Source organism: Ictidomys tridecemlineatus, chromosome 1, assembly GCF_052094955.1.
Source record: "Ictidomys tridecemlineatus isolate mIctTri1 chromosome 1, mIctTri1.hap1, whole genome shotgun sequence".
Taxonomy (NCBI): domain Eukaryota; kingdom Metazoa; phylum Chordata; class Mammalia; order Rodentia; family Sciuridae; genus Ictidomys; species Ictidomys tridecemlineatus.
Genome location: NC_135477.1, coordinates 36,976,154 through 37,185,685, shown reverse-complemented (window position 1 = coordinate 37,185,685; position 209,532 = coordinate 36,976,154). Strand labels below are relative to the sequence as shown.

The following is a 209,532-nucleotide window of genomic DNA, read 5'->3' as shown; positions in this document are numbered from 1 at the left end:
CGTGGCTATATTTCGTCCCATTTTGTTTGTTTTCAAATAAAGTCAGAGTAAAATCCTCATAACATTTAAAGAAAATAATGAAGACCCTTCTGAAGTACCATGCTTAACAAAACCAATTCATTCTTTTTTAAGATACTCTTTTTTAAGCATTTTGTAAGGCTACATCACATACTACCAGAGAAATGAAAAGTTGTGCTGCAATTGTGTACAATGACTCAAAATGCATTCTGCTGTCATATATACCTAATTAGAATAAATAAATAAACATTTTTTTAAAAAAGTAAAGGTATGGGCTGGGAGTGGGCTCAATGGTAGAATGATTGCCTAGCACATATGAGGCCCTAGATTCAACACCCAGCACTGAAAAAGAAAAAAATGGATGGAGGTGGGGGTTGTCTATATCTGATTTTAAACACCTGAATCAGAATTTGAAATAGCTATAAATTACCAAAAGAAATAAAATTTCATTATGTTACTACTTTTTTTTTTCAGTACTAGGAATTGAACCAAGGGATATCTACCACTGAACTATATACATCTCCAGACCTTTCTAATTTTTACTTATATTATTGTTATTACTTTTCTAGTTGTCAGTGGACTCTTATTTTCTTTCTTTGTTTGTTTATATGTGGTGCTGAGAATCAAACCCAGTGCCTCACACATGCTAGACAAGCACACTACCACTGAGCTACAAACCCAGACCCTTTATTTTTTATTTTGAGACAGGTTCTTTCTAAGTTCTCCAGGCTGACCTCAAACTTGCAATCCTTCTGCTCAGCCTCCTGAGCTGCTGCTGGCTGCAACATTGTGGCCAGCTTTATTTTAGTACTTCTTAAAGCTACAACAGTTTTCAAACTAGACAATAGGGACGGAAAGTTGGGTGTGGTGGTGTATGCTGACAATCCTAGCTACTTGGGAGACTGCGACAGGAAGATCACAAGTCTGAGGCCAGTCTGGGCAACTTAGTGAGATCTTGTCTCAAAATAAGAAGGGCTGGGAATGTGACTCAGTGATAGAGTGCCCCTGGATTCAATCCACAGTATGGTCCCCCTGCCAAAAAAAAAAAAAAAATAGCGAGGGAGAAAGGTTCATAAAATCATAGGACTTAAAATCGGAAGGAACCTAAGAGATCATCCAGGCATTTTCTGAATGTGGTAACTGAGACCTGGAAAGGGAAGTGGCTTCTTCACTGTGCAAAATCAATTAGGAAGGCAGCCAGGTGCCATGGAATAGACCTGGACTTTGACATGATAAGACCAGGGTTTAAATGGAGGATTTTTTATACTACTTGAGTGATACTGGAAGAGTCTCTCTAAACCTGGTTATAAATCTGAAAAAAATCGTGGAAACACCTACCCAGAGGGATATTTTGGAAATCAAATGCAACAACTTCTGGAAGAAAACTGAAATACAAATGTTAGTTATTATTGTCACTAGTACAATGGGGTCAGAAGCCAGAGTCCTCACTCCTGCCACATGTTCTTAATCCCTTCATTTTTCCTATCCTCAAAAATTTCACTGGGAAAACCAGAAGCTACAACAAATAATATATAAATAGTCCAGAAATATGAACCACACAGATCCAAATTTGATGTCATTAACATTTTTCAAATTATTCTTCTACTAATCCTTCTTCACTGAGGATTTGTGGATGTAATTGTTTGTTCATTCTTTCAACAAATATTTATTTAGTATCTATTAGGTGATAGGTTTTGTTCTGGATCCTGAAAACAGGACAGTGAATTCAACAGATAAAAACCTCCACTTTCACCGTACTTACATTTTAGAGGGTAGGAATCAGTCAATCCAGATAGGTAAATATCATATGTCAGATTATTTCTAAGAGAAGAAATATTTTGACTATTTAAAGGTGTGACACTGGCATGAAGATAGACTTATCATGATAACGGCATGAAGAATGGGTTCTGAATTGAATATGCCTGGGGAAGGGCCACATAGGCTTTTCAGAATATGGAACTCCAATTGGGAAACCCCCTCAAGTATTGGGTTAGGCTTTCCTGAGCTTTGGCTTTCCCAGGACAATCCCATTGTACAATAATCTTTCTCAGTGTTCCACTCACATTTAAACCACTCAGACAACCTGAGAAGTATAGATGCTTCTTGACTTACCATAGGTTTTGTTCCATTAAACTTATCATAATTTGAAAATATTGTAAACGAAAAATACACTGGATTCCCTAACCTACCCAACGTCACAATTTAGCAACACAGAACATTGTAGAGCATCTGTTGTTTTTCAGGGCTGACTAGGAGCTGTGGTTCCCTGTCACTGCCCTGCATGGAGAGAGGATTGCCCTGCCTATTTTAGATCATGAAAAGATCCAAATTCAAAATACAAAGTACAGTTTCTACTGAGTTGCATGCCATATTTGTGCTTGTAAAGATGAAAAATCCTAAGTCAAATCATCTAAATCAGGGACCATCAATATAATTTTTCACGCCACAAACATTCTGAGTGTCTAGGCTCTGTTGTAGGTATGGAGGATGACAACAGAGATAAAGTCTCTGCTTTGGTAAAGTTTACACTTTAAAGGGAGGAGAAAGGCAATAAACAAGTAATACATAATCAGTAGAATCTGAGCTAGTGAGTGCTATGGGACAATAAAACAGAGCTCTGGGTTGATTCTGTTGCTTTTGATTGGGTGGTCAGAGAAGACCATTCTGAGAGGTGACATTTGAACTCAGGTCTCAATGAATGGAAGAAATCAGTTCAGCCAGAGGGAAAAAGGAAATATGAAAGCTTTAAGGGAAGAATTATGAAGACACAGGGTTTGAGAGCCTAGTTAAAGTGAGAGAAGGAGAAGGCACAGAATGCTTGTTTGTATATTATTTATTTTCACTTGTTTTCCTATCCGATTTTTTTGTGAATGTGCAAGGTGCAAGAATTTGGAAATGTTGCAGGAGTGAGGGCTGTGGCTATACTGCAGCACGTCTTCAAAGTGCCTGCTGACTGCATAGAGGGGAAAAATGGCTGACTATAAATAAGATAAAGAACCTGACTTTTGATAATGCCGCAGTCTGGCTGGGCACAATTCAGGAGCCACTTGTCAAAAGAAACTAACTTTATATTTAGAACCACACAGCCAAACAAAACAGCTCCTCAGGAAAAAACCCTCAGAGCCCAACTGCCACCACTAGCTTCCCACAAGCCTCTCCCCCAACACCAGCCTCTCCACCTCCCACAATCCTCCTGCTCTTGAGGCTTATTGGCTGGGTCGCGTGGGCGGAGCCAAAGAAGTCCCCCAGTGAGCAGCTCCGTGGTCTGAAAGGGCAGGGAAACAGCCCAATGAACATCACCGCAGAGGAGCCAATCAGCTAGATGTTGCTGGGGCTGCTGTGAGCCAATCATCAGCTGGCAGCTGGAAGTTTGCTGGGGCCCCTTTGGCTGTGGCTCTCAACAGATACAAGCATGAATTGTATTTTTCCTATAAGATTTTTCACTTGAGAAAATATTCAAAGTTGCTCATCAAGCACTTCCAGATGGATAGGATAAAACTGCCAAGGTTGTAGTGCGGTTATCTAGAGTCTGGGAAACAGCAGTTCTGTGTGCATATGAAGTCTGGGAAACACGGATCTATGCTTTTACACACACCCACACAGATTACACACGTTATGTTTTACATAATTGGAATCATACTGTATACACTGTTCTGAGATTTGCTTTCTTTAAAAAAAAAGCATTTATTTTGTTTTTATATTGTTTTGATTTTGCAATGTTGGAATTTGAAATCAGGCTTCATTCATACTATGTAAGTGCTCTACCATTGAACCACACTTCCAGCCTCCAAACCATTTATTTTGTAACTATGAATGTCACTGTCCAATCACAATTCAATTTCTATAAAATACAGGTGAAAGATTATCTGAGAATAACAATCATAAGTTCATCCATTTACTCAACTTATGGGATACAACCTGCCATTAATTTCATCAAGGCAATCAACTACTTTTCTGAACCATTAAACATCTATTTTTTCAGTTTTGTACTCTCCTCAGAGCCTCAATTCACGTGTCCTGGTTTTGCCCTACTGCCTTACCTGGATGTCCCAATGCCATCCAAATCCACCTGTTTCACAGGTTGGAGGAAGGGCTTTGTGTGCTCCTCTTTGTCTTTCTCCTAGTACAGACCCTACCCTTAAGAACTGGGTCTGTGAACCAAGCCAGGACAATCAGAACCTTCCCCAAGAGTATGTTACAACTGGAGCTCAAAGAGAGGTACTGTCTTTTCTCAGTGGTAGCTGAGCTGGAAAAATGAGTCTAAGAAAGTCTGTCTGCTAGGAAAGAACAAAGCCAACAGGCACCAAGAAGCAAAGACTAGAAATGAGAGGGACAGAGAGTTCGACTGACAGGAGGGTTCTTGGATCTAAACATTTCAAGGCTCCATGCTTACCTTTTCTTTGGTTTGATAAAAGTCTCTTTTATCCCAGAACTTGTCTAAATTGGGAGTTGGTTGGGCTGAGGGTGTAGCTCAGAGATAGAGCACTTACCTAGCATGAATAAGGCCCTGGGTTTAATCCCCAGCATAACAAAAATGCACACATACATACACTGGGGGTTTCTGTCACTTGCAACCAGAAGACTCTCAATTAATATAATGTCCCATCCTACAAACAGGATGGTAGGGGGAACTTGAAGTCCCCATAAATCTGCCATGCAGCTTACCCATACCATTGTACGTATTTAAACATTCAGTATAGTAAAATCAGTTTGCTTATTTTGCAAACATAGTTTGAGACAAATCCTATGGTCCTGCTGCCCTACATTTCTTCTGAATGGAATTCTGGAGCTGCTCCTGGCCAAAACCTTCTCCCTACTACCCAACCAAGGTACTACCAATCATAGAAATTAGAAATCTGGGAGACAACCTAATGTCTGTCTCCTTCCTCAGTGGCTCTTTCTGACAACCAGTAATCACCAAAAGTCACCAAATGTACTCCCTAAATCTGTCTTGAATTTGTTTTCTCTTTTCTGTCCCAGAATCTTGCTTTCAAAAATATCTTATCTGGTTATCTTGCCAACTTCCTAACTGATCTCCTGTCTCCATTTTGCTCCCTTTCCCACTCCCATGCCTAATCCATCTCCTCCTTGGGATCTCTCTGGAAATGAATCTGACCATCAAGGAATAATTTCCTGTTATCCCTTAATAGAGCCCAAACTATCGTGAATTGAAGACCTCCATATGCTAGGTCCCAGGAACCTCTCTGGCATTGCCACCTGACCCCTGTGTTCTTAGCTTCTCATAACATGCCATTATCTTGGCTACTACTCCTTGGTAACAATTGTCTGTTTATTTGTCTGTCTCTCTCACCTTTACACAAGGAACAACTATGAGAGATGACTATTTGGAGCATGTTTGTGTCTTAGCCAGGAAAACTCTTCTTTCCTAGAGCATTGTATATACTCTATTATGCTTTTAAATTTTATTTTATTTTTTCCACTGGACTATGCTTTTTGGTTTTGGATCTATGGGTAGGCTTTAGACTGGAGAGACTTGAAACAAAAATGACAAAAGAACATCATTGTTATCACTTAGTTAAGAACTGAGTTCCTTTTTTTCCACAAACAAATTCTATTCAAAACCAAAAGTATTTTATTAAGTAAACTCAGACTACCCTTCCATTTGCAAATCGGTTATTCCTTTATTTAACTCTAGTTCAAAGTCTATTTGATGCATAAAAGGAGACATAAAGAAACTATTTCAAAAATTGTTTTTAGATTCAGTAGAGGAGCCAGGATAGAGGTTTTATTTTTTCCTTCTAATGAAGCACTTGGGGATGCTGCATTCTCAAGGATAGAAGGTGCATCAAAAAATAAGTGTCAAACATTTGTTTCCTTTTTTCTAAAGTCACATTGTGGTTATGAACCTACAAGCTATGAGATGATTCTGGCCATTTTAATCATTTCAAGCAACTCAGAAAGAACCTGGTATCCATGACTCAGGTCTGAGCCAATACCTGGGGCTTTCACAACACCCTTATCCTTCCTCCTAAACCTCCAACCTCCTATTACCATGCCATTCAACAGCTTGCTTACCATCAGGGTCACCCTCACATTAAACCTGGGCTTTTAAGATAGAGATAAAGCAACTAGAAGGTGGGTAAAGACAACCACTTGTTAGGAGCTGGGACCTGCAGAGCCATTTCAACTCCAGAAGGACTGGTACAAGGCATCCAGTGAATGCCTGGGGTCAAAGAAAGAATGCAAGTGGCAGTGGTAATTCTATCTTGCATGCGGCCACCTCTACAGAGACCCTTGCAGAGTATCCACCCCCATGGGACTTTCTGGTGAGCCCTAAGAGCAAGGTATTGGAGAAAATTAGGCACAGACTGAAGGCCCTGACCAGCCTGGGATCCAGGTATGTGATGCTATCTTTAATTTTTTAAAAAAGTTTATCAGTGGGATGTGGTGTAATCCCAGCTATTCAGAAGGCTGAGGCAGGAGGATCCCAAGTTCAAAGGCAATCAAGGCCATTTAGCAAGACCCAGTCTCAAAATAAAAATTAAAAATAAAAAAAAAGGGCTGAGGATGTAACTCATTAGTAGAGTGCTTGCCTAGCATGCTTGAGGCCCTGGGTTCAATTCTTAGAACTGAAATATTGCAAATACCACAGTAAATATTCCTTTAGAAGGAGAAAAAAAATCACAACAAATGACATAGGTCTCTAAATCTCTTTCTTCAGAAATCTTTTTATGCAAATTATCAGAAAAGCTTACATAGGATTAGTCTCTAATTACAACCTTGCTTCCCTAGATTATTCTAGGAACTCTTAGCATTTGTAGGAGCCTTTTAAAGTAAAGACCTTGAAGTTGAGGCTTCACTAGTTTCCTGGTAAATCTACTCTGTACCCAGAACGCTACAATGGAGGACAGAGCCATTTAAGGGGTTGTAATTATCTAGTTAATGCTCTATGTTAGGAATTGGCAACTTTTGTTCAGGGCTGTCCCTGGAAGCAGGACCAAGACATGCCTTGGAGTTGAGAGGGTATAAATCAGATTACTGAGTGAGGTGAGGTTGGAATGGCTCTGCAGGTCCCAGCTCCTAACAAGTGGTTGTCTTTACCCACCTTCTAGTTGCTTTATCTCTATCTTAAAAGCCCAGGTTTAATGTGAGGGTGACCCTGATGGTAAGTAAGCTGTTGAGTGACACGGTAATAGGAGGTTGGAGGTTTAGGAGGAAGGATAAGGGTGTTGTGGAAGCCCCAGGCATTGGCTCAGACCTGAGTCATGGATACCAGGTCTTATCTGAGTTGCTTGAAATGATTAAAATGGCCAGAATCATTTCATAGCTTGTAAGTTCATAACAACAAGGTGACTTTTGAGTAAAGGAAACATGTGTTTTATTTATTTGTTCCCTTATTTATTATTAATGTTTGAGGTGCAGTCTCACTATGTTGCCCAGACTAACCTCCAAATCCTGGGCTCAGTGGGCATTGTGCTGCAGTCATTGCAATTCCAGTGACTAGGGAGGCTGAGGCAGGAGGATCACAAGTCTGGGGCTAGCCTGGGCAACTTAGCAAGACGCTGTCTCAAAATAAAAAATAAAAATGGCTGGGGATATAGCTCAGTGATAGAGTACCCTCACTCCCTACTTAATCCCCAGTACTAAGTCATCATTGTCATGGTGGTGGTTGTGGTCCTCTTCTTCTTCTTCATCATCATCATCATCATCATCATCATCATCCTGGGCTCAAGCAATCATCATCATCATCATCATCATCATCATCATCCTGGGCTCAAGCAATCCTCCTGCCTCAGCCTCCCAACTAACTGGGACTATCAGTATGTGCCTCTGTGCCCAGCGAAGTGTTTCATTTTTATCTTTCAATATACCTTATGTTTAGGGCTTATATTTAGGGTTTGGCATTTTGTGTGTATTTTCTCACTGAATTTTTACAACCATACCAGTTAGAGAAATCAAATTTCAGATAGGTTCAGTACCTTTCCTCAAAATACCTCTCTTCAATAAGGACTGGATCAGAACTCCCATCAGTTAAATGGTTCCTCTCCTTTGTGGAAATATTATATTCACCAAAAATACTGGATGGAAGATAGAGTTGAGTTCAGGTCCACAAATATCCATGGAGACTTTACTATGAGCCAGGCCTCAAGATAAGCATCTAAGTATTACAAATTCAAAGAGGAATGAGACACAATCCCTGCTGCACAGAACTCATCGTCTGGTGGAAGAAATATATAACTTATTCTATAATTTCATCATCATATGGTAATAAATGTTTCACCAACTTTTATATAAGGAAGACCTAAGAGCAAAGGACATTAAACACATGTTCTCTTGGGGACCCTCTACAATTGTAAAATTTCTTTTACAATCTAATATTTTAGCTGAAAGAAAAATCATGCCCTTTAAATTACTTATTAAAAAAAAACAAAAAACGGGTGCACTAGAGAAGGCGTTCTGTAACATTGTATATCCCATGTTCAGTGCTAGGTGTTGTGGTTTGCAAAGTAGAAGGTGGTATCAGGTACTCAGGAGGGCCTGGGAGTGGACAGCCAAGATTTTCTAGGGGGGTGATTCTGGAGCTAAGGCTGGAGTGAAGAACTGGAACTTATCCACCCTGAAACAGAAATCCTACACTAATTACTACACTGCGCTGGCTGTATTTGAAGTAAGGCTTATTAAGAGTTTCACAGTTGTTTTCTCTACTCCTTAACATAAACACTAATGAACAAATCACTTTCCAGAAGGCAAAGGAAAGGTCTTTGGTAGGTGTTTTGAAACTGAGCATTGACTCTACACCAACCATTTTGCATATACTATCTTAGCTAATTCTCACAACTGTTTCATTTGATTGATATTATTTGTCTTCTTTTTATAAATGTAGAAACTGGATTTGTGAGAAGTTAACAAACTTTAGCCAACATCAAAAAATAGAAAGCACAGCCAGAATTCTGACTCTACAAAGTTTGTGTTCTTACTACATTATGCTGCTAATCCTGTTTCTGGAGTCTCTTTGGTGGATAGAGGCAGAAGCAGTCAAGAAAACAGGGCAATTGCCTTCAAATTTCAAAGAAGAAAAAACAGAGAGACTTTCCATGAACTCTTTGACCATCTCTTTTGGTCATGGAAAATTCTGGAAAGGGATTTATGGAATGTTCCTCTGGCTGGCATTGCAGCACCCCACTTCATCAAGCCAGATTTGCTGAATCTGGACTAGAGGAGGGAAGGGTTCATGGACATCCGTTGGGAGTGTCCACTGAGGTCTGCTTTATACAGTTTATAATTTGCTGTAAACAGCTTGCTGTTCCTAATTAAACCTGTATGATCATGTCTGAACTTTTAGGAAACAAGGATTTATTTTTATGATTCTCTTCTCAGTGGTAAAACCAGAACACTCTTCAATCCATGAGTCTCCTTTACCTTTTGGGCCTTGATTCTGAGACTATGACCTGTAGTCTACAAATGCATGAATCTTGGCAAAACACTCACCAAAGACCTAAGTGAAGGGATTGCTAGCAATCATGCCCCATGTCCTCCTGAAGGATGTTTTTTGGTTCTATTTAGCAGGGCTTTAAGACACTTGAAACACAGGACCCTGGTGCTCTTTATGCTAAGATGGAAGAAGACAGATCTCTCAACTAAAAGGTACTGCCTGAGAGAAATTTTTGAAGAAATAGTAGCTCAGAAAGACTACTTCCTCTCTTAGAAACAGGGGCCAGATGAAATCACCTTGGTCTAAAGTTGGCAATAAAAGAAATAAATGATGGGGCTGGGGTTGTGGCTCAGCGGCGGAGTGTTCCCCTAGCATGGGCGAGGCCCTGGGTTCCATCCTCAGCATCACAGAAAATAAATAAATAAAATAAAGGTATTGTGCCCATCTACAATTAAAAATATTTTTTAAAAAGGGAACGAATGAGTTTAGGGAACTTTAATTTTACAAAAGAAAGGAAAATGTGCTTATTAAATAAAAATCTGAAAAGTACATATAAGTAGAAAAGAGAAAAAAATGATCTGGTTTCAATGCCAGAGACAATCAGTATTTAGCAGGTTGGCCAATTTTCTATTAATAAAGAATACATATTTTTTCAATTATGGTAAGAATACTTCATGGGCATGGTGGTACACACCTGTAATCCTAGCAACTCAGGAGGCTGAGGCAGGAGGACCGCAAGTTCAAAGCCAGTCTCAGTAAACTAATGAGGCCCTAAGTGACCTAGTGAGAGCTCATCTCAAAATAAAAAGGAATGAGGATGCGGCTCAGTGGTTGAGTGCCCCTGGATTCAACTAAAAAAAAACAAACCAAACCAAAACAAAACCAAAAACCATTTCATATAAGTTGGAACTTTTTATCTGTTGAATAGCCACACCCACTACATAGTGAGAACAGGCACATCAATTCAATCCATGGTTTTGCATGCTATTCAGAAGGCCTGAGCTGATCTGTCCAGTAGAAGTTTCAGTGAAAATGGAAATATCCTGTCTGCCTTATTCCATTCCAGTAGCCACTAACCTCATGTGGCTAGCCAGCATTTAATGTGGCTAGACTAAGAAGGTGAGAATATGTATACATGTGGCCAGACTGAGAAACTGAATTTTAATTTTTATTTACTTTTAACTAGTTTAGAATTTACATAGCCAAAGATGTATGGCAAGTGGTTATTACACTGGCCACTGTAGGTCTATTCAGAGGATTTGTAAGAGTCACTTGCTGGTCTCAAAGAATACACTGGACAGAGATTGAAAGCTGGCATTGAAAATGCAGCATCTGTCATTTCAAATAATGAAAGAACCCAGAATTTAGCAATGAGAAATGCCACCCCAAGAAAAAGTGGAAATGGCTTCACAATTAGTCTCTGAAAAGGAAGTCAGTCATTAGCCATCTTCTGATATCCTAGCAATTAACTAGTCTTGGGAGAAGAGCAGGTATCTCCAGAGAGGTGCCAAATAAATAGGAGATAAGAGACTATAAAAATGAAAAGCCTTTTGGCCTTTCATCACAGGATAATCCAATGCATGTGAATTAATGGCAAAAAGCTCAGTAATAGCCTCTGTGAGGAAATAGGAGCTGTGTAGCAGGATATCCTTTTTCCGCACTAAAGCACCCAATTCTTTCAATTTTATATACAGCGGAAGCAATCAATTGTACTAGAAAGAAATCCACAGCTGGCTTTTCCTGATGGCCCCATAAGCAACAAGCACTATTGTTCAGTTTCCGGGATAGATGTAAAGTCATTCTCCTGCAAGACTGAGATTTTTCTGATTGCTTAGTTTGGCTTTTTCAAAGATAAAAATGTGTGTTAACATCTAATATTTAATTCTTCTTGTCATCACACATTTTAAGTATAAGCAACTGTCAAAAAGTTAATTTTTTATTTGTAGTATAATCCAAACACGTGACTGGACTCTAGTATTTCTTCTAAACTTTATGTGACTGAATCACTTTTGTTTGTTTTATGTGTTTATATGCAGTTCAACTGCTTTTGTGGTTAACATTCACAATGTGGCTCATCAGGGATTGGGCTGAACAAATAAGATCATATGTTAAAAACCTAGAAACTCAACATTTCTAACTCTTGGCCTGTATGGCACTGTTTTGTCTTCTAAATGCATTAAAACACACTGTATTGCATCAATCTGTAAATGCCCATTTTTTGACATTTTAACCTCTAGAAGATTGGGATGTCTTATAATTGATGATGTATCATAGTTTAATTGGCAATGGTTTTTCTTTCTTAGTTGTACCTAAAATATTGGGACATCTTATAATCATCAATATCTTGTTTTTTTAATATGTTGGTTTTGATGGAATGCAATATATTTAGTTAAAATTTGATTAATTTGATGTACTACTGAAAGGGATAGAGTGACTTATTTTTTTTTTTTTTAGTTGTAGGTGGACACAATACCTTTATTATTTTATTATTTTTATGTGGTGCTGAGGACTGAACCCAGGGCCTCACATGTGCTAGGCAAGCCTTCTACCACTGAGCCACAACCCTAGCCTTCTAGTGACTTTTTTTTGGTACCAAGGATTGAACTCAGAGGCACTCAACCACTGAACCACATCCCCAGCCCTATTTTGTATGTTATTTAAAGACAGGGTTTCACTGAGTTGCTTAGCACCTCGCTTTTTGTGAGGCTGGCTTTGAACTCGTGATCCTCCTGTCTCAGCCTCCCAAGCCATGGGGTTACAGGCGTGGCACTACCATGCCTGGCTTAGCGTGACTTTGTTATAAAGAAACATTCACATCCATCAAATAAATGAAAATTTTAATTATACACCTTATATTGAATTTTAATTTACTTCATTCGGACAAATATGTGTAAGTAACTAAAGGAACAAAATCTTGTTTGGGAGAAAGACATAGGAACAGGAAATGTATGCAAAAAAGTCAAGGATATAGCCTACAGAAACAAAAGTCTAAGGAGTATAGGATGGAGTAGTCAAAGATGACTTCCTGGCAGAGGTGGTACTTGGGTTTTATGGGCATTAAAAGGAGAATGAATGTGGCCCATTCTTTGGAAGCAAGGAGACAGATTGTTGCTATAGAGCAGTGGTTTCCAGACTAAATGGGAGAGGTGTTTCATTAAGGGAAGACTGGAAAATCCAGGCAAGATTAGTTGAAGAGGGAATGATCAATAGGTGAGGAGAGCTAATATAATTTAGGTATATGGTAAGGAAGTCAGACAGCAAACTAAATGGAAAATAACCTATATTGTAAAAGAAACACTGAGCCTGGCACTGTGACACATGCCTGTAATCCCAGTGGCTCTGGAGGCTGAGACAGGAGGATCACGAGTTCAAAGCCAGCCTCACCAAAAGCGAGGTGCTAAGCAACTCAGTTAGATCCTGTCTCTAATAAAATACAAAATAGGGTTGGTATGTGGCTCAGTGATTGAGTGCCCTTGAGTTCAATCCCTGGTACTAAAAAAAAAAAAAAAAAAGAAAAGAAAAGAAACACTGACAGGTATTGGTTACTAGTTAAATATATGATTACATTTCTCTGTGAAAGAATTGAGGAATTTGCTTTAAAGAGCAAATGCAACCTCACATATTATTTGTTGGAAAAAAAGCTATTAAAATTTAGTCAACAACATCTGTTGTTTTCATATACAGTATTTGTTAGTAGACTCGAAAGATAGGTAGAACTGATGTTTCAGTCAAGAGTAGACTCAAGATATGTGCTTTATCATTAATCCTTAGAAATAAAAACAAAATAAAACAATTATCCTAAACTTGCAGTGGTTGATAGAAATAAAAATAAATGAGGGAAAACTCTCAAACTACCATTGAGCTGTACCCCAGGCCTCAGCTTTATTAAGATCAATAAATCCTAACTTTATTAAGATCAATAAATCTAATCTTTATTAAGATCAATAAATCCTAACTCAGAAACAAAAATCGAATGCAGCAATTATGTATACATCTTATTTTTACTAGTATGTTTTAAGCTGTTAAAGGACAGGAGTTTATTATAATACCTAGTACATACAGTTACTCATTCAATAAATATTTACTGACCATCTACTAGCATGCCAAGTAGCATCTTGGATACCAGGGATATAGAGGCTCACGTGTAGCTCTGTGGTAGAGTGTGTGCTTAGCACGATTGAGGGCCCTGGGTCTCCATCCCAGGAAATACACTAGTGAATAGATACAGTGGAGTGAGAATAAATAGTTCCTGTGAATAATGTGTTCTGGTCCTCTAGGACTTTAAATGCAGCACTGGGACAGATATCCCCAATGTATCTGGTGGATAAATTAGTTTGCTTGGTCACACTGTTGACACATCACAGCACCACATTCTGATAGCCATGTAGGCCACGCTCAGTAGGCAGTGTGGCTGTTAATGACTCTGCAATATTGGTCCAGTTTCCCCCTCCCCCATTGCTCCTGAGGATTGAACTCAGGGGCACTCTACCATTGAGCTGTATCTCCAACCCTTTTTACTATTTTGAGTCAGGGTCTCACTAAACTATTGAGGCTGGCCTCAAACTTGTAGTCTTCCTGCCTTAGTCTCCCAAGTAGCAGGGATGTAAGCCACTTCGGCTGTCTGATTCAGGATTTAATCTTCCCTTTTGTCTCAGCTTGAATTTTCAATATGGCATCTTATCTTCCTCTGACTAGCCACTCAACAGGTTATCACTCTCAGCACCAGATGCTGGGATTTTTCAACTAGCAGTCCAAAAAGCCAAGTACAGTGGTGCACACCTGCAATCTCTGCAACTCAGGAAGCTGAGGCAAGAGGATCACAAGTAATAGGCAGCCTCAGAAATTTAGGGAGACCTTATGTCAAAGAAAAAAATAAAAAGTTTTGGGAATGAAGATCAGTGGCAAAGCATCCTTGGGTTAAATCAATCTGTAGTACAAAAAAGAAAAGGAAAAAAAAAGATAAATACTAGGAATTTTCCCAAATATATCTATTATAATAGGGTTATTATTTATGTATTTTGGATTTTGGTGCTGGGGATGGTACCCAGGGCATTGGGCATGCTAAGCACATCTCTACCACTGAGCAACAACCAGCTTTATTTTTTTACCCAGATAAAAATTATATAAAATACATTTTATTTAAAACCATATATTGTATATTATATATGCTATATTATATATATTTGTTATATAATTATGTATTTATATATGTATATATTATATTCAAAATATAAAAATTTTATTAAATTTATATGTGAAATATAAATATTTATAGTATATATACATATACATATATTGTTTTTACTTGGTTAAAAAATAATCCCAGGGTTGGGTTGTAGCTCAGTAGTAGAGCACTTTCCTAGTGGAATTGAGGCTCTAGGTTCAATCTGCAGCACAAGGCGGGAATCCCACTATGATTGATCATAAACCCCCCTGCTCTAGGGGCAGGGCAAGATGGAGCAGTGAACTGCCTCAGGATGGAGGAAAAGATTTGCCCTGTGCTGAGTGGGAGCTGGAGTGAGAGGAACTGCAGATCTCTAGGCAGTGCCTCATAGCCAGAGAGTAGTGAGCAAACAACAGGTGGTAGTCCAGGAGAACAGCAGGCACCAGGATGGTTCACCTGAGGTAATGGAGGAAAGGAGGCTCTGTAGATGTGGAGAATACACAGGTGCAGAGAATCTGGAATGTGGCCAGGCCAGTGTTGTGTTGTAGGGAGGGCTGAGTTCAGAGGACAGGCAGAGAAAATTGAGTTCCAGGCAGGCTAGGAGGGCAGAGTTCAAATATAAAAGGGTGATGGGTCTGTTCTTAGAAAGGGGCCAAGGTCAGGGCTCCCTAAATAACTAGCAAAGGCTGTCTTGGGCTTGGCACTGCAGCTCTGGGAATCTTTCTGTCTCAGAGTCTAGGAAAGGACTGGATTCTGTGATAAGGGGTAAAGGGAAAGGAGGAATACAGAGATCATGGGCAGAGTAGGACCAAGTGATGGCTACTTTGCAGCAATATCCTCAGTATATGGTCTTTCAATCACAGTAAATAGCGCTTTGAAAGCAAAGGAAGATTAAAAAGGAGTAAGGGAGAAGGAACAAGTTGTTTTAGAAGTAAAAATAGAGGTGCTTCAAAGTAAATATTCTGCCATTACAAAGAACACATTCAGGTTTTTAAGCTTTTTTGTTTTGAACACTGAATTATCCTTAGATATATCCATATATATACACACACACACATACATACATGCATACATACAATCTGTTTTGGCTCAGTACCTCTAAACCATGTATCATTAACAACTAAAATGATATAGTAGTGTTCTTGATGAAAAATAAAGCTGTTTCCTCTACTCTCTAGAGCAATTTTATGCATTTAATATTGGGTTTGAAACCAACCTAAAGTGTCACCTACCTAGGGCATCCCTTTACTAGTCCTAACTGGGCTCTAACATATCTCCAAACTCACAAAGACTTAGCACTGCCTTTTGCCTCATAAAATCTTTACAACAGGAAAATGACTTCAGATGGATTAACTTGGATTAATCTATTGAACTTGGATCCCTGAAGGCAGAAGTCCCATTTCATTGAAGATGATGTAATTCATAGCTTTCCTGGCAAACCCTCACTCTCCCTTTCCCACATAGCCATGCCACCTCCTAACACTGGAAGGGTCTTGGTGACAAGGTTCAGAAGCTCAGAGGAAATCCTATGCTTATCTCTCTCACTCAGTTAACAAATGTTGAGCACTTATGCTCAGGCACTAAGCTCTAATGAGAGAGTTGAGAACAGGATGAGAAAGTCTCTGGTTTCCTGGAGTTTACATTCTAATGGGGCAGAGGCATTCAGACCATAATCAAACCAAATAAACAAGGAAATTCAGATAACAAAAAGTGGCATAAAGAAAATGAAATTGGCTGTGATGGGGTGTTAATTTAAGATCGGTGATTAGGGAAGGAGTCCTTGAGGAGAGGAGAACTGTATGAGAAGGGTCCTTTCCATTCCAAACTAATGGTTCCTGATTTGGGCAACAGACACCACTTTTGAGAACTTTTTTAATTGCACAGAGCCATGGGAAAGACCCATTTCCAGTCTCATCCATAAATCTAAAGGAACACTACCACATTACAGAATGTTACATAGGAGCTTGAGTTGTTGCCTTTGACATTGGGGGCCAGACCATAGGTGTCCAGATGTCTCCTTAGGTTTCCTGGTTGCTCTGTTCATTTAGTGGGCAGGCAAACCGGAGAAACAGGTTGGCATGCATACACATGCCAGGAACCAGAGAACACCATGCCCCTGCTCAGTTCTCAGTGGGTAGGTTGCCTGTTGTGATATGCTAAGCCTTGACTCTAGCTGGGTCTTTTTTAAGGAAAGCAGAAGGATATCAAGTAACATTCCCAAGTATTTTAAAAGGAGATCCTTTTGTAGATAAGCATTGATAGCATGACTTAAAATTTGATGTCTCATTTTTACTTCCATTTCAAGCCAGGCAATACCAATTTGTATGTTTCAGAAACTTGATGCATTAAAGTTCCAACCTGAGATTCTTGGCTATTTTATAGACTGATTCCTGTGTCAAAAAATTGAATTAGGCTGCAGAGGGCATAATAACCCACTTGCCATGTTTTTTTCTGTCATGACACATTGCTCAGCATATGATCTTTGGCCAATCAGTCTGAATCGCTGAGAAAATAGTCCAATCTTTTCCTTAAAGTTAAAGCTGGATAATACGTAGAAAACTGGAGAAAAATGACAAATTTTAGTTGATATCAAGAATCTTGTATCATATTCTTTCTGCATATCAAGATACAATAATGCATGGCTCTCAAACCTGAAACTGCCAAAGAGCTCAGAAAAAAAAAGATCAGAGATGAAAAGAGAACTAAAAAAATAATTCATAATTATGGAGGGTATCTCAGGCAAGAAGGGTAAAAATGGATAAAAGAGAAGAGTGAGAAATAATAAAACACCCCCATACACAAAACTTTAAACAAGAATATAAGGGAATTCCAACACTTATATCAGAATATAAGGAAATACCGTGGAATCCAAACATTTCTTTAGGCAAGATTGTACGTAAATGTAATTAGCAGTGCCTGGCACATTCTTTTCCTTCCCTCTTCCTTTTTACTGTTTTGAAAGTGATTTTAAAAGAAAACTTAAGGTACCTTATCTATGTAAAGCAAACTAATTGAACATATTACTTTTGTTGAAAAACTTATGAAAGAGGCTATTAAAGTCACAATTGGTTAAAAAGGGGCCAACCTTTTCTTCACGTACAGGTCACTGAATACATTTAACAGAATTTTGCACAAAGAATCAGGGAAAATGGAAGAAAAGAGGCAGTGTAGTGACAATTATTTGCATTTTCCAAATGGAGGAAATGAGATGCTGGAGGGTATACGAGGTCACTCGAGTGAGGCAAAGGTAGAAATGAAGGCAATATTTATAGTGTGCTGACTTCAGTTCGGCTGGGCTCCCACCGCTCCTTATCTTATGCCTTTGGAATTCACCGGCTCACAGATCACAGCGACCCGAGCGGGCCGGGCCTCCGGGGCTGAAGGATCGACCAGGAAACGCTGCTTTCCCTGCTGCTCCCTCTAAGCCTGTGCACCTCCACCTCCCTAACTGAGCCTCTGCACGTTGGCCGAGAGCCCAGAGCAAGAACCGGGGAGCGGTGGGTGGCAGAATAATGAATGCAGTGTAACTACATTTTTCTTTTCTTTGTCGCAACTACTACCACGACCGGGCAATCCTCCCCCACCTTGGTGACTGGGTGCCTTCTAAGCGATTAGGCTCATTTCTCAAACCCGACGACTGAAGCTCAAAGGGAGTACGAGTCGGGATCAGAGGGAGTCGGCGTGAAGGAACCCGCGGGGACAGTGGGTGATGGGAGCCCCGGCCGGGAGGCTCTCTGTCGTGGGCACCCCGAGTTGTCTGCTTGATGAGGCTTCCTCAGAGTGGCCCCGCCACGGCGGCTGCGGGGTTGGCTCTACTCGAGGGGCCGACGGGCCCGAGCGGAGGACTGGCCCCCCTCCCCACAGCAGCCCGGCGCCCCCTTGCCGGCGGCTGGCCCTCCTCGCCGGCAGCGGGGCGCCGAGCTCTGCGGGCCTTTCGGGTCCTTCCGCCGCGAGCTCGGTTCATTTCGTGTCCGGGGCGGGGCGGGGCGGGGCGGGGCCGGCTCCCGCGTTCGGGTGCGCGCGGCGCTGGCGGGCGCCCTCCAAGTGCGCGCGCGCGCGGAGCCGACTCTCGTGGAGGCCCGCCCCTCCCCCAGGTCCCCGTACCCGCGCCGCCCCTCCCCCGCGTGCGAGTGTCGGCGGCGACGGCTGCAGAGATTGGAATCCGCCTGCCGGGCTGGGCGAAGGAGGAGGGAGGAGGGAAGAGGGAGGAGGGCGGGCAGGAAGGCTCGGGCTCCGGCGCGTCGGTCCGCGCGAGACGAGGATCGCACGGCCGCGCGAGGGGCGACCGGGCCGGGGCCGCTGCACGCCGAGGGCGGAGGCCGAGCCGGGCCCCCGCCGCGCCCCGGCGGCTCGCTGCCCCCACACTCGCTCGGCTCCGTGGGCTGGAGGATGAGTTCCCGGGGGTCCGGGTGAGTTGGCTTGTCTGGAAGTGCGTGTGCGCGCCGGGAGAGGCCGGCTGCGGCGGGGAGGCCGGCGCGGGCGCGGGCTAAGTTTGGAGTGAGGGGCGGCCGGGCCGGGCTGTTGAGGCCGCGGCGCGCCCTGGGCCCCGCGGTCCCCTCCGCGGACCCCTGGCCCTGGGTCGTGTCGGGTCCTGCCGTCCGGGCCCTCTTTTGTTTCCCGTCCCACCCCTGGGTCACAGGCCGTGTTTGGGAAGGCGATGTGGGCGAAAGCCGCTCCGAGGACGCTTCTGGAATCCTTAAATGGGAAAGGCGCTTAGCTCCCCGCCCCGGAGCTGCGTGATCGGGATTCGGGGTTCGTCTCGGTACGCTTCGGTGAGAAAGGAAAGAGAACAAAGTGTGGTAGTCGAGCCCGGAGGAGCTGCTAGCCCGCCCTCCAACTTGGAAGGTGCCGGTTTTCTCGGAGGTCGCTGCGTGTGGGTTCACCTGTTGTCCTGCGCGGCCTCCGCTGCCATGTCTGTTGTGATTCTGCCCTTCAATTTCGGAAAACTTTCTGCTGGATTGCTTGTAACCTTTTTACTCTTTCCAGACTCCCAGTGGAAAGGTTTGGCAAGGAAAAAAAAAAAATGAGATTGCGTCAGGGCAGAAAAATCATATCCGTGTGTGAGGGTCTTGTGTTTTGTACTCCTTCGTGCGCTCGGATGTTTTAATTAGGTTTAAGCACTGCAGGTTTTTTTTTTTTTTTAAACAATTAGCAAACTAGGTTCTGAGTACCTAGTAGGAACTTGGCACCCGTAGTACGTCATTTACTTTATATCCATGGCTGTTGTATTTCTCATTTGAAGGAAACTAAGCCTCAAAGATATTAAATAATTTAGATGGATGAACTGGGATTTGAACTCGGGAACGTCGAGTCGAGGCACAGGAGTTTTTCTTTCTTTCTTTCTTTTTAAACAAACCTTAAGTACTTTTAGGTATAATAGTGTTTTTCAGTTATTCGTGAAACACGCTGTTTTGTTGCTTGAGTTCAAAACAACTCCTTGGTTGTATTTGCTTGTGAGAGGAGTTAAACTTCGAATTAAATTAGAAGGTCACAATGCTTTTTTTCAGTTTTTGAAATAGATCGTGAACCAGGATTATTTCGCTTTTAAAATTTAAAGTAATAGATAGGTGATTCTTTGATCTAGGAATGAGCTGTTTACGAAAGGCCGATTAAAATTTGGAATGTATTTTTAATAGAACCAGTACTCTATTATTTTTTTTTTTCCTCTTCGCATTCTCCAAGGAGCCCATTTCAAACCTTTTTAGTTTTCTGCACTTCTCCCCACCCGTTACTAAAAAGATTGATATGTCTAGTGGGAGGTCCTCCTCTGGATTCCTTCTCATCAGCTTCTTTCGTTGGAGATTGTTTTGGTTCTTCTTGCAAGTTAACACCTGGTTTCATCTTTCCCTGATTTTCCTACTAAATGGAGCATGAGTTATCCTTTCTGTTGTCTTTGGTTTTTAAAAGTACAGATATACTTAAGCTTTCTTAAATTTACAAAACCCTCTGCTGAAGTTTTCTATTCCCTTAAGCTGTCTTGTTGCTGCTTTCCTTTTCAGAGCACATTAACATTTAAATTTTTTTTCTTATAAAAGTAATACGTGGCCATTAAAGAGAAGTTGCAAAATAGAGAAAAATTGAAGTAAAATTAAAATTCAGTCATTCATAATCTCATCTGTAGAGATTGCCAAGAGTAGTCTACTTTTCCTCCTGGACATGGTGGCCATCTATCCACTTCTTAACCCTTTGTTGACTAGGAAGTAATCAACACATTTAAGTACCTTTATTCAGTCCTCTCTCTGAAGTTCCTGTAAAATATATTTAACATCCATTTCACTTTTTTTTTTTTTTATTTGATAATGCTGATCCTGGGGATCAAACCCAGGGGATTGAAAGCACTTTGCCACTGAGTTACATTGCCTGCCCAACTTCTGCTTCTTTGAATGTTTCTCCTTGGCTTTCATTCTTCTATACATTTCATTTCAGAAATACTTGCTGTATTCTAAAATATTGTACAAGGTAAAAGGGTGCAACTACAGATAAGACCCTTGCTCTCATGGAGCTTAATGTCTAGTGGGGGAGACATATGTTGACATGTTGAAGGATGAGTTCTATAATTAAGTAAAATTGTTGTTATAATTGAAGTGTAGAGTATTATAAAAGGTTAAAAAGAGGTTAAAATTGGGATCTGACCTGGTGCTGGGAGATTATAGGAACACCTCCCTAAAATGTTACCTCAGAACCTGGCACAGTGTGAAGGAAGAGTAAGAATTAACTAGGTGTGAAAGGGGGCTTCTGCAGCTTTGTTTTTCCCTTTTCTGCCACCCTTTCTTTCTCCTTCCTTTTTTTTTGGGGGGGGGGGAGAGGGGTACTGGGGATTAAACTCTGGAGCACTTCTACTGAGATACATCCCCAGCCCTTTAAAACTTTTTTTTTTTTTAACACAAATTTTTAACAGGATCTCACCAAGTTGCTGAAGCTGGCCTCAAAGTCACCATTCTCCTGTCTCAGCCTCCCTAATTACTGGGATTACAGGCATGCACTGCACTATAACCTAGTCACTTCCTCTTAATATATTCACTTCCTCTGATTTACATGTTTTCCAAGTTTCACTCTTCAGGTCACTTTTCTGTCTCCAGTCTCTCCATTATTATTCAGATCTTTTTGTCTGAATATTTCTCAAATCTTTGTTCTTAATTTCTCTTGTGCACGAGTCCTATTTTTTCATTTGCTTTATGCATAATGTGGCCTGATTGTTTCTAGTTGAAACTTAACTCTTCCTTTTGGCTTCTTTGGTGTTTCTTATTTTTGTTGATGTCATACCAAATCCAAACCTTTTTCCCATTCTATCACATATTGTTGAATCTGCCACCATCTTTTGATTCTGATTTTATGATATTATAACTACTCTGTATTCCTGCTAACTGACAAAATTCTTAATTCATGTTGGTATTAGAGTTATAGTAAAGTTATAAAATAAGTTGGGCAGTTTTCTTCTTCTTTTTTTTTTTTTCCAGGAGTTTTGGACTGGGATTATCTGTTCTTTGAAAGTTTGGCAGATATCACCTATAGGACCATTCAGGCTTTTATCTTTTTTCCTGGAGAGGGTTTTGAGTACCATTTCAATTTATTTAATAGCTATTTGTTTATGTAGGTTTTTAAAAATTTTTCATTATATATACCTTTTATTTTCATTTATTTTTATGTGGTGCTGAGGAATGAACTCAGTGCCTCACCCGTGCTAGGCAGGTGCTCTACCACTGAGCTACAATCCTAGCCCTTATGTACATTTTTTATTTCTTGTGTGAATTTAGTGTTTCATATTTTTTTCCAGAAATTTATTTGTTGAGTTTTCAAATCTGAGGTTATTTGGTTTTGGTTTTTAGGTGTTATTTCTACTACAAGTGATTTCCCCCTTTTCACACCCCCCTACCCCGTTTTAAACCAGGTTCTTATCCTGCTTGGATAATGATATGATCTTATTTTCGTTTTTTGCTTCTTTTACCTGTTCTTTTTTTACTCTCCTCCTGGACTATTGGTTATAGTGTTCCTTCTACGTGGATTGCATATATGGCCAGTTATCATATGTCCAAGTCTAACCCAGTTTTGAAGCTCCATTTTGAATTGCAACTCTTAAGTTTTAACAATTTTTTTCTTCGGGATGGAATCCCTCCTAGAGTACCACACAGTTTTTTATTTTTAATTTTTGGCATGCAGTTTTCTTTCCCTAGTATTTTCTTACTGCATTTGTCTTTTAAAGAAGTTTTAATTTTTTTGAAGCATGATGTATATACAATGATGTATATAAGTTAGGTGTGCACTTCTGTGAGACATTTAATCTTTTATGGTAGTTTTTATACAGTTACTAGTTCCACTACTAGATTGCAGGCTGGGTCTGTAATGGATTTTGTTGCATTTTAAAATGAATAAATTGGGAAAGGCCCCTATCTGTCCTAGCAGTGGCTATTGAACTGTACTGATTTGACTTATGGATCTTGGAAGCAGATGGGTTTCCTCCCAGGCTAAATTTTGAAGTAGGAACCCTTTTCTTTCCTTTTATTTCTACCACCTTTTACTACTTCTTGTTTTTAGAGTGCCTTTTCAGTGCCATGAGATCTATATTTAGCCTGTCAGTCCAATCTTTTTAACATTTATAAGATTAAATGTTGGGCTGGGGTTGTGGCTCAGTGGCAGAGCTTGCCTAGCACGTGTGAGTGAGGCACTGGGTTTGGTCCTCAGCACCACATAAAAGTAAATAAATAAAATAAAGGCATTGTGTCTATCTACAACTAACAGTTAAAGAAAAAAGATGTTATATTGCATTGAATTATGTCAACTGTATGCTTATAAGACACTTATAAGCCATTGGTTGTAAAGTGTACCCCAATGTCAGAGATGCTAAAATTTATCCATCTTAGAATTGATAAAGTTTCTTTCCTGTTCCTTTAGTGTAGGTATTGGAAAGAAAGAATTTAAACTCATGTGGAAGTGATTTGTACCCCTGCTGTTACTATGAAAAGTTATTTTTAAATATGTTTGTTAAATGTCTTCAACAAGTGAGAAATTTCAGGCAGTACAGAGAAATATTTATTTTTGAATTAGGTCTTTCAGGAGACCTGTGTGACTGGGAGGCACTTCATTTTGTGTGTGTGTGTGTGTGTGTGTGTGTGTGTGTGTGTGTGTGTGTAATGTGTGGTGGGTGGGTGGGTATGGAGGCGGATATTAGGGATAGAACCCAGAGCCTGTGCATGCTAGGCAAGCACTCTACCACTGAGCTAAATCATCAGCCCCTGGTTTCTTTTGCTTGTTATCTGAACTACAAGTTCTCTAAATGATACAGACTTTGTAAAGTGGTAATTGTGGGGGATTGTGATGACCAATTGAATGGATCATTTTTAAGACTATCCAGTATTTATATATCATCATTAACAATTATATATATAAAATTGTTCCTCCTTTGGGGTTGGTTCCAGGAACCTGGTGGTTATCAAAATCTTTTGGATGCTCATGTCCCGTTATGCAAAATGACCTAGTATTTGCGTATAACCTGCACACATCTTTTTGTATACTTAGTCATCTCTAGGTTACTTGTGTTATTTTTTGTGGCCCTGGGGATCAAACCTAGGACCTTGAACATGCTACACAAGGACTCTACTACTGAGCTATATCCCTAGCCCTCTTTAGATTACTTATGATACTTAATACTTAATATAGCCTAATAAATGATGTATAAGTAGTTGTTGTTCTGTATTGTTTAGGGAATAGTGACCAAAAATTCTGTAGTGTTCAGTACAGATTTTCTTGAATAGTTTTGATTCAAAATTGGTGAGTGGTTCATGAGTTGTTAAATCCTAAGGTGTGAAGGGTCTACTGTATTTATTTAAAGAGATAAGAGTCTTACCCTGTTACCCAGGCTGAGCCCAAACTCCTGGACTTCAGTGATCCTCTTACCTTAGCCTCCCAAGTTCCTGAGACTATATGCTTACACCATTGAGGCCAGCTTGTACTTACTTTTTTAAAAGTAAGTACAAAATGTGTTTGAATGTTCATAATTATGTGTATCAATTTTAGCAAGTATGTTTAAGACCCGCAGTTTTTTTTTTTTGGACTGGGGATTGAACCCAGGGGCAATTAACCACTGAGTCACATCTCTAGGCCTTTTAATTAATTAATTAATTAATTAATTTTGAGACAGGGTCTCACTAAGTTGCTGAGGCTGGCCTTGACCTTGTGATCCTCTTGCCTCAGCATTTTTTTAAAAATTATATTTATTTTTTAGTTTTTAGTTGGACACAATAACTTTATCTTATTTTTATATGGTGTTGAGGATCGAACCTAGCACCCTGTGCATGCCAGGTGAGCGCGTTACGTCTTGAGCCACATCCCCAGCCCTGCTTCAGCCTTTTGAGTCTCTAGGATTACAGACCTGTGCCACCATGCCTTGCAAGACTGTCATTTTTAAAAAAGTTACAAAACAAATAATCAAAAAAATAAAACGATATGCCTGGAGAAATCCGGAAATGGTTTTTAAAAAGAGCCCTAGTTAGGGGCTTCAGGAGATAGATGATCAGTATAATTCATCACCCGGTGGACTTAGTAAGCCCCTAAGCAGCTAAATAGGACTAATGAATAGACATTGATAAGGAAATTGTTTTTGAGTATCTTTTATTTTCTCTGATGTTGTGGACTGCAGTACTTTTACTTTTAAAATTTTATGCTCCCGCTACTTTTTTTTTTTTTTTTATGGTATTTGGGATCGAATACAGGAGCTTTCTGCTTCTGAGCTATATCCCCCCAGTCCTCCTTATTATTTTTTAAATTTGAGACAGAGTCTCACCAAATTGGCTAGGTATTTCCTGAACTTATAATCTTCCTGCCTCATCTTTCTGAATAACTGCAATTGTAGGTGTGTACCACTGCACCTGGCAAACTTTTATGCTTCTGTTAATTATTTTTTAGTGTACAGATTGGTTATATGTATTACTCAAGTCTGAAAGACTGGAGCTTGACTTGCTCTAGCTGTATGTAATTCCCTATTGATTTATGGAGGAGGATACATAGGGGTATGCTATGTGTAGGGAAAGGAGGAGGAAAAGGATATGTCAGATATAGGGATAAAATAATCAAATTAAACCCTGCAGTTGGTAGTCTTCCTGAAACTATGTGAGATGGACAAGTGATGATCTCCCCAAAGAAAAAAAAGATGGCTCTGATCAGTTAAATAATTGAAATAATCTGTCCTTTGGTTCTTAGCATTTTAAGGTCATTCCTTTAGAATCTGAAGGAAAATACACATGTAAAACTCTCTGGTGCAATTTCATATATATTCTACAGACTTCTTATTAGGAATTCCTAGTCAGCAAAGAGCCCGGAACCAGAGCCCCAGAAAGTACCAACTTAAGGCCTTGGTAGAAAAAAATAGATGTTAAACATTTATCTAGTTGTAGTTGGGTTATGGCCTATGAGGGGCTAATCTGGGAATCTTACTTGAGTATGCCATGAGGGGAAGGAATCTGAATTGTCTAGAATGTGGGTGCTTTGGAAGGCTTTACTAAATAAAAATAAGAAAGTAGCCAGCAAAATGAGACCTTAGGCAAGAAAGCAGAGGGAAAATGTTTCTGGAAGTATTTAGTAGTTTTTAAAGCAAACATTGTATTCTTTTGCCTGCTTTTTAAAAATGTGTCTGTTTTGGATAATTTGGGAACTATGAAAAATTATAAAGCAGCAGCAAAAAGATTAAGTTCTGGCTTTAAAATTTTTTTTCCCCCAATAAAGTCTAGTACTGGTTCTATCACAAAGTAGCAGTGTAATCTTGGATACCACACAAAACCTGTTTAGATTTCTGCTGTTTCTTTGTCTTAAAAAGTGAAAGGGGGCTGGCTCCGAGGTATACACTTGTAATCCCAGAGGCTCCAGAGGCTGAGGCAGGAGGATCCAAGTTCAAAGCCAGCCTCAGCAAGAGTGAGGCACTAAGCAACTCAGTAAGATTCTGACTCTAAATAAAATACAAAATAGGGCTGGGAATGTGGCTCAGTGATTGATTACCCCTGAGTTCAATCCCCAGTACTAAAAAAAAAAAAAAAAAAAAAAAAAAAAATCAAAAGGGACTTGGTGAACTTCAAGATCATTTTTCTGCTAAAGAAAGAAAGAAAATCCCATTACTCAGTGCAAAGCAGTTAGTTGCTGAAATTGCAGGTCATATAATGCTTTTTGTCCTGATGACATCATTGGATTTCAGATTTTTGGCCGAAAAAAGTCACTCTTCAGCTTTGGCAGTCCTTTCAAATAACAAAAGGAATGACTTACAATCAATGGTGCTTTTGCGCTGCCTCCTTTTGTCTCCTTTTCTGAACATCATCATTATTATTTTTATTCTTTAGCATTAGGTAAAGTATCTGAAGTGTTATATGAGTATAGACTTTCAGGTTTTTATTTTGGTACTGGGGATTGAATTCAGTGGCACTCAACCACTGAGCCACATCCCCAGCCCTGTTTTGTATTTTATTTAGAGACAGAGTCTCACTAGATCGCTTACATCTTCACCAAGTTGCTGAGGCTGGCTTTGGACCTGCAATCCTCCTGCCTCAGCCTCCTAAACTGCTGGGATTACAGACATGAGTCATCATGCCTGGCTCCCCAGCTGTTTTTGAGACAGGATTTCCCTAAATTGCCTCAGTCTCCCAAGTAGCTGGGATTAAGCTTCTGATAGGAAATGTTAAAGGGTGTACACAATACCTTTGTTTTATTTTTATTTATTTTTTATGTGATGCTGATGATCAAACCCAATGCCTTACACATGTCGGGCAAGCGCTCTACCACTGAGCTGCAATCCCAGTCCCTGGTTATTCTTTTTGGTAGCTGAATGGTATTCCATTTTATGGATATACTGAATTTATTTACAAGTCCCCTATTGATGAATAATTAAAGTGTTCCCAGTTTTTTTCTCTTGTATTACAGACAGTGCTGTGGTGTTTGAACGTACCTTGTGAGACTTTTTATTTTACAGGATGAATTTTTAGAAATGCATTTACTGTCAGAGGAGCCATATAGATTTGATAGAAAGTGCCAGCCTGCCCTGCAAAATCTTTAAGCAATTTATAGTCCAACCAACAGTGTTTGAGTGTGTACCCACATCCCACCACAACATATAGCCGTCTATTTACATACATATATTTATTTTTATTTATTCTTTTTAATTATACATCACAGTAGAATCTATCAGTCTATTTTAATCTTTGTCAGTTTATCATCTGAAAACTATTATTTATGTTGTAATATTCCTTTGCTGTTGTAAAAATACTTCAAAAAATTTTTTTTGGGGGGAGGAGGGGTACCAGGGATTGAACTCAGGGACCCTCAACCAACTGAGCCACATCCCTAGCCTTATTTTGTATTTTATTTAGAGACAGGGTGTCACTGAGTTGCTTAGTGCCTCACCATTGCTGGCTTTGAACTCGAGATCCTACCTCAGCCTCCCCCAGTTGGTAGGATTACAGTTGTGGGCCACTACACCTAGCTAAAAATACTTGAAAAATTTAAGTGTAAGTTGTCTTATACTTTCAAATTATTATAACTAAATTTTGCCCTAGGATTTTTTTTTTTTAATTACTGGAGATTGACTCCAGGATTGTTTTACCATTGAGCTGCAATCCCTAGCCCTTTTTATTTTTTATTTTGAGACAAGGTATCTTTTCAGTTGCCCAGGCTGGCCTTAAATTTGTGATCCTCCTGCCTCAGCCTCCTGAATTGCTGGGATTAGTCATATGCCACCTTGACCACCTATTCTAGAATTTTTTTAAAAAATTTTTTCTTAGTTGTAGTTGGACACGACATCTTTAATAATTAATTAATTTATTTTTATGTGGTGCTGAGGATCAAACCCAGCTCCTCGCATGTGCTAGGTGAGCACTGTACCACTGAGCCATGACCCCAGCCCCTATTTTAGGATGTTTTATATTGCTAAATGCTTTGTACCAGGTAAAGATATTTGTATCGGGGCTGGGGATGTGGCTCAAGCGGTAGCGCACTCGCCTGGCATGCGTGCGGCCCGGGTTCGATCCTCAGCACCACATACCAACAAAGATGTTGTGTCCGCCGAGAACTAAAAATAAATATTAAAAATTCTCTCTCTCTCTCTCTCTCTCTCTCTCTCCTCTATCACTCTCTTAAAAAAAAAAGATATTTGTATCTGTTGATGGCAAAGGGTTCAGAAGATGGTACTATGGCATAAAAATTATTTTGAGCGAAAGGCATTTGCAAGTAGGCTCATTTCTGAATTCCCTTATCTGGCTAAAGGCACAGCTTTCTACAAGAACCCAGTTGTCATAAATCTCCATAGGGCATGGAATGTCATAAACCTTAGTTGTCAGAAATCTCTTACTTGTGAGTTTTGCAGCTAGGGGAGATTGAGTCTCATCAATGAGATTATCCCTCCCGTACAGATGTTATCACAAAACTCAGTATTTCCGTCTGTTCTCCTAAAGGTACATTTATCTTTCCTAAAAGTGACTTATTTCTTGTAAGTGCTCTTTCTCCCCCTCAGATTTCCCTGTTAAGATAGCATATAACCTTAGCCAAGCGCTGTGGTGCACACTTGTAATCCCAGCGGCTCAGGAGGCTGAGGCAGGAGGATTGCAAGTTCAAAGCCAGCCTCAGCAATGGTGAGGCACTAAGCAACTCAGTGAGACCCTATCTCTAAATAAAATACAAAATAAGGCTAGGGATGTGGCTCAGTGGTTGAGTGCCCCAATCCCTGATCTCCCCCCCCCCCCCGCCCAACACAAATATGAAGATGCAAAAGCTAAATAAATTGTTAAGCTAGTGAGTGGCAGAACTTGGATTCAAATCCAAGCAGACTGACTTTAGAGTCCATCCTCTTAATCACACAATTATATTCTCAAATGGAGTAGTATAATTTTAAGATGAAGATGCATCTACACACACGCATGCATTTTTCTTTACTTGTTTTTATTCTTGCTCTTCATTGCTTATGTTTGTTATCTGAGGTATCAGGTAAGATGTCTGATGCATTAAAATAGGTTTACTTAAAAAATTTTATTTGTTTGATTATTTATTTTGATTCCAGGGTTTGAACTCAGGGGTGTTTGGCCACTGAGCCACACCCCCAGCCTTATCTTGTATTTTATTTAGACACAGGGTCTCACTGAGTTGCTTAGTGTCTTGCATTTGCTGGGGCTGGCTTTGAACTTTCGATCTTCCTGACTCAACCTCCTGAGCTGCTGGGATTACAGGAGTGCGCCATGGTGCCTGATAAGATTTACTTTAAAAAATTACTTAATTCCTACGTTTTAGTATTTCAGTGCATTAGAAAACTCTCATAGGTAAATTTTTGATTGATGTTCTTTCCCTTGCCTGATTTTTTTTCTTTGCAACATAAAGAGTATTACAAGTTGTTAGTTGTCCAGTTGTCCTCATCAGTGGAATACAGTTGCATTTTATTTATTTATTTATTTTTAGAGGAGGAAAAGTTTGTTTGGAGACTCTTTTTTATTGCTGAGTAATATTCCATTGTGTATATATGCCACATTTTTTAACTCCATTCATCTCCTGAAGGGCATCTGGTTGGTTCTACAGTTTAGCTATTGTGAATTGTGCTGCTACAAACATTGATGTGGCTGTGTCCCTGTAGTATGCTGTTTTTAAGACCTTTGGATATAGACCGAGGAGAGGGATAGCTGGGTTAAATGCTGGCTTCATTCCCAGTTTTCCAAGGAATCTCCACACTGCTTTCCATATTGGCTGCACCAATTTGTAGGTCCCACCAGCAATTTATGAATGTGCCTTTTCCCCCACATCCTTGCCAACACTTATTGTTGTTTGTCTTCATAATAGCTGCCATTCTGACTGGAGTGAGATGATATCTTAGAGTAATTTTGATTTGCATTTCTCTAATGGCTAGAGATGATGAACTTTTTTCATATATTTGTTGATTGATTGTATATCCTCTTCTGAGAAGTGTCTGTTCATGTCCTTGGCCTATTTATTGATTGAGTTATTTCTATTTATTTATTTATTTATTTATTTTGTTGTTTAGCTTTTTGAGTTCTTTATATACCCCAGAGATTAGTGCTTTGTCTGATGTGACGGGTAAAAATTTGCTCCCAAGATGTAGGCTCTCTATTCACTTCACAGATTGTTTCTTTTGCTGAGAAGAGATTTTTTAGTTTGAGTCCATCCCATTTATTGATTCTTGATTTTAATTCTTGTGCTATAGGAGTCTACAGTTGCATTTTAAACATTTCCCCAAACCCTTCATATAGTTTTTAAAAAATTAGTGCTTTATATTTTTTCTAATTCCTGAGATATGCATATGGTTTCTTATGGTTACACAGGTAAGCCTTTATTTTTTTTAAAAAAAACATCTTTACCATGAATATCACTCTTAAAATAGTAGATGTTTGCATAACATAATTATATTATTTGTAATGGTCTTAGAATGTGTTTAAAATCTACCTTGTGAGAGAAAAAAGAAGAAAAAAGCAATAAAACATACTGCCACAAAAATTGAAAATGAGCTGGATACTGTGACACACATTTGTATTCAGGAGTGACTGAGGAGGCTGAGGCAGGAGGATCATAAGTTCAAAGCCAGCATCAGCAGCTTAGTGAGGCCCTAAGCAACCTATCAAGGCTGTGTTTTCAAAGAAAAAAAAAAAAGGTCTGGAATGTATCCCAGTGGTTAAGCACCCCTGGGTTAAATCTCTGGTACCTAAAACAAAAGCAGCAACACCAGCAGCAACAAAAATAAATAAAGAAAACCTTACTATTTAATGTTTCTACCATAACTTAAGAATTTAAGGAAATAAGGCGAGTAAAGCACAAGTTTCATTCATGCTTTATACCTGAATGTCTGAACCCAAAATATAAGAAATCTGAAATTAAGGGGTGTTGTCTAAACAAAAAGTTTTAAAAATGTGGCTGTCTTGTTTTAGTTGTTCGGGTGTGTGTGTGTGTGTGTGTGTGTGTGTGTTTTCTATATTTTCCTCTTTCATTTCATGTTTGGAACTTTTGAGCTTTAAAAAAAAGTTAAGATAGCTGGATACTGTGTCTCATGCCTTCCTGGAGTCCCAGTGGCTCAGGAGGCTGAGGCAGGAGATTGCAAATTCAAAGCCAGCCTCAGCAATTTAATGAGAGCTTATCTCAATAAAAAAAGTTGGGGATGTGGCTTCATGGCTAAGTGTCTCTGGTAAACCCCTCCGACCCCCAAAAAGAGTTAAGATGTTTCATATTTGGTGTTTTTTTTCCCTGTAATAATGGACTAAAATAGAATAAGATGTGGGGAAGTGGAACCTACTGAGGGAAGCCAGAGACCAGATGGAAATAAAAATCTAAAACCTCTAGAAGAATAAAGCTAGAATGAATACAATCTAAACACTAAAATTATACATCTGCTAGGCAGCTGTGCATTCTTTATTTATAAGTTTTTTTTTTTTTGTGAAGTAGCAAAAGAAACTTTGGAAGAACATTTCCTAAATAATCTGAGCAAATATTCTTATCAGTAATTATGATATGTGCATTTTTTGGGGGGGGGAGTACTGGAGATTGAACTCAGGGGCACTTGACCACTGAGCTACATCCCCACCCCTATTTTGCAATTTATTTAGAGACACGGTCTCACTGATTGCTTAGTGCCTGGCTTTTACTGAGGCTGGCTTTGAATTCATGATTCTCCTGCCTCAGCCTCCCCAGCGGCTAGGATTACAGACGTGCGTGCGTGCGTTGTGGTGCCCAGCTGATACGTGTGCTTTTTTTTTTTTTAATTATTTTTTAGTTTTAAGTGAACACAATGTTTTATTTTTATGTTCTGCTGAGGATTGGACCCAGTGCCTCATGCATGCTAGGCGAGCACTGTACCACTGAGCCACTACCCCAGCCCTGATGCACACTTTTAATCGTACATTTCCTAGGCTTTACACAAATTCTTTTCTAAAAACAATTTTTTTTTGAGGGGAGGTTCAGTTTAGATTTCCTATTTGTAATTTCAGCACTGAATCAATATTTTATTAAATTATATATGAAGAGCTCTTCAGTGGGTACCAAAAAAGAGTGATGTTGTTATAAACATGTCATTGCTTTCCTTTGTTAGTATTCTAGGATGATCTTGGACCATTGTCCAAGACTGGATTTTCAGAAGGAAGGGGAAAAAGCTTTATAACCCAGTAGCTGGCGAAGAAGTAGGGAAAAAAAAAACTGTCAAGAGATATACCCTTTAAAAGGCCAGATGTTTTTACAGGACTTTAAAAATAATTGGTGATTCTTATCTTCCACAAATTTCCAGAGCAAAGAAAAATGCAGAAGAGTTGTTCTTTGAGGCTAGTTATAACCCTGCTAACAAAATCAGATAAGGATAGAACCAAAAGAAGAAGGAGGAAAAAAAAATAAAAAAGAACAGAAAGAAAGAGATAGGCTATTCTTAGTTGTTACTAATTGTGAAATTTAGTTGAATTAAATTGAATTAAACAGTGTATTAAAATCCATAGGATAACATTAACTGGAGGATTTAAGGGATGATTTGACCTTCAGAAATCTGTAGTGTCATTTACAGTATATTAATAAAGAGGGAGGCTATCTTACTTGAGGTAAATATGACTATCTTACTTGAGGTAAAAAAAAAATATTCAAGGGTCTGGGGTTATGGCTCAGAGGTAGTACGCTCGCCTAGCATGTGCTAGCTGGGTTCGATCCTAAGCATCACATAAAAATAAATAATAAAATAAAGTATTGTGTCTGACTACAACAATAACAACAACAAAATATATTTAAAAAAATACTCAGTGATCTGGGTGTGGTGGTACATACAGTAATCCCAGTGACTCAGAAAGATAGTGAGTTCAAAGCCAGCCTCAGCAATTTAGCGAGGCCCTAAGCAACTCCTCAAGACCCTGTCTCTAAATAAAATATAAAAAAGGGTTGGGGAATGTGGCTCAGTGGTTAAGCGCCTCTGGGTCAATCCCCAATACCAAAAAAGAAAAGAAAAAAATGGTGAAATTGAGTAACTGTTTCTGGTAGATTAGACTTGCGGAAATAAGGGAATTTTTCTTAACTTGATAAAGAGTAAAACTATCTAACTGATAAAGCAAACACAACTGGAAAAATATTTTTCTTGAAAGAGGGAATAATACTAAGAGGTCATTTAAGGCTATCGTTACTGATGGACTACAAGAATGTAAAGAATATAAAGGTATAAATATTTGAAGAGGAAGATAAAATGTGTACTTTTTGCCTTTGCTGCCTTCCAAGAATGCAGTTTACCTAGAAAAGACAAGAGGATCAATTGACAGGTTTAGGAAACTAATAAATGAGGTCAGTAAGGTGGCTATATACATGGTAAAGGAAGAAACCAATAGGCTTCATATACACCAGTAGTAGTTGCTCAATTTGAGAAATTCTGACAGCATTTAACATTTGGTGTTAATCCTTGGCCTAATTGGCAGTTTCCCATCCCAGACAAGATTTCAATCATAAGGAGAGAGCTCTGGAAGTTTCCAATTTCCTGCTTACCTCAATAGAAAAAAAGTCCAGTGTTTTGAAGAGCTGACCCAAGGCTGGTTGCTTTCTGAGTATTCCCAGGGAGCTAAACTGCCCTCGAATGTTCTTACTCTCTCACTTTCTAGTGTGTGTGTGTGTGTATGTGTGTGTGTGTGTATATATATATATATTTTTTTTTCTTTTTATCTTTTCTTTTAAAGTACTGGGGATTGAATTTAGAGTGTTCTGCTTCTGAGCTATATATACAACCTTTTTTGTTTTATTTTGAGACAGGGTCTCCGTAAATTGATCAGGGGGCCTTGAATTTGTGATTCTCCTGCCTCAGTTTCCTAAGTAGCTGGGATTACTGGCATGTACCACTTTTGGAGAGACTGTATTTCTGAGCTTCCTGTAACGTCTGGAGGCCTACCCCTTAGTTTCCTGGAAGAGTAGCACACAGTACACTCAGGGAAATAGAAAAGGGATTTCCCTAAAAGTAACTAGATTTTTTTTTTAATGAAATACATGCTTACTGTAAACACAAAATTCAAACAATACATAAAAGTGAACTTTCCTCTTCTCCTTTTGCTTGCTCTTAATTTATTCCTTCTTCATTGTTAACCACTCTTGCTACTTTTATATATCATCCTAAAACTTTCTCTCCATTTACATAAATACCTGTTTTTGGTGTTTCATACAGATGGTTTCATGCATTTTGTATTGCAGCCTGCTTTTTTTAAAAATATTTTTTTAGTTGTAGATGGACACATGGTGTCTTTATTTATTTTTTGTGGTACTTAGGCTTGAATCCAGTGCCTTACACTTGCAAGGCAAGCGCTTTACCATTGAGCTACAGCCCCTGTTCGAAGCTTGCTTTTTTTGCTTAACATTTTCATTTCTCTTGTTTTTTTAATCTTACATTGAACTGTATTCCCCTACAGCTCTATATATTCCCTTTGAATAGACACTTTTCTTCCACTGCTATCCAGTTCCTAAAACTTTTTTATAGTCCCTCTTTCTGAACATTTTAGTCACCTTGCTCTGGGGCAGCCTTTGCCCCTCTTCTCAGACTAATATTTATAAAATGCTGCAGTCTGGCTGGGCACAAATCACGAGCCACTGAAGCAGGAACAAACTTTATTTCTGAACTCCACCAGCACATTCCACACATGCTCCCCAGGAATTCTGCCGAATGCCACGGGGCCATCCAGGAACCAGCAACCGGAAATATCCCTCCTCCGGCACTTCCCCAACCAATGGGAGCTCTCCGGGAATCCCCACGAGAGCTCAACTGGAACTCAAGGAGAACTCTGCGAGAACTCGCTGGCGTCACCTTTCAACCACTACTTCTGGCAAAAATGCCATGCTTCATCCTGACTGGGCTGTGACCTTCAACAATAAAAAGTAAAAAATGTAGGATTATGAGGGAAATCAATTATATTGAAACATAGCTCTTAAAACATTTTTAGATATACTAGTATATTCTTTTATTAATTAATTAAATAATACAGTGGCAGATTTTCACAACTGCTCTAATTTTTAAATAGTGATGAGCATAAATAATACTTTGAGTTATCTGCAACAGTGTGATTTATTGGGAATATCTAATTTCTTTTGGTTATAGAGCTACAAAATATTATTACTACTACCGTGGATCTTGCCTACTCTCATAATTAAAGAAGGAGTTCAGTTAGAGGGTAGTAAAAGTAAAGATGTAATTTTTTTTCCATCTACATTCAGGAAGTTCCTGATCAATATCATTTACAACTGAAACTTGATCCACTTTAGAGGACATTAGTTGTTTGGCCGCCCATTTCAGGAGGTGGAGTTTTATCTTCTAGACCCTCTTTCCTTTAGTCTTAGAGGTAGGTTATTCTTATTTGCCCTTCTTTGATACTTCCAGAACACTCTACTTCTTACTTTCCTTGATGTCAACAAAAATCAGGATTTTCAATTTCATGATATTGAATAGTACCATTTACAACTATTGTTCCTTGCAGTTTTACATGGAACTGCTGTTTACTCCACGCTTATTCCAAGAAGATACTAATCTTATATGGCACCCTGTTTTCCATGCTACTTTTTTTTCCTAATTCTTGGTGATCTCAGCATCAAGTGGGTGATTTGTCCACTACTTTCATGGTCTCTTAGTTTCTTGGTCTTCTCTAGTGTTTTATATCTTTTTTTTTTTTTTTTAATTTATTTTTTTTTTTAGTTTTTCGGCGGACACAACATCTTTGTTTGTATGTGGTGCTGAGGATGGAACCCGGGCCGCACGCATGCCAGGAGAGCGCGCTACCGCTTGAGCCACATCCCCAGCCCCCAGTGTTTTATATCTTATACCTCAGGTCTGTTATACAGTAATAATATTGTAATAACAATAACTGATTCCCCTGTTTCATTTTCAAGCGTCGTACAGATTATCACTTCCTATCCTTCCAGTTCACAACTTGTAGTACCATTAATCCTTTTGCCTCACTGAGATCCTCACTGCATTCCCCACTTGTCCCCGCCCTTATTCAGTTTAATTTCTATTATCAGTCATGTGCAATTGGAAATATTCTCAAATCCTCTGCCTTTGCTTAGATGAGAAACCACAATGCTGGTTAAATCCAACTTTGCCTACTTTATAATTTAATAAAAATGTGGTAAGATGAATAACAGATTTATCCTGTTTATTTTTAAGTTTACAGCAGGTCTCTATAACTTCTTCATCTTACTTGAGTGAAACTTTTCTTTGAACAACTTCGTATTTCAATCCCCTAATAATTCTGTTTTCTGTCTCTATGGGTTTGATTAGATACTTGACATAAGCAGAATCATACATTATTTTACTTTTTTAAGTGATGGACTTATTTCACTTATCATAATGCCCCTCATGGTTTGTCCGTATTGTAGCATATGACAAGATTTCCTCTTTTAAAGACTGGATAATACTTCATTGTATTCAACCACATTTTGTGTATTCATATGTTGATGGATAGCTAGGTTGATTCCTCATCTTGGCTATTGTAAGTAGTACTGCAGTGAACGTGGGAGTGTAGTTATCTCATTTGAGTCTTGTTTTCAATTATTTTAGATACATGCTCAAGTAGGGTGCTGAATGATATGGCAGTTCCATTTTTAAGTTTGAGAAATATTTTTATATCTTTGCATCAGTTTTGGCATCAGTTGTAATGTCTCTTCTTTCATTTCTGATTCTACTTACATGAGTTGTCCCCTGCCCCTGTAGTCTAGTTAAGGGTTTGTAAGTTTTATTAATCTTTTCCAGAAACCTGTTCTTAGTTTTGTTGATTCTTTTCTGTTATTTTTCTATTCTGTATTTTGTTTATTTCTGCTCTAGTCTTTTATCTCTTTCTTTGTGTTAACCTTGGATTTAGTTTGTTATATTTCTAGTTTGTTGAGGTATAGTATTAGCTTATTGATATAAGATCTTCTTTACTTCTCTTTCCTGGGCCTTAAATCCAGGGGCTTTCTACCAGTGAGCTAAATCTTCAGCTCTTTTTGGTTTTAATTTTGAGACTGGGTCTTGCTAATTTGCCCAGGCTGTCCTCAAACTTGTGATCCTCCTGCCTCTTAAATTGTTGGAATTACAGGTATGCACCACCATGTCTGGCTAAGATCTTTTTTTAATGTAGGCCATTTACTGCTATAAACTTTCCTTTTAGTACTACTTTTGCTGCATCCTATCAGCTTTGGGATGTTATATTTTATTTATTTTATGTCCCAAGATATTTTCTAATTTACATTGTGATTTCTTTAAGTTATTAGCTCAAGATTGTGTTGTTCACTTTTCACATAGTTGTGAATTTTCTACTGGTACTCTTCTTCTTCTTCTTCTTCTTTTTTTTTTTTTTTGGATACTGGGGATTTTACCTAGAGGATCTTTACCACTGAGCTACAGCTATGTCCCCCAGCCCTTTTTATATTTTTATTTTGAGACAGGGTCTCTAACTTGCTTAGGGCCTATTGCTCAGTTGCTGAAGCTTGTCTCAAACTTGGAATCCTCTTGCCTCAGTCTCCCTAGTTGCTGGGTTTACAGGGGAATGCTGCTGCGCCTGACTCTGCTATTCATTTTGAATTTCATTCCATTGTGGTTAGAAAAGTTTCTTGATATTTCAGTCTTCTTAAAGGTGTTAAGACTTGTTTTGTGACCTAACCTGATCTGTCCTAGAGAATGTTCCTTGTGAACTTTAGAAGAATGTATATTGGCTTTGTATGCCTGTTAGTTCCTATTGGTCTAAGTTCTGTTTCCTTTCTGATCTTCTATCATTTATCCATTATTGAAAGAGGGAGTATTAAAAGCTACCATTATTATATTTCTCCTGTCTATTTTTTTGGTGTTTTCCTTATATATTTGGGTGCTCTGAATCTGCACTTATTCTTTTGCTCAAAGAGACGGGGGGAATTAACTTTGCTGCTTGGTCTTGTTTCCATTTAACAATCACTAAGATCAGGTGAGCCTTTCCTTAGTGTTACTCAATAGTAGTTCCTAATCCATTTATTCTCCCAGTCTGACCTAGAGGATCATTTATACCTTCTCTCCAAATCTCCAACATCACCTCCCTCATCTTCACTTAAATATACAACTTTGCTTTTCATCTCCTTGAGAAAATAGATGCCCTAAGGGAAGATTGTAAAATTCTGGCCACTGCATCTGTCCACTTTTCTGCATTTATGTACCACATATTGTGATTTCCCTCTGTTATGTCAAATGAACTTGCATCAAGGGTTGAAACCTGTACTGTGCTCTAATCCCATTCTTTTTTTCTTGTATAAACTGCAGAATGATTACCAACACATTGTGATTCTGCCACCTTAAAAATACTTCTTTTGGGGCTGTGGTTGTGGCTCAGCGGCTCACCTAGCACTTGTGAGGCCCTGGGTTCAATTCTCAGCACCACATAAACATTAATTAATAAAATAAAGGTATTGTGTCCAACTACAATAACAACAAACAGAAAAACACTTCTTTTGACTCCACTTTCCCAACTGTTGCTCTGTTGTTCTTCATTCCCCTCACCCAAACGAAGTATCTTTACTTTATTTCCAGTTTTTCTCCTAACACCTTAGAAGCCTACCTGAATCAGACTTTCACTTCCAGCACCCTGCCAAATTGCCCTTTCTCCTCCTTGAATTATTTGACTAATTAATAGTATTTGATACAGGCAATTCCTGGTTCTCTCCTTGAACCTTCTCTTCACTTGGTTTCCCAGAGAGCATATTGAGAAAGTTTTCATCTTAGTCTTTCTTGTCATGGAGTGCCTCCAGAGTAATTTTTGTATCTCTCTCTTTTTTTTTTCCCCTCCCCTTAGCTCATTTCCAGGTTGATCTTACCTGACCTCAAGGTTTGAAACCATTCATGTTTCAAATTGTGATAATGCCAAATTTTAATCTCTAGTCTGAACCATTTCTTGGAAGTATAGATGTATTTCATTTGGGTGTCTAAGATGTGATAGCAGTGCAACTTTCTCTAAAAAAACTTTCTTCCCTCAGTAAGTTAATATGCTGTGCTTAGAATGATTTCCCCTTGGAAGAAAACTAAAGCTGTTTTCTTCCTCTTTGAATAAAAAGGTATAAATTGTTTTTGGTAAAAAGCATGAGATAGGACTTTTCTTTTAATCAAATGGGAAGCTAATTTCTCAACTCTGTTGAATAATTCATTTTTAATGGACTGAAATGTAATGATATTAGACTTTAAATAAATAAAATTACCATTTAATGTTTGCATTATAGATTTCATACCCTTTAGAGTATATGTTATTTTAATTTAGAACACAACTATGAGAACAATAATTGATACTGAATTAAAAATGGATTAAATAAATTGAATAAGTATGGAAACAAAAATCAGACATTAAATTTAGTGTTTAACAAACTAGGAAAAACACACTGGAGACAGAGGTTCATTCACTAATCAGTATTTGGATACTTGGATTGCACTTTGAAGAAGATTAATTTTACATAGTAAAATGCAATGACTTAAACTTAACAGAAGAAGAGTGGAGTATGAAATATGTAACTAAACAGATACAAGCTTTCATCTAATGTAAAAGGTTTGTAGGATGTATACTTAAATTAGGAATGAAATGTGGAAGTGGTAAAATCATTACATACAAAAATGCTGTCTGTATTTAATCCCATTTATAGGTATAGGAAATAACCTAACCCTAAGATTATATAGCCATCAGGGGTATGTGATATGAGGAAAAAAGCATATCTCTTTTGCCACTGTTGTAAATTGGCCCAGTCTTAAGGGAAAAGAATTGGACTAAAAACATATTTTAGAAGAAAGGGGATGAGGTACTATGGAGCTAAGGGATTTGATTTTGAAATTTCTATCTGTGATGGCATACTATAATATCTCCTAATCTGGGCAGGGTTTTTTAAAAAAATTATTTTTTAGTTATAGGTGAACATGATATCTTTATTTAATTTTTATGTGGTGCTGAGGATCGAACCCTGTGCCTCATGCATGCTAGGTGAGTGCTCTACCTCTGAGTCATAACCCCCAGCCCCTGGGCAGGGTTTTGAGGGAATCTAGGCATGATGTAAGTAGTCTAGTAGACCCAAGGAAAATTTTCTTAGTACTTTTTTTTTTTAATTAGAATTACTCTTGCATAAATTAAATAAAAATTGAAAAATTTCTGTTAAAGAATTTTGAACCAAATATGCTGTAAGAGATGAAAATGAATTTCTTATTGACTAAGTAATATATGCTGGTATTTCCAGTCTTCTCAGCAAACTTGTCCTAACCCCTACCTCATTTTATTTCCACATAATTGACATAGAAAAAATTGTTCATAAATAATTTTTAAATACTTTTTTTTTAGTTGTAGATGGACACAATACTTTTATTTTATTTATTTATTCTTATGTGGTGCTGAGAATGAAACCCAGTGCTTCACATGTGCTAGAACCAGTGCTGTACCACTGAGCTACAACCCAACCCCAAATAATGTTTTTGTCTCTAGAATTTAGGAAGCAGTAGTATAGAACAGTATTCACCATTGGTCTTGGAACTGTGGTGGAGACAAATTCCTGGAGGTATACAAGCACACAGATAGCTTAAGTGAGTTAATTCCCAGATCTTAAACCTCTGTGCACTCTTTCTAAAGTTGATCTTATGTGAACCAGTCTTTTAAGCAATTTCTTCTTTGCCACATGCCTTTCAACTGTGGACCTTTTCCATTATACAGAAAAGTGGCCCCACTTTTACCTGTCTCTACTCTTAGCCAGATGTATTTGCCTGGCAGTGGGAAACCTTGTGATGAAAAGGATCTCAAAACAATTCCAGGGCACTAGAAGAACAGGGCTGGATATCCAATTGCAAAATAATGAGTTGGATCTCTATTGCACACCATATATAAAAGTTAAAATGGATTAAATACATAAATATAAGAGCTAAAACCATAAAAACTTTACAAGGAAAACATAGGCATAAATCTTTGTGATCTTGGATTGGTAGTGTAGTGTCATATTTGCTTATTAGATATGACATCAGAATCCCGAGCTATCAAAGAAAAAAGTATACAAATATTGGATTTTGTCAAAATTCAAAACCTATGTGCATCAAAGGACATTATTATGAAAATGAAGAATCATCCATAGATTGGGGAAATATATGCAACTCATATATCATATGTATGGAACTTATGTCCAGAATATATTTAAAAAAACCCACTTATAATTAATCTAAAAAAAACCCCATAATTCTAAATTTTTGTTATTTATTTATTTATTTATCTATCTATCTATCTATTTATCTATCTATCTATCTATCTATCTATCTATTTATTTATTTATTTTAGTACTGGGGATTGAACCCAGGGTTGCTTAACTACTGAACCACATCCCCAGCCCTTTTTATTTTGACATAGGGTCTCACTCAGTTACTTAGGGCTCACTAAGTTCCTGAGGCTGGCTTTGAACTTGTGATCCTGCTGGCCTCAGCTTCCTGAGCCTATGGAATTATAGGCCTGGGCCACCATGCCTGGCATTAACCTCTAATTTTCAAATGGGCAAAGGACTTCAAAGAAGATGTGCAAGTGTAATCCCAGACCTTTGGAAGACTGAGGTAGAAGGATTTCGAGTTCAAACCAAGCCTCAGCAACTTAGTGAGGCCCTAAGCAACTCAGCGAGACCTTGTCTCTAATAAAAATTAAAAGAAGGCTGGGGATGTGGCTCAGTGGTTAAGGACTCCTGGGTTCAATCCTGATAACCAAAATAATACTTTAAAAAAAATTATAGTTTTGGACCAAAATATCACTAAGAAAAATCAGTGTATAGTGAAGGGTAGCTGAATTTTTATTTTATCTATACCAGGGGCAGAATTTGTGATTTTTCTTATTATACATTTGCTCATTGACAGATCATTTTTAAATATTGTTAGGACAGTAATTAATTAAAAATACTTAACAATTATGTAGTATTGGTGTGTTAGTTTTCTATTGCTGCTATAACAATTACCACAGGCTTCATATTTTAAAGAACACAAATTTATTCTCTTACAGTTCTGGAGATCAGAAGTCCAGTACAAATCTCACCAGGCTATGATCAAAGTGTCCTCGGCCTATGTTCCTTGCTGGAAGCCTTCTGGACTGTCTGGGTTTTCTCCTTTCCCAATTTCTAGAGGCTGATTATATTCTTTGGCTTGAGATTCCTTTCCTGCTCAGATCTTTAAATAAGTCAACATGGTCTCACAATTCTGACCTTTTGTTCTCTTTTTCTTTAACCATAGTGGGGAAAGGATCTCTGCTTTTGGGATTTATGCCATTAGATTGGGCACAATTGGACAATCCAGGATAATCTCCCCATCTCAAATTTTGTACTTTTTTTCTCTCCCAGTTCTGGGAATTGAATTCAGGGGCACTCTACCACTAAGCCCTTTTTATGAGCTAGAGTCTAATTTGCCCAGATCATCCTGGAATTTGGAATCCTCTTGCCTCAGCTTCCCAAGTCAGTGGGATTATAGGCGTATACCACTGTGCCTAGCTCAAATTTTGCAACACATGTCCAAGAGTTTTTTTCTTTTTTAACCCAAAACATCTCTATTTTTTTAGTTTTCAAAAACAAATTTCTTCCTTTTCTAAGATAATCATGATTAACTTAGAAAAATGGTCATACATCTTAAAAGCATTTCCCTTTAACTGGAAAATTAACTGTAGAGAATCTAAACACTGCTTGCCAATTTGTATTGAAGTGAAAAATAATACTTAAGCTATAGACTAGAGTGTAGGAGACTCCACCAACCTCTTTGTGTTTGTCTCAGATAGGCTAATATGTGATCTACCTCATTAAGTTTTTGAGTCAGGTTAAGATATGCTAATAGAAGTTTTTTGAAACTTCTATATAAAATTTTATGGTATTAATTTTAGAATGTCTTAAAGTTTTTGTTAATGGTGAGAGAGTTCAGTATATCCTTTGATACCATGTTTCTGTTCTTTTTAAAGACTTTTCAGATTCGTGTATTTCCTTTATTAGGGCAAATGAAATGATCTCATGAAAATTAAAAGTACAGACTTGCATGATTCTTTTAGCCACTAGGATTTAAAATTTAAATCTTACCTAGATTATTTTTATTCTTAATCATTTCCTCCTCTAAAGACTGACTTCTTTCCTTTTTCCTTCTTCATTTCCATAGTGGGGATTGAATTCCCGGGTGATCTACCACGAGCTATTTTTTATTTTGAAACAGGATATCACTAAATTGCTCAGGCTGGTCTGGAATTTGCAATCCTCCTGCATCAGCCTCTGGAGTAGCTGGGATTACAGAGTCACTGCCACTGAGCCCTGCCTCCTCTGATTTCTTAGGAACTAATTACTGTCTTTGTGGTAGAAGCAAAACCAAACAAAAACAAGAAACCAGCAGCAACAACAACAATAAAACTAAATCCACCTTGGATTAGTACAACAAATGGTTCTTAAAACCTGGGCTAATACAGGAGGCTAAGGCAGGAGGATAGATTCAATCTCCAGTCACAAAAGAAAACAAAACAGAAATCTTAGTTTTTTTTTCCCCTCCCCTCTTTATGGCACTGGGGATTAAACGCAGGGATTTATGAGTGCTAGGTAAGTGCTTTACCACTGAGCTACATTTTCGCCCCTTTTAAATTTTATTATCAGACAGGGTTTTGCTAAATTGCCCAAACTGGTCTCGAACTTGTGATCCTTCTGTCTCAGCCTAATGAATAGTTGGGATTATAGGTGTGCCCCACTATGCCCTTCTCCTGGATTGCGTTTTAAATCTTGCATAAAATAATCTTATTCAAGTTGCAAATCTTTATAATTGCCTTGTCTGTGTATCCAGTGTGTGACCTCCAAAATATTGTCAGAGTAAGCAAAAATCATTTTTTAAGAATTTGATTTTGTGCACTCCCTCTTACACTGTAATAGTGAATAAATCTTTTCCTCTTTAGCATCACAAAGATGCTATTTTGAGGGGTTGAATTACTTTCAGAATGTTGATGTGAAAAGAACGAGATCAGGTTACACATTCTTTGTTCTAGACTGCCACTGCACTTCTAGTTTGGAGCTGCACTGGGGAAGATAGAATATGCATTTTCCACAAAATTTTGCACCCTACCCCTACTTGAGGAGCAAGCGAATTAGGCAGTTTCTCTGACATGGCCTGCCTTAAAGAGAACAAGTTTAACTTTAGTATTTGTAGAACTTGCTACTTATTTTTTCTTTTAGAGTCTTTAATTTTATATAATTTAGCATTTCAAGAAGTCAGAAGATTATATCTTTGTATTAGGAGATATTTTAAAAATGATAATGTTATTTTGAGAATACTTATATTTTAATAATGCAGTTAAACAAATTTACTTCTAATTTATATTGAATAAACTGAAAGTATATAAAATTATATTTTGAATAAAATATTACTGTCTTGGCATAAAGTGGAATTACTTATATGTTTCAAAATTGGTAGTAAAAAGTTCCCAAAGCAGATACAGTATTTCTTTTGTTTCTTTGATACTGTTAGATAAATGAAGACTTTAAAGAGTTTTCACATAAAAATTTTCATAAAAAATTCCTGTGCCATAATCTGAATGATAATTTGACTGTTTATGGTATAATTTTTCTTAGTTCAGTTTCAATTAGAGTATAAACTTTTTAATCTTTAAGGAATCATTTAAATAATTTTAGTTATTAAAATTTGAATGTTATTCTTTAAATTTTTTTTTCTTTACTTTTTAAATTTATTTATTTATTTTTTTATGGTGCTGAAGATTGAACCCAGGGCCTCACACATGGGAGGCAAGCACTCTACCACTGAGCTACAACCCCAGTCTCTGAATGTTTTTCTTAAAACTGTCTTTACATGCAACTGGTCCCATTTCTGAGAGTTTAAGAAGCTTAAATATTGTTTGTGAAGTGATTATATCTGTATTAAACATTATAAGTCCATTAAGAAATACTCAAATTTTTATTCTAGGTAATTTTAAGTATTATTTATTTTCATCAGTTTACTACTTTTCTGAAGAAAGTAATTATAATTACTAACAAAATTAATTGTACCATTCTTTTAAAAAATATTTATTTTTTTTAGTTGTATATGGACAAGTACCTTTATTTCACTTATTTATTTTTATGTGGTGCTGAGGATCGAACCCAGGGTGAGGCGAGGTGGGGGGAGGGCTCTACAGCTGAGCCACAAACCCAGTCCCTAATTGTATCATTCTTTGTAACAATCTTTTTAATGTTTTGAGATTAGGTGCTGTATTTTCTTAACAGGATATTATACCAGTACACTTCCAAAAGAGAAAACATATAGCTAACAAAACTAGTTGGTATGTTTTGGGACTTGATACTTTTGTTTTGTCCTGCTCACACAGGTTTTATTCTCTCTAGCTCATGATTTAGTTATAATTTATTTACACATTTTTGCCCAATGATTTGCTGTCATACTTGGTTTTCTGTGTTGTGGTTCCAGTTCTCTAGCTTTGTCTTTACTTCTGTTTTATGCTTTATCCCTTCTGTCTCCCTGCATATCTAGTAAGTCCCAGCTTTACCTCCTCCATGAAACCTTATTTTCAAATCTAGGCTCTTGGTAATTTCTTCCTTTTCTGTGCTTTGGTAGAGTATATAATGCCAGTATGTACTATCATTTTTCTTCTTGCTTATTTGTTTCATGTCTTTAATGTGATTTTAAATAATGATACTAGCTACTGTTCGTATACCCATTCTATGCCAACTACTGTGTCATTATTGTTATTATTATTTGGTATCAGGGATTGAATCCAGGGATGCTAAACCACTAAATCACATCCCCAGCCCTTTTTATATTTTATTTAGAGACAGGGTCTAGTTAAATTGCTTTGCTAAATTGCTGAGCCTGACTTTTGAACTTGCAATCTTCCTGCCTCAGCCTCCTGAGCTGCTGGGATTATAGGCATGGACCACTGCATCTGGCTACTGTGTCATTATTATGGATTTTTAAAATAACCGGGTAGGGTAGGTATTGGCATACATCTGAGGAAATTCAGAGCCAGCTACACTGTGCCAGAGTTTAGTCACACATTTTTCTCTTTGGCTCCCTTCACACATATTTGGTATCTTAAAACATTAGATGTTTAATAAATTTGAGATGATTACTTGACTCAGTTTGGTTTACTTTTTTTAAAAGATGGTTTTTGAAGGGGTGAGAGAAATAGTCTTAGAATTTGTGAATTTTTCTTTCAAGTTGCATAGTTTTGTCAAGCAACACCGTGGGCTTTTCTTCTAAACTTCCATGTGCCTAAGTGTAAACCTGTTCCAAAAAGACTGAAGTGTCGTTCCCTATCATGCCACGAAATCTGTATACTGAATGATGCAGGAAGGTGTTTGAGTAGTGAGAATAGGTTTGTGCTATAGGATATATTGTTTAAATTATTAAGATAATATAATTTATGTTTAAAATTCAATATAGGTAAACCTGATAAATGAGGAAAAATGGAGGTAATTTCAGGAAAAATTTAAAAAATTTTTGAATCTTCAAAACTTTGTACATTTGCTGTTATTTAGATTTAAAAAAATCATTAATTGGGTTAGAGTTGTGGCTCAGTGGTAGAGCGCTTGCCTCACAAGTGCGAGACCCTGGGTTCGATCCTTAGCACCACATAAAAATAAATAAGTGAAATATAGATATTGTGTCCAACTAAAAAATAGATATAAAAAATCATTAATTGCTAATGAAATTTGAGATACATTTTTGACATCTTGTATTTCATTGAAGATCATGAATGCTTTATATCATTCTTATAGAATCATATTTTTAAAACTTGAAGATTATTCCTTTTTTGGTGTCAGTTTTTTACTAGTTATATTCTGCTTTAAGATTTGCTTTTGTAGCTTCCTAACTTGGCATTTTTGTGTCTTTTAAAAAAACCAAGTAATTGGACCATTTATCACAATCTGCCTACTTAAAAAAAAAATACTAGTATTGGGGCTAGAGTTGTGGTTCAGCGGTAGAGCGCTTGCTAGCATGTGTGAGGTCCTAGGTTCAATCCTCAGCACCACATAAAAAAAATCAATAAATAAAATAAAGGTATAAAAAAAATGAAAAAAACTAGTATAAAATTCTTTTGCATGTTATCTGTAAAAGGAGCATTTTAATCATTCTGTCCACATTTGATAAGTGTTGCTGATTTTTTAAAAAAGTTAAGTATATAATGTGCTTTAATTTTTTTAAAAGAGAAAGTGAGAGAGGAGAGAGAGAGAGAGAGAGAATTTTTTTAATATTTATTTTTTAGTTGTTGGCGGACACAACATCTTTGTTGGTATGTGATGCTGAGTATCGAACCCGGGCCGCATGCATGCCAGGCGAGCGCGCTACCGCTTGAGCCACATCCCCAGCCCCTGCTTTAATTTTTTAAACGTTCATTGAACTTTGGACTTAAATCATGACAAGGGTTTTACTTTTTAAAATACTGAGGTTTATTATTTGTGTGAGTGTCTTAATTGAAAAATGAATGGCTTCAAAAACATCAAAATATAGCTGGGTGCTTGATTGTGCATGCCTATAATTTCATCTATTAGGAAAGTTGATGCAGGATTGCACGTTTGAGGCCATTGGGGGCCTTTTTGAGATCTATCTCAAAAATAAAATGAAAAGTGCCAATGATGCAGTTTAGTGGTAGAGAACCACACGCCGGGCCCTGGGTTCAATCTCTAAGTCTGCCAAAAAAAAAAAAAAAAAAAAAAAAGAAAAAGAAAAAGATCAAAATTGAAGACCTGCACATAGAACCATACTTTAGGACATATATGCATAAAATTATGTATTTATAGCCAGGCATGGGGGCCCATACCTGTAATCCCAGGGGCTCTGGAGGTAGAGGCAGGAGGATCATGAATTCAAAGCCAGCCCTAGCAACTTAGCAAGGCCCTAAGCAACTCAGCGAGACCCTCTTTCTAAATAATATACAGAAAAGGGCTGGGGATGTGACTCTGGGTTCAATTCTGGTACCAAAAAATATGTATATGTGTGTGTGTGTGTGTGTATGTGTTTATAAGATTTTAATGTAAACTTCAGATTCTGTAATATTTTAAGGAAACCACTTCGTTTTAACAGAGCACTTTGTGTGTTTATACATTGGTGCTGGGGCATGTGCTTTACTGCTGAACTACAACCCCACCCCCAGTTGGTCTTTCTACTTTTCCAGTTACATTGAGATTTTGCCCAGTAATGTCTTTTTGCTTAAACCTACACACATTTGTCAAAGCTATCTAGCACCCTGTTTTAAGTCTGCTTCGTGGCATTTATTTTAAGTGTAATTTAATTAGAACTTGCATGCACATTTCTTTTAGAATCTTAGGAACTGTAAACTCCATGTGAGTGGGGGATTTTACTTGGGTTGTCATGTTAGGGGCCTGGCACACTGCCTTGTCTAGCATATGTGCTTTGCAGCAGCAGGCAGTACTTTTCTTTAGTCTTCTTTAATTTTATTAATAAAAGAGCTTTGGTTTTTGCAAGATTTTTAGAGGCTCTGGAGAGAAACATTAATCAATAAGATCTAACTTGAATTAATTGTTTTAAAAATACCTGACTAATGATATAATGAACAGAGAATATTAATGAAATAAGAATTTAAGGAGTCAAAGTTAAGTTTTTTTTTTGTTTATTTTGTTTTGGTGGAGGAGCTTGAACTAGGGGTGCTTAACCACTGAGCTATATCAGCTCTTTTTATTTTGAGACAGGGCCTTGCTCAGTTGCTGAGAGACTCATTAAATTGCTCAGGCTGTCCTTGAATTTGCAGTCCTCCTGCCTCAGCCTTTGAGTCACTAGGATTATGTGTACCTCTATGCCCCACTGAAGTTAAGGTTTTAATATCTTTACTTAGCCAGGTATGGTGGTGCATGCTATAATCCCATTGTTGTCTCTGGAGGTCAAGGCGGGAAGATTGCAAGTTCGAGGCAAGCCTGGGTAAGTTAGTGAGATTCTGTCTCAAAATAAAAACATAAAACAAACATGTAGCTTGGTGGTAGAGTGCCCCTGGAGATACAGCTTGATGGTAGAGTACCCGTGGTTAGTCTCTGATACCACAAAAACAAAAAAACATAACAAAACATACACATATACTCAAAAAAACCAAAACCACACACACATAACAACAACAACAAAATCCCCCAAACCTTTACTTTGCAACACCATGGGCTTTTTCTTCTATTGTGATTTAAGATGGCTGTAATTACATCATTATTGATGATACCTATCAAAAGGCGAGCTTGAACAACCATTTTTGCTGGATTCTGAATGCTGAGAAACAGAAACTGAACTTTGTGAACTATTACAAGTCATCTGTAAAATGAGATAATAAAATTGACTTCTCAAAGTGTAATTTAGACTTTCATGGAATACCATAGTCTGAAAATACTTAGCAATGTGCCTGTCACACTGTAGGTATTTTATAAATGTTAATTGTCATAAATTTGCTAGGTATAAGAAAATGTTCCTCAAAAGCAATTGTAGTTGGGTGAGGTGGCCCATGCCTGTAATCCCAGTGGCTCATGAGGCTGAGACAGTAGAATCTCGAGTTCAAAGCCAACCTCAGCAAAAGCGGGGTGCTAAGCAACTTAGTGAGAACCTGTCTTTAAAAAAAATACAAAATGGGGCTGGGGATGTGGCTCAGTGGTTGAGTGTTCCCGAGTTCAATCCTCAGTATCCCCCTCCTCAAAAAAAAAAAAAAAAGTTGTAAATTTAAAAATGAATTTACTGCCCATCTCAAACCTATATAAAAATATAGTATTTAACTTTTAAAAAGATGTTTAATAGCAATTGTTGTTGGCAGGTCTTTTAGCTCCACTTTGAGTCTTTGCATTGTGTATAATATGGAAAGACTTGGAATAAGTGTATGGGCCAGGGCAGCTTATATAAAAATGCTAAATAATTTTCAGTGTGGCTGTTAAAAATTTAAAAGTACCACTGCTTGGTGTGGTGATACATGACTATAATCCCAGCGGCTTCAAGAAAAGAAAAAAAGAGTATCATTTAGTTTGTTCATGAAATCTGTGAGAATTTTGACTATTTCTATCCTTTGTTTGGTCTATTCATTGGTTCATTCCTATCAGAAGTCTCTAATTGAGCCTTGTATCTCGTAGAAATTGTAAGGAAAAGAAACTATTTCTTAACAAGCTGGTACCCTTTATCTCCTTACTTGGTACCCAGATGTTTAAGGGAATGATCTATCCACAAAACTTGCTTTTGTTTTTTAACTGTTTAAAATCCTCCGTCCACTCTTCTTTTTCCTTTTTTTTTTTTTTTTTTTGGTACAGGGGATTGAACCCAGGCTACTTTATCACAGAACGACATCCCAGCCTCCCTCCTCCCCTTAAAATTGTTGTAAATGTACACAACACCTCCATTTAATTAATTACCTAATTTTTATGTGGTGCTGAGAATCAGACCCAGTGCCTCACACTTACTAGGCAAACCCTCCACCACTGTGCTATATCCCCAGCCCCAGCCTAGCTTGTGTTTATTTTTTTAAATTTTGAGACAGGGTTTCACTGAGAACTGCTGTGGCTGGCTTTGAACTGGATGGCTTTGAACTTGCAGTCCTTTTGTCTCAGCCTTCCAAGCTACTGGGATTATAGGTATGCCACCATGCCCAGCTCCTATCCCATTTCATACGCTACCTGTCCCCCCACCCCCCGCCTTGTTTGTGTTATTGATTGCCTCCATGGTACCAGATTTTCTGTCCTATGTCTTTCAGCCTCTCACAACTAGCACCTCTGCACCAGACTCTTAGCCACTGTGGCATGATGCTGTTGCCTTCTGTATCTTTTATTATGGTCCAGGTAGTGGTGAGGGACAATCTAAATCAGGACTAAGGACTGTCTCTTGCTGGCTTCCACCCTTATTCTGAAGTCTTTAAGCCTGTGTATAGTCAGTATCATAATTTAGGTCTTATTCCATACACCCTGCATTTTGAGCTAATTTATGAAATGACAAGAGAATTTGGAAAGTAAAAATAACTGTGTTAAAGAATCTAAATTACATTTGGAATAATTCTTGCTTCTATGTTGCAGATACAAATGCTTAAATAACTGTAATGGACAGAGAAAAGATACTAGGAATTTGACATGAATTATCACATTTAAATAAACACTGTTTTTTTTTTCCTCCCTAGAGGAAAATTATGGTTACAACATGTGATTGAACCTGTCTAGTTTCAAGTAGTGTTCAGATTCAGTGGTTCAAGCTTGAAAGAGAGAGAAACAGGAAAAAAGAAATTCTTGCAGGTGCTTCTCATTCTTTAACCTAGAATATTAGTTTTAATTAATTAAAAAATATGCATTTTAATATTTTTAAAAAATATTTATTTTTTAGTTGAAGTTGGACACAATACCTTTATTTTATTTATTTTTATGTGGTGCTAAGGATTGAACCCAGGACCTCGAATGTGCTAGATGAATATTCTACCGCTGAGCCACATCCCCAGCCCCACATTTTAATATTTGAATATCAGCTAGTCAGAAGTTACCTGGATTTAGATCAGTTTTTTCATTCCAACTAAAGCTAGCAGTCACAGAATTGTGAGGGGGGGGGGAAAAGTACTTTTATTACTAGTTATTATAAGAACTCAGTTGTCAGATCAGAGTTGAAAATTATTCTTTTCAAAATGAAGTCATTTGAGTAGAATAAAATATTCTCACAGTAACTACTCTAGCCACAACTCTAAAGCAGGACATGTCCCTGGCTTATTAAGATTGCTACATTAAAACAAAAATTTATTATGCATTGTTAACTTTAATAACAATTTACATCAGCCTTTTTCTTTTTTGTTTCTGCTTTTGATCCCAAACTTAAAAATTTCTTCCCCATTGCAATAGTGTTTTCAAGGTCTTATATAATCTTAGATTTTTACATTCAAACCGTCTATCTGAAATTAATTTTGTTGCATGAGGTAAGGATCATTTTTTTCCCCCAAGTGGTTAGAATATTTCTCTCAATATCATGGGGCTGGGATTGTGGCTCAGTGGTAGAGCACTCGCCTAGCACAGGCAGGACCTGGGTTCGATCCTCAACACCACATAAAAATAAAGGCATTGTGTTGTTAATCTACACCTAAAAAAATAAATATTAAAAAAATCAATACATTGTATTGATCTAAAATGTTGCTTTTATTATATTCTTCCATATATGTAGATTTACTTTTGGTTTCTTGACTGTGGAATCACTCTATTAGTAATCTTTTAGTACATTTTATTATTTGGTAAGGTAAAAATATTTGTTACGTTTTCAAAGATTGAGGATATTTTACTTTGTTTTTTCAAATGTCTTTATAGCATTCTTTGGGTTTGATTCCATTCAAAATGTTAACATTTCTATATTGGTTTAGACAGAACTGCCCTTTTTATAGAATGTAATTTTCTAATTAATAAAATGGCATGCCTCCTTTCATTAATTTTTTTTCTTGATACTGAGGATTGAACCCAGGGGTTCTTAAATACTGGGACACATCCCCAGTCCTTTTTTTATTTTTTTATTTAGAGACGAGTTCTCTCTGAGTTGCTAAGTGCCTCGTTAATCTGCTGAGGCTGGCTTTGACTCGAGATCCTCCTGACTCAGCCTCCCGAGTTGCTGGGATTACCGGTGTGATCCACTGTGCCTGGCTTCATAAGTCTTTTTGACTTTAAATAGTTTTATAGTTTTTCTTACATGTTTTGGGAAGCTATTATAAGGGAGATCATTTTTCCATTATATTTTGTAATCAGTTTTTGTTAATACACAGGCAACTTATCAATTGTACATGAAACCATTCAATGTATTCTATTCTTTAGTATCTGTTTGCAGTTGGATTTAATTTATACAAAATTTACTTATTGTAAAGATAATTCATTTGAGTTTGGTTAGTTTTTAAATACCATGTAGCTTTCATTATAGTGCAAGGTTTGGTTTCTTCAATCATTTTGTGAAGATAAGTGAATAACAAACTAAGTATTTGTGTATTTTTTACTTATTTATTTATTTTGGGCATGGGGATTGAATTGAAAGGCACTCAACCATTGAGCTACAACCCAGCCCTATTTTGTATTTTATTTAGAGACAGAATCTCACTGAGTTGCTTCGTGCCCTGTTTTTGCTGAAGCTGGCTTTGAATTGTGGTCCTCCTGCCTTAGTCTTCTGAACCACTGGGATTACAGGCATGTGCCATCTTGCCCTGCATATTTGGTTTTTAAATCATCTTTATTTAGTAAAAGTATATCTCACATCTGTAAACAGTTTTAAATTTACTTTAGCATAGAGATCTTTTTTTATCTTTAACTCTCTAATATGTTCCTTTGTCTGTTTTGACTGAGAATAGTAGAACTTCATTACCTTACTGTTGGAGAGACTAGCCATCCAAAATAAAAGAGGCAGTAGAACTGTGGATGGATCTGTTCCTGGCCTCTTTCCTAACTTCTAGTAATCTCAGGCATTTCTTGAGTTTTAGAATCTGTCTCTCTTTTTAAGTCTGTGTTTAAATGTCTTTTTTTAAAATTAGGATACCAGTCATTAGACCAGGGTCCACTCTTAATAACCTCATTTTAACTTGAAACTCTTGATTACCTATTTCCATATAAGGTCAAAAAGGTTAGGACTTCAACATATGATTCTGATTATTTATGTTTTTGTTTTTACTTGTTATTTTGAAATAATTTTATATTTAGGAAAGAGATAGAAATAGCATTGTGAGCTCCCGTATTCTCCATTCAGATTCACATATTTAACATTTTTTTCTACATTTATTATGTCTGTTAAAAGTTTGTGTAAAGAAATATTTGGCTGTTAGTACTGGCAAACTTACCAAGGTTTCTGAAGTTAAGCTGTATGCTCAAGAATGTATTTCTTCAATCCTAAAATGCATTTAACTGTGTAATTAACAGGTATAGAAATATCAATATTCTGTGTCCCAAAAAAGTGATGCCAGTTAAACAGTGATATGCTACTTTTAAGAGGCATACTGATTTCACAGTAGGTTTGATGAATCATTTGAAGTCAATAAAATATAAAAATGCATCATTGAAATATATAGTAGAATGCATATTTAATATAAGTGCATATATGTATATATGTGTGTGTGTGTGTGTATATATATATATATATGCACACACACTTTAGAAATTTAATTTTTAGAGTAGTTTTGGGGTCAAAAGCAAAATTGAACAATACAAAGTTTCCACATACTTGTACTCACATATGCATAAGCCACCACTGCCCTATTATTAGTATCTCACACCAGAATGTCGCATTTGTTACAGTTGATGAGCCTACATTGACACATCATTACTATGCAATGTCTATAGTTTAAATTACAGTTCATTCTTGAGAGTATAACTTACGTGTCTTGACAAATGTAAAATGACATGTCCTCCATTGTAGTACTATACAGCCTAATTTCAACTACCCTAAAAATTCTCTGCTATGTTTATTCTCCCTTCTTCTCTTCACCCCTGAAAACCATTGATCCTTTTTAACTTCTCCATAGTTTTAATATTTCCAAAAGGTCATGATTGCAATCACAACTCCATTGGATTCTTTAATGTAGAAATACACATTTCAGTTTCCTCCGGTGTCTTTTTGTGGCATTTATTTTCAGTGCTGAGTAGTATTTCATTGTCTGGATATATCACAGTTTATCCATTTACCTAATGAAGGACTTCATGGTTACATCCAAGTTTGGAAAATTATGAATAAAACAGCAATAAATTTCTGTGTACAGGTTTTTACATGGATATAAACTTTCAGCTCCATTATGTTAAACACCAAGGAATGCAGTTGCTGGATCAGATAGCAAGAGCATGCTTTCATTTTAAGAAACTGTCAAAACTATCTTCCAAAAAGGATGTAACATTTTGCATTTCTACCAGCAGTGAATGAGAGCTCCTTTTGCTCCATATCCTTGCCAGCTTTTGATGTTGTCATTGTTCTGGATTTTGGTTGTTCCATTGCGTGTGTAGTGGTATCTGTTTTTGGTTGACATTTCCCTCGTGACAGGTGACATATGGAGCTTCTTTTCATATGCTTATTTGCCATCTGTATGTCTTCTTTGGTGAGGTGTCTGTTAAGACTTTGGTATCCCCCGCTTTTTTTTTGGTATTGGGGATTGAACCAAGGGGCACTTAACCGCTAAGCTACATCCCCAGCCCTTTTTTGTTTATATGATTTTGAGCTGAGTCTCACTAAGTTGCTCAGGGCCTTGCTAAGTTGCTGAGGCTGGCTTTGAACTTGTGGTCCTCCTATCTCAACTTTTCAAGTTGCTGGGATTGTAGGGTTGTGTCATCTTGCACAGCCCCAGTTTTTTTTTTTTCTTTTAAGATGTTAATGGACCTTTATTTTATTGATTTATTTATATGTGATGCTGAGAATCGAACCCAGTGCCTCACACATGCCAGGCAAGAGCTCTACCACTGAGCCATAACCCCAGCCCCAGCCCCAAGTTTTGTTTTTTTTTAATATTTGAACAGCCAGCCCCAGCTTTTAATTGTGGTGTTTGTTTTCTTATTAAGTTTTAAAAATTCTCTTGATATTTTGGATAATAGTCCTTTATCTGTGGTGTCTTAATACAGATAATTTTTCCTAGTCTGTGGCTTGTCTTCTTATTCTCTTGACAGTGTCTTTCATGGACCAGAAATTTTATAATTTTAATGAAGTCTAACATTAAGTATTTCATGAATTGTACATTTCCAATCTGTATAATTTTTATTCCCTTTTCTTGGCTTTTTACATTAACTAGAACTTGCAGTATGATGTTGAAAAGGATTGGTAAAAGGTGACATCTTTGCCTTGTTCCTGATCTCATTATAAAGCTTTTTTAAATTTCTCACTATTAAGAATGTTAAGATATAGGTTTTGTAGCTGTTTGTCCATTTAAGGAAGTTCCTCTCTGTTGCTGGTTTTCTGAGAGGTTTTTTATTTGTTTGTTTTGTACTGGGATTTAATCTAGGGGAACTCTACCAGTGAGCTATATTCCCAGCCCTTTTGATTTTTTGTTTTGAGACAGGATCTCCCTAAATTGTTCTGGCTGGCCTAGAATTTATAATCCTCCTCCCTCAGCTTCCCTAGTTGTTGGGATTATAGTCATGTGCATACTATAGTCATGTGCAAACCATACCCAGTGTTTTCTGAGAGTTACTGTGAATGAGAGTTGGATTTTGTCAAATGCTTTTTCTTTTTTTTCTTTCTCTTTGGCACGGTCTTACTGTGTTCCTCAGGCTGGTCTTGGAACTCCTGGGTTCAAGTAATCCTCCTGCCTCAATCTTTTAGATAGCTGGTACTGTAGATGTGCCCCACTGTGCCTGGCTTGTCAGATGCTTTTTCTGCATCTGTTGAAATGACTGTGTTGCTTTGCTTTTTTTTTTTTTTTAATATTTATCATTTTAGTTTTAGGTGGACACAGTATATTTTTATGTGGTGCTGAGGATCGAACCCAATGCCTCATGCATGCTAGGTTAGCACTCTACCACTGAGCCACAATACCAGCCCCCGCTTTGCTTCTTTAATTGGTTGATATGGTTGATTTCATTAACTAGTTTTTTTTTTTTTGTTGTTGTTGTTTGGCATTAGGAATTGAACCCACAGGTGCTTTACTACTGAGCTACATCCCCAGCTCTTTGTATTTTTTATTTTGAGTTGGGTTTTGCTAAGTTACTTAGGCTTTGCTAAATTGCTGAGGCTGGCCTCTAACTTGAGATCTCTGGCCTCAGCTTTCCAAATTGTGGGATTAAAGGTGTGCATCACCATGCCCAGCACACGGATTGATTTTTGAATGTTGAGTTATCCTTGAATAATGGGTATACATTCTACTTGTATAAAATTCTTTTTATAGGTTGTTGAATTTGATTTGTTGTTTTATTGAGGATTTTTGCATTTGTGTTCATGAGAATCATTGGTCTCTTTTCTTTTTTTGTAACATTTTGGTCTGGTTTTAGTATTAGTATAATGCTGGCCTTATGGAGTCAATTAGGAAGCATTCCCTCTGTTTTTATCTCTTGAAAAGAACTTACAGAGAATTGGTATAATTTCTTCCTTAAATATTTGGTAGAATTCACCAGTGAGCCTTTTGGGCATAATGATTTCTATTTTGGAAGATTATTATTCCAATTTCTTTCTTTATTTTTTTAATATTGTTAGTTGTAGATGGACACAATATCTTTATTTGTTTTTTAATGTGGTTCTGGGAATTGAACCCAGTGCCTCACACATACTAGGCAAGCGCTCTACCATTGAGCCACAGCCCCATCCCTATTTTAATTTCTTTAATAGTTAGGGCTGTTCAGATTGTGTATGTCTTGTGTGAGTTTTGCCAAATTATGTCTTTCATAGAAGTGCTCCAAGTCATCATATTGGTCTGTTATTAAATTTCTGGGTGTAGAGTTGTTTATAAGTTAAATATCTTTTATCCAAAATATTTAGGACCACAAGTATTTTGGTTATTGGAATATTTGCTTATATAATAAGAGATCTTGGGGATAGGACTCAAGCCTAAACAGAAAATCATTAGTTTCTTATAAACTTTACTTGCATAGCCTGAAGATAGTTTTACACGATATTTTTTTTAAAAGAAACGTATATTCTTTTTTTTTTAATATTTATTTTTTAGGTGTAGATGTAGTGCTGAGGATCAAACCCGGGTCCCTCCTGTGCTAGGCGAGCACTCTACCGCTGAGCCACAATCCCAGCCCTTTACATGATATTGTTACTTGCTTACACTATGAATCCTTCATCTGCCAGATGCTCAGCCTGTATTCCTTTATCATCTTTATAGTAATGTACGTTTAGAGAGAATCTGTGGTTCTGTCTCCTTTCATTTCAATATTTGTAGTTTGTGCCATCATTTCCCCCCTTAGTTATCCTAGCTAAAGGCTTATCAATTTTATTGTCTTTTCAGAGAATTAGCTTTTGGTTTTGTTCATTTTCTCTATTCCTGTTTTCATTAGCATTAATTTCTGATTTTTATTATTTGCTTTCTACTGTTTACTTTGGATTTAATTTGCTCTTCATTTCTAGTTTCCTAAAGTGGAAGCTTCAGTTGATTTTATTTTTTCCCCCAGTATATGCAATTCAGTATTATAAATATGAATTATATTCTCATATTTCTGAGTTTCTCTATTTCTAATGTTGTTTTCATGTTTATATAATCTTAATGTTTTTTGTTTGGGGATAGTAGGTTATACTTCTTCTTTTTTTTTTTTTTTAAAGAGAGAGTGAGAGGAGAGAGAGAGAGAGAGAGAGAGAGAGAGAGAGAGAGAGAGAATTTTTAATCTTTATTTTTTAGTTCTCGGTGGACACAACATCTTTGTTGGTATGTGGTGCTGAGGATCGAACCCGGGCCGCACGCATGCCAGGCGAGCGCGCTACCGCTTGAGCCACATCCCCAGCCCAGGTTATACTTCTTAACTGTTTTGTGTGTCTGCCCTTCTGGCATGCTTTCAGTTGTCTGTAGAGATGTCATTTTCTCCCTCGTCTACCCTGCCTCCCTTCTTGTAATAAGTTGTATGAGTGTGGATATGAAAAATTTCATGGGTCATTTTTATTGAAAATAAATTTTTCTGAAATTTTTGGGGTGATAGTAAAAAGGTGGTAGGTTGCCTTTCCAGATCTCCCGGTTCTGTTAACTGCGCATCACTTTTATGTGGGCCTCGTCTATTCTTTGTTTCTGTTGCACCTTTCCTGCTCAAATTTGTTTTCCTTCAGTGCAAGACTTTGTCCTACAAAGGAGGTCTTGTTGGTCATTTTTGAAGTTCAAAAGGCCTTGACTGCTGCATCCACTTCAAACCTTATGCCCTTACAGGGCCATTTGCTATCATCTTCAGCTGAATTGATCAATTTTCCTATTCTCAGTTTCATCTGCATTTTCACATTTACTCATTGAATATTCCAGTGAATACTTCTTTGCTGTTTCGCTGGTATAAGGACATGCAAGAGGCAAAGTAGTCCTTACCCTATCAAGGCCCCAAAATTGCAGGTATGACTTTTCTTTAAAATTGGAGATAACAGTTCAGCCTAAAAACTGACTTAAAAATCTGTATAAGAAACAGTCATACCCTGGACTTATTAGCCCCTTTACTGCATGCTGTCCATTTAGCCAAGTACCTCTTTGGGGTAATGGCTTTCTAGTTCTCATTCACGTTATTTTCCTTTCATACTAAGCCTGAGGGAACATTTAATTTCTTTACCCCTTCAAGTTAGATAGGATCATGTGACTGATTCTGGGTATTGGATTTTGAGAGAAAATTGTGTTACTTCTGGGTTGGCATAGTAAAAAGTTCATGAAGATTCTCTCTGTCTCTCTGTCTCTCTCTCCCTCCCCCTCTCTCTCTCTCTCTCTCTCTCTCTCTCTCTCTCTCTCTCTTTTGTTGTTGTTGTTTTCTTGATACAGGGCAAGGTGGTCCAGACTGGAAATAGACCTGCTTGATGTCATTGTACATATTACATGAGTCAAAGTTTTCTTATGTTGAGCCATTGAAATTTTGGAGTTATAAACACAGCTGTCTGATAGCCATCAACCACATATGTCTATTGAGCCTTTGAAATGTGGGCAGGCCTGATTGAGATGTGCTGTAAGTTTAAAGTACATACCAGATTTAGAAGACTTAAGTATGCAAAAAAGACTAAAATATCTTCTTAATAATTTTCATATTGATTACATATTGAAATGATCTTAGATCCGCTGGGCTAAATAAAAACATTAAGTCAATTTCAGCTTTTTCTCTAATTTTTTTCCTGAGGCTGCATTGCTAGAAAATAAAAAATTACACATTTCTTTTAAATAGCACTAACCCTACCTGGAGTAAATTAGTACTCCATCTCATCTTGGTAGAAAATGGTAACTGTTTATCTAGAGAAGCCAAGCCAGTGGTGGTCCAGATTTGCAAAGAGTACAGAAAATCAGTACACTTTAAGCAGAGGTTAAGCAACAGCTTACCACTGATTCAGGAGATATACCCCTTTCTCTTAATTTCTGTCCCATATCCTTTTGTATTTGTTTGCAGAGCACTGGAGGTATATGCTCCATCTAGGAGATTAGAGGAGTCTTCTAAGAAATTGAATGGCTCCAGGGAAGAGATCAACAGAGTCTCCATATTAGTACAGGCAGGTGACTGACCAACTATCTTAAAGTGAAGCCCACCAACTTACAAGCCCCAGCTACAACCAGAGAATATGTAGTCGGGGTTCATGAACTTCATGAAATGGTAAAGGGAAAGAGAATAATAACTGTAGCAGTGAGTCCATTTGTGTATTAAGATAAAGCAAATAACAACAGTACATCAAATGTATGAAATATGATATGTCAAGAGCTTTCTAATGTTTTGAACAACCAATAATAAAAAAATAAAAGTATAAAAAAACCCCAAAAGTACAAATAGGAGAAAATTAGCATATCATCTTTGTGATTAAGCTCTCCCCCAACATCTATATTCCATCTTTTTCCCCCCAGTTTTTTCAATGTGGTAAAATATATACATACATAAAATTTATGTTCTTAACCATTTTTAAGTGTACAGTTCAGTGTATTAAAATATTCATAATGTTCTATAACAATCACCATTCATCTCAGAATTCTTTTCCTTTTGTAAAATGGAAATTAAACTCATTAAACAATAATTACCCCTTTCCCCAGCTTTGGCAACCAGCCTCCATCTCTAAATACCTCATGTTAGTAGAATTATACTTATTTTTCTTTTGGTGACTGGCTTATTTCACTTAGCATAATGTCCTGAAGGTTCGCCATGTGGTAGCTTATGTTAGAATCTCCTACTTTTAAAGACTGAATCGTATTACTTTGTATGTTCAGGCATGCTAATGAGAATGATGTTCTGAGAAATTTGTTGTCAGGTGATTTTGCCCTTGTATACTCAATGGAGTGTACTTACGCAAACATAGATGGCACAGATCAGTCACTTGATTTGGCCTCTTGATGCACTTGAGAAGCAGTAAACACAAAGTGTATGAAGCTGCTACTGATGTAATACAGCATACTGCTTTACCTTTTTATAAGTATTTTCTGAAATAACAATTGAAAGTAAAGTTTATACATAAGCCACTAATATAGTGGTTTATTATCATTATTGGATATTATGTACTACATGTAATTTTATGTGCTGTACTTTTCATATGACTGAAAGTATAGTAGGTTTGTTTATACCAGCATCATCACAAACACATGTGTTATGGTTTGGATTTGAGGTGTCCGTGGAGGAAGAAGTACATGTTAGATAATGCAGGAATGTTCACTTGTGAAATGATTAGATTATGAGACCTGTGACCTCATCAGTGGAGGTCTTTTATCAATTAATTTGAGTAGATTACTGAGTGGTTAACTGTAGGTCACTGTAGGCAGTGGGGCATGGCTGGAAAAGTAGGTCACTGGGAATTATATGATGTGCCCTTGAGGATTATATACCATATTCCTTGCTCCTTGATCACTCTGTCTCCTTCCCCCTCTCTTTCCTTCTTTCTCTCTCTCACTCTCTCCCTCTGTTTGTCTATCTCTGTTTTCGGGCTGCTAAGAACTGAGCAGCTTTCCTTCATTATGCCCTTTTGCTATGATGTTCTGCTTCACCTGGGGTTCAGAGCTATTGAGTTGGCCAACCATAGACCGAACCTCTGAAACCTCAAAGTATACTTTTCCTTCTCTAAGTCTTTCTGGTCAGATATTTTGGTCACAGTGAAGAAACACTAACACAACTTGAGTAATGTATTGCACTGTTACAACATCTTAGGCAATAGGAATTTTTCAGATTCATTATAAACTTATGTGATCACTGTTGAAATGTGTCCAGTTTTGACCAAAATATCATTAGGCAGTAAATGACTATATATATAAGACATTTTGATTATGGATTCATTCATTGATGAACACTTGTGTTACTTCCACATTTTAGCGATTGTGAATAATGCTGCTATGAACCCCAGTGTACAAATAAGAGTTCTAGGAACAATTGTACTCCAGCAAATTGGATTACTAGATGATGGACAGAAAAGCTACCAAGACTAAAACATGAAGAAATGAAAAAATCTGAATAGATCTATAACACTGAATAGATCTATAACACAAAAAGTCTTTCAATAGTCAGGTGAAGTGGTACATACCTGTACCCAGCAATTTGAGACGCTGATTCAGGAGGATCACAAGTTTGAGATCAGCCTCAGCCACTTTTAGCAAGGCCCTAAGCAACTTAGCAAGAATCTGTTTAAAAATAAAAAGGATGGGGATGGGGTTCAGTGGCTAAGTGCCCCGGATTTGATCCTTAGTACCAAAACAAAACACAAAAAAACAGAAACCTACCCAAAAAGAGAAATCCTGGACCTAATGGCTTCACTGTGAATTCTATTAAACATTTAAAAAACTAACACAGGTCTTCCTTAAAGTTTCCAAAAAAGAGGAAGGAACACTTGTATCTTTAAAGATTTCTTATATATTAAGAATACCATGTTTTGTGACAGTTTGCTTATATTGAGAAACTGCAATTTTTTAAAAAATATTTATTTTCTAGGTGTAGGTGGGCACAACACAATGCCTTTATTTATGTGGTGCTGAGGATCGAACCTGGAGGGTCGCCCATGCGAGGCGAGCACTTCACTGCTGAGCCACAATCTCAGCCCAACTTTTCAATTTTTTAAAAAAGTTAAGATCTTTGCAAATCTGAGTTTTCCTGGAAAACTGCCTTCTTTCCACCAAAGTAGACATGTATGCTTGAACTGTGTAGCTTCCTTGACCACTCATCTTACCTCCTAAAAATAATGGCAATATATATTACCTTCTTACATTATTACAGTGATTGTTGAGATCACCAGTAGGGTAACAACTCCAGACATACCGGGGATTCTCTGGGTTTCTGAGTAGTGCAGGTTATGTGCATGCTGGCTATGGAGAAGAAATGATTTCTCCAGCTTCCTCCAGTACATACCTGTAATCCCAGCAATTTGAGAGGCTGATGCAGGAGGATCGAAAGTTTGAGATCAGCCTTAGCTACTTATGTTTGTATATAAATTGTTCAGAGGAGAGTTGATCATGTGATGTATAGGCAGATGATTTCTCCAGTTGCTGTCCAGCTCTGTTCCTACTCCTCTCTGCTTCTCACTCTGCACCTCTTCTCCACCCCTTTGATTTTGGAAGATAACTTCACTTTCTGCTTCTTAAATTAAGATGTTCAGTTTCTTCTTGTTCATCCACTTCAAAGATCTCTTTTCTTTTCGTGCTGCTGGGAATCAAATCCCCAGGACTCTGTGCATGGTAGACAAGTACTCTGCCACTGAACCACACCCCTAATCCCAAATATCTTTTTGAGCCCTTTTCTTCTTTTTTAACACGTTTCCTCCTTTTTTCTAAGGCTAGATTCTTATCTCATGAGACTTTCTTTTCATTGCCCCTCTCTCCTTCCTTGGCTATTTTCAGTTTGTTGGCAAACCTGGTGAAATTTTCTTTAAATTTAGTATATCTCTAGCAATTAGAGAAATGCAGATCAAAACTACACTGAGATTTCATCTCACTCCAGTTAGAATGGCAATCATCAAGAATATAAGCAACAATAAATGTTGGTGAGGATGTGGGGAAAAAGGCACACTCATACATTGCTAGTAGGACTACAAATTGGTGCAGTCACTCTGGAAAACAGTATGAAGATTCCTCAGAAAACCTGGAATGGAACCACCATTTTACCCAGTTATCCTACTCCTCAGTTTATACTCAAAGGACTTAAAATTGGCATACGACAGTGACACAGCCACATCAATGTTTATAGCTGCTCAATTCACAGTAGCTAAGCTATGGAACCAATGGCGGTGCCCTTCAACAGATGAATGGATAAAGAAACTCTAGTATATAACACAATGGAATATTACTCAGCCTTAAAGAAGAATGAAATTATGGCATTTGCCACTAAATAGATGGAACTGGAGAATATCGTGCTAAGTGAAATAAGCCAATCCCAAAGAACCAAAGGCTGAATGTTTTCTCTGATATGTGGATGTTAATTCACAATGAGGGGTGGGCAGAATAGTGGTGTTTTGGAATAAACAGAGAGTAGTAAAGGGAGGGAAGGGGCTATGAGGGTAGAAATGATGGTAGAATGAATCGGACATTATTACCCTATGTGTGTGTATAATTACATGACCTGTGTAACTCTACATCACGTAAAACCAGACAAATTGTAAAGTTATACTCCATTTATGTATAATGTGTCAAAATGCAGTCTACTGTCATGTATGACTAATTAGAACAAATAAAAAACAGTGTAAATTAGCAAAACCTTCCCTTCTCTGTTATTGCCTTGAGGCTATATACCATTTTCCTTTTCACCTCCAGACTTCTCAAAATGGTCATGTGTACCTTTATAGCTCCAGTTACTTGTTATTTGCTTCTTTCTTGCTATTGCCATTTTTTGCATCACTTGTTTTTAAATTGTGGGGACCTAGTTCTCCATGGCTTTTATTTTTACCTCTTTTGCATTATTACCTTTTACTCACATAATTTTTTAAAAACCTCACTTTAAAAAAAATTTACCTTGTAATAGAAAATTTGAAAAATACAATGAAGTATAAAAAGAAAATTTTCAACTGTAATGCCCAAAATATTCATTATTAAACTTAGGAGTATATAATTTGCATATCTCTCTCTTTAATGCATTAAGTTAAAAAATCATACTTTGCTTATTTTTTTTTTATCTGATCTTTTTCTGTTTTAATACATTGTGAATATATTTCCAATCACTCATTCTTCTGCAGTATAACAGTAACCACATAAATTGGTAGTGTTGAGATTGTCCGATTTAACATATTGGCTTCAATTACTCCCTACCTGTGTGACATGGGACCAGTTACTACTATGGATTTTAATGTCTTGGTCTTGAAAACAAAGAAAACATTTTTATCTAACTCCTAGGATTCCTTTATGTGGCAAATAAGAAAATATATCAAAAATGATTCTTGACAATTAATAACTATTAGCTGTTGTTACAGTATTATGTGACTGTACTATAATTTATTTAAATTACTTCTTTTTGCATGTTTTTGTTAATAAGGTTGTGAGACCATCCAGGTAGTGGGTGCACATCATTTTTTAAGTGTAGGTTTTTTTCAACATATTGTTTTAGTTGTTGATAGACCTTTATTTTATTTACTTATATGCAGTGCTGAAAATCAAACCCAGTGCTTCACACATGCCAGGCAAGTGCATTACTGCTGAGCCCCATCCCCAGCCCCTTAAGTGTAGATTTTTAAAAAATATTTATTTTTTAGTTATAGTTAGACTCAATATCTTTATTTATTTTTATGTGGTGCTGAGGATCGAACCCAGGGCCTGCACGTGCTAGGTGAGCGCTCCACCGCTGAGCCACAACCTAAGCCCAAAGTGTAGATTTTTATTAGTAAAATTATTTGACTAGTGAGTATATGATACATCTTGCTAAATTACCCTCTAGAGAGGTTATGCTCATTTAACCTCATGGGACTGTACAAGAGACCATTAGCTTCCTTACATTTTTCAAGAAACCTTCATGCTATTGCCTTTTATGCTGCTTCTCTTGCTTAAAGTGAGCAACACTATGATGAATGTATAATTTTTCTGCTTTTGCCAAAATATTGTACTTAGTTATAAAGGGATCAGTGACATTATAATTAGCCACAAATATTTCTTTCTTTTTTTTTGCACTGGGAATTAAACTCAGGGCACTCAACCACTGAGCCACATCCCTAGCCCTGTTTTGTATTTTATTTAGAGACAGGGTTTCACTGAGTTGCTTAGCACCTCACTAAGTTGCTGAGGCTGGCTTTGAATTTGAGATTCTCCTGTCTTAGCCTCCCGAGCTGCTGGGATGACAGATGTACGCCACTGCGCCCAGCAACCACAAATATTTCTTGATCTGCATTTCATTCAGGTTTGGCTTCAGAAAGAAAGAGAATTAGAGCCTGTAAAGATGTGCACAAAGATATGTAGAAATAGGTTCTGAGTCTTTCTGTTTTGAAATTTCTCATATTTTATCCTAAATGAATTTGAATCTCCTACTTTATTTGGATGCCAGGTTGTATGTGGATAAAATTTTTAATTAACCTTGTAGTCTGATTTACTATTTTTTTTTGGGGGGGGGGTTGGATTTTTAAAGACAGCTTTACTGAGATAATTTGCATAACATGATTCACCCATTTAAAGGACACACTTCAGGGGGTTTTGGTATATCTGTAGATAGGTACAACCATCAGTACAATCAATATTGGAACATTTCATCACCTCCAAATGAAACCTTATACCCTTTCACTATTACTCCTTTATAACTTTTTTATTTTTAAATGGTATTTTCTATTTTCAATTTTTTATATTGTAGATAGTTCATACAGGATTTGGGAAGAGAAAGTATGACATTTGGATTAAAAGTTCAGTGTCTGGAGTCTTACTGATAGGTTGGAATCCCAGGTCTTCCTTAATATCTGTGTGACTTTGGGTGGGTTACTTAACCATCCTGAGCCTGTTTTCTTATCTGTAGTATGGAATTAGTAGTGGTGCTTGCCTCATAGGCGTATTTTAAGGGTTAAACAAGATAATAAATATATAAAATTTAGCACATAATTGACACATAGTATTCAATAAATGGAGCTCAATAAAGGTATTGTTGGTGTCATACTTTTGTTCTTAAATCATCTAGCAAGTGTTTGGTGCTAGTGGATGTTGTTATTAAATCCTGAGTCGTGTTTCTGTCAGTGTTTCTGAATGTTTTCTGATAACAGTATTAGTAGTTTACTCTTAGAAAGCGTTTGCTGTTTGCTTGGCTCTATTCTAAATGTTAAACCTTTATTAACTCCTTTGATCCTCATATTTCAGATATGTTCAGTTATTATTCCCGTTTAATGGGAATTAGAGGAGGTTAAACAACTTCGTCAATGGATTTACAACAGGTAAGTAGTAGAAGGATTCTAACCAGGATTCTAGCTCTCAGTCTGGGTACAGAGCTCGTGCTCTTATCCCTGTGCTTTTATCATTACTGTTTCCTTCCTAAAAGAACAGTTCATGGGTTTTTAGGCATCTTAATATCTTGGCTGCTAGAGGATCTAAATTGAAAAGGTCTGTGAGGTCTTTAGTGCTTGCTTGGAAGAACTAAACTGAGTGGTGATGTCTGCTCTGATCATGGACCTCAGGGTGGTTTTGTTTTCCATCCAGATCAGATCACACCTTGATGGTTCTGCTCTATCAGCCTAAAATGAGGACTCTGGGTGGGGCCAGGGCTAGTCACAGGGCACACTTCTTGGGCCTCTTGGAATGTTTATTTAAACCTGAACTATTCCTTCCTTGAATGCTGTCAAATCCTGCCAGTCCTTGGAAGGCCACCTTAAATTACTTCTCTAGACTCAGCTGCAGTGATCTTTCCACCTGTGGAGTCACATAATTGTCATGTGTAGTAGTGTGACAGCATTTGTATTATAATTTGGCACCATTATTTCCATTTTAGAGTATTTTTGACTTGACATGTTAATTAAATGTTGCTTGAGACAGGAAACTATATCTTAAATGTTTTAAAATTAACTACAGTACCCCAGGAAGTATGAGCAAGTAAGGTAGGTGTGTGTGTGTGTGTGTGTGTGTGTGTGTGTGTGTGTGTGTGTGTAAATATTTTTCTTTCAGTCTCATTCCTGTCAATAATAGTTGTTCTCTGAAATTCAAACTCCCAGACTTAGTTCCAGAGGTATGTGGTATGTGTTTGTAAGAAGGTGGGTAGTCCTTAGGCTGTTGGGTTATATGCATTATGTGCATTATACTGCATCTGATTGTCTGAAACTCTGTTTTTTTTTTTTTAGTTGTAGATGGACACAGTAATTTTATTTGTTTTTATGTGGTAGCTGAGGATTGAACCCAGTGTCTCAAAGGTATGAGGCAAGTGCTCTACTACTGAACTAGACTCCAGCGCCTGATTGTCTGAAACTCTTTCAGACCTGTTGCTTCCTTTTGAAATTTTCCTTGATTGCTCTAGTTGATGCTCATCCTGTGTATAGACCCCTCCCTTAGGCATGTGACTCACTGATTTAAAACCAGTACAGGATAGTAATTAACTACCTCCCTCTCATCATATAGAGATGAGAACGTAAATGAATGCTTCCTAGCTAACACTTTCTTCCCCAACTGTTTACCCACCTACGGACTTGTAGCAACACTATCCCTCACCTGGTCTTTGAAGGAAGTATCTCTAGAATGTTTGTCTCCTATTAGAAATGATTAGTTTGCATATTCTTGTACAAGTGATAGATTTTTCAACTGATCTAGTTTTCTGACATCAATAATGTCATTAGTTTGGTTTTATTGATGTGTACATTAGGAAAGATGACAGTTGGATTTTTAATGAAGGTAATTTTAAGTTTTTAGTAAATATTAATTAAGTCAAATATTATGACAGATTAGTTGAATTAAGGTCTAACATCACCAGTACATTCTTAAGATAGCTGATAGATGTTTATTCATTTTCATGAAATGTAATTAGATTTTTAGGAAAATATATTTATGTAAAGGAATTTATTCTACCTTTATTACTGCAGGTTGGCAATCAAAGCTTTTTTTTTTTTTTTTTTTTTTTTTTTTTTTTTTTTAAGTGTTGGTGGTACTGGGAATTGAACCCAGGGCCTCATGAGACATGCTAAGGCAAGTGTTGTGCCATTGAACTGTATCTCCAGACCTTTTAATTTTATTTTTGAGGCAGGGACTGGTTGAGATTTTATTAAAGTTAGCAAATGAACTGTTAAACATGGTGAAAGACATGGGAATGTTTACTATCTGTTCAACTTTTCTATCAATTTATAAGTATTTAAAATAAAAATTTTGGAAAATGAATACTTTATCATATCCAATTTATAATTTTATACAGGGTTTTATGTGTGTGTGTGTGTGTGTGTGTGCTATTAGGGATTGAACCCAGAAATGTTCTGCCGTTGAGTTATAATGGCAGATTTATAATCAGATTTATAATCCTCCTGAGTAGCTGGTGTGTACTACCCTTCCCAGCTCTGAAAAAATATTGAAAACAGCATCTCAGAGTATTTATCAATAGAAAGTAAATCTATTCTTTATAAGTTATATGTAGTATAATTGCATTGCCAAGAAGTTCTTGCCCTTAGATTGCTTACGCTGCTCTGTTGCTGAAGCACACAGTCTGTGACCTTTTAAGTGCAATTTAATTTTTCATTTAACTTATAATTCATGATTTCCAGAAAAAAAATTTAAAATTTCCTGATCAAGGAAAGCTCTGTGGGACTTCCTTCTAGAATTGTTTATTAAACAATCTATAGGCAGGCAAGGTGGTTCATACCTGTAATCCCAGCAGTTTGGGAGGCTCAGACAGAAGGATTGCAAGTTCAAGGGTATCCTCAGCAACTTAGAGGCCCTGTCTCAAATTAAAAAAAAAAAAAAAAGAATAAAAGGGGGTGGGTTGAGGCTGGGATATAACTCAATGGCAGAGCACTTCTGGGTTCAATCCCTAATAGCGCTCGCGCACACACACACACACAAAATCCTGTATAAAATTATAATTTGGATATGATAAAGTATTCATTTTCCAAAAATTTTACTTTAAATACTTAAAAATTGATAGAAAACATTCCTGTGTCTTTCACCATGTTTAACAGTGAAACTTTAATACAATCTCAAAATTATAATGTTGAATGAAAAAACAAGTCAAAGAAGAATACATGTATATAGTATAATTATTCATATAAAGCTCCAAGGTAGGAGCAATTTTAAAATGTATATTAAAGGGAAAATACCACTGTGGTAAAATGTAAGGAAGGGCTGGGGTTGTAGCTCAGCGGTAGAGCGCTCGCCTAGCAAGTGTGAGGCCCTGAGTTCAAACCTCAGCACCACATAAAAATAAATAAATAGAATAAAGGTATTGTGTCCAACTACAACTAAAAAATAAATATTAAAAAATGTAAGAAATTAAGGGAATAATGCCAAATTTAGAATGGTAGTTATCTTTGGTGGGAAGAAGTAATTGTCTTGATATATGGAGGGGGTTAAAGCTGCTAATACATTTCTTACATAGAACGTTGGGATAGAATTATTCATTTTTATTACCCTTATTTCAAATGCACATCTATATTTTATATACTTTTATATGTAGAATGGATTTTAGGCTATAAGTTCTATGGTAATATTTTAAAAATCTGGATATGAGGTAGACAGATGTCTGTTCTACCACTTTTTATATTTTCAGAACATAGCATGATTTAAAAAAATTAAAGTACCACAAAATTCTGTATTGAAATTTAAGAACACTGTGTCACAAATCATTAACAGCAATACCTCACACCTCAAAACAGATATTAAGCTATTATAAAATGAACAAAAATGAAAACAATTTTTACTTCACTTCATTGTAATGTAACAGAAAATATACATTATCTACATAAAATTTATTTTAAAAATTTTAGCTTATAATGTTAATCATGAAATACAGTTAGTAAATTGTGGGATACAACCTTGTTCTTAGGATACACCTGCTGAAATGTTCAGGGTTTAACTATTTACAGCATACCTGAAAATGTCTCTGAACAGAAAAGTGTGTGTTTTTATAATGAGAGCAAGAGAAAGAAAACAAGCAAGCTAGTGAGGCAAAATGAACTGCTGAATATTTGGAGTTGAGTGCAAGTTCAGCCTTTGACACTTGGTAAATTTTGGTGAAGGAAGACTTCATTCATTGTCGTTGCTGTAAGGTGGTTCAGGGACCATTGCAACAGTTGTGCAGTAGGAGAGAGAACGGTTGCACTCAACTCTTAACTACAGCATAGGCAATTGAGAACTTAGATTCAGTGAGCATGTTGGGGCTTAGTGGATGGAAAACTGTTAAGAGGAAACATCAGGTGTAGGAGAATTTGTGAGTGTCTAGGAGTGCAGTTGGTGGGTTACATGTTAATGTATATTTAGCTTTTTAAAGAAACTGCCGAACTGTTTTCCAAAGTGGCTGTGTCACTTTATGTGCTCAGTTGTACGAGAAATCCTTTTCTTTTACTTTCTTGCCAATAGTTGGTATTGTCACTATTTATTTTAGCTGTCCCAGTGGGTGTGTAGTTATGATCTCAGCTTAGGCTTAATTTGCATTTCCTGATGAGTAGTGACCTTGACCATCTCTTTCCATGTACTTTTTGCCATTCATATATCCTCTTCAGTGAAATGTGTCTTCATAGTTTTTTGTCTATATTCTAGTTGAAATTTTCTTTTTACTGTTAAGTTCTGAGGTGGTTTAGAATGTAAGTCTGTACTTTAGTATCTAAGTCTGTACTTTATTAACGGGATCCTTTGCAGAGCAGAAGTTTTAAATTTTGATTAAGTTTAATTAATAATTTTTCTTTTAGTGTCATTTTCTATTCCTGCTCCCAACCTTAGCTCCAGATGATCACTGATCTACTTTTTGTCTTTATGGGATTGCCTTTTTGGGGATATTTCATTTAAATGGAATTTTGTAGTGTGTGGCACTTTTATTTATTTATTTATTTATAAATTGATTTATTCAGCACATTTATTAATTTATTTAGCATTTTTTTATTTATTCAGCATATTTGTAATGACTTTTTCCCCCACATTTTTAATTGATGCATTGTATTTTTATATAATGATGGGCTTTGCTGTTACATATTCACATATGCACACATTATAACAATATAATTTGGCCAGTATGACTCTCCAGGACTTCCCATCCTCCTTTTTGCTCTGATTTCCCTTGGATTTTCATGATGTCCCCTCCCCCCACCACTTCCTTTTCCTTTTTCCTTTCTAGCTTCCACATATGAGAGAAAACATACGACCCTTGACCTTCTGAGTTTGGCTTATTTCACTTAACATAATGATCTCTAGTTCTATCCGTTTTTTTGCAAATGACATAATTTCATTTTTCTTTATGGCTGTCGTTCAGCATATATTCAGGGTTCATCCATGTTGTATCATGAACAAGTTCTTTTATGACTTCATCTATTCTTATGGCTGAATAATATTTCATTCCTTGCATAGACCACATTATTTATCCATTTGTCAGTTAAGACAGATTGCTTCCACTTTTCTGCCTATACCAGAAGAGCTGCATATTTATTAGCCACCTTCCTCATGTGTGATGCACACATGGACAGATATACTCATACTCATATATATATATATATATATATATATATATATATATATATAGTTTTGTTTCCTTTTTTTTGAAGCTTTATTTTGTTTATTTTTTTTAATGTGGTGCTGAGGATCGAACCCAGTGCCTCAGAGGTACTAGGCAAGTGCTCTACCACTGAGCCACAACTCCAGCCCTTTTTTCCTTTTTTAAACAATGAAGGATGACTTATTTTATGATTTTATTTAAAAAAAAAACAACTTAAGGTACTTGGAATATCTTTCCATATCCATCAGAATATACACAATATATCTCATTCTTTTTGTTAAACGTTTAGCATTTAGTGTTTATTGTGGCTATTGATCTTATACTGATAAACAGGTGACAATGGGTGACTTCCTGATTTTTCTTATGTGGCAATAAAGATTCTTAAATAGTATCTTTGGTGCAAAGCTCATTTTACATACTTTTGGACTTCACTGTCATTTATCATTCACTAATGCTATTACTGTTGTATAGGGATTTTCTTAGAAAGAAGATACATATAAAATGATTGCATTTCATGTAAGCATACTGTTTCTTACTTACTAGAATTCTGTGGAACAAATAACTACATAAGGGAGTAGAGAGAATTTAACAGGAGATATTTGAAATGGGTCTTTGTGAGGAAAAATGGAAGTTCACTTGGCAGAAGAAGATAAAGATAAGTACATTTTGACTTTTGAATTCCAAGTGTGAAGAAAAGTAAAAGCATTACATAGCCTGGCCTCTTCAGGAAGTAGCAAATAGTTTAATATGGCCAGCAGGAGGCTTTTGGGCATGAATTATAGAAGACAAGGCAAGTTAAGTAGACTGAAAGCAGATTATAGCAGACTGATTAGTCTATAAATGTCCTTCTAAAGAATTTGTACTTTAGGCTGGGGGTGTAGCTCAGTGGTAAAGTGCTTGCTTAGCAAGCATGAGGCCCTGGGGTTTGATCCCCAGTACTGGGTGATGGGGGAGACAGGGACTTCAATTTGTACATACTGGAAATCATTGGGGAAAAAAAAATTTAAGTGCACTTTTATTTTTATTAAATGGTTAGAATTGTGTTGTGAATATTTCAGATTCCTTTCATTGTCTTTCTCAGTTACCTGATTCTACCTCTTGCTCTATGCAACTGTTGCTTTGCTTCTTGTGTCTAAATGTACCCTTTCTAAAGATTTTATGTATATTGATTTGTACAATATGTGGCTTTTCATCTGGCTTCTTTCACTTTTTATTTTTAGATAGGGCTTTACTAAGTCACCGAGGCTGGCTTTGAACTTGGAATCTTCCTGCCTCAGCTGCTTGGATTACAGTGGGGCGGCACCACCAGACCAAAATTATTGCTTTTGAAGTTATTCATTTTGTTATATGTATCAGTATTTCATTCCTTTTTATTCCCCTGTGTTATTCCTTTCTGTGGTTATACCATACTGTTTATCTGTTTAGTAGGTGATGAATATTTGTATTGTTTCCAGTTTTGGGTTATTATGAATAATGCTGCTATGAACATTTGTAGCTAAGTCTTTATGTGGACACATTTTTCACTTTTCTTGAGTAGGTTCCCATAGAGAAAATTTTGGATCATATGGTAAGTTTTGTTTTATTTAACTTCAGGAAATTGGCAAAATGTTCCCCAAAGTCACTGTATTATTTTACATTATTGTCAGCAATGTATGAGGGTCTCAGTTTCTTTTTATCCTGAAGCTTGGTATTAATTGTCTCTTTAATTATATAGACATTCTGTTGACTGGTAGTATCTTGTTATGCTTTTACTTTGCATCTCCATAATGAATTATGATCATTATTTTTAAAATATTTTTTAGTTGTAGGTGAACACAATACCTTTATTTTATTTATTTATATTTGGTGCTGAGGGATCTAATCCAGGGCCCCACATGTACTAGGTGAGCGCTGTACCACCGAGCCACAACCCCAGCCACATGATCATTATTTTTTTTTAATATTTACTTTTTGTTGTAGGTGGACACAATATCTTTATTTCATTTTTATGTGGTGCTGAGGATTGAACCCAGTGCCTCAACACATGCTAGGTGAGCGCTCTACCACTGAGCCACAACCCTAGCCCTAATCATTTTTTAATGAAGCACAGGTGTATTTTGAAAATAGCAGGTATACTGAATGGAGGTAAGAATGAAGGTGGGCTCCATGAAAAATATGAGCCTATACTAGAGGATGTAATTAGAGTTGGGAAAGATGGATTCTAAAGATCTATTAGCATTAGAATGGGAAGCATTTAGTAATTGGCTAAATATAATCAGTGTGGCAGAGGGAGGTGGAATTTAGTGATCCCAAGATTTCAAACTTTGACAGTTGGGTAGATAGTGCTGCCATTAGCCAAAAGAGTGTGTGAATGTTTTTTGTATTGTATACCATGGCTTTTATATTGATCCTGTTTTTTTGATGTTCCACTGGAATAAATATATGTAACAACTGAATTCATAGAAGTAAATGGCATGTCTGTTCCTAAATCCCTGTATGTTTTTGGTTACTATGAGCAATTGAAATTGGCTTAATCGATAAGAAGATTTAATATAATACAAAAAGATCCAAATTAAAACTGTTCTAGGTATTCCAGCGAGGCATAATATCACCAACGATCCAGATTCCTTCTATCATTTAGTGCTGCTGCCATTCTCATTCTGTTTGAGTGTGTCCTCTTACATAGTCTGTTCTCCAATGTTCTTATGATGAATGCCACAGTTTGGCTGACACATTTCTACCCAGAATTGTATGCAAAAAAAGGATGTGTATGTGTGTTTTCATCTGGCTTTTGTTTTTGGTGGTGGTGGTGGTTCAGTACTGGGGATCAGAACCAGGAGCATTCTACTTTAAGCTACATCCCAATGTTTTTTGTTTGGTTTTGAGAGAGGGGCTTCTTACTAAATTGCTCAAGCTGGCCTAAATTTGTGATCCTCCTTCCTTAGCCTCCCAAGTCACTGGGATTATTGGCATAAAAAACCACACCCAGCTCATCTGGCTCTTTGCTTCATCCAGGAAAACCTTCCCCATAAACTCCCTAGCAAGTGAACTCTCTTTGTCTTACTAGCCAGAATAATCCACTGGCAAAAAGAATGGAAATTACCACAGTTGGCTTAGACCAGAGCATTCTAGCCCAAGAATCTTTCCCTGATATCTCTTCTGGAAGAAACTTTTCCCTCTTGCCTTTTGTTCTCTTTTGTATTTCAGATAGGTTAGATTTTCTAAATAACTTAGTTTCTTATTGAGTCATTAATATTAGGTACTTCAAATCAGCTAATATTTGCCAAAATCATATTCTATGTCGTTTAACTGTGCTAGATTTTAGGATACAGAAATGAAACTATAAGAAGCATTGTTTGATATAGAAATAACTTCAACAGAAGAATTATGCCCTAAAGTTCTTTTGCATTTTATATCAATATATGTATGTATGTACGTGTGTATGTGTCTGTATGTATGTATGTGTCTGTATGTATGTATATGTAGGCATGTTTAATGCCATTATTTTATCTTTGGATTTATGAGAAAAGGCATCTTTAGTTTCAAAATCAAGCTTACATTCAATTGATAAAAATTAACTTTTGGAACATTTAGAACACAACTTGTTCGTGAGTTGATCTTCCGTATCTGTGTTATTTGGGTTCAAATGAATGAATGCTAAAACTAAATTATATTGTTCATTTGAGTTACTTAAAGCAAAAACCATGTTATGTTTTCTACAGCATAATGTTTGAGTGTTCTAGTTAACATGTTAAAGATTTTAATAGTACTGTCTTTTGCTTAAGATCCCAACTGAAATGTTTCTGAAATAAAGATGATTTTGTGATTTGGTTCTGATTTTTTAAAAAAATGGTTATTTGAGTGCAGCTGTAGTGTTAATATAGTAAGAAGTGTTTGTACAGTAGACATACTATTTTTTAGTTGTAGGTGGACACAATACCTTTATTTTATTTTTATGTGATGCTGAGGACTGAGCCCAGTGTCCCATGCATGTAAGTGAGCACTCTGCTTTTGAGCCACAACCCCAACCCAGATGGGGTGCTTTTTATGGATGTTGAAAGAGAGAAGAAATGAAGTTAGAGATGAGGGAATTGGGAGTGGTAGAAAGGAAAAATGTTCAATCTAATCACTTATTCTGAATGCTAAAAATTCCACTACGTTTTGATAACTATTACAAACTCAAAAAGTAATCCTAAGCTTCAGTTTTGATTGATTATATTTATCAAAATCATACTTATGCTGTATTCTTTTCTATTAAGTACATTGTCCTTAATACAGGAATTAATGGTGATATTCTGACACCCCAGAGTTGAAGATAATTATAATTCCCATAATGTGTGTCCTTGATGGGTTCTGGGTTCTGTATGGTGTGGGTATGTGTGGTGTTAGGTATTGAACCCCAGAGCTTCACACTGAGCAAATGTTCTACCACTGAGCTAGCTGTACCTGCAACCCCTAGTGATCCAAAAGTATCTTGGTGACTTAAGATTTAAACATTTTAATAATTTTGAAAACCAAGAGGAAAGTCAGGCGTGGTAACACACACCTTTAATTCCCACAATTTGGGAGGTTGAGGCAAGAGGATCACAACATCAAGGTCAGCCTCAGCAACTTAGTGAGAGCTTTGTTTCAGAATACAAAGGGCTGGGTAGGTAGCTCAGTGGTAAAGTACCTCAATTCAGTCCCCAATACCAAAACAAAACAAAAGATGCTCCCAAAAAACAACCAAGAGGAATGTGTACATTTTGATAGCAGGAACATGTATTTTGTAAAGGAAAATGTGGGAATAAAAATAAAATGTGGGAATTGTCTGCTTTTTTTGCGAATAATTAACTTGAGTAATTCTAATGTTAGCTCTTTGTTATAAAACATTAGAGTATACTTAGATTTGATTTTCATTTATTTCAAGTCCCTAAGAAACTGATATTTGTAAAAGAATTACCTTCTCTTTAATGTGCTTTCTACAGTTAACATGTTTGAAAATTTTAAACATAAAATCTTTAGCATAAAAACACTTATTATGAGAAAAGGCATCTTTAGTTTGGGGCATCTGGGGCTATGGCTTAGCGGTAGAGAGCTTGTCTAGCATGTGCAAGGCACTGGGTTCAATCCTCAGCACCATAAAAATAAATAAATAAATGTCCAACTACAACTAAAAAAATACTTATTTGGTGTTTGGTTTTGACTGGCATACCTGTGATTGTTGGATATAAGTTTACAATGCTCAGACTGCTGTAAATTGCCTTGTAAGTTAAGTGGTTGAAGTTGTTTGGAACATTTTGCCTATGTAAATCTTGTTCCCTTCTATATGTGTGCATATTTATAGATTTGTGCTTACAGAACTATGGCACTATATTGCAAAGGTCCTAATCTTTACTGTATTCATACAATTTGTAATATGTAAGAAATTATTTGCAGACCTGTACTGTGAAGTGTATCTTTCCTCTGACTTGTTTTGGTTAGCTCTGAATAATGAAGTCAAACCTTACTTGATTTTCCTTAGTGAGTCTTAGGGTCAATTTTCTTTCTTTCTTTCTTTTTCCTTTTTTATTAAAAATAAACTTTAGATTTAGCCTAAAGCTATTACATTGTTTTGTAACTCAAGGAAACAATATTGTAATGATTAGTGTTGTAATAAACAATGATTGGTAAGTGGTTTACATATTATTTATTATTTGCTCCATTGGAAGTATCTGATAAAATTAGAATCAGGCCATCTCTGTTGGCTGTCTTTGGTTTTATGCAAATGGATTAATCTGAGCTTTGTTTAATACAGTGATTACTTCCTCTCTCTTTCTGTACACAACCTTAGGGAGGAATGGTGTAGTTGTAGTTGGGAAAAATGGCTTTGGAGGAAAATTTTTATGCTGTTTATAAAGTGGAAACATAATGCCTTTATTTTTTAACTAGTGTGAGGGAAATTCTTAAAGATTATGAATGTCTCAAAAAATAAAACCATGAAGTCTCCAATCCTGCCATCATGCATTTTTCTTAGTGACAATCTGAGAGTTTTAAAGTCATATGAGTACTCTAAAAAAAGTTAGAGACCTGGTTAAGTTGTAGGTAACTAGTAACTAGTACACCAGAAGACTGTTAAAAGCTCCTAAATTCAGACAAAGCATTACTAATTGCTTTCAGGGTCAGGCTGACTTTACTTGGACCATGAAAGATTTAGCATAGTCTTATGGCTGCCTGCTTGCTGAGTAAAGAGTCTTATCTTTAACAAAGACTGCTATCTGATATGCCAGACCGTTTCATATTGCCCTCGTTTACATGAATTTAGTCATTATTGCCAAGACTACTAAACCTCAGTGCAACATAAATGATACTTCTAAATGGTCTTGAAGACAAAGGCCTTTAACCTTGCAGTGGGATGTAGGTAATGTTTACATAGCTTTTAAAATATGCAACAGAATACTTTGCTATTTGAAGTTTCAATTAAAAGATACATTCAGTAAAATTATTTTTAAAAAATCTACAAGTAAAATACCACACATCTTTAAGTAAAGTAAAATTTCTAATGTTTTCCATCTTTTAGAATGTTTATTCCTTGGAACGGTAGGATCCTAATGACACTATTAACATGGGTCCAATCCCATCAATGCAACTAATTCTTCACACTCATAAATCCTACTATTCTAGGTAGAAGTTAGAATGAAATTAAAACTGGTTAATGAAACTTGATAAAAAGGGGCAAAGGAAATACTAACTAGGTGGTCAAATATGTTTCTGCCCATGTAAGAATATGAATTTTTTATTGTAATACTTATTGAATTGATATTTATTTTACTGTTTATTTTAGTGCTATTTAGCTAGCTCTTATTATTATTATTTTTGGTACCAGGGATGGAATCCTGGGGGCACTCAACCACTGTGCCACATCTGCAGCCTTTTTTTGTATTTTATTTAGAGACAGAGTCTCACTGAGTTGTTTAGGACCTTTCTAAGTTGCTGAGGCTGGCTTTGAACTCAAGATCCTCCTATCCCAGCCTCCTGAGTCACTGGGATTACAGGCATGCAACCAAATGTATTTTTTAAACATTTATGTATTTTTTAGTCGTAGTTGCACACAATACCTTTATTTATATGTGGTGCTGAGGATCGAACCCAGGGTCTCACACATACTAGGCGAGTGCTCTACCACTGAGCCATAACTCCAGCCCCTGTATTTTTAAAAATTTTTTTTCTTTTTAGTTATACATGTCAGTAGAAGGTAGTTTGGAAAATTATACATTCATAAAATATAACTTATTCTATTTAGGATACTATTCTATGGTTGTATATGATACAGAGTTACTCTGGTCGTGTATTCAAACACAAGGCTAGGAAAGTTATTGTTTTTTTTTTTAAATGATGAAATTTTTGTTTCTCAAAACTATAACATGGAAATTTTATAGGTGATATCTTTTTTTCCCACAAAACTAACTTTATATGCTTCATTATTCAGAGGTTGGGAAAATAATAAAAGTGATGGGTTTCTAAACAACTGGAACTTTTCATTGTCTTTACATTGAAAATGTGTTATTTTACACATGAAATATTTTTAGTATTGCTTTAACATGTGTTAGAAAATTCTGACAAATAAAAGTTCTTTCTATCTTAAGTTTAAGTTCTTTCCCCCCCCCAGATTTATGAAAATATGCATCAGCTTAATACTGTCTTGGAATTCATGAGATGGAAGCATAGGTCAAAGCTATTTGGAGAGAATTGGAAGTACAGTTTTATAGCCACATCTCCAAGGTAAGGAAAAGATTTTAAAGAAAATAATAGAGTAATATGAAAATTTTTCTTTCTTAACAATTGAAAATAGTCCTTCCATGTCACCACTGCAACTTTATTTGAGCTTCTTTATTTTATTGGTAACACCACAACTTTGTGTTAGCTACTTTAGTTTGTTGAATCACCTTCTTAATGCGTTCATACATAATTCTTATGTATTTTTCTTCTCTTGTAAATATCAAACTTCTTCAGGAGTGAAAATATTTCTTAACAATACCATTTTCTTAACTAATTATAGAAAGTAAGTATTATTTCTTCCTTCAGGATTTTATTTCTTCCCATAAAGACTGGAAAGCATAGTTCAGAGTGGAAAACTATATTAAAAATGAATGTTTACATTATTTTGAAATTTTAACACATTTTACAGTTAAGATTTTAAATATCTTAGAATAATAGATCTTTGGAAGTAAAATTTAATTTAAAGAAGTAAAGAAACTGTAGTAATGCCAGAAATAGGAAAGAAATCATTCTAAGACAATATTTGGAAGAATTAGCTCATTGCTTTGAGATTCTTTTAGAGGTGGATGTGATGGAGCATATTTGTAATTCCAGCTACTTTAAAGCCTGAGGCAGGAGGATCTCAGTTTCAAGGCCAGCCTGGCCTCAAATGTTTCCCCTTCTGTTAGTGATCTCTTTGTCACCCAAGAAAAGTTTTATTGTTATATCTGATTCCTCATGTTTTGCATCTTATACCTTGTCAGAGATCAACTCCTGTTAGTTTATCTCTATAGCATATCATGAATATTTTTATCATCTATTTTCAAATTCCTAATCACCATCCAGGTTTAGGGCCTTACATGACATTATACTGGAAATATTGCAGGGCTTTCCTATTTGTACTAACCTATTAATCAATCCAGTCTAGCATTCTTATTTTTTTTAATTTTTATTATTGGTTGTTCAAAACATTACATAGTTCTTGACATATCATATTTCATACATTCGATTCAAGTGGGTTATGAACTCCCATTTTTACCCCGTATACAGATTGCAGAATCACATTGGTTACACATCCACTTTTTTACACACTCTAGCATTCTTATCTTAGTAGTCACAATACTGTTTCCCAAAGCATGCTGAATGTACTGTTGTAGCTCCTCCCCTCCCCCCTTGTATTTTATTTAGAGATGGGGTCTCACTGTGTTGCTTAGGTACTTGCTAAGTTGCTGAGGCTAGCTTTGAACTCATGATTCTCCTAACTTAGTCTCCTGAGCCGCTGGAATTATAAGCGTGTGCCACTGTGCCTGGCCAGGTTTTAGTTTTATACAGGTGAATTTTTAAAGATTTTGTGTTGGGTGTGGTGATACATGCCTATAATCCCAGCAATTTGAGAGACTGAAGCAGGAGGATTGCAAGTTTAAAACCAGCCTTAGCAACTTAGTGAGACCCTAAGCAACTTGGTGAGAATCTCAGAATAAAAAAAGGATGAGGATGTTGCTCACTAGTACTAGAGGAAGAAAAAAGTACTAGCGGAAGAAAAAGATTTTAATAGGCACATGTCTGTTTGATAACCACCTACTCACTACTCACAAACAGTAAAAGTAACAGTACTTTGCTCTTTCTCTGTTTTGAGCTATGGTTCAGAAACTTGAGTTAATCTTACCTGCAGTTCATGTATGTAACTAACTTACTTTGTTCTCCATAAAGCCCCTCAGATGATTCATTTTAATCCCCCCCCCTTTTTTTTTGTTCCAAAGATTGAACCCAGGGGTGCTCAACCATTGAACCACTTCCCCAACCCTTTTTTCTTTTTCTTTTGAGACAGGGCCTTGCTAAATTGCTAAAGCCAGCTTTGAACTTGTGAACCTTCTACCTCAGCCTCCCAAGCCAATGGGATTATAAACAGGTGCCATCAGGCTGGGCTTTTCCTTTGTTTCTGTTTTATTTATTTATTTATATATTTTTTTTAGTTGTAGATGGACACTATATCTTTAATTTTTATGTGGTGCTGAGGATTGAACCCAATGCCTCATATATGTGAGGCAAGCACTCTACCACTGAGCTTCAGCCCAGCCCCTCCTTTGTTCTTGACCCTTACTTCTGTTTTCCTCTCTTTATGCCGTTGGACAGCACTCTAATTTGTGTCTCACACATGTCAGGTAAGCGCTCTACAACCGAGTCAAAACCCCCAAACCCTTAAAAAGTTTTAATAATAAAAAAACTCTGTATATAACTGTATGTACATTTATTCATTGCTTCTGACATTAGCATCCCATAACGTACAGAACCACGTTTTTACCATTTTAAAGAGTCACTCTACTCTGTTCAAAAGCAATGCAATAGAGCCAGCTTGCTTCAGTTTGAATCCTGACTTTACTACTACTTAGCTAAAGAAAAGGACTTAAAATGGATAGTTTATTTGAGAAATGAAACAAAAAGAGGAAATGGGAGAAAAGGAAAAATGGACAGAGAAGATGGTAAATGTGTTATGAGTTAGTTACCACTATGGGAAACTGGATCTCAGTCCTCTGAGAACCCTCTGAATGTACCTTATAGTCTTGCCCTACCAAAAGACTGTGTTATACCTCGAATGTTATGTGTTGTTTATTAAGGGTTCTTTTAAGAGTTCTAGCACTGGCATTTCTGTCACTGTACCTCTAGACTGCACAGTACTCTTTAGGTTTGTAGAAGTCTGAGGAATAAAGTGAGCCATGCTTTATAATCTGGATGGTGTCTCTTGTTGGACAGTGTAGAACTGCCCACCAGAGCGGCAGTGACAAAATGGAGGTGGAGAGGATGTGACACTGGATGGTGTCTCTTGTTGGACAGTGTAAAATTGCCCACCAGAGCTGCAGTGACAAAATGGAGGTGGAGAGGATGTGTTGAAGAATACCAACAAGTATCTAGAATCTCCAAGTAGCTAGAATCTCCACTGTTTATCCCTCAAACTACCTTTGCCACATTAAATCTACCTTATCATCTACCTTTGAAGTGGTGGTTTGTTATAATCACTTAAGAAATATCCAAAACAAGAAGGTTACTGGAATAAGCTATAATTTCCACTACTGCAGCTGATCCAGAGGCTTATAATTGATACTCAAACCATGAGATACTCCATAAGCCTTCACTTCAGATGGAGGTGCTGGCAATAGGATGTACTCTGGGCAGGGAAGGCAAATACACATCTGGATTAAGAGTTTTTTCTGCACTGAGAATATGTTAGTTAACACTCAATAGCAGCAGTAATCACGTCAGCCTTCATAAAAAGGAGCCTGTGATGTTGAGTCTAGGTAAAACCTTCCTCCCTCTGTTAGTATGACTGCTGCATTCATGGACCCATGCTCCAGTATTAAGGTGACCAAGACAGAAACTGACTGGCTGATAGCATTGATGATGAGTCATCTATCTGTGGTTGCCTGTAGTTAAATGCCTCTACTGTGACTGGTGCTTTGTGGTGGTGGCGTCTTGGGCTGACTCCTACAGGGCCATTCAACATGGATTTTCTCTAAGGTCTTGTTTCTTATTTTCGTATTCTCCCAATCAGCCAGACCATTCTCTACTGCCCAGGAACCTATGTATTTTCTTCTTTGGTTTCTTCTCCCTTTACAGTACTCACTGTCTCCGTAATGTCTTTCAGACTTGTGAGTAGACTGTTGAGCAGTAGCTGTCTTCTTTTTGGCTTGTATCTGTTAACTAGGTCCCAGACTTTTTTCCCCATTATTGCTTACTGGGCACTTACTATAAAGTTATTGGTATGAGCATAAATTAGAGACATCAGTGTGGTAGAAATAGGTAATATAAAGTTCTGAGCCATCTCTTGGAGTTTATTAGTGTCCTGTGGACCTGCCTAGGCCTTATTCCAAGTATACTGTGTCCACTATACAGTGATTCCTGATAAAACTGGCCTTTTAACTTGGTGGCTCATGATGGTAGCTCCAGTCACAAAATCTTTTTTTTTTTAATATTTATTTTTTAGTTGTAGTTGGACACAATACCTCTATTTCACTTACTTATTTTTTATGTGGTGCTGAGGATCGAACCCAGGGTCTCGCATGTGTGAGGTGAGCTCCCCACTGCGAGCCACAACCCCTGCTCTCCAGTCACAAAGTCTTTATAATGTTTTTTTTATTTGGGTTCTTTATGAGGCCCATCATCATGTCAAGAGCTGCTTTTCCAACCGTGTTATACAAGGGCTATCTTTGCTTCAGAAAATCTAGAGGTTGTTCTGCAACTCTCTCATAGGAACTGGCCAGAAAACCCACATAGCAACCCATACTGTACCTCTAGTGCCTTTGAATCTGTTTGGCCTGAACATTGGGGTAGTTTGCTCAGTGTAATTTGCTGAGAGCCTTTTCTCCTCTTGGTCCTAGTCAAAACAAGCAACTTATGAGTCACCTAATGTCTTGTGTTAGTTCTACCTAGGTAGTTCTAGTCTTAAGCTTACACTTCCTCCTGGTTACTGAGTTCCCTTTAAAGGAGTTCTGTGAGTTTTATGCCCATTCCTAGGATTTTTGGGCTACCTTTGCACTTATTTAGTTCTGACTACAGATACCTCTTTTCCAGTAGATATTGGAAGGAAGGGTTCTTTCTCCTGTGTACTGACAACAAAGGAGCCAACAAACATCGATTTCTTGAAGCTCTAGGACAGATTCTGAGTGTTTCCAGGCACTCCTACATGCAAGATTCTTCAACAGTGTAGTCTGTGAGGGTTGCCTTTAGGTCTTCTGAGATGAACCTTTTAAGGGCCTGAATGCAGCTAAGCAGTGTATCCCTGGTCTTATAGAAAGATGAGTATGTCTTTACTATATTGGTTTCTCTTGATTTACCTGCACACTCACTCCTGTGGAGAAACATGGAACTCACAGTCTCAGAAACATCATCTCACCTCTTTAATTATTGTGCTTTTCCATTCGGACTGCATCCTTATAACTTTAAAGTTTTAAAGATACCATTATAGTTTTTTTTTTCAAGTTTGGCGAATATGCTTCTGATATACTTATTTGATTCCTCTCCAGTTTGGATGCTTTTAGATTCAATTTTGTGAATTTATATCTTCATATGATACATCAGGAAGAGCGTGTCCCAAGATTTTCAGCAGTATATGTGTTAGCCATCTTCCCATTATTGTCATAAAATACATGAGATGGTTGACTTAAACAGAGAAAAGGTTTATTTTGGTTTACAGTTCTGGAGGTCCCAGTTCAAGATGAGGTTGCTCCAGTTGGATCTCTGAGAAGGAATGCTTGGTGCGGCTAACTGCTCACCTCATGAGTCAGGAAGCAAAGAGAAAGAGACTTAAGTTCCACAGTCTCTTTCTAGAGCATGCCCTCATAGATCTGAGAATCTCCCAGAAGACCCTCCTTAAAGTTTTACCACTTCTCAATAGTGCCACCTTCATCCAAACCACAGCAACATCTTTTCGTATTCTATAGTGGCATTCAACTTATAACTTTATACTATTGCCTAGCAATTTCTTTCTGTGCTGCCATTTTATAGTGTAACTATGTGTAAGGTAATTTCCAATCTAGGTATCTCAGAAACAGTTTTTAATTTTTAGAAGATGTGAACATTAATAAACTATCATATAACTTTTAAAAAATATATACCAAATCATAAGTCCCTCTTCACTATCTTCTGTCCTGTTTCTTTACTCACTACTTTCCCTTCTATCTTATTTTCATCTCACTGACTGCTGATTTATAGTTAGGTTATTTTTTATGATTCTGCACCCTTTTAACTTACTTTTGGTATTTAATACATTTCTAGAAAATCATGCACTGGGTTCTTGATTTTCAGATTTTAAAATTATTCATAATGAGCCCAGTACAGTGGTGCATGCCTGTAATCCCAGCAGCTCAAGAGGCTGTGGCAGGAGAATTGCAGGATCAAGGCTAGTCCCAGCAATTGTGTGAGGCCCAAAACAACTTAGTAAGACTCTGTCTCAAAATAAAAAGGAATGTGGATGTAGTTCAGTGATAAAGTGTCCCTGTGTTAGATCCCGAGTATCAAAAAACTAAAGTTTATGCATAATAAGACTGGGTGTGGTGGCACACACCTTTAATCCCAACAACTCAAGAGGCTGAGGCAGGAGGATCACAATTTCTAGGCCAGACAGGGCAATTTAGATCCTTTTTAATTTTACAAAAAATATAAAGGGCTAGGGGGTGTATAGCTCCATGGTAGAGTGCCTCTGGGTTCAATCCTCAGTACCACAGGGCAGAAAAATTATGCATATTGAGAATATCTGCCTCATAAATTGAGTATGAGGATTAAATGAATTAACATATGTAAAGTATATAGAATAGTTCTTAGTACATAATTGGAGCTTTTTAAGTATTAGCTATTATTTTTTTATAATTGAGTATTAATAATTATTGATATACCTTATACTAAATATTGTTTGTGTCTTCTTTATTTTCATATGATAAAACTTTTCTAGAGATATGTAGTAACAGCATTTATTTGGTTTTATAGGTTAGTTCTGTTTTTGTTATATATTTAATAATTTTTGAATTTAGCATATTAATTTTTCTTCTACTTTCTTTGCTATCCATTCTAGTTCCCCAGCTCTGTAACATACACATCCCTTTATTTTAACACTGTTCTATTGTATTTGTATTGTATATATTGATTTAGAATAGTAAGGCCACATTTGATCATTGTTACAGCCTGATTTAGAGCTGCTTATGTGTTTTCAAAAGTTTCTTTCACCTGTTCCTCCTAATGGTCTATAATCTCTCCAACAACCTAAATCAGGCAACCTCTCATGACATCTTTATCTCTACTTCCATTCAGCTCTAGAAGTTTTTAAATCCTGTTAGCTCTACCTCTATAATTGTTTTCTCCATTCCCATTTCCTCTCAGGCAGACTGAGTTACTTCTTTCTTGAACTATTGTAATTATACTTAAGATTCTCTGCTCCACTCCTCTCACGTGTGTAGTGCGTCTACAGTGACCCTCCTGAACCATAGTGAGTTTACTTCTTTGCTCAAAAATTGCAATGATTTTTTTTCATTGTCTATTGAATAAAGTTGGAGTTTTTTTTTTACTCTAGCACTTGAGAGTCTTCACTTTTTTTTTTTTTTTGTAACCCTCTGTTCTTTTAAGAAAATCATGATTGGGCTGGGGATGTGGCTCAAGCAGTAGCGCGCTCGCCTGGCATGCGTGCGGCCCGGGTTTGATCCTCAGCACCACATACAAACAAAGATGTTGTGTCTGCTGAAAACTAAAAAATAAAATATCAAAATTCTCTCTCTCTCTCTCTCTCTCTCTTTAAAGAAAAAAAATCATGATTGATGGGTTGGGGATGTGGCTCAAGCAGTAACACGCTTGCCTGGCATGCACGGGGCGCTGGGTTCGATCCTTAGCACCACATAAAAATAAAATAAAGATGTTGTGTCCACTGAAAACTAAAAAATATTAAAAATTCTCTCTCTCTTTAAATAAAAGAAAATCATGATTGATAAGATAAATTAAACATAAAATTAGTATGCTGTTTTTCAGTCTTACTGATATCTCATTCTGTTTTTAATCTTGATCATGCTTTTCCATTTTTATGCTTCTTTCCCACCCCCTGATTTCCCAATCTGGAATGCCTCCCTCACATCCTTGTATGGTGGAATCTGCCCATTATTCAAGTGTGAACTTAGGTGTCAGCAGCTTCATGAAGGTTCTCCTGATCTCATCATCTAGAGTTAATTTTTTTTTTTTAAGCTTTTCCATAGCTTTGGGTTTGAATTCCAGCCCATGCTTTGTTAGTAGTCATACAGCTTTTGCATATACCAGTAAATTCTGTTCCTTAGATCGATTTGTACATCTATTTGTCAAGATAGCCAATGAATCAATGAATCACCTGGATATTTTATACAAAACAAGTTCAGATTCCGTGGGGTCTAAGGTGTATAACCCGAAGATCTGCATTTCTGACAAGCTCACACAAATTCTGCTGTTTACTGAACCAAGCTTTGACCATTAACGTGGAATCCACTAAATTGTCTACTTATGCCCATTTTAACCTTTACTGGTTTTTAGCACTGTTCCTTTAATTTAGCTCAAGATTTTCCTCTTTAAGGCCATAATTGTTAAAATATACGGCCCTTACATTAAATGTTCAGGGAACAGACCTGCTTTTTAAAAATAAAGTAGTGGGTGTATTGTTTCACCAGTAGGAGAGCTATGTAATTGTGAATATGACTTTATATTCTTCTTTCATAGTATCAAAAACAATATTAAAAGAAAAAGCTAGTAAACGTATAGCTTAATTAATTATTGTAGTGGAAAATACTGAGATAATGAAATAATGAAAAAATGAAAGGTAATAAAAATATGAAATAAGGCAGAAATATTGTAGGAATAGGGCTTTTAAGTATAATAATGTTCCCCATTTTATGTTTTATGGTGTAGATCAAATTTCTTTTCTCTGACATCTAGAAATCACAGAAAGACGGCAATTATGAGCAAATTTCTTGAGCTAGCACTTGGATAGAGATTGTTGGGTCAGTAGCTGGCTATAACTATAAGATCTGGAGATGTATTTTTAGGTATCATTATACTTATAAAGAATTATGAGAGTATATTATGTGATTTTATAGTTGATTTAATTTCACAATTACATTTTCCTTAATAAAACTTTTATTCCTTTCATTTATTGAACATTTATTATTTTCTTTGGTAATACACTAGACAGTGGAGAATACAGTGCTATTAAGCAGAAAAATTGCCTGTCTAATCTTTATATGAGGAGAAACAGTATCTGTCACTATTGAATCAGTGCATGGCACATAACCAAGTAATCAGCAAATTGCCTTTTTTGTTTTGTATTTTTGCCATGTTGGGAATTAAACATACTAGATAAGCACTTTACCTCTGAGCTACATTCCCAGTTTCAATAAAGTTTCTGGGTAAATATTGGCTACAAATCTGTGAAGCTGCTATAGTGCATTTCTGAGTACACTAGAAGTTTAAGTGGAACACTTCACTCAACCCAATGAGACATCAAGGATTGCTTGCAAAAGATTATTCATAGATCAGGTCCTGAAGAATGAATTGTTGTTAACATGATGAGGAACAAAGGCAGAACATAAAGAATGTGCAAAGGAATGGAAGCCTAAAAGGGAATGCTTGTCAAGAGGATTTAACTTAGTATTACTGGAGTACTGTTAAGCTGTGGAGGTGTGGGTGGATAGTGTTGGAAGGTATGACAGAGGTCAAGTCATAAAAATTCTTCTTGTGTCTTGCTAATTCCATTCTGTGAAATGAGGTTTTTGAGCCAAGAGAAGGAAAGGTCATTGAGTTTTAAAAGTTTGTCCAAACTACACCTCCCAACTCTTTAAAGATGTGTTCTTTTCAAGCACACAGAGAATATTTTATAAAAGTAACTTTATTGGGTTGTACAGCATGATTCTAGTACATTTCATATAATTTTCGATCATGTTTTCTGGCAAAAGTGCACTTAAGTCAGAAATGATTAACTATACTAACACACACACACACACACACACACACTCAGAAATTTAAAAACATACTTTTGTAAATCCCACAGGTCAAAATTAAAACAATGATGCAGATCAGAAAACACCTAGAACTAAATAATAAGGAAAATTAAAACGGCGGCTGGTAATATAGTTCAGTTGGTAGAGTACTTGCCCAGCATTCATAATGCCTTTGATTCAATCCTTAGCACCACCAAAAAAAAAAAAAAAAACAAGAAAGAAAGAAAGAAAATTAGCACACATTAAAATCTCTGTGATACACTAAATCTTCACATATTTGTATTTAGAAGAATTAATATTATGAAGGTAATCTAAATTAGAGAAGGAACAGTAAAATAAATTCAACAAAGTGAAATAGGAGGTAATGAAGATAAAAATGAATAGTTACAGAGCTCTTGCTGTGTACCAGGCAGACAGAGTTCTGGGTTCTTTAAACTATTCAGGTAGCAGAGATGTCCAGATTTACATAGACTATTTTGGAGAATAGCAAAATAAGGAATATTCCTTAGTTTAGTGTATATGACTATTAAAATCTTGATAATAAATCCAGACATATAATATGAAGAAAAAGTTATAGTCTTGCTTATGTGAAATCTAACAAAACATTGGGAAAATAAATCCAGTAGTGTATCTAAATGTTATATATAATATGTATAATACTGACTGTAATACAGTTCTGACATAGTTAGTATCAGACCTTACAGGTTTAAGGGCACAGTCTCCAATAAGTCTGCCCTCATTTAAAAAATAAAAATATTGTCCTTATTACAGGTGCCAGTTACAAGTTTGTTGGTCCTCCATTTGCCTTTCAGACTGATTGCAAATCCAGGGTTCCCATGAATAACCTTACGTTACATAAATCACTAAGGTGACTCATAGAACTCAGTTAAGATATTATAATTACAATGTTATTATAAAAGATCTAGATCAAGGCCAGGGTGAAGTCTGAGAGGATTCCAAATGTGGAGTCCATGCCCTTTTTCCTGAGATCAGGACTTATTACCCTGCCAGAACAACATAGGTTCATCAGTCAGGAAACTTACCTGAGCTGTAGTTTCCACAGGGTTTTTGTGTAGGCATGAATAAATGGTTAGGTGACTCAGTTACTAGCTTTCTGCTTTCTTTAGAGTCTGGCTGACTCAAAGCCCCAACTCCCTAAATGCATGGTGGTCTTTCTGGTGTCCAGCCTCCATACTGAGCCATCTTGTTGCTATAGACTGAGGAATGATCCTAGACTCCTTTTACCCAGGAAATTCCAAGAATTTAGATGTTCTCTCCCAGGAACCAGGGGCAAAGACCAAACAAATTATCATACAGCAATGACAAACTAAAATTATTTCAGAAGTCCCAAGAATAGTGTGTGTTAATCATCATTGTTGCATAACATTTTATCTCAAAATTTAATAATTTGAAACACTAACTTGGAACCGCTTATCTGGGAGGTTTCAATTCTGGGTATCTCATTAGGTTACAGTTTTACGAGGCTGGGAAGGCACTGGCATCTTCTCAGCTTCTGGGGAGGGTCTCATGGTGGGAAGTGGTGCATGCAGAACAGAGATATCTGTGAGGAGAGAAAGACCAAAAGGTGCCAGGCTCACTTCATAACAACTCTTTCTCAATAAGTAACCACGGTGTGGTGGGGCACGCCTATAATCCCAGTGGCCCAGGAAGTTGAGGCAAGAGGATGGCAAGTTCCCTCAGCAATTTAGTGAGACTGTGTCTCAAAATAAAAAGACTAGGGATGTAGCTCAGTGATTAAGTGCCCTGGGTTCAATCCTCAGTACCAATTAATTAAAAATTTAATTAATACAAATACCATGCCAGTTTCTTAAGAACTATGTTAATCCCTTCAACTCCATGGCATGATTACTTCTTAAATATCCTTCCATATTTCAATATAATTTCACATGTTGAGTTTTGGTGGGGCAGACCTCATCTAAACCATTGCATCCTCACTTGAAGAGAGGAGTATGAAAGAATATGTAGATATATTTAAAACCCACTACAAATGACTTACTCTTTAAGATAGCTCTCAATGACAGTTATTAATTAATCTAACACATTGAAGAAGAAAAACCTTGTGATTATATCACTAAAAGGAGAAAAACCATCTAATGAAATTCAGTTCCCATTCATGATAAAAACTCTAATTTAGCAAACTAAGAACAGAAGGGAACTTCCTTAGATGATAGAAAGCATTATTGATTTTTTTTTTTTTTGGGTGCTGGAGATTGAACCCAGGGCCTTGTACATGTGAGGCAAGCACTCTACCAACTGAGCTATACCCTCAGCCCAAAAAGTATTGTTGAATTTATAATTAACTTAGGAGCAATTGACATACCTGATATATTGAGACATTATATATATAATGCAGTATATCTTTCCATTTATTAAAGTTTATCCCGTGTTCTTTAGGATTATGTTAAAATTATGCTTACATGAGTGTTTTGCATTTGGAAAGTACAATAAGGTACGGTAAAAATGAAATAATTGCCTGGTATAGTGGCATATACCTATAATCCCTCTGGAGGCTGAGGCAGAAAGCTTACAAATATAAGGCTAGCCCTAGCAACTTAGAGAGAACCTGTTTCAAAGTGAAAAGTAAAAAGGGCTGGGATGTAGCTCAGTGGCAGAGTTCTCCTGGGTTCAATCCCAGTACACCTCCCCAGATCAAACCCCTCCCCCAAATTTATCAAGATACCTACCAAAACTATCATTAGACCCAGAATTCCACTTCTGGGAATCTGTCCTACAGATTTGTCTGCCCTGTACTCACCAATTACAAAAGCATTTATTCAAGTTTGTTTATTGCAGTATTGCTTATAATACCAACATGTTAGAAATTAGCTAATATGTCCATCAATAGGAGAATGGGCAAGTACAGTTGTGAACTATTATGATGAAACACTATATAACATTGAAAACTAATTACAAAGAACTGCTCATATATATACACTATGGAAATATCTCACAATGTATGAAAAGATATAGCATTTTACATATAGAACAATATTTTCATACATCTATAGAAAGTTTAAAAATATGTAAAGCAGTGCTCTTATGTGCTACTTACAGTCCTTTCTTTAAAATAAAAAGACGAGTGCTGGGATTGTGGCTCAGTGGTAGAGTGCTTGCCTAGCATGTGTGAGACGCTGTGTTCGATTCCTGGCACCACATGAAAATAAAAATAATAAAATAAAGGTATTGTGTCCACCTACAACTAAAAAGAAATATTAAATAAAATAAAAAGACAAGTTCATGAATGTTTAGTTCTCTCAGAAATAAAAATCAAAAAGGTTCCTGAGCTTAAATATACTAAAAGATAAACAGGACAAGTAATCATGTGAAGCCCATTCCATGCCACACAACTTCTAAATGAAAATACTCTAAACCAGCACATTTTAACCTGATCAATTATTCTGACACAGTAAGAAGTTAAAATATAGATGTTTCATCCACAAGGAAAAAAATTCATGGGCTTCACATTTATACAGCAGGAATTTGTAATCTTTTTTAGCTGAATATTTGTGAGGTTTCCTGTAGTTTTGTGGATCATGTCTGTCAGGAAAGAATTGTTAAAGATATAATTTTAACACCCTGTGCTCTTATTCAGGACTGTTGGAAATTTACAGTTTACATATACATATTACCTTTGGACCTTTCCTTATATCTATTTACTGAAACGTTACAGTTGAATTTAAATAGTGCTTTGACGTTCCCTTTGTCAGACCACATGGTTTGTACCAAAAAAGGGCTATATTTTCTTTTTGCCCATGATTATTACCATAATTATTTATCTTAGTATAACTGTTGTACTGTAAAAAGACTTAAGACATTGTTTGCCTTAGGCAGTATTGTAGATTTGGGGAAATTATGTTTACATTTACAAGCCTTTCTTAAGACCTTTTAATTTATATTTCAAATCTGAGACTATGTATGAAAACAGTACAAGATTTTTCCTCACTGGCCTTTGTCACAAGTTAGGACTGGAAGTGAGCAAAAGGAAGTGGTATGGTTTTTGTATCGTCTCAGTTGTGTTAAGATAAGAAAATGAGAGTTTATCCTTTGCCCTCTCTTTTAGTAAAAAATCTGGTTTGTATATAAAATAAAAGGAATGGGTATAGCATTTTAATTCCTGCTGCCCTGTTAAAGTCATTCCCTAAGCAAATATTTACTTCGTACCAATTGTATGCCAAGCACTGTTCTAGGTATTACAGATCCAGAGTGAATAAAACAGACAACCCTGTCCTTCTGAATCCTCCATTCTGGTGCAGGTGGCAGGCAATAAACAAAGAGTAAATGATATAACAGATTACAGCCAAATGCTAAAGAGAAAAAAAAAATTTCAAGGAGGGAGGACAGGAGTGCCAGTGAAGAGGATGCCCTTGTAGATTAAATAGGGTGAGTGGAAACAATGTAAATCATAAAGAGATTTTGATTGAGTAAACTCAGAACTGAGAGAAGGCAGCAGATTATTTCAGATGTCCTGGAAGGAGTGTTAAAGGCAGAGGGCCCTGCAAATATACTAGTCCTGAAGTGGAGTTATGTAGACCTTCTTTAAGAATTGAGTGGGCCACTGCAGTTGAATAGAGCAAGTAGAGTCATGTGGACTTTTGTAGACTTTATTTTTACTTAGAGTGAGTCAGACACTTTTGGAGGGTTTTGAACAGAGGTGTGATGTGATTTTATTGTGCTTTTTTTTTAAAGAATTGCTCTGTGTGGTTGGGAATGTATGGTAGGACAAGGGTAGATGCAGGGAAACCGGTTAGGAGGCTGATTTAATAATCAAGGCAGAGAATCTTAGAGTCTTGGACCACCGATAGCAGTGGAGGTAATGAGAAGCTTGTGGGTTCTGGGTGTTTTTTGAAGGCAGACCCAATGGATTTGATGAGAGATAGAATATGGTTATACAGCAATGTGAAGCAGTGGTCAAGAATGATTGGGAATTTAGCCCTAAGGAATAAGAAAAGTAAAGAAGCTATTAGCTCAGATGGGAAAGACCAAGAGTCTAGCAAATTTGAGGACTGAGATGGGAAATATCAGGAGTAACATTTATATAGCTGCTGATAACATTGTTAAGTCACTTTTTTGTTTGTTTGTTTTTTTATTTTGGTACTGGGAATTAAATTCAGGGGTGTTCTGTAACTGTGCAACATACCCAGCCCTTTCTACTTTTTATTTTGAGACAGGGTCTCACCAGGCTGGCCTCGAACTTAGAATACTTGTGCCTTGGCCTCCTAAATTACTTGGATTATAGGCATGTGCTAGTTTAAGTCGCTTTTTATACTGTTTGAGTCATCTTTAAAATAATTTGTTCTTTCTTATAACATATGTCATCAATTTTTTTTTTACTTTGGTCAGAATTGTTAATTTTATGCTAATCAAAGATAGAACACTGAAGTGTGCCTTTCCCTTTATTTTTCATATCAGTTGTATGTTTTTGATTGTCACAGAAAAACTGCCTCTAAGACCTAAAAAATGGCTCTTAGCTAAAAAGTCCCTAAGTAATTCAGACTTTACCATGAGACTGCTTGAGCAGCTCATCCATGTCTCCAAAGATGTAGTTTTTTTCAATTTCCTGGCACTGCCTTCTGATTTCCCTTCTGGTCCCAACCTAGTTGCCAGCAGCTTCTGAGACTGCTGTTTCCTTATTCATATTCAATATGAAAGAGTGACTTTGTCCCTGCACCCCCAGCCAGAGTCCTGAGACTGTATTAGACCAGTTCAACCCTGAACTTTTCCTTGTGGCATGGAAGGCAGAATATGTGTATTGGCTTAGCCTAGAACAGAGCCTCTATTCTTGGAGCTTAGGGGAAGGATGTACTCTGAATTTTTAAAAAGTCATAGAAAAAAGTAGAAAGAGATTTATTGATTTTTAAAAATCACTTTTTCATTCTACAAGCACTGGTTAACACAAAAAGAACAATTCCTTTTTAAAGTGGTCAGGTAAGAACAAAAGAAAAATAAAATTGTGTATAGACATTAGTTTTATAAAAATAACTTTTCTTAGAGGCTGAAACTATTGCCACTTGAACATCTGGAACTGCAAAGGAACCTTTAGGAAATTGTGAAATAATGATAGTTGCTTTATACCAGTCAATAATTAGTATATTTCAACAAGGAGAGCACTGTTGATGTTAGTTTGAGACAGTTCTTTGTTTTGAGTGGTTATCCCTGCATTACATTTTCCACCTTGGTCACTGGTCAGTCTATGTCCTGTCATATCCTAGACATTATCCCAACAAGACCTATTTGTATATTTCTAGATCCTCTTAGGAGGTGGTACCAACTTGTTCCTTCAAGTTGAGGGCATAAATACTGATATACTTTGATTTGCTTTCCTGAGTGAAATATGGGTTTGTTTTTTGTTATTTTGAATGTTCTGCATTGATTTTTATTCGTAGTTCTAGAAATTAGATATATTTCCCTTAAAAATTGAGTTAACATTTAATTTTTTTTAACTACAAAGACAATTTGATCCTTCAATTAAATGTAGTGTTACTTAATAAAAAGTGAAATCTGTTTTAATAGGCAAATTTTGGTACTCTTTCCATTTTGACCTGGTTCACATAGTTTAGAAAGTCCAACCAATCTTGAACAAGTTTCTTGCAGTTTAACTTGAATAGGTTAAACTTATTTGAGGTGAGAAAAAATGAAATGTCTGGAAGAATTCCTAAAGTCAAAATACTTTTGATAAACACTTTGAATATACATTAAACTCACTTTGTAAGGAGATAGACTATTATTGTTTCTCTTTGGTGAAACAAGTCTGTATGAAAGTATGTTCATGGTGTGTGTGTGTGTGTTTGTTTCAGTCTTACTCTACCAGATCTAGTATCTGAAATTATTTGTGCCAGTCAAGGTCCAGTCAGGAAAGCTGAAGCCACAATGATTAGTTTAACAACAGAATTTGATACAGGGAGTGTATTACATGGGATTTAGAGAATTAGAAAAGCTAAGGGAACACTGGGATTGAACAGAAATAGTAATGGTGGGAAGTAGCTAACATTCACCCCAAGAGGTTTAGGTTTTAGATCCCCGAAGCTGGCCAAGAGTGTGTTTCCCGTCCACCTGTGACCCAGCCTTCTGTAGAGGGAGCTCTGGATCCACCAGAGCTGGTATTAAGGAGCTCAGAGCAGGGTGTTGTGGAGCTGGAACTTAGACCTTGAGAAGTAGGAACCTTTGGGTCTAAAGGAATGCTGTGTGTGGCTCAGTTTGGGAGTGTGGAAGGAAGCTGGCAACTCACCCAACCACTGCCTTCTGTTGAGAAGGGTATTGGTTAGGTGACTAATGGGAACAATAACCCAAATCAGAAAGAAAGGAGTCCTCCTTACCTCCTTCAGCTTTCTCTAGTTCTTCAGTTGGCATAACCTGTCAGGGAGCCAGTTACAGAGACACATTGTTAGCATTATTTCAACTCAGCATCACAAAGCCAAGCATACAAATACAAGAAGAGGTGGGAATTGTTGTTGTTAACTGAAAAGCAGTAGTATAATAATGGACACAGTCCTTCTATTTTTTTTATCTCACTGTTTTCCTTCAAGTTTTTTAGTGTGGGGCTGGGGATGTGGCTCAAGCGGTGGCGCGCTCGCCTGGCATGCGTGCGGCCCGGGTTCGATCCTCAGCACCACATACAAACAAAAATGTTGTGTCCGCCGAAAGCTAAAAAAAAATAAAAATATTAAAATTCTCTCTCTCTCTCTCTCTCTCTCTTAAAAAAATTTTTTTTAGTGTGCTACAGTGTGCAGTAAAATTTGGGCTTTGTCAGCAACAAACCTGCCATTTACTGGTTGTGAACTAGGACAAGTTTCTTAATTTTGCAGAGCTTCACTTTTTCCTTAGTTTATAAAGATGAAATAAAATATTGCATGGCTCAATAAAAAATAACTCCCTGTCTCCCTTTTGATGCACCTACTCATAGTAAACTAGTCCAAATACTGTACTTTAAAATTTCAAACGTTTTTTATACCTTTATTTTATTTACTTATTTTTAATGTAGTGCTGAGGATCGAATCCGGTACTTCACACTGCTAGGCAAGTGCTCTACCACTGAGCTAGAACCCTAGTCACCCCATACACTGTACTTAGGATTAGAAGACCTAGTGTTAGTTAGTTTGAACTTCTGGTGACTGGTTACAGTGAAATTCACCAGGCCATTTATCTCTGGAGCCTATCTTTTTAAAATAAAAGTAGGAGTGATTTTATTAACTTATATAAGAGTCATATAAAAGGAAAATACATGCAAAATTAATTTGATGTGCTAATATAATTAAGCAGTTACCATTAAATACTCAACATGAGTTTCTCTCATTTAATCCACACAAAAGACCTACGTTTGTCCTATATCAGACCCTGGACTCTTCACTGCCATATTGTACTAACTTCATTTCCATTCAGATATTGTACAGAAACACAGATAGTATTGTTTACCATTGCCGATAATGCACCTAGAGGAGTGACCAAACCTTCTTTCCATCCAGGACTTTGTGCAACTACTGATATACTTCACTTGTTTTTAAATTATTGGTCCTTACTGCAGAAGAGAGAGAAAATAATACCCAGACCTTTTACATTAACAGCTGGCATACATTGGGTGCCTGTAATCCCAATGGCTCAGGAGGCTGAGGCAAGAGGATTTCAAAGCCAGCCTCAGCAAAAGCCAGGTGCTAAGAAACTCAGTGAGACCCTGTCTCTAAATAAAAAATAGGATTGGGGATGTGGCTCAGTGACCTAGTGCTCCTGAGTCTATTCCCCAATACCCCCCACCATAAAAAAGTTGTCATGCAATAAGAATTCTTCCTGAGTACAAATGTGTCAGATTAGTATGTAGCATAGTCTAGTTCTAATTATTTGTTAGGTTTTTTTGTTTGTTTTAAATGTTTAATATAGTTAAACAAACTGGGTTTGGAGAAACTAGGGGTTTTGCAGTACAAAATTGAATGCTGTTTTGGAAATACATTAGTTCCTATTTTAAAAAATGTTTAATAATCAAGAAGCATTCCTTGTATATCTAATATTGAAGCCCTTGGTGAGGATTATAAGACATAAATGTGTCAACTGTCTAATGTCCCACTAGTTTGTCTTGCCTCTCTGATCCTGAAAGGGTTTATTCTTGTATTGGGGAATAATATCTTGGCACGGGGAAAAAAGAGGCTTTTGAGTGAGGAGGGGACAATTAAGCAGAAAAACAAAGGTTATAGATAGAGGTTGTTCATTTTACATGAGTAATTGAGCATCAGGAGAGGTGAAGTCCAGTGAGAAAGTAATTTCAGGTGGTAATGGAATTGGCATCTTGAGGTAAAGGAGACTTGCAAGTAAAAGTCACTTTATGAAGTAGAACTTCCTCATCCCTATTTTTGGTCAGAATTTAGTTATGTGGTTGATTCTCTTTGCTGTATTGTCAGACTTTCTGAAAGACCTGTTTATGAATGCCTCACCCCCAGCCAGATGTCATACCATGGACTCCAAAGCAGGCTTGTTTGTAAGATTCCTGCCTATTGCCACAGATACACTCCTACAACTCTTTGAGCAAGTAAGGTATTTTCTTCAGGGTTTATGTTCAGAATTGGGTGAGATTGCTTTTTACATTGATATAGAAATAATCACATTTTTCTTCAGGGGTACATGTGTGTATTAGGGTACGGATTGATGAGGAGGAGGTTAGAAAGTGGAGAAGGAATGGATGAGTTGTTTGTAAGGGGAAAAAGACGATATTCTTATGCTAATCCAGGCTCTGGATAAGGAGCTGAGCAGCCATGCGAACAATGGCTGTGGAGCCAGAATGTCTGCAGTGAGCCTAGTCCTTCTCAGAAAGCTTGTCAGACCCGGCGCCTGGAGCTGCCTGGGGGAGGGACCCCTGGAAAGGGGAGTTTTCTCCTTGCTGCTTTATGGAATTGGCAGCTGGCCAGCTTGTTGGAAATTCCCAAACCTTTCTACCAGAAAGTAAAAATTAGGGGTTGGGGGCTTAACGGGAAGAGGAAAGAATGACTTTAGTCTGGTTTTTTTTTTTTTTTAAGCTGACGGCTGACGTCAGCCTTTTTCTGTTTTGTTTTGGGTTTTCTTTTCTCTCTAGTTCTGATCAAACTATTTAGCCTTCTTGCTGTGTTTGTTAAGCTTTTTTAAAAAGTATCCTTTTTTCTTTCTTTTAAATATTTTTTAGGGTTTGAACCCAGCACCTAAACCACACTAAGCAAGCACTATACTACTGAGCTATACTCAGCCCTAACTTTTTATTTACAGAGAAATTATTTATATTATTTATATTTTATTGTAATTTTGTCTTCATATTATTTTCCTAAAGAAGAAATTGCTCTAGTCTCTGCTTAGAGTGAAGTAAATTTATTTAGATGCCTATTAGGTTTAACCATTTAATAGTTTCTAAATGCTAACATCATTTTACAGTATTGATTATGCAGCATTTTAAATGTCCACATCTCCTTCTTCTTGACATATCAAGATCAGCTATTTTTAGGTTAGTATAAAAATTCTGACTAATTATTCTAGGAATTTAAAAACATTAAGTGTTAGAATTATCAAATACTTAATTTAAAGAATGGTTGAAATATTAGGTTAATATTTTGCTATGTTATGATAAAAGATGATTAATATAATGAGACAAATAAAGGGGAATTCCTGGAGCTGGGGCTGTAGCTCATTGGTAAAGTGCCTGCCTCACATGTGTGAGGCCCTGGGTTCTATCCTCAGTACCACATAAATACACAGTATTTTTATTTATTTTATCTACAACTAAAAAATATTTAAAAAGGGGGGGAGTCCTCAGTATTTATAACATGAATGGTAATCATAATAATAACAACTGATATTTATTATTTACTGAATTTTTAAAAATATTTTTTCATTGCTGATGGACCTTTATTTTATTGATTTGATATATGGTGCAGAGAATCGAACCCAGTGCCTCACACATGCTAGGCAAGCACTCTACTATTGAGCCACAACACCAGCCCTTGAATGTTTAATACTGAGATATAATGCACTAACTCATCTAGGTTAGTAATATTATTTCCATTTTGTGGTTGAAGAAACTCAAAACTATATAGCTTAAGTAACTTCTCCAAAGTAACATAGCAAGTAAATACTAGAGCTGATACTTGAAACCAAGCAGACTGACATCATATTTACTCTCTTAAAATTATTCCCCAAGATATTGTATAAAAAGTACCTTTACCTAGATCATAAAACTGATGTCATTTTAATGGAATCCATAGTTTGACGGTGCAAATATAGCACTGTGTATATATAATATAGAACCTAGGGGCAGATTTTTCCCCCAGAATAAGACTTATTGAGATCATTTTAAAGAGCATGCTTTTAAGTGTGGTAATGCATGCCTATAATCCCAGAGGCTCAGGAGGCTGAGGCAGGAGGATCCCAAGTTCAAAGCCAGCCTCAGCAATTTAGCAAGGCCGTAAGTGTTAGGGTAGATGATGTAAATATCCATGAGGGACACAGCTCTAAGTTGAAGCAGAGGTTTATTGACAGAGAATATCTACCAGATTGCCCTTCTGCAAGGCGCAGCAGGCTGCTGTAAAAACTTCTTAACTGTACAGTCATGTACAATGGAGTAGTTAAAAAATAACCCATCTGCTGGGAGCATGGCACACGCCTGTAATTCCAGTGGCTCTGGAGGCTGGGGCAGAAGGATCGCAAGTTCAAAGCCAGCCTCAGCAAAAGCAAGGCGCTAAGCAATTCTCAAACTCCTGTCTTTAAATAAAATACAAAATAGGGCTGGGGATATGTTTTAGTAATCCAGTGCCCCTGAGTTCAATCCCCAGTACTGCCATCCCCACCCCCACCATCCTCCAAATAACCAGTCGGGTCCTGTCATTGTTATTTGACATCTTTGTTGTGGTTTCTATAGTTAGGAACTCTTGGGGAAGGGCCTAATGGGAAATTCATGCCTGGGTGAATTTTCAAAATGGAATTACTTTTTGGCCTAAGCAACTTAGTGTGAGACCCTGTCTCAAAATAAAAAATAAAAAGGGCTGGAGGTCTGGCTCCATGGTAAGCATCTCCTGCTACCAAAACAAACAAACAAAAAACAAAACTCATGCTTTTGGGTTTTTGGTTATCAATTTCTTGAAAGAAATCAGTTACACTATCCACATTAGTCCATTTAGTTCTGGATATTTTGACTTGCTTATACTTGTTTTATTATCCCTACTCTGATTTTCCTTTTCAGACTTTTGTCATAGTTGACTCTGCAATAAGTTATAGTGATTGGGCTTATATTATTTTGGCAAATTTTTCATAATGCTTATATTGCCTTATGATGTCAAACACATTACCCCCCAAACAGCAGCTTAAAGCAACCAATATATATTATCATATATGTTTTTTGAACATCAAGAATGTATCAGAGGTAATGAACCAATAAAGCATAGTGGGTAGAAAATAAAGAACCCACCAGAGGCAGGGTTGCAGTAGCTTAGGATCATCATGAAATTGTAGGATAGGTATCAGTAAAGCTTAGTCACCTGAAAACTCCCCTGGTGCTGGAGGATCCCATGGCTGTTGGTGGGAGACCTCATTTATCACATGAATCTCCCTATATGACTTGCTTGAGTGTCCTTATGGCATGGCAGCTGGCTTCTCTCAAGTGAGTGAAGAGAGCAAGACAGAAACTGAAGTGCTCCTTTATGACCTTACTGTGTTGTTTCCATCTTATTTTATTTGTTAGAAGCAAGTTACTAAGTCTAATCTATATTCAAGGGAGAAAATTAGGCTCTACCTTTTTGAAGGGCGAGTCAAAACATTTATGGACATATTATAGCTCACCACCACTATATTCTTTCTTTCTTTCTTTTTTTCCTTTTTTTTTTAAATGAGTATTGGAGTTGAACCCAGGGGAGCTTTAACTACCACTGAGCTATATCCCTAGCCATTTTTATTTTTTATTTTGAGACAGGGTCTTGCTAAATTGCTGAGGCTGGCCTCAAACTTGGGATCTTCCTGCTTCAGCCTCTTCAGTGTGAGGATTACAGATATGCACTAGTCATAGCAGGTTCACAATATTCTTTTTGACATATATATATTTTAAGTGTCACTCAAATGGTAGTTTATATTGTAGCGGTTGTAATATATACTACATTACTTTTGTACATGATGGTTCACAACCACAAATTTATTTTTAATCAGTAAATGTTGTCATAAATATATGTGATATTAAGGCTGGGAATATAGCTCAGTTGGTAGAGTGCTTGCTTTGCATGCACAAGGCCCTGGGTTCAATCCCCAGCATCACACACACAAAAAAATAAATTAAAAATAAAAAAAATAAATATGTGATATTAAAGCCTTTATTAATGGAATTTTAAAATGAATGAAGTTTTGGGCCTTCTCTTAGAAGCCATCTAATCCAGAGCCTTAGGTTTGAATATCTCTCTCTATGTTATTAAGATAATGAATTCGTATCTTCAGCCCCCTTTAAACTTCATAACCAAACGCCCATTAGACATTGCCTTTGGGTAATTGCTGATGTCTACATCTGAGCCCTTGATTTCTTTGCTTCATTCCTTTCAGAATCCATTTATTCTCATTTCAGTAATTACTCATGCCAGAAATGTGGAGATATTCTTGACCCCTTACTCTTCTTGACCCCCACATCTAATCCATTACCAAGCACTATCAAGTCCGTTTTTGAAGTTTTTGTGAGTTCATCTTCTGTACTACTACTACCCTAATCCTAACCACTATTGTTACTCTCTCAAATTTCTACAGTATTCTTACTGATCTTTTTCATTGACTTGTACCCTCTTTATTTCATTATATAGAAATCAGATGATTGTCTCCTGTCCCACTTATGTTCAAATCTCAAACCTTTCATTAGGCTCTTGACCTGTCCTTGTCTTTTCTGTTTCTTCCACTTCATCTCTTACTACACTGTACCTTTTTCTCAATCTTTCAGGAAAATTGTTTTCTCTTTGCTTTTCTTTGTCCCAAGATCTTTCCTCCACAGGCTGTTCTCTGTGCCTAGAATCTGCTTATTTCCAGTTCTTTACTTGGCTAACTTTTCATTCTTCAGATGGCAACTTAAATGTTATTTCTTAGCATTGCTTCCACTGGCCCTTTCATTAAGACTAGACCAGGACCCTCTAGGATTGACAGGTTTTTTTTGCACTTACCCAAAATTATGAGTACATTTTGTTTGTGTTTTCTTGTTCTATTCAGAATGTCTTTATTTACTTGCTTAATGACTATGAAATTTATGCAGACTTCTCAGTTTTGCTGTCATCACTATATTCTTGATATTTAATATAGAATCTTGCATAAAACAGGGACTTAATAAATAGGGAGTAAATTAATATTCAATGACAGTAGTGAATGGGAGAAAAATCTTTACCACATGCACCTCAGATAAGGTATTAATCTCCAGGATATATAAAAAACTCAAAAAACTTAACACCAACAAAACCCCCAAATGACCCAATCAATAAGTAGGCTAAGGAACTGAATAGACACTTCACAGAATTAATCAACAAATATATGAAAAAATGTTCAACATCTCTAACAATTAGAGAAATGAAAATCAGAACTAAGATTTCATTTCACTCTATTCAGAATGGAAACAATAAATGTTGGTGATGATATACTCACACATTGCTGGTGGGACTGTAAATTGGTGCAACCACTCTGGAGAGCAGTATGGAGATTCCTCAGAATGAAACCACCAATTGACCCAGTTATCCCACTCCTTAGTTTATACCCAGAGGACTTAAAATCAGTATACTACAATAACACAGCCACATCAATGTTTATAGCTGCTCAATTTACAGTAGCTAAGTTATAGAACCAACCTAGATGCCCTTTTAACAGGTGAATAGATAAAGAAACTCTGGTGTATATTATATACACAATAGCATATACTCGCCTTAAAGAAGAATGAAATTATGGCATTTGCCACTAAATGGATGAAACTGGAGAATATCATGCTAAGTGAAAGAAGCCAATCCCCCAAAACCAAAGGCTGAATGTTTTCTCTGATATAAGGATGCTAATTCACAATGTGGGGTGGGCAGAATAGTGGTATTTTGGACTAAACAGAGGGGAGTGAAAGGAGGGAAGGAAGGGACTATGGGGGTAGGAATGATAGTAGAATGAATCGAGCATATATGATTATATGACGTATGTAACTCTACATCATGTACAACCAGAAGAATGAGAAGTTATATTCCATTTATGTATGATGTGTCAAAATCCATTATACTGTCATGTGTAACTAAATATTCAATGGCAAGAACTCTGTTTACAAAGGACATTAGTATTGGAAGTACTCTAATCAATGATTTAATTAGTCTAATCTCCCTTCTATCATGTTCCTTGTGGCCTTGATGAAGGTGTGTGCAAACTTTGTTCCTTTTATACTCTGTAAAGACTCTTGATTCTTTCAGTTGTATTTCAAATGAGTAGTTTCTGTATCCTTTGTCATTCTTTTCTTTTGAGGCTAATCAGATAGAATAAAATAAGGTGATTACTCTCATTGACTTTAACAGTATGTTTCTACAGATGCTTGGTAGGATTGCATTCATGTCTCAGCAGTTGTAAGTGCAGATGTATTGAACTTAAGATTTGATGGCTATTCTCCATACAAGTTATCACAGGTGTTTTAGTCTCAAAGATGGAATTGACATGGATAGCACAGGTATATCCTTGTAGTAGGTTGGCAAGTATGTCACTAATACGTATGAGAGGAAGGAACTTTTATTGAGTTACCTGCTCTGTTCCACATAATCTTAAATACTTTATAATGTATATTTTACATTACATACATTAAATATCCACAGAGCAGTGCCAATAGAGGGTAACAATGTGTAGAATGAGTAATCTGATCTCTTGAATTTTAATTCTGCCGGTGTGATCTTTGTAAATTCCTCAAAATCTACTTGACTGTTTTTCATCTGTAAAGTTAAAATAATAATTGTACCTTTCTTATAAGATAGTCATGATAATTCTATAAGTTGATATTAGCAAAGCATTTATAATGGTTTTGACACGTAGTGGTGAATATGTATAAGCCATTATCTCATTCAATTCTTAAAATAACTGTGTCCTAGTATCATTTTAGTTATAAAGATGAGGAAACCCATTAGAGAGGTTATGTTAGTTACTTAAGGCAGATCCAAGATTTGAAATTATGTCAGGGCATATGAAAAAATGTTCAACATCTCTAGCAATTAGAGAAATGAAAATCAGAATTACGATTTCATCTCACTCTAGTCAGAATGGAACTCATCAAGAATACAAGCAACAATAGAAGTTGGTGAGGATATACTCTCAGATTGCTGGTGGGACTGCAAATTGGTGCAACCACTCTGGAAAGCAGTATGGAAAGTCAGAGACATTTATGTGGAACGAATTGCACACAGATCCTTTTCTCTAAAAGGGACTGTGTGGCAAGTACATGAGACTCTCAGAGACTGCTCTGTAGGATGTTCTACGAGCTCTAGTGAACCAGAGTTGGCTACATATTGGCTTTAAATAAACTGATGAAGGCACAGTGACACTTAAAGATGTAACAAGTCATAGCAATCAATGTCCTGCCCAGGACTATGAGCTCCTTGAAGCAGAAACTGGCATTCTCATATTTGTATTTCTAGTACCTTACATTGGTCTGTACTATGTATGTAGCAGATGTTAGTGAATAAGTGAATGGATGAATAAGTAAGTGAAAGTATGGAAGAGCGGGAGGCAAAAATGAGGCCAGAGTTTTTTGGCATGGTGACAGAAGAGAGGGAGAGAAAAGTGCCATCTTTTAAATGTGGTAGCACATAGGGCTCAAACTGTCTGAACCAATATAATGCTCCAAAACTAGAATTGTATTTATCATGATGTAGACTAGCCATTTTTCTTGTTACTTATTTTTTTAAATTTTTTTCATAATACTTTTATGCTAAAGATCGAACCCTAGGCAAGCACTCTACCACTGAGCTTCAGCCCCAGCCCCTTATTATCTATTTAATTATTTTATTTTAAGGTCTGTAAGAGTTCACTGTGTATAATAATAATAGCCAGACCTTAACCAGAAAGGTTATCTTAGCTTTTCCCTAGTAAAAGCTCACTTTTATCCTAATCAAGTCAGATTTGCATTGTTTTTTAGGAAAATGATTTATTTGCTTTCATAATGATGCATGCTGCTTATTTAAATATGTGTAATTTTTAGAAAGTCTTTCTTTTCTATATGGAATAAATTAATAGAAAGATTCAAAGTGTTTTTTATTGTTTCCACAGGATTTGAATGAGTATTAATGAATATCTTATACTTTTAATTTAACATTTTCTGTTTTATTCTTAATATATTTAGGAATTTTCTTGGTAGTAATAAAATAACTTAATTACTTTGGAGTAGCCAGAATAGACTGTTAAGGATTTTTTCATTTTCTTTAGAGCTGTAATCTTGCTATATTGTCCAGATATGCTTCAAACTCTTGAACTCAAGTAGTCCTCCTGCTTCAGCATCCCAAATGACTGGACTGCAGATGTATGACACTGCTCCACCTTTTGAAATTAATGTATTTCTCTTGTTTTACATATGGCTGATCTGTGGTCAGGAGAAATTGCAAACTGTTGCTAAGTAATTTAAGCATGGAATTATAGTGCTTTGTTTTTTGTGTGTGTGTCTGTGGGTTTTTTTATATTATTTTTTAGTTTTAAAAAATTTTATTTCACTTGTTTATTTTTTTATATGATTCTGAGGATTGAACCCAGGGTCTCACACATGCTAGGTGAGTGCTCTACTGCTGAGCTACAACCCCAGCCCTGTGCCTGTGTTTTTTAAAATAAGGATAACGTTGACCTTTTAAAATGTATTTTATCATTTAAAGGTATGTTTGGATATTTGTTTTCCTCTCTTAGTTTTTGAAAACTTTTCAAAATTCAGTTATATTCATTACCCTGTTAATATTTTTTTGTCTTTCAGGAGTGAGGAAAAAGCAATAAGAGGTGGAGTCATTGTCAAGTGGTTGTGGCCTTCTACAAGAAATCTCATTGAGAAAAGGCATTTGCATTAGCAAAATAATAGGACTGGTTATTCAAGGTGACAGTATAACAGAAAACATTAAGATTGAACAATGACTCGGCTATATATTTACATCAGATTATTGGGAACCTATCTGTTCATCATTTCTCATGTTCAAGGTAAATTGATCTTTATTTCTGACTTAAAAAGCACTTAATTCTTTCATCTGTTCTCTCAGCCCATGTCTTTTTCTGATCAGCTAGTTTTTAAGTAAAAAGGCAAAGAACAAATTCAGCAAATAATTTTTTTGAGCTTGATTATGATAGAAGGCTGTCCAGATATTTTAAAATCTCAGCCTTTCTCAACCTATTTTCTTGTCCATATAAGGCATTATGATATACAATATTAAGTCTTATCTCCCTTAAAATACAATAAGGAATAAATGTAAATAATAATTAAAAATTATTTTATTGTCACTAAAAATCTTCAGAAATATAAATGTCATTTGCCTATGTTAAATACTAAAATTTCTTCATAGAGTCTTGAAACTTTATTTATGACCAGTGTTGTAATTTTACTTCTGTGTGCTCATAGCTTAGAATTCCCAAATAGGAAGTTATTATGATGATTTAGGATTAAATAGACTATATTTGCACAAGAGCTTTTTTCTGAATGCTTTAATTAGGGTAATATTTTAAACTGAAGAGATAGTACTGCTTTACAAAAAGATTTTAGATAGAACTTACTGACATCTTTATTTTCTTAAGGTTTTGACTTCACAGATTGCTCTTTCATAATGTTTGTTCAAGGACTTGGATTAATATCTACCCACAAGAAGAAGCATTGTTAACAGCATAAAGCTTTTTATATTTTTGTTTTAAAGCACAAAATGAAATCTGCACTTCTTTGCATTTGCTCTTATACCAAGAGTAACCTTATTATTACCATGCTCAGAATATAGAGCCCTCTTGCAAAAGCCACTTTGATACAACGCCTTTATTTGAATATCTGTTATATATGCCTTGTTGGTTGGTATCAACCAAAGCTATCATAGTTGTAAAGAGAAGGAGTCAAATTAATAGTATCATTAATATTTACTGCCTCACTTCTAAGATAAATTCCACTTTGTTATAAAGAGTTTTAAATCTACTTAGCTCACATATTGGCAAAAGGTATAAAATTCTCATTCCACATCCCAATTCAAGTTAATTCTAAAGTAAAATTATTGGGTGGAGTAACTTGCTAATTAGTTATCAGGTATAAGCAAAAAAAATCACGTTTCTAGATGGATGCCATGTACATACCTGTAATCCCCAGCTACTTGGAAAGCTGGCCTGGATAACTTAGCAAGGCCCTGTCTCAAAATAAAAAATAAGGACTGGGGGTGTAGCTCAATTTTAGAGCACTCCTAGGTTTGTTCAAACATTACTACCAAGAGAAAGAGCTTGGGGTGGGGGGGGTTACATTTCTTTGATAAAGAACAAAATTTATACTATTTTCTTTCTGAAAATTACCTTGATAGTTGTTTCACATGATAACATGTACAAAAAATTTGCTCTTGAAAAAAAAATTAGAACCAATGTAGAAAAAATGTTACTTCTTAGAGAAAACTATGAAGGATTACAAGATTCATTGACAAACTGTGACTTTAGCTCTGGTTTTATCTTGAATTGTGTCTGAGGAAAGTAAATTTATCTGTACCTTCATTTCCTTGTGATAAAATAGAAATAATAACACTTATCCTAGATAGAAATAGGATGTTTTGAGCATCAGATGTTATGATATGTATTTAAGTGTTTTCCATTCATAGTTGTTTGTATTTGAATAGAAAAATGAGTCAGCTGATAAATACCTAAGGCATTTATTTACTTATATATTTGGACTTGATCAGAAATGTTAGAAATGAATTTTATTGTTCAGTAATTGATTACCCAACTAACAGTGACATAAATAAGTAAGGATTTATATTTAAGATAGGTGACAGGAAAAAAAAAGATAGGTGATAGGTAATTGAGTAGAGTCGAGGTTGCCATCTCTGTAATTTTCTTGGCATTTCCCTCATGGCCAGAAAATGGCTGCTGTTATCTACATTTGAGGCAGAAAACTGGGGAAAGAGTCAGCTCCTATTTTAGTGTGGGACTTGTAATATCAGGAAAGTCAAAATACCACCTGCTAGTAGATTTTATCTCAAACTAAGATGGTTGATCTTTCCTAATTTCAAGGAATATTAGAAAACAAGGTTAACAGGATTGTTACAGTTAGGTAAGGATTAAGCTTAGGTTAATCTATATTTGTTACCTTAGGCTGGATACACTGTCTCCTCTCACCCACTGAGCAAAATCGGTTTGGTTAGTTAGAAAAAAGGAGAAAATGTATTATCATACATGAAGAAGTTTGGAGATAGGTGGGTTGCCTTTAGCTAATTTTGTGGCTCATCAAGAGCCAAGTTTAATTCCCATTTCACTTGTACCATCTACCACATCTCAGTTTAGCCATGGGTTAACTTATTTGACAGCCACAGTGTAGCATCTGAAGAATAGGTATCACATTCAGACGTGGCAAGTTAGAGTTGACTGGTGTTTATTGAAAGAAGAGGGATGGGTATCCTTTCCTGTGTCTGTCTTTCTTTTTAAAAATATTTTTAGTTATAGTTGGATAGAATGCCTTATTTTTTATGTGGTGCTGAGGATTGAACCCAGTGGCTCACATGTGCTGGGCAAGTGCTCTACCACTGAGCCACAACCCCAGCCCCTTTCCTTTTTCTTAAAGTAGTAAAGAAATCTTTTCCCAGGAATCCCTCTCCCTCAAAAACTATTTTCTAATCTAGGTGATTAGAATTAATTACATACTCTGGTATAAACAAAAAACTGGCAAGGGGAATAGAACTGAAATTGTTGCATTAAACCAACAGTTATTGATGCTGAGGGGAGAGCTATGATTCCTTGAATTACATGTAGAGAGAGGCAGACATTTCAATCAAAAAATGGGTTGTGGGGCTGGAATTGTGGCTCAATGATAGAGCGCTTGCCTTGCACATGTGAGGCACTGGTTCAATTCTTAGCATCACATAAAAATAAATAAACATAATAGGGTATTGTGTGTCCATTTACAACTAAACAAAATATTTTTTTAAAAAGTGGGTTGTGTGAGCGGCACATCTTGCTTATAAGATAAAAGGGAGAAAAATAGCCATGCTAAACCCAAGGCCAACATTATTCTAAATGCAAAAAATTGAAAACATTCCAAGAACTGGTATAAGACAAGGATGCCCCTTTCACCACTTTTATTCATCATCTTGGAAACTCTAGCCAGGAGAAGGAAATTAAAGGGACATGAGTAGAAAAAGAAGAACTCAAACTACCACTGTTTGCCAGTGACATGATTCTATATTTATAGAAGATCCAAAAAATTCCACCAGAAAACTTCTGAAACCAACGTTATTTCAGCAAAGTACAGGACATAAAATTAACACCCATAAATCAAATGTGTTGCTATATATCAATGATGAATCCTCTAAAAGAGAAATTAGGAAAACTACCCCATTCACAATAGTCTAAAAAAATAAATAAAAAAAATAAAAAAAAATTTCAGGCATCATTTCAACAAAAGAGGTGAAAAAAAACCCTCTACAATGAAAACTATCGAATACTAAAGAAAGAAATTGAAGAAGACCTTAGAAGATAGAAAGATCTCCCACGCTCTTGGATAGACAGAATTAAAACTGTCAAAATGGCCATGCTACCAAAAGCATTATATGCAATTCCTATTAAAATCCCAATTACAGGGGGCTGGGGATATGGCTCAAGCGGTAGCGCGCTCGCCTGGCATGCGTGTGGCCCGGGTTCGATCCTCAGCACCACATACAAAGATGTTGTGTCCGCCGAAAACTAAAAACAAAAATAAATACATATTTAAAAAACTCACTCTCTCTCTTAAAAAATAATCCCAATTACATTCTTCACAGAAATAGGAAAAACAATCATAAAATTCATTTGGAAAAATTTGAGACCCAGAATAGCAAAGCAATTCTTAGTAAGAGAAGTGAAGGAGGCATCATAATACCAGACCCATAGTAACAAAAATGGCATGGTACTTAGACGAGTGGTACAGAATAAAAGACAAACCCACATAAATACAGTTATTCATACTAGATAAACGTGCCAGAAACATACATTGGAGAAAAAGATAGCATCGTCAACAAATGGTGCTGGGAAAACTGGAAATCCATAGGTAGCAAAATGAAATTAAATCACTGTCTCTCACCCTGCAGAAAACTCAACTCAAAGTTTATCAAGGACTTAGGCACTAGAACAGAGACTCTACACCTAATTGAAGAAAAAGTAGGCCCAGATCTTCACCATGTCAGCTTAGGAAATAACTTTCTTAACAAGACTCCTAAAGTGCAAGAAGTAAGATCAGTAAATAGGATGGAATCAAACTGAAAAGCTTCTTCACAGCAAAGAAAACAATCAATAATGTGAAGAAAGTCTATAGAATGGGGGAAAATATTTACCACATGCATCTCAGAACATTAATCTCCAGGGTATATAAAGAACTCAAAAGGCTGGAGATGTAGCTCAGTTGGTAGTATGTTTACCTTGCATGCAGAAGGCCCTGGATTCAGTCCCCAGCAACACACACACACACACACACACACACACACACACACACACACACACCCCTCAACATCACCAAAACCCAAATGACCCAGTCAACAAATAGAGTAAGGAACTGAACAGACACTTCAGAAGAAGAAATACAATTGATCAACAAATATATGAAAAAATGTTCAGCATCTCTAGCAATTAGAGAAATGAAAATCAAAACTTAAGATTTCATCTCACTCTAGTCAGAATGATAGTCTTCAAGAATACAGGCAATAGTAAATGTTGGTGAGGATGTGGGAAAAAAGGTAACTCATACATTACTGGTAGGACTGCAAATTGGTGCAACCACTCTGGAAAGCATTATGGAGATTCCTCAGAACACCTGGAATGAAGCCACCATGTGACCCAATTATCCTGATCCTCAGTTTATACCCAAAGAACTTAAAATTGGCATACTATAATGACACAGCCACATCAATGTTTATAGCTGCTCAATTCACAATAGCTAAGCTATAGAACCAACCTAGGTGCCCTTCAGTAGGTGAATGGATAAAGAAACTCTGGTGTATATACACAGTGGAATATTACTCAGCCTTAAGGAAGAATAAAATTATGGCATTTGCCACTAAGTGGATGGAACTGGAGAATATCATAATAAGTGAAATAAGCCAATCCCAAACAGCCAAAGGCTGAATTTTTTCTCTGATATGCAGATGCTAATTTACAATGGGGGGAGGTGCTAGAGAAGTATAGAGGTACTTCGGAAGAGGGCAGGGGAGGAAAAGAGGGAGTATGGGGTAGGAATGATAATAGAATGAATTGGACATTATTACTGTATATACTTATATGATTACATGACCTGTGTAATTCTACATCTTGTACAACCAGAAGAATGAGAAGTTATACTTCATTTATATATGATGTGTCAAAATGCACTCTACCATCATGTATAACTAATTAGAACAAATTTTTAAAAAGAAGGGAAAAGAATAACTTATAGATATGTTGCAGGGCACTAGATTTGTCTATTGTCATACATAGCTTTATAGCATATACTAAAAAATGCTTATGTTCATATGAAATGCTTAATTCCTCCTCAACAGGATATATGCTCCAGAGTTTAGCCCACTTAGTGCACTCAGACTTCTGGACAGTAATTCTTCAGATCCAGATGTGCTGTTCATGGTGCAGCAACGTGAGACTGAAAAAAAAATTATTTATGTGCAATGTACTTTAGTATGCAGCGATGAAGAAAAGTAGGTATAAATACTAGATGAACTTCCAAAGGAAGGAAAATTTGGAAACAACTAAAGTAATCATTGTTCCCTAGTACATAGATGGAGGATGATTGTTAGGCTATCTGACAACCTCTGGTTTTGTTTTCTGGGAAAATTTCCCTTGTCTCTGGTCTTCCTTCACTAGTGTTCCTGCCTTCATGGCCTTATCTAAGATGTACTTAGTGAAGGATGGTCTTTATGAAGAGTGAATAGCTTTGGCAGCCTGTTTCTTGTTAATATGGAGATCTAGTTGCTAGAAAGTGCCTTACAGATAGAGAACTCACAGCCTAAGTCAGGTGACCATTGGGATATCTTTGACAATGTACCTCCACCATTTGCATCTTGTGTCTTTGTGTTAAATATAGTTAAATCTTGCCTAGATGTGGTATTCTGAGACTTCCTGACTTCTTAACCATTTACCTTTGCCTTGCCTCTTCTCCTGGCCATTGATTTAATGATCTTATTCTGAATCACTCTTTTCTTTTCTCATGCTAGAAAGTGAGTCCACTTTATTTGGTGTCATAACATTTTCTATGAATAAATATTAAAATAGTACTAATTATTATCTTGGTTTTTATTCTCATTTTCCATCTAAGACTATGAACTCTAATGGAAAAGGGACTTTGGTTTTGTTTACCATTGTAGTCAACAGGACTTAAAATTGTAGTTACTTCATACATTTTTCACCTAATAAATGAATGCAGTTTGTGGGGGCAGGGGTGGGGGTGTTGTAGAATTCTTTTTTTAGCCAGTTATTTTTAGAGTGATTGACAACCTAATAGCAACAAATATCTGTAACAACAGAGTATGGTCTCTGATTATCTTTTTCCACTGGAAAGATCTAGGAGTCCTTGGAGATATTGTTTATTTTAAGTCTGTCAGGGAAATATGAGGTGATTTTAGAAGATCTTGGCCAACAGAAACCTCAGAGGATATGGGGACCAGTTTGAATTGGTCAGAGATGGAACAATGAGCATTAGTAAGGATAGTAACTGCAGTGGTTTAAATCTATGGTTTTATAATGACACTTAAAACAACAACAACAACAAACAAAACCAACTGGTTACTGTTGAAGGATGCTAATAAATTTATTAACTTTGAAAACTGGTAGAGGGACAAATCAAGCACTAATCATGCCTTTCTTGAAGGAACTGTGCCGCTTGTACCCAGGTTAGTAAATGAGGGAAAACTTTTCATTATACAGGTATTATAGGTCATAAGTAAGAAGAAATGACAGGCTACTCTTTTCTTTTTTTTAACTACCCCCATTGAAGTAATGAATCTAGGTCTTGAAAATAGAGATAAGCAGATATTTGTGTCCCTCTTTTCCACAACTTACCAAGTAGCCACATTTCAGGTGCTTAGGAGCCATGTGTGGCTAGTGGCTATTATACTGGATAGCATGGCTCTTGATCTAACTACCACATACAGAAACCTATTTTATGGGCAAGAAGGATGCAGATAGAAAATCTAAACTCTGGTATATTCTGTAGGACAAACAATCCAGTTTCTTCAAGGAAAGAAAGAAAGAGTTTGAAGATTAAAAGAAACATGGAGTTGGAGGGTAGGGGAGTAGCTCAGTGGTAGATAACCTGCTTTGCTGCATAAGGTCCAGAGTTTCATCCAAGGTGCTCACAGAGAAAGACACATACACAGAGGCTTGGAGACAATCTATTATGATGTGTGAATTGTGAACTTTATAAACTTTAAAACAGGTTATAACATATTCAATACAATTAAAAACTTGAATACTGCCTGGTTGTTTGATATTGGACAAAGAATCAAATTACTGTCAATTTTTTTAGAAGTGATAATGGTATCATAATTGGTTTGTTTTGTTTGTACTGGGGATTGAACCCAGGGGTGCTTAACCACTGAGCCATATCCTCAGGCCTTTTGTGATTTTTATTTAGAGACTGGGTCTCACTGAGTTGCTCAGGGCTTTGCTAAGTTGCTGAGGCTAGCTTTGAACTCACAATCCTGTCTGAGCTTCCCAGGCTGCTGGGATTATAGGTGTGTGCCACCATGACTGGCTTCATGATTGTTTTTTTTTAAAAAGTCTTCATCTTCTAGAGGTATGTGTTGAAATATTTACAAATAAAATGGCATATCTGGCATTAGCTTCCTAATTTATATATACGGGAAAGAGAAATAACAGAAGCATTGCCATTTTATTACAGTATTTATTTCTGAAAGGAGAGTGGTGGTGAGGGGGCTGGGTAGGGTGGGTGTGTGTGTGTGTGTGTGTGTGTGTGTGTACCTCCAACTCCTTTTTTTTTGTTTAAGTAGTTTCCTCTCCTGGTGTTTGTTTCTATGAATATTCATTCAGTAGTGCATTCCTTTACTAAATTTCGGCATGAAAAGTTAAGATTATTCAAATTCAGAGTATAAAGAGACTACACTACTTCTTTGGTACTGAGGATTGATCCCAGAACCTTGCATGTGAGCACTCTACTGCTGAGTATATCCCCAACTCATTTTAATTTTTTGTATTGAGACAGGATCTTTCCAAGTTTCCTAGACTGGCTTTGAACTTGATCCTTTTGCCTCAGCCTCCCAAGTAGCTGGGATTGTAGACATGCACCATCATCCTTGGCTACTAAAATACTTTTTTTTTTTTTATTGGTTGTTCAAAACATTACAGTGCTCTTGACATATCATATTTCATACATTTGATTCAAGTGTAAAATACTTATTTTAACAGCACTTTCTTTTCTATCATTGTTCATTGAGTATGTGTGTATTATTGGGTTTTTAAAAATCTTTTAGTGATTCATTTTATCATTATGGCTAAATTCAAAGTCAGGTCCACATTTTGAATCACTTATTTAAGATTCATAACAAAATTCACACATACTTCTCTTATCTGTTTGACTCTACCTTTCTTTCTTTTGAGAACAATGCACAAGAAATGGCCTAGTAATTTCAGCTGGTTGAGAAGGAGGAAGGAATATTAAAACAGATGTTTGCTTTCTGTTCTGCTTCCAGCCTAAAACATTCAGGACCACATATGACAGTATCTGTCATTTGAGGCCACTAGACTCTAATGCAAGAATCCAGTTCTATTTCCATGAGCTGACTATTGACCTGTAGTAATCTTCAGTTTCTGGCAGCCTGGTCTGGATTTGAACCAATGACCTTGAGATGAAAGGCCCCGGATAACACACTTGGTCCCCAGCTCTCACAGTTTTCTTACTTAAGCAAATGGAGTCCCAAACAAGATGCTTAGAACTCCCTTCACAAAGAGGCACAAATAAAGAACCTTTTTTATTATTATTATTGCAAGTTTTGAAAGAAAAAGAAGGACCATAGTTCGTCTATTTTTTAGTGAATGAAAATGACCTCAGCCTTCCCTAAAGTCTCTTCCCATTTTGTACCTTTTTTACAAGTTAAAACTAAATTCTGTTGTCATTCAATTCATATTGAATTCATGCTGTGTTGTTCTTGTTTGTCTTTAATTAGTGTAAAACTTGTAACCTAGTCATCTCATATAGGTCATAGTACATGGAACATTCTGTGCATGAGTTTATTAACAAATGTCTGTTAATTGTATGAGTGAAATTTATTTTTTAATTAAAGAAATACATTCATTGCAATTGTTGTAATAGAAAAGTGCAGAAACTTACCTCAATGAAAATGGTAATAATATAGCCTATCAGAAATGATTTATTTAAAAATTGAATATTTGAATATAGGACAGAATCTAGACAGTATGCTCCATGGCACTGGGATGAAATCAGACTCCGACCAGAAGAAGTCAGAAAATGGAGTGACATTAGCACCAGAGGATACCTTGCCTTTTTTAAAGTGCTATTGCTCAGGACACTGCCCAGATGATGCTATTAATAACACATGCATGTAAGTATTTGGTGCTGTCCTTAAGAGTTTCGAAAAGTGCATCTAGTGCTGTTTTAAAAATAGTTAAAATTGAGTTTTTTTTCTTTATATATAATATCTTTCAAAGAGCCAAATTTTCTTGTTTTGAATATAGGAACATTGTTCTTTTTAAGTGATTGATGATTGTTTTATTAGAGGTATACCATAATATAGATTTTAAAGGAGATAAAAGAAATATAGTATTTGTCTAACATTTTAATGATCTTTTTATTTATAAAATTAATGATACTCATTGTAGAAAACTGTTTCTTTTTGTGTAGATTACCAAAAAGAAACCAAATAATTTTACCGATGACTTCCTGCTTCTTAATTGGTTGAAATATTTTATAGATATGTAAGAATGATATTCAATCCATATTACTTTCTTATTTAATTTTATGTTAATTGTTTGTATGTTTATATATGATCATGTAATTCCATTCCATATTTTTTGGGGAGCATTGAAGAATTGACTTACTGGACAAAGTAAAAATTTCCTGAACATTAGTTTCATTAGTCTTATTAATGGTCTCCCTGTTATATAGGTAATAAGTAAGGTCATGTTTTGTACTTCCCTAATAATCTTATGCTCTTTGAGCAGACTAGATATAATGCATAAAACTTGACCCATGAAATCTTGAAATCATATGATAGTTCATTTTAGATTTGCCATCGGTTCTCCAGTGGTAGTTGACTTAATCATAGTAATCTACATGTAGACCACTTCCCAGTTTACACCTTCTTGGGAATTTTGTTTGTAAGGGAATGCTCTATTCTATGTTAACAAATAATTTTTTTTGCCAAACTCTATGTCTGTGGTACCTCCCTGATAGGATGGGCTCAATTTGTTAGTGGCTTAGTAACCCAGTGTAAAACTGATCATCAATTTTAACAGAAGTTTACACCACACATAACATCTTCTCAATAGAAAAGGAAGAAATAAAGAATTCTGCGCTGGGGATGTAGCTCAGTTGGTAGAGTGTTTGCCTCGAATGAGAACATTTTCATTAAATAAAAATATATTTCTGTAAATTTCTTGAAAATTAAACTATTCAAAAATTCTTCCTGTGTTCCTATCACATTTAATAAGAAAAATGCCTTTCAGAATCTTTGTCCATCTGTTCTTCCTGTATACACTTTTCTTTGTCCTTGAGTCTGTTTGTAGTTTTACAGAAAAGCTTTTTATTTATTTTCATGCATAGTTTAAGAATGCTGAAATATTAGCAATAAAAAAGAGATTTTAAGTATATTTCTGAAAGATTAACACTTGTATAGAATTTTATAAATCAGGTTTCGGTGATCCCATGACTGAGAAGTTACATGACAATGCACATTTAGAGGACTTGTTTGGTAGAAATCCTTTTCTGCTTGACATAGGGTTCTCATTTACCCCTTTAGAGTATAGTTCAGACATAACTTTCATTTGTCTTAAAGTCTATTTTGTTCTGTTAATAAATCACATGTGAATATACTCCCGATTTAGAAACAGAATACTAAGGGTTAAGAGTATCTGTTCACATTCAAACTCAGATTTCATTAGGATTTTATGATTTGGAGTTAAATGTTTTTTTGTTTTTCTCTTAGAACTAATGGTCATTGCTTTGCCATCATAGAAGAAGATGATCAGGGAGAAACCACATTAGCTTCAGGATGTATGAAATATGAAGGATCTGATTTTCAGTGCAAGGTAAGATCTAATTGGAAATCCTGAAATAAAAAAGGATAGGGCTATGTGAACAGCATTAGGTCTTTTAGAAGAGTACCTGTGTTCCACATTGTTCTGTGTTCACATTATCAAATATATTGGAGGAAGCGTACTTTTTACTTTAAATAACATGATTGTGCTAATTGAAGTTCCAGATTATTTTTAAGGTTTTAAATAATAGTTTTTAATAACTGCAAAAATGATATTGTTATACTTATTTGTATATTGTAAAGCTTATTGAAAAGACGTTACAATTTTGGGCATGGTGGCACAACCTATAATCCCAGCTACTCAAGAGGCTGAGGCATGAGGATTGCAAATTCAAGGCCAGACTTGGCAATTTAGCAAGATCCTGTCTTAAAAAACAAAAAAACAAAAACAAAACAAAACAAAAAACAAAAAAGAAGAGTTGGGAATAGGGCTGGGTGGTAGAGTGCGCCTGGGTTCAATTCCCACTACAAAACAGAAAGGGAATCTTAGAACAATGGGCAATAACCTTTGTTCCCCCAAAACAGCTTAGATATGTTTAATCCTTGTGAGGAAGTGTCAGGATACTTTTAAGAGCAGTGGCCAAAGAATCAGGATCGGTAATTGAGTGGTAGACATCTTTGGTTATGAACCTAATCTAATCTCTTCAAGATTTTATGTGGCAATTTCTCAAGAGATCCTGCCAGTGTTCTTGAAAAACATTTCCAGATTATTTTAATTTTAACTAAACAGATTGAACTGTTAGTACACAATTTTAAGTCTCAGCTATGCCAGAAAATTATTTATATTATATAGATATTTGCAGAATTGCTAGAAACCTTCAATGTTATATCTTTTTACTTGTCAGTTAATGCTTAGAATCATCCATTTGGCAAATGACTGCAAATCTGTCAACTTTTGATTCTTTGGACCATAGAGAACAGCTCTAATCCTTCCTCAAGATGATGGCCCTTAACTATGTAAAGAAAGAAAGTTTTTTCATGCTACTTTCCTCCCTCTGTCTTTGCCTAGTGAAAATAATAGTTTACTGTGACCTCAACTGCTTGTGTAATCAGCTTTAGAAGATTCACTAGTCTCAGTGTCATATGCAGAATTGTAGTCTTACCAGGAAACAACAACAACAAAAAAGGCAGAGAATAAATAATCCCTTTTTCTTCTTCTAAATACAGTCAAATCTCATGTTAGATGTTTGGCCATCACACCATATTCTTGAGACATTAATCTTCTGTCAGCTAAAAGCACCATGTCATGCTGCTGAGCCACACCTCTTCCACTCTTTACTGGTGGTATTTGTTTCTTGAACACAAATAAGTTAGATGGGAAAATTTTGAGTTTTACTATATATTTGTTACACACTTGCCAGTTTTGAATTTCACTGTATAGGAATTAATCCTGTTCTCTGGATTTGAAACATGTTAATTTAGTTATTATAGTTTTATGATATTAGCATATTACCAACCATTCATACTACATATTTTTTAATCGCTTAAGAAGATTGATGAAGGAGCTGTAGTTAAAGCACCGAGCCCAATGGTAGTATCAAGTGTCCTGCAGTCTCCTAAATTAGATTTCTTCCAAACTGAATTCACCACAGAAATTAGTTACTAAACTTGACAATATGCATCTAAACCCATGGTAGTTCTTAATAGCTGTGACAGTCTTGTCAAGGAGCTTATTTTCTCATCCACAAAAGACTTGTTAAAAGGATCAAATGAAATACCATAGTACAATTGACACATAGTAGGGACCTAATAAATGTTAGTCTTTGCCACCCTGATTATCTGAGCAGTCTTCAGACTATGTTACCCATATCCCTAGGTACACACAGACTGTGTTATATAAAAGTAACTTGGGCACATGGATAGTTACAAGGGAATCAGGTTGCAAATCTTAAACATTCTTAAGCCCTGAAGCTTTGCTGTGCCTGAAAACAGAGCTTCTCAAGCCATTTTTCTTTTCTTTCTTCCCTTTCACAGTCACCCTTCTCCTTGTTAACCAAAGCTAGATATAAAACCTCAAGATTCTACAGGCTGGGGATGTGGCTCAAGCGGTAGAGCGCTCGCCTGGCATGCATGTGGCCAGGGTTCAATCCTCAGCACCACATACAAACAAAGATGTTGTGTCCGCCGAAAGCTAAAATAAATATTAAAATATTCTCTTTCTCTCTCTCTCTTTAAAAAAAAATAATAAAACCTCAAGATTCTAAACAGTGCTGTGGATTATAAATGAAAGCATCCATGTAGAGAACACAAGAAAATCAAATACATTTACATATCAGGTGGTTTTTAAATTTTTTGCTCTCAGCCAAATTGCTGTATCATTGAAGGTAATTTTTGATGATAGGATCATTACTTTGGAAGGACTTTAAAGAATTATGGGATAGTGGTATAACAAACTGCTTCCATTATCATCTTTTTGTTAATGTAAGCAAAATTTCTTAGAGCTAATAAAAAAGAAAAATAGGAGTAAAATTAATGCTGAATCTTCTCATTGTTGTTAGAGTTAATAAAAAAGAAATATAGTAAAATTATTGCTGAATATTCTCATTGTTGTAATAAGTAATTTTATTCATGAATTCATAAACTACTATTTTGAAAACCCTAACCATCTCATTAAGAAATGCCTCTTTAAATTTTCTCATATTAACATTTTAATAAAGATTATAGTGTATCTTTTTTCCTCCATAATGCAAGCCCTCTACCACTGAGCCATATATACCCTTAGCCCTAGATTTTAGTATATCTTATTTTGATCAGTTTGATAACTGATAATTACAGTAATGAACTAGGATGTTTTGAGTCTTACAAACACACAGTAACAGAAATAGAAGAATTTATATATACTTATTTTGATGTGAAGAATTATGTACATTAAGGCATAATTATTGTGAAAAAATATTTCAAGGAAATAGAAGTTCCAGGATAAAATTTCAAGTTGTTAATAGAAGCATTTGCCAGGTGCAATAGTGCATGTTTATAAATCCAGCAGTTGGGAGCAGAGGATCACGAGTTTAAAGCCAGCCTAAGCAAAAGTGAGGTGCTAAGAGACTCAGTGAGACCCTGTCTCTAAGTAAAATACAAAATAGGGCTGGGGATTTGACTCAGTGGTCAAATGACCCCGAGTTCAATCCCTCGTACTAAATAAATAAATAGATAGACAGACACATAGATAGATTTGTTGCCAAGAGTTAATAAGTGGGATGGCATCAAATTAAAGAGCTTCTGAACAGCAAGGGAAACAATTAAGATTGTGAAGAGAGAATCTACAGAATGGGAGAAAAATTTTGCTAGCTACTTTTCTGACAGAAGATTAAGATCCAGAATAAATAAAGAACTCAAAAACTTATTATACACATACACAAATAACCCAATTAATAAATGGGCAAATGAACTAGACAGACAACTTCTCAAAAGAAGAAACACAATGAACATATGAAAAAATGTTCAACACATCCTTAGCAATTAGGAAAATGTTTATCAAAACTACACTGAGATTTCATCTCACTCTAGTCTTAATGGCAGCCATTAAGAATTCAAACAATAATAAATGCTGGAGAGGATGTAAAGGAAAAGAAGGGAGGAAGGAGAAGAGGGAAAAGGAAATACTGGTAAATGATAGTGACCAGACAAATTATATCGTTATATGGTGTGCATCCGTGAATATGCAACAACCAGTCCAATCATTATGTATAACTGTAATGCACCAATAAAAAATAATAAGAAAAAAAGCATTTGTTTATTTTAAAGAATTTTTTTACTCCATCTGCTATTAGTTTTGTTTATTTATTTTTATGTGGTACTGAGGATCAAACCTGTGCCTCACATCTGCTAGGCAAGTACTCTACCACCGAGCCACAACTCCAAGCCCCCATTTGTTTTTTTTTTTAAAGATGATAATGGATATCACATTGCTATATGTTATTTAGATTCTACTGAATAAAGAACGAAGTAACATTTCTATTTTAAAGTATTGTTTTCAGTAAGACAAATTATTAATATATTGTTTGTAGCTTTTAAATTTGTGGTAAAAAAATTCTAGATGTAGTCTAAAAATATGAGGAATACATTGTTTTAAAAAACTTGTTTAGCAAGACTGAGGATGTAGGTCAGCGGTAGAAAGCTTGTCTATGAGGTCATGGGTTCAATCCTAGTACTGCAGAAAAATAAAAATTTGTTTAGGATCCACACATGCAAAAAGATTTGACCAGCACTTATCTAACTTTCTATATATCTTGGTAAACATCACTTTATTAACCTAGCACCAAACCCCAAGAAGAACAGCTTTTAGTCTCACCCTAAACCTTCCTCACAGTGGTTGCATTGCCAAGCTGTGGATCAAAATAAATACAAGTGTTTTTCGCCATGCTTTTAATTTCTTACTGTCAAGCTTCAATCTCCATTGGCATATCTAGCTTGTTCTTCCTATACAATAATTCTTTTTCAGGAACCTAATTTTCTTGTCCATTTCTTTTAACTTAACTTCATTTCTTTCCTCATGTACTATCTCTGGCCCATGCAAATGAAATACGTTTTCTTAAGTTAGAACCTTCCACTTCATAAATGCCAAGTGACTTTTTCCCCATAAGGATTTTTATTCCCCACATGTCTGAAACTACAGATTAACTTGGGTGGAGGGAGGACGAAGGCAGTACAGGGAAGGGAAAAAGTTCTGTCATTCCAGCTTCACTGCCCAGACAATTGTGGCCAAAGATGTAGCTCAGTGCTAGAGTGCTTGCCTAGCTTGTGAGGTCCTGGGTATAATCCCAGCATCACAGAAGGAAAGGTAGTAATCTGGGCAACCCTGACTTTTGCCCACTCAGGTTGTTAACCCGTGTAAGATAAATGTGAAGTGAGTCTGATGTTGCTTATTTTTGGTGAAGCCAATCTGGTATTCCAGATCTGCCCAAGATTCTTTGGCTTATTCCAAAATTTCATCTGAGATTTATGTCAGGCTCACCTTAGGAAGAACTAATTCATTAAATATTTACTGTTTGCATTCTTATCCAGAGAAAATGAAAGCCTAAGGAGAAGTTAGATGTTCAAGGTCACAACATGAACAACTGGCAAGGCTCAGATTTAAATGATTCCAAAGCCCTTGTTTTTTCCATGATACTATGCTGCCTTCAATTTGTTGGCAAAGTCTTTCTTTCGCTTTTAAAGAAAAGTAATGACATTTAGCTATCTTGTTTCTAGAGCACCTTATTTCCAAACTCTTTTAAGTAATACTTGTCTTTCAGCTATCTCACAACTCTTCCTGGAATATAACTCACTGGATTAGAAGATGTGGACTCATGTAGAATAGAAAAACATCATAAGATCTCTTTATTCCTCTGGGATATCAGTTCCCACTACCTGGTATTTGGTCTGTCTTCTTCATTCCTGTATTCAGCCTTAATAGAGAGGACACAAACAGCAGTGGAGGAATCGTACATCTTTGTCCTTCATTTTCCAATTCATTGCTTGGTAGGCTTTCCCCCTGTACTTCCAAAGAAGCCCTTTTTCCCCATGACTAGAATCTTTTTCTCTGTTGGTTTTCTGACTTATTAGGGATACCTCTCTTTTCTGGATGGTGGTCTCATAAACTCTCAGAAGTATTGTGTCTGTATTTTGCCCTTTCCCTCGCCTGCATAGTTTAGCTTGCCTCTACATCTTTCTAGTTCATTAATTGCTAGATGCAGAATCTGTATCTTTTACAACATGGACACCTCTCTTAACCAGTCTATTCTTTGCACTAGGACCTCCTCCACATTTTAGTCTGATCTTAAGTCTCATCCAAGTCTCAGTACTACTAAGATCATATTTTCCATACTAGTTTATGGTTATATTAAAATTTATTACCTATGTTTTCTAGGAAGACATCATGAATTAATTACTTTTTACCAAAAACAACTGAATGGTAATTTATCAAAATAGGCCATTGAGGCTGAGGATGTGGCTCAAGTGGTAGCGCACTCACCTGGCATGCATGCGCCTGGGTTTGATCCTCAGCACCACATACAAAACAAAGATGTTGTGTCCGCTGAAAAAAACTAAAAAATAAATATTAAAAAAAAAATAATCCATTGTTTGGTAGGAAAACACTGGAACTTTTTGTCCATCTGTAATTAAGTTGTAGTCTAATGTTCTAAATACCATCCATACATATGTTCTCCTTAAGGAAAATCATTTTATAATCTTCACACATTTTAATTTTTCAGTAATATTTATTTTTACATATAAAATTTGCAGATCCTTTTCACTCACTAAATGAGAAATTGTATTTTATCAGTACTAAAAATAAGTTTAATGTATCAAATCATTTCTAATATTACCATTATTTTTCCTCTAGGATTCACCAAAAGCCCAACTTCGCCGTACAATAGAATGTTGTCGGACCAATTTATGTAACCAGTATTTACAACCTACACTGCCCCCTGTTGTTATAGGTAGGTTATCCTGGAAAAGTCAGAGCATGAGTCTCTGTAAAATATTTTTTCTGATTTTAACAATAACCAGATTACTATATTAAAACTATAAAATCACACTGTAAATTATGTTTTCCTTTTAATAAGTTGTGATTGAAAGATACTCTGGTCACTTAATGTTTACTTTTCATTGTCAGGTCCATTTTTTGATGGCAGCATTCGATGGCTGGTTGTTCTCATTTCCATGGCTGTTTGCATAATTGCTATGATCATCTTCTCCAGCTGCTTTTGTTACAAGTAAGGAGATAACTTATTTGATGTAAAATATTCTGTTAAATAGTAGATATCAACAGTTGTTTTTAAAACCAGTAAGCAGAAACTACTGACTGCTATATGCAATTCAGAAACTATTAATTTGTATTCTCTGGTTATATTATCTTAATTTTAACTAGATTATAGTTTCTTTAAGAGGTAAGAGGGTTTTACTACCAATCAATTAATTGAACACAATTTTATATTTCTGTGATTTTCTTGTTTACAGAATAGTGAGATTTGTCTCTATTATACTTCAAGAAATGTGCAAATACCAGAAACTGGGCATTTAGGCTTCCTTCACAATTTTTATTTTTTTGGGGGGGCGGTGGTGGTGCTGGGGCCTTGAACATGCAAGTACTCTACCAACTGAGCTATATCCCCAGCCCTTCTTTCACAATTTTAAGCAAAATATTACAGAGAATTCCATGACTGCTTTGTTTATTTAGCTTTTGAACTATCTACTTGAAGATACACTACTTATCAGTTGTATAAGATTATTAATTTGGGATATTTATTCATGTTTAGCTGGACTTGAACAAGTCAGTTTGCTGTTCATAGCAAGCCATAAAAGGATAAAATTAAAGAGAGGTCTTTTAGCATATTAAGGTTCATCTTTATTATGTGTCTCATTAACCTTTTATTTTCACTTTTTCTGGTGACCTGTTTCAGTTAATCTAGATAAATCTCCAAATTTATGCTTAAATTTACATTCATAACAAGACCCTCAAAATCAATCTTCTCTAAAACCTCTTAAACTATCACCATTCTCCATTCTGGATTAATTATCATTTTGTACTGTTCTGCCAGTTCCTTATACTTTCCTCTGGCATAGAATTTCTCATTCTCTTTTGTAGCTCCTTTAATCCTTAACACTGGTTAGATCTATGATTCTACCCTTTACACTTAGTACTTTCACCTTAAATCTTTTACATTCACAAATATTCACTTACTTATCATAAATATCTGGCTAAAGTCTGCCTTTCCTATTGAATAGGAATCTCAAGGACAACAGAGATTACCTGGTCCATTAATATTGATGGCCAACTAAGCTGTTTAAATTGTTGCTTCTCCGTTGAATTATTATGGATGAAAATGGTGAATCAGCATATCCCCCTTGCTTGGCACACAGTACTCAGTAACTTTTTGTTGGTGTTTACCAGCCATCCTTTGGCCCAGAATGCTGCTTGGGAAACAGTCTCACTGATTAATTTATGAGATATAAAGCCCACTGGTAGCTTGATAATGGGTCATTCATCTTCACTCCTATTAGAGGACTTCTGGTCCCATAGTAGTTCAATAATAAAAATAAGCAATTTTGAAACTATAGTAACAGTAGCCAAAAAAAAAAAAAAATTGCCAAGTAATGTTTCATTTAATAAGAATATAAACACTAATTGTATGCCTAATGAAGATGCTGTTGATCAGCTTTAAAGTGATTAAAAATAAGAAAAATTGTCATCCATGTTTATTTTTTATAATTTCCAGCAAAATTTAGAAATTTAATTCTAAATTTTAAATTCAAGTTTTCATCTGATATCCTGTTACTTTTTTGCTTAAATTCATTGAATGAATATTTATAATATGATCAGAATGTTTTAAGATAAAATAAAAATCATGCCAAATATGTGATACAAAATATAAAACAAGAAAACCAGTGAAATGAGAACATATTCAATCAAGTTTCAACAGTGTTAAGAAGTAACAGTGGTAAAACAGTAATTCTGCCAACTGCAAAAGAGATACAGAGTTTCACAACAGGTAGTATAGAAACATTTGTAGATCATGAGCATTTAAAATAAATTCCACAACTGAGAATGGCTTTACTTCCCTGGTGATGGCAGGCCTACAAAAATCAATTGACAAAAACATCACTCAGTAATAACATGAAAATCAATTTCAGATGAATCTTTTTTAAAAAACTAGAAGAGGCCAGCAATATTGTTGGTATTGTATTACCCACAATAGTTGTTTTAAAAAAAAAAAAAAACTACTACTCCATTTATTATGCTAATGTATTCTAGGTACTGTGCTAAGCATTTTACATATATTATCTCCAGTAATTCTCACAGTCACCCGAAAACTTCCCTGTTACGTTCATCTTCACATTTTTTTTGTGAAAATATAAAGATTCAGAGATGTTAAATAACCTACTTAATACTACTGAATAATTAACAGAGTAGGGATTCAAACTGCATGATCTCCTCCAACCCCTTTTATTTTAAATTTTGATACAAGATCTCACTAAGTTGCCCAGGTTAGCCTTGAACTAGCAGTCCTCCTGCTGCATCCTCCCAAGTTGCTAGGATTACAGAAGTATGTTGCCATGCCTGCTTCAAACTGTATGATCTTTATCATTTTGCTATAATTGACCCTATCTTAGACTTAACAGAGACCAAAAACCACAAGCTTGCACAAGGAAGTATACAAGAGTGGTTACCAGAGACTGGGGAGAAGAAGGGAAGGGGTTTAGGGAGAGGATGGCTAGCTGTGGTATAATGTTACAGTGAGAGGAATAAATTATAGTGTTCTTTAGCACAGTAGGGTGAATATAATTGATAAAAATGCATTGTAATATATCAAAGTAGTTAGAAAAGGATTTTGAATGTACTCACCATACAGAAATGAGAGCTTAAGGTAATGGATATGCTAATTACTCTGATTTGATCATTTCATAGTTTATTCAACAATCAAGACGTCACATAGCACCTTAAAATGTGATACAAAAAAAATTGATACAAATTTTTATATCAAACAAAAAATAAATTAGTAAAATAAAAAAAAAACAAAGAAAGAAAGGAACCATTTCATATCTTTGATGAAGCCTGAAAAGAGAAATCAGATACCTGGCTTTCAGATGTGGAGACATCGATCACACACTGTTAGTAGAGCAACACTGAGAAAGGCAGGCAGATAGGCTATGGGAGAAACTAATGGAGCTGAAATTGAACTCTACTACCAAAAAGAAATTTGGTAGAGTTTTGAGTTGAAATATGAAAAACAGGTCAGGTATCTGGATCTAGGTCTCATTCTATACCTAAGAGAGGGTGCTAGTGAGATAGAGATGCTTCTCTTGTCTTGCTCTTTTCTTCCCATCTCTTCAGAGTCCTCTTCAAAGTTCATTTCAAGTAAACACTCAATGTTTCCTATGACAGAAAAGATTCTGTGTTTCCAATCCGGATAGATGTACATTTTTCATGATTAAGATTTCTGAGGATGTTGTTGGCTTAGGTGAGCAGCCCTTGGAAGCAAGGTCGCCAGAGTGTTCTAGAGGAGCTACCCAGTGCCACTTCTGCCATGCCTGAGTTCCATGGTTGTCACCTGATATCCATTTATTCTTGCTTGGAAGCTTCCTTTAACTTAACTTCTTACAGTACAGATGTGCTAGTCACAAATTCTCTCACCTTTTGTTGGGTGGAGAATTTTGGGTTGGCTTTTTGTTTCTTCCTCTCAGAGGTGTCACTTCATTGTCATTGCATAATTTGTGACAAAATTCTTACCTTTGATCTATTGTATGTGCATTTTTTTTCATGGCCTCCTTTAAGATTTTCTTTGGTTTTGTACAATTTGAACAGAATATGTTTAGGTGTGTGCGGTAATTTTGAGAGTTTATTCAATGTGCTTTAAGTATCATGAAGCTTTTTTTTTGAATTTATGGTTTGATGTCTGTGTCTTTTGAAATTGCAGTTATACATGTTTTAGATTATTTGATGTTGCCTCACAACTCTTTCATTTTTCAATTTTCATTAGTTTTTTTCTCTTTGTATTTTATTTCAAGTAATTTCTATTTACCTATTTTCAAGTTTACTGATTTTCCCCCCCTCAACTGTTTCCAGTCTACCAATGAACCCATCAAAGGAATGCTTCATCTCTGATACTATGCTTTGCTTTTTTAAAATTTTTATTGAGTGCATTATAATTATATATAATAGTGAGATTCATTGTTGCATATCATACTCTGATAACCAGGTTTATATTTTTATTTGAACCCATTTCTCTGCTGAAATTCTTTGTCTTTTTATTCATGTTTCTTACCTTTAACAGGCATTTCATTATTTTAATCACAGTTACTTTAAAGTCCCTATCTTAATTGTTCCATCATGTGAGTCATTCATTTAGTTGTACTGACTGCCTCCCCTCTTGACTGAGAGATACTCTTCCTTGCGTTTTTAACTTTGAATGATAGTTGGTTTATCACATTTAGAACAGACTGAAATAAAATTACACATGCCAGGTATGGTGACACACCTCTCTGAGTTTCAGATACTCAGGCTGGGCAGGTGGCACAGACCTGTAATCCCAGTGGTTCAGGAGGCTGAGACAGGAGGATCGAGAGTTGAAAGCCAGCCTCAGCAATGGCATGGCACTAGGCAACTCAGTGAGAACCTGTCTCTAAATAAAATACAAAATAAGGCTAGGGATGTGGCTCAATGGTTAAGTGCCCCTTAGTTCAATCCCTGGTACCAAAGAAAGAGAAAAAAGTTTCAGCTACTCAGGAGACTGAGGCAGGAGGATCCCTAAGCCCATGAGTTTGAGACAAGCCTGGGCAGTATAGTGAGATCCTGTCTTTAAAAAAAAAAAAAAAAAAAAAAGATACTCATGTACACCCACACTTGAGAATAGACAAACGTTTTCTCTTAGACTTTTAGTAGGCAGGGTGGGGTTTTGTGTTTTCTTTAGTGCTTGGGTGAATTACTGCAATGCATCACAGGTTTCACATTTCCTTAGTAATGTACTATAGTTTTCATTGTGCTTAATGTAGGAGTTTGGATATACAACAAGACCTGTATGTGAATAGTATGTAACTTAGTCATAATGTAAACTAGAATAATGATCTGAATAAATAATGTTACAATTGTGTTGGGGGAGTGTGAGGATGGCAAGTGTTTCTGCTTTGTAAAGGCTTATGGGGATGCAAACCATGAGTTAAATGTTCATGATGAGTTAAATATTCACCCCACTATGTGAGGTCAATAGTTAATACCTAAAATGAGAACTAAAAATACCAATATAGGCATGTCATTTAGAAATGATGAGGCAAATATTAAACAAATAGGCTTCAAGAAGTTAAAATCTATGGTTCTGAAGTGAGTGAGAGGAGGAAAGGAGTCAGGGAAGTGCCATTTTATTTCTAAGCCGCAAAAAAACTATATGACATCAAGCAGGGCATGGAGGCACATGCCTGTAATCCCATGGTTCAGGAGGCTGAGGCAGGAGGATTACAAGTTTGAGGACAACCTGGGTCACTTAGCAGGACCCTGTCTCAAAATTAAAAAAATAAAAAGGGCTGGGAATGTAGCTCAGTGGTAGAGCACCCCTGGGTTCAATCATCAGTATCAGGGGAAGAAAGAAAAGGACTATAAAACATTCTAAAATCAGTGAACATAAGACTTCGATAAAATTAAGCATTTCAAGTTCTAGAAATACAAAATTTGATAAAGTTTAAAACTAACTTCAAAAAGGTTATGGGTAAAAGAATAAGGAAAACAGGCCTTCATATGATGATAAAGGGATTAAAACTACGACCTTTAAGAAGGCCGTAGCACTTTCCATTAGAATTACAAATTCAGTGTTAACTTCTCTGAAGTTGAACTGCACATATAGATATACCAGAAAATTGTTTCATTTCACACTTATATATAACGAGACTAGAAACAATCTAAGTGTTATCAGTAAGGGAGTGGTTAATGCCATATAGTGGAATAATATCTAGCCATTCAAGAAACCAGGAGGCTGTTTATGTACTAATGTGGAATGATACCCTAGATACGTTGCCAAGTGAAAAGGCAAGATGCAGAACAGTGTGTATGGTATATTGCCACTTCTGGAAGTAAAAGAAAAGCAGAGGAAATGAGCATTAAAATATAAATTTTGATTTGAATATGCATAAGTGGTCTTTAGGTTACACTGGAAACTAGAAATAGTTTGCTTTCAGGAAAGTGAATTTGATGACTAAGGGATAGGAGTGGAAGGGAAGATTTTTCACAGTACATCTTTGTAATGCCTTTTTAATTTTAATCCATTTGAGTTAATTACCCATATAGTTTTTAAAAATAATAAAAATTGTTAAATACATTGGACTGTCCACACAGAATATAAATCTAACTTGATTTGTGCCTAATTTCCATTACATATTATAAATTCCAAGTGGATAAAATAACTTGATGAGAAAATCAGAATTTTAAAATCTTGGGAGATGATTTATGACATTAGGGCTGGGTAAGCTTTTTTGTTTTGTTTGTTTGTTTGCAGGGGGAGGTTATTTTAAGACACAAAATCATATCTCAAAAAAGAGAAGGTTGGTTGGTTAATTTGACTACATTAAAATTTAAAACTAACATAAAAACACCGTAAAAGGAATGCCTTGGCTCTCACAGACTGAGAGAAAACTGTACACATTTTCAGAATGATTTAAGCCAGGCATGGTGGTCCAGTTTTATAATCTCAGCAACTTATTTTTTAATTATTTTTTATTTAATTATTTAATTTAATTATTTTTTATTCTGTCTTAGAATGAAAAATATTAAAAGCATATATTTAAAACTTTTTGGCAGGTGGAATGACACTTTATCTGCTTTTTTGATCTTTTATTTATTTTTCACTTGTCTGTATACTGTGAACATCTCTCCATTTTAACCAACACACAACATTACACATCTTAAACCCCTTCTCTAGGTATATTGTAACAGAGGATTTATTTTTCTCTAATAATATTGATTGAATATGATTCAGTCTGAAGGAATGATGGCTATGTGAAAAAATATTGAGATTTTTCTTAGCTCAGAATTATATAGTTTATAGAATTTTAATATATACTTTTCTTCTCTTTTAAAAGACATTATTGCAAGGGCATCTCAAGCAGACGTCGTTACAATCGCGATTTGGAACAGGATGAAGCATTTATTCCAGTGGGAGAATCATTAAAAGACCTTATTGATCAGTCACAGAGTTCTGGTAGTGGATCTGGATTACCATTATTGGTAGGTTAAAGTTTCATAGTAAGCACTAGGTATGGTAGTGTGTGCCTATAATCCCAGCAACTCAGGACATTGAGGCAGGAAAGTCACAAGTTTGAAACCAAAAAATAAAAGGGCTGGACAGAGTTGGGGATGGTTAAGGGGAGGCAATGCAGAATGAATTCTTTTAAAAAATCATGTGTTGTGCACGTATAAATAGATGACAGGGAACTTCATCTTTATGGGTAGGTAAAAAGAACCAATTAAATATAAATTAATGGATGAGCAAAAGGAAATCTAGTAGGGTAGGCGAAAGAGAATGGGAGAGCACCCTTATAAAACACTAAATATCCAGATTAGTTTTTAATTGGTTAATTGCATTTGTTGAAAGTAAATACATTGATATCCTGTTTAAAAATTTGGCTAATGAAATCTGTAATTAGGAAGGTGAAAAATAAACTATCTTCATATACAGTCTTGATTGTTTATGTAGAAGATCCCAAAACATGGGACAGTAAAGCTACTATAACCAATAAGTGAGTTTATCAAGTTGCAGAATATAGTCATTCTATAAATATTAAGACTTTATATACACACTAGCAACAAACAACTGGAAATTAAAATTTAAAATTAATATTTAAAATAGTATCAAAAGTACTGGAGATACAGCTCATGGACACTCTGCTATGGAACTACATCCTCAGCCTACCCTCACTTTAATCTTTTTTAATTTTAATTTTCTTAATTTTTATTTTTATTTATTTATTTATTTTAGTTGTAGATCGATAGAATACCTTTATTCTTATTTATTTTTATGTGATACTGAGCATTAGACCTAGTGCCTCACATGTGCCTGGCAAGTGTAAGTGTTCTATCACTGAGCTACAACCCCAGCCCATCCTCAGCCCTTTTCATCTTTTATTTAGAGACAAGATTTGACTAAGTTGCCCAGACTTAACCTCAAACTTGCAGTCCTCTTCCTGAGCCTCCAAGGGCTGGGATTACCACCGTACCATCTTGCCCAGTCTAATTTTTTTAAATGAACAAAAGATTTGAACTGGTACTGCTTCAAATAAGATAAAAGAATAGCAGATAAGTACATGAAAAGGTGCTCTATAACATTAGGGATGTGCAGATTAAACAATGAAGTACTACTACATTCACCTTAATGATTAAGACTGACATTATTAAGTACCAACAAAGATATATAGATGAGCTACAAATTTCATACATCATGAATTGGAATGCAAAATGGTATAGCCAGTTTGAAAACCAGTTTGCCAATTGACCGGAAAGTTAAGCATATAATTTCTTGATATTGAAGCAGTTCTTCTGCTGTTTTACCTAAGAAATAAATATAAAAATATATCTACAAAGACTTGAATGTTAATTTTGTCATAGCAGTTATATTCATAACAGACATAAATTAGGAACAGTCCAGAAGTGCATCGTTGGTAAATGGATAAACAAATTGTGGAACATTTATACAACAGAAAATTACTCATCAAACCCTTAATACACATTAGGAGTTTGATTGCATGACTACATGCATTTTTTAAAACTCCTAATACACATCAAACTCCTAATACAACAGAGTATTACCCATTAAACTCCTAATACACACACAACATGGATCAGTTTCAAAAGGATTATATGCTAAATGAAAGAAGCCAGGGGCTGGAGTTGTAGTTCAGTGGTAGAGCACTTACCTAGTACATGTGAGGCACTGGGTTCTATCCTCAGCACTACATAAAAATAAGTAAAGTTTTTAAAAGAGCCAGACACAAAAGGCTACATATTGTATGTTTCTGTTTACATGGTATTCTAGAAAAAGTAAAACTATAGGGACAGAAAACAAATCTGTTGTCAATGACTAGGGGAGGGGGTTAAACTTAAGTGGGAAATTTTGTAGGCAATGGAAATGTTCTTTATCTTGAATGTGATATTGGTGTTTGCATGATTGCATGCATTTTTCAAAACTTATTGTACTATTCTCAAAAAAGATTAATTTTATTGGATATAAATTATACCTCAATATTCCTGACTTTTAAAAAATATTACAAAAGGATTCTGTAATAAATGATGCATAAAGTAAGCCAGATGAGATTTATGCAAACTTTAGTCCTAGTTCATTTTAGATGCACTTCTAACCTGGAACGTAGCGTCCTTTTAAATTTAAAATAATCACTAATGCTTCTGAAAATGAAAGGTAAAGTACTTATTGTATTTCAGATATTATCCCAAATAAATACCTGTATTCTGTGAGCAGGGAGTGTAATTCAAGCAAAGATGTATGTCAATAAGATTGTAATTGTGATAAGCACAGTAATTGAGAAGTATCCATGTGCTATAAAGTTGTTAAAGCTAGACAAACAGCACTCTAAGAGAATTGGATATACAGCAAGAGCTTGAGATGAGAATAAACGAGTGAATTCTAAAAGTTGAAATAAATAAGTAAAAGGAGTGCATGTTAAGTGTTCATAGTGAATGCTGGGGCTGGGCCAGACTATATTGCACCTTAGAGACCAAGGTGAAGAGATTTATTCAATTTGCTACATAATAAATGACCACAAAACTTAGTGGCTTAAAACCACAAATATGGGCTAGGGATGTAGCTGAGTTGGTAGGGTGCTTGTCTCATATGCACAAGGCCCTGGGTTCAATCCCCAGCACCAAAGAAAAACAAACACACAAAAAAGCATTTATTATTTCTCAAGATTCTGTGGTTCTGCTGGGCCACTTATTTTCTAGACTTGATGCTATCTGTTGTAAAGAGGGTTTCCAAAAACACCTAGAAAGGACAAGCTCCTATATGTAAACATTTATCAAGTCTTTTTTTATAGCACATTTGCTATTCTGTTGCCCAAAGCAAGTCATGTAGCCAAAGCCTGATTCCTTAAGGAAAGTGACTACTCAAGGGTGACCACTTCGGGGCACAATTATCCCATTGACTAATTTGTTAATGATTTCAGAATACATTGTACAGTGTTTCTTCTTTTAAATATAGTATAAGTTTTAACATTGGAATTGGTTGGTTGGATATACCTGGCTTTTTGATGGAGTATCTTATCCCTTTGTCAGTTTAAATGGGTTATTTTTAAGAATGCAAAACCTTTTTACTTTTTTCTGTGAAGGTTCAGAGAACTATTGCCAAACAGATTCAGATGGTTCGGCAAGTTGGTAAAGGCCGGTATGGAGAAGTGTGGATGGGTAAATGGCGTGGTGAAAAAGTGGCAGTCAAAGTGTTTTTTACCACTGAAGAAGCTAGCTGGTTTCGAGAAACGGAAATCTACCAAACTGTGCTAATGCGCCATGAAAATATACTTGGTGAGTATGATTTGATTTTAGTCTGTTCCACATCTGACAAGGGTATGGGATACAAGTAGAAACCTGCCGTGTGGGTATGTGCATTTGGCTAAAGGAAGCCCAGTAGAGTACACAGTTTAAATACAACAGTCCTAACCATGCACTTTATTTGCTTCCCAGCTGAATAAATAGCAATGAGTTTCAGGTGGACAGTAATTCTAGTTTATTGGACTTACTCAAATGAAAACCAATTCTTTTATAAGCAACTTAAGCAGTTTTCTAGGGTAACTTTAACTGTTTCTTCCTTTTACTTTTTATAAGCCCAATAACCTAATGTGAAGCTTCATTTTATGTTCTGTGCTTAGTACTATTTCTCTTCCTACCTCATGTATGCAGTAGCAAAATAATCTAGGTATGATCTAATCAGTATAGTGCTTAGCTATATCTAGATTTCCTGAGATTTCTTTTTTTCTCTATTCCTCGAGAGTGAATATAGCACATTGTCAGGCATATAACAAGCACTTGTATTTTTTTCCTGTTGCTGCTATAACAAATTGTCATGAATTGGGTGGTGTAAAACAACAGAATTTTGTTTTCTCAGAGCTTCAGAGGCTAGAAGTTTAAAATCAGTTGTTGCCATGGTCATTCTCCCTCTGAAGGCTCTATGGGATCTCTCTTGCTCCTTCCTGGCTGTAGGTGGTTGCCAGCAATCTGTGCTATTCCTTGCCTTATAGACAATGCTTCAATCTCTACTTCTCTCATGATGTGGTCTTCTTCCCTGTATGCCAGTATCTGCATTTCCATCTTATAGGATACCTGTCAGTGAATTAGAGCCCACCCTAATCTTGTTGCCCCATCTACAAAAACGCTATTTCCAAACAGGTCACGTTTATAGATTCTAGGTGAATTTGGGGGCAACATTATTCAACTCAGAAGAGTACTCACCAACCTTAAGGGAGAGACGAAGAGAAAGGACAACGTAAATTTGACAGTACTGTGGATCAGTAGTCAGTGAGCCAGACTGAAAAAACAGATGAGGCATTGATGGGCTAGTTGAGTGAGCTGATTTAGTTAGGAGCTAACTCTTGGTTAATTATGTACTTTATTAAAGTGTCTACTTTTGAATTTGAAATTGAAAGCCTTTTCCACTAGAGAATCATGTTTTTTCCCTAGTCATATTACTATTACTTTCATGATTATTGTTAGGATTATTGTAAATTTATTGCAGAAGTCTAGTTATTTGTATAAGTGACAGAAATAAAATTTTTGGTAATACATTCAAGAATTTTGGCAGGCAAATCAAATTAATATTACTATCTATACATGATAATGTAAGTAATTCTCAGTATCCTGAATGAGTATTCGTGATTCCTCCTAGCCTTCTCTAATTATAACTACATTTTTAAACTCATTAATTGGACAGGTTTTATAGCAGCAGATATTAAAGGCACAGGTTCCTGGACTCAACTCTATTTGATTACTGATTATCATGAAAATGGATCTCTCTATGACTTCCTGAAATGTGCTACACTAGACACCAGAGCCCTGCTCAAGTTGGCTTATTCAGCTGCCTGTGGTCTGTGCCACCTCCACACAGAAATTTATGGCACCCAAGGAAAGCCTGCAATTGCTCATCGAGATCTAAAGAGCAAAAATATCCTCATCAAGAAAAATGGAAGTTGCTGCATTGCTGACCTGGGCCTTGCTGTTAAATTCAACAGGTAGGTGGTTCTTTGCTCCACTGTTTTGAAATTATTTTAATTTCTAAAAGATACCTACTTGTTTGTATTCAGTGCAGTGGAATTCTAAAAATGTGTAAATATTCATTAATTAGGTCAATAAATATATAGTTTAAAATTTTGGTTAATCTATTTGTAAAAATTATACATAATTCTTGATTTCCTGCTTTTTATTGTAATAGACATCTTTCTGTTTCAGTTTATTTATATTTACCTCATTCTTTTTGATAAATTCATAGTGTTCAGTAATATGGATGTACATTTTTCTGTGCTCCAACTAAGGGACATTAAGATCGCCTCCCATGTATTTATTTATTTATATTTTAAGTCTTAATGAACGTTATTGTATTTTATTCATATAGATACTATATTCTTGAGTACTTCTACAGGTATTTCTTCATGATGGACTCCTAGAGAAGGACTATTGACAAAGAGTTTGAACAAATAATTTTTTTAAAAAGAGACAGTTTATATATATATTAAATTATGATATATTGCATATTATCCCTTCAGAAATCATGCCTCAGTTTATATCTTTCTCTAAGTGGGGAAAGATAAGCATGCTGGTTCTCCATTATCGCTTAATATTCTCAGTTTTTAATAGTATAGAATTATAAAATTTTCAGAAAATCATTGAAGCCATTTTAATGTTATAACCCCAGAATACAGCAGTTGTTTTACATTTCACAATTCATATCAGGCCATAAATGAAAGTTCTAGTTTATATTTTTTATTATTTTTTAAATTAAATTTTTTTTTTTTTTTTTTAGTTGTTGATAGTCCTTTATTTATTTCAAGTGGTGCTGAGAATCAAACCCAGTGCCTCACACATGCCAGGCAAGTGCACTACCGCTCAGCCACAGCCACAGCCCCAAGTTTTAGTTTATGAAACAACTGTAAGAACCACCTAGATCTTCTTCCTTGGGTGTTGTAGTATTCTAAATTGATGTAGTGTTTGTTGGCTTAAATATTTCTTCAATTCTACATGAGAAAATACAATGTGTCATATTTATTTCTGCTTGAGAATAATTGCTAGAACCTGCTAGACCTAAGGGCATAAACAATAAAGCAGTGATGTCTTCAACTTTAAAATTTAATCTTGGGCTGGGGTTGTAGCTCAGTAGTAGAGCGCCTGCCTAGCATGTATGAGGCACTGGGTTTAATTCTCAGAACCACATATAAATAAATAAAATAAAGGTCCATTAATAACTAAAAAATATATTTTTTAAAAAAATCTCAATTAAAAACTAATAAATCATTTATTACTGATTATTAATATGTTTATGTAGACATTACTCATAACAACTAATTTCACTGAAACAATGTAATCCTGTGTCTTGAATGCTGAATTTACCATGTGAGAGTGACAAAAGCAGATGATTCATTCTCATATTCATTTATTTGTAAATATAATTATCTACCACTTTTTTTTTGCGGGGGGGGGGGTGGCGGCGGCTGGTACTAGGGATTGAATTTGGAAGCACTCAACCATTGAGCCACATCCCCAACCCAATTTGTATTTTATTTAGAATCAGGGTCTCATTGAGTTATTTAGCACCTTGTCATTGCTGAGGCTGGATTTGATCTTGCAATCCTCCTGTCTCAGCCTCTCAAGCTGCTAGGATTATAGGCATGAGCTACCAAGCCTGGCTTACTTTTTCTTATATTAAGTGTTATTCTCTTTCTTAGAGAGGCACCAAACTGTTTTGGTGATAAAACCTGACTTGAACCTGATATTTGGCCTTTATTTTTGGCCTTCATTCAGTTTAGTGAGAATAGTCAGACTAGTGTTTCACTACAGACATAGTAATGATGTTAAGGAGCAGTGCACACCCTACTATAATATATAACATACTTAAAGGGCATATTTTCTAAATTCTGAAGATGCTAAATTTCATTTCTAGCCCCAAGGATTTCTGATAAGGAAATAAATACACACACACACACGTTTACACATATATGTACGCGTGTATATTTATTTTAGAAAGAGAACCCTTATAAAGTATAACTAAAACACAAGATAAACAATTTTGTTCTTGGCTCTCAACCTAGATGTTGTCTTTCTCCTGTTGCAGTGATACAAATGAAGTTGATGTGCCCTTGAATACCAGAGTGGGAACCAAACGTTATATGGCTCCAGAAGTGCTAGATGAAAGCCTGAATAAAAACCATTTCCAGCCTTATATAATGGCTGACATCTATAGCTTTGGCCTGATCATTTGGGAAATGGCTCGTCGTTGTATCACAGGAGGTAAGAGTTTGAGTAATGTGTTTCTGATTCTTTGATTTTTTTTTTTTTAATTAAAAGTTTCAGTTATGTAATGGTAACTTCATATATATGTCAGGAGTTCCCAGGACCACTCACATTTTCTGTGGAGGGACCCACAGAACTAAGCATGTAGTTGTCCTCATTGCTCAGATTTATTATACTGAAAGGATACGAATCAAAATCAGCAAAAGGAGAATGTGCTTCAGGCAAAATTCTAAGAGAAACAGGCAAAACTTCCAAAAGTCCTGTCCTAATGGAGAGCAAATTGTGATGTATTTGAAGCAATGTAATCTAGAGAAGCTCATTAGACACTCAACACCAATAGATTTTATTGGATTCTAGTCATATGAGGATCTTTTACCTGGCAGGTACCAATTCCAGACTCCAGAATTCTGAACACAAGTGTTTAGCACACACCAAATTGTTTATACAAATGATATGAGAACAGGGAGACACATGTCAGTTTAGGAATGTTTCCATCTTTGTAGGGAACTGTTTTTCATTCAGGTTCCCAGACACTAGCCAAGGGCCAACCTTGTAGTTGGGCCTTTCTAAGGAGAACAGTCTCATACTTGTTGCTTTACTCTCTTTGTGCATCATGGTGAGTCTTTCTCCTGCAAAATAATAATAATAATGACAACAACTGCATTCATTATTATAAGGAATAGTTGGGTAAGTAGAAGATACTTAGATTGAGATTAAAAGTTTTCAGGGTAAGTGAATGATTTTTTTTTCTTTTACTCTGCTAAGGAATATATTAGTATACCCTTTGTTGATAGACTGTCAAAATTGTGATGGGGTTTCTGGTTGAGGTAGAGAAATAATGGGACATAAATAAGAGAAAATTATGCATTTGCTACTAAAAGTGAACACTCCAGTCAATATTTCTTTTCTTCTTTATGTAGGAATTCATTTTAGTCACAGTTCAGTGAGAAAGGCTGCATAAATCCATGTATTTTGTTCGCCACCATTTTTATGGCTGCTGTGTTTTCTCTCTCCCAACAGGGATAGTAGAGGAGTACCAATTGCCATATTACAACATGGTACCCAGTGACCCATCCTATGAAGATATGCGTGAGGTTGTATGTGTCAAACGTTTGCGGCCAATTGTGTCTAACCGATGGAACAGTGATGAAGTAAGTGGAGCTCATCCCCTGAAGAAGTTCTAGATGAATATTCCCAAAGATGATTTCTGCTCATTATGTACTGTTTACTTTTCAGTGTCTACGAGCAGTTTTGAAGCTGATGTCAGAATGCTGGGCCCACAATCCAGCCTCCAGACTTACAGCATTGAGAATCAAGAAGACACTTGCGAAGATGGTGGAATCCCAAGATGTAAAGATTTGACAGTTAAACCACCCTGAGGAGAAATTCTGAACTGCAAGAACTATGTTCTCCCAAGAACAGGTGGAATTAGCATGGATTAAGGATTTTGACTTGGTTCTCAGACTCTTTCCTCACTATACCTTCACAGGCTGCTAACATTAAACCTTTCAGTACTCTTGTAGGTGACAAGCTGGAAACTTCTAAACACTTCGTTCTTTACATGTGGACAACTTTATTTTAAATGTGGTTTTTGATGCCTTCTTTTTTTTATTGGATTTTTATGAACTGCATCAAAACTTCAGTCCTGATGAATAAGTCTCCAGTCAAACTCTGGGTACTGAATTGCCTGTTCATAAAATGGTGCTTTCTGTGAAAGCCTTAGAAGCTAAATGAGTTCAGCAGAGATGGAGAAATACACACTTTTGCCTTCTACCTGAGAAAATTAAATTTGTTTGTATCCTACCTTTGTAAAACAGCCTATAGATTGTGATCTCTTTGGAATTCTGCTTAGTTCATGATAGTACATCATGCTTTCCTGGATGACGGTGTGTGTGTGTGTGTGCATGTGCACACATACACCAGTATTCCTCTGCTGCCATTTGAATTAGAAGAAAATAATTTATAAATGCACAGGAAGATGTTGGTGGCTGGTGGTTTTGTGCTTTAAAAATGCAATATCTGACCAGGATTCGCCAATTTCATAAAAGCCATTTACCTTGCAATTAAGGTAGCTTCCCGCCAACTATATCTTTTACCATATAATTACTATGAAAGCCAAAAGAAGTTTAAAATGTTTGTAAATTTGGACTCTTTTCCTTCTACCACCGTCTTTTTTTTTTTTTGGTAATTATTTTGTCATGAGAAGCATTCTATCCAAAGTTGTAGTTTCTAATGCCATGAACCATGCTTATAAACACTTCTTATTGAAGTGAATTATTGCATTTGATAGCAATGTAAGTGCCTATAATCATGTTCTGTATTCTTTATTCTCAGTAACTTTTAAAAGGGAAGTTATTTATATTTTGTGTGTAATGTGCTTTATTTGCAAAACACCTGCTCTTTTACAACTATATTTTATATATGTACATACATTCACACTACAGAAACCAGCTCACATGTACCTCACATTCTTAAAGGAAAAAATGTTCTAAAGTACAACTTCATTTGAGTTTTTTCAGAATTAATGTATCCAAAGTAACATCAAATCCTGGACTTTATTAACTTCAAGCAAAACTTCATTAAGATAATACCCATCTGAGTTTTCCTTTATAAAAGGATGCTATAATTAGGAATTTATGTCAGAGCTAACATAAGTTTATCAATGATTCTTAAGTATGTTTTTGACATAGATTTAATCATTTGATATATTTGGTTTTACAGTTTATAGTCCCAAATTTGTGAAGACAATGAAGAGTAAGGCAAAAACTGAGTATTTAGTACCCTCATCTACACTGTATAGCTGTTTATTCAATAAAATGATAGGTATTTTATAGAGGCTTTGTTATCTCAAGGAATACTGATTTACTTAAATACATTATGTTTCTATAGTATCTTTTAAATATTAATCTCCTAAACAGCCAACTCATGAGAGCATCAAGTAAAACAAATTACTTTGAATGGAACATGAAATAAAGTGATTGTGTCACAACATAGTGAAAAAGTTCAAACTTTTAAAAATTTTTTAGAAAGAAGAAAAAAAGCTTAAAGGGGGGGAAAACCAGAGCATGTGCCCACCTGTCACCAAAAACTTGACTGTCATCTGAAGCTAAAATTAATATATTATTTAACACACATTAGATGGATAAGTTTCATTTAACAAAAAGTTTGAAGGTTCATTATGAAATAAATTTGCATATTGATATTACCCCAAAACTTGCTTTTTCAGAATGTGTTTCCCATCCGTACACTGAGAAATACAGATATTTTAATCAGGATTACCATGTGATTGGAGACAAGTAAAAAAACTTAATTTACGTAGTCCAAGTTAACCATGATTTATTTTTGCCTTGACAACTGTCAATCTTAAAAATTATTTAGCATCTTAGTAATGAAGAGAATATGTATAGAAAGGCAAACTTTATTCTTAGAAATGTTTTTTAAATGGTGTATGTAGCTGGGCACAGTTGGTGCATGACTATAATCCCAGTGACTCCAGAGGCTGAGGCAGGAGGATTGCAAGTTTAAAGTCAGCCTCAGCAATTTATCGAGGCCCTAAGCAACTTAATGAGGCCATGTCTCAAAATAGAAAGGGCTGGGGATGTGGCTCAGTGGTTAAGGGCCTTTGAATTCAATCACAATACCCATGCTACTCCCCTGTTTAAAAAAAAAAAAAAAGTGGATGTAGCCACTGTAAAGATTTTTTTTAAACAAACTCGATCTAGTAAAAGTGGTATCAAGAATTAACCTTAGAAACATGGTCAATAAAACATTTTCTAGTATAACATGTTTGTTAAAAGCAAATGCTAGCCAGGCATGATGGTGCATACTTGTAATACCAGCAGTTTGGGAGGCTGAGACAGGAAGATCTTGAGTTGAAAGCCAGCCTCAACAAGGGAAAGGCACTAAGCAATTCAGTGAGACCTTGTCTCTAAAGAAAATACAAAATTGGGCTGCCGATGTGGCTTAGTGGTTGAGTGCCCCTGAGTTCAATCCCTAATAACCCCTCCTCCCCACCCCCAAAAAGCAAATGCGGCCATATTTACAATCTAAAATCTAAAAACCTTTCATGAAACTTATTTTCTTCTTTCACCCTTTTACTTTTAAGTTTGAAGTTCATGCAGTAAATGAAATATTTAAAGACTAGTAAGAAGTATTATATAGTACCATAGTTAATAATTTGTAAAATGCTGGAAGCCATTATTTGACCCCACTTATAATTTAGCATTCAAAAAAATATGTGGCTTTACACAGTTATTCCTTTAAATAATTAAAACATAAAAACTTCAAAAATCAAAACAACAGAATATAAAAAGCAAAAGTTAACCCTCAAAGAAAATTCTTCTCATGAATTCTCTTTGTGCTTCTATTCAATAGCATTAAAAGCATATTAAGATTCCTTCAGGATTGAGGGTATGGCTTAGTGGTAGAGCACTTGTTTAATATGTGTGAGGCCCTGGGTTAAATCCCCAATGTAGTGCCTGCCCCCCATCAAAAAAACAATTACTTCAGTTTGTTTATTCTAAACATTTTTTTTTTCTTTTTTGGCAGCACTGGAGATCAAACCCAAGGCCTTTTTTTTAAAAAAAAAAATTTGTTTTAGTTATACATAGGCAAGATATCATTATTTTGTTTGTTTATTTTTTTGTGGTGCTGAGGATCCCAACCCAGTGCCTCATGTATTCGAGGCAAGTGCTCTGCCACTGAGCCACAATCCTAGCCCCCAAACCCAAGACCTTTATGTGCTAGGCAAGTGCTGTACTACTGAGCTACATCCCAGCCCTACTGTGCTTTCTTATTGAACAAGTTTTGGAAATATAAAGTTTAAATCTGATTTCTTCTGGAATTATTTTCACAAAAGAAATTCTAATCAACATGTTAGGTTGCCTTCCCGATGTCCAGAAGTGCTTCTAAATTTAGAAAGTGACTTTTCCTTTTTGTAAAATGTTTTCCTACAATGTGCCATGTTTTTATGTATGCACTCTAACAAATATTCAATATTTTTTTTCAGATGCTTTTTTCTCTTTAGAACAAAAATATAATACAATTTTTAAAGACACATGCATTTCTGAGTTGTCCCAAGGTCATATTTGACACTGAGTAATTAAAACACATTTCTTTTCATATATATTGTTTTGAAATGTTTTTAAACATCTAAAATAATTTCAATAGAAATATTGATTTATAAAAGAAATTGTTGTAGTCCTTGTACTGTTAAAAGTGGTAATATCATATTGATTGAGTCAAATGTTAAAGTGGCAGTGTAGCAGTTCAAAATCTTGCCTCAGTATTGTTAGGAGAGTCACAATGGAAACTGCAGAGAGGAAATCTGTTCCTAAGAACCAAATTAAATCTAGAGCAGCAGCATATGAATCCACGTGGAAAGATTATCCCATGAAGACAATACGTGAATATGGCTTTTGCAAAGGATTAAGTATACTGTAATTTAAGCTTGTGCTCTCTACTCCGCTTTTAATGGAATTATTTAAGCTCTTTTAGTGACCTTTGTTCTTTCCCACTTAAAAACTAAAATGTAGTATATGTTGTATAAAATGAAAATATCATTATAGCTTAATTAGGAAACTGTACATAGGCATTGAAAAAAGGGTTTAAAAAAAGCAGTTTTATTATGCAATTGTAAAACACCAAAAATATAGATTCATGTTTGATATGTAACACACTAAATGTATTTTGTACAGCATCTGGTTTAAAAGGTGCCTTAAGTTTACCATTAATTGCTTTGTTCTATTTTCAGATTATGTCCTATGTATCATTTTTAAGTAAATAACCTTATTTTAGTATACTTTAGTGATGTGTTTTGTGATATTGCTCTTGGATTGTATTGTTTATCAGTCATCTGATTAGTTTATATAACAAATAAGACAGTGTACGTACAGGCTCCTGGGGTGCCCATTTCAGCTTCTAAAAACCCAACATGGAATTTGGGTAGATAAGTGACTGCACACTCCTGCGTTTGTATAGAGATTTTACAAGCCTATTCTAGTGAAGGGATTTTTTCCCCTTTTATAAAAAAGCAAAACATTGTTTTCTAATTTTAAAAATATGAATGCATAACAAATTTGGGGAAGCAGGAAAGAATAAAGAAGCAAATAAAAATTACTCAAATTTTTATTGCCAGACATTACCACTACTTATATTTGAATGTTTTAATCTTTTTGTTTTTTCTACAATATTAAGCTCATAATATCCCATTAAATATTCATTAAATGTAATTTTTTAAAAGAAATTTACTATAATATTCCACCAGTTAGTTGGAATAATTTATTTTTTTAAGTCAATCCCCTATTGGGTGTGGCCATATATGCATAATGTTGGAGATTGAACCCAGGGCCAGGCACTCTCCCTCTGAGCTACACTTCCAGCCCTTTTAAAATTTTTATTCTGACTGGTCATGGTGATACATGCCTACAATCCAATTGAGTAGAGAGGCTGAGGCAGGAGGATTGCAAGTTCGAGGGCAGCCTCAGCAACTTAGACCCTATGTCAAAATAAAACATAAAAAGGGTTGGGGAATATAGCTCAATGGCAAAACATCCCTGCATTCAATTCCCTGTACCAAAAGAAAAAAAAAAATGTTGGATTCTGTCTTCTCCCACCTTCCATTGAAGCTTGTTTATTTTCTGTTGTGTGTGAACTCTGCCCATCAGTGTGCCTTCTGGTGTCTTGTCTTAGGGAACTCAACTTGTGGAATAACCAAAAAATATTGAGCACTGAACCAGGTGTGGTAGCCAACTCCTGTAATCCCAGTTACTCCCAGCTCTTCGGTAGGCTAAGGCAGGAGAATTGAAAGCTCAAGGCCAGCCTCTGCAACTTAGCAAGACCTTATTTCAAAATATAAAAAGGGTTGGGGTTGTAGCTCAGTGGTTAAAAAAAGATTTGGCATTGGTTGATGTCTCTCAAAAGAAAAGCATGTTTGGAGATAGCTTATTACAAATTCCTTACACTTGTCCCTATTTAGTGTTAGTTTCTTAAAATGAGCATACACTCTAATGCCCTATGCCAAAATGACATTATCCCAGGAATTTTAGATACTTGGTACTTTCTTTCCATTTATAGAGATACTGACCTGAAAACAGTAAATTTGTCTTTTCTTCCCAGTATAAGCTGTGATACTCATTGCTCAATTGGAAGAAATTACTTCTAAGTCTTCCTTAATAGTATTCATAGACCTTAGGAAACAGCAGTGTTTAGTCCTTGTAGATAATTTCAAGCAGACACTTTCTGAGTCTTCATCTATTGGATACCTGCTGATGTAGTGCGTTGACATTTCTGGTGTGGTGTGTTTTACTAATTAAGGTGCATGTTCCTAAAATGCCTTGTTTTAGCTCTGAGGCCATCCATATAGCCAAGGAATGTGTCCAGTCAGCAGTGTGGGTGAGATCACCTGACGTCATGGCATGTCAATAATGAGCACAGGATAAGAGCAGAAAGAGGCAAGTAACCCTGTTGCTGGGTATTAGAGACCCAACGAGTTAAAGTGCAAAGGTACATACAAAAAATATTTTTGACAAAAGTAGGGACTGGAGCTGAAATGTTTAGAATTATCCTTTGGGGTAGGAATTTCTGTTTTCATTTTTAAATGAAGTATGTGTGATCTACCTATTATTCCTCTGAATTTTATCAGCTCTCTGGCCATTGTCCAGTACCTTTCACTCTTAGTCACCCATGCATGCTCAGACCATGGAATCCAAGGTGATTCCAGGTCTCCCAAGTGTCCCTACACCCACCTCTCTCATCCTAAACTTCATGTGGGGACTTGAACTCCCAAAGTGTTACCATTTTCTAAAAGTCACATAGAATATTTGGTTTGAATGTATCTTCAAGCCAGGAGAAGAAGAAAATTTGGGGGAGCCAGTGTTTAAAGCAATTCAGACTCAGGATGATGAGTCAGGTTGCTGAAGCATGTCTGTTGCTCTAATGCTCAAATGCAAGTTGTGGAAAGCTTGTTAGAAGAAAGAAGTCAAGTGAGACACAAAAGACTAATACTGTTGTGAGAACTAGTTCAGTGGAACATTTTAAAAGCAGTTTTTATTCCTTGACTCTGTCCTCATACTTGGCCAGTATGAGACTGGAGTTGAATTTAACTAAAGAGATTTCTCCCTGATCTCCCAGTATCCCATTTTGGTGCCAGTGAGAAGTCTGACATGTATCTAACTCATGACACATTATGTAGTTAATTTGTTTTTCCAATCAAGGAACAGGATTTTTTTTTCTTGTATTGAAGTTTAAACTTGCCATGTCTAGGTGTATTCATTCTATTGCTTAGTTCTAATTAATTGGGTCCTTTTAATCTTCCCTTGAACTAGAGAACTTTTCTCCTGTTATTGCTTTGTTTACTCTCTCTTTACCTTCATCTTTCCAGAACTTCCATTAGATATTTTTTATTTATTATTTATTTTAAGACCAGATCTCACTATGTTGCCCAGGCTGGTCTTAAACTCATGGGCTAGAGTGATCATCTCACTTTAGCCTCTCAAGTAGCTAAAACCACAGGTATGTGCCACCATGCCCAGTTAGAACTTCCATAAAATAAATATGAGGTCTTCTAGTTGTTTCTTCTGCATTTCTTAGCTTGTTTCTTGTATAGTCCAGCCTACCTTCTGCTGAGTTTTTTTTTTTAATTTCAATAGCCTAATTTTACTTATTATTAGCAGTTCTAGGGATTGAGCCCAGGATCTCGAATATAGGTAGGCAAACATTTTACCATTGAGCCACATCCCCATCCCCAATCCTTTTTGTTTTTGAGACAGTGTCTCAGTGAGTTGCCCAGGTTGGCCTTAAGTTTGTTATCCTTCTGCCTAAACCATGCAGAGTAGCTAGAACAGTTGTTTATAGTTGTTCGCCACCACACCAGGCTTCTAATTTTATTTTGAGACAATTTCAAACTTCAGAAGAATAGTAAAGATTGTATGAAGAAAGCCATTTGTCCTTTACCCAGATTCATAAAGTAACATTTTGCTACAATTGTCTTGTCATTCTGTACAAGGCTCACCTGGTAATGTTTGTGTACACATACATACATATACACATTTTCCCCTGAACTATTTGGAGTAAGGCAAGGAGTTCACGTCCCTTTATTCCTAAATACCCCATGGATATTCTGTTACTTAGCCAATGATATACAATTAGCAAAACCAGGGAAGTTAGCATTGACTCCATAGCACTAATCAATAATATCATAAATGTAGACCTTATTCAAGTTTTGCTGGTCGTTCTGATAATGTTGAGAGCACATTTTACCTTATGCAAAATCTGCTCCAAGATCATGCATTCCATTTAGCTTTTGGGTCTCCTATTCTTCAGTATGAAACAAGTACTGATAGTTTTGATAGTCAAGGTCACTGCATCCCATCAGGAGGCCATGGCATCAGGGAGTCTCATTACTGATGCTGCTGCTGCCAAACACTTATTTAAGGTGCTACTTTATTTCTGTAAAATTGAAACTTTACCTTTGTAATGAGGATGTCATTGGAGAGATTTTGAAACTGTTAGCATTCATTGATGATTTTTGCGTGAATCAGTGGTTACAAAGTAGTGATTTTCTAATGCCATTATTATATTTACATATTTCATTGACATTCTAATGGGTCTAAGTTATTTCATTGACATTCTAATGGGTCTACTAAGTTATTATTGATTTTGATGTTTAAATGGATCCACACTTGGCTACAAGCATTTCATTTAGGTGGCTCCTGAGTCCTACTGACATATGCCCATCATTTTTTGAAGACATCTTACTTTTGGTACATTGAGAGCTTTCAGAATCCTCTGATAACTTTCCTGGCACCAGCATTCTGTCCATGCAGGATAGTGTTTAGAACCAGGCTCCAAGTAATTGTAATCCAGGTTTAAATTACCAATTTTCTGGGGCCGAGGTGTGATTCAGTGATAGAGCACTTGCCTAGGGTGCATGAGACCCTTGCCATACCAGCACTATGGAAATAAAATCAATTTTAAAAATTGTTTCTAGAAATATAAACATCCCCAAATCTTCAGTTTGTTGAATCTGGAATCTTCTTGTTCATGACACTAGTTTTCCACAAATGTTTGCCAATTTGGGGATAATTGCTCATCTTTGTACTAGTGAATCTCTGTCTCCCCTCTGTGTGTCTTGGTTTCCTGGGTTTTTTTTTTTTGCTTCTGTGTGTGTTTGTATGAGTATTGAGGTGATGGGACAATAACTGTTTGTTGGAACAAAAATAAAAAGCAATTCTCCATTCTATTCATTTACCTCCAACCTCAGAGAGTACTGTCATTGTCAAGCCACATTTTAATCTTTCCCAATGGAGAAGGATGGAAATCAGGCTCAGGCTAGAACTGGAGGCAGAGTTTTTATGTTTGTTTTTTTTTTTAATGTTTTTTTTTTTTTTTTTTGTATGTGTATGTGTGTGTGGTTTGATACTGGGAATGGAACCTAGGGGTGCTTTGCCATTGAGCTACATCTTCAGCCCTTTTTGTTTTTTAAGACAGCTAAGTTGCTGAAGCTGGCCTGGAACTTGTGATCCTTCTGCCTCAGCCTCCCAAGTCTCTTGGATTATAGCTGTGTGCCACCACTCCCATCAAATTTTTATGTTTTTGACATAAAGAGTAAAGAAGAACTTCAAAGTGTGAGAGGAAAGGAGACCTTATAAAACCTGTTAGTCAACTTTTCATCTCTGCAAAATGAAATATCTGACAAGAACAACTTAGAGGAGAAAAAGTTTATTTTGAGCTTATGGTTTTGAAACAAGTTTGAGATGAAACTCAGTTCTCTGCTTCTGCTGGTGGGTGGGAGCTGTGTAAGTTGCAGGCTGCTGCAGCTGAGAAAGCCCATTTTTAGTATTAGCAGCTAATCACAGTAGGGATGCCTGGGCATCATCTCCAAGAGTCACAGCAAAGCCAGATTCTTTTTCACTACTATCAGATGGCATGTTGTGGCTCTTTTTTCTTTTTTAAATTTATATAATACAGCAGAATTAAAATTCTTATTACATATATAGAGCACAATTTTTCATATCTCTGGTTGTATACATAGTATATTCACTCCAATTCGTGTCTTCATACCTGTACTTTGGATAATAATGATCATCACATTCCACTATTAGTAATTACCCCATGCCCCCTCCCTTCCCCTCCAACCCCTCTGCCCTATCTAGAGTTCATCTATTCCTCCCACGCTCCCTCTTCCTATCCCACTATGAATCAGCCTCCTTATATCAAAGAAAACATTCAGCATTTGGATTTTGGGGATTGGCTAACTTCACTTAGCATTATCTTCTCTAACTTCATTAATTTACCTACAAATGCCATGATTTTATTCTCTTTATTGCTGAGTAATATTCCATTGTATATATATGCCATATTCTTTTTAATCCATTCATCTGTTGAAGGGCATCTAGGTTGGTTCTACAGTTTAGCTGTTGTGAATTGTGCTGCTATAAACATTGATGTGGCTGTGTCCCTGTAGTATGCTGTTTAAGTCCTTTGGGTATAAACCGAGGAGGGGACAACTGGGTCAAATGGTGGTTCCATTCCCAATTTTCCAAGAAATCTCCATACTACTTTCCATATTGGCTGCACCAATTTGCAGTCCCACCAGCAGTGTATGAGTGTACCTTTTTCCCCAACATCCTCGCCAACACTTATTGTTTGTCTTCATAATAGCTGCCATTCTGACTGGAGTGAGATGAAATCTTAGAGTGGTTTTGATTTGCATTTCTCTAATTGCTAGTGATGATGAACATTTTTCGTGTATTTGTTGACTGATTGCATATCATCTTTTGAGAAGTGTCTCTTCAGGTCCTTGGCCCATTTATTGATTGAGTTATTATTTTGATGTTTAGATTTTTGATTTCTTTATATACCCTAGAGATTAGTGCTCTAACTGATGTGTGAGGGGTAAAGATTTGCTCCCAGAATGTAGACTCTCTATTCACCTCACAGATTCACCTTTTTAGTTTGAGTCCATCCTATCTATTGATTTTTTATTTTAATTCTTGTGCCACAGGAGTCTTACTAAGGAAGTTGGGGCCTAATCCCACATGGTGGAGTTGTCACGGCTCTTAATGGTACACTCTTACCTCCAGTGTTGCAGTGGGCCTCAGAAGCTCACTGCCAATTTCTTTCTGGGTACTTGTCTCACAAATTGAAAGAGTGAAATCCACAGACAATGATGGAAGACAAGAGTGAAAGGAGTAAAATTTATTCAAGTGTGGAGAAAAGAGAGAACTCTCGCAGAGTGAGAGGAGACCTGATAGCAGGTTGCTGTTTAAATGTCCTAGTCTAGGGGCTTATATAGCTATTGAGTGGGGGCACTGATCAATATCTGCATAGATAATAATCAGGTCTTAGAAAAGTTCCAGAGATATTAGTATGGCCTGTGACCTTCTAATTGGCTGTGCCCTTTCAGACCTTGAGTTTGAACTTTCCTGTAACCTCCATTCAAGTCTGCCCCAACTTCTGTTTTGTTTTGTTTTTAACTTTATTTTATTTATTTTTTTATGTGGTGCTGAGGATTGAACTTAGTGCCTCACACATGCTAGGCAAGTGCTTTATCACTGAGCCCAGACCCCAACTGCAGTTTTTCCACTGCTCTGGGACAAAAGCATAGCTAGAATGTGTCTACAGATTATTTTCATGGAGCAGTTTTTACATTTGGGGAAAAACTTAATTGGGGTCCATTACCTATCCTCTCTTATTCAGTTTCAGAGGTTCAGTCTATGGTCAACTGGCTCCATTGCTCTGGGCCTGAGAGGAGGAAGAACATGGTTGTCAAAAAGCATAGGGGAGAAAAGCTGCTCAGTTCTTGGCAACTGGGAAGCAGAAAGAGCAGGAAGGAGCCAGGGACAAGTATAATCCCCAAGGGCATGCCCCAGTGACCTACTTCCTCCAGCCATGCCCTACCTGCCTATAGCTACCACACTGTAGTCCATTCAAATTGTTAATCCAGCAAATGGATTAATCCACCGATGAAGTTATAGCTCATTTTCTAAATATATAATCATTTTCTAAAACCTTGCTGCCTTCGAAGCCATGTTTTCACATCACTTCCTTTTGGGGGACATTCCAGATCTAAACTATAACAAATTTGTGTGTGTGTGTGTGTGTGTGTGTGCGCGCACGCACACAGATCTGTGGTGCTAGAGATAGAACCCAGAGGCCTTGTGCATATTAGGCAAGTACTGTAGCACTAAGCCATACCCCCAGCCTAAAAAATATACTTCTTACAGACTATACCCTCCTTACAGTGTTCCTGAAATAAAAGTAAAGGACAGAAGTTATTTTAACATGACATGTTGGTGTGGGGAGTCATATTCTGCATTGACCCCTACAGGTCCTGACTCCCAGTGTGGTCACACTTGTTTGGGGCAGCAGTTCCCTGCCTCCAGAGGGTCAGCAGTCATCCTGTTCTGGGTTCTTATTCAGCCCCATGAACCCAAGTATAGGGGCTGTGTTTGAGTTTGAAACCATTCCTATCTCTCCATTAATCTCAAGTGTTTGGGATTTTCTGTCTGATCCTTTTTACGTTTTTTGATTTCTTTCTTTTTTTTGGGGGGGGGGGTGGAAATAACTACAATGGCTGGGCGCTGTGGTACACATCTATAATCCCAGCAGCTCAGGAGGGTGAGACAGGAAGATAGAGGGTTCAAAGCCAGCCTTCAAAAAGGTAAGGCACTAAGCAACTCAGTGAGACCCTGTTTCTAAATAAAATACAAAATAGAGCTGGGGATGTGGCTCAGTGGTAAAGTGCTCCTGAGTTCAATTCCCAGTACCCTGCCCCTAAAATTTTTTTTTTTTTTTTTTTTTACTAAAATGTCTTTATGTGCTTATGGTACCCTTTCCTGCTTTGCAATATTTTAAAAATATTTTTATGAACTCCCCCTGCTCCGGGTTTGGGGAAGTTCCACTGTGTGTTTGACCCTTGTGTTGTTCTGGGGCCTCAAGTAAGGAGTTTTTAACATTTGCCTGGATCACAGGAGTCTCCCTGGAAGGGCACTGAGAAAGTCTCTACCCAGAGTTAGTTACCTCAGCAGAGGTAAGAAATCTCAGAGGAAGTTAAGATTTCTTGCTGACCTAGGTTTCTAATCGTAGAACTGTGTAAATAGAAAATTTGTACTTAAGGTTTTATGATGTGCAATCACATATGTTTTGTTGTATGGAAGGCACCCTAGCTAAAAAAAACCATGATTCTAGAAATGTCAGGAGTGCCTGATACAAAGCTGCTGGCAGAGTTAGCCAGGTTAGCTTTTATTTACAATCTTCCTGTTGAAGAGCACTTATCCTCTGAAGTTGGAGGACAGGCACCCTTTATGGACAAGGTTAATTCACTCTGCTTATTATGTGCAAAAAATTCCAAATGGAAGTCTTAATGAATAAGACCACACTGCCCTAATGTTTCAGCTTTAGTCATCAGCAGGATCTGCTCAATAGCAATAAGAAGATCCAAGACAGGTTGGTCTGGCTGGCAGCAGGAGTGACATCCTTCAGGAACTATAGTCTTGGACTTGCCATGGCCCAACTACATATACCCAGGATCAGGAATGGCCTTGGCAACTGAGAGCTTCATTGGAGGTGAACAAGATTCAATCTGTGGTCAAGGTCAAGAATACTTAATGAGAGAGCTGTTAGATTGATCACCTCACAACTATGAATTGACAAAGTTTTGAAGAGTTGTGATTTACCCAAAGTCAAACCATCAGTGGCAGAGTAGCCTGGAAAATTTTAACATTGATATTTTAGTAATTGAGTTTATAAAGCTTTCTGGCAAATAAATTCAGAGGGGAAATTTGAATGAATGACTCCAGGGAAATTACAAGGCATACTAGAAACCTTGTTAACACAACCACCAACTTATTACCCAGACCAATCTGATTTTCTTGTAAAGATTATATTCAATAAATATTGGGGCTGGGGTTGTGGCCCAGCGGTAGAGCGCTTGCCTCGCACGTGTGAGACCCTGGGTTTGATCCTCAGCACCACATAAAAATAAACAAACAAAATAAAGATATATATTTTTAAAGTCTTTTAAAAAAATTCAACAAATATTGAATATTACCCCCCAAAATTCCACTCTATTTTCCAACAACCGATGACTGCTTTCTCAAGGTTGTTTCCTCTAGGATCTGAAAATTTTTGAAAACCACATGTTTATATTGCAGGAATAATTGCTTTTCTTTGCTATACTGTCTGGTATCAATGTCATGGCCCAGTGTGGAAGCCACTGTCTATTTCATGTAAAATTAACTGAAATTGCTGAAGTCAAACTGGGCCTAGAATAATGAGAATCACATTGATCTCACATAGTCTCATTGTTGTCCCATATCTCCACGTACTTTGCCAAATGTTTTCTCTCTCCAAAAGTAAATGAGGCAGGGGTTGGGGTTGTGGCTCAGTGCTAGAGCACTCGCCTAGCATGTTCGAGGCCCTGGGTTCGATCCTCAGCACCATATAAAAATAAGTAAACAAAACAAAGGTATTGTGTACAACTAAAAAATAAATATTAAAAAAGTAAATGAGGCAGAGATTTGAAGGGCATCACTTTATTCCAAAAGTTGATCATCATCGAGGGAGATTTTATTCCTTCACTTCTTCCTCCCTCAGCACCCTTCCTGGTTAGAGATGCTAAGAAGTAGTACAGTCATGATATACTGGATGAAGTAAAAACAGTGAAGGCTACATACATTTTAGTTTCTATTTGGCATGTCTTGGCCTTTACCCTGAATAAGTCTAGGAGAAAAGGATGTGAAATTAAAATTATAGGTACAGATAAAGACGAAGAATGAAGCCGAATATGCTGATTTTGTTGCCCTTGATTAACTCAACAGGACTTTGCTCCATTTCTAATTGATAGAGACCAAAAGGGTTGGTTTTATCTTGTCCTGTAACAGCTGAATACTGGGTTCCAATTTTGGCTTAAATGTCACCTCTGCTTTTTTTGTTTGTGTTTTGTTTTGCAATTCTGAGGACTGTACCCAGGTCCTCATGCATTCGAGGCAAGTAGTCTACCACTGAGGTATATCCATCCCATCACCTCCTGGGGAAAAAAAAATGACTTTCTAGCATATAATTAGGGAGAAGAGGAAGCAGAGAGATTTAAAGTGTATAAAAGTTCCCAGCAACAGGAAGAGCAAAATACCAAAGAAGTCTGTAGAATGCAGGGTATGGCCAAGAGCCAGAGTCCAAACCATGCTATCTGAGAAGGCAGTTGGAGCTGAGGTTCACACTTCCAGGAACTGCCCAGAGAGAAGCAGTCTTTCTCTCCTCCTCTTTGAGGAATACCCCAACCCAGTGCATCTAGAGGGAACCACAGAACTAGATATCATGTGGTCTTTTGTAGAGGGTTTCCAGAGAAGAGCTAGGCCAACTGGATGGTCTCCAGACCATTCATTGCCAGGTGGGGCCTCAGGCCAAGAAGAGCAGGCAGGTCCCTGATGTCTGATGAGAGCTGTACCCAGGTTTCAGGTCTTGAACATCAGGAAGCCCCCAAATGCAGTGCCTGGTGGGCTTCTCTTGGTTATTGATCCCTGAGTTAACTCAAACCATACCCTCTCACCCTTTTGTAGCTCAACCATAGCAAAGGTTGTGGCTGTGCTTCCACCACTCTGCCCTGTTGTACAGACTGGGGTCCAATGGTGACCTCCAAATACCAGCTGCCCCGTGCCCGGGCCTGGGCCAAATTCAACGCTCACTGCAAATAGATAAACGCCACGCTCAGGGGCTCGGAAGTAGCCGTGTTCAGGGAAGTAGCTGCTGCCAACATTGATGGACATGGTGTCGAACTTCACTGTCTGCAGGGCAGCTGTACCTTCTGAAAAGCTGGTATAGAAGGCCACAGGGGAGCCTGAAATGAAGGAGGAAGAGTGCTCAGTGACTTGGTCTTTCACTCCCTTGGGTGAAAAATTAAAAGCCGAGACCTGCCATTGTAGGGGGTCACCCTGGACAGGAGCTATGCACACACCTTTAAGTCCTGAGTAAAGAGGTACTGGACTGACATTGCCCCTTTTACAATGGAGTGCACTTGCCTCTGCTGGGACAGAAGGTGCAGCTCTGGATTATATCCCCAGCCCTTAAAAAGAATTTTTTTAAAAAATTTTGAGGGTCTCACTAAGTTGTCAAGACCAGCCTCAAAACTTGTGATCCTCTTGCCTTAACCCCAACTGAGCCACCATGCCTAGCTTAACTAAGCACTTTCTGGTTTGATCCATTTTCTCACAACTTTCTTAAGAGAAAAGAGTCCCTGAGGAAGAAAACTGAGGCTTAATCTTTAGCTGGCTGCTCAAGGAGATATGGTTTGCAAATGGCAAGCTGAGACAGGAATGACTTCCAGATGACTGCTACCTTTGAGGAATCTTGAGACACCCAGGGGAAAGAGAATCATTTAGTTTCCTCAAGATAACTGAGAAGCAGTGAAGGTGTTTCCTATTGTATGTGGGCACAGGAGCTTAAAGCAAGAAGGAAACAGAAGCCTCCTTCAACTGACCTTCTCAGTGTGGTTTCCAAAGTGCTGCACAGAGATTACAGATGGAGAAACTGAGGCCCAGAAAGAGACAACTTGTAGCTTCAGATCACACAACCAATTACCACGCTGTGAGCAGACCTCGGATCTCTTGATTTTGTGCCTGCTTTCCTCATTTGCAGAAACAATTTCTCTGGGCTTAGGAGGATAATCCTGCTGGAGACACCAGGCCCCCACACAAGCTTGGAGACAGAGGAAGTCATGTGTACAGGGATGAAGGAGCCTGCTGGCTGCCCGGCCAGGGAGGACAGAACCACAAGATGGGACAGGAGGTCTGGAGTTGCAGCTCAGTGTTAGAGCACTTGTCTAGAGCATGTGAATCACTGGGTCCAATCCTCAGCACCACATAAAAAAATAAAAAAATAAATAAATAAATGTACTGTGTCCATCTGCAACTAAAAAAAAAAAAAAAAAAGTGAGGTTCCACTCGAGACCCTGCCGTGACCTTGGCACCATTTTTTTTAAAAGAATATTTAATTTTTAGTTGTAGTTGGATACAATGCCCTTATTTTACTTATTATATGTGGTGCTGAGGATTGAAACCTGAGCCTCGCACGTGCTAGGGAGTGGTCTACCGCTGAGCCATAAGCCCAGCCTTCCTTGTGTTTTTTTTTTTTTCAATATGTTTTCTCTGGGGAAGAGAGAGAATTTGAGACTAAGCTCCCCATTTTTCAGGAAAGAAACCAAGTCCTCACATAACAGTTAGTGACTTAGGCTCCTAAACTAGAACCCAGATTTGTGACTCCCAGTCCAGCAATAATAAAATTATTCTTTTCTCTAGTTCTGGAAGATTTTTCTAACAATTAGCTTGGAAGAGTAACTGTGCCAAGGAAAGGCAGGCGGCTGGTGCTGCAGTTCTGCAAATACCCAGAAGGTGGGGCCCTTGCCCAGTTGATAAAGAGCTGGTTGACACGCCCTCTGCCGATAATGGGTCCTCTCTCACCCTGCTGTCCCTGGGAGTTCCTTCACCTTACAGCTAAAATCCCAACATGCCCTTCATGTTGGTGGAAGGGTTGTGCACGTCCCTGTAGGGCACAAATCCAAGTCCTAAGGACTTTCTGTAAGACAAATAAAGGGGGTTTTTAAAGGAAAAAATATGTTTTGAAATAACAAAATACTGCAATGGTAAACACGGATCCCTAAATCATTAAACAAAATCTGAATGTCATCAGTATAAAGACCTTGAGCCACTCACAAGAGGAAAACAGTATGGAAGTAGTAGTGTAAGTGGACACAGCCTCAGCTGCGAAAATGCTGTGGAAAAGACACTTGGGTCTTGTACTAGGTACTTGGAAGATGTAGCTGTCAGTCTTCATAACTCTTTGATGCAAGTAGTGATTGTCCCATTTTACAGAGGAAGAAACTGAGACAAGTGATTGAGAGTGTGAGCTCTTTCCACTACCCTCCACACTGCCTCCTGGGCTCTAATGGAGGGCAGCAGGGATAGCATGGGCTGAGATGGGCCTTCAGCAAGGTTCACACTTCCCACTTACCAACCTATGCCAGGGTATAGGCAGCCATGATGGTGGCTTTATACTTAGCCCTGTGACTGGATGAAGAAGGGGCCCCCATGCCAAGGCTAGCTTTTCTGGAAGATAGAATCACTTGAAACACAGATCCACCCTCAGGGAAAGGTAGGTATATTGGCCTCAAACTCAGAGCAAGCTTGTAGACCTAGAGCCTGGGGCCCTGCAGAAACCAACCTTCAACGGCCCCAGAAGGGGAAAGTCAGCACCCTAGAGACAGCTTCTCTGTGATGTTCTTCAGCTGTGTGATCTGGTCACTTTCTGGGTTTGAGCCTTGGTTTCAGGTAAGATGGTAATGATAGTGATGGATTGCTGAGCTATTGTGATGATTCATCATGATAAAGCCCAAGAAGGAGCCGGGCATGGTGGTACACACCAGTAATCCCAGCTATTCAGAAAGCTGCAGCAGGAAGATTGCAGGTTCTAGGCCAGCATGAGCGACTTACCAAGACACTATCTCAAAAAATAAGAAGGACTGAGGATGTACCACTGAGTAGAGTACCCCCAATCAATCCCCAGTATTGGAAAAAAAAAAAAAGTCCAAAAGGGGCATTGCAGGGGCCTGGCACAGAGTGATGAAACAGACCAACTGGACTTGCTGAATATGGACTGCTTTCAGAGCCCAAGGCTTCTTCCTACATTCCCTTCTTGTTGGGTGCTGCCATTTGCAGGCCCCATCACAATTCCTATACCAGGGTAAGCTGGTTAGTGGGGGGTGACAGGGTTGTGAAGAGCTGAAATGAAGGAATTTGAGGGAATGCCATGGAAGGAAGAAAGGCCCTCCCCCTCTGTCCACAGTTGGGACTCAGGTAGCCAACAGTGTTTAGAGCCTCTGATGGTTTAACATGGAAGTGACACTGTTGCCGGATCAAGGGCTTTGACACCAACAGTTATTCTCATGACTTTTACCTACCTGTACTCCAGAGAGCTTAAGAGGAAAGAAGGTGAGTCAAGGAGAAGATGGGTAGTGGTGACTGATGACCAACCTGGTTTCTTTCATCCTGTCCCTCTCCAGGGTAGACCAGCTGCTGGGCTGTCAGACATCACTGTCCTCTACATCTGCTCAGACTTCCCAACCCAGGCACTCACCTGCCTCCCAAAGCTCTGCGCCCAGGGCATCTTGCTCCAGTCCTTTGGCATGTGCATCCACCCAAGATGCCACTTGCTTTTTGTCCCTCTTCCTGGGAGTTTCCACACCTTTCTGCTCCTTCTTCCCTTTTCTGTTCAGCATGGCCTGCAGCTTCCCCAGGTCTAGGCTGGTATTGGTTGCCATCAGCCCTTGGAAGTTCCCAAAGAGGCTGTGGAAGAGCCTCTCATGCTGCTCCAAGCCACGCTCAGTGGTGGAGAGGGCATGGTGGAGGCCCTCAAGGGAGCCATTGAGGGAGGCAGCCCAGGAGGCATCGCAGCACTGCCCCACGCGCTTGACGTCAGAGCTCAGGCGCTGGAGCTCTTGCTCCAGCCCAGCCAGGGCGGTGGTGGCTCCTGCATCTTCCAGCTGGGCATCGTGGCTGGGCTCCAGGTGCTCTGCCCGCCTTGAAGGCTCTGAGCGGTGACTCGCATCCTGCTCCAGAGCTGCCACCCGGGCGGCCAACTCGTCCCAGCCGAGCGCCTGCTCCTGCAACCCACTGGCAGCCTCCTGCAGGGCGACACGGATCTGGTCATAACGCAAGGGCAGCGGGCCAGGTGCCTCTTCTGACATGTCCTCCATCACCTCCTCACCAAAGAGCGCGGCCAGCACAGCTTCGTGGCGCAGTGCGTCTTCCAGCAGGGCTGCAAAGGAGCTGTGTAGCTGGCTTATCTCGAGGCGGGTCTCTTCCGCGCCTGTCTTCAGCGCGCCCACCTGGCCATCCAACGCCTGCAGCTGGCTCCGGAGCCGGGCCCTCTCGGCCCGCGCCTGCCTGCCCTCCTCTTTGTGCACATCCACCTCCAGAGTCACAGCATCCAGGGCGTTCCTCAGGGCCTGCAGTGAGGAGCCGTCCAGCTGGCGCCGCTCATCCAGGCTCACCTGGGTTTCCTCCAAGGCGCGAGTGGCATCCTTCTGATCTTCCCTGATGACATCCAGGTCAAAGTAGAGCTTCTGGCAATTGCAGTCCTTGATGTACTTGATGAGGTCGGCGTGGGCGCCCTGCAGGTGCTGGAGGGTGAGATTGAGCTCCAGGAGCTGTCTCTCCATCTCTTCCTTGTTTTCCTCCATGATCAGAGACTTCTCCATCAGGATTACTCTCAGCTCTCGCAGAGCCGTGTGGTTCACCTGTAGCTCCTCCACCTGCCGCTCCACCTTGCTGATCTGATCAAAGGTTTCGTCCGACTCAGAGTATAGCTCCTTGATTTCTTCCACATGCTGGGCCAGGGTGGCCCTCATGTCCCTGAGGGTGCTCTGCAATTCTTCTTCCCTCTGGCTGGTGGCCACATGCAGGGCTGAGATGTTTCTCTGCAGCTGGCCCAGTCTGGCCTGCAGGCTCTCTGGCTCTGGCTTTGCTGCTGCCCCTGCTGCTGCCATCACCAGGCTGCCATTAGCCCCTGGGGACTCCTGGATCTTGAGCAAGTTCTTTAACTTGGTATCCACATCAGCCTGGACCTCAGACAGGGAGTGCTGCAGGGAGAGGTGCTGGGTGTGCAGATGATCCTCCACATCCTTGCGTAGCTGGCTCACTCTTTGGGCATTCTCTTGAACTTTGGCTTCAAATTTGGCACCAAGCTCCTGAAACTCTGCTCTGCCCACAGCACTCTCCTGGACCCTCTTGATGGCCTGGCGGTTGGCCTCTACGTCAAGAGACAGGTTTCTTATAGCCTGGGAGAGGCTGTGCAGGCTCTGGTTGAAGCTCTTCCAGATAGGGCTGAAATGTGCTTGCAGGAAGGTGTCCATGTGGGGCAGCAGCACTTGCTCCAAGGACCTGCCAGGAAACTCTGCAACAGACGCATGTGTTTACATAAGTACACAGCAACAGACAGCCCTCCCCAGTGGGGACTAGCAGGGCCTCTGAAATCTGGGCCTTCTCTAGAACCTGCTACTCACCCAGCTCCGTTTGATTTGCCTGTGTGGTTGCAGATGTCTCTGTTGTTGCAGCCTTCCACAGCCCGGGGAGGCTGTCTGCCGCCTGGTCGACATCATTCTGGAGATCTTCCAGTAGGTGTTCCTGCTGTTCATGCTGCACCTGGACATCAACCTCCTCTACCTCGTTGAGCTCTGCAGTGGGGTGGCCTGAATACACAGCAGACACAAGTGTTGAAGCCTAACTTGCCAGGCTTAGGCAGATCATGAAGTCCAGAGAGGATTTGGGAGCCAAGAGCAAGGGAGGGGAGGTGCATGCTAACAGTCTTTGAGCTGGAACTTAGAAGACTTCAACCCCAGAAAGGCAAATGCATGACAACTGAGTTCTCACCTTCCTTCCCACACCCACAGCAGACATGACTAGTCAATCCCAGCATATTTCCTTCCCTAGCTACAATGACATTCTCTGTGTTCCCTGTCAATTGACAGGAGTTCATCACAGGATGAAACTCATTGCCCATCCCACCCTTGGGCCCAGCCTTGAAAGACAACACAAATGATATCTCTTGGTGGCCCTCTTGTGTTGACTGCACAGACCAGAGATGACATAACTTTCTGGCCCTGGTTAAGGGTAGGGGAGAGGGTGAGGAAGTGTCTTCCAGCCCAGGAGCTTGTGTAGTTCAGAGGTCAAGGAAGGTGCCAGATAACACTGTCTCACAGAAAATGGGGTCCAGGAAAAGGAGATGTGTGTTCAGGCCCTGCCTCCTGGGGAAGAGCATGCAAGGAACAAGGGGGCCCTTTCTGATTCCAGGCCCAAAGTTTTCCTTAAAAGGCACTGTCTCGAGGGGAGGAAGGAAGGGACACATGAACTCTGCCCGACCTGCACCTTCCAGGAAAGCAACACACCAAGTTCGAAGTTGACCAACTGGTCCCGCGGCTTCTGGGGGTCATTCCTTGGTTCTGCAGGCTCCGGGGTTGCTGTGGGATCTGCAGAGGAAGCATGGAATGTTGACCCTGGAGGCCAGAGGAACTGCAGGACCTCTGGAGTCAAGGAAGGCGGGGAGCCCTACCGTGATGCTGACAGTCGGGGCCCTTGAAGCCTGGGCAGCACCTCCAGGCCATGGAGATCAGAACCTTCTGCTTCACCTGGTATATCGGCTTGTGGGCCACACGGTACCTGGGGGAGGAAGGTGGCTCAGCGACTCCAAAGGGAGCCCACAGGGACCATGCAAATGGCCCGCCTGCCCCAACTCACATGACTTTGACTCTCTGGCAGTCTGAAGCCCCCACTGGACATGGCTGTTGTGAGTGGACCAGGAATTTCTCCGTTTTGCAAGCAGCAACATAGGTGACCAGTCTGGACTGCTGGTAAGGGCACCAGTTACTGGAAAATAAACCAGAGAAGAGGGCTGCTGAGTCATGCCCAGGTGCCCCAATAATCCCCTTAGGAGTCCACAGAGACTGCTAGTGCAGGGCACCCAATAATGCCCCCTGACCCACCCAGTACTGGGACTCTGGAATCCATTAGCGTAATAAGGGGGTGCTCTGCATTATCTATCCTCAGGGCTCTAAAGCAACGCTCCACAAACCCTACCTGCAAGGGCACCTGCTTCACTGCCTTCTTGAAACCTCCTCCAGGGCAGCAGAGAGAGGCTAGGGAGCTCGTCTACTATCACACAGCGAATGTACCTGCAGAGCCAGAGGACTCTTGCTGTTTCCCCTGTGCGAGGGAGGCAGCATGGTGTGTAGTTGGAGCTGGAGAGTCCTGGGTTCTAATGCTTTACACTTTCTGGCTGTGTGCTTCCAGCAAGGCATGTAGGGAGTTTCCTTCTCTGTGCTAAACCATGAAGATGGCAATGTCCTCCAGGAGTGAGTGGACAAGTACCAAATGCCTGACTCCAGACTAGTGCTCTGTGAATGCTGCTCCTACCCCATGTGACAGCCTGCCCGATCCTACTTACCAGAAACCCCATCGTAGTGAGGGCTCCTGCTCCCTGACCTTGCCCATTAGAACCTTGATGGAAATGGACTTAGCAGTGATCATTGTAGGAGGAGGCGCCTGGGCAGGGCAGCTTCCTCTCTGGGAAAGGCCTCTGCCTTGTGTTCCTACAGGGTGGTTTGGGGAGTCACACTCAGCATCCTGCACACCTGAGGGGTAATGCCTCCATCTTTGCTCTTCACAGAATGGGCTGTGGTGGTTCTGGAAGCAGTGAGATGTACATGCTGACAGGGACCCAGCTCACTGTCCAGGTGGCTGGCTCCATGAGGTCAGTGGGAAGGTCAAGCCCCACCCTACCCCTGCAGCTAGCAAAGCTCCCCAGAGATGCAAGACACAATGACCTCCACAGTCCAGTTCAGCTCAGCAAATCTTGGGTGCCAGGTGCTGGGCACTTGCAATGGCGTGACAGAGGCACAGACCTTCCCTTCCGGGTTTCCAGGGAGAGCAGGCAATCTTAGAGCCACAAAGGCTGGAACCTGAGGAGGCTCTGAGAGGAGGTAATAAAGGGGCTGTGTCTTAAAGGGAGAGGAGCTGGGATGGGTGAGGGGGAAGGAAGGGCTGAAAGGAGGAGGTGGAGGAGGTAGGAAGCCAGACTGCGGAGGGGTGAGTGCTAGTGGAGGAGCTACGCTGTCCTGAGGGCATGGAAGTCAGGGAAGGGGTTTAAGCAAGTCACATGAAAGAGCCACCCTGGTTCCTGGGCACAGAAAAGACAGGGGTGGGTAAGAGATAGGTGGTTGTAACAGGGTCTAGTGGGGAGGGGAAGGCCCTGACCCACCCAGTACATATCACTGGGACTGGCTGATATGGGAGAAGTGGCCATACCGTGAGATGTTAGAAGGCAGTGTTCAGGAACCTTGGTGATGGAGTTGCCTGTTTGTGTTGGGATTTTATTTTTCTGCATCATCAAAGATATTGCTGGGGAAGGAGAGGGACTGAGGCATTGAGAGACCACATCCATTATGGGCATGAGACTCCTGCTTTCCCACTTGGTTCCCAGAAGCCTGGCAGCCAGCCTTTACCCTCTAGTAAGCAGGCTGGAAAAGCTTCTCAGGAAAATGACCCAGTCCCAGAGGGAAAAAATAAAAATGCTGACATCAGGGTTGCCCCCGGTAAAGTAGCCCAGCCAGAGAATCCTGTAACAAAACAAATCAGAAAGCCACATCTCCGGACCTCAGTTTTTCAGTCTGCTTACTCTTTAGTAGGCATGTGGTTTAGTAACAGCATGTGTTGAGCATGCAGGAGCCTCAAGTTCAATCCCCCACATTGAAAGCAAACAAACAAAGGCAGAAGGAGGTCCAAAAGAGCTCATAGAATAAAGTCAACTTGGATGTAAACCAAGAGTGTGCAGGGAAAAGAAAACTTTCCAAAAATGTTGTACTAATATTTCCAGATTGATAAGACAGTGACCACATCCAAGAAACAAGAACAGGAAATTATGGAAAAGACACTGGGCAGGGTGGGGGGATTCCAAGAAGAAAAGGAACTTGTAAAAATTAAAAACTAAACATTAGAAATGAAAAAGAAATATAATCACAATGATATGGCTAGAGCGTAAAGTTAAAGAAATTTTCCTAAAACAAGAGCAAACAGAGATGTAAAAGAGGAGAGAAAATTTAAGAAAACTAGAGCACAGTCCTGGAAATCCAACATCCAAACAATAAGAGTTCCAGAAAGAGAGAACAAAGGGAAAAAGTCATTGATTGAAAAAAAATCAAAAACATATTCCAGAAATGAAGGACTTGAGTTTCCTGATTCAAAGGCCCACCAGTTACCTGCAATAAGGTGGAAACAAAGTCATATCAAAGCATATCATCAAGAAATTTTAGAATTCTGGGGACAAGATGGTTCTATGTGCTTCCAGAGAAAAACAAGGACACACACACACACACACACACACACACAGACACAGACATACACACACAGAGACACATAGACACACACAGAGACACATAGCACACACACAGACACACAGACATACACACAGACACATAGACACACACAGAGACAGACACACAGACACATAGACACACACAGAGACACCTAGACACACAGACACATAGACACACACACACAGACACATAGACACACAGACACACACACAGAGACACACAGACACACACATACACAGAGACACACACAGACATTAGCAAATGGAATAGTCTTTTCCTACCCCAGGCAAGTTAAAGGAGACTCTCTGAGGTTGGGGACTGAACATAGAAATCTAGAGCTCCACTAGATGGCCAAGGTACAGCCCAGGACTGAGTCTCACTGTGGCACTGGAAAGGCTCCACCAAAACAGAAGAGAAATCAAGACAGAGGAAAGCATGAGTTCAGGAATCGGGTTCCCACACGGAATCAGGATGGAGGGAGCCTCCAGGAAGATGGTGAAGGGCAACAGTGCGCTGTGGGGACATAGCAACAGCCTAGACTGGAACGCACCAGGCAGCTCTGAGAGAGGCATCACCAAAAGGACAGAGTTGGTCAAACACCTAACATAAACCAGTAGCTGAGGGGTTGGGATTGAGTTAATGACAAGGACACAGAAAAACAAGGAAGGAAAAAACAAGATAATTTTTTTTTACTCCAGGGAAAGCTAAAAGTATGTAGGGGAAAAATATTCATAGTTTATTTTAAGACCCAACTCTCCAAATATATCCCTTTATAGTCGTAGGGATATAAATACTCAAACTGATAACATGAGAGAGTGGCGGGTGGATGCTGTGTGCTCACGCACAATTCACTTCTGGGTTGGGGTATGGGGTAGGAATGGGAGCTGAGTCATAGGTAATCCTACCTCCTGAGTAGAAATATAGCATGTTATTTGGAGATACAGAGATAAATGCTAAAAGAATCAGCTAAACAATGGAAAGTCATTGCCTTCATAGCGCAGAGAGGGCAGGGCGTTTATTAGGCTCAAGGAACCTTGTAGATCTGGTTGACTGTAACCCAAGGGTCAATAAACTTCTCTAAAGGGACAAATAGTAAATACACAAGAGCAGCTACAAGCCAGGGATGGCGCTATGTACCGATATTTCCAGCGACATGGGAGGCTGAGGCAAGAGGACAACAAGTTCAAGGTCAGCCTCAGCAATCTATTGAGACCCTGTCTCAAATAAAAATAAAAAGGGGCTGGGGATGTAGCTCAGTAGTAAAATGCCCTGGGTTCAATTCCCAGTACCACCAAAAAAATAAAATAAAAGGAAAGGAAAACAAAAAGACTAATTTGCAGGGCCCAGTGTAAATTGAAAACGTCATTTCCTTGTTCAAAACTATTAAGAATCTCAAGATGGCAACAGCAGAGATCAAACCAAATGTAGGCCCTTCAGAGTCCTTGTGGGGCCCCAGGGCAGGGCCTTGTTTATGTGCCTGGGCACCTCGCATGCCCATGAACCTGGCCTGATTTTAGTCTTCCCAAGTCCCAGAGATTCTGTCACATCTACTCAACACTACCATTGTAGCACACAAGTGGTCACTGACAGTATGTAAATGAATGAGTCCCGCTGTGTTCCAATAAAACTTTATTGAAACAAAAAAGGTGGTGGGACAGATTTGGCCCATTGGCCATAGTTTTCTGACCCCTGCCTCTGGGTATGTATAATTAATAAGGATAAAACTTTAAAAAAAAAATCATTTTCATCTGTAAAAGAAAACTCGGATGAGTAGGGAAGAACATTTTGAGAGAACAATGAATGAGGAGTTTCCTTTCTAACCATCAAGACCCACGCTAGGGCTGTCGGCATGGCTCAGGGATAGAGCACTTGCCTCATATGCCCAAGACCCTGGGTTCTTTACCCAGCCCCGTTAAAACAAATAAGAGAAAAAAAATTAAGATGATGCGATCTAAACCACAGATGTGGTGACACACACGTGTAATCCCAGAGACTCGGGGGGGCTGAGGCAGGAGGATCACAAGTTGAAGGCCCATCTCTACAATTTAGCGAGACCCTTTTACAAAATAAAATAAGACAGGGCTAGGGGTGTAGCATCCCTACGTTCATTCAGTACCACCACCACCAAAAAAAAAAAAAAAAAAAAGCCGAATCATGAAAACAATGGGACATTGTCACGTGTTTGACGTGCCAATCAATAGTACAGAGACCAGAAAGGGGCACATGCATCCCTGAGGGATGAGCAAATGGCAATGCAAGCTCATCAAAATCAGGCTGAAAGGAAGGAATGTTCCCTCAATGCTGAAGCACTGTGTAGTGCTGGACCTGGAGCTCAGGCGCTTGGGAGATGTGGGTGAGGAGCTGCCTGTCACAGACACATCACCCTGGGCCTCCTAAAAGTTTCTAGAACAAGGGCCTCTATATCTCTCTAAACCAGTGGTTTTCAGTAGGGTACAGGGGAAATTCTTCAGTTGCATTTGGCAAGGGTCTGGGGACATTGTGTTGTAACTGGGTGGTGGGTGCTGTTGGTATCTAGTGGTCAGAGGCCAAGAATGCTGTTCAACACTCCCAGATGCACCGCACAGCCTCCAACAGCCCCCGACAGCAAGGAAGTATCCAGCCCAAAATGCCAAGAGCGCCAAGGCTGAGAGACACCCTGTCTAAACAAGTCACATTCTTCACACACCCTCTGACCTACTGCAGAGGGCCCGGAAGGCCTGTGCCCTGGGCGCGCCTGGCCTAGACCAGTCTGCCAGAAGTGAGCAGTAATTTACACCTCTAACAACTCCTAGAACTGGAAGCGGTGCTGCCCACCCTTCCTGCCTGGGAACTTTCTCTTCTGACCTGCCCAAACCCTGGACTCTAGAGGCCACTATTCCCCTACTGTGCTCCCCCTCCCTTGGCAATCCCTCCCTTGGCATAGTGCAGGCTGCTGGCCCTGAAGCCCTGGGAACATTCCTAACCTTTGCTTTGGTTTCCTCTGGCTCTTGGCAGCCCCCGGCTGGCTTTGGCACGCATGCCTTGGGCCCCACATGTACAAGTGCCCCATTGTTTCCATGACCCTCTGTCTCAGGCCTGCTCCCACTTTGCAACCTCCCCTGGGAAGCTCTATGAGTGCCTTTACCTCCCAACAGTCTACCGAGGGGCAGGTGCCAATGTAGAAGGAGTGTGGGTTCCTCTGGCCTGGTTTGTACCTGCCCATGGCCCCAACCTAATGCCTGCCCTAAACCGGAGGAGCTGCCAACCCCTGACAGGAGCAGGGAGGCATGGAGCTCTCCTCCCCTTCCTTCCCTGGACTGGGTGACCTTGAGCAAGTCCTCCCCCTCCTCCTGGAAATGTGCAGAAGCTGCATCCCTGGGGACACAGAGAGGAGAGCGCGGGGAAGGCAGAGCCGGGAGCCAGAGCTTCCTGCATAATGGATCTGCTAATGCATGTGCTGTCCAGAAAGCAGGGCACTTAAGTGCCTCTTAACCAGCCAGTAACCCCACCCGACCAAGCCTCAAGTCTTCCTGGGGAAGGAGGGCGAGTTCTCAGCAGCCTTTCTTTCTGAGGATCTGAGTCCAGCCATTAGCATGCATATCCCAGGAGAGACACTCAAGGACTTTGTCCCTGAGCCAGAGAGGGGACTTCACAGAGAAGTGTGAAGCCCACTGGGCTGCCAGCCTTAAGTGTGGGCCTGGGAGTCTCAGCTCTGACCAGTAGGGGTGCTTTCCAGTTCCCACACAGGGCCTTGTGTCCAGGAGTGGGAACACATGGCCACCCTGGCTCCCACCTGACTCCTGGGACCTTCAGCAACATATTGGACTTTTCTGGGTCTCCAGATCCCACTGCAAAAATCCCAAACACTCAGGCAGAAGCCTGAGGCTGGTGATGGGCCAGCTGGGCGGCTGGCAGAGGCATCCCTGTGCTCCCACTCCTCTTGTGGGGACAGAATAGAGGACACCTGGGGTTTGCAGCCCAGCTGTTGTGGAACCTGACTCTGACCCATCACTTAGGAGCCCTGAGTCCCTGAGTGGTGTCCCTAGGCCTCCAAGCTGTGATGATTACTGTGGAGAGCGGGGTACTTGCCCAGGCTCCGCAATCCCTACCTGGACTAGAGCACACCCACTAGGGTCCAAGGGGCCCACATTCTTACACACCTCACCCAAGCCACGGAGCTGGTATGAGCCTCCTCTTCATGGAGTCCAAATATTCATGTTGCTGGATCCCCTACCCTGACCTGGTGGGGTCCCAGGGACCTAAGAACCGGCTAACCATGTCCCTCCTCTACCCGAGGACCTGGCAATCTGGGGATATGGGGCATCAGGCACTGAGTAATTCTGTTCAAGCTTGTCTTTCCAAAGCATTTGATCTGGTTCTGTGTCCGGGGCCCGCCCTGTTTCTGGAGTTCTGGAAACAGGTGTGAGAGGCAAAATCAGGGCACGAGGCCTGGCTCTGGCAGCCAGGGGGCTTGTCGCTGACGGTGCCTCTCCTCTGTTTCAGGACTGTTGGAGTGAAGTGCCTGGTCCACCTCCCCTTCCCTGCTGGCTGGAGTGGAATAGTTTCCACCTCCCAAGTCACAGGAGCATGAGCATGGGACGCAATCAGCCCAGGAAGATGCATGTTTCCTTCCTTTCCCAGCACCCCTCCGGATGCTTCAACAACTTGGGCTTGGCCTGTGGGGTCTGCAGCTTTTGGAGGCGCAGGAAGGAAACTCTAGTGTGCAAGGGTCTCAGGCCTGGGAAGCCTGGGCATTCCTGAAGTAGGTGAACTGGTGCACACACCCCTGCCCCCTCCCCCAAGCTGCTCCGAGCAGCCAGGGAAAGGTTGAGGGACCCTTGAAGCTACCCGGGTCTTAGGGAATGCACTCTCTTTCTCCACAACCAAGGGGGTGGGGAGAAAGAAGAGTGGCTTCCTTCTCTCTCCTCCTGGTCCCCTCATCCTCCTTTTCATCAAAGGGAGAGGAAGAAACTGGGGCATGAAGCCGATGGCCTTAGGAGAGAAGGCTTGGTCCTTGGTCCTGAAACTGGAATTGGGTGGCTGGACTCCCCACACCAAGAATCACTTTTGCGTCCCACCCTGAGCCAAACTAGGGGAGAGGCAGAAATGGAGTCTCTGCACATCCATCTTCTGGGGCTTCTGCTCCCTACTCCCCACAGCCCTTTCCTCTCTAAGGGTCAGTATGTACTGCCTACTCGCGCCCTCCTGTTTCTCCCTGGCCAAACCTGCTGTCAGAGAAGTGCCCACAAACAGTTACCCGGAAATGGAAGAAGCTGGAAAAGACCTGTCCCAGGCAGTCTGTCTTAGAGGCACACGTGATGGCTCCTTCCATACATGCAGACAAAAGGCTGTGGGTGGGTGTGCGCTGGGCCCCTCACTTCCAGATCTTAGTGTTCCACTCAGAAGGTTGGCTCTGAGCTGGAGAGTCAACGCAGATCCTGTTCTACCTGTCCTGGGCTGCTTTATCTGTAAATGGGGCTGTTAGAGAAGCTAACGGAGATGACACTTGGCAACATGCCTGGCCCAGAGGCTGGCCCAGCAGACGGTACCTGTTGCCCCGTGGGGCACTGAAGATGAGGCTCCAGGACCACCTCATACCCTGAGGGGGAACCCACAGGACCAGAACTATGTGCAGGAGGGTCCCTGGCCCTGTACAAATAGAGTGTCAGAGGATGGTGTCTGGGGTGCGACTGGGACGCCATCCACTCATTTCCAGAGGGACCCTGTGGCAGAGCTCTCTGGATGCCCCTGCCTCCTGTGCTCTGGCAGCAGGGAGACCTCTCTCTTCGCTGCTTGGCAGTCAGGGACAGGCTTCCTGGGCATCAGATCAAAACCCTATCCCCAGGAGTAGCCATACCTCAGGGCTTAGGCTGGATCCGCCTTGCTGGGGCTCAGTTGTCTGAACTAATTTCCTTCAAAGAACGGGGACCATGGCCTCACTGGCTGGAAACATCTAGAGTCACAATCCCTCAGTGCCCCATGCTGGGTGATCAATGTTAGGAGCTGTTCCTCCCACCCCCAAGTCCCAGCTCAGATTCCCTGCTATGGGGCCGGCAGGTCTCCCTGTCATTCTTAGATGAGGCCCTGGAGTGCCCAACACAGGCTTTCTGGACACAGACCCTTGAAGGATGCCTAGCCTCACGGTAGATAGTATTAGCCCATTTCACAGATGGCTTCAGAGAATCCCTGCTCTGACCCAACTGGGACTCAGATGCTGCCCAGTGACCTCTGCCAAGGTCCAGGCCCTCCTTACCGTCTGACAGGGTCCCTGCTGGTGTCCTCAGCCTCTGCACCCCAGACCCCAGGCAGCCTTGGGTGGTGTGGATCAGAGAACCTGGTATCAGGGGCCTGGGCCCAGGCCCCCAGCAACCCCCAGCCCAGGGGCCCTCCAAGACCGAGCAGCAGAGTCAGGATCATCTTGCTGGTGGGACAGGCTGGGGCTGGTTTGGCAAATGACTGCAGAAACTGCCAGTGACGTGGTCTTCAAGTTAAATCTCAGAAGGAAAAGAAAACACGGGACAACAAAGAGAGGAAGTGGCCTGGGCCGGCCCACCGGGTAGGTCTCATCCGCCACCCCCCACCCCCGCCTCCTGCCTGGCCCCCACAGAGGCCGCCAACCACGCAGACCAGTTCCTGTGCTCCAGGAGTTCTTGGCTTAGGGACACTAGAGTGTGGGAGACCCAGAGGGTGGCCCTACAAACCCATGGGAGTCAGGAGAAATGCCTAGGCTTCCAGGTGGGGCTGCAGGAAGCGGTTTATCAGTCTCGGGGGAGACCCTGCTGCCCACCCACGCTGCTAGCCAGGAAGTGGAGGCATCTCCTCAGCACCTTTTGCCACTGGGCTGTGGGTGGAGGCTCAGAGAAGGAAAGGAGCTATCCTGGGGTCACACAGCACAGCCAAAGCCCAGGGCATGGGGAAAAACCTTATGTGCCTGGCCTCAGCTCCTCCAACTGGTTTGGCAGGAGTTTTAGGCTTTAGGGCATCCAGGGTGCTGTGGGTAGCTGGGTAGTCCAGGCTGACTTTAGAGGTGGGTCATTCTTACTTGACAGGCCAGTAGCTCTGACCCCTGCCCTATCTGTGACCCTGCAGCACTGGCTAAAATGCCTACCCCTTCTTTGTGCACTGAAAACAACAGCCCCAGGCCTGATAGCACCCAGCCAGGGCAGCCTGCAGGTGGGCAGGGCAGCCGATGAATGAGGGGCAGTGATGAATTAGGACATGTCCAGCCCCCATGTCCCTTCTTGAAGGACAAGGGTCAGGAGGGCACAGTTGGGCCAGCAGGGGTCCAGGGACCTCTCCCTGCTGTACCTCCCTGGGGAAGGCCTCCCTCCCTCCACCCTCCCCACCCCCATGCCCGCCTGGGCTGGCTGGGCTCCCGCCAGCCAACACATCAATATTTCATCCACGTCAATAAGAGGCAGCGGCGGCGGGGACAGCGGCTGCGGCAGCACTCGCGCCAGCTCCAGCCCACAGCTCGCAGGGAGAGTCAGGTTCTGTTCTTGCTCAACATGGATGTCTTCAAGAAGGGCTTCTCCATCGCCAAGGAGGGCGTGGTGGGCGCAGTGGAGAAAACCAAGCAGGGGGTGACAGAGGCTGCCGAGAAGACCAAGGAGGGGGTCATGTATGTGGGTGAGTGACGCAGGGCGGGGCAGGGTGGGGCAGGGAAGGGCAGTGTGGGGCCTGGGGTGGGATGTCTGGTACCTTTGGTCGGAGGACCTTTCTCCCCAGCTCCAGGGAGGCACTCTGGGAGGGGGCGAGGACCTGGCTGTTGAGGCAGGGTCTCCAGATCCTACAGCATCTACAGTCCCTTGCACACACCAGTGTTTGCCTCTGGCTTCCTTGGAGCCCCAGGGTCTCTAGGACAGGATCAGAGTGCCACTCAGACCTCTGACCCAGCTGACCGCCTCTCTAGGCATTCATCAAGGCATGCACAGACACATCCTAGGGTCCTCCGAACTTGGACACCCTGAAGCTGTGAGCAGTTGGTGATTAGGCGAGCTCCCTCCCTCTTCACATGGAGCTGCAGCCTGGCCAGGCCACAGGTTCCTCGCTGCCCAGGGTGAAGAGGTGCACAGGGGAGGTGGGACTCTGGCTCAGTGCCTAACCCACTCCAATGCCCCTCTGCTCCCTCTGAAGAGGAGGCAGGGGAGGTGGAGGCGATGACTCAGCCCTCGTCTTCCCTGACCAGCATGCTGCTCTGGAGGCCGGGCCACACCCAGGCAGAGTCTGGGTACACCAGTGTCCCTAACTCTCTTTTGTCCCTCCATCCTGTCCTGTCTCCTCCCCATCCGTCCCCTAGCTCCAGACATAGCAGGAAGCAGTCCTTTGAAGGGGCAGCTGGCCCCCAGACACCCTCTACTGACCCCCAGCTTGTCCAGCTGTTCTGTGGCTTCTTTGTCCTGACCGCCTCCAACACCAAGAGGTGGGTCTGGGCTGACGCTTCCATTTCCTCCCCAGGAGCCAAGACCAAGGAAAATGTGGTACAGAGCGTGACCTCAGGTGAGGATCCCCAGGACCAGGGGCATGAGGGACGGGGCTTCAGCACTCATGCACCCTAGTACTAAGGGCCCATGCCCAAAGTCCTCCTTACACCAACCGGAGTCCAAATCCCTATGGGGAATCCAGATCCCTGCACACCTGAACTAGATCAGGGTAAGGCTCCCACTCCCGCCCATGAGTGTCAAAGCTGTCCTGAAGTCAAAAACAGGGATCGGAGGGTCCCAAAGAGCCAGAGGCCCAGTGCTCTGGGAAAGGCCTCTCTGCCTGACTTGGTGGGGAGGGTCAGGGTCCAGGCCAGCCCCAGTCTTCCCACAGTGGCCGAGAAAACCAAGGAGCAGGCCAACGCTGTGAGTGAGGCTGTGGTCTCCAGCGTCAATACTGTGGCCACCAAGACCGTGGAGGAGGCGGAGAAAGTTGTGGTCACCACCGGGGTGGTGCGCAAGGTAAGTCCTTGCTCCCATCCTTCCTCTGGGTCCAGAGAAGCCAACCAAGGTGGGGGTGGAGGACCTTACTCACACACCTGGGCACTGAATCCCCTTCCCATTCATCACCCTCTGTGTGTCTGTGCAGGGGTTGTGCTTGGTGTCCTCACATCATTCATGTCTGGAATCCTCACAAATGCCCCTGAATTGGAGAGTTAGGGCTTATTTTATAGACAAGGAAAATGAGGCCCCAAACCAAGCCAGCTCCATGGCTTTCAGCATGGAGGATATACCCCATTTTACCAGTGAAAACAGATCACATGGTGATAAGCAGCCTCCCAGGCCGTGGACATCAGGTTGGAGCTGCAGAGTCACCACCCAGTGTCCAGCTGCCCTCCCAGACCTGGCTGCTGCTTCCTCCCAGGAGCAGCAGGGAGTCAGCGCCCCCTGGTGGTGAAAAAGGAGTAACAGTTCTGACCCCACCCTCCACTGGGGCCTTTGTGTGTGAGCAGGTGTGCAGCATGTGCTGAGTGTGTGTACCAGGATGAGGGGGCATGCGTGTGTGCATGTGTGTGTGCATGTGTGTGTGCATGTGCGTGCAATGTGTGAGCGTGCATGGGAAAGAGGGCTGCAGCAGACAGCAGCAGGAGGCATTGCAGAAGGTAGATGCGAGCTGCATGAGCTGTCCCGGCACCTGCCGCAGAGCAAGTTCTACTGAAAGTTTTTTACACTTATTAACTTATTTAATGGGTACAAATATCCTACAACTAAAAGGAACAAATAAAAAATTTTTAAAAATGGGTACAAATATCCTATGAGATAGGTCATGGAAACCAAGGCCCAGGGATTAGGTAATATACCCACGATGCCAAAAGGGTGGCGATCTTATGGCTGGCCTGGCTCCTGAGCCCCGCTCTGAGAGACTGTGAGAGTGTAGGTTATGACAGGGACCTGAGAGTGGGGCCGGGGCTGACTCCTTAGACACACTGTCTCCATCTCCCATACCTGATTCAGGCCACCCAAGTCAGTGGAGTCTGAGGCTCTGGGCGCAGCCCGTACTGGGGATCCCTGCTCTGGGAGGGGTAGAAAGATGCAGGCCCTCTGTCCCTGGCGCCAGGACCAGCACTCAGGTGTGTGCTTCTAGGGCTAGCACAGGATCTCCTTATCCCCAGAGTGGGCAGCCGTTTCTTCTCCTAGTCAACGGCTCTGCCCCTTCCTAGCTGTGCGACTTTGGGAAGCTGTGTAACCTGTCTGGTCTCCATTTCCCCATCTGTGAAATGGGAGTGAGTGTCTTTCTCACTGAGCTATAGGATATGGCAGAGAAATGACCTCCAGATTGTAGGCCTCCCTGGTTCATGGTTAAAACCCAATGAGTGGTCAACATCATCATCACCAGTGCCCTGGGCTGGACCCGCTTGTATCCAAGGAGGCCCCCCTCCACACTCCACAGCACAAAAGGCCCCTGGTGAGGTGTCAGGCTGGGTTTGGCCTCTAGGAATTTACCCAGGCACTCCTTGCCTCCTAGAGGAGCTGCCTCAAGGGAGACTAATTTTCTGGTGACATCCCAAAACTAGTATCAACTTGTCTCCCCAGTGAACCATAGAGGCCTGAAGTGCTTGTGACTGCTCATGCCCCAGGCTTCGTGCACCAACCTTGGAGTGGTCAGACTAAGCAGGTGGCCCCCTGCCTCTCACCTAGAGAGCCTGGCCCTCCCTGGCCAACAAAGTTCTGTGCCCTTTTAATGCCCCACTCCACCAAGGGGCAGGATGTGGTAGCACAGAAGTGGCTGGACCCTCCAAAGGCAGGAGCTGAGGGCAGGGTCCAGGCCAATCACGACACTGTCCTGAGCACTCAGCTGTCATGACCACTTAGGCAAGAGTCTGACTGGCATGGGGCATAGGGGACAGAAGACAGGCCTGATTCCAGAGCCTGTCCAGGATGCAGGAAGAGAGAGCATGCTCCTGTGGGCAGAAATGGCCTGACGGACAGCAAGCTGAACCTGATGCTGACTAGCTCCGCTGCTTTGAGCTCTGAGGCCTTGACCTGGATACCTAGTCCTCCTAGTCTCAGGGTCCCTGTATACACTGATGACACAACTCTCCTCCTAGGGCTCTTTGGGGACTCAGAGGAGTGCAAAGGTGTATGCTAATGTGATTCAGGAACATGTGTCCACTCTCAACCTCTCTCCATGCTCCCAGCCTTCTTCATTAAGGAACCTCAGTAGAGGGTACCCAGGATTTGGGATCCGCTTGCGGGGGTTGGGGTGTATGAAGGTGGGTTCCAGAAGGTCTTGGCATCATCAGACAGAACTCCAGCTGTGGGCCGTCACCCCTCCAGCCCCTCCAAAAGGGGCCTCTGATCATCTTTGAGGCCAGCATAGATGAGACTCTAGCTGCAGGTAGCTGGGGGCCTCTGTGACTTCCTTATGGTCTCCCTTTTGGGGGTGAGGGTACCAGGGATTGAACTCAGGGGCACTCGACCACATCCCCAGCCCTATTTTGTATTTTATTTAGAGACAGGGTCCCACTGAATTGCTTAGCACCTCGCTTTTGCTGAGGATTGCTTTGAACTTGTCAGCCTCCTGCCTCAGCCTACCAAGCTGCTGGGATTACAGACGTATGCCACAGCACCTGCCTCATGTCCTCTTTGATCCCCTGCAGGAGGACTTGGAACAACCTGCCCCTAAACAGGAAGACCAGGCAGCCGAAGAGGAAGAAGTGGCTGAGGAGGTAGGATCTGGGCTCCAGGGGCACACGGGGGGGGGGTTCTTGGGTAGGGACCCCAGCCCTCACAGACTCTTGCTTCCCTCCGGGGGTTTCAGAACCTGTCAGGGAGCCTTCTGAAGCCCCCAACAGGGACTGTGGGTAGAGCCAACCTTGGTCTGGAGTGAGAGATGCCTTCATGAGTGACCCTTCCAGGGCAGCCATTGAGTGCTGGGGACCTGGAGCAGGTGTGAGAGTCACACTCTCTCTCCCAGGCCAAGAGTGGGGGAAACTAAAAGGTTGCCGGATGGCTGCAGAGTCCCCGAGGGACACCCCTCTGCCTTGAAACCCCTTCCCTCCTGGCACAAGGAGTGCCCTGCCCTGGAGCGTGCCCTGCCCTGGAGCGTGCCCAGCGGGCTGCCCACGCTCCCCGCACCCAAGCCCAGCTGTCAGAGACCTGTCCTCTATGCTGCTGCCACCGACTTCACCTCCTACCCTCATCCTCTCTGGCCCCCTGAGTCTTCTGGACCCACAGAACAGACGCTGCTGTGAATTTTTTTTTTCTTTTTTTAATGATTCCAAATAAAACTTGAGCCTCACCCCACCATGCTTCATCTCTTTTCTGTTATTGTTCATGAAGCCCCCTGGGAGGTCTCAGGGACAGGAACTAGGTTGATGGGACCAGGGACACTATGGGAACACGCAGAGTGCTTCTGGAACTGGTGCCTTTGGGAACCATCCCCCTTTAGCATGATGGCAGCGGCTCCTCCAGCTCCCCACAGTGGGCATCTCACACTGTCCAAGTGTGCAGGGCTGGATGTCCCCAGGTTGAGCTGCAGCTCCCCCTTGGGGTGAACCCCACCCACCTGCCTACCCAGCGTCGCTGAAGAACCCAAGAACCCGAGGTCAGCTGCAGTTGAGGATGCTGCCTATGTCTTTAGCACCAACTGTCCTGAAGGATTAGGGACACCTGACACCCTCCCTGGAGCAGAAGGTAACTTTCAAAGCTTAAACACATAGGACGGACAGGAGAGCCAGGAAGTGACCGCCCACCGGAACCTAGCCAGTCGCAAGCTCCCCACCAAAATTAGGGTTAGGCTTTCTTTTCCTGCACCCAGAAACTTGTCAGGTGTCATTAAACAACAAGACAGCTGAGGTGTATCAGATTGAGCCACACCTCGAGAGAAAAATAGTAAAAGCTAACAATGAAACTGGCACAAACCAGGGGCCTTGCCCTAGGGGCACCCCATTGATTCCTCGTTCTGCTAAGAACAGTGAGACTGTCTGGGCTCTGGGGTGCTCTTGGCAGAGCCCTGCCCCCCAAGTTTTCAAAGCGACCCCAGCACCAGGCTGGTCAGTGTCCCACTGTCCCATTTCGCCTGGGGTCTTATGCCTTGGGAATCTGGCTCTCTTCTTTGGTAGCCAATTTAAACTTGAAGCTTTGAAGTGACTTGCCCTAAGCCTCTGGTCCTTGATTTCAGAGTAAGAGCTGGAGGTCACACATCATTCCAGACTCTACCCTGTCTATACTGCCTCTGCAACAGGGGTCAGGGTCAAGGACAGCCCAGGGGGATGGGATTCAGTCAGATACAGCTGAGCTAGGCTGACTGCTGGTCAGCTGGTCATGGATGTCCACTGCTGAAGAGGCAGAAAGGAGCAGAGGCTGCTGGTCCCCTGGGCAGTAGTGAAGGGTCTGGGGGAGGCTCTGGGCAGGCAGTGGTGTTCCTGCTGTCTGGTTCAGACACAGGCATATGAGCAGGCCTGTGCATGCCCCAGGGGCCTGGGTGTGTTTGAGAGTTCTCTGGACTGTAAGGGAAAGCAAGGAGGAGCAAGCTGAGCTCAGGCGACTGGGTGTGGGGAGAGAAGGTACCTAGACCTGATCCCTGGGCATAGCCTTCATGAGACTCCCTCCCAGTGCCCTCTACATCTGCGTAAGCAGTCTGGAAGTATCCCTGCTGATGCTACACACACACACACACACACACACACACACACACACACACACACACACACGGAGGTTCTGTCCTGGACTCAAGTGCCAAACATCAAGGTCAGCCTATTCCAGCAAGCTCCTTCCCCACCGGCAGTACTCTTTGCTTTTAAATGCCCTGTCATGTTCTCTGGGCTCTTAGAGGCTGCTTCTGTCTTCTCCAGAAGAGCACTGTTCTTACATTATGCCTCTCCTTGTCTGAGAGGCCCCTGACCCTGCCTTGTCTTGCAAGACCCTCAACTGAGAGTTGGGCATGTACCCAAGGGAAAACCTAAATAAACCCCCTAGATTCATTTGTCTTTAGTTGACTTTAAAAATCACTAATTTTGAAAAAAAAATTCAAAATTCTGTAGGTCACTCAGCTGAGTAGTATATAATTAGTCCTGCACTAGCTTTGCTGTAGATGACACCTCTGACACGAGGGTTATGATGATGGCAGTGGCTGAGTCTACTTTTCAGGGACTTGCAAAGCACTTTTGCTGAAACCTTGCCAGTGTCAGATGGGTGACTAAAACAGGGTGAAAAATCTTGGCATTTCTGCCTCCATATTGTGTGCCTCCTTGGCCTTGGGGTCAGACTCTAACTCTGCATACACATATTAGTCACTTCTTCTCTTCAAGGTTGGGAACACAGAGGCTCAAAGAGGTCAAGAGACTTGTCCTAAGGGTTTCTGAGCCCAAGAGGACTGACTCCAGTGCCTGATGCTGTACAGAAACACTGAGCAGTCTCTGCATCACCTCTGAAGGCTGGCTGGCCCTCCGGACAGTAGCTGCTGCCTTCGTGTTTTGTTTGCTACTCACAGAGGCTGAGGCTGGGTATCAAATAGGATCTGCTCCCATGTGATGACCAGCCCAGTGGCAAGAGCCTTCCAGGTTAAAGACATGGTGTTGTGGGAGGGCATTCAGGAGGGCTGGAAAGGCTGAGGCAGAGGCTGGGCTGAAGTCCCCCACCACTGCCTAGGGGATTGCCTCCCTTTAACACCTATGTGTGTGGAGGGGGTGTGGTAGGGATGGGGCATTATGCCTCTGCACATGTGCTCCCTCCCTTCCCCCACTAATCATCACCTTACCCTTTCTCTTGCCTAGTGTTTTAATCGTCTTTAATCTATACTTTGTGTGTGTGTGTGTGTGCGTGTGTGCACACGTGTGTGTGTGTGTGTGTGTGTGTGTGCACATGCATATGCACATTTGGGCTTTCAGACACTCCAGGCCAGTGGTTGACCCTCTGCTACTACAAGGAGGATATAAGACAGCACAGTGGCCTGGGTAGGCAGGGGCTCCCCAGAATTCTAAGAGCAACTCCAAGAGTGCAGAGAAAGAGTTAGGGAAGGTCACAACACTAGACCTGGAGAGGGGTAGTGGGCTGTGTGTGACCAGAGTGTGCTGGGGAGGGTGGGGGCTTCACTATGCCTCTAGAGTGGGGGATGGGTATGTGTTGCTGTTTCTGGAATCCTGTCTCCCCAACTCAGATGCAGCTTCCTGACTTCTAGTGCCCCAAGAGATCCTCAAGTCCCTAGACTTTTTTGGAAAGTGAGCAGACCCTGGCCATTCCTGCCCTCTCTGAGCAGCGCTACTTGCTCTACTGGTCAGAATTTGGTGACCCGTGACAACCTCCTTTCCAGCTGACACAAGGGGGCAGCTTCCTCACTCTCCACTTGGGGCTGCATCATTTGCAAGTGTTCATGCCAATGGCACCTCTTCTTGTTGATCTTTACTGAATCCTCTCCAGTCTGCAACCACAGGGTCCCAGAAGCCCCAGAACAGCCAGCCAGTCTGCAGCACCACCCTGGTGTGTGGGAACAAAAGGTTCCATGATTGCCAGGGGGGCAGGGGTGTTGGGAGGGGTGTTGGGGTTGGGGGGGTGGTTTCAAAGCACTCCAGCCCATATTAGAGTCCTGCCACAGAGGTTTGAGTAAAATCTATTCACCCTCTATCTGCCTCAGTTTTCCCTTATAAACTGATGCTATTAATAACACTTCTTTTACCAGGTGGTGTAAAAATTATACAAGAGATTGTAAAACATTAAGGAAGCTCCTGGCGCAAGATAAATGCTTAATAGAAGCCAGCTGCTATTATTAATGCCGGCTTCGGTATCCAGCTCCCATCTCGACACTGACTTCAGGCTCATCAAGTGGGGGATCCCAGGATTGAAGAGGGTGGGGTCGGACTAGCTGGATGAGAGAAGGTGTGGGTGCCTCTCTCCTGCCCAATCACTGGATCCTTAACCTAGTCTCTCTTCTTACTCTGGTTCTAGTGATAGCCTTCCCACTGCAGGTACCCAGAGGCAAGCATGTCCTCTGTTCCCTCTCCCAACCTCCCTCCCCCGCCCCACAAGAGAAGCTTGGCACAGGGCGGAGTCATGCCTGATTCCGCCAGCCAGCAACCCCCGCCCCCCTCCCGCCCCCCCAGCGAGGTGGGCCGTCCCTGGGACGCTTTAAAAACACAAAGTAGCGCACCAGTCTTCAGAGCAGCGAGCAAACTCCAGCGGTCTGTGTGTCTGACGGTTTTGACTACCCCGCATACTCCTGGAAGCTATGGCCAGCAAGAGTTTTAAGGACTTGAAGCAGCAGGCGGAAGGGACAGCCCAGGAAGCAGGTGAGGACAGCATTCTACCTGGGCACCAGCGGGGTCACCTACCTGGATGCACCTGGCAGAAGCCACGGGTCTGCGCAGCCCATATGTCTGAGGACTTCATCTCCCAGAGATGCAAGGGACCCCGCACCTGCACCTGCAAAGAATGCCCTGAGGGACAGGATGTTGGGTACTGTGGTGCCCCAGGGGTCCTAGGCTGCGCTTTGGGCTTTGTCACCCCTCCCTGGAGGAACAGGCAGGCAGACAGTGCAGCCCTACCCAGATCCTAAGCGTCCCCACCCATGCCCTCAGGAATGGGTAAAGTTCCATGAAGAAAGGACACTGGCTCACCTCCCATCTGCCAGGTCTATGAGCACAGGACGAATGGGATCCAGAGGCTGCTCCGGACCTCACTGGGCTTGATTTTGACCCCTCAGGGGGAAAAAATATCCTTACTTTCTTTACTTTGAAGTCCTCTCCTTGTTCCAGAGGCTTCACAGCTGAAGACGGAGAGTAAGGGATATGAAGAGACCCCTGGCTCACTGGGTTCCTCCTTGCAGCACCTAGTTCAGGTTTCCGGGGGAGGCAGAAACTCTGGTGGCAGGGAGATAGCTCTACTTTGGAAGTTCCACCTCCTTTCTGCATTTCCTTTCCTAATGCCTTAAGTTGCCTGCCTACTGAAGCACTGACATCCGTGTTTGTGTGCTCTTTGAGGGGAGCCACAGGGGGAGGAGGTAGGAAGGGGTCTTGATGAAAGTAGAGGCCCTAGAGTCAGGGGCACTAAAGGTGGGACATCAGGCATTTTCTATGGGAGAAGTTGTTAAAGTGGACAGGGTCATCCTGAACCAAGACCAACAGTAGCCATAGCTCAGGTGCCATCTCAAGCCAGGGGATCCCCAGGATTGAAGAGGGTGGGGTCGGACGCCCTGGATGAGAGGAGGTGTGTGTGCCCCTCTTCTGTCCACAGTCACTGGATCCCTAATCTAGGCTCTGTGCTGCCTTCCTTCCTCGAATATTTTCTCAGCAACTCTGGAGATGGGGGCGGGAGGTTGGCAAGAGGAGAGGGCCAAGAGTTATAAATAAACAAACAAGAATGCCCCAGTGACATGGTTGGGTGGCCTTGGGCAAGGGACTTCATCTCAATGGACATCAGTCCCTTGGGCCTATAGAATAGAATAGAGAGCACAGGGAAGTGGTGGTGGGGTGACTCCCCGTGGTCAGTGGTGACTCAACAGGGGTAAATTTCCTGTCTTTCTGTTCCAGTGACAGCAGTCGGTGAAGCAGGGCAGCATGTACTAAATCAGGCCACAGAGGCTGGACAGAAAGGTTTGGCAGGGCTGGCGGGGAGGGATGATGGGCAGCCCCAGCCACTTCTCAACCCTGGACCATCCTCTCCTCTGCAGGATTCTCTGCCTACAAGGACCACAGGCAGACTCCCTGGGGAGGAAGACCCCTTCTCTTACCCACACACCCTTCTTTCCTTTCGCAGCCATGGACAATCTTGGCAAGTCTACCCAGGAAGCCATAGACAAAGCTGCTAACCAGGCCTCTGACAGCGTCTCTGGTCTAGGGAAGAAATTTGGCCTTCAGAAATGACGGAAGACACGGGCACTTCCCTCCAGGACCTGTTCAGCAGAACTTGGCTCTAAGCTCTGTTCAGCAGCTACCTCTTTGGTTTGCCCATCATTAAAGCTAATGATTCCACACTGTGTCTACTTAGTGTTTAGCGCCAAGAGGGACCCATACTTCCCCGGTAAGGGCAACCTCAAACCCAAGACCTGAAATCCAGCCTTGGACTTCCCAGACTGACCGTCCAGAGCACTCTTTTCCATCCTCTCATCTTCCTAACCACTGGCTCCCTTATCCGCCCCACCCCCACCCCCAATTCAAAGGCGCTGGCCCTGTTACAGGAAGCCGGCCCTCCTAGAACGGGAGGTACTCGGTCCCCAGATCTAGGACTCCGCTCTGGAAGTGGACGAGGGGCTGCAAGAGCTGGAGGCTGGGGGGTGGGGGGGACTCGGGAGTTTCCTCCCAGCCACCTGCACCCAGGAGGATGGGAGCGGGGGCGGGAGGGAGCCCAGGACCCGCATCCTTGAGAACCTCAAGGAACCTCAAGGATGCAGGGGCAACGCGCAGTCGCGGGAGCCGGGCTTCCAGCCCACTTCGAGAGTGAAATGTCTAGGCTAGGGCCACACCCGACGGTGAGTCACGGGGTGGGGCCTCGGGGTTGTTTTGAAGCGCTGCACAAAGCCTCCGGGCGGAGCCCGCCCCGCCACGCCCCCTAAGGAGGGGCCTCCCGGGTACTGGGCTGAGCACGTGGACTTGGAGCGCGGGACCCAGTGGTGCGGGGTGGTGGTGGGGTGTCTCTCCTCCCGAGAATGTGCATCAGACCTCCCTTAAATTCTGCATCATCTGGCGAAGGACGAAGGACATTTTCGTCCGGCGGGTGCAGATGGAACTAGGTTTCCCCCAGACCCAGTGCTGCCTTCTCACCCTCCAGCACGTGTCTATACACGCGACCTCAGCCCTGGGTGAGCCCTGCTAATGGGTGACTCACAGTTGCCACAGGATGCGGCCCGGCCTTGGCCCCGAGCTCGGGCTGCGGCTGCCTTCTTCATCCGATGCCCATTACACCTTGGCACGCTACTCCCGAGTTTCCCTTTCCCACTTCCATGATTTAGCACTGTAACTCCGTCCACCCATCGTCTATCCTTGCCGCGCGCACACTAGGACTTTCCGTTTTAACTAAAAAAACAAAACAAGTGACTATCCGACACTTCCCAGTTCTGGGAAGATTTGGAGGAAAACGGAGTCCTTCCCTTAGCCCGGGAACCGGAGGCCACCCCACCCACCTCCTCTGCGGGGCCTTCCCCTGCCTGCCAGAAGATGGCAGTGTTCTCTTCCTGGCTCCCTCCTTGATCTAGCTGTGGGTGGTTTTGATCTTTGCCATCCTCACCCCAGGGTGGCGCCCAATTCCATGCTCAGGTCCTTGCAGCTAACTGTCCCCTAAAGGAGTACTTTCCTAGTCTGCAAAATGAGCCAAGGCTGGTTCCCTCCAGCTCAAAGAAAAGTCCCTGCAGGCAACACCAGAATCCCCAGGAGACTCCACCTGCGAAAGGTGACCCCTGATCAGAAGAGATGGCATGGAAACACACCAGGAGGCTGGGTGGTGGGCGGACCAGGAGAGCCCCAGAATCTTTCTGGTGCGCATCCTTGCCCTGTGTGACTCAAGAATAGATTCCAGTTCTGAGTGATTGCCTTTGGCATAGGTGCAGGATCTAGTTCTGACCTAGGAGAAGTCAGGTCAGAGGAGCCAGGAGGCTTCTAGCCAGGTTTTTGGTGATCATAAGTAAGTAAATAAATGAATAAGACAAGGAAAGAAGCAGAGTCTCCTCTTCCCCTGGAGAGACAGAGAAAGCGGATAGGGTGGGGTGGGGAGTGTGTCTGTGTGTATGTTCCACTTGTTACCTGCAATCCAATCTGTGTTTTGGGGACTGGGGGCCAGGGGATTGAACTCAGTGGCACTCTACCACCGAGAAACAGCCCCCACCCTTTTTACATTCTATTTTGATACAAGGTCTAGCTAAGTTCTCCAGAATGACATTGAACTTTTGATCCTTCTACCTCAGCCTCCTGAGTTGCTGGGGTTACAGCTGCTTTTTGTTCTTTTTGCTGTTCTGTCTGGAAAACCAATCAACTTTGCTTGAACCATTGGAACACTTACCCTATTTTATGGAATAAAGCATTGCCTCCTTCTAGAATAAAAAATAAAGCCAGGGATGGGGATGTGGCTCAGGGGTAAAGCATTTGCCAAGCACGCGCAAGACCCTGGGTTCAATCCCCAGCACCACAAAATACATAAATAAATAAATAAAGCCAATGAAGATCTTCAAAGTAAGTTGTAATTGCATCCTTTAACATTACTAAGTGCTGCATTTGAGGGTGGAAACCTTTCCCTTAAATCTTTGATTTGTGTTCCTTACTCCCTCCTCCTCTTCAAAGCAATTTTCAGTCAGTAGGAGGAGCCTTCTTTGTATTTATCTTCATAGTCCAGCAGAAGACACAACCTCAAGCACTTGGCTTTTCAGCTTTGATTCTCATCAGACTCCAGATGGGCAAGGAACCGAGTTTTCTACTTCCACCTTCTCTTCCGATTTTCCTCTTTCTTTCTTTTAATTGTCTTTTTTCAACTTTCAAAGAAGACATGTAATATTTACATTCCATTTCCCAACACTCAGTCACACCTTTGTCTTCATCCTAGATGTGCAGTTGAAAATACTAACAGCTCTATGCTATTCCTTTGATTGAAATATTTTCTGCTACCCATTGATTGGTTAGAGTTTATTTTTCCAGAAGTTTTCTCAAGCATGAAATGTTCACAGGTGAACAATAAGACTACCAGGATCTGGGATATTTTGATAGCTGGGTGATGAGTCAGGGAGGGTGTATAATATTCTATATTATGCATGACATTTTCTATTTTTAAAAAGGCAAAAAGGTTAGAATGTAAAAAGAAGAGATTATGTGAACAATATTCTGAGCTCTTAGATGTTTGGGTGATACTACTGGTCTTGTTAAATAAAGTAGAAGAGGCCATTATTTTGAACTAATCTCCTACATAGACCCGGCTGAAGATCAAAATGGAGTTGTTAGGTAGGGGTTAGCAATGAGCAGTGAAATACATGGTAAGGTCATAAAGTGTTGTTTATATGACTTTAGGGTCTTTTAAACTTTTTAGTTGAAAGGAAAGTGAGGAACTTGGAGACAGGCCAGGCAGATATACATAGGAGAGTTGACAAATAAAGGCCATCTCTCCGTAGATGGAGAGTGGCAACATGGGCTTGGGTTTGAGACTTTTATGGGGGAGGCTCAGGGATTAGAGGCTGGTGGGTCCTTATGTGGGCAGTTAAGGGTGGGGGTAGTATGAGGAAGTGGGGAGCCTTTCTCAGAAAGGCCCTTGAGTGGAAAAGCAAAACTTTTTCAAAAAATGGCCATCAGGATGCTCAGCAAGAACCTTACATTCCCCCTTTTTTGTTTGTTATTGGGCCCCTTAAGGGACATGGGGGTAGATCAATCTTCTGCATCTTCTTCCTGCTTGGAAGGGGAGGTGTCTGCACCCTTGTTAGGGGCTCAAGGTGTTATTGAGGCAATGGTGATGGTCAGACCCAGTGATGCTGACTCTGGATGTCCCAAATTTGGTGAGGGGTTGGAAGTCCTGTAGCAGAAGCTGGTTCATGGTTTGGTTAGAGATCCTTTGAATCTGGTCTTGAGTAACTTTAATGATGCATGGGTTAAGCAATAGCCAAAGGCCTATGACAAGGAGAGGTCAGGAAAGGAAGTGCCCATGGAGAAGGGGGTTATTCAGCTGCGTTCTTTAGTTCCAATGGCAGTGGGAAGCTTTGAGACCTGAAGGAGATTGGAGATGAAGGGGGCATTAGTAATTGAAGTTCCCTTGGTGGTAAGGAATCCTCCCTCCTTCCAAATAGCAGAGTGGGAGAGAAGTGTGTGCAAAGTGTATTTAGAGTTGGTGAGACACTAAGGGAGGCTCCCTTTGCCAAAGTGAAGGCTCTGTCTGATGAGGCACAAGCTCAGCCTGCTGATTGCATGTATCATTGGGTAGGGGAGCTGCTTCCACAACTGAAGTTAGAAAGACTACAGCATACCCTGCCCCAGGAACTCCCTCCTGAAGGAAGGAGGAGCCATCTGTGGACCAAGTGTATGTTGCCTGGAGCAAGGGGCCTTCCTGTATTTGGGAGGGACTGGAAGAAGCTCCTCCAGAGTTTCAATGCATGAATGGGTAAGAGGATAAGAGGTGGAAGTGTCCACATTGACATGGGATTGACTTGTGGATGAAGCTCTCCTAAATAGGATGGCCACCATGACAGGTCTGGAGAGGACCAACTAGGTCAAAACCCCACCACCCCACAGGAAGGATTGAACACCTGATTGGAGCAAGGTGCTGAAGGAGGACCCAGTTTTCAAGCCAACCATAAAACAGTACTAAATTTGGAGACAGCATTGGCTCCTTTCTGGTACTCTGCTCTGGGATGGCGCTCGCTCTCGCTCTCACTTTCTCTCTCTCTCTCTCTCTCTCTCTCTCTCTCTCTGTCTTTGATCGAACCTCATTCGGCTTTTACTTTCTTTTCACCTCACTTTCTCTTTTCCTTCACTGATAATGAAGTTCTCTGCCATGGCTTTTGGTGTCTGACTTTAAAGTTTCTTTTGTCAGAACCCAAGATCCAAGGTTTGGAGTTTCAGCTCCCTGCTTTCCTGTGACAGGAAGCCTCATGCTGAAGTTCCAAGTCACCAAGCTGACACTCAGTTGATTATCTGACCTGCCCAGCAATCAGGGTTAGAGAGACTGCCAAATTACCAAAGAGGCCAGTTTCAATTGGCATGATGATGAAGGTGCCTCAGCCTTAATCCTCCCACAAAAAGGCAACCTGAAATAATCTGATGTGAACCAATTATTTTTGTATTGTTTTATGTCCTGTTCAATCCTAGCAAGGAAAGTTAACTTTGAAATGGCCAATCTGGTTTTTGCTCTTTGTTTCTTTCTTCAAGTCCTTTTCTGTCTATAAAATGAAAACTCCTGGGCTCAGCTCATGAGAGCGTTCATATTTTCTGAAATAGTGTTACTCTATTCTAGAAGAGATAATAAAGCCAATTCAGATCATTAAGATGAGTTGTTGTGATTTTGTTCTTGACAATCTATAGCTTTTCTACATCATCCCTGTCTGGGTTAGAAATCTCGGGCTCACAGATCTATTCTTGAGTCTTGGGAGGGTTGGAACTCTGCCTTCTGGTGCAGGAGGGTTAGAGTAGGCACTAGCTAGAGGAAAGAAGATAGGGAAAGGAAGTTCAGGCTGTGTCCCTGGGTGGCATCCACCTGGCCATTACATTTCCCAGGACTGCTTTCCTGTGGTCAGACAGCTCCCTGTTCATCTGGAGAAAATATATACAATCTATGCTGGGGAAATTGCCAAATGGTGAAATTGACAGAGGTACACTTAACTGAGGTGGGAAATGGCTGTAACCTCCCCAAATGCATTGGTGGGAAGATGCCAAGCAGGCCATAAAAGCCCAGGATGAAGAAACAAGAGCTTGCTTCCTCTCTTGGCACTGCCTGCTACACGTTCTCTGAAGCATACTTTCATTTCACCAAATAAGCTCTTTATGCCTCCGCCGCGACCCCCTCGCCAGCAAGGAGGACACGACACAGGATTCTTCTTTCAGCAGTTTATTCAGGCCTTTAATTATGTGTCTCTGGAAGCTTCTTTTATTACTACTACTACTTCTACTTCTACTTTTACTTCTACTACTACCACTACTACTACACCCGAGCGCCCCAGCCTTGATAAAGCACATCAAGTCCCAATGCAAAGCTGCCACGTGGATCTTTCTCACAGGGTGTATTACAGCTACGTGCCAACTCTCCCAAAACAAGGAGTTGTTTATCACAAACCACAGCGGAGCCAGCGCCATCTTGTAATGGCGACCAAGTCTGCATAAGCGGCAGAAACGGCTCACCACATGCCTCTTCTGTCTGTGTCTCAACTGAAATCTTTCTTTTGGAGAGTGGAGAACTGAGTAACATCATCTGGTCACATATAGTTCAGCAGTTCAAGTAGTAGTTCTAGTTTTAGTATTTTAAGGATTCTCCATAGTATTTTCATAATGGCAGTACATTACGCCACAGTGTTCAAGGGTTCCCATTTCTTCCTATTCTTACCAACACTTATTCTCTTGATTTTAAAAAAGAAAACCCGTTATTTTAAGTGGAAGATGTGAGATGCTATCTCCTTGTGGTTTTAATTTGCATTTCTCTGATGATGAATGACATTGAGCGTCTTTTCATATATGTACTGAACTCTCTTTTAAAATATTAACTATTGCCATTGCCAGGCTTTCTTCTTTGGTAATTCCAAGTATGGGTAGGGGGATCTTTCCTACTTTGTTTGCATACGTAGCATTTTCTCCCAAACACGTTGCATTTCTTTAATGATTCCTTTTTTCTTTGATTTTAATTTTTTTCCTTAAATACCTACTGTGTTACCCACTTTTTTATGCTTTTTATCTGAAAAGGTTCTTCCTCCCTCCCTCCCTCCTTCCCTTCCTTCCTCCCTTCATCTCTTTCTTTTTTGTGGTACTGGGGAATGAACCTGGGAATGCTCTACGTTTCCAGCCCTTTTTATTTGTATTTTAAGAGAGAGTCTCACTAGATTTCTGAGGCTGAACTTGAATTTTCCACCCTCCTGCTTCTGCCTCCTGAATCTCTGAGACTACAGGCATGCACTACCATGCCCAGCATGCCTTATCTGTTTTTCTTCTATTTTCATCATGAATTATGTCTGTCCTGCTACTCCTGTTGTCTGGCCATCTCATCTCAGAATTCTAATATTTCTGAATTCATATTTCCATAATAACTACTATTGTTTATAAAGGTTCTTCAGTTTTTTAAAAAAATTAATGTTGGAAGGTTGTGTAATCATTTTCATGTGCCTTTTCTGAAGTAAACTTTTCTAGTAGGATTTTCAGGGTTTTTTAAAATTATTATTATTTGTTTGTTTGTACTGGGGATTGAACTTAGGGATGCCTTACTACTGAGCTGCATCCCAGCCATTTTCATTTTTTATTTTGAGAGATGGGGGTCTCCCCAAGTTGCTTGGCGCTTCACTAAATTGCTTAGGTTGGCTTCAAACTTGTGATCCTCTTGCCTCAGCCTTTCACAATGCTGGGATTTTAAGCCTGTGCCACCATGCCCTGCTTGGTAGGATTTCTTCATGTGCAATGTAGCTTTTGGTTTCCCTTCTCATATTTAAAAGCAGTACGTTTTGAGTCAGGCAGGCATGGTGTAACCTGTATTCCCAGCTACCCTGGAGGCTCAGCGGGAAGATCACAATCCTAGGATTTTGAGGCAAATCACACAGCATTGTGAGACCCCGTCTCAAAGAATGCATATATAAAATGAAAGCATGGCTGGATGCCATGGCCAGTGGCACACACCTGTACTCCCAGCAGCTTGGGAGGCTGAGGCAGGAGAGTCATGAGTTCAAAGCCAGCCTCAGCAACTTAGATCCTATCTCTAAATAAAATATAAAAAGGCACTGGGGATATGGCTCACTGGTGAAGTACCATTGGGTTCAATCCCTGTTAAAAAACAAACAAAGAAAAAAAAACATAAACAAAAGAAAACAAAAATAAGAAAAATTAAAGAATTTTTTTTTGAAATGAAGTTCAAAAATTCATATCTATTGTGTGCTATCCTTGTTGCAATAAATAAAGAGGTTGTAAAAAATATGTACAAGTCTGCTTATTTCAAAAGCTAAAGAGATTGGTGACCTCTCTTCGGGTTACAGTTTAAGACTTCATGAAGTACTGCTTGTAGTTAAATCATGTATGTCAGTTCTGAAGGGCAGCTGATGACTCCCCAGTCTTCTCACTATTGTACTCCAGTGATATTTACCCAAGTGCAGCTATGGCACTCTTCAATCTGGTCTTAATAATCCTATCCCCAGTTTTGTAGCCCACTCCCCATTTTGCGTCCCAAGAAACAAATATTTGTGGTGTGATTGTGGCTATTGAACTGCTGGCATATGTGGCTCAGACAGCCTTCCATGAAGAGAAGGGGCACATGTGTGGCCCCTGGGGTAAATGTCGCAGGATGGGATTCCTTGGAAAGCCATTTTTGTCTTTTGTGAATGGTTCAGTGACAGCTGATGAAGACTCAACCAGGACAGTGGTTGAAGGGGACACTCTTCAAAAGAATCTGAGGAAGAATTTTCTTCTCCATCTTCTCCCTTCCCTACTTGAGGGTCCCAAATGCTAAAGTATTAGTGGAATTTCAGAGAAGCTGAAATTCCACTAATACTCTAGAGAAGCAGGACATAGAGGAGACAATGGAAGGGAGAGATCTCCTTTAGACACTTGCAAGGTCTGCAGATGCCCCAGTTTCTGAGTTTCTTAACATTCTCAGCATAGACTGAACCCCTTGAGAGTTCACAAATACAAAGACTAATTACTCATCTTACTATCTGCCTTTTTCCTGGATTAGAGGCGTCAAAAAAAAAAATGACATCAACAAGTTCATGCTGTCTGTCTTGTTTCACTGAATTCATTTGTTTGCAGTCATAGGCATGTTGTTTATTTAGTTTTAAGTACATACCAACAAAATGTTGCATTCATTTTAATCCTTTAACAAGATCACATAGTTCATGAAGCCAAAGTCTTTACAGCAAGATTAGAATACAGAGTTCTGTTTCCTCTCAGATTAACATAGATATCGTGAATATTTGATTTGTAGTATATATATATCATTATGTTTGCTATTTAGGTGCTCTTGCTGAGGTCTAAATTAGTATGCTTATTGAATTCCCCCTAAGTGGCCTTTTACCCAGTGTGTTTACATTTAGAATCATCTTTCATGATAAAGTCAGTCATCAAATAGGAAAACTGAGAGAGGGAGAGAGAGCAAGCGAGCAATAGAAATAGACATTGGTGGTCTACAGTGGGGCACGTAGAGAAGAGGTGGAATGAAGGGGCAAATGGGAACAGGGTACCACAGATAAGAAGTGACACTTCTCTGAGCATATCTTTGTTTGTTGGTTGGTTGGTTTTTGGTAGTTCTGACTTATAAAATCGTAGAAATGTTTTCATTCCCCCAAATAAACAGAACCAATTAGAATGTGAGGTGGGGCATACCCAAATGGAGTCCAAACCCTAACAAATCAACCTCATTTGACTATAAATGGAGGAAAGGGGGGAGGAAACACAGTAATCCAGGGAAAGAGCATTGTCTGTATTCCATAGGTATAAAGGTAAAAAGCACTATGTGTAAATTTGGTCATGTAGTCAGAAAAATGGGCATTTCTCATAGGATAGTGGGTGAGCAATTCTGGAATAACTTTCCTGCATTTCCTCTGTTTGCTGAGAGTACCTAGACATATTGACTCCTGGGAACGATAAATATGTCTAGCAGTCTTATACTGGTGGCCAAGTACCATTTTCTAATAAATGGGACCAGGACTTCAAGAAGAAGTGTTTTTGTTTTATTTTATGCTAGGAATTGAACCCAGGGCCTCCTGCATACTAAGCATGTTTTTCAAAGATCAGTAGTTGAGGGTTGGGCCAGGGCAGAGGAAATGTAAGAAGAATCTCAAACAACTTGTAGTGTCATTAAGGCAGGAAACAGTAAAACAAATGAACAAATAACATAGATTTATTATTATTTTTAAGTTTTTGCTGAGTTGGGGATTGAACCCAGGGCCTTGCACATGCTATATAAGCTGTATTCTCAGCCAAATAAATAATTTTTGAAAGGTTGATGCTTGTTGAAAGAATATGAGCAACCCTTTAGAACCAGAGTTGAAATACTTTGGGCAAAAGAAGTCCACAATGATAGTATTTCTTTCAGTCAGCGTTCCATTGCTATGACAAATACTTGAGACAATTACCTTATAAGGAAAAAAAAAGGTTTACTTTGACTCACAGTTTTAGAGGTGGCAGTCCATGATTGCTTTTAGGCCTGTGGGGAATTCTGGATGGCAGTGGCAGGGAGCACATGGCAGATCAAAACCAACCACCTAAGGCCAGGATGCAAAAGTGAGAAAGAGAAATGGGTCAGTATCCCACAATCCTCTTCAAGACCATGCCTCCAATGACCTGAAGACCTCTTATGTGACCTAATGTCTTACAAGCTCCACTCCCTCCCCATAGTGCCACCCTGGGGACAAAGGCCACATGACAATGGGGGACACTCATCCAAACCATAGCAGTACTGGATTATAATCCACAAAATAAAATAAATATTTATGAATCCAAACTAATATAAACAGGGAGTGGGTTGAATAAATATGAAGAAGGAGCAGCTCTTACAGCAGAATTCCAACTTGTAATTGTGGAAGGGCAGAGAGCAAAAGTGAATGTCCAGGTTGGGGCTGGGGCTCAGCAGTAGAGCTCTCATCTAGCACGTGCGAGGTGCTGGGTTCAATCCTAAGGAACACATAAAAATAAATAAATAAAATGAAGGTATTGTGTCCAACTAGAACTAATATATATCTAATATATATATATATGAGAGAGAGAATACGACCACTAGAAAAATAAGAGAAATAATTAGTGTAAATTAAGACTCATTGATGGTTTTTAAACTCAGTGTTCAAAATTTGAGGTACAGCAAATGGGTTTTAAGAAGGGTGTCCAGACTGCTCAGTGTGAACGACAAATTCTAGCCCTCTGATTGGGTCCTCTGATTGGCACCAGGACCTGCTTGTCTCATGGATGTATGTAGTCGTTATGCTAGGCACATCTTCCCTTGGTGACTAAAGAGCCAAGTGTCCAGCATCTGGATGTGAGAGGATCCCCTGTGGCAGGGAGGGGTCAGTGTGTGCAGGATCTGTGGGCACAGCAAATACTATGAGCTCAAATTCATGAAGCAGAAGTAGGAGGAGGCCTAGGCAAAATGGACCATCACAAAATTTTGATGTTTGTGAGAGCTATAGCCCAAACCACACCACAAAATGTTGTGCTTAGCCAGGTACTGCGCTGTATGCCTATAATCCAAGGGACTTTGTGGAGAAGGCAGAATTGCAAGTTCAAATCCAGACTCGGCCATTTAGTAGGACCCTTAGCACTTTAGTTAGCCCCTGTCTCAAAATAAAACAGAAGGGGCTAGGGATGTGGTTCACTGGTTAAGCACTTATGGGTTCAATCCCTTTATCCAAAAAATAAACAAACAAGTGAAAGTCATGCTTCAGACATTTGGGAGAGCCTCACATATTTGAAAACATAAAATAAACATTAAAAAGGGAACCGGTTATAGCTAAGTTGCAAATTGCTGTTAGAAAAGTTGGCTCTCTTTCACGTGATGATTTAGCCTGCTGTTTCTTTGCCTGACTGAGTTATTGTAGAAATTCCCCTTGAAGAATTAGTCTACTCCTGTCAACACCAGATTTCGTCTGTCTAAGGGGCAGTGGACTTGACCTTCTGACTCAGGATATGCTAGCATGGGTGCCTGGGCTCAAGGCCTTTCTGTTGGGGCCCTCTTCCAAGATGAGGTGGTGGAGGGTGGGCCCCACCTGAGTCATCTTCAACTTGCACCAGACACTTGAAATTGTTCTCTTGCAGGAATTGTTTGAGCTCAGCCCCTCAGACCAGAATCCATTCCTGATTAGGAGGGTCGCTGGTGAGGTTATGCAGCCTCTGGGGTGGAATGTAGAGGGTGTGCTGGGGCTTGTGGGATGGGCTGGGAGGACAGGGGCTGGTTATAGCTGGAGCTGGGAACCCAAGCAGGACTAGACCCAGGCCAGAGCAGAAGAGTCTGGTGTCCATGTCCAGTCCTGGAAGTGTGGTCCCTTGCCTTCTCTGTATTAGGCATTTGGAACCTGTCTCTAGGCAAAGGGCCATAGAGTGTCCTCACTGGAGTGGTCACCTTGAGGTAGTATATAAAAGACTGACAGGATCTCCTGGACAGGAGGGGATGTGGAGGGCCAGCAGTGTCTGAGAGGGAGGGAGAGGCAGCTGTTCAAAGAGGCTGCAGTGGGCAGGGCTCCAGGCAGTCTCCTGTGGACAGAGCCCTGCTGAGGGGCTGAGCTCTGAGGAGGGTCTGTCAGGGCTGGTGGGTCCTGAGAGGGGATCTCTGACAAGCACACTAGCTGGGGCTTGTGGGGTGGGGTCTGGAAGCGGGTGGGTATCACTTCTCAGGGGAGGGGCAGAGAGGACCACTGTGGAGGTGAGAGTCACACAACCTCCAAGGAATCAGAGAAGGGTGTGATGGGTCCAGGGAGCATCCTCATGTGTCCCTCTGCCCCATTCCCATCAGCTTCCCTGGCTCCCCGACCTCCACCACCTTTGCCCTGGGTGGCCTCTGGAGCTGTAAGAAGGGCAGCATAGGGTCATCTGGACCTGCTTAAGCTTCACAGTCCCCACCTCATGGTTCTTCCCAGGTCCCCGGGTCACAGGTATCTACTTGGATAACTTGCAAGTGGAGAATTATTGTAATCCTTTTGTTAAAGAGGCCTCCTCCAAATTATTTAAGCCTTGATCCACCTCTGCCCAAGGGACGTGGCAGTGATATGTGTGGGGCTGTGGCCTCAGGATTCTGAGGTGCTGTTGCCCCCAGCGTACTTGACCCACCCCAGGGAGACTGGACTTAGCTCAGAGCTCTCCCAGCCACTTGGCCTGTGCCATGTGTGATGTGTAAGGGCCAGTAAAGCTGCTTTCTGTGGAATTCCAGCTAGGTCCAGAGAACCTCCTGGGTCTACTCTAGGACCTGGAATGTGACCTTCTGACCTTGCAGAACCTCCCCTACAGGCTGATCCCCAAAGTGCAGAGAGGGGCAAGGATTCTTCCACATGTTGGCCACTCAGGAGCACGAGTGAATGATAGTCAACTGACTTGAAAGTCAGAGTGACTACCTGGCTCAAGGCTGTGACCTCCTGTGATTTGCAGAGCCAAGGTCCTTAAGAATGGAAAGGGCATTGGTGACTACTATGCCTACCATCCCAGCCACTGAGACTGAAGCAAGAAGATTGTCAATTTGAGGCTAACATAGGCAAATTAGGGAGATCCTGTCTCAAAATAAAAGTAAAAAGGGTTGAAGATGTAGCTCAGCAGTAGAATCACCCCAGGGTTCAATTCCTATTTCTGCAAGAAAAAGAACAGAAGTTGAAGAGATGCAGGAAGGGGAGAAGAAAGTATTGATAAGTGAGGCCAAAGGATTCTTTGCCCAACCAGGTCAGAACCCACCCCCCATCCACCCCCATCCTCAGTGTTGCATCCTTTCCATTGGTGTGCAATTATCTGTGGATCCAGTTGTCAGTTCAGACTAATCCTTGTGTTAAGGTTCCATCCAGGTAGTCCTCTCTGAGGAATATGAACACAAGGTCACAAAAGACCATGTGGCAGCACACTGGGACAAAACATTTAAAATATAAAATGGTAAGCCCCGTGCTGTGGTGCTCATCTGTATTCCCAGCCACTTGGGAAGCTGAGGCACAAGGATTGTAAATCCAAGGCCAGCCTGGGAAACTTCGTGAGACTGTCTCAAAATAAAACAAACAGGGCTGAGGGTGTAGTTCAGTGGTAGGGCACTTGCCCAGCATGCAGTAAGCCCTGGGTGCAATCCACAGTACCATATACACACAAAAGCCACAGACGGAGGCAAAATATTTATAATAGAAGTGACAATCTGATCTAACAACCCAATATAAAAGAGAGCAAAAGATATAAACACAAAAATGAAAATAAGTAGCCAGTGAATCTGTGAGCAGATACTCAGTCTCATTCATAACTGAAGAAAGGCAAGTTGTTGTGGCTATAAAACCAAATTTGTTTTGTGGTACTGAGGACTGAATCCAGGGCCGTGTGCATGTTGTAAGCATTCTACCCCTGAGCTACAACCCCAGTCCTAGGAGAACAAGGTTCAATTTATTCTGCCTCTGCCCCATGGGATGTGTCCACGGTTAGTCCTGTCAGACTGCCCCAGCCCCCTGCCTCTCAAGGTGACATGCTGAGCACAGCGAGGGGTTCACCCTGACTTTTTCTCTGTTTTTCTTCCTGATAGCCCTTGCTGAAGCCTTAAAGAATGCCCAAGAGTCGGGAGAGAAAGTGGCGAAGGAAGTCACTGAGAGTGTGACCAACACTGTCACAGATGCTGTCACTCACGCCATAGAGGGCCTGGGCACACCAGGACAGTGTGCCTTTTGGCTTCCACAGCTGATCTTCTCTAAATCTCAATAAAAAGCCGTGAAATGTGCACACTGACTCCGTGACTTATTCTTCTTGCAAAGGAAACACTAGGCAAAGTTTTTGTTTGGGTTCTGGGGACTGAACTCAGGGCCTCACACTTGCTGAGCATGCACACTCCCACTGAAGGGCACCTCCAGTCCCTGAGAAGGTATTTTTAGGCTCAGTTGTACCTCGACTAGAGAACCCACCAGCATGGCAAGCACCTGCCAGTGGGTCAGGTCGTTTTCTAGGATGAGTCACATGATGCACCAGATGCTTCTGTGGTTTCTCCTATCAGAAGGCAGCTTCCCTGCTCTCGACCTGGTACTGGGGATTGAACCCAGTGAAGCTTTGCCACTGAGCTACATCCCAATCCTTTATATCCAAATCTTAACATCTTTTATTTTGAGAAAGGGTCTAAGCTGCCAGGCTGGACTTGAACTTGTGATCCCCCTCTTCCAGGAGCCTCTGGAGTAGCTGCAATCACAGGCATGTGTCACCTCTGTGCCTGAGCAGCAAGCTGTTCCATTGTTATCTTCTGCTCTCTCCCTCCTTCCTTCTTACTGCATCACCTCATTCATACTAAACCTGTGTTCTACCACGAGCTCCCCTTCCATCCTGTGCTCCGTGAAAAGACTGTTCCCCAGAAACTACAGTTTTCAGATACTTTGATGCTTGGAGCACAAGAGGGAGTACCTGAATTCGTCTTGCATATTCTTTGGGTCTTTCCTGTAACGTTCTGGCAGGACTCAGGAAGGTAACAGACAACTCTGATGAGAAGTTTGGCAGGGCAGGCTCCCACTAAGCTTCTTCACGTTCTGCAAGAGACTCCGACAAGCATTGCTGCTGTATAGTTGTGGAAGAAGGGTCAAGGAGGCCCTGAGTCCACTGCTGATTGGCCCTAGCAGCTGCTCTTACATCTCCATTGGGGCCTTATGTCAGGTCCATTTGTCGATAGCAAGTCAGTACTGTACAGGTTACACATGTGTAAGCAGCACTGAGCTTAAAAGTTTGGGAATATAAAAAAGGAAATGAAGTGTGACAATAGAGCTGGGAGCTGTTTTCTTAGGAATTAGAAGGAAGGTGCTATGATCAAAGAAGGAATTAGAAGCTTACAATATTTCCGGTCTTTTCTAGAGTTAAACTTATAAATTTCTGAATGGACCTAGAATATCCAAAGTTTCATCTTCAGAACACCTGCCACTGTCCAGCTAGAGTGGGGCATTGTATCTCAGTTTGGCTCCTGATGACTTTGATCTTCCCCTTTCTATAACCTAAGCTCAGAGGGCTAAAATAATTGTGGTGGCCGAGTAAACTGGAACACCTTCTTTGAATGCCTGTTGGTTTTAGGGCTTTCTTTTTCTGGTCAGCACAGATGCACACAGGGGCCTAAAGTGCCCACACAGATTTATTGGAGCCTGTCTTAAGAGTGACAGGTTGTTAGTCCCTAAAATGCTAGTCAGATATCAAATGGATGGCAAGTTGTGGTGTTTATTAGGCATGTGACACACAAGATGGAGTTGGTACCTATTAATTCCACTGTATTATAAATTCCTTAGCTTAAAAAAATGGGATTCAGATCCAGATGTCCTTTAAGTGGGATTGGCCAAGAAATATTGCATATATTTGAAATGGAATACTCCATGCCTATTAAAAACAAGAGGAAATTTACATATATCATGAGGCTGTATCAAAGTGTCAACCAGTTGTAAAATACATAGGTAGAATAATTTCAATTTCATACTGCAAAAATAATTGTAAAGGGAAACAACTGATACCATTCAAAGAACAAATTTTGTTTTACTTCCATCTCACATTTTGTTTTGCTGTGTGTGCTCTGCAATGAGGAGGCATGAAATCAACTTCCATCAAACTATGCAAGGTATAAAAACAATATAAAAAGTGAGAGTGATGTCAGCAAAAATGGTGGGATAAGGAACCGCTAACAATTTTCTTCTCTAGGAAAGCAATGAGAAAACTGCTGTGTATGCAGAGGTCAGCAGCAAATAATGTCAAGACCAGAATGGACCCCAACATTCATGACTGCTTGAAGACTCTGCCTAACTATAGCCTTCCATCTTGTTCAAAAACCTGAAGAAACCTTATACCCTTGTAGTTAGTCTCCAGACAAATTGAAAGTGGTGTGGGGAGGTGGAAATGAGGCTCAGTGTTAGAGCACTTGCCAGGCATGCGTGAGGCCCTGGGTTTGATCCAACAAGGAAAAAAAAAACCTATCTGGCATTATGAGAATGGGAGGTGGTCACTTGATATGGTCACCTCTCCTTTCTCCTACTTTGGAACTTATGGATTGAACTCTTTGACCATCTGTCTTCCAAACACCTGATGTGAAATGGTGGAAGTCTAATAAACACTGTCTGTAGCTACCTGTGGGTAAAGTTTTAGTATAGTAGCTTCCAGAGGCCTTCATCTTCCTGTTTTTGTTATCATGATTTGATATCATGTTCTCTAATGGAAAATTTTAGGATTAAATTAATCAGTATTTATGGTTCTCATGGTAATGCAGTAAGGTGGGACTCTGAACTCGGTTGCTCTCACCTTACTCAAACACCTGAGATAATGAACTTACATAAGGAGGGAGATGTTGCTCTGACTCATGATTTCAGTTCATGGTAACTTGCCCCAGTGCCTTTGGGCCTGGGTTGAGGCAGGACATCATGGTGAGTGCAGGCAGTGGGGGAACTGTCACTGCAATGCAGCCTGGAGGCAAAGAGCAAAGGGCTGGGGGCCAGTGCTCCCCAGTGACCTACCTTCCTTCCTCTAGTCCCCATTGCCTAATGTCCCACCTTGTCCCAAGAGTGTCATAGGCTGGGGACCAAGTCTTCACCCTATAGGCCTCTGGGGACATTCATCATCCTAAATATACAACACTCACAAGTTCAGGTTCAGCACAGTGGAGCTCTAAAGTGCTTATTTCTTCTGTCCATGAAGCTTTTTTAATGTCATTTTATTGTGGTAGATGTATATTTATCCAAAGCACACTACTGAAATCTGTGAAAACTCAACAAATAAATAAATAAAAATTAAGGGCTGGCGATATAGCTCAGTAGTTATAATACTTGTCTCACATAGAAAAGCCCATGGGTTCAGTTCCAGGATTATAACACACTTAGAAGAAAATAGGGAAAAATTTCATGATGCTTGATTTGACAATCATTACTTGCATCTGACACCAAAAGCACAGCTAACAAAGTGAATATACGTAAACTGCATCAAATTTAAAAACTTCTTTGCATCAAATAACACAATCATCAAAGTGAAAACATAAGCTGAGAAAATATTTGCAAGTTGTATATTTGATAAGAGGTGAACATTCATCATGTATAAAGAGCTCCTACAATTCCACAATAAAGTAACCCAATTACAAACAAAACAAGTCACTAGGCATGGTGGTGCATGCCTGTAATCCCAGAGCCTAATGAAGCCTAGGCAGGAAGATCCCACTTCCACAACTTTGCACTGTAATTCCGTCCACCCATCATCCATCCTTTCTTGCTGCATGCACACTAGGACTTTTGTTTTAATTTAAAAAACAAAGCAAGTGAATATGAAACACTTTCCAGTTCTGGGAAGATTCGGTGAAGAACTGGAGGTCACCCCACGCACCTCCTCGCCAGGCCTTCTCCTGCCTGTCAGCAGGTGGCAGTGTTTCCTTCCTGACTCCCTCCTTTATCTAGCTGTGGGTGGCCACCTTTCTCCAGGCTTTGACCTCTGCCATCCCCACCCCAGGGTGGCGCCCAGTTGCATGCTGATGTCCTTGTGTCTGACTGTCCCCAAAAGGAGTCCTTTGCAAGCCTGCAAAATGAGCCAACACTGGTTCCCTCCAGCTCAAAGAAAGGTCCATGAAGAGACACCTGGGGCAGTCTGAAGGCAGCGCCAGCATCCCCATGGGGACCACACCTGTGAAAGGTGACCCCTGATCAGAAGAGATGGCATGGAGACACACAGGAAGGCTGGGTGGGGGGTGGTCCAAAAGAGCCCCAGATCTTTCTGGTGCACATCCTTGCCCTGTGTGACTCAAGGATAAATTCCCGTGGGCCTCACACTGGCTGATCCCCTGTTCTTCTGAGTGAGTGCCTTCAGAATGGGTGCAGGGCCTAGCTCTGACCAGGAGAGGAGAGGTTGGCTCAGAGGGAGCCAGGAGGCTTCTAGGAACGTTTTTGGTGATCATAAATAAGTAAACAAAATAAATAAGACAAGAAAAGAAGCAGTTCCTCCTCTTTTCCTGGAAAAAGGTTGAGATAGAGACACACAGAGAGAGAGAGAGAGAGAGAGAGAGAGAGAGAGAGAGAGAGACAGAAAGAAAGAGATTATATGTGTTCCACTTGTGACCTGCACTTCAATCTGATTTTCTGGGGCGGTGCTGACCAGGGGATTGAACTGAGTGGCACTCTACCATGGAGCTACAGTCCCCACTGTTTTCACTTTTTTTAAAAAATAATTTTATTTTTTAAAAGTTAAATAAAATTGACAGACCCTTAGCCATGCTAACGAAGAGAAGAAGAGAGAGAACTCAAATTACTAACATACGGGATGAAAAAGGTAATATCACAACAGACACTTCAGAAATACAGAAGATAATCAGAAATTATTTTGAATCCTTATACTCCAATAAAATAGAAGATAGTGAAGGCATAGATAAATTCCTTAAGTCTTATGACCTGCCCAGATTGAGTCAGGAGGATATAGACAACCTAAACAGACCAATAACAATAGAGGAAATAGAAGAAACCATCAAAAGATTACCAACTAAGAAAAGCCCGGGACCGGATGGGTATACAGCAGAGTTTTACAAAACCTTTAAAGAGGAACTAACACCAATACTTTTCAAGCTATTTCAGGAAATAGAAAAAGAGGGAGAACTTCCAAATTCATTCTACGAGGCCAACATCACCCTGATTCCGAAACCAGACAAAGACACTTCAAAGAAAGAAAACTACAGACCAATATCTCTAATGAACCTTGACGCAAAAATCCTCAATAAAATTCTGGCGAATCGGATTCAAATACATATCAAAAAAATTATACATCATGATCAAGTAGGATTCATCCCTGGGATGCAAGGCTGGTTCAATATACGGAAATCAATAAATGTTATTCACCACATCAATATACTTAAAAATAAGAACCATATGATCATCTCGATAGATGCAGAAAAAGCATTCGACAAAGTACAGCATCCCTTTATGTTCAAAACTCTAGAAAAATTAGGGATAACTGGAACATACCTCAACATTGTAAAAGCAATCTACGATAAGCCACAGGCCAGCATCATTCTGAATGGAGAAAAATTGAAGGCATTCCCTCTAAGATCTGGTACAAGACAGGGATGCCCTCTCTCACCACTTCTGTTCAACATAGTCCTCGAAACACTGGCCAGAGCAATTAGACAGACAAAAGAAATTAAAGGCATAAAAATAGGAAAAGAAGAACTTAAATTATCACTATTTGCAGATGATATGATCCTATACCTAGCAGACCCAAAAGGGTCTACAAAGAAGCTATTAGAGCTAATAAATGAATTCAGCAAAGTGGCAGGATATAAGATCAACACGCATAAATCAAAGGCATTCCTGTATATCAGTGACAAATCCTCTGAAACGGAAATGAGGACAACTACTCCATTCACAATATCCCCCCAAAAAATAAAATACTTGGGAATCAACCTAACAAAAGAGGTGAAAGATTTATATAATGAAAATTATAGAACCCTAAAGAAAGATATAGAAGAAGACCTTAGAAGATGGAAAAATATACCCTGCTCATGGATAGGTAGAACTAACATCATCAAAATGGCGATATTACCAAAAGTTCTCTATAAGTTCAATGCAATGCCAATCAAAATCCCAATGGAATTTCTTGTAGAAATAGATAAAAGAATCATGAAATTCATATGGAATAATAAAAGACCCAGAATAGCAAAAACAATGCTAAGCAGGAAGAGTGAATCAGGCGGTATAGCGATACCAGACTTCAAACTATACTACAGAGCAATAGTAACAAAAACAGCATGGTACTGGTACCAAAACAGGCGGGTGGACCAATGGTACAGAATAGAGGACACAGAAACCAATCCACAAAACTACAACTATCTTATATTTGATAAAGGGGCTAAAAGCATGCAATGGAGGAAGGATAGCATCTTCAACAAATGGTGCTGGGAAAACTGGAAATCCATTTGCATCAAAATGAATCTGAACCCCTATCTCTCGCCATGCACAAAAGTTAACTCAAAATGGATTAAGGAGCTTGATATTAAATCAGAGACATGGCATCTGATAGAAGAAAAAGTTGGTTATGATCTACATACTGTGGGATCGGGCCCCAAATTCCTCAATAGGACACCCATAGCGCAAGAGTTAACAACTAGAATCAACAAATGGGACTTACTCAAACTAAAAAGTTTTTTCTCAGCAAAAGAAACAATAAGAGAGATAAACAGGGAGCCTACATCCTGGGAACAAATCTTTAATCCACACACTTCAGATAGAGCCCTAATAACCAGAATATACAAAGAACTCAAAAAATTAGACAATAAGATAACAAATAACCCAATCAATAAATGGGCCAAGGACCTGAACAGACAGTTCTCAGAGGAGGACATACAATCAATCAATAAGTACATGAAAAAATGCTCACCATCGCTAGCAGTTAGAGAAATGCAAATCAAAACTACCCTAAGATACCACCTCACTCCAGTAAGATTGGCAGCCATTAGGAAGTCAAACAACAATAAGTGCTGGAGAGGATGCGGGGAAAAGGGCACTCTTGTTCATTGCTGGTGGGACTGCAAATTGGTGCAGCCAATTTGGAAAGCAGTATGGAGATTTCTTGGAAAGCTGGGAATGGAACCACCATTTGACCCAGCTATTCCCCTTCTCGGTCTATTCCCTAAAGACCTAATAAGAGCATGTTACAGAGACACTGCTACAATGATGTTCATAGCAGCACAATTCACTATAGCAAGATTATGGAATCAGCCTAGATGCCCTTCAATAGATGAATGGATAAAAAAAATGTGGCATTTATACACAATGGAGTATTACTCTGCATTAAGGAACGACAAAATCATAGAATTTGGAGGGAAATGGATGGCATTAGAGCAGATTATGCTAAGTGAAGCTAGTCAATCGTTAAAAAACAAATACCAAATGACCCCTTTGATATAAGGGGAGTAAACAAGGACAGGGTAAGGACGAAGAGCTTGAGAAGAAGATTTACATTAAACAGGGATGAGAAAAGGGGAGGGGAGGGGAGGGGAGGGGAGGGGGGATAGTAGAGAATAGGACAGACAGCAGAATACATCAGACACTAGAAAGGCAATATGTCAATCAATGGAAGGGTAACTGATGTGAAACAGCAATCTGTATACGGGGTAAAGTTGGGAGTTCATAACCCACTTGAATCAAACTGTGAAAGATGATGTATTAAGAACTGTGTAATGTTTTGAACGACCAACAATAAAAAAAAAAAAAAAAGGACATGAATTTAATGGGCTACTGGATACAGGCGCAGACCTTAGCATCATCTCTCTTCAAGAATGGCCAAAACATTGGCCATTACAACAAGCCACTCAAACGCTTCAAGGCCTAGGAGTGGCGACTAATCCCGATAGAAGTGCAATGGTATTAGATTGGAAGGATCCTGAAGGATGTGAAGGAACTATACAGCCATATGTATTGGATCATCTTCCTGTAAATTTATGGGGACGAGATGTCTTAGATCAATTAGGTTTGACATTAACAAATAATATCAATCAAAATGCACCCACTATTATGGCTAGACAAGGTTTTAGGAAAGGAAAAAGATTAGAAAAACAAGAACAAGGTATAGCAGCACCAATACAAATAAATCAAGGAACAGACAGACATGAGTTGGATTTTCACAAAGGGCCACTGAGACAATCAAAATTACATGGAAATCAGAAAGACTAGTATGGGTTCCTCAGTGGCCCTTAACTAAAGAAAAGATACAAGTAGCCCATGATCTGGTCAAACAACAATTATTGGAAGGACATATACAACCTTCTGTATCTCCCCATAATACTCCCATTTTTGTCATCAAAAAGAAATCTGGTAAAAGGAGATTATTGCAAGATTTAAGAGCCATTAATAATGAAATGGTCATTATGGGACCTGCTCAATCGGGGATTCCTCAATTGTCTGCTTTGCCAAAAACTTGGTATGTTTTAGTTATAGATATTAAAGATTGTTTTTTTCAATTCCACTTCATCCTGAGGATAGTCCACGTTTTGCATTTACTATCCCTGCACTAAATCATGAAGGTCCTGATCAGAGATATGAATGGAAAGTACTCCCTCAAGGGATGTCTAACAGCCCAACTATGTATCAAATTTATGTTAACAAAGTAATCCAGCCACTTAGAAATCAAAATCCTGAGCTACAAATATTTCACTATATGGATGATATATTATTAGCACACAAAGCTAAAAACACATTGCTAGAATGTTATGCCACACTTACAAACTTATTAAAAAATTATAATCTAGAGATAGCAATAGATAAAGTACAATTAAATTTTCCAATTAATTATTTAGGAGTTCTATTATCCTCAACCATGGTCCGTCCACCAAAAATTCAAATATGAGTAGATCAACTCAAATCACTTAACGACTTTCAAAAGTTATTAGGAGACATAAATTGGATAAGGCTTTATCTAGGTATTCCAACAGGAGAATTGGGACCTTTATTTGATATCCTAAAAGGTCCATCAGATCCAAATTCACCCCGAATATTAACACCTGAAGCAAGAAAGGCATTAAAAATCATTGAAACATATATGGAAAATATGCATTTGGATAGAATTTATATAAGTTTGCTTTTATTACTTATTGTACTACCAACAAAAAATATTCCTACAGGAGTATTTTGGCAAGAAGGTCCATCATTATGGATACATTTATCTTATTCTCCTAACACTATTCTTACTAGGTATCCTGAGGCTGTAGGACAATTAATACTCAAAGGAATAAAAACAGCAAAGGCAGTGTTTGGAATTTCTCCCAATAAAATTATTACTCCATATACTATGAATCAAATTGATGAATTAGCTAATGAGTTAAATACTTGGGCAATAATCATGTGCAAATCTAATGTTTCATTTGATAACCACTTACCATCTAATCCTTTATTGTCTTTTTGGTCATTGCATCCTGTAATTTTTCCAAAAATGACAAGAAAAACAACTATCATGAATGCTCTTCTGCGGTGATGTTCATTGGGCTGTTTCCCTGCCCTTCAGACTGCCAACTGATGATTGGTTCACAGCAGCCCCAGCAACATCTAGCTGATTGGCTCCTCCACGGAGCTACTCATTGGGCTGTTTCCCTGCCCTTTCAGACCACGGAGCTGCTCATTGGGGGACTTCTTTGGCTCCATCCACGTGACCCAGCCAATCAGCCTCAAGAGCAGGAGGATTGTGGGAAGTGGTGAGGTTGGTGTGGGTGAGAGGCGTGTGGAAGCCGGTGGTGGCAGTTGGGCTCTGAGGGTTTTTTTCCTGAGGAGCTGTTTTGTTTGGCGTTTGTAGTTCTAAAAATAAAGTTAGTTTCTTTTGACAAGTGGCTCCTGAATTGTGCCCAGACAGACTGCAGCAGCTAAAGTAATACCCTTTCAGTATGTGTTGTCACTACATAGGAATGGTTGCCATGTGGGGGAATGGAGTCGTTGAAATTGATGTCTTTGAAGGTAGGTTGAGAGTTCACTGGGTGGGGATGAAGAAAGTATGCATAGAGAATGCATAGAGAAGCATTCTGTGCCCCTTAGACGAGTTCAGATTATCTAGCCATTGTTACATGTGCATTTTAGTTAATCTTGCTGGGTATTAAAGGATAATTCCTAATCCCCAAATGTGTTACAAGTAGCAAAATGACCCATGTATCAATATCCTTTTGTTAATCTTGAGGAAGAACTGCCTTCTGAGAATGACCCTTATTAATCCACACTTTGGGGCTAGGGGTAGTCCTGAATTTAGTCCCTGGAATGGGGAAGCAGGAAAAGAGGAAGTGTGAGGAGAAGTGCTCTTGGCTACTGTCTTCATATCTGGATACAGGTTTACATTGTAACCATAGATCAGCCATCTGGTATTTTGGGAAACTGTGTTCATTGTGCACAATGTTCCGACTTCATTTCACAACATCTAAGCTTTCTAGATGTCCTGAGGTGAAGTGAATCATAAAAAGGAGTGCTAGTGGGCTGGGACTATAGTTCACTGGCAGAGCACTTGCCTAGCATGTGTGAGGCACTGGGTTTGATCCTCAGCACCACATGAAAGTAACAAAATAAAATAAAGGCATTCTATCCATCTACAACTATAAAAAAATTAAAGAAAAAAAGGAATTCTAGTGAATTAGCCAATTTAAAAATATCATTTTGTTATAATTGATAGAAAAGGTCCCTCTTGGACCTGGAATTTCTTTAAATAAACTAAAATATCCCAGAGGGGCATTGTGTATCAGGACTTGTTCTTTAGGCTGGCAGCAGAGGGGCACAGGGAAACACACAGGGAAAGATGGAAGCAAGTGCTCAAAGATTTATGTTTTGATGTGAGCCACTGGTGTGTGTGTGTGTGTGTGTGTGTGTGTGTGTGTGTGTGTGTGTGTCTGTTTGTCTGTCTGTACTCTAGGAATACTTTAATTCACTGGGAACATGCATTCTTGCAAATATTTCACTAGTAGAAATCTAATAATGAAACAGCCTTGGTGTATTCTGTTGTGGTCTTATTTTAAATTGAGCATTGAGGGAATGCATTATTTTAATTGTAACTCTGCCAATATGTCTACCTAGAGACCTGTGGCCATTTCGTCTTCAGTGAAATTTTTGTCTCCAAGAAAGGATAACAGATTGAGTTGGTGTACTGCATTCTTTGTTACCAGAAAAATACCCATGTAGCTTTTAGGATTTTGAATTGGTGAATATTTATGATGTGAGGAAAAGCTTTATACACACTAGCATCTCAATCACCCAAATGGGATATTGTTTATATATGCGCACAATCTAGTAGACCAGTTCAACTAAGCTGCTTGAGACTAGATGACTTTGTTCTTCGCTTGTGTTTTTATTTTCCTGTAATTACAATTAACTTTTAAAAAATAACACTAATTTTTTTTAAAAAAGTGAAAACAGTGGGGACTGTAGCTCCATGGTAGAGTGCCACTCAGTTCAATCCCCTGGTCAGCACTGCCCCAGAATATCAGATTGAAGTGCAGGTCACAAGTGGAACACATACACGAACTCTTCTCTCTCTCTCTCTCTCTCTCTCTCTCTCTCTCTCTCTCTCTCTTTCCAGGGGAAGAGGAAGAGCTGCTTTCTTTGTATTATTTATTTATTTACTTACTTATGGTCACCAAATACCTTGCTAGAAGTCACTTGGCTCCCTCTGAGTGAAAATCTCCCCTCCCAGGTCAGAGCTAGGCCCTGCACCATGCTGAAGGCACTCACTCAGAAGAACAGGGGATCAGCCAGTTTGAGGCCCACTGGAATTTAACCTTGAGTCACACAGGGCAAGGAT

The 209,532-nt window shown here is 39.3% G+C and overlaps 4 protein-coding genes, 1 long non-coding RNA gene and 1 other non-coding gene across 8 annotated transcripts; 5 read left to right on the top strand and 1 right to left on the bottom strand.

Annotated features, from left to right (window-relative positions):
- Nucleotides 1-18,847: 18,847 nt before the first annotated feature.
- Nucleotides 18,848-145,982, top strand: Bmpr1a (bone morphogenetic protein receptor type 1A). 2 transcript variants are annotated; one of them, XM_078038764.1, is made up of 13 exons: nt 18,850-18,985; nt 80,203-80,315; nt 107,721-107,938; nt 117,339-117,501; nt 119,104-119,206; nt 125,540-125,636; nt 125,813-125,912; nt 132,763-132,907; nt 136,018-136,210; nt 137,613-137,910; nt 140,004-140,179; nt 141,203-141,333; nt 141,419-145,982. In XM_078038764.1, the coding sequence occupies exons 3-13, from the start codon at nt 107,872-107,874 to the stop codon at nt 141,542-141,544; spliced, it is 1,599 nt and encodes a 532-aa protein (XP_077894890.1). In that variant the 5' UTR covers nt 18,850-18,985; nt 80,203-80,315; nt 107,721-107,871; the 3' UTR covers nt 141,545-145,982. The 2 variants fall into 2 exon arrangements, with proteins under 2 accessions (XP_077894896.1, XP_077894890.1); XM_078038770.1 differs by lacking the exon at nt 80,203-80,315 and having other exon boundaries at nt 18,848-18,985.
- Nucleotides 70,239-70,311, top strand: Trnaa-agc (transfer RNA alanine (anticodon AGC)). The gene has a single exon. It is a non-coding gene; the product is annotated as a tRNA-Ala (tRNA).
- Nucleotides 145,983-155,702: 9,720 nt separating the features above from the next.
- Mmrn2 (multimerin 2) lies at nt 155,703-172,599 on the bottom strand. Of its 2 annotated transcripts, none has more exons than XM_005340548.5 (7): nt 172,333-172,599; nt 163,468-163,596; nt 163,283-163,389; nt 163,119-163,199; nt 162,237-162,422; nt 160,310-162,127; nt 155,703-157,019 (listed from the first exon to the last, which is right to left on the bottom strand). In XM_005340548.5, the coding sequence occupies exons 1-7, from the start codon at nt 172,494-172,496 to the stop codon at nt 156,637-156,639; spliced, it is 2,868 nt and encodes a 955-aa protein (XP_005340605.2). In that variant the 5' UTR covers nt 172,497-172,599; the 3' UTR covers nt 155,703-156,636. The 2 variants fall into 2 exon arrangements, with proteins under 2 accessions (XP_005340605.2, XP_077894884.1); XM_078038758.1 differs by lacking the exon at nt 172,333-172,599 and adding an exon at nt 164,361-164,515.
- Nucleotides 172,600-173,486: 887 nt separating this feature from the next.
- On the top strand, nt 173,487-178,306 carry Sncg (synuclein gamma). Its single transcript, XM_005340547.4, has 5 exons — nt 173,487-173,708; nt 174,537-174,578; nt 174,894-175,021; nt 177,661-177,729; nt 177,978-178,306. Exons 1-5 carry the CDS (start codon nt 173,588-173,590, stop codon nt 177,996-177,998), a joined length of 381 nt encoding a protein of 126 aa, XP_005340604.1. The 5' UTR covers nt 173,487-173,587; the 3' UTR covers nt 177,999-178,306.
- Nucleotides 178,307-182,126: 3,820 nt separating this feature from the next.
- Adirf (adipogenesis regulatory factor) lies at nt 182,127-183,966 on the top strand. The gene is made up of 3 exons (XM_005340546.5): nt 182,127-182,286; nt 183,526-183,588; nt 183,752-183,966. Exons 1-3 carry the CDS (start codon nt 182,226-182,228, stop codon nt 183,856-183,858), a joined length of 231 nt encoding a protein of 76 aa, XP_005340603.1. The 5' UTR covers nt 182,127-182,225; the 3' UTR covers nt 183,859-183,966.
- An 11,413-nt stretch (nt 183,967-195,379) lies between these two features.
- Nucleotides 195,380-198,016, top strand: LOC144366242 (uncharacterized). The gene is made up of 2 exons (XR_013425228.1): nt 195,380-195,445; nt 197,825-198,016. It is a non-coding gene; the product is annotated as an uncharacterized LOC144366242 (long non-coding RNA).
- The last annotated feature ends 11,516 nt before the right edge of the window (nt 198,017-209,532 follow it).

Coding starts and splice junctions, on each gene's coding strand:
- Mmrn2 (XM_005340548.5), bottom strand. CDS start 172,496: ATGATCCTGACTCTGCTGCTCGGTCTTGGAGGGCCCCTGGGCTGGGGG. Junction 162,423..163,118: donor GTTGGTCAACTTCGAACTTG/GTGTGTTGCTTT, acceptor CTGTGTATTCAG/GCCACCCCACTGCAGAGCTC. Junction 162,128..162,236: donor GGCAAATCAAACGGAGCTGG/GTGAGTAGCAGG, acceptor CGTCTGTTGCAG/AGTTTCCTGGCAGGTCCTTG.
- Bmpr1a (XM_078038770.1), top strand. CDS start 107,872: ATGACTCGGCTATATATTTACATCAGATTATTGGGAACCTATCTGTTC. Junction 117,502..119,103: donor GCTATTAATAACACATGCAT/GTAAGTATTTGG, acceptor TTTTTCTCTTAG/AACTAATGGTCATTGCTTTG. Junction 125,913..132,762: donor TCCAGCTGCTTTTGTTACAA/GTAAGGAGATAA, acceptor CTCTTTTAAAAG/ACATTATTGCAAGGGCATCT.
- Adirf (XM_005340546.5), top strand. CDS start 182,226: ATGGCCAGCAAGAGTTTTAAGGACTTGAAGCAGCAGGCGGAAGGGACA. Junction 182,287..183,525: donor AGGGACAGCCCAGGAAGCAG/GTGAGGACAGCA, acceptor TTTCTGTTCCAG/TGACAGCAGTCGGTGAAGCA. Junction 183,589..183,751: donor CACAGAGGCTGGACAGAAAG/GTTTGGCAGGGC, acceptor TTCCTTTCGCAG/CCATGGACAATCTTGGCAAG.
- Sncg (XM_005340547.4), top strand. CDS start 173,588: ATGGATGTCTTCAAGAAGGGCTTCTCCATCGCCAAGGAGGGCGTGGTG. Junction 175,022..177,660: donor CCACCGGGGTGGTGCGCAAG/GTAAGTCCTTGC, acceptor GATCCCCTGCAG/GAGGACTTGGAACAACCTGC. Junction 177,730..177,977: donor AGGAAGAAGTGGCTGAGGAG/GTAGGATCTGGG, acceptor TCTCTCTCCCAG/GCCAAGAGTGGGGGAAACTA.